Raw genomic sequence first — 288,358 nt, 5'->3', positions numbered from 1 at the left:
TCATTTCCCTTCTTATGATGAGAATGTCTGTTCATGAGAATGAACCTCGGTTCAACCTTGATTTTCATAACTTTCAGTAACTTGCTCCAAAAGAACTGTTAGCCGAAAACGGTGTCCATGTACTTCTTGAAGGTTATGCAATGCCACAAGTGATTGAAACAGATGAGGAATTCTGGCTATTCACTGGGGGCAGAATGTTGAAAAAAATCATAACTATCATGATATATTCATCACCACAGAACACAAACATCCATCAATATAAAGTATGTAAGATCTTCTGCAGCAGAAGTTTAAACCAAAACTACTTCATACACATTATTTCATTCTATTCCAATTAATTTTGATGATGCTCCATCATGATATCCGAGTATGAATTCCCATACCACCACTGATAAAGGCAGCACTACTTTCAGTGCAGTAACCGGGTAGCACCTCAGGACTGAGTCTAGAATTGTGCCCCTGCTGTGCTAGTTCTTGCAGAATGGAACAAAAGACAGACTTGTGCCAAATAAATTATCATCCAAGTACTTTAATTGCTATTATGCATTTGTGAAAAGTGATTCATGTGTAATTACTCAGTAAGTTAATACAAAGTGGGATTCAGCCAAGCTACAGTTCTTAATTCACTAGTGCTTATAAGATACTTTGAGATCCTGTAATAAGAAATTTCTAAGAAGGACAAGAGATTAAAGTAAAAGCTTTAAGACTGTCAAAATGCAACGGTTGCCATTTGCTTCCACACAGATCTACTTGTGAAACAGTTCCAGAGCCAGTACTTTAATGGCTTACATACTGTATTTTTTTCAAAAGCCATTAGGGCCTTTGAAATCCCATAGTAGTTATTTGGCATGACTGGAGAACTTCTATGCCAGAAAAACATTCTGCTCGCCAGGATGAGGTAGGGGAGGCTCCTCTTTAATCGGGCTAGTGACCAGTTCTCTTAAGGAAGGGCTTTTACTTCATTATTCAAAACCACTTCCTTGAGGATAAGGAGGAGAAAAATTAGCACATGAGTTGGCCACTCAAAAACCAAAGACGTGGAAACATGCAATGTCAGGTCAGAAGGAAACTTTCAATCTGGGTTTCAGAGACCACTTATTGAATAGATGGGGAAAGCAATAATGGATTATTTAAAAAAAAAAAAAAAGGCTGTGTTAAAGAGAGATAAAAAATACATTGAAGTGATGTCAAAGGTACTTACAGAGTTTTCTTCTGTTTTAATTTCCTTTCAAAAAGAATACAGCTAACTTGATTGTACAGAAAGAAAAGGTTATGCCCATATTTGTAAAGTTGTTTACAAGATTCTGCTTTAAATGCACATCTTCACTCTCAATTCCAACATCACCTACAGCAGTATTAATTAAAAAAAGTTCAGTTCATTGAAATCAGTATTATCATAGTTACATCACATCCTGATAAAGATCAAAACTGATATCTGATTATTTAACTCCAGCTACTTATGTTGCACAATTAAATCAGTCATTCACTTTCCAAAAAAAAACGCCAAACCAAAACCCCCCAAAATTATTTAAGCAGTCTATACGAATTTAAACAGCTGCTAAACTCACATCAGCCTGTGATGTGCTCAAGAGTAAAAACAAACAAACAAACAAACCTGTTCCTTTTCTGTTTTCCTAATTCAGTATTAATATCCAGTTTTTTTCATGGAACTCATGGACAGAACCACCAAAACACTGAGAGAAGTTGCAAAACTTGGAAGTCCGGATTCTACTGAAGACTCAAGAGATTCCTCTAGTTTGGATTAGCTCCCAAACTCCTAGATGCTCATTTTAATTGAAGCATGACAGTTTTATTCTCTTTTTACTCACGCTGCTTTTATATCAGTACATGTATCCCAATCTCTTAATTTTCAAACAACATTACGAGCTAAAGAACCAGATCCTTTAAGTTCAACCTATCATGACTTTTCATGTATATATATTACATATTCTCCTTGCAACTCAAGTCCAGGATTTCACAGTAATTCACTCAATTCATGTAAAGTTTGGTGGAAAATGGTTTCCTCTTTCTATTCTATGCCACGCCTCAGCACTTCAAGTCAGCAGAAGGTGGCTCATTAACCATCGATTCATTACCTTCAGAACTTGCAATAAGCTTTTCGGAATAAGCCCTTTGAGAACAGGCATAACAGTGAGCTGCAGAAATTTAGAGATTGCAGTAAATGTGTTGATTAACGAAGCACTAGATGGCACCCTCGCATTCAGCTCTTAAGAGGTTTTTAGAGCCCTTCTCACTCAGATTTGAAAACAATACAGGTACTCGAATTTTATTCAGGTCAAGAATGAGGATTTTTAACTCTTCATGTAGGAATATATCTTAGGAAATACCACCTAATATAGTAGTGCCAGATTACAAATTAAAAAAAAAGTTAAATCACTATTCTATTCTACATTAGCAAATGTTAGTTCTTCTAAATAAGAAAATTTTATAAATGAGGAAGCAATTCCCTCATTGCAAGCAGTTTAAAAGCAGCCTTTAGATTAGGGAAAAATATTATGTTTGCATGTTTCTTTTCTTCTTGCCAGTAAACAGTCAAGAAAAAAGTTGTAATTAATTTCTGAAAATCCACCTGAGTGCCTCTGTAAATGCTGGACAAGTCAGCAGAGTTGATGGTATGCAAAGATTTAGTTTTCCTGAAACAACAAGGTCTTTGTGTGTTTTGCCAAACAAGCTGGCATGCACCTATTTCCAGTGCTATTAGGATGCAAGGAGGCACTGTTATCTCTAGACAGCACACTGATAAGAAAATTCAGGCTTTGAGCAATTAAATGATATCGTCAAAACCACAGAGGAAATCTGTGTCAGAGCAAGGAAATGAAGCCATTCCAGGTCAGTGACTTACCCAGGAGGTTGTCTCTCCCTCTTGCTTCCATCAAGTCTTGGGACTTGCTTAAAGTGCATGTCAAAGTGGGAGAAGGCAAACTCCATTCAGGACTTATACAGAGCATCAAAGGATTTGAAATAAGGTGGCTGGCCTGCAGGTGGATCATGGCATCCTTTTCAGAACTATCTCATGCAACCAATATTGTCCTTTTCTGAAGCAAGGACAAAACAGAATGTTCTATCTTGTCTCTGAATTATTGCCATGAAAATTTATTATGGCAGACAAAGGGCAATACCAAGAAGATGAGCACAGAATTGTAGGTACATTCTAGATCCCTGAAAGAATAAAGGATCACAGCAGACAGACAACACAAAAAACTATTTTATGGTGGTATTATGGAAAACAAGACTAGTAGATAAAGAATGGTTTAGGAAGCAGAGAAGCTGGAAGGTAAAAAAAAAAAATATACAGGCAACAACAAATGTGCTATGGTATTAATTAAAATATTAAAAAGCAAAGAGAGCTACGCCTTGCTAAAGTTTTAATTAGATGATAGAAGTTGATTTTGCAAAAACCACTTAAGTTACACCAGGGTACATGAGGTCAGAATTGGACCCAAAGAACCTAATCTCTCACCATATCAACAAGTTAGCAGGTGGTCAAGACAGCCCAGCTGGAGAATGGGCTCAAATTTTCAGTGAGCTAATACACACTAATCTTTCACTCCTGCAGACCTGGATTCAAAACTTAAGATCATGAACTAAAATTAGTCTGCTGGTTTCATTCTAGTCCCCATTTGTGCACGGCACAAAACCACCATAAAAAGTGTCATGACTGGCAATCTCTCTAAGGCAGGCCCAGTTCTGGAATAGCAGGAAATGTTGTAAGTTAGGACTGAAGCACGCTGGCACAGCTGTGTACGGAATTTTATACTCTCTGCCCACATTATGCTTGCCAAAGCCAAATGTTTTTTCTCCTTGACTTCTGCAAGTGCCACATTCATGCTGAAAAAATAAAAAGAGAGAAAGGAAAGAAAAGAAATACAGAATGAATCATTGCAGTCACTGGAACCAACACTGTACTGCTTCCCACTCTGTACATCTGCAGTAAAGGCAGTGTTATTGCATAGCATATAAACTTGCACAGAGTTAATTTACAGTGTCTCGTTTTGTGTTTGGTTATTGCTGGTTATTTTGTTTTTGGGGGTTTGGGGTTGTTTTTTTTCTTTAACATAGTACATAGCTTCTTTTTGTCCCATAATAATGGTGCCCATTGCTAAACCGGGTCTGTAACTTTTTAACCGGACTAAGTCAAAGTACCATAAAACCAGAAGATTCTCCCACTCAGGTGACTGTCCAGCTTAGCCGAGTAATGACCCAACCTGGAAACATGTTGAATTATTAATATGAATTATTCATAGTTACCCATGACAGTTCACTGGACGAACTCCAGCCACATAAAACAAAGATAATCAGCCGCATGTCAATCAGGAAAAATCACATTCAACTTATAAATCTCATATAACATCACGTATTACCACAGGCAGTCATATTCAATAGTTAGAATCTAAAAGAAGAGCTTCTGAACTATGCCTTATACCTCTAAAACCATTTAGTATTGAGACATGTTTTTGCAAGTAAAATTTCTCCCATGCATGATGAAACTTCCAGCCAAACAGGCAATGAAAAATAAGGTCTTTAGTAACATAAGGTAATATAAAAATGAGCAGTTTCGGGCAGTTATGAGATCTTTAAGATAGCAATAAAGGAACACACAAGGCTGAGTTTAAAGGAAATAAGAAGGAATCAACTGATACAGGAGCTTAATGAATTGTTCTATTTGACAATTATCAGCCATAAATAACATGACTCCACTACATCACAGAATTGAATGAGATTAGTTGACTGGAATTAAATAAAGCAGAACCATAACTTTTGCCAGCAAAAACACAAAAGCCAGATAACAGTAGCAGCAGTAGTTGCTGTTAATCCCAGGAAACAGTTTTTCTCCTTTTGCCAAAGCAGCCATTTTCCCCAACAGCAATTCTCATTCTGAGGCCAAGGTGGTGCTCAAATATAGTAAGTAACAAGCAACTTTCCCAGAAGCTACCTGCTTCCACTCTACCCCATCCAACGCATTCAAGCAGGGAAAGAACCAAAGCACTTTCCTCTCCAATGGAGGACTTTGACTTTCATGCAATGGAGTTCATACACATAGTTACTAATGTAAAACCGTGCACAGTCAAAACTAGCAGATTAAAAATTAAATGTTTTATGAACTTACCAGCCTATCTACTGACTACATTTTCTAAAAAAGCTCTATGTTCCCCCTCTGGACTATATTTTGAGAATAGCTTCTATTTAAGACAGTTTTTGTTAACGTCTAGATAAACATGACAACCTCTCCAACCAAGTTTTGGGTCCTCACTCGCTAGAGTTCGCTTCAGTTTCAAATATCCCAGAAAAGCTGTTCAACAAACATCAGTAAGAAATCTGGAATTTACCTCCCACTAATGTATTAATATACCGAATAGTCCTTATTAATAGAGGAGATTTCACTGGTTACTGTTATGTCTTGTAGGTTCCATGCCTCTAGAAACTTACTTCTCAAGAAGAGAAAAGCCTAAGGCAGATGCCTAGGACTGCAAAGCAGAAGGAGACCAGTTCTATTTCTGTGGTGACAAAAACCAAGGAATAAGTAACAAATGCTCTAGTGGAGGTGTCCCTGCCCATGGCAGGGGGGTTGGAACTCGATGATCTTTAAGGTCACTTCCAACTCTAACCATTCTATGATCCTATGATTCTAAATAGAGCTGAAAACCACCCACAGAATTGAGATGTTTAAGCTGTGCACTTGCCACATGATCGCTCTGTTCACATTTAATTTTCTTCATTAAGTCATATGCACATAAAATCTGGAAATAAATATATGCTTTCAGCAGATTGAGCAGGTTGGACGATGGAACGTGATTTTCTGTAGCCTATCTAAAGGGGCACAAGTAGCGCTTTGTTTCTCAGATATGTTTCCAAGTGAAAAGTCAAGATATTTTTGGATTGATCTGAAAGTAAAACTTCCAATGATAAAAATGGACAATCTCATAGTGGAAAATTCAGGTTTTATTTCAGGTTCGCAGTTGTTAACGATCTTGTATTGATGTACTACATAAATATATAAAAGGGACAAAGACTCCAAGAACAGAAGCCGAGTTCTACTGATATCCTAATTAGACAAGATAGTAAAAATCCCACATAGCTCTCTAGAAAAAGCCCCAAATACACACAACACTGTCAGAGCGAAAAATCAGCCAATTAGATTTTTAAAAATATTTTTAGTTTCTATGGCAGGAAACCCTTCCCAGTAGCAGCTCCCTCCTCAGTCACCACGCTGCATAACAGGTTTAGCTGAGCAGCTTTTGGCTAATTCACACCATTCTACCTCAAATGCTTACACAGGTGTGAGCTGCTGAACCTGGCTCTTTTGCAGGCAGCTGTGGCAGGGGAAAAAAAAATACCCTCGGACTACAGACCAAAAGAAAAGTAGGGAAGAAAGGAAAAAATCAATTGACTTCTGCTACCAAGTAAAAACTTTACAGCTGTTTTAAAAAGGTACTGAGCTACCAATTTGCTTTTCTATCACACCAGTTATTAGGCACACTCCTGGCTTTAATAACCATTTTCTGCTCCAATCATTTGTGTAATACAAAGAGGAATACAGGGCAAGCAAAACTTGTTTAATTAGAAATGCTGTTTGCTAAGCATTCAGAGGAAGTTACAGAATTATGTGCTTCACCATAGTAATATTTAACCTAATGAAAATTTTCTTGAAATAGGATTTGTTTCCCTTACGTGACATAAATATCTTGTTCATGCTAATTACAGCTGATTCACACAATAAAGCAGCTACCATAAAATTAAAACACGGATATGTGAACAAGTTAGCACAGGGTAAACTAGATTATCAATCTTTAGGGTACATCACCTGTGCGGTGGTAATGCCGTGTAAATGTTTTCACCCCATGGTAAATTAAAAGTAGCTGATCCTTATTCAAAGAGCTGTTGAAGGAATTTCTGCTCCTTTGGCAGCTAGTCCTCTGGCTTTGAACAGATGTGGTCAGAAACTATATGAGACCAAGTCCTGGCACAAACTACAACTCAAGATACTACCATTAACCAAGAAGCAAATACCAACTCTGCTTAAAATGTTGTAAACCCTGTCACAGGCTTCAGTGAAAACAAAATTTTGCCTGCTCTTTCTGGGTTTGTTTCTTAGAAACTACTTATTCAATGCCTAGAGGAGTGACCTGGCCATTAATCCAACATTTGTGTGGTTGCAATGCAGCAGACATTTCGAAAAACTTTGGTCTGACAGAGTGCTTTAACTCAAATTGTTTCTTTACAAACATCTTGACACATGGAGAACATTCTCCTGGCAGCTCATGATGACCGATGGTCTACATGACTAGTGCTGTTTAACAGCAAGAAACATGTATGTAGTTAGAAAGGAAAAGTGAAGAGCAGGTTGAGTGTGTACACAGATATATGGATAAAGTTCCCGGCACTCCCTAGGGAATTTTGACATACAATATAAACAATTATAATGAGTAAGAGAGTTACCCAAATCTTCCCAGATTACCGTATAAATGTTTTTGCTCATATGCGTAACATTTTGGATAATAGCAAGAGTACTTACTGGAATGAAGAATTACTTCTGTAAGCTTGGGCTTGTGTCTAACGTAACTAAATATGAAGTCTCTGGAACAAGCATTCTAATAACCAGGATATTATTACCTACTATTCCTGAAATTTTGAAATTTGAGTTATTTCAGATAGAATGGAAAATATTGTAACTTCCACAGCTATGATTCCAGGTTTCAAAATAAGTTTCAGATATTCCCTTCATCTTTTCTCAGAAGCAACAGTTATAGTGCTATTAAGCCTTCTGCCCTTTGAAACGTAACAATTTATCAACAAAAAACACAACCCAAACTCCCAATCACCTACCAAATCACCTCCTTCATCTGAACCACATTATTAAAGCTTTTAATGCCTGAATATATCTCGCATTTTTATGAAGATATGTCATAATAAAATACCAGTTCATTCATTCATTTTCATAGCTACACAGATTTCTTTTTAAATTACAGATATCTATTTTGATAAACAGTTCAAGTTTTGGATGGGCATAAGTCTCCAGATAGTGCCTTTATCTGAAGCTAATTACACAACTCAGTTTTGGAACTTCTCTTTAGTTAAAGATATAAAGATATCAGATACTCCAGCTTAGTAAGTCTTGCTGAACTAGTACTGTGTAGAGCAAAGATCTCATTATACATTCAGAGTTTAACTCTCAATGTTGGTACTTAACTGGCCACTTAACTAAAGGTGTTGGTACTGGTATCTCAAAACTTTGCTTTTTGAGCTTCACTGCTGTCTGTTCACCAGGCTGGGAGAAGGCTGCGGGCTTGTGACACTTTTTTCTGCCTCACTGTGTATTTGTAAAAGTCCTTGTTCTAGCAATACATTTTTTCCACAGGACCAGCATCTAAATGAGATGTTGCCTTCCATTTTTTGCATTACTGATACTTTTCCTTGTTTTCACAAACAATGTATTATTTCTGTAAATCTTCATACGTGTCATGAGTTGGATTAGGATCAGGTATTAAAAGACAAAGTCGTACAAAAATGGTTTCCAGCTTTCATTAACAACAATTTCTTTTAACTTCTCCAAGGAATGATTAAAATTCAGTGGCAAATTCTGTGGTCTCCTGGGGGTACCTTGGCTGTCCCCTCCCTGATCTTGCTCGGGAAGTTCAAATGCAACTGAGCAACGGCACCTAGACACCTGTTCCTTGGAAAGGTAGGTGGTAAGATGGGAAGTTCTTAAGCTGCAAGATGCTGAATCAAACCTAAACAGATGGTCTCCCGCTTCTCTTGCTAGTATTTAGCTATGTTGAAACTGATGACTGACCCCATACCCACTGCCTGCATTACCTGGCACAACCATTTTCACACAGTAAATCCTGCAGCACTCCTTGACTTGGGTGACTCTGTCTAGCCACTCACCTGATATGATATAAATAAGAATCAAGTACATTAAATCAGTTTTGCATTATTTGGACTTGACCAATTTGACCTCTCCACTTTGGAAATCCCCTCATTACCAAAAAAGTTCAATAAATGTTTCATCCCATTTTCCTTAACCCTTTGACATAGCTAATCTCTGCTGAGAAATCTCAGAGCTTTCCTGGTCTCCCGTGTTCCACCAAACTGGTTTCCTGACAGGAGGAACCATAGACCTGTCCTCAACATTTCACAGTACTGCATTAGAGCTGGGTTTCATCATCTATCCAGATACTATAACAAGCACTCCTTGGTCCTTTCTGGGAAAACTTAACTCATTATTCTACTTCTTCTCATGAAACCTCCAAGTTTAGTCATAATACTTTCTAGAACTGTTTGAGGTCCTCAAGCATCTCCTGGTTATAATTTCTTCTTTGTGACCTAAATAAGCTGGCAAGACTTCAGGGTCTTAGACATTTGAATGAATCAAGACAGGAAATAGTTGATAGAGCCAAGTATCTTTACTGCATGCCCTCCCCATTCACAAAGATCATATAAAGTTGTATATTCCTACCTGCAGCTGGAATCAAAAGAGTAGCTTACCAACTCCAGCTTCTTTCTACATAGCATTCACTCCCAAGCACTTCTTCCTTCTCTGCTTCCCCTTCCTACCTACCAGAGCTCTTACGACTACGTCTATTGTCTCCTTTCTGCCACTTCTCTCATCCATTTTCTGCCTACCTTTCACCTTCAGACAATGACATTCTGCTACCCCTATTTGCATTCCGCATGCATTTGATTTGTGGGCCTGTGTTTGGAGGGGAGGCTTCTAACGCTCTGCTTCTTCCATTTAGTTTCATAACGGAGATCTCCTGCTGAAAGCCATCCCCATACACTTTAGTGTCCACCTATGACAGCCTTTGAGCATGCTCATGTTCACTTGCCATGCACGGCTCAGCCAACTGACAGTAGGCTGGTAAGCTACAGAAAGTCAATTATATTCCTCATCTGAGAGAATGAAGCTCTGTCTTTGGGTGTGCTCTTCTTCTGGCAGTAATAGTAGCACTGGTTAGTGCTAACTTGAATGCTGGCTTTTGTCACTGCAACATTAGTTCACAGCAATCACACCAAACAGAGAGACTGTCTTTTTGTGTTTGGAACTAATGACTGAAGACTTTGATCCCAAAGCACCTACTCAAATTGATTAAGCTGTGGCAACCCCATTACAACAGTAAGACAAAACACGTTAACTCCCATGGCTTTCACAAGAGTTTAACCAAAGGTAATGCATACCTTGCCTTTCTGACACTCTACACCCATAGACACTGTTGGGTTCGTTGCTCATATGACAAGCAAGGAGTTGATCAAATTTACTTGGCTTTAACATGTGCCCAAGAACTATGTCTTTCATGAACTATACTGTCAGGTCCCTGAGGAGGAAAAAGAATACAGTACTCCTCCCTCTGCTGTTTAGGCTGAACATTATGTCCCCAGTTCTGGCCAATAGCATCCCAGCAGTGCGTAGCTTTCTGCACTAGACTCAGCTTCACTCAATGGGAAAATTAATAATGGAGAATAAAAATAAAACAGAATTATTATTATTATTTTTAATGCTTGAGAAAGTGAGCATTTCTTTAGCTGTCAGCTCAATTATTTCTGTTAGGAAATAATTTGTTGATGTTTCCACAGCTACAGCTTTCCGAAGCCCACACAAGAACAAAATATATGGTGTGGGGGTAAAAAAAAAGGAGAAAAAGTTTTGTTTTATTTTTTCATATTATTTACAGTAGGGCTCAACAATTGGGAAGCATGGATTGCACAAGAACTACTGCAAAATGACAACCATCAACATGTTATTCTATAGAACATTTATGAATATTTTCCAGCTGAAATGTGTCCAGGTTTTCTTCTATCCAGTGTTCTGTGTTTAGTCCAGGAACATTAATGATGAAAATCTAGACAGCGTTACATTGTGTGAACTGTTAGATGTACACTGATGATACTTGATTTTATATTGCCTTTGGCTTAGTCAGTTCATCGAATTTAAATGATCTGAACTCTGGCTGTCGAATGAGTAAACAGTAAATCAAACTTAAGACTTCATTACAGAGTTGAAAGGCAGTTTTCCTACAGACCTGGTATACCACATGATGCAATCAAACACATTGTTATCTGTCAAGCATCCAAAAATGAACTAAACGACTCATAAAAGCAATAAATAAGACACGGTCTCTGCCTCTGAAATACCTTACATTGTAAAATTAAAACAAGACCCCCAGAAAGACTGAATTCTGGGGAACCAGGTTAGTCCTATGATGGAAAGGAAGAACATGGGCTACAAACGTGATAAAGCACACAGACACACTCCTACAGGGGAGGAAGATGGAACTCAAACTGCGCACAGCTGCATTTGGCTAATAGTCCTGTGCGTGTTTTCTCCCACAGAAAATGCGAGTTACCTGTTCAGTAATTCTGTTCAGATGTTTTCCCACTATTCATCTTTCCTTGGGCAGTAGATTCCAGTTTTTCCCTTAGATGAAGGTGTGTCTACTTCCCTGCTTTTAGTGTATTAAACTACAAATCCATGACGTTGTCGTAGAACACTCCTGATTTTAACAGAGGCTTTTTTAGATTTGTTAGATAGCAATCAATAGGTATTTCCAGTAAATCAATGCTAGTATCTCTTCTGACTACCAGTTGTCCACATAAAAATAACTCAATACAGTTGAACTTTGAAAACTTTAAAGCAAAAAATATCCTAGTTCCATGCAGCAATAACCAAAAAAAAAAAAAAAAAAAAATCATAACTGCAGACTGTACTCAGCAGGCCTGATTTACAATACAGCCTAATAAAATTATGCCTCATGGAGAAAGGGGAAGACTCTTACTCTACCCCACCATGCCTGGCTTGTGCGACAGACAGCAGCTGCTACTGAGATAATTTGCAGAAGACAGAGTGTATTTCAAGAATGCATTTAAACACCCAAACACAGCTGTACATACACATGAGCATACACACATGAAAAGAAATATATGAAATAATTACAGAAGCCTCCATTATACTTACCACTTACATTTTGCAATTAGGTACTAAGTGTTTTATATTTCAAATACACATGGATTTATTTTTTATTGGGAAGGTCTAATAGTCATAACATAAACAATGTGTTTGCATTCTGTTAATTCAGACTTACTAAAATTAATTACATTTAAAAGTGTAGGTATTTGGAGAACACTAGGCATAAAGCTCCAAATTTCTACTTTGGTTATAATATCCAAGGAGTATGACAGTGATACTGTAGACTGACCCTGCTAGTAATGATTTTTCTCTTAATAAATTAGACCTTCAGCACCTAACAACTATACCGGATGTTAAATGGCTCATGGTACCAATAAAGAGTATTGATAACTACTTTGAAACAGAATCAGATAAACTTTTGCACTGCATCTTATGAATTCTGAAACTTTCATTATTGCCAAATCATTTTTGCATTTACAGACATTTTAAAACATTATTTAAAGTTGTCTGAGAACCATTCTTTATCCAGGACTCAAGTGAGGGATATGAAGAACAACAACTCAAATTTTTGTCTTATCTCCATTGTTCAAATCTTTCCATAGACTTCCTCTGCTATAATCCATATGAAGTGCTTCCTCAGGACAAAAATCAAGGTCTCGATAAGCCTTCCGCCATTATAGAACCTTTCCCTGTGCTCTCCACTGTGCATGCTTCATATACCCTAATTAATCTTGATAACCACTTCATTTAAATGAGTGGCACTTTCAAACAGGCATAGCAAGGTCAAAGATGCTCAGCAGTTCAATGACCTGATTCAAGATGCCCATGACCATATTCTTCAGAGTACCTACATATCAAAACCATAGCTTCTCTTGCTTTGCTCTCGTCAGAGTTGTACATCTTCTCAGCACTTGTACACGACAGCCTCAAATCACATACCTAGAAAGCCACACGTTCTGTGAGCCCAACCAATTTGGGTTATATGCCTCACCTAGTCACAGAAAGCACCATGAGAGCAGTCTCAGCACACAATTCATCTCCAGGACGTGTTCATCTGCTACCAAGAGATGATCCCTATTCTGCAGCCCCTCTCACCCCTATCCATCAATTCTAACAGCTGCTAAAAGTGAGGCAAAGATCCTACAGAAAACTAAGCTCTTTAATATCTGCAGAGTCTTTTCCTCAAAGCTGGTCCATCGTGGGCACCTTAACAAGCATCAGTCACAGAAGAAAAAAGATAAACTGAATGTATGTATGTCAAAAAGCACACACACAAGGGGATGGGAAAAACTTTTGTTTAGCATTTTATAACTCTTATGTGCTCTAATTTGTAACCTTAATGTTTTCAATGTCATGTTTTGGAAAAAAATCAGAAAGCTGACCATGTGGCATCATGCTGGCACCTGTATGATTCATCATCAATTACAGCCTTTACATCTGCCATACAGACCTCTGCCACCAGAGCTAAGAGTAACTGAGAGTAACAGTATATAGTTATCCCCACTGCAAAAGGGGATAACAGACACTTACAACTTGGCCAAGTATCAGTAGATTTTCACCAAGAAGGAAAGGATACATCTCTAACACAGAAGCAAATGTCAGCTTTCTACATCAAAACAAAGAACTACTAAAATGTAAAAACAAAAACACAGGGGGAGGAAAGAACAAAAAACTCCCAGAACACCCTAGAATTTTTTAGTACTGAAGAAATAACATATTTTTCTTTAGTCTTGTGCACAGAACTGGCAGACCTGTTTTGGCTTAAGCTTTAAAAATAAGAAAAAAAAAAAAAAGGAAAAAAAAATAAAATCAGACTTTGATGGACAACTACCATGGAAAATTTCGTCCCAAACAGTTAATATCTGTAAATATTTTAAGCAACTGAAAACATCTTCTAATTGTATGTGTCAGGCAAACAATATAATAGGCAGCCGAGCCATGTTTTAGTATAATAAAATTGTTATTCTTTTGTAATTCCAGAGCCAAAGAGTTAGCGTAATTTGCCTAAAGATACAAATCCTCCAAAATATTGTTTTCAGTATTAGGACCAACTTATATTAAGAATACACAACATTATATAAATGTCAGTTTTAAAGTAAGAAGTGACCACCGAGCTTAGATCAAGTATATGCATTTTGTTAACAGCAATAAGACTTCATAAAACTTCAGAGGTTTTAATGGATTTCCTTTCCAGACATTAATCAAACCGATTTTCCTTAGTGGATGTAGAAAATCCCTGCATCACTAAGTACCAAATCAGTACTTTCATGCTAGTAACCAAGAATAAGAAATAAAACTAGTCAGAAGACACTGAGATCTTGATTAATAAAACATTATTTTAATATAACCCTAAAAACAAATTTAACTTGGACTATTGCAGTGGTATTTCTCACCAGAAGCAAAATGCAAAAGGAAAAGAATCTAAGTGAAAGGTACTCAGCAATTTTTCTTTCCGATGCAACGATCACAAGGCCAGTCTAATTTATCCCAAATGACATGTTATTCCATTGGCAGTCCACAAAATTTCTCCAGAATCAGGCCCTGAGTATTCTCTGCTACTAGCTGTATTCTTTACAATTGTTTTAAAGCACCTATACTGCATGACAAGGCTCAGTGGTCCAAATAGATGGGATAGAGCAGATGGTATCATAAAAGTAGTCACATAAAATGTAACAAATACAAACACTCCCTCACGTTAAAACACAAGTGAACTACATTTAGTGGCCCTTCGCAGGACAATCCTTAAACCCTCCAAAGACCACCTGACTCATGCTCTCTTTTGGATAATTTCAACAGAACCTAATCCTTTTACTACTTAATGCTTTAAATACAGTAAAGTTCTTTGCAGTTTACTGAAGGTTTGCACTCAAGTTAGTTGGTTCAGAGCTGAGAGCCGAGACCTATTCTCACTTATGAAAAGGCAAAAGTACACTGAACTGTAGCTACTCTGATATCCTATTGACTGTACATTAGCAAGCATCTGGGGAGAAAGAGCAAGGAATTGTCACCTGACAAGGAATTGGCAGTAGGGGGGTGGGGGGAAGGCTCTCCCTGCTTTCCCAAGCGCAAGTCTACTTTGAGTGTTCTCATCTGCCAGAACTCAGCACAGAAGGCAAGGAATACTCAACACTAGCAATGAGCATATCTTCAGCCAAGAGATAAACCCACACAATAAACAGCACGCAAAAGATTTCAAACACATATAGATATGTATACATATTTGTATGTGTATATGTATGAAAAAAAGCCTTTGAGTTCCATATTTACAAGTGTGCATGGTTTATTACCATCAAACGAGGTGTAAAAAAGCACAGATCTTGGCTGGATAAAGTTGAGAGCAACACTAAGTGCCCATAGACTCTGCCTGCCTTGAGAAATCAGTTCCTGCTGTAAAATAACAGACTTTAGCACATTCTGTAGAATGACATCACCCAAAGTGGCCTGCCAAAAATGTTACTTTTACATTTCTTCAACAAGAAGATTTCCTTTCACCACTCCTTTTAATATTTTTTTTTTTCTTTGCGTTAGTCAATCGTTCAAAAATACGAAAGTTCTAAGTATTTCCAGGCCTCTAGATTAGCAGCGTTTAACACAAGCAAGTGACTATGCCTTTTAAAAAAGTTGCGTATTTTTATATATATATATGTATCTTTTTGCCTGGTTCTTTTTAGTAGATTTATATTTGCAACCATGCTGAGGTAAAATAATACAAATTGATGCAATTACCATACTGAAATGATTTTTTCCTTTTGATTTATCACTTTACCACTGAAAAATACTCCATTTTATGTGAACAGTGAAAGTATGTCTACCCGTTTAGTGAGTTGTACATAACCCACTGGATATTGCTGAACATGAACAATAAGATAAATCAGCCAAATGAGAGAACTTTTGCATTTTCAAGGAAGCTGTTTAAAGACTACTAGATGACAATTACAAGTAACATATTCCACCCTTCCAAACAGTGTCAACAAACAACAAAAAAACAACCCAGATGCTAATTTAGTTGTAGAAATTGTGGTTCTTTCACTGAAATATTCAATATAAATTCTTCACTTTTTCACTTCTGATGAGGGTTTTGCATCTTACCTTTGTAGAAGCCACAGCTGAAGTACATAGAAGTTTTTTTCTTTGACACTTATTATTCTCAGGTGTTACTTCTTTCTCCATCAGTAAATTGTATAAAGTCAACATCCAGTTTGTCACTGCAGAAATTGTGTCTTCATTACTAGGTTTGAACCTAAATAAGAGAATTCAATATTAGTTAATGCTGTAAAGGCGAGCATACTTTCCCTTTTGAAAACCTCAGAAGGAAGCAAAAAAGAATACATTGCAGGGTGTTCAAGCTAGGAGCATAAGTTAAGAGTTATGTATGCAACCCAATGCTATTTCTTTGACTTCTAAGAATATTTTACGTTCCTCTTTTGTAGTTCTTGTTTTTAAGCAAATGAATAGAAATATCACTGAAATCCAGATTTTTTTTTGGACAGGGGTTGAACTAGTCATAGTCCTAAATTTGAAGCGCTTTGTACATTACAGGAAATAGCTTCAGAGAACAATCCAGAGTTACCAAGGGGAGAGACAAGATAGTCCAATGCAATTTTCTAATGCTTTAATCCAATGCTGCAATGTCTTAAACACAACCAAAATTATCATACCCCTAATATGTATTTATATAGTGTATACAGGTGCAGTATCTTTTAAAGACAGAACTTTGGAGGAAACAATATTCTTTAGTTATATTTCTCAGTGTTTCCATAATGATTTTTTAGTATAGGTTGATCACATTAGGAAAAAGTAGAGCAGGTAATGATTGCAACTATTTTGATTTGCCTGTAAAGTAGATCATACCTAATGTTCTCCATGAACATACGTTGCAATGCTTATATAAGAAATATTTTTTAAAGTAAATTTTTATTTATTTATTGTTAGTCTAGACAATAGTAAATTAAGAACCCCCAGTTTGCACTAAGTTAATCTGTCATCTCTGACCACTTTTTAATGTAAACCTTGAGAAACTTCCACAGTTACTTCGTGTTATGAGTAAATGAAAGAGAACCAGGTTTTAAGATTCTAATCTCATGATTTGCAGCTCTTTCTTCTGTATGTCATCCAATTACAATTGCTTTAGTGATGCTTTCTGTTGCCTGTTTTCAGATGACTGATAAAAGGCTGATACTGTGAAACTGGCATTCTCTTTTCTTGTGACAAGAAAAAAAACATGATTTCACATCATATTCAAATACACTGATCCCAGCATGGCTCAGTGAAGTGAATGGAGTCTTACACAGGCATAAAATGAACTCTTATTTGTTCTATTAGCTCAGCAATTCCAGGCAACAGAGGATCAATTTAGATTAAGCATGTTTATACAATGAAAGGTATTTTAAAAAATACAGACAAAAAAACCCCACATGGGCCCATTGTACAGAGAACAGGAGACGATTCAGTTCTGTATATGATACGATATTTAGTAGAATTACAGTTACTTTTGAAGTTAAAACAACATCCTTGCATTTACAGTGGCTTTGCTTGCAGATTGTAGTCCTCTTTCTTGAAAGGGCATCACGGCAAGGTAAGATTAAAGACAAACTTTATTAAACACCATTTTGTGGTATTAACTGGAGAAAAAAAGAGGAACTTTTCCCTTCAATACTTGTCAAGGCTGCTCTAAGAAATTCAGTGCTAAATGCTCAGGTTACACATAATCCTCCAGCTGCGAGGTGACAATTAGCACCAAAATCTCTAGAAAAGCTTTCAGCTCTCAACAGGTGCCTCACCATTGTGTTCAGGTTTAAATCAAAATCTGGCAGAATGAACGTCCCACCTCCTGCCACCACCCCTCCCCGTTGAAACAACTCTTATTACAGCCACTATCAGAGCAGCTCCACTCTCATTTTCTCCAAAAAGACCAAACATGACTTTCACTCTTTTGTTTGAGTGCTTTTTTCAATGATCTTTCTTCATCTATCTGCCTGAGAGATCTGAAGGCAGGAAGTGGAATTTACTTGTTGTGTATTATGAGTCTACTACTTCTCTCCCGACTGGTGAAAACAGGAGCAAATCCTTTGAGAGCCATATAATTATACTGACAAAAATCAGAAAGTCTTTCCCTTTCTCTAGGCAGTTTCAGAAATGACAGTCCAGAAAAACCTCAGAAGTACGTCAGTCTGTAACATTAATATTGTATCTGTATTAAAGTATGAATTATAGATCTGAATTTCTCTGTAATATCATGCATTATAAAATTTCCTTCCCGATCAACACCCATAAATATTCTTTAGATTAAAATTTGTTTCTGTCCTTTAAAACATCTTCACAAGGCAGGAATGGCAAAGTGCTTCTTACAATTCTGACTTCATCAGTAAGTACAAACACTGTTAGAACACTCCTCAGAAATCTTCTCTTTTTTTTTTCCAATGTAAAGGCACATTCTATCCAGAAGGAATATTTATTAGAAAGAATCCCCTACTTACTAGCCAGTCAAGCTTTTCTGATCCAGTAACAAATACTTTTTGGCAAAATAAGCAATTTAGAACCCTGCAACACTCAAGGGAGGCTGTGCCTAGTGAATTAATCATTTATAATGAAGAAAATGGTTATGGGAGATATCAAAAGATGTAGTAAAACATGATGGCACTTAAAAGAATAAAAAATCTTGATGTTTGATCTGACTTCTTTCCATATGGAAACAAGATTGATAATACAAACCAGATATTTCTTTGGTGCGATTCAGTTTATAAAGTCAAGTATCCCCAACACAATGACAAAACAGCAAGCAGATTAATCACGCATGGTTTCCAGTTTTGCTTTCTGCTCTGCATCTTGCAGACCCCTTTTGCCACTACCTTTCTGGGCCATGCTCACGACTGCTCCTCCCAGTTTTGTGATGCTTTCTGGTTTCTTTCCACCTCCTATAGAGAGATCCCATCAGTTTACACCCTGCCCCTGGAAATCAGTCCCCAGAGAACTCAGCTCCCAAGACTTATGGCTGATTAACTGTAATCTTCATCTATGCAAAAACTCCACACTGCAGGATGCATGAACGTGAACACTGGCCACATTGCTGGTACAACCGCACCCAGTTCTGGATCCTGCTCCAACCCAACTACCAAGTGGCACAAGGGATTTGGATCATTAGGTTATACAGATATGGAATTTCCAGCATGCGATCTGGAACTTCTGCATGACAGCAAACCATCCTGGAGCTGAGACATGCAACCTGTTTACCATGATTGTTTTCTAAAGTGTTTCTGCTCAGGAGAGTCTCAGATTATATTAATCTATCGGCCTCTGAAAACGCCTAACAGTTACTTGGAGAGAATGGTATCCTAAATAGACTGTTTGTACTTGCTAAGCCTTTAATACTAATTTTTATTATTTTTTTGTCCATCAATTTAAATTTAATAACAATTAATACCAAATTGTGCATTTCTTTTCCCACATCTCCAGAGGATCTGGAGCTGCCTCTGCATCAGAAGCGTAGAATATCATGGGAGGGAGGGTCACATAAATACCACACCTTCCATGTGCAGCTGAAGTTATAGCCATACACTATCTATCATAGCAGGCATTATCTCATGGTCATAACATGGAAATAGCTCCCAGTTATGCTGAAATTTCCTGCCATTCCTTTAGGATGGCTATAAGAAATAATTAATCATAGAATCATAGAATTGTCTAGGTTGGAAGGGATCTTTAAGGTCATTGAGTCCAACCATCAACCTAACACTGACAAAAACCACCACTAAGCCATGTCCCTCAGCACCACGTCTACCTGTCTTCTAAATACCTCCAGGGATGAGGATTCCACCACTTTCCTGTGCAAATCTCCTGTGCTGAAGCTGGTAGCTAAAATAATAGCAATCTTCAAGGTCAGTGCACTGTGAATGTGGCCTTACCCAAAGCAAAAAAGACAGAAAGGTTCACTTGGAACAAGGGATGGCTTTGGTAAAGCAAATTTTGAAAAGAGGTGCAGATGAGACAAATCGGTTTGAGAATATTAAAAGAAACAGAAGACAAGAACAGAGAAGAAATCTATGGCACTAACAGTTTGCCATTGGCAGGAATAAGCTTCTGTATTGAAGTAAGTACATTCATACAACTGCAGCTAATCTAGTTTTCACAACTCCATTTAGTAGAGTTCATAAGATACAGTTCTACTAACCAGCAGAAATAAATTTTTTTCTTACTAAAAAAATAAAAATTCAAAATTGCAATTTTTTATAGATCAAAATTGACTCAAACAAAAATGGTATAAACACTTAAATGTAAACAGCATATTCTCTTTAATTGCCTTAGTGCCACCACTATCACTTTCAAGAGGAAAGTCTGGAGTCTTTCATTCTGGAAACAGCAAGAATGATTGTGGACTTTTTCATTTTTTTTTCTCCCCATTATTTTAAAGCTAGTAAATTCATTGAAACTGATCTCGTCCTATAAGATTCATAGGTTTCACAAAGCAGCAATTTGTACTGAAAAGAAAATCTTCACCTAAATGTTTCCAACCTGCTTTCCCACAGAGAGATTTAGTGAGTAACTTGACATGGTTGCAGGATGACACAAAGAGCCTGCCCTGCCTACTTACTTCATTAGGCAGGTAATCAACAGAACACACACAAAGCCAAAAAGACAGGATTTGGACTCCCAGCCATCCTAGATTTCATGCCAATTACAAAGATTAGTAGACAACCTGAAGTCATCAGTATGCTATAGGTTTCATTGGAAAATATTAATCTTTTTTAGGGATTCACACTGACTGTAGCAAACACCCTATACAGGAAGATGAATTTCACTCTGCTGAATTATTTTGTTATCAACAGCTGAGGATTCACTAGGAGCCTTAAGTACAAGCCAAGATTTAGTTGCTCTAGTTTTTCAATAATTGTAATAAAAAGCTCTGATCCAAACTATTTACAGTCTAAACAAGATTGAAAATAGCAAGGGAACACTGAATAAGTATTGATCACTATAAATGGAGGTAATCTCATGAAACCAGAAACCTATTGCTGTTGACTTTGTGTGCAAGTGAAAGAAGGAAGTTAGATTTATTTTGTGGTGCTTCTAAGGAGCCTCTCCAAAATGTGAAGGAAGCAAAAGTGAGAACATAAAGGTACTTTATCTGGAAATGCAATGAATGAGTGACAGAGTCATGTCTCAGCACTGGAAAAGGGGCAAAATAAGAAGGAAAACACATTAGAAATAAAGACATCAGAAAGAAAAAGGAAGAAATCAGAAAGCATCTATATAGGGAAAGAAGTGGCCAAAGGAGAGGACAAAGGAGAAAAGAAAGTTTAAGGAGCAAACTGAAAGCAGTGCAAGGATTGCTGACTTTAGATGTGTGATTCTGCTGGTTTACAGAACTTCAGCTCTTTTGCTGAGTAGAGAGCAGAAGTGATGGATGCAACCCAGTGTGGGATAATCCTCAAATCAGAGAGCATATGCTTTGAGTTTAATCCAACTGCAGAGTTCTGGCAAACATGCTGCATTTATAGAGGCAAATACATCAACTTTAATTTTTTAGCAGCTGTGCTGCCTTTTAATTTCTTATACCCTGAAGTGTACACTTGTACCCCTTTTGCTTACCTCTAAAAAGCAGATCACTTAGAACAGCCCAGCCTTTCTGTCTGAAGCCAACTAACAGCTCTTTCCCAGTGGAACTTTTTTTGAGATGTACTGTTATTTTCCACTTGTTCTGCCCATTTTCTTCTTAATCAAACACACATTGAAGTGTCTTCCTAAGAAGGCTGAGCCATACCAGCAAGAATCAAGGATCTCTAGTTCAGCTGGCAGGCTTCTCCCTGAGAATCCCAAGTTATCCCAGGTCCAGAAAGCCTCCTCTCTTTTACGATTGAAGGCTTCTCCTCCCAGATCTACCATCTCTGCTCTAATATCTCTGTGCATTTCAGTGTTAACTCTGCTCAGTGTATCAGAGCTGTCTGCCATCATCAACAGTCAAAGACCACCACTAATTGCACTTCTCCTTCCAGCCCTCAGCTGAGGATTTTACTCACACACCTCTGGACACTAGAGGTCTGCTGCAGAGGTAGGGAGCTCTCTCCAGCAAAGTCAAGCTGCCAGGCCTCTTTACAGAGTTCAGCAGTAGGCAATAAGTGCACCCCCTCCCCCCAAACCCAATCAGGCCTTCACACCAATTAAGTTTATTGACACCAGATTTCATACATTCCTTCACAATGACGGCAAGTGCTTTCTTAAAGCAAACAAACCTTTTAATGTGGGAGCACAGCACAAGGTCCCAAAAGGTAAAGCAGTCAGCTCTGGCACAGCAGCCCAGTCCCCTTGCAGCCAAAAGGGAGAAAAGGATGTTGCAACAAGGCTGTAAAAAAGGAGAAAGCATTAATTTTACACCTGTTGTTGTCTTCTTCCCCTGGCAGCTGAGGGACAGGAGGAGCTGCATGGAGGTGAGGGATGCAGAAGTGGGAACCTGTGTTTTAAGGCCACTGGGGGCAGGAGAGGGGCATTTGCCTGGACCATCAGATGCAGCGGAGGGTGAAGACAGCTCTACTCCCGCCCCCTTGCTCCAGGGCCCCTCTGGCTGCCCACCCCCAGCCCTGCCTGTCGCTGCAGGGGTAGGGAGGAATGTCCCAGGGGGGACAAGAAGGTAAAATTTCCCTGGAGTGTTTTAAAAGAGGAGCCTAGGCTCCCCACCACCACACACGAACGAGTTGAGAGGCAACGCTGCTGCCTTCCTGCGCCTCAGGTTTCCATTTTACAGATGCCAGCAGTAACACCTCACCATGGCAAAGCTCTTCTGTAAGCATGAACTGGCTGGTCGTAGTTCTGATGATGGAGGCATTTCCCAAGGCCAGCCTCTTGCACAAATGCATTTATTCTCTAGATCACACAGGAACGAACTGCTGCGCATCACTGCAGACACCTGTAAATCATTCCTGCAGAAACCTATTACCCACAGGCCTGGTTTTTTGTGTGTTTGTTTGTTTTTACAACTGCTGAACCTACACAAACCCCACTGACATGAATGGATGCAGAAGCTCTGCGCCCCTGAACGCACATAAAACTCATCCAGCTCCTCACTAGTTAAAAAGCAGGTGTCCCCCGGCAGTGCCCCACAGGCTCATCGATCCAAGCGATGCCTATGGAGCACGGCCGGCCTCTTCTTGGGAACAGACTGATCTTGCATCTGAGGCACATCTTGCAAATACACCACATTTCTGCCCACCTCCAGTACACGGAGGAAATTCATCTGGCGGAGAGCATCGGAAATGGTCTTTGTGCCGCACGTCAAACAGGCTTCCAGTATTGCTTCGCTGAGACATAAATTTCAATCTTGTTTGTTCAGAAATGACTATCGTCTGGTGTTGCCAAGAAAACCCGGGTCTCTGAAACATACAAGCTCTAATTATTTATTAAGATATTTTTTGGCTTGTCTCAAGCTTTGTATTTTGTTTTCATTTATCAGACTGAGCACTGGTTGGCTGTACACTGAACTAGACTATGACCCCTGATTCACTCTTCCACCAATTCTCTTCATATCTCTTAATTGTCTTGAAATAGCTGGACTTCTGCATGGTAATTAATGTTACTGTGAACTTAGACACTGGAAATCCTAAAATGATTAGATTTCTGGAGGGCTGAATGAAGCCGTATCTGCAAATGGTACATAGTGGTCTGAGCACAGAACTTTAAACTGTGAACCACTGACTTCGAAACCTGGGTCTGCCTTGCTCTTTCACCTCTGTCCTTCGCTTCGCAGTAAAAGGAGAATCTCTCTCTTTATTTACCTACCCCCCGAGTTAGGGGAATAAATCTTGAATGTGACATAAGCACTAACATTGTAATTAGCAGAAAAGACTTTCCGTGTTCATCTCAACATATTCAACAACAGATGCCTATCACTTTAAAAAGACCAATCAAAATGTAAAAACATCGATTGCGGACAGAATATTTTTGAAACAGAGAGTATTCAAGATGGAATTGTCTTGACAGTGCCTGCTGTAGAAATACTCAGGCCAGCTCATTTTATTTTAAAAGTTTAAATTGAAAGCTTGTAGGACTTGCTTTTGTATTTTTCTGTTATAAATAATTTTTAAAAACGTTATTAACCAAGAGATAAAAAAGTGTTTTCTTATTGCTGATAAAGTAAGACACTGTTTGTAATGCCCACGAGGGGGAAACTTGGGATTTACTGCTTTTGGATCCAAAGTGTCATGGAGCATTAAGAAGAATCCCGCAAAGCTGCCTGACCTCAGGCTTTGTGGAATTCCCTGTCCCACAGCACAACGAGGCTACAGACTCGCTTCTGTCTTGTAGTACTATTTTGAAAGCAGATCCCACAGGATTTTGGCCAACGGAGGGTGGAGAGGTGGCCACCATTTTGATCAGTTAATCTCTAGTTATTCTATAGTGAAATATTAATTTATGCAGAAGAGGAGAATGGCGAAGATTAATGCCAAAGCAAATCAGGATGAACGTTTTCTGTAAAATACAGACAGATCACATAAAGAGAATTACAAACCTGAAGCTATCATTATTTCCAAGGTAAATTCCAACAGGCTTCTGGGGAAAACAGAAAATAGCCCATGATGTTCCCACAGCAAAAGTGAAATTGTCAAGAGTTTTGCTCCAAACATGTAACATCATCAGGATTTATTTTCTCTGTGTTGTGAGACTGCAGATACAGGCTGTAAGACAATAAATAGTCCACAACAGGAAAAAGAAATATTCCATAACATCCTATTTCAAGAGAAAGATATTTCAAAATTTCAGTCTTACTTTAAAATATAAAGAAAATCTGGATGTTTTTATAACATATGTTAGAGTTAGGCTAACAATGTTGATTTTCTTGTTTTTCAGACTTTAAGTTTCAAGCAAAAACTAAACAGCACTTACATATGCCACGAGTGTCAGCCTTTCTTTCAAAGCTTAACAAGAACTGAGTTGGATCTCATCCATCATTTTCCAAGAGATTAGAGCCCTAAACCCCAGTATCACATCTTGAAGAATTACTGATATAATATAAAACCAAAATTTTCCATCCATAAAGACATTAACACCCAGCTCTGCCAAAACATCGACCTTCTCAGTTGAGGAGTGTTAAATGATGCATGAGCATGGTTTTATACTCAGACAGATACATGAAATAAAGTTATAAAATGTTTTAAGGTTATCCTAGGAAAATGATAGCAAACATGACTGGAAAGTACAGACTGATTCATTGAGAAATTATCAACTAATTTTTAATCTTTTCATGAACATTATGGAAAGACCTGTCTGCAGAGTTAGTCAGGATGATTTGTCACTGTAAGAACCTGTGTTGATATTTTATGTTGCTACTGAACAGCAGATGAGCAAGTCTACAGGACCAACACTTTTAAGACAACTGGTCTCTCAGCCACCCCTCTCATTATAAGGCAGTGACTTTTGACAACTGAAAACCAGCAATTACCATGCCAACTATCTGTGAAGGAAAAAAAATATTTGTGATTTGGGCAAATAAATAGTCACATGAAGAATATTTTTAATTTTATAACTTGACTACCTATGTCAAGAGTAGGTAAAAGTAGAGACAGTAATTCAAATGTTGTTTGATTTTTAGAAAGTATTTAACAGTTCTAAGGTTTCATCTTTAAAGTGTTAATAACATCTACTGGTTTACGAAGTGTAGCTAGTATGCGTGCGACTGATGATACATTTCAGATAGAAACAGTTATATAAGGGCCAGGTCTTGAGGAAACAAATGAGTTACAGAACTGATAATTTGCCAGTTTTTCAGGGTTCAAGCCCTAGGTGAAATGGGAACATAAGTATGTTACAATATAAATTTTCTGGTGGTATATATGAAATCACTTTACTGATCACGGAACAGTTTCTGGTGAGCAAGCCCCTGCTGTACAAAACGATATTGTTGGCTCTGAATGTCCTTTTTGCTAACAGTATTGGCAGAGAAAGCGAGGACTCACTGATAAGAAGGGACTCTTATCTCCAGAGGTGGTCCTCAGGTCAGAGTTGAGGAATGTTGGCTGGATAGCACAGTGAGCATGTGCTGCCGCTGCTGCCGAGAGTATGTTTATCTCTTTCTTCCATGAGCACCTAATGCTCCATGACATAATCAGGACCAAGAGTATAGCTATATACAGAAAGAACCAAATATTTCATCAATGACAGCAACATCCAGAACTACATTACTAAGAAATAAAACATTTTTGAGCCTCAGGAGAAGAATTGGAATGCAAATAAACCCTCAGACATGAATTTTTAATTACCAGATATTAGGAAAGAACAATTCCTTCGGGGGAGCTTTTCTGAAACTAGCAATTGTCATATTTCTTGCGCCTTTTCCCAGTATTGGAGGCAGAGTGCCAGCCTAGATGAACAAAGGCAATTCATACGCCATTGCAAAAATTCACACGCACCTGTAAGAAGCTTATACCTGGAGATGGTTCTTAAGTTTCTGTCAAAGTTATTTGAGCAGCAGAAAGGAAACGCAGTCACTCAGCAATTGCAAACCCCATTTAATTCACTAAGACAGAACCAGAACAAGCAAACCCAAGTTCTTTTTAACCAAAGGCTGAGCCATCCAGTGTGACCATCTGAGTGCCATGAAAGCGACAGGAGTTGGAGGGATCAGAAGCAGAACCCATACAGGGGAGTCCCCCCCCTCAAGAGTGACTATGTTTATGGCATAACGGGATTGCACAGGCAGCCGCAGGGACATCACTTGGAGATTGACACTTTATTAGCAGCAAGGGAGCATGAGGAATGAACTGCACAGCCCTCAGGCCCCAGGGGAAAAGGTATCCTGGTAGCTACAAAACAATTTTCTTGCTTTTCACATCTGATGTGAGGTCACTGACACAAAATATACATAACCATAGAAATTTGTATGTCTTTTTTTTTAAGTCATCTGTAGAAAATCTAAACTGAAATCTTCATGATTTTTAAGTACTTGGCAATATTTCTTCTCTCTTTTTCCCCTTCACTGAGCAGAAACTAACATACCACTGTGTCGATTAAGGTCAGGCTTATCTGAACAGTCTCTGAACTACTAATTCTTCTCTCTCCCAAATGTGAAATCCAAACCTGTTGAAACTGGCCTCTCTTTCCACAAAACAGGATGTGCCATGAGGACTGATAGCCCTGAAAGTAATGAGAAAACTCCAAAAAAAGTTTGCTTTGTGATGGTGTTAAGAGTCTAAATATCATGACAGATTTTTAGTATATCAAATAGTCATGGAATATTACAAGATCAGGGACATAAAAATGCAGAAATTTATATTTGTATCAAATGTTGTACTTATATACAACTTCTATATGTATATACATATACAGATATAGTGTGCGTGTGCGTGTATCAGGAACTAGTTATACCCACCTGCAAATACATGAGCTAAGGGTTTTCTTTGCTTAATACCCATAAAAATAACCAGTTGTCAGGTCTTTAGAAGAAACTGCCACAAAGGGACAGTACTTAACAAAAATATTCTTCTTATAGAGGCATCAACCTATGTCAGGGTCCAACTAAGCAAATAATTATTAGACACGTAGTAGGCCTTTGATCATTGCTTTTTGAAATTGATTGTCAAGCTAATTTATGCTGAAACAGTTTGGTATACCATACTTACCATTGTTATTAAAATGCAAAAAAAAAAAAACACAACATATTTTACATACTTTATGCTTATATGAATGAAAAGGCTAACAGAGTGTATATTTATAATTTTCTATGCCTGTATCCCCTTGTATATACTTCTGTTCCAATGCTGGCTACTTGATCAACAAAACAAATGTTTAAGTCACTTTCAAAGAAGTACATGAGCACGCTTACAAATACAGTGCTCTGTTTATATATCACATGCATACAAGCTTCTGTATGCATTTAACACATATGCATGAGAAAACATGTACAGTGATGGTTTCAGACATACACATCACTCAAGTCATTTCATGCATGCAGCTAAAAAATTCAGAACAGCTGCAGTACCAAGGGCCACTGTCTGCTACCCCTATGGCCCAACCTTGATACATTTTGCAAATTTCCTGTATGTTTCCAGGAAGTTCCTATTAATCCCATTGAATATAAACACAAATGGCCAACATGACCTTTAAAATGAGATGAACAATATTTTTAACTATTTAAACATACGCTATTCTGTACTTCAAACAATTCATCAGTTAACTTTTGTATACCATCATGGTAGTTTGGGATCAAATTGTGTAAATACTTTTGATATTTTTTCTGTTGTGGATGTCTGAGTTATGCAGACTGTTTACATCTGTACAATACTTGCTGTCCTTCAGAGGGACAGTCTGCGTGGCTCTGAAAGGGAATGCCTGTTGTCTTATTCAAAATCAGACATCACAGACAGCAAAGACACTATTGTTTTGGAGGTAGAACATGAAGTGATGATTAATCTTTTCCCTGTGCATTCTTGTCAAATGCTTACTTCACCTCTCACTTTATTCAGTTCTCAAAAACCATCTGGTGTACAGTTCTTTTTCTTTTCTTGTTTTTTTTTCTTTTTTATATATATGTTGCCTAATTTTTGTTAGTCATGAAGAACAGCTGAAACCAATGATGGTGTGACTGTACCAGGTGTCTGATATTACATCATGCTAGACATTATCTTGCAAAACAGCCAAATACTTATTTTGGCTGAAGCCTTTTTTTTTTCCACAGTAGGACTGGATATTCTTACACACACACACACACACGTATTATTTTCTATTCTACGACACAGAGGGCCATTAAATGAAAGAGAACAATGTTTAATAAACAAATAGACAAATGTGCTCTCCAGAAAATGTCGGTCTTCCACTTGTACCTTCATGTATCATAATCATGTAGGGAATTCCCTAATTCTGTATATAATATACATGGTCCTTAGTCTACATAAACTGGTCATTGACATAATCAGATATCTCACATGACAACAGGCACAAGTGCGGATCAAGGTAAAGAGGAATAAATGGATAACATTATGTCAAAAAAACCCCAGCCCTTGCAAAAAAGACTGACTTGAAGCTCTTAAGCACGCTAAGCCATCTGGCCAAAGACGAGGAGCACTGCCTTTCAGGAAAAGCAACGCTTTGCTTTTATATATGAACTTGTCCCACAGTTAAAATTTTATTCATTACACAGATGTTGAGTTAAATCATTACAAATAAACAAGCCCATTTCCTTATCTGGGCACTATTCTATCAAATAAAAAATGGTTTTCTTTGCCTCGGGTGCAATCCCCTCCAAAGAAACATGTCCAGATAACAGTGTTTACTTGAATAATTTTACCATACTATTATGCTGGTTTACATTCACAGTTTAGCTAAGACAAAGCGAGATCCAAGATCATTCTGTTGCCATTGGACTATGATGTTGGACAGGCACTTGCAAAGGACATTTCATCTAACCAGGCCACTATATCTTGATTATCTCAGCCATCTCTCATGGTGCAATGGATCATTTCTGTCTTTCCTTTTTGGCTACACAGGGAACCTAGACAAACAGATATCTAATTTTTGTCTGAAACTCTGGCTGTGTCTGATCCCTTTTTAAACTGGCTGCTGGGACTAGGAAAAGCAGTCCTTCTCTGAAAAAAGGTTTAAAAGGATCACGAGAAATTACATTCAAAGTGCCAGGGACCTTTTGGGCCATTCTTTTTTGAGATCTCCAGTATGTTTGTATGTTTGTGTTGCTTTTTTTCATTTTTTTTTCACATTTTTCAGTCAATGCTTCTGCTTCTAGGGCAATATAGAATTTGAGACACCCTTATTGTTCTTTTGTTCCTCACAACAATCAATCAACTAAGTGATTAAATTATACCCAAGCCCATATATTTTTGTAAGCCAAGAGTTTTTGATATCCAACTATCACAGTACAAACACTGCTATTATAGCATTATTTTTATGTACTCTCTTGAAATTAAATGTCTCTCTGGTTCTAAATCATTAATTAAACTCTTAGCACTATTAAACACCTTTGCTGAAGGCAACTTTCAAAGGACTATGCAGTGAGAGTATAATGTTTCACTGTGAAATTTGGAACTGTGGAGCCATGACAGACAGTGTTACATAGTAAGTTTGACCCTAAATGGCAATCCAGGACAGATAAAAATAAACTCTTCCTCTATCTTTTGTCACCTGCTTTCCCTCCATTTCTTATTTTTCAGGTTTATAATGACCTGCATCATACATAAAACCAGACTATTCCACTTTATCACAAATGTTACTGGATTTGTACTATACCACTATTAGAAGAGAGATATTGATTTCAGGACTTACTAAACACTGTGTAAAATGAGAAAGTAGCTCAAACTCTTTGAAACTATTTCCTAAACAAAGAATAAATGAATAAAATTAAAATGCATGTAACAAAAATTCTATTATAAAAATTATGGATTTAGAGCAACAGTTTGTGATCAAAGGTTTCTAAGCTGCTATTGCATAAAAGCTCTGCTCTGTTGCTGAAGAACATTATAGCTCTCCTATTGTTCTCAAACACAGCACAGGTCAAAGAAGTAGCATAACAAATCAATTAATGTCCTACCTGCCTCCTTCACTAATTAGAGACTCAGTCTCTCTCTCTCTCTCTCTCTCTCTCTGCTCTTGATATTTGAAACTTCTCAGAAGGTGAAGATTAAAGTAGCAGCTCTTAAACTTTTCCAGAGGGTTTCCTTTTTAAGCCTTACCTTCCCTGACAAGTATGGATTCAGTTGAGGTGAAAGAGCATTAGGAAATTTTTCCATCTCTGCTGCTTTTTTTTATTGTTATTCACCCCTATAAACACAATCTGTATAAACACTTCTACAAAGGAACCTCCTTATTATCTTTCCTCTAATTCCAGTTCAAAATATATTCAGATAATCCAGAATATTAAACCTAATGATTCATGTTCCTCCATTTTCCAGGAAATATGGCCACAGTACACATAAAATAGATGTCCCAACAGCATCTCTGGTTTGGTAATCATCTTTCAGATATATCAGATATAAACCAGCATTGCTTTTCTTTTTTTTTTTTTTTTTTCCCCATAAGGGAAAGTCTTTAGTACATGTGTCTGAATTCACACTTGACCTTTTAGATGCACATTTTCTGCTCTCCCTCCTGGCCATTCTACTCTGAACAGTTAGGACTATTATATCCTGTCATTGTTACTTGGCGTCCTCTACTTTCCCTACCTTCAAGTCTCTCTGAGGAAAGCAGGAAAGATTAACCTTTACCATTGTGTTCAGGGCTGTGCATCTGAGCACATGGAGGGGAGCAACTATACGGTGCAGAACCTTCTTCACCTATGCAAGCAGTGGCTGGAGCCAGCAGTCAGAATATTCTTGTGTCAGTCCCGTGGACTGAGCTGCAGCTTCTTTCTCCGTGTTCCCCTGCCCGTATGTAAGACAGGAGACCAAGCAGAATCTAAGATCTTGAAAACTGGGCCCATACCAAAACTGAATATGAGCTGCAAATCTCACTCATCATCTGAATAAAGTATATACAATCATTTCTATCCAACTTATTCTAAGAATGCCAAGATCAGGGTCTAGCAAAACTTTCAAATGTTTCTCTTTCCTTTTACTCTCCCTTTGTTTCAGGCATGTGGATCATCCACCAGCATTAGCCAAGCAATGAAATATCTCTGCACAATCAGCAAGTTTTATACGCTGTGTGCCCTCAGAATCATCAATTTCTCTGCTGCCTGCAAAAATTCAGCTGAGGAAGAAAGATAGCAAGAAGTAGTGGTCAGGTCTGGACATAAAATATTAAAAATAGTATTATCTACTTTGAGATAAACCCACAGAGTTGCCTTTCTCCACCTTCACTTATACCCTTTTGTCTATTTTATGGATTGGAACTGTGGACAACCAAGAAAAAAATAAACTATACAAATGCTGGTCCTGAGAAGACTTTGCTACAAAGAGCCTTTTTACAGCTTGTGCACAACACAGGCAAGTCAACAATCTGCAAAAGTAGTTCAGATAAGTATAGAAAGATAATATCAGGGTTCTTGCTTAATTGACATTTAGAAGAAAAATTACAAGAAAAACAACGGCACTGATCTTCATCCAAGAATGAATAGTTTCTAAAAAGATTCTGCTTTGGCCCAGAATGTAAAGAATGTACCTAAAATGGCTTCAAGCTTCATAAGAAAGGAAGAGACTTTGGATATTCATCCAATGGCTAAATGAGAGAGAGGAAGCTCAGCTGCTCAATGAACATTACAGAAGAGAAGGAAACAACAGTTATCCTTAGAAGTCAGTGAACACTTTATTTGTGCAGTTCTGTTTCAGTCTCTACCTAGAGACAAGCAAGAGTGTTTATGTGCCTGATTTCGTGGCTTCATTCCCTAGCCTGTGCCAATACAGCCTGAAGCAAAAAGCCTGCTTCAGTATTACAGTGACGTTTTAGGGATCAAAATGTGTAAGAAGAGAGTATTGCAAAGCAGTCTTGTGTGACCTTCTATCTCCCCACTCCCCTTTTTGCCCCTCAGATATTATACTCTTTAACTATAGTGTTCCTCTTTACAACAAAACAACATGGTTCCTCAAAATGTTCTACAATACAAGAAGGTATATGAAAGCAAAATGTATTTGCTAAAATCTAAAATTGCCACACATGAGAAGTCATGCCATGGACCAGACTACTCATCTCTTTCCAGGCTAGAATGTGAAAGGACCAGCACACCCGTTTCCCTTGAACACATCTTTCATGCCAAGAGAATCATCAGTCAGTACCAGCTGATTTCATAAGCTCCATGAAAAGGTTACTTGTCTTTTCTTAAAATCAAAACCCAGTCATTTTCTTTAATGTATATTGCCAACATTAGAGCACAGGGATCTAATCCAATCTAATTATCAAATGTGCCGGTTTTTGTTTCCATTACACAACTTTTCTGTGTGTAATACAAGAATTTGTTCTTTGTTGATACAGCTTCTTGGACAAGCACAGAATTTGCATATGTACACACAATCAAATGCAACACAGGAGGACTGAACCCTGCACATGCATGTATCGCATGAGAGTCAGGGCTTCTCTGCACATGAGAACTGTTCTGGAGTGGTGCAGAGAATGGTTACACATAAGTAAATGCCTGTATATAGGAACCCAAGAGAATAAATTAGGAGCACTTTTGCAGGAATTCTGGGTTTGGAAGGGTTAATCCAGAGCTTCGCTATTCTTTGAACGCAGCACTTATGAACCATAGCCGCAGAGGTTCTGTGCACTTGCAGCATCCACTGAAGCCAGTGGGAGTCATGGTTTCTTCCAGAAGTGAGCCATACACACATAAACTAAGTTCAAATATATTGTTTACATATTGCAAACCTAATAATTCACAGAATCCCTGGCATTGTACCGCAGGATTTTCCTTCAGACACAGCCACTTCTCCAGAGCTAGTTTTTCACGTCTTGGTAGCAGTTGACCCTAGAACCATTTTCAGACGTAAGTCAGTGTTTTCTTAACCTGCCAGTGCCCTACTGTAAGCACGTTCATCATGCAGCTGTGCTCTTAGTCAAAGCCCCTTGGGAAGGAACTGCAATTACCGAAGAGTTTCACTAGTGGGATGTCAGCAGTGTTAGTGCAGTGCACCCTGCCGGACTGCACAGAGACTCCCCACCCGCCCGCGCCTGGGGAATGCGCTCCCCCTCCTAAAAATGTGCCCAGCGCATCCCAGATGAGAGCAGAGTTCGCCCTCTCACTCTTCCAGTGTGCACAGTTTTAATGTGTTTATCATGAAGGTAAGCAGATACATGCAAGAATCTAAATAGCAAGCAGAGCATAGCAGTGCTAGGATTATTTCTCACAGGTCTCAAATGAGCTACTTTGTTTTTCTTTTTTCTCAGTTCAGGTGATTTATTTTTTTTGGCTGTGGGTTTACTCGTCCCTTCCTAATTTCAAACTATCATAGATGTTAAAAATTGAAAAAGTATGTTAGATAGAGGTAATCCCCCTAAAATTTATTTCGGCCTCAAATATCTTTACAGATACCAATTACAATATTAGCTGATTATTAATTTTACTTTAACCAGACCATTACTGATGGCAACATCTCACATAATGGTCCAAATTTATTTCAAATGTATCAGCTCCTAGCTGCAATAGTAGCTTTGAGAAACCAGTGGAGAGTTCATCCATTAAACCAGAGTTATGGAAGAGTTAGCAAGGGCTTCTATTACTCAATATTTAAGATGAATGATGTCATTCCATCATAAGTTAATAAAAAAAAAAAAGGGTATCTAGAGGGAAATTCTGGCATCATTCTCAAAAGAGCAAATCTGTTTAGTTATCTTTTTCTATGAGCAACTTTTAGATAGAAAGGTGACCTTTAATTCTATATTTTCCTAAATCTTTCTTAGATGACACCTCTAACAGTACAAAATGTTTTAATAGAAAACAAGTAACTTGAGCAAGATAATTGTATAATTATAAAATATTCTGATTTTCCAAAAGCAGATGGAAAAAGTTTATGTAGAAAGACATTTTTCAGGAAATGTTAGAAACATCTTTTCTATGGATTGTATGTTGAAGGAAACAAAAAATGATATAATGAGAAAGGCCAGAATCCAATTATTCTAATATTGTATTTCTGTCAGAAGCCAATTTCAGGCATTCCAGTGAAAGGCAAAAAAACAATTCCAAACCATACAGAGACACAATGGAAGAAGTTAAAAAGTGGAGCAGGTGTTGGAAAACTGTAGCTGCCCTTTTTTCTGTTTGTTATCCAAAAATGCAAATTGCTTTTTACCAGAAACATTCCAGCTACATTTTAGCTTGAGAAAATTTAGCATCTATTCATGCTAGTGCTGAGAGAGAAAGCCATAAATGTCAGCACACAGCAGTTTGGATTTTATAATCACATCTCTCAACATCCTTCTATATAACACATAGGACTAGGTAATTAAAGAACGATTTAAAAAAATCTTGTAATTAAATAAAATTAAGACAGAAAAAATAGAGAAGCAAGGAAACTTACGAATTGCAGCTGCCAAATACTTATAATTGGCCCCATTTTCTTAAGTAACTGCAATACGTAAACACCAAAACTTTAAGAAATCAGCAATTTACACTCACATATAAGATTATTCAAAAATAAAAAGTATGTCTGCTTTGTTAATGGCATAAATAGTCAGAGCTACTATGTCTAGGAGCCTAACGTGCAAAATTCATATTTCAAAAGTCATGAGCAGAATCCTTTCCTGGTTATAGGCAGCCCCACCCCAGTCCTCAAAACAGCACTATTTCCTCAATTCCTAGGTCTATCCAGTACTGTTAAAAGTACTGGATAGAAGTTCTCTCTTTTTCTCTGTCTAGAAGTTTTTTAAAGTTTTTTCTTTAAAACTTGTTACTGCAGGATGGGTCTATTTATTGAGAAGGGGAGCAAGTGAGCCACTTACACTAAGCGGAGCTTGACCTAAGGTTTTGTGCAGCATCCATCAAAGTCAGCACCATAGCTCCACTGACACCCGCGGCCCACAACTGTGTTCTTGTGTCATGCATCCTTCTGGCAGATAGCTGTGCTCGTGAGCCACAGTCTCAGCCTGAAGTACATCCTCAAAGACCTGTACAGACTTTAACTAATTTCACAACTCCCCTTGATGGGCCAGGCAAGGAACGGACATGGTCCCGAGCATTCATATCCTTCCACAAACACATTCCACTCCTGACCTTCAGTACCTGCATGCCATTTCAATCACGGGTGGTCTTCCAACACATTGCAAGTCAGACTCTCGGCGTCTGCTGATATTTCTGTTCTGGGCCTCATTTAAAAGCAGCACTATTTTATTACTCAGATGAGTAAGAGCTGAAGAATGAAATTACTGAACTCGCATCCTTCAGTACCTTTCCAAAAGTCTTTGTCCCACCTGATCCCTTCACTGTATATTAACTGGCCTTTGTTCTCTTTTGCTTTAGTGTATTTTTAATACCTAGCGGAGGGCTCTGAAGTATTCACACAAGCATCTGATATAGCTTTGTATCGAAATAAATAAGTGAAAGGAAACCAGGCCTACCAGACGTGAAAGACCAGCATAAATCTCAGTGGACCAGCAACTTCCTCTCTTTTTTTCTTTAACTATGAAGTAAGTGGTATTTCTATAATCTAGAATTAGCTTAAAGTTGTTGCAATGTATGCTTTGACATATGGCACCTGGAGATCATTTCAAAGAGATCTGCCCTACAGATTACCCATGTATCTCAAAAGAAGGAAGCATATTCATTTTCCCATATATAATGTTGAGGCTTTTACTTGCAAGTCTGTTAAACATACATTTTCCCTTCCGGGTGCTTTATTTTACTTCCAGAGCTAGACAATCTTGGGTATCCACAATATCTTGCATCCGTTTGGGAATTGCTTGCACAAGATTCCCTCGATGACAGTTCCCATTAGCACACATTCATTTACGCATACTTTTTTTGCATTTGTGAAATTCCTTTCTTCAAGTGGATATGAAAGATTATTCCTTTAATAGGCCCTTCCCCACAGGTAGATAAGTCTCATTCGAGGAAGCTGTCGCTCACCATGACCACTAGATCAAAGGGGCTCCAGCAGAAAGACTATCTCTGAATCTGTAAAGGGTCACTTGTCCTCTAATCCCTGGCTGGCATTCACATCAAATGATGGTACAATTCCATCCCACCTGTTTTAACATTACAATGTGGCTGGAAGAGTGGTATTTTCAGTAACGCTGCTTCAGGTCAGCTTGCATACTAACCAATTACTTCATAAAATAATGCAAAATTTATTTGATCAACGTATCTTCCTCCTTCTGGGCACTAAACCACAAAGAACACCTTGGGTAGTCACCATAGTTATGGTGAGATGATTAGCTGCACATTCACCCAAAGTTTGCTCTATGGCCAACCAGCATATCTCAAATCAGAACTGATTTCTGGTCCCTCTGAAGATCAAGTGCTGACATTTAACTGAAGGCAGACCTTTCCTGGAAAGGCTAAGTTATAAGAGTTGTGACAACTGAAGCATGGCCTTTGACAGAAGGGAAGTTCTAGGTTCTAACTTCTGTAAGAAGGAATATCCCATCAAGGTGTTCACTTCAAACCTGTATAAGTCCCATTGGAAGTTGTGAAAATGGGAAGACAAAGAGCTATCCTGAAATCTTTGTGCATCTTCACAGGGCATCTTCAATGTCTGGTGTCCTCACTCCATCCACACAACAGGTTTCCTTTTTCTCCCAAGCTGAAGGGAGTGTGTGTCCAGAACATCATTTCAGGCAGGATTAGATGGAAGGCCTGCATATGGTTCTGAGCCGATGCACTATCAAAGTGAATTGTATCTTTGAAAGGGGTATTTTCTACCTATTATGGACTACTTTTGCTCACTGTAGCCTATTAACTTCAATAAGACTGTCAGGTCTAATTATAAATCACCTTTGGTGACTCTGAGTTGCCTCAGCATCTGTTTTCAAACCTCAGAGACATTCATGACATGGATCAAATCCTGCTTTCTAACATCAGTCTCCTTTCTGAGGAAAAGCTCTTTAGCCTCACAACTTACTAGGCTGAGTGGGACCCTACTAGCCCTTTCTGTAACACATGAAGGTATGCAAAGGAGGTATGTGAAGGCATAGAGGTACTGAAGATACCAGATGACACTTCACATTTGCTTATCTGATCTTATAATGTGATGACAAATACATGTTTATGCAAGGTTCACCAAGCACTGGCCTGTGCAATGAGCAAGTTATTCTTTTATGTAATAACGTTCCTTGGAAACTAATCAACTTTGTCATTTTGCCAATTTTAGTGAATTTTGACTAAAAATTTAAAAACCACAGCATGATAAATTTTTACTTTGCACCTGCTATATTTAGAAGATGGAAGCAAAACAAACCAGCATAAATAAAAAGTGATGAGCCAGGATAGGCCTCCTGTTTGCCAGTTCCTCCACTTTTAGGACATTGTTCCATTCACTCCTCCATAGCCCTCTGCACAGGGAGCCAATGGAGATCACAATCACTCAGCAGAATTTGAACTCTCAACAAAAGCAAAAATGTTGCTCAGGAATATGCATGGGACTTAGACATGACTATTAAAAAAAATAAATTGAATCTAAAGTTCTGATTTTTTTGCAAATAAAAAAGCCATGCAGAAATGAAAGGTGGTTGAGCTGGGCCCTGCTGATATAGGAAAAAGTCCTGAAAAGAAAGTTCAGAAGGCAAGTTTTACACCAGTGACTAAAAGTAGTTGCTGCTCCTATGTGACAAGTAGGCTGAAAAAATCATGAGCATGTCCAAAATGACCATGTCTTAGCCCACATAGAAGTCAAAATGATTATCAGGTCCCAAGTTCTAAGAGAAGAAATATATTCCATTTTTAAGTTTTAGAAATTTTCCGTATTGGCTTTGCAGCAAATTTGCAAAATCAATAATCAGTAAAATTAAAAATCTGAAAAATCCCCATACTCAAATATGGTAATAAGTAAAAATCACTTCCAGGTTAGCCTTCAAACTTTTATGTTTAGCCATTGGAAAGTTTCCAAAGAGCAGAGGAATACACAGGACTTCGGTTCAGTTGTAGCCCCTTGCACAATTTTAGATTCAGTCCAGCAAACAGCTGTCCAACTGAAAAAACAACAAACTACTGAGAAGCAAGTTGAGAATAAATTTAGAATAACATTGTTTGACTCAGACAACCTTATGCAGGTACTCTTTCAATGCTTCAGTTTAGAATTTTTTGGGAATTCAAAAGAACCAAGAGGTATTTTTTAATCACAACAAACTTACTTTTTCCTCATCCTTTATATTAAAACTATATATTACACTTACATAACACTTTCATCCTGAAGGACTGCCAAGGTCTTCACAGATTTGCTGACTTTTGAATCTCCACCAGACATACAAAAAGCTTTCTCACATTTTTACTTGGAGCAGAGCAGATAGAACAGAACCTAGTTCCATCTACATTTACAGCAGCAAACACCTGTTCATATACCTCTAGCAACCAGCTAAAACTAAAGGCATATTTTTTAAAAAAATATTTTTGTATTGTAGCTGCACTTTTGTGAATGAGATCTGAACCCACTGACATCCATGGAGTTTTGCCTGAGTGAAAGACAACAGTTTTAGTCTCTTTCTGTATTATTTGTATTAATATGTAGTGAAAACAAGTGGTATCTGAAAAGTGGAATGGGGACAAAAATGTCAAGTTACTACTACTTCAGAGATAAGGGTAAAGAATACACTTAATTTCATTTATAAACCCCTCCATCATTAACAAGTTCAAATCCTTACCTGCATTAGAATGTCACAACAGTTACAAAGCCACAAAAAAGGAAAAAAAGCTTTAGCAGAAGCAGTATTTACTGGTCCCTTTCTGTTCCAAATTATCAGAGAGCTGAGTCCACTTAAGAAATGCAAGATCCTGCCTCTGGAAAGAACAGTTTGTAAGACTGATGCCAGATGGACATCCTTAGACACTGTTGTCTTTTCTTGATCACTGGACAGGTTGACTTTGGACAGAAAAAACGATGCTTGGAACATCTTAAAAAGTCCTTAGCATATAGCAGAATTAGGACCAGCTAGACACTGTTGCACTCATTATTGACTGTTACCCTGATTCTAGAAAAAGTCTATCAAGTACTAGGCACCCTGAGTAGGCAATTCAATTGCCCAATTTGTCTGTAGTTTTTTTCTTTCTCTTTCTGTAGTTGAGCCTGAGCTGGGAATTCAGCTGCAAGCATTTCAACATTGATGATTCACTCTTTGAAGGACCTCCAGGGAAGTCCTACAGTACCTCCAGACAAAGTTCTCGCCTCTGGCTTTTCTTGGCTTGCAGGTTTATTACCCACTAGAGAGTTTAGGCTTATAATACATCCAAATACAACTCAAATTCCAGGCTCATACATGTGCCGATGGACCCTGGAACTCCTAATTATAATTACATACTCATATCAGCTGAATGAGATCCTAAATTACAGTCATGATCCCACACTGTGCCTCTGCACAAAGCCACAGCTGATGTTGATCCTCAACTGGAAGAATGGGAGGGGATACAGGAAGATCCAGCTGTTGCTCATTTGACTCAAGAAAGAAACCATTTACTTTCTGATGTGAAAAATGATGAGAATAAAATAATGTGAGCAAAATAACATTCCCCACCCTGTCATTTATAAAAAAAAAAAGCTAATTTCTTCAAACCTAAGGCTGTTATGAAAGGACAATAGCAAATAATAATGGGAAATATTGCTTAAAACTAAGCCTTTTTTTCACTTAATGCACATTTTCACACTTTGTTTCCTCCTTGAAAGTTTGGCCAAAACAAATCTTCCTAAAGTTAATTTCTCCCAGGAGTAATAGGGTCAATGCAGCATTACACATTCATGCTCTGGATTCCAATAAAAAAAGTTGTTACCATAGCAAGAAGAATTGTTGCAAAGACAACACACACAATGTAAGATTAAAGAAAGAAATCTCCAAAAATATTTCCAGGGCTCAACAATAGCATAGGATATTTTCTCCTAATTACAAAAAGATGAGAGTGTGCTACTGCTTTGATAGTCCCACTGTGATGAAACAGACTGGCTCCTTTAAGACTAATTTTTCAAAATGCAAATTTCTAGATTACTGTGTTTTTTCTAAGTCTCATCAATTACTTTTAACATTAGGTATATCATGCTGCTGTCTGAGACCAGTCAAGGATTAGAGACAGATATATTGTGCAAGGTACTGTGCATAAATTGTGAAAAAGACGGGTCATACCTTATAATCTGAATTAATTTCAGGAAACAGGAATAAAAGGGGAATAAAAGGGTGAGTTGGGGTAGTAGAAATGAAAAAACAAGGCAGCAGTAATCTGAATACAGATGCTCATATAATTTGGCATGCCACTACCTAGTCAGCCAGCATTGCTCAGTAGCACTGCGATACAAGCTAGTTTTAAGAAAAGTTTCAAACAATAATAAACTTTTAGCTTTGTAGGTTTTCTTAGACACCTCACAACATGAGAGAATGCATGGAAATGATTGCTGGAGTAGACCGTCATGTGGGAAAAGCTTGCATTACTGAAAAGTGAAGACAGTTGTAAATAACGATGCAGTACCACCTAAGACATAGAACAAAGTGAAAGTCAAAGAGAGAAGAGCAAGACAGCAAAACGTGGAATAGGATGAAGAGCCAGGAAAATTATCAAAGTAGCAGAGTTTGAATGGACTCTGCAAGGGCAATGTTGCACAAGACAAAGGGAGAGGAGGATACTGCTTCAGTAAAACACAAAGTGAACAGAGCCCAGAAAAGCCTTTGTATGTGAGTATATGTTTATGTAAAGGACAGGCTCTCTGCATGCCACATTGGAAGAGGCGGGAAGATTTACCCACAGACAGCCTGAATGACTCTAGAGAAGAGAAGACCAGGCTAAAAATACACCAAATACAGCCTTTGGCAACAGTTTCACAGTAGCCAAAGGAAAAGAGAATGCAAAAGAAAATGCAATGTAGGGACTAGAGCTTGAGGGAAATGATCTAAAAAGAGAAATGAAAAAGGAACGTGCAGAATAAGAGCATATGAGGGGAGAAGAGTAGCAAAGATGCTCACTGAAGAGGGCAGTGATGAGCAGGAAGATGGGAGCATGTGATGTAGTAGAGACACATGGTGAAAGCTGGAGGTGAATGGCAAATGGACATAATAAGTGAACAATTACAGCCCACAAGCTATTAAAATAATGTTTACATTCTTAATTAACCATCATAAGACCTCTGACTTCACATTGTAAACATTATTTTAATGGTTTGCCAAGAGAAGAGGGGTATTTATTGACTTGACTAAATCCTCTCAAATACTTACTCTGGGAATCAAATGTCATGAGGTAGAATTCCACCACACCAGGTGGTCAGCCTACCGAGATACACAACATACTCTGCTTGACTTTGCCACTAGAACGAGATGGAGAAACAAACCATATCTTTGGGTTTCAAGTGCACAACTGTAGTGGTTATAAAGCACTTCTATCTCTGTTTCTCTGCACTCTCTCCAGAGCACTCTTTCCAATTTTTCACAGCTAATTTTTTTACCTGTTTCTATATCCTTGCCTTCCTAAGTTCTATTTCTTTCCCCTTACCTCTGTCTGTTGCCCTGTCATTCTTTCCCTCTTCCACTGTCATTCGCCTTTTGCAATACGATAAGGCAGACGACTCTTCTTCTCCACTGCCTTAGCACTAGTCAAGAGGGGCACAGAGAGCTTAGGAGAGCTGGTCATTCTTGTATTCTAATCTTCTGTCCACACTTACTACAGCTACAGTGCAACCAGGTGGATGCAATTGCTTGCTAAGTCCTCTCAGCCCATGCTTAGTTTATCTGCCGAGTGGGACCGCAGGTGTGCTGTTTCCATGTTGGAGCTCTCTGGTGGCATCTCCCAAAAACATAGTTGGCAAATTCAAAAGCCTGTCCCCTGAGCATGTTAAAATAGTCATTTTCCAGATAAAGAAAAAAAATAATAACTGGCCAAATTTCAAGTCCCCACTACAGACCATGGAAGCACTAATATTTCTCAAAAAGACAGACTTTCTTATTTATACATACATATGGGTATATGTATATGCATACCTACACATACCCCTGTAAACATGGGCAAAACAATATCTCTTTTTTTTTTTTTTTTTCTAACCCCAGTTAGAGAAATGGCTGAGCATTTTAGAGTAAACTTTCAAAAATATTTGCCCAAGGCAGACAGCATGGAAAATTTTGGCCCAAATGGTTTAAGTTTGGCAAAGCTATAAGCAATAGAAAACAGAATCTTATAATAGAAAGTGCTGGGCAGCCTTATGGCAGACATCACTATTGGTGCTGCTTGTAAGACTTCATTTTCTTTAATAGGAGCTGCATGGCAGGGCTGTAATACCCTGGGGCTTCCCGTCTTTAATTTCCTTTGAATATAATCTTGGTCTTAAGCCTTCCTTCCTAAATAACCTCTGTCTTTAATTATTTTTTTAAGCAAATTACAACTTAACAAGCACACATTCTCGTAAGACGGAGCCTCTAATTATCAAAATGACAGTGCTTCTTAGAATCTGAATTTCACAGTAATTCAGTGATCAATTCAACAGGTCAATAAATAATTATACACCATCACTGCCAAAGAATAACTAAATAGGATATTATAGTAAGTTGTTGTATATACCTACACCTTGCATTACTCAGTCACCTGGATGATCCTTGCATGACGAGCAGATCCTCTGCTGCTCCTTATTCATAAAATGAGCAGCAGAGAGGTACATATTGCAGTCCCAAGTGGGCACGATTAATGAATATATGGAAGCTGTATTACATTATTTTGGGATAAATTGAAGGTGTTTCTCAGTCCTTATTTAGGCAAGACTGTCACAAATACAGGTAAGAGACATCAGGATGTGGCTCACCACTCTTGGATACATCCGATAAAATTATTCTGTTAGAAATAATTTCATATTAATTATCTTGCTGGGAATAACTTTTAGATCCTTAGAAAGGATGGCCTCATTTTGTAGGACTGACTTTGTAGATTGTTTAGACTCACACTACTGATATGTTGCTTCATCTTCTGACGTGACATAAAATAGTCACTATTTATGAAACCAGGGTCTTTTAAATCTAAGCCAAGTTTGCTGCAGAGTCCTTAACTCCAAAGTCTTCCAGGGCTGTACATTTTAAACTAGAATACAGCATTTTGAACGCCTGTCAGTTGTTTTGGGGCTCTATTGTAGCATTAGTGCTCAGAAATTTCAGTATAATTTCTTTATGCTGCTTAAAGAAATGTGCCCAACTATGACCCTAAATCACCACCATTATTAATCCATGCATTTCAAACAATTATTACATAAATCACACAGTCATACCTGAGGGGATGAGACTCAAACAGTGAATCAAATAAAAGTGGGTACTAACTAAACTACTGTGTATTTAGGAAAGAAACTCACTCTGGTTAGTTCTGAGGCCACTTACTCTCCACGATCTATGTTCCCCTCCCTCCCCCCCTTTTTCTCTTTGCTACTGTGCACATACAAATACATATTAGATTTAATCTAGGAGGAAATGAGACATTTTAGTGGCACTGCCCCTTTGCAGAGACTGTCAAGAAGATTTTAATTTGTAGTTCTGGATGCAGACTGCCTGGGGTGGCTGCAGGCTGCCTCATAAAACCTTTCTAACACTTCTTAGCAGCCTTCAGCAGTTATCAATTTTGGACCAATGACACCAGTTGAACTAGAACTAAAAATTTCTGCATTCCTATACCAAATTTCCCCAAAGTAACCATGCAACTGCTCTACAATGTACTTTTAAAGTTATTCTTCATGTGATATTAGGGGCTTCTGTACGTAAAAAATAACATAGCTTCCCTTTAGTGACTAATGAAATTATGCAGCAATATCCCTAGAAAAACTATTGCCAGTTGTTTCAAGTACTTATTCAGAGTGAAAATGAGTATAAAAATCTTAAATCTTTCCTTTAATTAACCAGCAAAATTATACAACAAAGTTTTTAATCCTCAATTTGAATATGAATGAAAATTCCTGAAATACTTGAGTCACCTTATTCAAGATAAAGACCTGACTCAAGGAAAATTGATCCATCTTAAAAGCAAACTAGAGAAGAAGGGCTGCACACATCTTCACGTGTGTTATGCTAGTCTAAGTAAAAAGATGACTAACATCACCCTAGATTCAACTTTCCACAGCAATTAGCTAAAGTATCTCAATTTATCTTTCCCTGACAGTTTATGATTTTAAGGAAATTCGAGATGTTTGGGTTGTTGGGTTTTTTTCATTTTAATGGACATTTTAGCACCATCTGCTGGTATTAAAACTTGCTCTGGAAACTAAACACCAGCTACCTGCTTCATCTTAACTTCCTTAAGGCTTACTTCTGGCTCTTATTAGGAAAGGTTAATTGCTTGCTTTTCTACTACAGATCCCAGGATTGGATAAGTAATTTATCTGAATGAATCATGCATCCAGATGGAGTATACCTTCTGGAGGCTATATATCAGTAGCAATACACTATTAAAGAAATACCTCATCTACAGCTATATTCAAGATTAGATATGAATGTTTTTTACAGTGTAAAAATGACAAAAAAACCCCCTCATTCCTTAAGGGGTAAAGACATTTTTTTTTCTTCTGATTTATTCTGCGTTGATAGTGGTATTTAGACTAACGAATTATGCTGTGATATTGGAGATCAAATGTCTGGTGCACACAGTCAAAAAACTGACCTGATAAAATTACCTCTGACTGTATCCAGCTATGTAATTATATGACTTATCCCATCCAGTGCCTTTTTTATTTCCTTAGATTGCTTCTGGCTCAGTAACAGTTCTTTTCTGTTTCAGAACCTCTTGGGGCACAGATAGTCTGAAAGCACTTTAGGAAATGGTCACACTAGGTCTCAGCTGCTTTTTCTACAGGCCCTGTCCTGAATACATGAAACATCTCCCACATTCAGTACAAGTTTGATCTCTGCCTTGGTTGAGCCAAGCTCACAGAATTCTCTACAAGACTGACAACAGTCAGTCTGACAACATCACAGAACACTAAGAAACCTGCCACAGACTTTATGGACTCCCCAGAGGGAAGCGTTAGTATCAACCCATTTGAGTTCAGGCAGGTCTAGCAAGTAAATGTGCCAGGGGAATTTCAAGTTGTTCTATTGTGGCTGTTCCTCATATCAATAACTCCTATGACATGAAAAACTGGAAATGGACCTGGGGATCATTTTTTTCAGTCTTCCCTTCCAACACTCAGCATTAATCTTTGTAGCCTATACTTCAGTCTCAGTTCTGCCTTGATTATCTCCCACCCACTATCATCACAGCCCTGTCTGTACATTTTTCATGTACCTGTTACTCTAAGGAATACACTCCCTCCCTCAGGTCTCGTCATCAGTCATTAGTCTCTCTTCTCAGTTGACCCTTCTTTGTGTTAGAAGCTCCTCCGTGCAGAATAGCCATAGTTTAAAGCTGAAATTCAGTTGTCTGAACTGTAATAGGACACAGAGAAACAGTCTCTCCAAAAAGCACATTCAAGATTGCTGTAAAAAGCTGATGTACAAGCAGCAGACAGGATGAAATGTCAGTTTAACAGCATGGTGTGTCAAGATGTTATGGGCTAGCAACAGGGCTAGGAAATTAGTTCCTTGTACTGCAGCAAGGCTATGTGAATCCCTTCTAATATAGATATAATAGGCTCCGGTATAACAGTACATGGAGAACATAGGCAGTAGTTGCCCTAAGGAAGCTAAATAGCCATGAGACAATTTATTATCTTTTACTTTCCTTCCAGCCATACAGATAAGGTTAAGCAAAGCCCAAACCCTGCTTGCCCATAAATTCTCTATCTTAGAGAGTGGTGACTAAAGACTTTTCAGATAGATGTTCTCGGGTAAGTTTTCAAAGTCGTGCTCAAAAGGGTCAAGTTAAAAAATAAATCCTGTTATTTGTTAGAAAGATTTGTGTGTACACCTCCCACATTCAGTGCTTTGAAATGGACCCCTTAATGTCTGGAGGGGATACAAAGTCTATGGCTCTTCTAAGGTTTCAGAAGGAGGAAGAAAGGCCATGCCCTTTAATAAAGATTATTCTGCAGAAATAGGACTATTGGCCTTTGCAGAATCTTTTACAAAATAAGCTGACAAAAGCATAATGCAGTAATCTAAAACAATTCCTTAGGAGCTATAAAGAATCAAGGAGGACCTTGAACGCATTATATGCACTGATGGAAAAACTATGATCAAGAGGTTTAGGCCAGAGATGCTTCCATTCGCAGAACCCACCTCTCTGGATTGCAAAGTAAAGAGGCATATTTAGTATAATTAGCCCAATTATGTCTGCCAACACTGGCGAATGTCAATTCAAACTCATTTCTGAAATGCTTCTTTCCACATGAATATAATTCATGTCTAATTTCCATCAATATCAGTGAGATTCAGAAAGAGGTTTATCAAGAAGAGATGATTTCAGCAGGGAGGGGTGAGAAAACTCTTTGCTGTTTCAGCAAAACTGAAACCTGGGAAGAACATTAATTTGGGCAAATTTCCCATTAAAACAAAGCCAAAACCCTTTGAAACTATCCAAATGTCCTTTCCAAAACATTTTGAAAAAATGAGTTCCTTTGAATTGCAACCTATTGCTTTTCAGATTTAAATGAATGTATATTCAAATAAAAGGTCAAAGTTGAAATGAAAAATTTTCAGATTTAATAAAATTAATTGCCTTGATCTCATAGATAGCATTAGTGACAGGAAGCCACGCTGTGCCTTGGGAACTCATTGCGCATTGAGACCCAGACAGCAGGGATCTCCTGAGCTCCACTGCACTTTATTCCAGTGGCTGCGCGTACATGGGAAGTGAGAGTGCAGTACACTGCTAGAGTTGTCTTGTAAAGTCATATGTAAAGTTAAGTGAGGCTGATAATAACTGCATTAAATGACTGTCAAGTGCATTCAGAAGACTGGCTTTCAGTAAGAATAGGAAAGCATCTGAATTGCATGCAGCAAATCTATTGAAAGAAAAATGTGTTCTCATTACATGCGCCTACTAACAGACATTTACTTTAGAAAATATACATAATTTAGCACAATTTTTAAACATCTGAATGTAGCCTCCATATATCCATTAAGAAAGTAGGTAACTGAAATACATATAGAATTCCCAATTATTCATCTGCAGTTCTGATTCTGCATTTCTGATTTCTTGAGACAGAGGATGGGATATTGCCAACAATATGTGGTACAAAAGATATAATAGATTATTCTATTTGTTTCATTAAACTATCTGTGACTAATCAATTATGGAAAACATTTTGCATTTTAGAACTATTGACATTTTAATTATGTGAAAAGAACGGATGTAAGATGAAAAGTAAAAAAAAAAAAGACGTGTGTTTCTCATTTCTTTTCTCATCTTACAGGTAGAAGTAAGAAATTTTAGATTAATGAATAAATGTGCACTGAAAATCCCCAAACATCCCTCATCACTGAACCTCTATCTCAGAGAAAGGAACAAGACTTACTGTTTGGGTTGTCAGAGTTCTTGAAGCAATTCCATGTTAGCCCAAGTCCTTTCAATGTTTGGTTTCAGGTGTGTTCACTTTGTGAAAAAGAAATGCCATACTTGCACATCTGATGTTTTTTTTCTTGTTTTGGAAAAGAAGAAAGAATGTTTTTCAATGTATAAAATATTTTAATGAAGAATTTCTGGTTAATTGCAATTTTTTCTACCCCAAGAAGTGCAAACTTTCTAGGCATTAGGATTTTCACAGGCCACACAAAAGAACTTCAAATTACAGTAAAGACTCTTTCTAAGTCTGACAGGTGTTCCTCCATCCATGGCTTTTCCTGCCCTGTCTTTGGGGCTTTGTGCTGGCTCAGTCCCCTTATCCTTATATTAGGCTACAGACAATGAATAATGAAACAGTTTAGGTGATTAAAGCACATAGCTTTCAATCAGTCTTGCCAAGGATACGTTTCACTGGATGAACAGGGATAGTATTGGATCAATTCCCTAATACAAATATGCCATTTTGTGGTTATTCGCTTTCCGCTGTTGATTATTAGACATAAGCAAGTAATTACCCATCTTTACCTCTAACCTAACTTGGGCACTCATCTTCCATGGGTATGTTTGCTGCTACTGGATGAACACAGCCTCCCCGTGAACTTAGATATGATAAACTATACGTTTCCTCTTCGAACTAATCCAGCTTCCACTGAAGGCAACACAAAAAAGACCATTAATAAATTATGAGAACCTTTAACATGTAACAAGAATTGCCCTGGAACTTTTATTAGTTCACTTCCTAACCAGCACTATTGCTCAGATAACTTCTGTTCCTCCAACCAGGCACAACAAAACTAAGAGTTTACTAAGCCTTTAGTTAGTTAGTTAGTTAGACAGACAGACAGACAGATATTTTGGCTGAGGTAACATCCAGAGGTCCCATTCACAGCTGGAGATCTGTATTCTTTACATGGAAATCCTGAGTTTGGTCCACAGTAGTTACCATGGTAGCAGTATTCATAGGTTACTGTGCATGGATAGAAGGTGCTACATGAGAGCAATATATTGTCATTCTGGTTCAGAACTTACAGGCAAATAAGCTGGTTTATGTTAACAGGTAATATTAGCATTTGAGATCAGTAAAACTGTATACGCTATGACAAAACTGAATAGCAACAAATCGCTACTTCAAAATATGTTCCTTAACATAAAAGTATTTCTTAAATTGCATTTAAATCAAAACGTAGTTGCAAAACTTGAAATTGGATTTCAAACTCTTTAAGTTCATGGAGAATCTACAGATAGCACTTCTCCTCCCAAAAAGTACCCTTTGACTGTGACCAGAAGAGGAAAAGCAATGCAAAGCTCAAGTATCAGGTATACAGAGAATTAAAAAAAAAAAAAAATAAAAGGAACTACTAGTACAGTGAAGCCATGTTTAAGGTGACAATGAATTCAGCAGCAGCAAAATATTACTTTCATAAGGGTTTTTATTAACACAATATAACCTGATAGCAGAAAAAGAGGGCCCTCTCCCCCCCGGTCATCATTCAGGTGAAAAAAATTAAAACCTTGAGGAGAAATCCCTTCAAACCATCATGAAAAGATCATGAAAAGTTCTATGCACAGCCTTGGTATAGTGCAATGAAATTAAAAAAGATGTCATGTATCCATGTCAGCCACATCTGTGACCCATATGGTGCACGTAACAAGAGCATATGTCTATACCTAAAGAGAACATTATATGCTGTATAAGGCTAGGGCAAATGTAAAAGTGAAGTAGAACGCCTTCACATTACAAACACAGTTTGTTATTTGTGTCACATCAAAGAAAGAGTCTCTAGGAATTATTGCCCTCTGAAGTCATTTAATTATGATTAAGTGAACTAAGAACCAATGTAAATGGTATTTTATACCTCAGTGAATTAAAGTATGAGATCTAGTCAAGGTGAATAAGATTTACAGCCAAAACTCATGCAACCTTACAGTAATTTCTTGACACTTTTACTGCTAGCCTAGACATTACAGTTCTTGAAATAATTAAAAGTACACAAGCAAATTTTATTCTTTGGATGCTTATAATAAACCACAGACAGAAAAGAGAATAGGTTGCTTCTCAAGTACTTTATGCACTTCTACTTTTATTATAAAAGGAACAAAGATAATGCAGGGCAAATACAACCTTCAGAGTTCACTACAAAAAAGAAAGAGAAAAAGAAAAGTAAGTATAGTAGGATGCCCACAAATCTCTTTCATTTGGACTAAATCTGACCCAGATTAAAGTCTCAAAACTCATCTTTGGCTAATCCCAAATACTTGTCTGCTAAAGAACACATTTGTTATGTTGAGACTCTATGCATAATATGAGCAAGTAAAGCCAGCCAACTCACTTTAGAGATACTAAGGGTCTTCTCACAGATTTTTAACTCTAAGGAAAACTACTCCCAGGTATTTGGCTTCAAATAGAATTAAAAGTGTCCACAAAGAAATGTATAACATATCAATGAATAGTTAGATTTCACAGCTTTTCCAGCTGGAAATAAACTTATTTTCCAGTGACAACTGTTAATCCACTCTCTTCTAGAGTCTCTCTTTGAAAGGCTCCAGGTAAGGAACAGAAACTTGGCTGACAGAAGAAAGTACCAGATGGTTGCTGGGATGGGAAAAAAATTGAAGAGAAGAAAATAGTGAAATGTGAGTTGTAGAAACAAGGATTGAATCACAATCAAAATGTAAGTAGAGAACCAGAGCCTTCGGATTTTAACAGGAGCCATGTTAGCAACACAGCATCGACCCAAGTGGTAAACTTGATGGCCTCAAGAGGCCCTTAAAATGCAACACAGCATTAACTAATTGCATAAATTGTATGTATAAAGAGTGCTCTTTGAACAGTCTCTTTTAGCTGATGTGACCATACACATTTGCACAAACCTATTTCCCCATACCTAAGATGTGTAAACCTGAACACTCAGGCCATGTGTCTCTTACACATAAACTGTGCCCTTTTTCAGTCTTTTAAATTCCCAATATTCTGTTTAGGAATCAAAGAGATCAAAATTCATATGCTAAAAAAAAGCACTAATATAAATGTTCATGCTGTGGTAGTAGACATTGTCTTCAATAGAGAATGGTGTTGGAACTCTGGGACCAAAATTTGGCTCTAAAGATAAAACGTGTAACTGACTTAGGAACATAAATGAGAGAGTCTGGATTACAAAATACATGTTCTTGACCTATTGGTTACCTCCTTCTAGCTCTAGACATTAAAGTTAGCAACACTATTTTTTTTCTTTTTTTAATGTGTCATTTTAGCTTGCCTTCAGAAATACTGTGCTAAAGGAAGCTATTAGTACTGCGTTAACCTTCATTAGTATCCACATTTGTATCAAATTTTGCATATTTGTAGTGTACCCCTCTGTTGGGAACAAGCATGGTGATTGTGTGATACAACCCTCTTAAAGAATAGGGCCACCACTGTCAGCTGTGCTGGGTGACAATAGCTCAGGCATCTGTTTTATGTACATCCTGAAAAGTCATGGTTTGGGCAGATTTTTTTCAAGTACTTAGGCTTACACCTAATGCTGTTTATGAAATAACGAGTGCTGCACGTTGCATAGCAAGCTCAGTAACAAAATGGTTGTTTTTAGCTAGCTCAGACACCCAGACTCATCACACCCATTCTTCTTCTGCCACCTCCTCCTAGACACAGCACTGTAAAATAGCCTTCCAGAATATCCCCTTTTTCCTTTGCCTTTCCTTCCATTAGAGGATCCTCAGCCCGACTGGTATGAGAGACTTCATTAAAAAATTCCAGTTGAACTGAACTAGCCGATTCTTACTGCCAATGAAATTGCTTTTGCTAAGAAGTCTGTGTAAAAGACTAGCACCTGGAGACACTAGATTGCTCGAGGGATTGGTAACAGGCTATGGAATATTTAACCTCTAGGGTATTGGCTTAAATCCAGAGTCAGGACCAAACTTGAAGCATCAGTCTCTTAGGCAGGCTGCCACATGACACCTTTAAAAATTATACCCCTTCACTCAGGAGAGCCCTTACCAATCTTCTGTTGAGAAACTTTCTCCTCTCTCCAGTCTGAACCTCACAGGTGAGACCACTACAAGGTGGAAAGCTATAATTTAGAAATGTGCAAAAAGTTGTGCCAACACAAAATAAAAGTTTTAGTGCAACTGTATGAACTAGATTTAGTGGTCTTTCAGAGGACTGACATGTAGACTCATGATTTTGCTGTAAATACATGCTATAACACAAGAGACAAATGATTGAACCTCTCTGTGCCCAGAGCATAGAGACTACATGCAGTTACGCCAACAATCTTCTATTTCCTCCATAGTGAATCTTTATGGATCAAAACTCCAAGTGAAAATTCATAATAATTAATAAATATATAAAGAAGAAAATAATTCTGATGGAAATTAAAAGGTTGAAACCATCAAAAGGGTAGAAACCATCAAAACTAAAAAAACAAAGTCAAACACAATGGAAATTTAGTCTGTTTTAAACAAAAGACATTCCCCTGCACCTTTTCCCATACGCAGCAGCAGCAGCAGCTGTCTGCTCCTTCTCTGTGATGGTGTTGGAAAGAAAATTCCTGTGCCACTCCCTTCCCTCCTTCTGTGTTATCACTGTCCACAGCAGATTTTTTCACACCCTTCATTAAGCCTGATCCTCTTACTCTTTGAGCAAAGACAAAATTATTTCCATTTGATGTTTTGTATCACTGTTCATCTCAATGAAAATAGTAACTCCCTCTATTAGTGACTCCCAGCTTAGCAGGTCTGTGACTGTACAGTATCAGTGAAAGCGCAGCTGGAGAAATAAAACCCATGTAAATAGCTGAAAAGATAGGTAAAAGTCTGGGCAGTGATCCAAAAACACTAAACTACAGACTCCCAACATCTGGTTCAGGGTGGATTCCAAGAAAGACAGAAAGACAGAAAAAGAAAGACAGAAAGAAAGGATTGATTTCTCTGTATATTATTTACATAATGTTTTAATATATTTTTTAATTCATCAAAAATTTTACTCAGTTATTGTGATTTAATTTCTTCACCTTGCTGCATCCTGTTGCTTCATTGTTTTAGCCACATTAATGAGAAGGAAGCAGTGCCTTGGACAGGAGTTATAAGCAGCCCTCAGTTTCATACTTCCATATTTTATTGTGATAAAAGCAAATTACAGATAAAAAACTCAAAGCCTATTATCCAGCCTCTCTCTCTTTTTAGCTAGGACTGGCCTTATGACACATGCATGAGAATCCCATGTTTCATGATCTTTCAGGCAAATGGTCACAACAGAGCTGACCCTGTCAGTTACTCAGCTTGTCTAAGCACTACAGACTCCAGAGCAAAGCCCACGCTGCTGAGTACCTGCATGAGGCACCCAGGACCCCACCACTTTGACCACCATTGTGTGAAGAGTAATTTTCTGCTTTGAACAGTTTTATTAGGTGAGAGCTTCTGCTGAGGAGTTCAGAGACAACCTAATTTTCAAAAGCTCATACATGACTTAAAACCATAAAAGCCCCCTGGTTTTCAGCAATATTTCTACCCTTAACATACCTGAGCTCTTCTCAAAGCCCTGCCTCACCATGTTAAAAGAGCATATAATCTATTCCACATATAACTGCCTGTTTTGGCCACACAGGGTGCCCCAGGCTATCAACACGTAACGTCTACCACCGATGCGTTCAGATCATCCTTCTCACACCACCTTGCTCAGCAGAAAGCTAAAGATGCTGTTCTGACAGATGGCTTGCCTCCCTAGAAAAGTCTTACTGCCATGAGGACTCTCTCCCAAGCAGGGAGCACTCTGCCTTGTCTGGGTGTCCTTAATCAACAGTGGGGTTTGTTCTGCATTAAGTGACTGGTAGCAGACATGCCGCTGGCCTCCACACTGCTCGAACACCAGCTTTGTTCCCACTGTTTACCAGGACTCCTTCTCCGGGGTACCAAGCCACCTGGCGGGTGCGTGCCCGTGTTGCAGGTAGGCCTCTCTGTCCCTCCAACCACTGCCAGCGGCATCCAAACCTCAAAAACTCTTGATGCGTGCACTCACAATAATCATTAAATGCACAAATGAGATAATGAGCAGCTCTGAAAAGTCTCCAAACAAATTCAAATTTGCCTACTTTGTGCTTCAACACTGCCTCACTCGGAGCTGAGCCATGACTGCTTGAGTGCTTTCCAAGTGTTATTATATGCATACAAACACAGAAAGAGAAAAAAAAAATCACGTGGGGTAATTGTGTGATTCTCCTGCCCAAAGACTAATTCCCCCTACTTCTAGGCAAGGTATACGTTTTCCTACTTTTTCCTCTCTGAAAACAGAAAGAGGGTTCAGGACAACATTCAGGACTTGGCACCAAGCAAGTGCACAGCCAGGCTGGACGCAACAGTCTTACCTCTTTGCCAGGGGGACAAAAGAATTTATTTTTCCATCAGAAGACCTTTTATGCAGCAAGCTAGTGGCTTCCAGGTAGCATGTACTGCCAGTAAAATGGCAATAGGCCACTACTCATGTCTCTTCATCCACAATGAGCTTTCCACTTATAAAAGAAGGCAATGACATTACTGAAATGGGAATCCCATTAGGGCATTGACAGGTAATATAAGGAGATGAATTCTATCCTTCAGAAACAAAGTCCCTGAGAAATAAGGAAGCTACCATTCTTGAAGATCTGTGCAATTTATTCTTTAAGATTGGAGCCTAAAGGGAGTAATTACATATTATTATAATACATATTATTATAATATTGCATATTATTCAAACCTGAATTCTTTTCTTGCAACTCTCTTTAAATTATGCCAGTTTGCCAGACTATCTTTTCTACCTGCTCATAACTTGCTGCCACAGAAAGATCAGCTTTCTCCCCCAGCCTGCCCTCCTTCTGCCCATGCCATCTCAATTCTCCCTTTGCATCAGTCCTGGCTTTGAACTGACCCTTCAGCGAGCACATTCAGCTCTCTAGACCACCAGAAAAAAACTGACTTTCACTCTGGAAATACTTGACTGATGTTCCACTGCCCCAGGCAGAAGAAAGAGAATAAAGCAGCTCGCTGCATAGTTGACAAAGCATGAGTGCTTTGAAAAATGACTGATAGGCCCTCCACCCCATACCTTTGTGCTACCCACATCAGTCTAAATGCGTATGTTCACACCCGGGCACCTAGATCACACACTGAACTAAAGGAACAGTCACAAATGAGAGAAGTAATTTCAAACCAAACAGAATTTCCTTCTGAATTACACTAACAACACTTTATGAGGTGATTCTGCCCATCTACTCTGCTCTACAGAGACCCCACCTGGAGTACTGTGTCCAGCTCTGAGGCCACCAACATAAGAAGGACATGGACCTGTTGGAATGGGGCCAGAGGAGACCACAAAGAGGATGAGAGGGCTGGAGCACCCTGTCTAAGAAGACAGGCTGAGAGAGTTGGGGTTGTTCAGCCTGGACAAGACAAGGCTCCAAGGAGACCTTATAGCAGCCTTCCAGTACATAGAGGGGCTACAGAAAAGGTGGAGAGGAACTCTTTATCAGGGAGTGTAGTGATAGGATTAGGGGTAACAGTCTTAAACTGAAAGAAGGTAGATTTAGATTAGATATTAGGAAGAAAGTCTTTACTGTGAGGGTGGTGAGACACTGGCACAGGTTGCCCAGAGAAGTTGTGGATGCCCCATCCCTGGAGGAGTTCAAGGCCAGGCTGGATGGGGCTTTGAGCAACCTGGTCTAGTGGGAGGTGTCCCTGCCCATGGCAGGGCAGTTGGCACTAGGTGATCTTTAAGGGCCCTTCTAACCCAAACCATTCTATGATAAATGCCCTGATCCAATCCAGTACTTTTTACCCTATCTCCTGCAGTTATTAGATTTGTCTGCAATCAAATAATCTGGCAGAAAGCTAACCCCAAAAGACAGGAGAGAAAAGAAAGTTTTTACCCGAATTTCTTTCCAATGCGTTTGGAACTGTTGGGTTGGTTTGGAGATTGCAGGTACTAGCTGATATGCAGCTTGTGGGTTAAAAATGGGGGGAAGGAGGAGAGAGGAAATGTCTAAATACAGCCTCCATGACTCGCCTTGTCAGGAGAATTAATTAAAGCATTTCACAAATATTTACATTAGACTAGGTAAAATTCTAGCATTATACAGAATGTATTTTTGCAGCCTATGAGCCACTTGAAAAGATGAATCATGACAATCAAAAGCACATCTATATCCTTCCTTTACAAGGTTCTTGCTTTACAGGCAAATTTATACACAAACAGGCCAAAAAGCTAGCGATACAGTCCGGCTTCATCCTGTACAATAAAGGCAACACACCAAGTCAGTGAAGCTTAAAGGAAGTCACTTTTTTCTAAATCTCAGCCCTCTGGCTTTTCACCACCTGGACACCAGTTCTAAAACGATGACCTCATCATTTATCATTTTACCTTTCAGTGCTTTACTTAATACATGACCTGCTCAGTAAAATATTTGCAGACTTGGTACTCTGGTACTTTATCCCATTACAAAGGCACGCATAACATTTCACATCTCTTTCATGCAGGTGGTCCTCTGTTCTAACTCAAGGCCAAACAGAATATAAAGTTAGGCCAGTTCAGCAGTGTAGGTGAAAGCATCTGAACTGAAGGGAGGGAGTACAGTAACTGCAGATGCCAAGTGTGGCTATACATTTCAAAGATAGTGCTAATTTATTTATTTGGCTTACAGTGACCGAATCCATCTGTCCAGTACAGATGATCAACCACAAGATGTCTAAGAATCACTAGGAATCAACATTTTTTTATTAAAATTGTTCACATATGTACCAAGGAGCCACAGAAAGGTGTATTAAAAATGGTCCCGTTCTTTCAGGCAATTCCACTCCATTAAATTTTACGAGTACACATGTCTGAGAAGGAGAAGAAGAGAGGTAAAGAAAAAAAAAAGTATGTATCAGATACTTTTATGTTCACAGTTTATTTTTAGAATGTTTAACACTGCAAAACATAATGCCTTTTAATTCATTTCTCCATTCCAATAAAATATTTCCTATGCTAGATGATCTCTCTCTCTCTCTCTCTAGTTTTATATTGGATGATCTAGTTGCAAATATCTAAATATCCTCAGACACAGTGATTTAGATTTATAACCATCAAATAGAATGTATCAATGGAAGTATCTAGACAGAGGAGTTACAGTACATACAGGCAGGAGGCATTTCTTTTCAGCTTACAGAACGCATTTGCACAACTGGTTTTGATTTCTATTTATATTCCTCACTAAGGAGATAGATGTGAAATTTGGTGCTTATGGCACTCAGTGAAGATAGGTACTGGGAATGATGCCACCTCCAAAGATGACACTGTAAACCGTGGGGACTCAAGTCGCACACAGGTCCCTCCCAAAGGAAGTCTGCCCTTTCAAAAAAGAAACACAGCAAAGAAGAGTCAGGAAGATGATTTCCTTTGCAGTCAAGCTTTCTGTAACACAGCCCTTCAATTCTGGTACTGAGCTCGCCTGAGCAAAGACTGTCACAAGAGCAAAAAGGCAGACCCAAAGACATACAGACAGGTGACAGAATCTAAAAGTGAAAAGTACTTTGCAGAGCCTTTATTATGAAAGGTTGCTAAGGAAATTGTTGGGTCCACAGTGACCTACCATTCTTTCTCCTTTTTTCAAAGACTCAGCTATTGTGCTCTCAAATTAAGATTTGGCTTTGGCTTTTAGGAAGACATGAATAATAATAAAACCATATTGCTGCACATATGACTTATGATTAAGCAGCTCTCTGGGTTATATACAGAGGAAATGTCTGAAAAGGCACTGGCTGACACTTATCAAAGAATTTGGAAATGGAAATTACAGCAAAAGAAAGTAAATTAGCCAAGAATTTTAAAAGAAACAGGATCAAATAGATGACACAAATGAAAACCCCAGATCAGGAACCAAAGCAAAAAACCTCAGGAAGACAGACTTTCAAGCCTGTGACATCATATTTATGAATGTCCTATGTCATTCAGACATATTCTGGTGGTTTCATTAAAAAGCACACGATTTTGAACTCCTGTGTTTTTGTCTCTGTTGTATATTATCAGCTTTCCAGGGCTTTGCAGATTAGTGAAGTAAGTCCCCATTCATAATTCTATTGCTCAAATTCTACTTAAAGTGAATGTTGGAAGGTAGTGCTTTCCAGTAGAATGCTTATTGTGAAGAAAGAGTACAGCAGTTTTCAAGACATGACTTAATGAGTCATACTGTTTGTGTTTCCCAAATAAATTAATAACATCAACTAACAATTCATTCCTAAAGTTCCTGCATGCCCACAATTCCAACTGACTGCAGTGGGAGCCAGAAATGCTCTGCAGCTTTGAAAATGAAAACCATTCTATGTGTTCCAGCAGAAATATCTACAGATAAATATGATGGTTAAAGGTGACACTTAAAATCCTTGGAAACCAAATTTTAAAATTAAAAATCCTAAACCAGTAAAACACAATAAGCTTATTTTAGAACACAGTCTTTTGAGACTATTACTGTCTTTATTTGTGCAACCTGCCATTGAGTAGCAGATTCTATATTTATTAATGTTATTGGCATTGACAATGTTATTATTACCATCATTTATTTATATATTATTAATATATAATTATTTATACTTATAATTATTTAAGACAGATTATTGACTGCATTGGTAGAGCAGTCCAAACAGAAAAATGTTCACTTTTATGAAATCACCAGCACCTGACAAGAAACCCTGAAACCTGAACTCATGTCCTGGATGAATGTATTGTAATGACATTATTTAAAATGTGTGTAGGTACAATTTGTACCTAAAGAACATCTTTGTGCAAGGATCTCAGAGGTTTGGTGTTTGGGGGGTTGTTTGCTTGGGGTTTTGTTTTTTGATGGTTTTTTGAGGTTGGGTTTTAGCATTCCTTCCATGTGGAGAGAGAAGAGGTGTCTCAGGATGGAGCACAAGTTTGCCCAGCACAAGGCATTTCAATGAAAACAGCAGCAGCAGCCTCACATGCTTGGCTCCAGCCTGCAACCTGCCATCATCCATGTTGCTGAAGGGGACTGCTGTGCAGTTCTTCTGGGTGTACAGTTTTTAAGATTTCAGTTCAGGAAAGTAGAGTAACATACAAAGTCACTTTGGCTTCTGCAGCTGCTACACAACTGCCTTAGCTCTGCCTTGAAAAGAAAAACGCCAAGACTAAAACTCTTCATGTTTAGCTGTTAGAAACAAGAGAAATGGAGTCAGAAATGAAGACTGACATGTGTATAGCAAGCCTACGGGTGGGTGAGGACAGCGGTGCTGTCTAAGTGAGGGCAACCAGCAGTTCACCTATGTGGGGAGAGGAAGGTAGTGCAGCGAGGGTTAGATAAGCAAAGTCACTTGTGGAATGTGCAGAATGTATACAGAGGGTGTGCCGGGAGCTGGGGGGACGGAGAAGAGGCAACGGACCCATGTGTAACAGGTTGCCTGACAAAAGGCTTTTCCAAAATGCAGCCCATGTTCTCTGCCCCTGCTGCTGTTTCGGCGCTTGGACTCAAAGCCACAAAAGTAATCAGATACTAGTGTGGACAGTATAGTGTGTTATTTAATGCTACTAAGATAATCATAAATAAAACATTCAACATTTCTCCAGTGCTCCCATCCCCCTTCCTGAAACAGACAAGACTTCTGCAATTGTTGGCAACAAAGTGCAGGCAAGATATATAATCAAAGGTAAAGAAAAAACTTTATACCATTTCTGGAGCTGTCTGGTTTTCTTTCTCTTGCTGCTATGGATTTTTTTCCATGACTAATTAACACGTCCCCCCTAAAACCTACACAAAACCCCAAAGGAAAAATGGGAATATTTTGATTTTCAATGAGTCTGCTCTAATAACTGTAATGCTCCTTTTGTTTTCCTCTTCAGGTGCCACTTGAAACAATTAAATCCAACTGGCAAAGGTATTGAAAGTAAGTCCACTTTAAATTTACAGATGTTTGTAAAGCAAGTGCTCATGAAATCATGGAATAAGACCTCATCCAGCTGAGAGGCAGATCTATCTAACTAATGCACAAACTCAAGGATCTGTGGAAATTTTTGCGTTGAATGCATTTCCTAAATATTTGACCACTGGCTTTGCAGACCTGCTATGGGCATACAAAAGCGTGCACGGATATCCTCTCATACGGGTGAGTACAAAATCAGTTAGGGGCAGAATTCTACTCCTTCCCGCTCAGCTACAGGACTGCATCCTGTAAGTGTTTCATGACTGCCATCAAGAAAACTGAGTTAAACTATCTACAGTGGTACTTGAACTAGCTCGACTGATTAGAACTAATTATAAGAAAAGTTCACACGTTGAATGTCAAAGATGAATCCACAGAGGAAATATAACACATGAAACACATGTTCCAGACTTGCTGTTCAAAACAAATCTGAAAAAAATAAGGTCAAGGGACCTGGAATATTTCTCACAGAGATTCTGCAAGCTAAGTAGTGAAATGGCGTTAAATAAATTACATGGTTTCAAATTACTCACTACGCAACTACAAACTATGGAAGAATATGGCCCTTTAGGAGTACCCTGCCTAAAGCAAGACAAATGTGTCTGGAGAAATACACAATGAGGAGAAACTATCAGAGACTAATTAACTGTTGGCCATGACTTACTTTCTGTTCCGTAAACCCCAACCAATCTTTTCTTCAAGAGCAGGATTTCAGATGGACTCACCAAGCAGTTCTGTACTGAGAAATTGTGAAGACAACTATTAGCACGCACTGAGAACAATAAATACATATCACCTCATTGTACATAGACACCCAGCAGCAAATGGACACAGACACGGTGACCCACAGACTGCATGTATCAGCCCGATCACACCAGCTCTGGGCAGACCTCAGTACAGGATTGGGGCACTAAGGCGAATTTAATTTAGAACCGGGCCTAGTTGACATTTAAGTTAATTTTGCAGGTCCAAAGCTTCACACAGGACCACCATTTCCAGAAACAGCATCGGGTTTTTTCAAAAATTATTCTTCACCATTCATTCAACTTCTGTTCGAGAAAGGATCCCCACTTCTTCTGGAAATTTCATATTCTCAAGTGCCATTTCTCATAGAAACAGCCTCATTTTTGAGTTCATAGAAAGCGGAAAAAGCAATAAAACCTTTAGATGTGAGGTGATTTTTCATCTTGCTAGTAATACTTTAGCATGATTCTAATTCACCATCATCCCAGGAAAGGCTGCCTATAATAGACTGAAAGCCAGCTTGGGCTTTAGGCCAGCAAAGCACTTCAGCATGATTTCAGCTTTAAGCTCAGGCACTGTACCACTGACTTCAGTGAGAGGACTTAAAAATCGTTACAATTAAAAAGCTTAAATGGCTTGCCAGTTTAGAGCCTTGGTGTGAACTTTCTATAACAAGTATCATAGCACACAGCTATACCATTTTGAGTTTATAATGACCTGCCACATGACCCAACCTGAGTAAGGCCCTACAGATGAGCTCCAGGTGAAATTTGATGGGAGTGGACGATACTTGCAAATAGCCTTCAGCAGAGGCCTTTGTATTCAAGAGTCTCTTATCCCAGTGTAGGTGAGAGCATACTTTATACATCCCAGGAGGAAAATAACTTAGTCAGAGAGCCCTCAAAGAAAGATAAAGAGTAGAGACAGGAAAGCTATTGTGCATAAATCCAGGGGGAATCATAAGTCTTTCTCAAAATGCTAAAAGAATAAATCCCCCTCCCACAAACTACATAAAAAGATGTGGTTCCCATACACAACTGAGTGGCAAAGCAACTTCCCACATAGTCACATCTGCCTCCTTCTTCCTCTGTTCCATCACTTAAATTTTGTCATGAGAGTAAATGCAGGGGGGGCAGGGGCTGTATACGCACATTGTCAGGGGAAAGAAAAAAGGAGGGAAGAGGATTTGTATCTTAGATGTTTGCCTATGAATTTGGCTTCAGCCTTCATCGCGTTTACATGCCTTTGAACATTTTCTGTTTCTTTCTGCATTCTTCACTGCTCCATTTTATTTATTTTCACCTTCTGCTTCTCAGATCTTCTGCCAGACTGCTTATTTAATTCTACTTGTTGCACTAAAAACACCATTGTTGTCATCCAAATTAACGCCTGAACATAATAAAAACCTCAAAATAACTCAGACGACCACTTTTCCATCCTTTGGTCTCACTTGAAGTACAGTATAAAAGCCAGTACTTGGGAGCTCTCATAGTTTACACAGGACTGGTCCTGGGTATATGGCATTTTAGTAAGCAGGGGAGTTTTTTCCTTCCCTACCTATATTCTCCTTCCATCTAATTCCTTCCATTAGTGGGACTAATACTGCTCAGAGTCCCCCACTATCTCCTGCGCAATTAGCCTCTCTTCCAATGTAATCCATTGCATGCCAATGGTTTTCAAACAAACTCATTACTTTTCAAATATTGAGATGGCCTTCTGTGACAGGTTAGCTGAGAAGCAAGATAAACTAAGATCACCTTTACTTTCATGGATGAAAGAAGACAACCATCTCCTAAGAGTCTGTGGTGAAGTAGTAGTGCACTCTGGCTACAGATTTCCTATTAAGTCTCCCATGTGCCTCTCCATTCAAACTGCACAGTGGAAAAAAATGAAAGAAAAAAAAAAAGAAAAAGACAAGAAACACAACAGGACCAATATTTTCCCCAAACCTGTATTGCCATTATCTGCCCTCATCCTCAACTTTTTTCCCCATGAAGGCTTCCCAGAGATGAGGAAGGATCTGAAAAAACTAAACATTCTTTTGCTGCAGATGAAGTATCTATCCTTTTAACAGTTGATCAGGATGGAAGGAAGCTAAAGTGAATGAACAGAGCAGTCCACACCACTAACCCAGTCAAATATTCATTTCATCCATCACGGGGAACAAAAGGGCAATGTTGTTCCGTGTGAGGAGCTGGACAATCCTTCTCAATCTAAAGCTTCTAGTGCCAACTGTGTATGGGGATACTCCGCAGCATAATGAAGAATAAGAGCACAGGTAGATGAAGACACTCAGCAGGTGACACAACATGGTCACAGGATAGGACCTGGTCAGCCTGTCAAATTTATAATTTTTAAATATTATTTTTTGCATATCGTTTTTAGGGAGGAGAATAAGGAGAAAGCTGCAGATGCTGAAAGAAGCAATCACTAGAGGAAGGAATGACAGTATCTAAAGCACTCACAAAGCAGTACAGACTCTACTTAGTTTTCTTACAAACTTCAATCTCGAAACCTCTCAACAATAACAAAAATTCTGAAACTGCAAATAAAGAATCAATCTTTTCTTGCTGGCTTTGTCCAGTCTGACAGTATTGTATTTTTTCAAGGGTAACTCACTGATTATCTTTCAGTATCTTTCATTTCCTTGATTTGAACTAGGTGGCAAATAAATACCATAAGGTGAGTTTAAACAGCACATCAGTGAGAAAAATATTCACTTGAAATATAAGCAAAACACTCAAAGTGTGACTATAATAATTTTTGAATCTGTTCTAGCTTTTAAAGGAGTACTTTAGACCTTTTCTTACAGTCTCAAGGACTCACATTTTATTTTTTTTCACATAGAATTTACAATTATTCCTACCATTTATGTCATCCAGTAGCGATTCTAAATTAGAAAACCAGACTGGAACTTCAACAGCCTGTCTGAGTATGAACCAATCTCAGCTCCTCCACTCTGACAAAGCCCTGGCTGAGAAATGAAAAAGAAATACATACCGACTTGTTAGGAGCTATTCATGCCAATTCTTCCTTCCCCTTGCTACTATGCACTAATCACAAATCAGAAAGCATATGAATATTGTCAACACAGAGAGCTTATGCAAAGCCAAATGAGAGAAATAAATCAGAAAATTAACAAAATCTTTGAACTTGTGCGTATGCTGCTTTTGCAAAGAATTAATTGACTAGAATATAGGCAGGCTGCTTTCTAGTCTGTAGATACATAAGATGCTATTGTAGTTTTAATAGTAAGTCCTTAACAGTAAAAATCGTGATTAAGCCCAAAACATTTTAAGCATTCACTTTTTACATTCAGGATCTCACTTGATTTTGCCATTCACTGATTTGGGGAAGCTAAATCATAGTTTTCTTCTGCACTTTCTGTTCATACCAGGTTCACTTTTTAGTTTTTACACTAAACACAGCAGGATCAAGTTTAAATAAAAATATGCAGTTTCCAGTGGTCTTGTGGATATATTTTCCAACTCTCAGATATTCCCATTCATATCAGACTCTGTAAAAAGCAAAACAAAAAGTAAAGTCTAACCTGCATTTTAGACCTAAAATATCTGCCAGTAGTCCTTTAATCCTGAAAGATAAAACCACAGTAAGATCACTACATTTATGAAGAGCAAAAAGCCCTCCTAAAATAAAGCCTTAAAACTGTGGGGTTTTTTCCTGAGTATTTTATCATGCACTGAAACAGCTGATTGCAACAGAAGCTCTGAGACATGAGCAAAAGCTGTTTTGACATTGAGACTTCCAGCCTCAGCAGAAAATTCATCCTTTCTTTTAAAATGTATTCACCACCTTGTAGCTGCTCTTTCCCATGCCAGTGTTTCTGTCCTCTCAGAACTGCTTAGGAGGGATGGTCTTCCTTATTTTAACTTACCTGCCATCAATAAGGGGTAACTGATAGAGAAGAACAAAGTAATTATACATAGCTGCCCCTCCACATCTCTGAAATCCTTTGAACTAGAAGCCCCTTAAAGCTTTCACTGAAAGGCAGGTTTTTGCACTTGGGCTGGGGCTGATATCCCTGAACCATAATATTTACATTCTTTCTCTTTTATATTGCTTTTCCTTAGCACTTCAATGAGACACTTAAAAATAGGTGAGACACTGTAACTAGACATAAGGCTATTTAGTGGCATAGTGTTCCCTGTGGCTTGTCCGTGCCTATTCCTTTTTGATAAGTAGGGGAAATACCTACTACGTCAATCGGTGCCTCTCTTCCTACCCCTGCCAGTGCAAGAATTCTACATTGCCCCTCTCCACACTGGCCCAAGAGACAACAATATCACTTGAATGGGTTGTGTCATGAAGGCTGCTGAGAGCTTTATGTATCTTGCTGACTTGGAAAACTAAATTGGCTCCTCTCATGGAGGATCTATTTGAGATACTTCCTCAGTTTATTTGACTTTCACATCACGTTGTCTGCTGTCCATGACCGTTCTGCGAGGTTATCTAGCATTGCAGCACTTGAACAAAATTTTAGGAATTTGCTGTTTCCTAATTCATGTTGTCACTATTTTTCAAGCAAATTTAGTTGTCTTTTCTATGTCACTTTCTTAAGGTCTCCTCATAGCAACTAATTTCTTCAATACCTAAGTCTAATACAGAATGAAATTTTTTATTATTTCTATCTAAGGCCTTTCATTCCAGAAGTTTCCTGCATACGTGATCTGCTTCATATGAGGAATCTCCAAACTCTAAGTAGTGTGGAATGAGTGAGACCTGTCAGCCTGCTGCCTTTTCACCTTTCTCCACAAGTTGCTAATACTATGACACAAATAATCTGTGGGCATTGTCAGACTGAGATCATATCTTAATACTACTCTGAAGAATTACTCTTATTTGGTGCATATTTTCTATGCACCAAAGAATATTTCATAATATTCTTCATATGGATGTTTACTGTGCCAATGCTGCATCACATATACTCATTTCAGTTAGGGCAAGGCAATTCATACTCTGCATAGTTAAAACACAAAACCATGCTATAACTAGAAAAAGAATGAAAAATATTCCTGTCTCCAGCTGAAGGATAATACACAGAAGAAACGGTTCCTGAAATTACTAGTATCAGTCATCATTTCTTCATAAACCTGCATTTACATAGTTTAGAAAGCAACAATGTTAAAATGCATCTGATGTTTTTTCATTCCAAATGCATTTCTTTTATATAAATAACGTTTAAATCTGCTTAACTGTATTTCAGCTGGGAAAACGTAAAAGTGACTAAATGATTTAACTAATTTCACTAACTTGATTTTGAAAATCCAAATATTGGCCTAGTTTTTCACATTTTCAAAAATCATAGCTAAAATGATTCTTCTAGTAAGGTTTCCATTCAGCTACCAGTGCAGACATTTTTGTTTGTTCATATTCTTTTTCTTACAGAAACCAAGACAGCCATCTCTACCCACACTTCACAAGACCATTTGTGTGTTTTTTGTAACATACAAAACAAATGAAACACATCTTGGAACAGAAAAAAGAAGAATAAAAGCTTCCTACCATGAAAACAAAACTTCCACTTATTGTTAATCACACTTAACAGTCTAGAATATTTAAGGACTTAAAAAGAATGGCTTACCATCATGAAAAAAATCCATTCTGTGTAATATATTATACATAAGTATACTTACACAATGGAGACATAAATTATACTTTCTTACCTTAAAGAAGACTGTTTAGTATGCTAGTGATTAACTATTACATGTATGCTGTTTCTGTTGAGTTTCACTATAAATATATAAATGTATATATGCATGCACACACATGTGCCCACATACATATATATTTATCAGTGTTGGTTGGTGATCATGGTTTTGGGTCAGTGAAACAAACATTGTTGCAGTTCACCCTCCCATCATGTTTACAATGACCGCAATTTTCCACTTCTTCCCATGCACATTTATTTATTCCACAAAAGCAGAACATGCCTATACTCAGAAGCTTTTCCAAGTGATTTTGAAAGTATGGTATAAACAACATTGAAATCAAAATAGTTACGCTGCAAAATACCTCAGGTACTCAGTGGACCCAGCTCGCTGACAGCTAAGACATTGCAGGCACAGTTGTTGATTGTGCCCATGGGAGCACTACAATTTCTGCAGAACCGTATGAACCAGAACAATGAGGGCTCCATAGTTTAAAACGCTGAAGACCCAACACCATTTAAGCATCCCCTCACATTAACAAAATAAGCAGGTGCTGCATTGGCGCTACATGTGGCTCACAACTTGAAAAGAGTGTGTAGTCACTTTGCAATGATATCCTGCATCTGCAATAAATTGCTAATGAATTCACACTACTAGCTATCAGTCTTTCTGATATCTCCTACAGGGCCCAGGTACCCTTGGTTTCATTTCCACTTGTTTCTTATGGTCTTCCCATTTCTTCCTCCTTAAGTTTGTTTCTTCCTCGCTTTATTGTATGACAGATTTTTTGCTGTTCTTTATGTTTGATTAGTCTTTCATTTTGTCTGCCAAATGCCCTCTCAATTTAGATTCCTCCTCAAAATCATTAATTTCTCCACCTCTACCCTTTCCTTCAAAGGTAACCAATGGCTTATCTCTTTCAGGCTGCAAATCTTTTCACTAGGGCCTACACTTTCAGTGTTTATTTGTACAATATTTGATTAATTTGTAGTCCTTTGAAAATTCTTACTAATATTTTAGTAGGGTTTTTTTCCCCTCACACTTAGGAAGTGATACAGTGTTTGTCTTTTCTGAAGCCAGAGAGATAAAATGGTCATCCATAACTAGATGTACAAAGCACAGTGGAAAAATTAGGTGGTTTCAGCCAGAAAAACTAACAATCAAGAACCTTTTGGCAGGTCTGAATTTTAACTTAAAGCTGCAAAATACATCAATTGAGAGAGTTTCAAGTCTTGACCAAATCTTTACTGGAAATTACAGTAGCATAACAAAGCAGAGTCTCCCGAGACACCCTCACATCTCAGCAAACATTGTTAATCACCTGGCAGCTTACAAGCATTTATTTCACATATGAGGGAACGTTCCAGATGATTCTGGAATTTGATGGAAAAGATTGTTGAATTCAATAATATTAAAAATTCTGGCAGCACTAGTCATTGTCAAACTTGCTGGGCCCAAAATATGATTTCTCTTAAAATATTATTTCCTTCTCATAGAGTTTAAATGCTGTAAGAATCCAACTTACAGTTGGTTCCTTGCAAGACCAACTGGCTAGAAATTTTACACACAAACCCAAACAATTCACTGTGGGGCCCCACCATAAACAAAGTCATATATGAATGCTATTTTTATTACAAAAGCTGTAAAGGTTTCCTGGAAGCTCATCTGTGAAGTTGCTGAATACTACATACCTAATCAAGGTTTCCATGATACTGCCTCCAACTCCATGGACTTTCCAGGAGACAGGAAGATTGTGAATATCCTTCTCCTGTTCCAGTAGAAGTGCTCACGTTGAAGCAGAGCATCATTAGCCAGAGTCTTATAAATTTATGATTCTTATTAAGCACTCATTTTTTCTTCTGGAGGCAGCAGTGGCATCCACGCACAGATCACTTAATTGCTTTACTGACAGCATGAGGTGTTTCTCCATTTCTACTTCAGTTTGTTTTGCAATCGCAACTGCTGTCAGTCACACTTCCACATATAGGTCACCAGCCCTGAAAAACAGTAGGGGCACACAATAATACAATTCTCATGAAGCCAACCTTTTCAAATAAGTTGATTTTATTTTTCCAGACCAACCTTATATCAACAATATCCCACCAAATAAATATAGTTGAGGAAATAAAGAGCCCAAACACTACATGGGCAAGCTGCAACAATGCCATTAATCTGCTCACCTGCCTGTCCTGCCTCCTCCCACCCCAGCCCCACATCAACTCGAGATCTTTCAGATGTCTTTAGTGTTTAGTTAAACAAAGAAGGTCTTTTCCTCTGTTCCAAGTCTTATCTTTCAGTTACTTGCCTATTTATAAGTGACAGTTTTTAGCATACAGCCTTTTGTCTCCTTTCTAGCATTATGCAGACCACCCAACACTTCAGCTCCTTTACCCTCCCTTCTCCTCCTACAGCTTGTTGCATCTTGGGTTGCAATTCCTCAGAGGATCAACAACACAATATGTTCAACTTGTAATAGATTCAGCATGTAATAGATGAAGCTCTGATCCTAACTGGTCCACGGGTGCTATCATCATACAAAGTGACACCATATATTTTTGGTTTTAAAATAAGCTTCTGATTCATGCTCCCCTGTTATTGGCAAGACCACGTGACTGTGACAGAAATAAACTGTGTGGCCTCCATTTCAACAGGGAATCTGTTCTAGGTTGTGCTCAGATCAGAAGTGGGAGAAGGGGAAGCCAAACAAACAGCACTTCAGACTTCAATCTTCCTGCCCGCCCCCGCCCTAGTGTATTACCTTAGCCTATTGCAGGGCTATGCTACCATCCTCCAGGGCTTCCTTCTGGCTTAAACTTCTGTTTGTTTCCCACTGTCACCTCTCAACATATTTCCAAATTCTACAAAACAAACAGCATTAGTCCATTATTTCTTATAACCTAAAGATGAGTGTCAGAGAGCAAGCTACTGTCAAGGAGGCGAGCTCTAAATGCTTTTCTAAACAGAGCTTACTTTGTTGAATAAAAAGCATTTCAGAGCCAAGGAATGATCATGTTTATTTTCTTATCTCCTTGATGAAATAGAACTTATTTCTCTTACGTTCAAAGAGATTTTGCTTGGAGAGCTCAGTTTAGAACTGCAACTCTTAGCATTCCCATTAGGTTCTCCTTGCAGTTTAAACTTTTGCCAGCAAAAGACAGACAGACCTGCCGGGTGTGGTCTGATGCACGTCCAGGAGGTCTCTCAAACCATATGTTTCGAATGCTTCTAATCTATGATTAAATCAATCTAAAAGAATAAAAGCTGTGTGAAAGGAGAAAAGAACTTTAGCTAGAAATGAAAGAAAATTCAATCAAGTGTCATTTTCTGAGACATTTAAAAGGTGCTGCATCTACCAGCAGGTGATAATCACAGGAAAGCCTTACCTAGTGACCAGTGCCTTCTCTCCAGTGTACAGATCAACAGGTTCTGGTTCTCATCCATAAGCCAGTGGTTCTCATGCGTAACCACCAGTGAGCGGCTTTTCTAGCAGTAAAACATAAAAGAATTTGCTTTAAAAAAAAAAAAAAAAAAAGACAAGACAAAAAAGACCCTCCCACAAAAGCCTCTCCTGTCCTTCAGAACCCTTTAGAAATCCACTTAGTAGTCTTTTCTTCATATTTCCAGTTGTAGAAATGTTGAGAATTGCAGGGCAATAGGCATGCTTGAATTGTGTGTTTGTATGACATGATGCACTGATTTGTGCAGAGATGCAGGCTAACTTACACAGAGAGGTACACAATTTGTAATGATGGTATCATAACATTTTAGGGGTGTAAAATAACATGCAACCACTGTACCTCAAGTACTTGACATTAAACCTGTTCCAACCAGTAAATATAGTTTTTCAGAATAACCATGTTTATAAAAAAACCCACAACATACTGGATTGCTCCATAGTGGCACCAAATTACAGTGTCCAAATTTTGGGATTCCACATAAAATATCCTATACCAGGAGCTTGTAACAAGAGAGTAAATTCACAACTGAGCCATCTGTCTGTAGTACTTGCCTGGACATGGTCCCTCTTCACTAGTGTCCCATCTCTCTGCCAACACAACCTCCCAGGGCTCAGACAGCTCTCTTCTATGATACCACATGCTCTTTGCCTGGCTCTGCATTGGGTCTACACTACTCTACTGTCCACGTCAGGTACAGCAGTGTTTTGTGGCCCTTCCTCTTGACTATACTGGACTGAGGACACTGCCGGTTTGTGTGTACCAGAAGGACAATGCCTGATCACTGCAGAGAGGCACTATTAAATGCCTGGGGAGAAAAGCAGGTCTGACGGTTTCCCTGTGCCTCTACTTACTGTATCTCCTGAGAAGCCAAGCTCAGCCTAACCAGAGAGGTGGATGAAAAGGATCACTAGCTTATTTTGCTACATCACAGCACATTCCTAGGACCCCAACCCTTAGGGGCTTTACTGAACTTGCTGTGTATTACACTCATTTGGCTGTCTCATTAAACATTACATTTGGCAAATTCTACCTGCCTTAGGCCATGTCTACACTGTAAAGCATTGCCAAAGTTTTGCACACCCAAGGTCAGCCCAGGGCATGGAAAATGCACAACCTGTAGTTGACACTATTACATTGGTGGGGACTCCAGGGACTGATATTATCTGTGCTACAAACAGAGTCCATGTCACTGTACCTCCTGCTGTTTATGAAGGTGAAGTCCCTAAATCAGCATAAAACTTTCTGACAGTATATATTGTGCCTCCACCGGGTAGTCTGTCTTGTAGCCACAGCAGAATAAATAGGTTTTGCTGGGTGCACAAGACATACTAATTGCAAGTTCTACTGATACATTCCCATCTGGCTTCTCTTTGTTCACTTTCTCTTCTTTATACACCATATAGCTCCCTAGCCTTTACTTTGGAAAAGACTCACAGTTGCCCCAGGATGTAACAGAAATTCTCTGTGAATTTTTCATGTTGTGTTTACAAAATACACAGGTTAAAACATGCTTTAGGAGCTCAGTTTCTTGCAGATATCAATTATATGAAGGCTCTTTTTGTTAAAAATATTATCAACATTTCACTGGGGGAGACACATTCAATACCAAGAATGCAAACTGATGGGAGCCAAGGGAGTCAGTGATATGCAAAGAGGGCAACACCGGGTCTTTCGGATTGTCACTGACACATCATGACAAACATTCCCAAACATGTTCTGTGCAAAATAAACTGTGCCCTTTCTCCTTAAAATAAACATCCTTGATATACTTACTGAAACCAGGAATGTGCCATTACTAATGATAATGTAGTGCACAAGACAGCTTTTCTTAAGGTTACGCAAAATATTTTTGCTGCTTCATCAGATGTATTGTTAGAGCTCACCAAACCCAGAGCTGTGGTGCACCTGTTTTGTCTCAGACACATCTTATTTTTCTTCCTTGGAAGTCCCAGCTGGCGTCCAGGTTTTCTTAAATTGCTACCAGAGCTAATTGCTAAATTGCTACCAGAGCAATGCCCCAGAAGATGGGGAATTGCTTTCCGTGGTGAAAGGTGAACAAATAGGTGGACTCAGTTGACCAGAACGGCCAGCAAGATGGAAAGAGCTGGTGCTAACATCAGCATGGGAGGGAATAGAGGATGCAGCAGCTGTAGCCAGGCAGGCAACCACGGTAGTTTCAGGGGCTTTGACTTGGTGCTTGAAGCAGGAAAATTTTAGGGAGGCTCAGGGGAGAAAGGGGTAGCCTGGGGCTGGTAAAAAGCTGGCAAACAGCTGGTTCTGTTGGGAGTCGCTCAGCTATGAAATCACAAACTCAGGGAACATATTTACTGAAGCCCAGATTTGCTCCACCTGAAGGCACAGAAGGCAGTCTGTTTTCTTCATTTGCTTTTTTATTTCTTTTACTTGTTTGGATGCTCTCTGATATTATTCCAACATTATTTTTGAGAGGTTTCTCATTTAAGTAGATACTGAATTCAGCCTAATGGAATGGCTTCTCAGCCTGCAACTGAACTTTTAAGCACTGCTTCGCTAACAGAAAAATCAATCTCACGAGTAACTGCAGCAAACCTAGCAGCAGAAATAGCAAATAACAAAAGCTAAGAATAGGCATCCAGGGAAGAGAAATGGTATTCAACTCACTCAGCAAATTCACAACTGGGTAACAGCTTTGTTGAAACACCTGAAGAGAAATTATTGACCACAACACCATGCATCTTGTTAAAAACAACAATAACAACAAAGAATACAACCTCTAAAAGCCTGTTCTAAGGGGCCTATAGTACTAAAATAATAATGATAATTTAAAAATCTAAGTAAATCTGGGCAATTGCATGCACACACAAAAGAAAAGACTACTTCCCTGTCATGATCATCTCAAGAGGCTGTATCAACATTTTCACACTCTGGCTTCAGTAGCCACATCAGGAAATCAAACAAATATTATCCCATGTGTGCAGTGAACTTCTTTCTTTTTGCAACAAGCAAACAAGAATTATTTTCTTAACAAACACACAGCAGACAAAAGAGCTACTGAGAATGATCATAAGACTAAGAAAAAAATAGTGATACTGATGAAAACAAAAGTTTGGGGAGATGTAATTGAATGCTTTCTTTCTTCCAGTCACAAGTGGCTGGAATTTACATCTATCTATTACTCATGGCTGGTGTTGCACAGAGGCAGCTTTGCAAGGTGCTGTGTGAATGGGACTCAGATCACCTCAGTGGAAACTGAGGTGAGCATTTCATGCTGCTGGGGGGACCTTGGAAAAGACCCAGAAGTAATAAAGAGGAACAAACAGATGATGCAACCAGACATCTATAAGCTCAAATGCCAAGTAAAGGACTTCATGAATTTGATGTCAAGAAGCTCTCAACAGCTCTGCATGAGAAAACTGCCTGAAACAGGCTGATAAATACCAAGACTTGGTATTTTTCAGCAAATACACCACCTGAGGGATTTCAGGGAGTTTCACTATAAAGCCCGTACTGCAGAGCATGCTCCCTGCATGCAAACTTGCAAAGCCTGTTAAAATGTAATGTGTATTATAAGGGACAAAACGTGATGAAAGCCTCAGTCCCACCACACTGAATGTAGATCATTAGCTCCAAGAACATGAGCACAGTCAAGTCATGTTAAACTTTGTCTGCATCATGTTCCCATTGATTTTACACATGAGAGAGAGGCTGGAACATCGCACTACTAGGCAAGGAAAATAGCATTAGAGATGGGTTTAAGAGTTGTTTTAAGATGGGTTCTTTTCTCTAAAAATCTTCAGTCCAAAGACCATTAATTGCTACCAAACTAAAACGCACTGAAAACAGCATAGAGCATTTGTTGCATTTCTCTAAGCAGCCCAGCATCTGCAGATTTTTATTTGCCAGTTTCCCTTCACTTATTACCTCCCTTATGTTAGGGAATGGAGTTCTCAACAAGCAGGATTAGTCTCCTTTGAGAGTAGTTACATTACCAACAGTAATAAACAACCAGCAACCATTTTAAACTTAGGAAGATTTAAAATGAGATTCAGGGAAATGCTCATTCGTTGCTTTCATTTTCAGGAAAATCAAAAAAAGATCTTCAGGGGAATTAAGGGGGAGGGGGCAATTCTTCCCTAGAGGTTCAAATATATCTCCCAGGCAGCACAAAAAAAATGTTGGTATTCTGTACCACCCAGTGCCTGCCCACTTCTATGCTTGATTACCCCGATAAATCAGAAAACCTGTTTGTTACAGGCTCTCCTTCCATTACAGCTGTTGCTCTGGTTAACATCTTCTGAATCATCCAATTCATCAGGATCACATACATGGGGTTTTAATCCTTTGATTTTTTAAGTTACTTTGTTCTGAATTTTTCGCTTCATCCCCTTACTGACAGAGGAACTGGATAAAGATAAATAAGTCAGACTAGCATTGTTTTTCTCCCCTGCTTTTTATTTAGCAAGGGGAATAGGGAGGGGGGAATAGGGTAGCTCTCCATTTCACAGTTCTTTAGTGGTATCATTCAGCACTGATGGTGCAGCCTGAAATTCGAAAAGTCTGAAAACCAGTGCTGAACTTCTGAAGTACAGTTAGCCCTATTGTGTTCTCCCAGTCATTAAAATGATATCTTTGAAAAATGTATATTAAATAGACAAATAGCTTGGTGGTTATTCCAAGCCCTCCATCACGAAGAAGCCTTTCAGTACTAATTTCTGTAAAAGGAACAAAACCGGGAATTGAGTTACAACTGAAGTGTAATTGCTACATAAATTATACAGTGTCAAAGCTGGAAAGGGAAATGGGGAACACAGTAGGTCAAATGCTTGCTAATGGGCTATCGAGTCATTCACCTGCTCAAATCAAAATCAGACATGAGTACACTCACTGGAAGGACACAGAGAACAGACTCTAAGACTGTTTCTCTCAGCATGATTTTAGGATTAATGCACACAACCCCCCCCTCATATTCATTCACATGCCCCCAGAATTCACCCTCAACAGGTTTGTAGGTTAGCCCATTTAGTTATGTTAACTTGCTAAGTTACTGGCAAGTGAAGAGTATGCTTTAAGAACAGTGACAACAGAAACCTGCACCCCTTTGGGGACCTTCAGCAGCAAGGCCACCTCCTCCTCAGCGAGGGCTGAAGCAAACGAACACTAGGTCCTCACTGAAGAAACTAACTTCATCCTCTGCCTGCCCAGCACCCAGAATAAGGGAATCCCACTCTCTCAGCACCACCACAATACATTAAATCATAGTAACAGGAGGTAAATAAAGGGAGGACACCAATCTCTAATGGTGTTAGCTCATTTTAAGAAAATAGCACGTATGCATACAAAGGTATGAGGAAAGAGGAAATTGTTCCATGATTTTACTATTGATATGACACTCTTTGTTTGAAAATCAGACTGCATATTTCTTTGTAAAAATGATTCTACAGAGATTCCTGAGACTGAGTTGTTCCAAGTCTTAGCTACCTTCTGATAGAGGATTTCAAAACCAAATCTAGACTATTTATAAGAGCAAAAATGAACTTTGATAGAGAAGGAACGTCTCTAATATTTTACATACCTCACGTTGGATAAGACTTGCACCAGTGTTTATAAATTCTTTAAGAAGAACAGCCTTCCTTTTCTATCCTCCTTTTTCCACCTTTTTTTTTCCTTTCAATAATGGCAAAACCTTATGGCATTACAAGAAAGTAGTTTATTGACCTGTATAATGGATTCAAGATCTCAATGCAAGGTTACCAAATGAAAAAGTACCTGTCTAGCCATATTATGTCAGAAGGAACAAGTCTTTAATTATCAAGTTCCTATAACTATGATCAAGGTTTTTCCTTCTGATTAATTTCCCAAGGAATATATGGATCCAAAAAGAGAAGTCTATGGCATCAACAAAAGTACAATTCTGATTTTTATGGTAGAGGAAAGCAATGAAAACATGAATAAATGAAAAAAATAAAGCACAAACACAAACCTTCCTTGAAAAATCTGTCTGGTATTTGCTACAGAAAGACTCAAATAGCTGCTTTTGATTAAATTTATCTGGTGTATTCAGCACTCATAGAAAATATTTTGTACAATTTTGTACTTGCTCTGATTGGATACAGTTGCACAGGATAAATTTCACTTGTAGTAGAAAACCATAAAATAATAAAATAAACTTGAACAGAAATAATTTTGTGAAGATCCTCAGAATCAGAGAAAGCAAGTTTTCCACAGACTGTCTCCTACAATAGGGGCTCAACAAGCAATATATTTGGGATATCAGAAATAAACTGTAGGCCCAGTCCTGCAAGAAGGTGAAGTTAGTGGAGCTGCTCAAGAAAGACATTTAAGACTTTTCAGGAATGCACCTGTATTCCACAAATGACAGAGTGAGAATAAGCTCCTTGAACAAATTAAATCAGTCAGCTTCTAAGTTAAAAACACTGTCATTAGGAAAATATGTGAAAGAGTAATGAATAAAAGCAGCAACACACACTATTTCCCTCCTAATACTTTCATTTAATCTTACAGTCTTTCAACAAAAGACTCACAAATACTGAGACTATATTGCAAATGCAGGTTTTTCTGCCTGATGCTGCTGCTATTCACATAGCAAAATATCAATTTGTAAAATGGATAAACTCAGGCACAAAGCATTTGACACTGTCCCGCGAGACATCCTTGTCTTTAAATTGGAGAGACATGGATTTGATGGATGGACTACTCAGTGGATAAGGAATTGGCTGGATGGTCACACTCAAAGAGTTGTGGTCAATGGCTCAATGTCCAAGTGGAGACCAGTGATGAGTGGCGTTCCTCAGGGGTTGGTACTGGGACCAGTACTGTTTAATATCTTTGTTGGTGACACGGACAGTTGGATCAAGTGCACCCTCAGCAAGTTTGCCGATGACACCAAGCTGTGTGGAGCGGTCGATGTGCTGGAGGGAAGGGATGCCATCCAGAGGGACGTTGACAGGCTTGAGAGGTGGACCCCTGCAAACCGTGAAGTTCAACAAGGCCAAGTGCGAGGTCCTGCATGTGGGTCAGGGCAATCCTAAGCACAAATACAGGCTGGGTGGAGAATGGACTGATAGCAGCTCTGAGGAGAAGGACATGAGCATGTTGGTTGATGAGAACCTCAACATAACCCAGCAATCCAACAATATCCTGTGCTGCATCAAAAGAAGCATGGCCAGCAGGTCAAGGGAGGCGATTCTGTCCCTTTACTCCACTCTCCTGAGACCCCACCTGGAGTACTGTGTCCAGCTCTGGGGCCCCCAACATAAGAAGGACATGGACCTGTTGGAGTGAGTGCAGAGGAGGGCCTCAAAGATGATCAGGGGGCTGGAGAACCTCTCCTATGAGGACGCGCTGAGAGAGTTGGGGTTGTTCAGCCTGGAGAACAGAAGGCTCCAGGAAGACCTTAGAGCCCCTTCCAGTACCTAAAAGGGCTACAGGAAAGATGGGGAGGGACTCTTTATCAGGGAGTGGAGCAATAGGATGAGGGGTAACGGTTTTAAACTGAAAGACGGGAGATTTAGATTAGGTATTAGGAAGAAATTCTTCCCTGTGAGGGTGGTGAGACACTGGCACAGGTTGCCCAGAGAAGTTGTGGATGCCCCATCCCTGGAGGTGTTCAAGGCCAGGTTGGATGGGGCTTTGAGCAACCCGGTCTAGTGGGAGGTGTCCCGGCCAATGGCAGGGGGGCTGCAACTAGATCCATTCTAGAAGGACTAAGGTCCCTTCTTACCCAAGCCATTCTACGATATGATTTTATGATAAAACAGTTGACGTAATTGTTCTCAAACACAGCTTTGGGTTAGTAATTTACGATCCAGCAGCTCTAAGGATGCAGAGCTTTCCTTGAAATAAATGGATTGACAGCTGCATTAAGACTATTAGAAATATGTAAATAAAAAGCAACATTTCCATTCTCGAACTCCAAATGGCTGACTGAAAAGACAACATTGGTATCAAGAGAAGAGGGAGTACCCTCCTTTATCAGAAAATGTCACCTGTTTGTTATTGCAGGAAAATTCCCTCAAACAGAAAAGAAAGATTCAAAAGGAGTAGTAACATCCACCTCCAGCTGAGAAAGACAAACATAGGCCAGGGCCAAATAGCATACCATAAGAATAAAAAGACAAGACCCACACCAAGGGAGACCAAAATGTGGCACATAAAAAGGTAACATAAATAGTTCAGCAGGAAGAACTATCAGACTGTGATGAAGCTTGGGCTGACAAACAGAAATGACATCGCTCAGAAAACAGATTGGAAAACACGACACTGTTTTTGAATCACTTCTTAAAAAGAAAGAAGGAAAAAAAAGCTGAATAGCAACATATCCCTGAATGTCCGACTTCAAAAATAGAGATTGGACTTAGTAAAGGTCACTATTATTCTTTATAAAACAGGAAAGACCTTTTACTTTCAAGTCTATAATTAGATTTCAATGGAAAGTTACATTGTAAGCTCAAGAAAATTGCCAAACTTTCAATATAATTTGAAGAATAGTACAATCTTTATTCAAGTCTGGTCTGGACACGTGTTATATTTTAGCAAGTACTTTGCATTGGAAAAGTTCTCAGTCACACAAATTTTTAGTACCATTGGAACCAGATTTTTCAAAATATGTAGAGAAACAGAGCATTGTAAGAGAGACGTCAAAAGTTTTAGCTTGATGCACTCCAAGGCATCCAAGTATAGCAAGAATAAGTATAATAAAGGCCTACTGCCTACCTCCGTGCCCTCCACCCTGTGGGACCGCTTATTTCGTGTTCTCCCTGAACGTCATCAGCTCACGGAGGCCTCGATGGACAGAGGGCCCTCATCACTTCATCACCCTCATAACTTTGTACAGTTGGCAGTCTTTCTTCCAAGGAAGTCAGAATACACTTAGCTCAGATATTGAATTTCCTTTCACCTCTCCAGAGTATAGGCTTTCCAACTCAGGGTTAAGCTTGTTTGGGAAATGGGTTGCTGCTATTGCTGTTGTCTGCACTGTGCGTGGCTTATGAACAAAGAACTCTGGTTTCTAGGGCTCTTGCAACTCTTTATACAGTCACTCCCTAAATGAAAATTTCCTGAAATCTGACCCTTAGATCTGAACCTCTTGAAAACTAGGGGATGAACAGTCTGGATTGAAATCCTCAAAACCAACTATCATGCTGCTTTGTTTTTAATTTATCCAGATCTCAATTCAGAAAAAACCCGTCTGATTCTAGCATGGCCAAAACAGAGTCTTGTCTTAACAAATCTCATCCCAAGCTGACAGGACCATCTGTGAAGGAGGAAGTTACTCTTGCAAGATTTCTGCCATTTTCTACTCAAATCTTGCAAGATTTCAGCAGCAAGTAGTCTTAGACTCAGAGAGATCAGCCTGAACATGCAGACCCAAGCTAAACACCACATCTTCAGCAACACTGCAGTCCCATAGCACAGGGAGCTGGACACTCCTGCAATCAACAAAGCCATAAGCACGTCATTATAAACTGCAGTATCTTCCCTCTTGCTTGAATATAGTAGGAATAATGTTAAAATGTACTTTAATACTATGTACTATTGCAGACATTCCATAAACACCTAATACTCCTCAAAAGACCTTTATTAAAGTTTAAATATAGCTGCCATTCTCTGCTACTTTCCAACAGGCAAAGAAACTCTCTCCAGAGGCAGTTTTGATTTTCCAGACAGTCGGGGTCTACAGTGGTCAGAAAAGAAACTGAACTTTGGGAGCTCTGCAGCAGTCCCTCCAGTCATCATAAAACAGCTTTGATGGGATCAAAAGGAAGTTGTATCAAATGGGACTCATGGGAAGTTACATCAGACCTTTATTTGCCCAAAGAAGGTCAGCAAGTCAGAGGGTTCAGAAACAGCATGCAAAACATGGCACATATTGCAGGGTGTGGATAAAGAGGAAGGATCTTTCATAAGAAAGAAAAATAATTGACATGGCATATTTCATTTGACTACAATTTTTCTCTGTTTCCTGGAGAAACCAAAGAACAGAGAGAGAGAACAATTTGCACACATTCACACACAGCGAGTGCATCAGAACATGTCTCCAGGTTTGCAGGACACATCCTCTCTCTCCTCACATGCTGTTTCTCCATTGCCTGGAAATGAATGCACTGGACACTCTATTCTTCTAAATCTCCTATTTTACATGTTAATGTGTTTATGTTTGTTCCCCTATTGCTTGAAAACTGAAGCATTTCTATGTGCTGGTCTTTTTATTCACAATTCTGTTTAGTTTCAACTAGCTGTGAATTACACCCTGGAGTTTATTTGTTGGTCTGAGATACATAGGAGATTGTAGTGTGAAAGCAGCAGGCCTCCTGGCTGACTTCCCAAGAAAGAGGTGGATCCTCTGTCCTGGCCCACCCAACACCTGTTGAAGGACACTGATCTCATAGGGTAGGGGTTGCCAGCCCAGCTCCTCCTCACACTCCATAAGGAGATGGCCTCCTTACAGATTTGAAAGTGCTAGCAAGTCCAGCATCTATTTCAACTTCTTTGCAGAAACTCAGTGCTTTTTAGCACTGTCTGAACAAAGTCTGAACAAGAGATGACAGTCTGCAGGTAACAGCATTAACTGTGTTTGACAACGGAAGTGAGAGTGAATTATGGTTTATTATTTGTATCAAGGTACCATCTTTGCAAGTTTTTCTGCTTGCAAGATGAGATTTCTATACACTGCCAACACACACCAGGGTTCTACTCTGTCTAAAAACTTGTCAAGACTAATTGGCAATAATGAAAGAGCTAAGCATGTTTTGACAGTACAGCAGAAATCTTGGGGCAGATGCTCCCCCAAGCATTCCAGAAGACTGGGACCCATGAATCACACATGTCCCTTCAGCCTCAGATGATCATCCTCTGATTGTTCTGGAGAAACCGAGCTCAGCATCCCTGTCCTTTCAACTCTTTCACTTCCCCATTGGAACTACCAATAAATGGGCTTATTGCAGTACTGCAGTATAAATAATAACAACAGTCACTCAAGAAACCTCTTCTGTTTGTCTCCCAGAAAACACACGTTCACCAGTTCTTTTCACATCAGTTACTATAACACAGTAAGGTGTTTTTTTCAGCCAAGATGTTGGATGGAGGTTCATTAGGGTGAAGATTCCTGCTGTCAAACCTCTCCAGAGTTTGAAGGTCTTCTTCCTTTCCTATCTCATTATTTTTAAACTCCTCTACAATGTATTGAGAATATATTGTATTTGTATACAATACATTGTATTCTCATACATACAATGTATGACAAGCTTGAATTCTCATACCACTACAAAAGCGTAGCTTGGGTTTAGAGAGACCTATTTAAAATGAGAGATGAATGCACCAGAAATTCTGTTCTGTTGCGGAAAGTCACACTGACCTTGAGGCTTGCAATAATGTCCAGAATTAGCTTGTCAGCAGCCCAGAGATCCGATCTCAGTTTTCATGGAACTGTTCCCAGAGCAGGTAGATAATGCCTGATCTTCAAAGTAACTATGTCTCAAGTTTATCAAACAAGCAGAAAAAAAATGACACACCAAAGGGCCTATTCACTAAACAGTGGCTTACATGAATCGGCCAAGCATATGAAGATCTATTTTTCTTGCTTGGGTGACAGAAATGTTGCACTACAAAGGGCAAGAATACAACTTGCTAGTAGATTAGTAGATTAGGTGGTTTCAGCATGGACAGAATGAATTATTTCAGCCCAATCACAAACCTACTTTGAACATCAGAATTTAGAATTTGATTGAAGTATTAAGTTCAGATTTGATTAGCAGAGATCAAGAAAAGGAAAACAAGAAAAAAAGAAAAAAGCTAATGAAAAACGTACAGAGCCTCAGCAGTTCAAGAAAAGCAAATTCCCTTAAGCCGGTGTAACACAGGCTGGACATTTCTAATCCATGAATGAAAAACTAGATGCTTCAGGATTTATTTAAACAAAATTCAAACCCCCTAGAAGAAATAAAAAACTACAGCACAGGCTTGACCTACATGAAACAGGCATAAGGCCCTGTAGTTAGGTGGGTCTGTAAAAACAACACAAGAACCCCTAAAAGTTCTCCAATTCAAAGATGACTGTCTACACTGCAGCTGAAGCCTGGATGTATTTGGAGCACAGAATGAATGACAGTCGTCATCTCGGGTAGGGGTGGCTAAGCCATCCTTAGCATAAAATTAGTATCTGTATTCCTGGAACAAGAAACAAGGACAAACCCTGACTCCTACCAAAGGAGTAGTTTTTCTGTCCACAAAGGAACAGATCTTCCAAATCTGTGCATGATTTTATGCAGATTGCTGATGCTTTGTCCACACACAAGATTCTTTCATTGCTAACTCTTTAGCAAAAGGTTTTGTATTTATGTGACAAGAAAAGTGAGTCTAGGCGTCAATCGTCATAGCTTTTGCCACACACATTTTATTCTCTGATGCCACTGCAGATCACCATGCAGGCTTGATACACCAGAAACAGTTTTCAAGTAACTTACTGCTTCTAAAATCTTCATGATGAATACTGTAATCCTTGCATAATTTTGTTCATCTCAAAGTATCATTCAAGATAGTTTTCAGCCCTTGGTCTCACTCCTAGACTTATGTGTCTGCCAATCCTGGAGGCTTCTACATCTTCTCTTCCCCTTCTCAGCTTTCCAGCACGTACTGGGTCTTGGAGAAGATCAGCTCCTTGTCCCATGGCTGAGACAGCAATAGCAGCTCTTTGCAAGCAGATGGAGATGCTGCAAAGCAACCCCCCTTCAGTTCACACAGGACACATCGCTGAACTCACAACACAACCACATAGGGCCAAAAAAAGGCCAGACCCTTTCCCCCCTTACCAAGATCGTAAAGAGAAGGTTAGATGAATGTTAGAATACAAGAATGTTAGTTGCCTCAGCAACTTTTCTTTTTTTACTTTGAGACAGGCCCTGTACTTTGACAGTGTCTGATCAAAACCCTTTGCACTTTAAGGTTTAGGGAACAGGAGAGATTATGAGGGGGTTACACTTTCTTTCTACCAGGGATGAGGGAGGGCATCTGTACTGAGAGGTAAAGCTTTGATGTTAAGCAACATGTAAGTATTTGCTATAGCCTCTGGGCCTGACATTAAGCTTACCAAAGTAATCCACTGAAATCAATTATATTACTTCAGGGTAAAATCAGAACAAGTGAAAAATAAAGTCGAGGGGCTCTTCAGCCTTATTGAAGAGATTTGTCAGCACTTTTCTGGTTTAATGTCGTCTTTGCATGTCTAACTCATTTTGTCAGCTAGGAAGAAATAAACAGTAAAAGAAAGCAAGAAATCCACAAAGGCACTATGGGAACATGTCATAACAGTTTGATTAACAAAAGTACGGGAAAAGGTTTTTCCCTTACTTACAAAGTTCCTTCTCTGGCTTACAAAGCCAGAGATTTTGAAGCCTCATAATCATTCTGGGGCAATAGAGCGAGAAATTTCAGTGCAGGAAGAGATGCACTACAGGAAGTGCATTCTTGCCTTTAATTCTTTCCCAAATATTCCAAAACCCAATTGTTTTAAAACCAGAATTTAAAAGCCACTACACAGAATTTAGAAATTAGACAGAAATTTCAGAACATTAAAAGACAAGTCGAATGAACCGTGAGCCAACACCCATTGCACTCTACTGGAAAGCTCTGCATTAACTTTCTTTTCTTCATCATTGATCTTTTTGTACTCTTTTCCAGGATTATCCAGAAATACAGAGACACAGGACTAAGTGCTACCTTGTTTCATCACTTTTTTTTTAAAATAACTTCAGTTATATTAACCAAAGATTTCTTCTTATGCACATTTTACAAGAAAGAGTAGTTTAGAAAAGATTATAGCACCATCTTTTAGCTTAATTAACTGCCTACAAAATAGAAAGCCCATGACTCATTCCTTTTTAGCTGAAGTTTTGCTCTTTACAGCAGACAGTCTACTGTCTTCCCGGTTCAGTCTTCAGATACCATCTATATTAACATCTGCCACTGAGTCTTCAGGTAAAGAATCAGAGAGAAATACACAAATGCAGTAGAACCTGACCTCCACTACACTGAGGCTGAGAAATCCTTTCTGCTTAAAGCAATTCTTCTGGGCTTTTGAAATTATACACAAAATGCACAAAATCCGCCACAACAGTCATTCAGAATAGTGCCTATGATCCAAATCTCCCATTCCTGGGAGATACCCCTAGGAATAAAATAGCTTTTCTTAGGCTCGGCAGGTCTACTGATGTTTTATTTGCATAGGCCCGGGGTTCAGGCCATGGCTCCAATCATGCCCAAATGGCCTCCATCACTCAACATTTACTTCATCTAGTCCATACTGTCCCACTGGAGAAGTCAAACTGAAAGCAGAATTTAAAAGAAAAAAAAAGAAAAAAAAAAAGTGTTTGGCTCTCAATTTGGGCATAATGTATATGTTCAGGAGCCAAATGGATTATACTGCGTATGCAGAGTGAATAGCTGAAAGGCTTTCTAGCCTGAAAGTTCTCAGATGAGGTAGGTAGTTCAAAAGAATGTGCAGTAGGTATTGAACCTGCCCTGCACCCTGCCAGGATGCAAGTCCAAGCTTTGGCAGAAATCTGAAAGGAGATGGTGTAGGGGTGAAGAGAGCATACATGAGAGCTTTCCTATGTAAAGGATGCTTTTTTTTTTTTTGTAAGCGCAGCAGAAAACGCAGAAGGAACACAAACTATTTTTGAGAGCAGGATTATGCCTGCAAACATCACAGGAGGAAGGAGAGGACATGAAGGCACTGAGTAGGAAAGTGGCCTGGGGGAGAAAAACTGAATTTAAGGAAAAAAGATCAATTGGTAGACAGTGGAATTTGAAGGAAGAAGTAGTGACAGAAGAATGGGCAAACATTGTACAATGAGCATTAGGGGCTTCCTGTACCCTCTTTCCATAGGAGTTGAAGGCTGTCAGTGTCTTTCTGCAAATGAGACAGCTTCTGAGAAGATCACGGCTGGAATCAGCGTATGAGAAAACCCTGGCCATTGCAGGTTTTTTGTATCTTTTCCCATCCTTATTTTAGGGCCTGGGCATTGGTATGGTCTTTGAATTTAAGCTCAGGAAAACAAGTAAATACATAATACACAAGCCAGGCATGCATGTGGTTTAGCAGAGAGATACTTTTTCTATTTTTTTCTTATTTTAGGAAGCATTTTAGATATTGACATAAAACAAAAAACAAATTAATAGACCTTCTGAATTTGCCTCAGAATTATCAGATTTGTCATCTGAGTACTCAGCTGAAATTTACTTTCCAGGTAGGTTCTTATCTGTCAGACTGACAGTTCCAGCACGCAGAGGACCCCTTGCTGTCTTGAGTAAATAATTAGTCTATAGCTTAATTTCAAGGTAGAAAGCTGAGTTAGTTCCTTTCAAAATACCATTTTCAATGTGGAAACAGAAGGATACAAATTCAAAGCAAAACGTATTCCCCAAAACTACCCGAGAATAAATTACACCTAATATTCATTTGCTCAAGAAAGATGCCATCTGGCTTCTATAGGCTTCACAGCAAACACACAGCTGCAGGCAGAAGCACAGCATATTATGTGCTTCACAAACAGCATTCCCATGTCCCTCTGACTATAGTACGCAGAACACGTACTGCTCAAAACTCTCTTATGCACTTAGCTTCTTCAAACATATCATTCCTTGAAGGTGGAAAATAATTCACATTTTAGCCTAAATTGACTTCCGTGACTTTCCATCAGACAGGTATCTATTTTCCCAGGTTTTATATAAATTCTAAGTACCCTGAAGTTAAGGGTGTTCAAGTTTTGCTTGCTTTTGAAATTCTTAAAAATAAATAAATAAAATGAGTCAAAGAGAAAACACCAGAAGTAGTCATGCTTTTATCCATTCCTGAATTTTCTTACTCAAATACATAGTCCAAATTCTGCAAAACATCTTTATGGCCATCTCTTCAAATTACAGAACCCTATGTCAGCTGCAGCAATTGAAAATGCAACTGAGAATAGAGCTGTTTTAAGGCCAGCCAAGTTGATATTTCATGTAATCTTTCACAGTGATGAGATCATATTCTACTACCAAGCTAATACTATAATCAAGATAAGTCCCTGTTTTAGAGGGGCCATGACTGACACATTCATTCCTTCTGCCTTAAAGGCGCAATCCTGCTTCTTCTGCAATCAAGTGTCCAATGTTCTTTCTAACATGTCTTCAGATTTTAGAAAAATAAATACTTATTTTGCCATTACATAAAAAAATAGAATGAATAAAATATCCTTGAAATCCCAGGTCAGATTTTAACTTGCATAAATTTAGCTAATTTCCACAGTGGCTAATTTCCACTCCACTTAACTCTGCACATATTGCTGCCTCAATATACAGAAAAGGCTCTCTAAGTGCAGGCTACCTTACCACCTTCCAGATGAGGCTCTTCCCAGGAAACCTCTAAAGAACTTGCAGTGCAGATCTTTGCATGTTATTTGTGAATGCTCTAGCCAAGCATATTTAGTTGTCAATCTGCAAAAGGCAAATGTGTTTGTAATTAACAGAGTCCTTAGTTTACTGTATATAAATCAGGAAAAGGGAAAGATACTGTTAAATGAAGACAGCTATCAAAGGAAGTATTTTGCTTCCAATTAGGTTCCTAAGGAAAAAGCCTTTTCAATGACTGGTTTCCGTTGGATCTAGCTAGATGCTCTCATCTGTTTTGCAGGGGGCCAAAGATTAGCCCTTCATTAGGGCAAAGTTAAGTGAAATGGCTAATTTAAAACTCATTCCCCTACTCCATAGATTTTTGTCTTCCTTTTAACTGAGATGATTTGCTGGTAGGTCATTTATCTTCTCTAACAGATGCTGCTGTTTAACTTCTGATCACTTTGTAAAGTGCACACACACTCAAACCCAAAAGATTTCAAGGAAATTTTATGACATGGAAAAAGAAAAAATGGCAGTTTCATAATGGTGTTGATTTTTCTAAGACATTATCCTGCCATAGTAATTAGCTAGCTATACTCTGTTTGTTACTAACTCTTCCTTCATTTGACTTTTTTTCCTGTCTTTTATATTTCAGACGTAACACTTATAACTAAACAATCACTCAGATCAAACGGGCACTGTCAGTATTTGACAAGGTAGACAGACCTCCAAAAAGCTCTTAAGAAGCACTCTGGAAACTCGTGTAGGTAGATTTGGCACATGACAAACTCTCCTTGCAAAATGCATTAAATAAAAGCATTGCTAAAAGTACCCTTTTTAAGGACAAGTACAAAACAGCAACTCACCTCTTGTGGCCCTTAATATAATCTTTTCTTACTTGAGAGAACACTTTTTGTGCAAACTATGTTTCAGAAGGCTCCAATAAGGTGGAAAGCAACTACTTCCACAATCATATTTGAAGGAAGAGAAATACTACCCTGTCCTAATTAAATTCCACTAGAAGAATTACTTCCATCCTCTCAGACTTGTCCTGTCTCACTGCAGTTCCTAATTCACTTCCTGGCTCAAATGGCTAAAGCTTAGGTGCTTTGGTAAACCACTCCTTCATTAACTCTACAGAGGTTGTAGCAATACACAGGCAGTTATAAGAAAGATCTTTCTTCAGGATGTACCGCTCTCGGGCACCATTCTAGGCAAACCATGCTGTTATTCATTGCATTAACGAACGCAGCCATTGTTATTCACTTACCCTCACTACTCAATATGGTCCTTAACAGCAGACTATCACACATTACCTCCCTTTTCTGAACTATGATACTGAAAGGGTTTCCCTTACCCAAAGGAAAGCTGAGTAGAAACATGCTGATGTTTTGCAGCCCTGTGCTATTTGATTAAATCCCCATTTGTTGTGTTCTTTTGCCACCCGTTTTCTCAAGGCTGTATCTATCACACAGCTGTTCCACATTGAGTTGGGGAATTCATTTGGAGATTCAGGAAAGCAATAGCTTGGCAATTCCAGCACTGCAAAGGCAAAGCTGAAATGCCTTTATGCAGCACCTGCTGAGGGGACCTTTTACTGCTTTCATAATCTGGAACAGGAGTTTGGCCCCAAGGGGAGGATCTCACTATACACATGCAAAACCCCAGGTTCTGCCTCATTATAGTTATTGGCCTACCAATTAACTTGCTTCCTGTGGGAGCTGGGAGGAAGGCATTTTGTTCATTGAGATATTCAGGCTCTACAGTTTGTGAAGTTTTTTACTTTAAGGGCTGTGTATGTCCCTTACTGGCATTTGTCACTAGCCATTCAAAACACTCTTCCTAGGGCAGACGCTATACCCCACTTTTTACAGATGGGTAAACTGAGGCACAGGACAGGACGTCTTAACACGGTAATGCAGCGTGTCCATAACCCAGCCCAGTTCTCAAGACTCGAGGCACTGTGCAATCTGCCTTCACACAGCTTATCTGATTGCCCAGGTATCAGATAACTCTTTGTACATGTTTTTAATAAGGAGTGTCAGAAATACTCATTCCTGGAAATGTTCTGTGTTTGAGAATATAGCTGTGATGCCCAGTCCTCTGCGAGTTTAATCTAGGTCATTTAAAATGTCTTTCTGGTGCATCATTCAGAGTCATCTGTTGGCAATACCATCTGCAACAATAAGATATTCCATTTGTAATGACTGCAAGAGTGGAAAAAAACATTAACAAATGTGAAAAATGCCTGAAATAAAAGTTCTCCTCTAAATAAGCTGTGTAATGCTTGCAGACTATTTAATATAAGCAGCACCTATGATATAGTACATACCTACAAAGTGTTAAACTCTGCTACTGTAGTAAAACTGTCAGCCTTGATTATTTAAAAGGTGTCTACCTGTAGGCTTCGCTTTCATTCTCTGTTGTTATTAGTACATCCCACATGTCTGATCAGGCTGGCCAATGCTCCACTCTGTTCATATTACACTTGGCCCCTGCTCCTGATTTATCAGCCACAGAGACAAAAGTTTGGCTTACCCTTTCTGAACAAAGATTTATTCTTGATGGCATCCCTCTGCAGTCAAATAAAATTCATGCACACATTTCTCAACAAATCCATGCTAATGCCATAAACATACCTCAGTGTTGCAGCCAAGACAATGACTGCTTGCTGTGATAAAAGATGGGTATCGTGCAAGTGTTGCAGTTGATTTTAACATGTAATAGAGTTGACATTGCATGAGCCATAATTTCCAAGCTCACTTGTTCCTTCCTGCCCACCGCTTTTCTTCAAGTTTTTTCAGCTCTGTCCGCAAGCCGCATCTCATTCTCCACATCTGCAACTCCCATTTGAACTCAAGTCTAGCCCATATTCATTCCACGCATCACTGCAAACAGGAATACTATCTGGTCAATCTCTACACTGGAGTTAAACAATTTATACTGCCTTCACACCATGACAAAAAGAACGTTTATGCAATCTTTGTGTCTCTATTAAACATTAACATGCATGGAGCAATATGGGCTAGATTCTAAGCTTATCGTCCCTGGTGCACATGAGGAGTAAAATACTTTTCTTTAACAGAATTACTCCAGAATCTGTCCTTTCACAACCGATACAATAATTTTGAAGTTTAAGGGCAGCTTTGCCCGATTCAGAAGATTTTAGCAAGAGCTTTCTTTAAACCAAAACATGCTTTAAGATAAATACAGTCTAGATTATCTTTGATGTGAACCTATAGCTGAGCTTCGTATTGCTTACCAGATTAATTAGACTAGCCAAAAATTTTAATACCATTTTGCATGCCTCAGAGAGACAGAAAGATAAAGATTTAATTTTCTATGAATGGGCCATTACTAACTGTGAAATTGCCTGCTGTTATCTACAGCAAAGCTCTTTGTGGTCTAGCTGTATTTGTTCTGCATAATGAACAGAATGCCAGTGGTTTCCATCTACATTCAGCTCTTCACTCAGGGCACTTTACAGATACGGCTGAGAACTTTACTACTTAAAAATGGAGTTACCAGAGGCAAAGAAGATTTAGTGGTCAAAAACCAAGTCTGTGGCAGAGTCAAGAATAGAACTTAGAACTTCTAAACTATTCCCAAAGGCCTGTTTTTACCACTACACAGCACTATGCTAGCAGGGTGCAACCACAGGTTGAGTTCTGCGCCAAAGGGAGAGGCGTAGTGTTGTCAGCTCCACTGTAGCTGTGTGTGTGCACGCACACTGTCAAGCATGTGTACATGCACATTTCCTTCCCATCCCCCAAATCTTTACGGAGCTTTTCTTATGTGTCACGAGAGAATAAATGCCTGAGACATTATCTGCCCATTCCAAGAGTTCAGAGAATGTGTATGACATCATGGGCATGACTCCCCCACTAATCACATTATATGCTGTTTAACTTAACACTGCTAAGCTTTGTCTGATAACATTGTAAATACCATTTTATTGTAAATTAGATTATACAAACCTCCTCAGAGTTTAGGTCAGTTCTTGTGTGAGGTCCTTGTTCCTTCTCCGCACTACTACCCCAAATTTAATCTTTTTGGTGTCTAAGCCAGGGCATTTCTACAGAAGGAAGCACAAGAAGAAAAGAAGGCTAAGCCATTATCTGTTTCTAAGTCAGCACTGCAGATTGCAGTAAATGGACAGAAGATTCCATACATCTGTTCTTTTTCCTCTTTCTTCCCTTGGAATAAAATCAATAGGTTTTGTTTTTTCTCTTGAAGCTGGTTGGAATTCATTACAATCTTCCTGTGAGGTAGCATATACTTGAGACCTATCATTTCTTTCTATCAAGCCTAAGCTGAGTTATTGCAGTTGGTAGCCACTGTGTTCTTATCCTGGCCTTAAGGTTTCTGATTTGTTTACAAAGAAAGCTGCAGAAGTGTTATTTTATTTTCATTTTTGCATTTGATTCTGTTTTCTCTAATGAAAGAACCAGACTCTCACTACATGAAACCATAGACCCAGCATCAGGAAGATCTTCAAAGTGATTGACACACTGATGCTTCCTAGTTTCTGAGAAGGATATTTTAATTTTCACATTTTGACACATTGATTGCTAAGGGAGGTATCTGAAAAGTTTCTGATCTTTTAGAAAACCTCAGTAACAGAATTTCCCAATACTTTTAGATTACTGCATGAGAAGATGTTCCTCATCGTTCTTCCCTAATTTTGTTAAGGCCATAAATATCCCATGCTATTAAAGCAGAGGTTTGGGAATCCAGACTTCTCTAGTCTCAGCTATGCTCAGCTCTGTGTTTCTGTCCTCACTACAGTCAACACCAGCTCTTAGTGTCTACCTGAATTCTGCTTCCCAACCATAGGCAAAACTCTCAGGCTGGTGATGCTTCAGACAGAGCTATACCACCCAGGACCAGAACCACCAGCTCTCCACACCAAAACAAGGCTTTGATTTTTGGTGTTGGAACCTCTTCTCAGGACGGATGCAAACCAAGCCTTTGTGCCGTCCCCACCTCCCATACTTAGGACAGATAAATCCTATCACAATTAACTGAGAAAGAAAACATAAGTGAGGCTCATCCTTCCTCAGCACAAAGAACCACATGATGCAGTTGTCTTTCACTTGTAGGATCCCTGGACAAAAAGGGCTTTGCAGACAGCTCACGCTGTGCCTGCTGCTCAGGGCCCTACACATCCTTAGGGTAACTTTCTTGCAAGACATGGTATTAAGGAACGCTAGCAGCTCACAAAGGGAATGCAACACAATCCAGGTGACTACTCAGACCAAAGCACAGCTAACACAAGTGCTAGTAAGGCACCAGTTAACTGCCCTGAAGACAGATTCTCATGTCCTTGAGCAAACCACCTGCCTTTTGCATTCCTACATGTTCCCATCTGGAGAAAGGCAGCAGCAATGCTATACAAACACGGCAAAGGATGCTGTAAAATAAACATTTTGAGATCTCACATGAAACTCAATCTACCTCAACTGTGATTACTATATACAGCATTTGTGTAAGGTTATTGCTACAGAAACTAGATTCTGTTAACTCCCAATTTCTCATGACAGATTTTAATGAAACTCATGTTATGAAACTCAAATAGCTGTTCTGAAAAGAAACACATCTCATCCTGAAGGAGGTTAATGCATATTTCAGTGGGTATCAGTCAGATGAAAGCAAGACTGTACTCTCTTGAATATGTCCTCCCTGTCCTTTGGCCGCTTACAGAGCTCATAAAAAAAACGCCTTTACAATGGTTTCCATAAACCGTTCTTCTCTCCACACATACAGTGATGAAGCAACATGATTTGTAGAGCAGTTGGTTCCTTGATCATGGAATTCACATACAACTAACGCTTATCTAGTCAAGTCTGCAAAGTACGTGGCTGCTTTTCTGACAACAGGAGAATAATGGTCTGTTTTAATTAACTAATTCATTAGAGAAAAGAACAAACCTAGGAAAGTATAGAGAATTTATATACAGAAAATAATAATTACAGAATAATTAGCAAATAATTTTTAAACATTTTTATGTGTCTCCTTATAAGCATACTATACAAGTTAACACAGTACTATATAAATGAACTTGAGTAATTTTACTCCTGTGAACCATTACTGAAGCTGAAAAGCTTCAGTCAACAAAAATGCCAAAACCGTAGCCTTTTAGCATAATTAGGAAAACGGGGTTTAAATTTTTTAATTTATTTATTTTTCCCTTTCCTGTCCCTCTGTTCTTTATTTCAGGATGTCTCATCTAATCATGCATTTCTAGAATAACTTTGAGCTCAAACTTCCTAACTCCACCTCACACACTAATATATTTCAGTTTTAGTTCTCCAGTGAGAGAACCTGTGTCATTACCCTTAAAGAGAGATACAGAGAAGTTCAGCTACTAGGCAAAAATCCCAAAGGAATTTGACCACAGAAAACATATAGAACTCTGTTCCAATGTGTAAATCTGTGCCTCAGTCTGAACAGTTCACAGCACCAAGAGTTGACTGAGGTATTTAAAAAACGCTCCCAGGTGATAAGGCAATAGCAAGAAAGCTCAATGAATCTTTTAATAGAGAAGCCTACAGCCTTTTTGCAAGGAGAATGGATTTAAGGCAGCAGAACAGATGAAAATAACAAAATGATATGAGGATTAACTGATAATCCCCACAGGTACCACATGGGAAATTGCCAGACTATTAACTATGGTATGAAACATAGTATGAAACTGTTGGACCCGATGATCTTGGGGATCTTTTCCAACCAGAATGATTCTGTGATTCTAAATCTAGCTCATAAATGAGTCTTACTGCAAGATGAGTGAAAGAGAGAGTAAGTGACATAGCTGGTGAAAAGATCGTAACCAAGAGAAATAGATGCTCAGTGTCAGTGATGTAGGGAGCTTCCCAGAGGCCTCTGAATAGGGTCTGTGATGTGACTATTGCTGTTTCATATTCCATAAATGATCTGGAAATGCTGTAGGTAGGAGGCTGATGATACAAAGCCATTCCCAAAAATGAAACCTAAAATTTATTCAGTGAGTGGGTGTTAAAATAGTAAATTTAATTCAAAGTTCATAAATGAAAAATAATGTATGAAAAAAAAAGCCATTCTCACTGATCTTTAAATCAGCAATTACGAGTCATGAAAGAAATCCTGGGGAAGCAGATAGTTCTCTGAAAAGATTGGCACAGTGCCAGCAGTTGGGAAAAAAAATCCTGTTAAGAAATTTTAGGAGAAGAATAAGAACAAAGCAGAAAATAACAATATTCCTCTGTATAAATTCATAGTATGCCCATCTCTTCAATACTGAACACAGTTCCAGTAATTGTGGAAGTACAAAGCTACAGAAAGGGCAAGAAAAATGGTGCGGCAAAACCGTACAAGAGATGTTGGAGAGCCTTAGCATAGGGCAAACTTCAGCAAGCCAGAGCCTTTCAACCTGGAAAACAAGGAGAATAACAATTACATTCTAGACAAGCTGTTACAGCATGGAAAAGGTAAACAGCAATGATTATTTTAAAGTAGTCTTAACAGAAAAAATAGGGCACCAACTCAAACTGGCAGGCACCAAGTGGGTTCAAAAGCAAACAAAAGGAAGTTCATTTTCACACAATACCTAATGATGTTGTGGAACTCATTGCCACGGGATGTTATGGCAGCCAAAAAATTCAAGTGGGTTTCAAAAAAATGATTAGACAATTTTATGGAAAAAGGTTCATCAAGGAAAAAGGTCCATCAAGGAATATCAAAAACAATGATACAGCTGCAGCCTCCAGCTCAGGAAGGTCTCTAAACCAGAAACCACTGGAAGCTGGGAGGGTTTACCAAAGGAAGTATCACTCTATATTCGTCCTGTTTTCCATACACAAGTTATTAGCCATTATCTGGCAGGATATGGGGCTAGACAGACCTTTGCTGTGACTCTTTTTTATATTTGACCAATAATAACTGATGCAGATATAAACACAAAACCCTCCATGGTCATAGATAATTCTGTAAAAGGCTGCTATAGAGAAAAGGCGCACACTTAGAAGATAAACATAATAAATGACAGCATTTTTTTATTCAAAGACTAGAACTGGCTTTTGTGTTTCCTTAGGTATGTTCTGAGTCTATGCTTTCCACAGAGGAGTTATGATGTTATCCTCCTTTTTATTACTTAACTACAGCAAAAGAGACAAATCCAGTAGAAAGAACTAGCTCAAAATTTCAGCTGTAAGCCACACAATGACTTACATCCTGGTGACTGAGAGCTTCTTAGCTTAAGAAACTCTGGAGACCTACTGAAGTAACTGCCTATCAAATTTGTTGAATATGGCCACACTGCACAGGTGCTTTAAAACACAGATTAAAACTTCCAGTCATGCCCGACATCTAGGATAGAATTTGAAGCCATGGTAAGCCTTCAACAATAGAGTGAAACAGTCCTTTAAGATCTTGCTCCTGAACATGCTTTGCAACTTGAACGTCCTCCTTATCTACTCCTTCTCCATCAGTGAAAACAGAGAAGGAAGTGACTCACTGCTAACTCGGCACCCCACCACCCCTTAGCAGCTATAAACATATGAATCAGATGACAAGACTGCTATAACACAATACTCACCACCCTTTTCTTAATTGTTTCCCAAACCATGGTTGAAAAAAAAAAATTGAAAAAGAAGACAACAGTGAAGGGATTTTACCAGGACACCCTTATTCTAAATTCTATCATGACCCTTGCTTCAACAGCTGGGAAGGAAATGCTGCTGTCTTGGCATGAAATTACAGCATAAACTACAACACAAAAGGTACATGCAAGATGCAAACACTGTGGAGAGAAAAACTGTCCATCAATCAGTAGCCACATGGCAAGTTGCACTGGTGTGTAATATACTGAGGGGTAGAATTAGACAGGTACATATTCTTTGGTACACTTGGCCAAATACCAAAGGCCTAATGACTCAATAGTCCTGTAATTCTAACCCAAATCCCAAGGAAAAAAGTTACAAATGGAGATGACTGTATTATGCACCACTTTACCCCAATAAAGAAGACTTCCCCATTTCTCATTCAGCATCTAGTACTTGGAGATGTATTAGCGTGAATAATTTGAGTCAGGACTCAAACCTGTGCTTAGCCATGCCAAGGAAAGGTGTCATTTTTCAGGGAGAGTAAGTACCTGCAATTTTCAAATAGGACAGAACCAAGGCAAAATTGCGTACATGAGGGTCAACAAGGCTCTGATGTTTGTTTGCACATGCTTGTCCATAGCTTGTTCCCCTAAGGACTACAGATCTTAGTTATATCAGTTCTCTCCAAATGAGGGTTCTTGTGAGCCATAGGCGAGCCAGAATGATTCTACTTCCTACTTGTTAATACATACTGGGATTACTAAAACCAGTAGATCCATGTTTGACACCGAAATAAACAATAACTGGAAAAGGTGGGTACCTTCTCTTTCAAAAATCACATCATTAATTTAGACACCTGATCCTAAGATCCAGGTAGGCAAGTCTGGAGCTTTATCCTTAGACCCTTACCTTCATTCTGCCAACAATTCTAAACTTGCCACAAAAATATATATGTACTTCTATACATTAACTGAAATTCTGTCGCCTCATTCGTGTTGCCTTCCATTAGAAATCCTTCCATAAGACAAAGCAGTGAGACTCCTCAGGTCAAGGACTCTGGTTTGTTACACACTTCTTAACGTAGTATCCAGCACAAACAGGGTCTAGGGCCTGGAAGTGGTACTACAAAAGAAGATAATAATAATGCTATTTTAAGTAAAAACAATCAAAGATAAAAACCAATAAACCCTCCTCTGCTCCCCTTAAGAAAATTTGTTTATTCACCCCCTCACAAAGGAGGTTGCCCTATTTATCTGCTGGGAAACCTCAGACATTCCTTGCATGTGCGGCACAGATGGTCGCCACACAACAAAAGGCAGAAGGGCTCCCCGCACACGCACGGTGGACGTGTCTGGTTTCTGGATATACAGAAGCTTGGTCAGAGCTACTGCTCCAGCAGGGCTGCTACGCATCCAAAATCCCAAACAAATATAGAAAGCCATCAATATCCTTTGAACAACATCTCTTAGTGGAAAGAGAGAGAGACTGTCTGGGAAAAAGGAGATATGCACACTGACCTTCGTTGTGAGTCTTAATTCATTAGTGTACATAAATTGTTTTGAGATCCCGAGGTGGGAAGTGCTAAGGAAGCAAAAGTATTATTTATTAAAGCTCAAGGCTCTGTTGTTTCATTATCCTCAGATATTCTTCGCGTCTGATTTTTTATTCATGGCCATTGCTACTTCAAATTTTTTTCAGCTGTCTTGACCTTTTCTTTGCCAAATGTAATTGCCTCAGGCAGAGGATATGCAATATCTAGATTTGTTCATTGCCTTTATTTATCTTACTCCTTTCTAATTAATTTACCGCTTTGACCCCAGTCCTGCTCTTCCTTTGAATTTTCTAGTCGGATAACAAATGTGGCTGTTCTCCAGGAATAGTAATTATTTTGAGAAAAAAATGCTATTAATATTTTTACTACCTTGCTAAACATACACTTCTACAGTGTACAGGAAGGGGTCTACAAGGTCCGTTTTATCAAACTAAGTACAAATATCATTGCTAATTCTTCTGTAAATTGAAAGGCCGAGCAGTTTGGCAGTAACTATTTCAGTTCCCAAGGCAGACAATACAACGTGTAATCAAAGAATAAACCAGGGGGAACTGCATGAACTGAAATAAAGCAGAGCAGAAAATTAATTCTGTAACACATTATGTTCTGTGACACAAATTGTATATGCGTTTCTGTCCTTCAAGAAATTACTGAGTGCAGAACTGTATTCTATGTAATATATATGAAAAAATTGCTAAACTTGTTTCTTCTTTTGAAGGAGTTATTCTAGATTTCAGTATTTAAAACATATGCTTTTTTTTCTTCAAACAATACAGGATACAAATCTCTGCTTTTTCCTTAGCTTAGTGAAAACATAAATAAAACAGGAAATTAAAGACACCAAAAAAAAAAAAAGAGAAAGCTACCTTTTCCGCATCCTGTTGTGCGTAAATAGAATATGTAGTACCAGTCTGTACAACTTCTCAATAAAATGTATTGCAAACACTTCAAAAGCTGACCATAATCATGACAGTTAAGTGAGGAATGTCAGCTTGGATGGGGGATTTCGCTGCTTTTGTTATACATTAGTTAAGCACGCAGGTTTGTGTTTTTTACTTTATCTTGGATTTTACTGTAATGTAATTGAACTCTGTTACCCTTTTCAGTATCCTAAGTGTTCTTCTAAGTGCTTGTATGGATTTGGGTTTAAGGATATTGTAACAGATCCACAGGCTATTGAAGTCAGTGGCAGAAGCCTCTGCAGAGTTTGGTTAGTCCTTTGATGTGGAAACTGTTTTTCCCTTTCTCTTCTTAATACTCCTGAGATCAACCTTCAGACATGTTCAGAAATAAGGTGTCCACTATGAATCCAGACACAAAACTTGCACATAACTTCAGCAAAAACAGTCATTACAGAAGAGCTTGTTTGATTGTATAGGCATCATTCACATTATATGAATTTCATGCATTAAATTAATGGCATTTACAGGATTATGTCCTTAATAGTAATTCCAATTCCGGGTTTGGGGTGTCACATCATTAGGTCTGCCCCCCCCATCTTGAACCTCAATCATTTTCACCAAGGCACAGTTTATTTCCCTCAGTTACCTCATCACATCTGAGTCTTCGTACAGATACTATGGAAATAAAGTCATAATCTTTGCAGTGGGATGCTTGAACTCCGCAATCTATCTCCATGTAACCATACATGATAAACAAATAGCCAACAAACACTCTTCTGTAGATTTTACTACCTCCAGAGCAGACTATATTTCTATAAAAAAACACAGGGTTAGACTTCACGTGTCAAGTTCTGCATCAAATACACCCCTTTTACAGCCACAGCTCTGACAGGAAAAACCACCCCCACCCCCCATTTAAAAAACAGATTCCTCACCTACTGCAGACACACGTGTGGGTGTTCCACATCGTCATATCACAATTCCCTCTGTATCTTCGCAGCAGAGCACTGCCTGGGCCTGCGGAGAGAGGAGGCTGTATGCTACGGCCCTTTTAACCCTCCCTCTGGGGTGAATGTGGGAAGAAGCACCTCACTGTGGGGAGAGACCCACCAAGGGGGTATCCACTGTGGGGGAGAGGCTCTGAGGGGAGAGACTCGCTGAGGGGATACCCACCATGGGGGAGACCCACTGAGGGGATATCCACTGTTGGGGAGAGACCTGCTGAGGGGATAACCCAGACTTGCAGAGGGGAGATACATTCTGAGGTGATACCCACCACGGGGGAAACCTGCTGACAGGAGAGACATGCTGAGAGAGACTTGTTGAAGGAAGAGGCCTGCTGAGGGGAAACCTGCTGAAGGGAGAGGCCTGCACAGGGGATACCCACCATGGGGGAGACCCGCTGAGGGGAGAGACCCACTGAGGGGATACACTGACCCACTGAGTTGAGACCCACTGTGGGGATACACCATGGGGGAGACCGGCTGAGGGGGGCACGACTGATACCTCGGCTCTGGCTGCTGCTGCCCAGGGCGCCTCCAGCGGGCTGGTGGCTTGGAGGCAGTTTGGGGGATTTGCCAGTGCTTCTGCACGAAGGGAGGGCGTGGGCGACACCTTACTTCAGCGACATGAAAGCCCAGCCAGACCGCCTAGCGTCCCGGAGCTTCCTCAAGCCACCGTCGGTGGGAACAGACCAAGCAGCGGCCACCCCGGCCCCCAGCGCCCCGGGCCGGCGGGGCAAGCGCAGCGGCGGTGGCGCGAGCAGCAGCGCCGCCTGGCGGGCAGGGCGGCGGGGAGCGGCGGGGGGGCGGCGGGGGCGCGGGCCCTTCCTGCCGCCTTCCCTCCCGGGCCTGTCGGTGTTTGTGTCCCCCCGCCCCGCCCGTCTCCCCGAGCCTGACTCCGTCTGTCTGCAGCGCGGCCGGCAGCTGCCGTTACAGATACGGTGTCGGCGGACCGGGGAGAGCGCGGAAACACCTGTTTCCAACATGGGGAAGGTGGGGAGGGAGCCCGCGGCGGGGCCGGGCAGCGCCGCTCGCCCTCCCTCACCTCCCGCCGCCTGTAAACCCGGCCGTAAAGCCGGCGGGATCGCTTTTCAAAAAGATCGCTTTCAGTTTTTTTAACACGTTCATCTGAAAAACGCGTCTAAAACCCTCTCCTCACGTGTTATTTTTTCCACCGTGTCCGTCTTGGGGGGGGGCCAGGGGGGTGGCACGGCCGGTGCTGAGGCGGCGGCGGCGGCCCTGAGTAGACCCAACCCGGCCCGGTCCTGACAGGCCCGGCCCGCCGTCTCCGTGCCGGGCCCGGGGGGCAGGCGGCCGCCGGGGAGGGCCGGAGGCTGCCGGCGGTGCGGGGGAGCCGGGGCGGGAGCGGCAGTGCCGCATCCCCGGGTGCGTGCGGGGGCTCCATGATTTCATCGGCGGCTCGGCGGGGACCTGCCAAGAGCTGTTATGCCTCACTGCGATGTGTAGCTTTTTCCTGCCATTTTTTTTTTTTTTTTTCATAATAAAAGAGGGAGTGAAGCTTTTTTTTTTTTTTTTTTTTTGAAAGGAAAAAAAGAAAAGCCAAATGGATCAGAGAAGAGGGGGGAGGAAAAAAAAAAAAAAGCAATAGCCAAAGGGGATGCCAGTGAGGTGTGGCTTGCATTTAAATACCCAATATGTCAATGTAAGGGGAGTGTGTACGTATATAAAGTGCAGTTTGCATCCGACGGCGGGACACATCCAGCTATGGGAGGCGCGGGCAGCGCGGGGCCGGGCCGGGGCCGGCGGCAGCGCGGGGCCGGGCGGCCGCAGCCCGCGCTCTGAGGGGCCGCTCCGCTCCGCCATGGCCGAGGTGGGCGGCTTCCTGGGGGCGCTGGACCCCGACCTGCACGGCTTCCCCCCCGCCCTGGCCGGCGGCGGGGGGCTGCCCCTCGCCGACTCCCCCGGCTTCCTCAACGAGCGGCTGGGGCAGATCGAGGGGCGGCTGCAGCGGGGCTCCCCCACCGACTTCGCTCACCTCAAGGGCATCCTGCGGCGGCGGCAGCTCTACTGCCGCACCGGCTTCCACCTGGAGATCTTCCCCAACGGCACGGTGCACGGCACCCGGCAGGACCACAGCCGCTTCGGTAAGGGGTGCTGGGTGGGTGCCCGGCCGGCCCGGGAGCAGGTGCCCCGCGAACAGAACTAATTACCCCGCTCCTATAAATCATCCCGGGACGGATATAATTAGGCTCCTAAACAAATGTGCTCACTCCCCAGCAATGCGGGAGTTTTTATTTCCAATTTCCTACTCTCCCGGCGCTCAGCCCTTCTGCAGGTGCACAAAAACGTGCCTTAGCAGGAGGAAAAAAAAATTAAAATACTTATAAAAAAAAAAAAGTCGGGGAGGGGTGGTGTGTGTGACCAGCTCTAGCAGTGCCTCTGAAGTCAGCGGTGAGAGAGGCAAAAGAAAGGAGAGAGCACATTGGAAAAAGCAATTCCTAGCTTTTCTTGTGGTGTGTCGTGTCCCCCCCCCCTCTTTTTTTTTTGGCCTCCGCAGATATTTGTGAGCTGATTCCTTTTACTTGCATGAATTTCATTAGAAGAGTGTCTCCCCAAAGCAGGCAGGGATTAGTTGGCTGGATGGGTGTCAGAAGCTCGGTTTGGGGAGGTTGTTGGAAAGGAAAGGGGAAGCTGAAGGGGGAAAAACGCTTAAGGGACTTCGGAAAGAAAAGGCGAAGATGGAACAATAGGCAGAGCACTGTGGATTTACCTTGCCGTCCGGGATACGGCTGGAAGACTGCAGCACCCGTATCGGTGTCACACAAGAACAGGGATCTCTAATGAGTCTATATGTAATCTTCAAAAAATGCATCCCAAGCCACAGGCAAAAAAGTACAGTAAGTTTGAGCACAGCTAAGAAAAATTCCCACTACTTCAGCATCTAGTGCAGGTGTCTGTGTAAGCTATCAAGTCCCATGCCAGTGATCTCAGCTATGTTGTCAACAGGTTGCAAGAAGTGCTCGCAAGACTTTTTATAGTTTTCAAGTGATTTAACTCCTTGGTGAAAGGAATTCTTTTTTTGCCTTTACTTGTTTGCAACTGGCCCTTTCTGCTACTTGAGGAACGCTGCTGCTGCTATAGTTCGTAGTTTAAGGGAGGTTTTTGGAACAATTGGAGAAGCTTATCTCTGTACTGCGCTTCCCATAAACACCAGGTGTGTGCGTAGCATGTCCCTGCCTAAATCAAGAAAGTCACAACCCGCAGGTCAGAGTCAGGTACTAATAGGCTTGTGGGCAAAGTGTTCTTTAATTACCTCCTGAAAGACGTATCTTTTTAACCTTTCATGCTGCTGTACGTGATGGGGTTCCACGTTGAAAGAAACTGAAAGCAATTGCGTCTGTTTGATTTTAGTTCAATCTGATGCATAGTATTTCTATCAGTTCTTTTTACTTATCTTTATGCAAGTAAACAGCCAGTTTCAAAGGCACCATTTGCCTCAGTTCCATGTTTTACAAAGACTGAGTAAAATAAGTGTATTTCCAAACAAGCTTTGGAAAAATGCGTTAAATAGGCTAAAACTTTTCATAAATTTTGCACGCTTAAGCTTAAGTCACACAGCGTGTTCAATAAATCGAAACATTGGCATTCCCTAAGTGTTTGAGCAGTCAGCATCCAGCTACGTAAACTAGACCAGGCTTCAGATATAAAATATTATAGTTTTCTGCTTCAGGGTTTTCCCAGAGGCAGTGTAAAATAAATAGTTATTTGTTGTAATTGCAAGACAAAGCCCCAAAGGATTAGACTGGAATCCTCATGTTCAGATAAAGCTGGACTAAACCTCGCTTCAGCAGAGACTCAAAGCAATAGCGTATTGGCACACAGTATTCACCATCTGCATTCAGTAGCCATGAATATTTAAATTCCAATGTTTCTGGTATGGTTCGTATTAGGATGTCATGTATCAATGCATTCCTAAATTTTGCATGCAGCAGTCAGAAAGCAGTAACTTATTACAGAAATAGGCAGCCAGAGCGATTCTGGGGAGCTACAAAACTGGTGAGGGATACAGAGCTAGACAAGGGTTTCAGGGTAGCAGTTTAAAGCTGCCTTAAATCTAGAGGCATCTGGGGAAATACTTACAAATCCAGCATGGTGGGTTGGTGGATCAAGCCCACATGGCTGGAAGGTGCTCCCTGACACCATGAGCAGATAATTAATGTGCTCCATGGATGGCTGTGACACTGCAGCAGAGGCATGTATCCAGCTGCAGATGGGGTGTAGGGTAGAACTGGACTTTGCATCCCTATCTCCTAATACTGGAAGGGGTTCAGGAAAAGATGGACAGTATCTGCACCCTCCCGTGCTCAGCCATCCCAAAAGTTACCAGATGTGCAAGACATCCAGGTCTTCCAGAGAGGAGAATAAAGAGCCAAAGCCCTGCTGGTGCAGAACAGAGTACCAGGGTCCTAATGGCGAGGGTTAAGGGAGGGATTCTTCTGTACCACAGCGTTCAGGGGATGTGCCCATAGGACACAGGGGAGGCAGCAGCATCGTCTACCCACGCTGCCTAAGCAATCACAGTAACTATTCCCTCTCATCTGTCGAGGACTGGAGCGTTCCTAAATAACACCTGTCTTTGGAACATGATATTTTATACTTGTAAAAATACAGATTCATAAAAGAACAATGGGGCGCAGCTTATTTTTCGTATAGGAGGCTTAATGCAAAATTTGATGAAGCCCTCCATGATCATTGGAAGAAAGCTCATTCTCACACTAGAGGAGTGCCCAAATTCGCTCCCTGAACTGGCAGCTCTGCCTAAGTCATCCCAGAAAGAATAAAGTGGTTTCAAAAATGAATCTGTTCTCACTGCATCTGCTAAGAATCTTCCTGTACAAAGAAATAAAGGATGGTCAAAATTTGGAGGGGGTTTGGACTGACATTAGTGCCCCTATGAGAATCCTTCTGAGAATGGAACGAAGATAAATTTGCCAGGAAAATCCCTGCCGGGAGGAATCACTCCCTTTCTGCCTCGTGTCTGTTTTACAGCAGCATTAAACAAGTGACACCAACAGTGCTACTCTTAACTGCAAGCAAGAAGAGAAAAAGGCCTTGAGTTTCTTCTTCAGACTAATAAAGGCATTAAATGAAGCTCTTCTCAGCTATGAACCTGCTAATGGATCTGTAACACTGTCTCATAGAGAACCTGGTGAAACCTCCAGAGAAAGTTTTGCTGTAGATTTTGACATTCAGAGCATAAGTGCACCTGTTGCTGACCAGTTGTTGAGGTTTTTAGCCCAAGCTTTAGGTTTGTAGCCATTAATACAACATCTGATGTTTCTGTACCCCTGCTCCTGAATATAGTCATGTAAGAAGAGACAGGTGCAAGGAGCTGAATTGGTCTTTGAGGGATGGTTTATAGTAAGGCGAGAGTGTGCGGGTCTGGCCGTGGCAAAGCTCGGGAGATTATTCAGTGCTTTGGTGGTAAATGAATCCGGCCAGAGTCTTAATCAAATCTCTCCAAATATTATCTAGAAAGGCTCAAGGACAAACCAGAATGAATAATCAAAACAAGAAAAAAAGAGGCAAGTCCTGGGGAGAGGAAAAAGGAAAAGGAAATAAAAAGCATGTTCTACCACAAAAACACACCGCTACAACTGGAATGAAAATTCTTGAGCTGGCCCCAGTGGCCGCTCCCTGTGCTGCTGGAGATCAGATGTACGAGGCTGCAATTTTGTCTAGCAATTGGAGTGAGTTAAGGACAGGATGGATATCCGCCCACATTTTTTCAGCCTTCACTCTGTCTCCTGACTTTTGTGGGTTTAAGTTACGTTCTTAATGCAATTTCAACACAGTCATCTTCCGTGCACGTCTCTTAAGTGCCACTCAAAGAGATTAGAAAAGGGGAATATTGCAAGGGATGTTGTTGGAAGAGATTTTCACGGACACATTGACACACTGAAGAAATTTTGTTTGCAAAATCGGCAAGTACTCACTCCATCTGCACCAGGCGAGGGGTGTCTGACCCACCCGCTCAGAGAGGGAAGATGCTAATGCTGCTCTTAAGGAGCTCCTGGGTTGCTTCCTACCAGGTCTTTGGAGACCTGGGTTAACATGCCACGTACAGAGCCTGCTTGTGGATATACTCAAGAAAAGCTCTTGGTTTCCCTCCCTCAGACATCCCTTGGTTTCTAAATGGGACCAGCAGCAATTCCCTGCTTCCCAGGGGTGACAGGAGACAAAAAAATATCAAAAAAAAAAAAAACCTGGTGCTGAGGATTGTGTTTGTACCTGTAGGAGGCAGATGATCACCCCTCATACTATGCCTCTTCCCTCCCCATTTGTGCTTCATTTCAGATAAGAAACTACAATATCTACGGGGGAGCGAGCAGAGCCGAGCCAGGGTCCTGGTGTGCCTGCCTGGCTTGGGAAGGCTGCCTTCCCTGCCTGCACCGGCCATTTCTGAAGGCAGTATGTGTCCCCAGGCCAGGGTTTGTAGCTGGGCGTATTTCAGCCCGGAAAATGTCTGCACTGGTCCATAAAGTGTGTTTTCTGTCGTTTGCTTCCCTGCTTGTCTTGAGGAATTGCAGCTCCCAAGTCCACATCTCATCTCCCCCATTCCCTCAGCACCCGTTGGCTGCAGGGAGGGCTGGATTCGACACCTGAGCTCCAGAGCGGGCAGGGCAAAAGAAGGACAAAAAGTCTGATAAAAGGTAGGAAGGCTAATTCTTGCACCCATCTTAGCTGCCAGCATCTGACTGATGAGTCTGAGCTGAGCGAAGGAGGACAGAGGTGTCCATTGCCGTCTAGGTCTGTCCTATATTTAGGTGGTGATGCAGTTACCATCTGAGAGTTATCGCATCCCCGCCTGGCCGAGCAGAAGACACATGCTCCAAGCTGAGGGGTGACCGGGAGCTGCGACTGCCGCTGAAGTCAGACGGCTCAGGTGGCCACTCGTCACGCGGTGATTTTAGACTCGAGGCACACTTTTAAGAGGAGCTCTGAGAGGTAACCTGATCAGAGCAGCAATTGCTCAGGACTGGACGTTTTGGGAGCTATATTAAGAGACGTGGAGCCACGCTAAAGGTTAGAGCAACTTTGTCCGCCTGTCAATGGAATCATTCAGTCATTAGATGGGACGGTGAAAACCCTCTTCCTTCTTCTACTGCCACCTCCAAACTAATTAATTGAGCACTGGACATGGGCAAAGACTACCCATGACTTCTAGCTAGGGAACATGTGATATCCACGGTCTAACGCAGTCCCACTAATACCTTCAAGAGGTTTTCCTGTGAAGTTTGAAGGCCTCCACCACATGTGATGTTGGCTTTGTTCAAACCAGTTAAAAACACGCCTACTTGGGGGCTATGTGTTTTTAAGTGTTTCACCAAGGGTTCTCCTATTACAAGTCTTACCTCCATCAAAGCAGCTGCCGTCCCCCTTACCGGCAGCGGGGGTGCAGCAGGTGGTGTGGCAGACCCTGCTAATTTCTTTGCCAGAGGAAATGAGGCTGCCCCTCATTATTTGTAGTGTCCGACACCATCGTTGGAGGCTGAAGCCCACGGGTAAAATGGTTGCTCTGGCAGGGCCAGGGATGGCCAGGACCGATGCTGGGGCACCAGTGGGACATATGGGGCAGGAGGGGGTGTCTGGCAGGCGGTGACGGAGGAAGGACCAGCAGCTCCCCAGCTCCAAAGGGTGCAGAGGAAGATGCATTTCTACCTGCATATATTTGAAGATGGATTTTATCCCTACAGCTTCTGTATACCATTAGGGGGTGGCAAATGCCCCACTGGAGCGCCAGGACAAAGATGGCCCTCACAGACATCTCTTCTAGTGCTTTTTACTTATTTTTATTGAATTTATCAGTTTAAAACATGTAAAACATTCTCAAACCAGAAGCCCCATGGTGACAAAAATCACTCTCCTTTCAGTGAAAAACAAAACCCAGCATGGTAACAGCCTTCTGAAATTTCTAATGGGCCAGGCACACGTTTCTACATCTGCCTTCTGGGTGATAATTAGGAAAAAAAAGCCCAAAAACCAACAAAAAAAAAAACCTAGCCAACCTTTTCTCATTAGGAAAGGTAATTCCTCTTGGGCAAGTCAAATTCACAATGCTGGGGAGAAGCGTAGAGTAGAAAGCGGAAGATTGCACATGATATGGGACTGTAAGAACTGTGTCGTTATAAATAAGGAAAATGGGGTGTGCAGGAAGCTCTGCAAAGGCTGGGAAAGGCTGACCTGTGTTCGTCATTGGAGCCTGGTGTCGGTTTTATTCTCTGTATGATTTGGAGTTCTTTTCTGTTTCAGGGATTTTGGAGTTTATTAGCCTGGCGGTGGGGCTGGTGAGCATCCGTGGGGTGGACTCAGGACTCTACCTCGGCATGAATGAGAGAGGCGAGCTGTATGGGTCGGTAAGTTTAAGGTTTTGTGATTACTACACTATAGAACATATACTGCAATACAGACTGCGGGGCTTTATCAGTGTCACGAGCTATGTCTGTCACAGGCCTCCAGATTCCTTGGGCTGCCACATACCTCCATGATGCCACTGTAGTTATAACGTAAATGCTCTATATGAAATAGGGTTGTGCCAGGAAGATACACTTATGTGACGAGAGCCCATAGTGGTGCCCGGTCCCCGGGCACTCTTGGGCAGTGCCTGGGGAGCTGGGGGTGCTTATCGAGATTTTGCCTTTCAGAAATGGGTGGCAACAGTCAACTAAAGGCAGAAGGGAAATTTAGCAGAAAACCAGGGGTGCTTGTGTGTTTTCATCGCCTGAGTAACATGTCTGTTTTATTCTCCACGTGATCAGAATCTGCACCTATTTGCAGATTTTACATTTATATTATAGCTCTTTAACTAACGGAGGCTGAAGTTGTGGTCTAAGTGTTATTTTTTTATAACATTCTCGGTGACTCCTTTTAGGAATTTAGGGGGGTTGCTCATAATTTTCTAGTAGTGTCTTTTTCAAGCTAAAAATTTCTTTGTTTTGCCAAAAACCAAGTGTAAACTCTGTGGTAGTTTTTCACTCCACACAAACTCCCAAATACCTATAAACTCTTCCTAACATCACTTACAGCAGATTCTGCCTCATCCTGTGCTGCTGTAGGACAGAGAAAGCAGAAGACAACCCATTTCCAGTCCAGGCTCAGGATTCTGGTGGCATCTTGCGAGTTTGTCATTTGCTGCCTTGGTTTCAGCCCCTTAGACCTGTGGCCATTTTTAAGTTTCCTTTTCTGTAGCTGCTGCACTACATTGGTGCTTTTTCTTCAGATGCCCCATTCCCTTGAATTCAACCCATCACCTGTGTATGATTTTTTTAAATGCCTCTTTCTAGATAACAGCATTACCCCATGTGAGGATACTGATTTTTAAGGATGTATCAGAGTAAATTTAGAATGAAATAAAATAAACCAGATTTAAACCAAAGCAGAAGGGCACGTACTTCTTCTAACCACATCAGATCAATCTCACAGTGTAGAAATTTAAACTCCTGTACTCTGCATATAGAGAAGCCTTCAGAAAACCTCTGCTTAGCAAACAGTAACAGTAAACCACGCATTTCCATCATCTTTTCTTCTCACATTCTCATCTGATACTGCCACAGACCCTTTCACTACTTAAATTGCAGTTACTGATGTTCATATGAGATCATCAAATACTAGCATGCACCGGTAACTGTTCTTTTTCCACTTCATTTCTGTAATAAAATCTACCCTAAACAAAAGTTAAATGCAGAGACAGTGGCTAAATTACAAATCGGCAAGATAGATAGATAAAAAGTAAAACCAGCAGGATTCCATAAAACACAAAAAACCCTTAAAGCCCACCTCAGAAAGCAGGGCTGGACCAGCAGCACTTCTCCTGTCAAACCCCGAGGCTGCTCAGCAGCTCCCGGAGTCGCAGCTTTTACTTGTGCCTGGTGAAAAGGCAGACACAAGCCTGCATATTCCCTTCTGTGCTTTCAGACCCTGCAGCTCGGGTTATAAATCAACAGTTTCATGATGGGTTAATTAAATTCTAGGGCCTGCGTTTCTGTTATGACACAGAAACAAAAATAGGATAACGTTTTACAACACTTTGTCTGGAAAGAGAACTGACCTGAAGATGTAATGGTGGGAGTTTTCTCTCTGTCACTGCATCTTGTACACCAGACAGTGAACTGATGCTGCGGGGACACAGTCAAACCGCTGATCCAAACAGTGCAGAAGTCACGAGCCAGGTCCCCAAATAGCCCTGGAGTTTTAAAATCTGGGATATGTGGGTTGTACAATGATGGCTTTTCGAAATCGAAAGCCACTACAGTATTCATAATTAAAGGTCCATAAAACAGCGCCTAACAACAGCATTAGCATTACAATGGTATTTTAGGAGATTGCAGTACAGCAGTGTCTTTAAATTTTCAGAAAGTTTATTATTTCCCTCTGTGCCAGTTTTGCCTGATCTGTGTGTTGATATAGCCAGAGGCAGCCATCGCCGCAGCGACACATGGAGTCCCCTTGGGACGGGCAGACAGACAGACAGCTTCTCTGCCTGTCCCTGTTAACCGTGTACCAATGTTTGTGTTAAGCTTTCCGCTAATTTCAGAAACACAACGAATACTTGGAGCAGCAAAAGTCACAGGCAACACCTTGCACACTGCCTGTACGGCATCGGGCTCAATGGGGACATCCCAGGGCTTGGAAAGAAATAAATCGCACCTTGCAGAGTCACCCCAGACTCTCCAAATGTTTCAGACAAACACTGTACCTCTGACCAGCCCAGTGAAGAGCAGGGAAACTGGGGCAAAGCAGCAGCACATGTGTTCAGCCGGTCAGCAGTTCCCAACATATTCTGAGTATATGGCATCCTAGGGGAAGGGAAAAAAAAGTCTGTATTTATTGACAGATCTGGGAAGAGAAACCCATGGTTCCAGGTTCCCCAGGTCTCAGATGGCAAGGGCTGTGGCGTAGGCTTATGGGGGGCTGAGAACTCACCTCAGGGTTTATTTAATTAACAGCAAAACATTCAAAACAGGTTCTGAGCGCAGGTGAGGCCCTGGATCATATTACAAAACATCTACTGCAGGCAATAACATTCACTTAGCACTCCGTACCCGCAGATAAGACACATTCCCTCCCCAAATAGTTTACAGTGTAGGTACAGTGTTTGTAATATCATAGCATCCTACGTTTGCAGACTGCCTTTCATCTGAAAGGACTCCCACGTGCCCCCCAGCAGCCCCCCTGTGGGACAGGATGGGATGGAGGGTCCCTCTGCGACACAGCACAGGGTCCCTCTGCGGCACGGCAGCGCTGGCAAAGCCCCCCGTGTCCCCGCAGGGCAGGGGGACAGCCACTGTGGCTAGACATGTCCCTGTAGCTGGCACGGGGGAGATGGGAGGGAGAGGGTCATGATGGAACGATGGTGATGAACTGAAAAGCCGTCATTGAGTGTCTGCTGCTGACAGCCCCCAGCCGCAAGGGCTGGAGGGAAAGGCTGGTTGTGGCTGTGGTGACACCAGTGCCATCTGTCTCCCTTGCCCAGCACAGGATGCATGGGCTGTGGGCTGGCACACGCTCATCGCATCAGCTATCGCCACCATAAATCTTCCCCGGGGTTAGACATCCCTGGAGTGCTGCTCCCCATCCAGACCTCCCCAGGTCTTGTTATGGCCTCACATCACAGCTCTTGGGCGCTTCAGAAGATGAAAGGCCCGAGGAATGCTTTCATTCGCATCGCAGTGCGTGCTCCTCTGCGCCTTCCACTTTCAAAGCGGTGCTCGCTCCCGTTTAAACCCTTCAGACGCGCTGCCCGCTTCTCCTCCCGCGGCTGCCTCTCACCCAAGAGGGCGGGTTTGGTGCATGGGCTGCTGTGGGGGGGACTTTGCTGCAGGTGGGCAGCCCCCTGCAGAGGACACGGCCCTGCCAGGCGGCACGGCCACCCCAGCAAAGCACCAAGGTGCAGGGACCTGTCTGTCAGGTTTAGAGTTTTGCTGCAGCTCTGCGTTACATTTTTTCATGGGGCACCTTTGCAAAATGCACACCCACCTTCCGCTCCTCCTTTTGTCTCCTTCCTCCTCCGACTTCAGAGGTCTTTGGGTCCCGGCTTGTACGGCTTGTGCCCGTTTCCAGCTCTCACCCAGGGAAACGTCCCCAGCGGCGCAGTCCCAATCCTCAGGGGAGCCGGAAGGAGGTAGTAGCTAGGAAAATTATAGGAAAATAAAGTGAAGGAAGGAGGAAAAGATTTATTTTTCTTAATTTTTCACACAAGTGTCTTTTGCTTCCCCTCCCGCCTCCGCCCCAACGCAGAAGAAGCTCACACGGGAGTGTGTTTTCCGTGAGCAGTTTGAAGAGAACTGGTACAACACATACGCCTCAACCCTCTACAAGCATCCCGACTCGGAGAGGCATTACTACGTGGCTCTGAACAAGGACGGCTCCCCCCGAGAGGGGTACAGGACTAAGAGACATCAGAAATTCACTCATTTTTTACCCAGGCCTGTGGACCCTGCCAAAATACCTGCGATGTACAGAGACCTCTTCCACTACAGGTGATGTTTCCTGCAGCTGCCCCGACAGTGTACATACTTGGGCTCCCAAGCTTTTCCCCAGAGCACTATATTAATAGTCATTCCATCATTCCTGTAAGCGTAGATGACATAGGAAAGCACTTACATTGAATTCAGACACTGCTGTTCCTCCTTGTTTCAAGCGTATATCGAACCTGTGTTATTTATGGGGGTGGGGGTAGGGGAAGGGAGGGAACCCTACGTGTAATCTTTCGTTTGCATTCACTTTCTTTACGCGGTTGCTACAAGAGAGGCCGAATATTCAATGTTATGGTCGCTTAAAGGAACAAGCAGGCGAGCAAACCTGATCACCGGGGGGGGAAAAAACACCTAAAAATGAAGAGAAGGAAAGAGAACAAAAGACCACGGAACTGCTGCGGATGCTGCTGCTAAGCTCGGGGTGGTTACCTGCTCAGAAAAAGCCTTTCAAATGGTACCCTGCTTAAGCAGCCCAGGAGTTTGCTACATGGATGATGTTACATGGACTGGTCCTGTTGCGTGGGGTTTTTCCTGCTGTTGGGGTGGGAATGGGGCAAGGAACATTATTCAGATGTAAGCATGGATACTGTGCATAAGGACAAAACTATTTATAAAATGTATATGATATTTATTTTATATATTTATTTATTTCAAAATAATTTTATTTTTAATGAGAGATGCTATGACCGGATTTTCACCAGGAAGAATAAGGTCCTACTGAAAAAGGAAAAAAAATGAGTTTTAAGAGCTTATCGGCAATAAAATTGTCTTTATATTGTAGCTTTCTTGCTAGCCCTTTTTTTTGGCACTCTTTAAAAATTATCCCAGTATTTCCCCATCAATATGAATATTAAGATCACCTCTAAAAAGGCTTCATATGGTAAAGATAAATTACCTAAACTCCAAACTCTTCTACAAGGGTGACATCAAATTATACCTGGAATGGACCTTGGAAGTGGGACCCTCCTGAAATGAGCGGCTGGGGGTTTAATGAACCCTAATTTCCAAGAACTGCAAATCCAGCCCTCTCCTTTTCTCTGAAATGGGCAAAATGGGTCCTCACACCTCGCCCAGCAGCAGGCACAGCTCGGCTTTCCTGGCCGTGGGATGGGATTGTCCAGGAATGCGCGGCACCGTTGCTGTGAAGGGAGGAACCTGGGAGGCAGGTCGGTGTCCTCGGGCTGTCCCTCGCCTCTGCGGTCCCTCGAGAGCCTGGGAAGCACCAGCAGTATCCTCGGGCTGTCCCTAACCTCTGTGGTCCCTCGTGAGCCTGGGAAGCGCCAGTGCAGTTCTCAGTGTGAGCCGTCGGCGGCTGAGATGCTTCAGTGCATGACACCGTGACACAGTGACACCGCCGCTGTTGGATTAACTGTCCTGTCGAAAATCAAGCTAGAAACATTTGGAGCATCTGCTGAGTGTTTGGATAGACCCATCGTTCCTGCAATAAAGCTACCGCATCTCACACAAGACTTACCTCAAGTGCATCATGGAAAATCAGCGGAGAAAAAGTAGAAAGCGACAAAAGCAATTTAAAAAATCCCTCATTTTTAAGCAGTTAGATTGGATGAAGATCATCCCCGCAAGCACATGGTGGGAGCAGGAGCGTGGTGTTGTACAGGCACTTTGCAGCACGCATGAGACCTCAGTACGAAGTGTGGTCCTCCGCAGTGTGCAAAAATAAGTACAAACGCTGCTGCATTGGCTTCGAGTTGGGGTTTTCCGTGTCACAGTTGCATTTTTCACAGTATTGTTTCTCAGCCTCCCCCTTGCAAAGCGATGGAGGTAAAATCTCAGCTTCTTCAGCTTCACTCCGTGAATTCCCAGAATGATTTCACTGACTTAGGGGCAATCCTCACCAGCTTCTTCTCCAGCTGCCCTGCTAATGGAGCGGCCGCCCCGGTGCCCCGGCTCCCGGCCACCTCTCACCCTCTGCCGCCTCCCGTGTCCCTTCGCTGTCCCAGCTGCTCCTGCACTGGCCCAGCAGCCACCAGACGACGGGCTGCAGATCCCATCGAGGAGATTACAGGAGCTTTACCTTGAATGATCCAGACATGAAGGAATTTAATCCTGTGTTTGAAATAAAAAGTGGTTATTTACCGTCTTCCTCTGAGTCACTGCTGAAGCATCTCATCCTCAGCTGCCATGCCAGGAGCACGATCGCCCATGAAAAGTGTCCTAAAGTGTACTTTTGACCTTTCCCCATGAGGAAGGAAATCCCTCAGACTTTGAGCTTCGCTGTGTTCCCCGGGGTGATTCTGCCTCCCTCTAGCCAGGGCTTTCCATTGAAGGTAAATCTAGCGGTTAAGATCCTGGCTCCTCCTCTTCCAAAAGAGCGTCAAGCCCCAATCTCAGTGATGCCAAGTGCATTTTTCATCGACTCGAAAGGGAGCTGATTTAGCCGGTGGAGGAAACATGATGGACTCGTTCATCTGATACCCGAATTGAAGAGCTGCCTCGGCAGAGCCTCCTGCTGCGAAGGGACACGCAGGTGTGAGGGAGGGTGTGAAACACCTTGTCAGGATCCGGGTTCAAAAAAACCTTTACATGCGAACAACAAAATCCACAAAGAATTCACTGGGAACTGCTTTGTAAAGGTTGGTGGTGTCTCCCAATGTGGGATGTTCTCTCAAGGGGGGATTCAGCATTGCTAAATCCCACCCAAATGGTGGCTTTCAGCAGGGATTTACTGGGTTTGGTTCTGGTGCAACAAAATACTTAAAGATAGGAGTAATCTGACTGACCTGGGCGCTTGCTAGCGGCGGAGTTAACCGCTGCAGGCTTTGGCTGCACGTTGCGCGTCACGGGGAGCAGACCGATGCTCAGTGGCTGTTTTCATGGGGACGCTCACCCCTCTTCGGCCGTCCCTCCTCCAGCCGTTCCCCCTCCAGCCCCTGCTCTGCCCGGTGACAAACAACCGGAGACGCCGACTGCTCCTTTGGCTCCGGGGCTTTGGCAGGGCTGGCAGATGGACCCTGCAGCCGGGGCAGCGGACGGGGCCAAGATGCATCTGCTCTAGGGGCTCCCCTACTGCTACTACGGCAGTTTTAGAGGAAAATATATTTGAGATGCTTTAACCTGCGAGATTCTCTCCTAAATCTGCAAAAGGAAACACCAGTGTATGTTTGGATCTCAGCTCATGTCGTTTCCGTGTGCTTCCAAGTTACAACGGCCGGCTGAAAAACTTCTCCCAAAGGGGAGGCAAAGGCTGCCCTCCCACAGAAACCCCACTGCGCCCCTCCGTCCCCAGTGCTGTTTTACACACAAAAAGCCACGGGTCTGCAAACACCAGAGTTAACAGGACAAAAGGCATCACTTTCAACCCTTCTCCTTCCACCCGAGGGGTGGGCACCTTGTAAGGGAAACGTTATCCTGGGAACAGCTGTGCAAAGCAGGAGGGGGGAGGTCGGCGGCAAAGAGGTGGGCAATTTCCTGAGTCTCTCTGTAGGCAGAAACCTGTGTGAAGCCACCGAGGTGCTGAGCACGTCACAGCACACACCCAGCAAATGTGTCCGTCTCCCCAGCTTTGGGGCACGATCTGAGGCTTGGGGATGGTCTCAGAGGGGACCTGAGAGACAGACCTGCAAGCAGCAATGGACATGTGGCCCGAGGGACATCCCCACAGAGACCCTGCTGCCTGCGGGGAACTCTCCGGGTGGGACAGGCGGCTCAGGGCTCCTTTCTCCATCGGGGGAAGGAGTGGAGGCCCCAGAGACTTACCTCTGCTGGAGAACGTGATGGAGAGCCCAAAACTGGAAAGGGAGTCCAGAAACTCGGTGCCGAGAAGCAGGGAAGATGTCCTTCTGGTTCAGTGCTGACCCTGAGATGCATCACAGCTGCCGGCCTGTGGCTGAGATGTTCCCAAGGGCACCTGAGGATGGAGCATCCCCGAAGGAGAAGGGCTGAAATTCTCGTCGATGGTGAGACAGGAGACATCAGCACCCCTTGGAATAGCGCTGGTGGTAGAGGGTGACCCCGGGTACCTCATCCAAAGGACGATGCCCTCTCCCACAACCCAACAGTTGAAGTCAACTCGTACTTGGGGGTTTGGCTGAAGCACCAACTATCCCGGCAGGGGGAGCGGTCTGCAGGGAAAAGTCTGGCTTCAGCTCAGTCCATAAAGTTTTATAACAACAAAGGTGCTGTGAGGAAATAAAGTGAGGTCACTGAGCACTCCCCCTAAGGCACAGGACACACAATACACGGCGGGTGATATCTGGGTTACCCGATATCTCAGTGTCATTTATTAACCAGCAGATGCAGGTAAATTATTTTTCCGCTCTACAAATGCAGCCCCTGATCCTGCTTTGAGGGTGATGACAAAACGCAGCTGCAGTCGGGAGGGGAGAACAAGCAGCGGAACCCAGCACCAGAGCCTGCGATCCACACGCTGACACAGCAGCCCAAAGCGCGGTGTAACGCGGCATCGCGGAGAGGAACTTACACCCAGAGGACCAAGTCACACCACAGGGAGCGTTAAGACTTCATCGGCTTTTTCCAAAGCACGTAACTGCTTCAGAGGTGTTAAATTCTCATCGTGGCAAACACCGAGGAGGTGGCCTTGTGCCTGTGCTGACTGGGTTTGAGTAAGAGACCGGCAAAGCCAACTCCACCGAGGAGTCTCGGGCTCTTCCCTCACTGTACCAGAAAGTATTTAGCAGCGAGATGCCCGTGACCGAGCGTGGCAGATCACCACGCGTCTGCCCGCGCTGCTGCCAACGGGCATCAGCAGGAATCCACAGAAATGACAAATGGGCTTTGTGCAATTCCATTATAAAAGTAGCTGTTGTCACTGGATTAAGCTTTGATTAATGCCCCAGATATCAATTACCATTTCACATTCAGCGTCTCAAATAGTTTTTGTGCGTGCCCGTCGTTAAACACAAAGCCGAGGTGGTGGCTGAGATCAGACCTCGGAAGCGGCTGAGCGCAGACCTGAGGGGTGACCCCCGGGGCTCACCTTCCCCAAGAGCCCCCTGTCCTTCTCCAGGGCAGTGTCCCCAGCCCCTTCCCAACACTCCACTTCGGTCACCACCTCCCTCCAAGCCACCTCCTCACCAGGCACAGCAGGTTCAGCAGCTGCAACCAGGTGAAAAATGGCTTTTTGCGTGGCTGCAGGCGCGGAGGTGACCCAGGGTCCCACACAGAGTCACAGAATGGGTTGGAAGGGACCTCAAAGCTCATCTAGTTCCAACCCCCCCGCCCTGGGCAGGGACACCTTCCCCCAGACCAGGCTGCTCAAAGCCCCATCCAGCCTGGCCTCGAACCACTCATCCCACTGGCACACGGCAGACCCAGAGCTTCTCCAGAGCCTTGGCTGCAGAGCGCCATCGCCGCAGGTTTGTGGACACCTCTGAGACCCAAACCATCTCCAAAGCCGCAGCTTGCTGCTGTCAGCCTTGCACAGCAGCACAGCTCTCCCAAGGATGTGCCGGGGGCAGTCCTGGCTGTGTCCCAGGCCAGGATACATCTCCAGGGTAGGTTCCACAGGGCAGAGGGTGCAGGTGGGGTTACTCCAGCACCCCAGCATGTCTGGGAAGGGATATTCAGATGCTACGTGCTTACATGGCTGATGGTGCAACACCAACATTTTTCCAAACATCTCCAGCTGGGAATGTTTAGAACATTCATGTTTCCGTAGATGCTGAAAATGTATCCAAAACTCTTTTTGGTTGAACTGATGGATTTACTTTCATTTACCGTGCCCAGAGCGGTTCTGCTGTTAAGGCAAAGACAAAAACCCCACAGGGTCGAAGCATTTCGCACCCAACACATCCCGTGTCAGCCCCTCACGGGCCTGTTTTCCAGGGAACTCCTCCCAGGGCCCACCCCAGCCCAACATGGACAGCCAATATCCAGCCTCCGCCAGGTGCACGAGCCTCCCGCTCCCCTCTATCCAAGTTTCTAATCAAGTTAAAAAGTTACAGAGATATTTAAAAGCACGCTGCCCGCACTGCCCCTTGTAGTGCAATTTGATTATTTTCACACCAGACACAATTTCCGCAGGATCTGCCCTTTCTCAGCGGCCGGCGAGACCAGCGGCACCTCCCCATCCCGGGCTGTGACCTGCTGCAGCGCTGCCCAGGAGCCACAGAAAAGCTTCAAGTACAGGGAACGAGCACAGGGGCAGATTTAAAACAACTGTCACGTGATTTTTGTGTGTAGGAAAGGGCTTTCTTTGTCCAACAGGTGGGATTTAGGAACTAAGAAAGAGAAAAGTACAATTATGAGGTTAAAATACGCAAATAGGTTACTCTAATTTGACCAAGGAGAACATCACCTCAAGTCTGAAACAATTTATCATCGCTGGGTGATAACTCAGTGTTCATTTTTAACAGACAGCTTGGCTGCACAATCTATTATTAATTCATGCAATTAGAAACCATGGACCACAACTATGTTCCCCAAACGAAACGAATGGCTACATCCAGTAACGGGTACCTCGCTGCAGAAAACCTACGAGAGCTCAAACTGCCAGCGCGGTTCTCGGAGACATTCTCCGCCTGCAGCGCCAACGCTGTACTGCGAATGTAGCACAAGGCACGTTGATGTATTTTGGTCACTTTATTAAATGAGATATTAAACAGTTTAAGTTTCAACTACTAAACAGCACTTTGAATGGTGAAAACACAGATAGTATATTGTCATACTTGAATGCTTCTTCTTTTTAAAAACACATTTCCAGTCCTTCTATATATTACAAAACAGCCTTATAGGAAGAGGTGACACCTTTTCTATAGTACTTAAGATATTTAATACAGAACTGAAAAGCCATCTAATAGAAACAAAGGCAAGTCTTCACAGCTGTATGATTTCAGCAGCCAAAGCTGGTTGATGGACTGAAACATTACTATACAACTGGGACAAAACATATACAATATCACAATACTAAGCAAAAACGCTTTACATCCAAAGGAATAAACAGGTTACAAAATGTGGAGAATTTAGCAGGCAAAACTGTATTACAAGCAACATTTTTATTCGTCATCTTAAGCCATTTCATCTAGTTAAAACATCTAAAACAAATATAAAAATGAGCCTTTTATTATCTTATTGATGTATGTTCTGTCTTTAAATATTTGTTAAAGCTTGATGTTATACTCAAAGCGCATTGTTATGCAGCTAAAATGTCAAGTGAGAAACATGTATGCAAAGTGGTCCAAGTTTTATTTCAAAGCTTATCTCTCATTTCTTCTTATGCGTTAGTCTTCTGTTATCCATACTTTTGTCCACAATGAAAAAAAATGTGCCTTTAAATGTTGCCTAAAACTTCCACATTTAAGTCTTTGAGTTACTGTAAAACTCCGTTGAACATTCCCAGGTTTGGTAGAAAGTTATTTCTCTTATTCACGACACGTAGGAATATCGGTGAGAGTTGCCCAGAGTACATTTGCCTTCAAATGTTTGTCTCAAAGTCTCACATTTTGTTTCTTCTAGTGTGAGTATGTCTCTTTTTGCTCCCCTCCCCTCCAACTAAATTTAATTGTAGAGCTGGCAAAGCACTAGAACATACTGAGGTTCCTTTGTGGTATCTTGTAATAAAAGAGTCCAAGACAGCAACTTGTAAGCTGGTTTTGCAATAGATCAAACAAACTTTGTTCAGATCACAAACCAAGTTTCAATCGCAAAATGAAATATCGTGTAAGATTTGCATATTTAGATGCAAAAACCACTTGTCCATTCAGGGCAAGAACTCAAACTCCTGCAAGAAACTTTCCAGAAACTGAACAGCTTCAGTTCATGTCAGCAAGTCAGAAGAGTCCAGCAAGATCTGGAGCAAACGCCTCCATCCACTCCTCTCTCCAGAGTTCTCTGTAGTCGATAACACCGTTGCCTCAAATGCTCCTGTCACTTACTTTTACCCCCAAATTATAAACCTTTTTTTTTTTTTTTGGGGGGGTGGGGGTGGGTAAGAATCAACCAAACTATATTCAAATAAAAGCCCTATTTGTATTTAATTAGATCTTCACAAGCGCAAAAAGTGTGGGTAAAGAGAGTGCTAATGATATATAATAAACCAGAAATTTATCTCCGGTCTACATAAAAAACAAACAAACAAACAAAAAATATCAAGCTCTTAGTACTAAATCATGTTTTCACACAACAGAAAGGGAATGGGGAGGAGTGCATAAACAAAACTTTTACCTAATAGAGGAAAAGTTACTTCACTGTTCTGGCAGCTCTGGAAGTTGCTACAGCACTTTCTTTGTATCGATTTTAAATCAGCAATGGTTCTGCCATTTTGAAGGTATTTATATACAGGGTTTCACCCTGGCCACCATCACTATTTTAACCCCCAAAATACCAGAAATTTCATTTTCTTGGCCCGTCTCCCATTGCCGGCAACGGGAAAAGACAGTAGCACCAGCATTAAGGAGTTAACAGAAATGTGCTTTGTATTGGACTCCCCAAAGCGTGTGAAGGAAAAACATCTCCAACTCTTAAGATCACCATTTGTTATTCCATCACATAAAACTGAAAATAAAAAATGGCAGAAGACTAGGGAAGAGCAATCCTCTTCCCCCAGTCACTAGTTAAGGCTGTATACACAGTTTGTATCTCACTGCATGACTCAAAAGTTTCAGAGCAGTAGTATTCAAGAATATTGCACTCAATTCTGTTTCAAAGAGTATTTTCAGTTCCTATGTTCCATTCAGCATAGATGATCTAGTACGAGTCCAGACCTCAGTCAAAAGGAAACTAGACTATTTCTGTTATAATATTCCCAGAATTATAAAGAAATGGGTAAGCAGAAAAGTATTCCATAATTTGAGGAATCAACTCTAATCAAGAACTCAGCTGTTTGCAATTCACATATGATATACTGAAACATACAGACCTGCAGTCCTTCCTAAGCTTCTCGAATCCGATGACAGCTTTGCAGCTACTAAAAGCAAGCATAAGAGTTTAGACAGGAAACCTGTGGAGATGCTACTGTTACGGGAGGACTTGTTTTCACTGAAAACAACTTGTTATCTCCTGTACTCAACATATGTAAGAAGATTCTAGGCAACATCACTGACAACGGGGAAAACATCATGTCCTAGTTAAACAAAGCTGAAACACTAATATGGAACATGGCGTTTAAGGGGACCAACCAAACTATTCATCAATTTTTAAATTTTTTTTTTTACAGTTGAGTTCTGTTAAGCCATTGATTCCTAAAAAAATAAAAGTTCTTTCTCTGATTTTAACAATCCTTTAGGCTTTTAGTGCAAAATCACATTGATTTCCCTTGGGAAGGCCCTGGACTTTTGCCTCTCATTGGGGGTGGTGCTCGTTGTAAAGGCGGTGGCTGCATACCACCGGACACTGACTGATACATTCCTCTCATATCTATCTGTTGGTAGTTGGAAGGATTCATGACTAAATTTGGAGGCTTTGGCATCATGAGATGACTCATTGCTGCTTGCTGGTACGACATCTGCTGCTGCTGCTGCTGATTGTACTGCTGCTGGAGTCTCCTGTTCATCAGTATCCTCTGAACGCAACTGATTAACTGTGAAGGGAAAGCAGAGCGGTTGTAACTGCACCACCCCTCTCAACGCTGCAAGTATCAGGTTCAGAGTTAAAATCAATTTGTCAGGGATAGCATGGCCCAAGGAAAAAAGTACCATTGTTATCGCCATCACTAATGTGAGGGTATTCACAAGCTGATTACTGTAGAAACCCTTTAGTAACACCACTCAGGGCTAAGTTCCTTAACGACTTATTGTATCGCGTGCAGCATTAGTGTGTGTTGCCATAGCAACGTACCGAATACTGTGAAATTATTCCCAGGTGTAAGTTACAACATTATTTGCCAGGTACCATTTATCGTTCCTTTGGAAGTCCTGCATGCGGACTGTCACTAAATATTTATTTGCTTAAAAGAAAACTCTTCCCATTGACACAATCTGGGCAACTTTCAGATTTTGCAAAATAATTCTAAGCTAAAAAACCATTGCCAATACTTTCTAAGATGTGTGCTTCATAAGTTGCATTCTGAGCTCTGAGAATCAGATTTCTCTTTAAGCCTCATACCTTCAAGCAAACTCCTTCAACAGAAAAATCAGGTATTTTTTTTAAATGAACTTCTCATGGAGTCTCCTTCGCTGAGGCTGAGCAGTGCAACCTGACACACCGCACGAGTCACCGGAACATATACTGCTGCTTTGTGGACATGCACAGACATGCAAAGTCCGTACTCAACATCCCAGTTCAAACATGGGCAGTTGATAAAAAAGTATAAGGTACTTTACCATCTGTTGTTTAGTAAGGACATCGTTATAGATGGCTTCTCGGCGCTTGACATCAAGCTCCTGGCTCGCCTGTCTGCTCAGTGCCAGGGCCTGTACCTGGCTCTCCGTGAGTGTCACATTTTCTTTCCACTGAAAAGGAAAAAACACAAAACTTTCTTGGCACTGGTCATTTTAACTAACAAAAGCCTACCGGTAACTGAGGTCTTGCATTATGTTCAGAGTTGCATCCAGAGTTAAAACACAGCCCAATTTCCAGTAAATGCAAAAATACACTTCACCAGAGCCAGAGTTATCAGTTCTTTTAACTGCTAATTAAGGTCATACATCTCTAGATTACTAGAAGCAAGCGAGAAATGTGGCAGCCCAAGATAGATGTAAGGACAAGATACAGGAAATACATCTTATTTGTGTGTAATTATTATTCTTATTTGTAGAAAATCAGCATTTTCAGAGCACAGCAAACAATTATGGATCTAAACTACTAGTCTTCTAAGGCTTTATTTCATCTAGATACCATTAAGGGTTACTGCAAGCTGCAGGGATAAAGGTCAATACAAAGTGGAAATTATATTCATTAACAATGCAATTAATTAGCTAAATGACCATATACAATAGTAATTTATTTGCCTGATAACATTTAATGTTTTCCCATCTCCTGATCTAAACCTACAGTTAATCCATTTCACTCACTATGGTTGAAATGATGTCTTCAAGGGGCTGAATCCTTGCTGCAGTTACACTGTTGGTTGCTTCCACAACTTTCTCTCTTCCTTGATTAATAAGGTCCTGAGAAAACACCAGGAAATTAATTATGAAGCACAGATACAATGAACACACTTCTTTGCCAAACTTCTGTAAGTTTTCTTCATCTTTGCCTTTTGTACCCAGACTTCAGTTACTTTTTTCTCTCCATTTGTGCAAGTCAATGAGTCTAAGCTTCCACACAACTGAATTTCAGCATAGAGTAACTGAACAGCATGTATAAAACTGCCAATTTGTACAGTGGACAGTATTTATAAAAAACTATATTTGTACCCAAAGGTTTTCAGCTCATCACGGGAGTGCTACATTTCTACCCAGGCACATCTTCTGTGATACCGACTTTGATGACGTTACAGTCTCAACTCATTCTATGTGCTCAAAATATTACCTATTATGCTAAATTATATATTTTAGCATAATACTGGCATACATTGTTTGTTATTCCTCAGATATATTCAACACAGGTCCCCCTGATTTGCACACTCTGCTAGAGGTTGTTTAGCACAGACTCCTTGCCAGACAAGAGGAGGAATCATGAGACAACTGTGCTTCAACTCCTGTTACAGCCTGGCATCTCACCAGGAAGAAATGCCCTTGGCTACTTCCACCAAGATGGCAAACCAAGACCTGGGATAATGAGGAACTGCGCAGGCATCCCCCTCTCCCAGTCCTTCTCGGACAGAGGATAGATGGAGGGAGAAAGCTAGATGTGGTAATTAATGTCTGCAAAGAATATAGTTAATCTTCCTGTATCCTGAGATACTACATGAGTATAGGTTTACACACACACAAGTTAGACTTCACTATAGCTACACACACTCACACAAAACCACCCTATTAAAAATAGGATACAATTACATAAATATCAAGGTATTTAAGAATGCCATTAACCATTATTTGTGACAGAAAAATACATGCTTACAGCAACACAGACAGAGATGTTGCACTACTTGGACTGCTACTTACCTCCAGCTGTTGATTACTCATTGCTGACAGAGCACCCAAATTGAATGGAATATATGGTGTCTGAGAGTTGAAATTTGCGGGAAGCATATTGGTCCCAGTTGGCATGTTGAAACGCATAGTCAAGCCCTTAAAAAACACAAAATGCATGTAATTTGAATAACTCTTTTAATTCATGGTCTTCTATAACAAGCCATGAAATAGCACACGCAGACACACCAGCCCTTCGAGAAGGCTAAGAGCACGGTCCATTTGCACCTGACGGCCAACCTGTCTCAGGAAACTGAAGATCCTTTCCAAACCTCCATTCAAAGGACGTTTTAATCACAGAGAAACCTAAGTTCCAGCCGTGTATAAAACATAAGTTTACCTTAATTATAATTATTTGGTATACTAAAAAAAAAATGACCAAGGCTTATTAGTATTATCTTAAGTTGTTTAAGTGCTTTTTTTTATATTGAAAACTCACTACTTAGTATTGAGTTTGACCTGGCTGTAATCAAATTTTGAAGAAGTGAAATGCATAATTTATTAGTAGGAATATAAAGCTCATCTCCCACATGGATTTCTCATAGGGCTTACTGTATCGTATCTTCCTATTTCTTCACCCTCACTAAACCTTCTCCCAATATTCCATTCCATTTCATTTGTCATTTGTTCACTCAAGATGGTCAGTGGCAATTTATACACCCATTTTTCTTACTTTCAGGTTCCTGGTCGGATCTGAATACCACACTTGGCCTTTCCAGGAATTTTCTGTTATTAGACTCCAGTTGCACCAAGTTATCATATTCCTTTCACAATAAAAAAACCCCAAACCTGTAGCCAATATACAATTTTCTTCATTCTACCACCTGCTTAAATATCAAATAAACAGGTCACAGGGAATAATAGAAAAAAAAAGTAAGCTTTTAGGCCCTTTCTGGCAGATGCTTACATGTTTGTAGGATCATGGCAAAAAATTCTGAAACCAACTGTATACCTTTAATGGAGCTAGAAATTTGCCTCAAATGGTAAAAGAGAGGTATTACACAAGATACCAGTTGAGTTTTATTATGAAATAGAAAAAAAAATGCGTGTGTAAAAGGAAGAAGTAACTTTTAAATTAAAGTAACAAAGGAAAATACACACAAAGGACCAGCATCGAAAGAGCAAACAAGACACAATCTCTCCATTTTTCCAGTGTCAAAATTTGCTTTACATAGCCATTTCTTGGCCTGTAAGAAAATTAATGTCCCCAAAAACAAACTGAAAAGGTAAGTGGTACTTAAATCTGGAAAGATTATTATCATATATGTAAACCTGATACAGATAGCTTTACCTTCTTTTCTGCTTCATATTCTGCCCATGCTGCCTTCCTTTCTTCTTCAGTGAGTTCTTCTTCTTCCTTATGGTCCAGGAGTGAATCATGTTCATGATATCCAACTATATACTCTTTATTGATTTGAAGCAATTCTGCTAGAATTGTATCCTGTTCAAATGAGGAGATGATAAGAGAAGTCACTCAGTAACTCTATTCTCTATTTTTACTCTTTGTGCATGCTGAACTTACTGCTTTCACCCATTTTCACAAATAGCAGCTCAGAGCACTTCACAGCAAAACAAAATTAAAAAATAATTTAAAAGTACAGTTTTCCCTCAGAGGGAGGGTAATGGATTAACAATCTGTTGCAGAGACGACAGTCCAATCACTTAATGAACCACAGGAATGCACTCAGATTCCACAATAATAAATGCAGTTTAAGAACCTAAAAAGAATGGAATGTGCTCAATGATTTTTCCTTTGCTTCGGCTGGATACCTGAGAGGCCCTATCAATAATCTGCATCTATAATATATAAAGAGCACCTCTACTGGAATTAAAACACTAAGTAGTACTTTGGTCCATCAACTGTCCATCAGCATCCAACAGAAAAGGCTGCTTTCTTAAAAGTGTTAAGGTACAAGTAGAGATAAATAGTCCCCCACCCACCTGCACTAAGGAAGGTCAAATCACTGCTATGAACCAGATTTGATCAGCAGGTTGCAATTTAGACCTCTGTATTCCACAGTATCCCTAATGTTTGATTGCTTTTAAGGTTAACCAAAATATTTACAATGTCCTTTATAATGGCAAACTATTGTGAAGGTTTTGTTCACAGGCATACTAACATTTTACATAGATATATCTGTATTTTTATTTTTTCGTATATATATGTATATATAAAAGCAAGCTCCAATATACATCAGGATTCAGTCTAAGATTTCTAATACAAAAAATTATTCATAAAACCTATTAATGTTTTTTGAAATGCCAGGTTATCAGCATGTTGAATATTTCCTAGATAAAGCAAAAACAAAGTAGCTGCTAACTAAAATATTAGGTTGCTGCTGTTCTTGTCTGGACTACAGATGCCACATTATGATAGATCATTACCTCAATTAAAAAGTGATATAAAAGTAGATAGAGAAAATGAATGTAAAAAGCAGTATTTCAAGGTAGGTAGTAATGGTTTTGCAATCCTCATTCTCACTGAGTCAACTTTCCAGTCTCCACACTTTTTCTCTTTATGTTAAAATAAAAGTAATGCTGCAAAGGATGAAGAAAAACATGCTCTATAAGACTATTAAAAACTGTTCAGGCTGCACTGCAGGAGTCTCCTTTTGGAGATAATTATTTAACATGGGGTATTTTTTTTAAACGCACTTGTATCACTGATGAGCTTGCCAAATTAAGAAAGCTCCAATATACTTCAGCATTCAGTCTAAGTTCTATAATACAAAAGAAAAGAAATTATCTCATTGAACTTTTGGACCACTCCTGAACTGAATTACAGTGAATGTACTCAATACACTTTTTGCAGCAGAGCTATATGAATACCTACAGACCCACTCCACATCATACCCTTATTCTGCTCAGCATTTGTACAAACGGGAATATAAACTGTCCTACCCCGACGTTTTACAATCTAGATAGAAAAATGATTGGAAAGAATGGCTTGTACCCACAAGCAAACAGATTTTTGCTCAACACTAGGATTTGCATGTGAAAGCCCTGACCAGTGGCTTTGTCACAACAGCTACAGAAACTTGTTTCTGTGTGTTTAGAACTCAATTATGTTAACCAATGCTATAAGCTGGTCTTTGCTTCATCCTTCTACTATCTGGTCTCCCTGAATTTGAATCAATGCTTTCTTTGCCAGGTCCTCAACAAAATATTCAACGTAATATCTGCATAACTAATGGGCACAAGGAACAAATAATCGTATTTTTGGGGTGCTGGGAGAGAAAGGGATGCAATAATAGGATATGATGAAAACATCTAGAGGAAGTGGGTGAAGAAGTCAAGAAGATACTGCAAAAGTGAGCCAACAGGATTGAAATGCTCTCAGCATACCGTAGCTGTACATCAGTGTGTGGAGGGTTCCTGGACATGCATATGCATTAATTTCCATGGTAACACTATTATTGAAAACAATACTGGAATATAATCCACACTCACTTAGCCAACACAGTCTTCAAAATGTGGTTTAAATTACATCCAACTGTGTGTTTGCGTTTCTTTGTTTAAACTTTATTTTGCATTAACTTTAATGATGGAGCTTGAAAACTGGGATATAGAACGCACTGCCATTTAGTTTGTTTAATTTTACAATGAAAAAAAAAGTCACCTTAGACACAAAAAAATGATTAGAATAAGCATTTCTTTTTATGTGTTTAGCTCGTTGACAGAACAATGATTATCAACTGGTTTATACAAGCCTTAAGATGAAATCCTGGTGATGAATGAAAAAAACGAAGAGATAATAAAAACGTTTTGAATTTTAAAAAAAGGTTTGTCTTTTTAAAATCCTGATGGAAATAAAATGCTATAGAGAGATAAATGTATTAGAAAGGAAATCTTCCATGAAGGAATGCAAGTTATGCTGTAATTCATAAACAAGATTTTCCTCAACCAGTTGAACATTTAATACCAAGGTTAAAAATAAAAATAAATTTAAATAAGCAGCAAATTCTTCTGATTCTGAGATCAGCAGCTTTCCAAAATTCACAAAACTGTCCCCTAGTATGGAACTACAGTAAAACACATGCCCTGGCTATGTCCTTAGGTAGTATAAAATAATGATATACTATGTCCAACTGAATCTGAACTATTACTTTAATCTGCTTTTCCAATCTGCATTACACGACTTCAGCTGAGCCAAGTTTTCATTTCACATAAAAATGTGCGTGCGACTCTAACCCACTGAACACGCTGATCTGGGGAATAAGTAAGAAACAGAGGGGGCAACGGTGCCGGCTCCGAGGGACACATAGTGGCCCCCATTTCATCTTTGTCTGGCTCCCACCTCACGTATATTGCTCCGAATTACGCACCACACTGCCCAAGGTAAGGCACAAGCACTGCACTTGTCTCTGAGTCCAGCTATCAGCATTTCTGGTGAAAAAACTTTTTCCCGTTAGCTACATATCAGCCAAGTCTACCCCAGGATACAGTCCTTCGGGAGCTGAGTGCTAAGAGTCTGTGAGAACCTACTTTAAAAAAACCCAAAACAAAAGCCCAGTCATAAATCACACTGATTTAAAAACAGACTCCAGATCCACTGTTAAATTCATGGCAAAGTAAAACGGAACACCCGAAATACAATCATAATACACTAAACAGAATTTTCTCACTTTACACCAACTTTTCCTTTTGAATTGCTACTCTGCAGAAATAATAACAAAACCTGCTTATGCCTTTAGCCTGTGTTAGATAATGAGTCACTACATTTGCATAAAGCTCACAGCCTAGATACAGTAATTATTTCTGAACCTAAATACAGTAAATTTGACCAAGTGATTACTAAGTTTTAAGACACCTGTTACACTTTTTTGGACTGAATTTCTAAAGTAGTCCTTCCCAGCTCTGCAGGGATAGCAGATGAATGAAATCAAGTACTGGAAGTTAAGACTAATTTAATAATTCATGTGAACAAGATTCATAATAAAAATATTCTGTTAAAACCAAGTGCTTACATTGTTTAAGACCCAGAGGCTGTTTCAGAGGGGTAAGGGCAAAGAATGGCACAAGGATGAAGTTACGGTTGTAGCGCAAGATGCATTTTCCCCTGAGAACTGTACGCTCTGGCTCCTCGGCCACCCAAAGGTCTTGTTCAGACCACAAAGGCCAGAAAACCGCTGTGAAAATTAAAACTTGACATGAAACTTTGATAAACTTCCAGGAAAACTACATACTGCACATTCACTGTGTGACTTTTTATATAAAATAGCAACATTCAACACCTTCCCCCCTCCCAACAACACTTTCTAAGAAAACTGGTTGTTGACTGAAACTTGGATTATTGCAAAACCAAAGTTCTCAAGGATGTATTTTAAAAATCAAATAGTATTTGTTTCTTCACTCACATAACAGCTTTACTCCTGATTTTTGAAAGAGTACAGAATGAATTCTCCTAATCCACTAGAAGCAAAAGAATTAAAAAGTTTTTTTTTCTTTTCTTAGATCAAAAGAAGTTGAAAAGTGCATTAAAGGTAGGAGTTACAAGAAGAGCCCTAAAGCCCAGCTCTGAATCACTCCTCCTCAACATACACAACTCCCGGCTGCATTCCTAAAGAACCTTCCTACCAGTGGGGTGGCACTGCAGTCACGAAGGTCTCCAACTTAGCAGACAACCACCAGAAAATCTATTATCCCTCCAGGCTTTTCCATATTCATGCTCAGATGGCTGAAGAAAAGATGGAAAACATTTCACCTGATCCCTATTCAGAATTCCTTCTAAAAAGCTTGCTTGGAAAGGGTCAATTCTAAAATGTGTGTTTTCAAACACCTCTGTACCCTACCCCTGTTCTGAGGAATCTGTTTTTTCAGAGCCCAGTGTATCTCCACGGAACACTCTTAGTATATTTACACGTTTTTACTGTGCATTTCACACCAATGCTAAGGATTACAAACGTAATCCCTACTTTACTGTCTGCACAACAGTAAAATTACACACCGAGATCACTGTTCAACAGACTGTGCTTTGGAGATGGAAAAGAGGCCTGAAGACGAAGAGAGACAAATTATACACAAAACCTGTAAGAGGCAGAACCAAAGCCTTCTTTTAGCCTATATGCCTATTTTGCTTTGCTGGTAATTATAAAGGAACAGCTCAGGCTTTGTCAGCAAGGGGCGGCCAGCTCAAGGATGGCAGGGTAATACAGGTAAAGTTCTCGTGGCCTTTGTCTCCAGCTGCGAGCTGCAGAGATCAGGTTGGGTGTGCTCAACTTCCCGTGAACAAAGCTTCAGAACATCGTGCAACATGATCTTAAAGAAAATTTGAATCTCCAAATTCTGGGTAGTTAATCAATGTTAGAATAAAATGTTTTCATAAGCGTATCAATGGTCTTTTAAATCAACTTTTTAAAAAAATTGCTATGAGTGTGCTGTTAAATTCATTTAATTTTAAAGAAGTTTTGTAATTATAAAGCTGAATCAAGCATCTCTCCTAAAATTACACTGAAATAAGGAATAGTTAACTTTGTGAATGAATAACCTTACACAATTACAGAGTAACATCCACTGCAATACTTTCTACAGCTAATACTTGCTTTTGATTGTTTATGTAGGATTTTGGAGAATAGGACAGACCAAAAAAAGAATAGAAAAGAAAACATAAAAGTTAAACGTACGATATTATAAATAAGGCACGAGCCACAATTCAATTAAACAGACCACAGGAATCAAGGAAGGAGTCACTGCAACTACTGGACTAGCTCCGTTTTGTGTGCAAAGCAAAAACCCAGTTGCAGATAAAATGAAAACAAAACATCCCAACCAGCTGAGCTACACAGGGAAGAGAAGTGCAGCCAAAAATACTTTTTAAAAAAACGGGATCATCAAAATAGTAAACATAAGTACCAAATGAGACCAAGTTCTCCAGTATAAATTCCTTTGTGACAGTTTGCTACCTTGGCACTAAGCACTATTCACCCAGGGACAGCAGGTCAACGCCAATAGTTAAAAGCTTGTATCCAACTTAACTTACACAAACCTTACACTGATGGTGGGAGGAAGGCAATTAATATGAAACTTAATATTTAAGACTGAATGATAAAGTAAGTTTGGAGTTTATAAACTTTCTCTTTTACATTATACTTCATTCATTAATTGATTTATTATTGTAAAAGAAAACAAGTCACTTTCAAAATATAATTACTGCACTGGACTGATCAAGGCTTTGAGTAAGCACACTCAGTTGCTTCATAGGTTTTCAACCTTTTTTTATTTTCTTAAAAATAAGTAGCAGCAGCAGCAAATGGTGATGCATTAGCTATGAGTTTGTGGAAGCATAAATGTATATGGCATAAAATAACTAATTAATTCCAACCTAGAGGAAGACGTTTTAGGAGGTACAAATAATGAATTTGCCAAAATAGAAATGTACAACATAGTAAAAAACCTGAAAATAAAATTTTCAGTTATCCACAATTTACTGCTTACAGTGAGAAACACTATAATAAAAAGAGCTTAGATACAGTCATTAAAGTTTGTTTTCAAGGTTTTTAAAATGCACGTGTAGCAGTGACTAACACAGGGCTAACACTTCCTAAATCCCCCCGGCAGCTGCACTGACGCTGTAGGTGGTCTGATAGACTGTTTCAGAGAATGGCTTAACTATTAAGAATGCCAATGTGATGCCTGACCACAATTTATTATATTATAATGGTCTGCAGATAGTCTAGAATGGAAAACATACCATTTTTCCTTGGAAATTAATAGATTTACAAACCGGAAAACCTCCCTCCCCACATGCAGACACTGTGTAATGACCTAAACACAGTAGTAACTCAGAAATTTAACCACTTAACTAACCGCGGGCCACACATTCACGTGTTGCTGTTCACTAGCTATTCACCTGGTAAGAAGCAAAGATAATTGCACAACAGATTAATGACGAATTAGTCTTTAGCAGACCACATAGGCAAAGAACATAAATCAGACAAAGTACAGAACCGTAGCCTAATCGTAAATCCAAACTGACTTAGAAAAAAAGAATAAAATAACTGAACCAGTTACTCTTTCCCCTGAAGTTTACTCCTGCCTGACGGTAAAAGTTATAGTTTTCATTTTTAAATTCGGTTAGTAAATTTTTCAGTTCCCTAAGTATCACATAGGAGAGTGAACCACTACTACGCAGAGCAGTGACAATGAACCACTACTACACATGCCACATCCATTACAAATAGATTTAGGCAGGCCTCAGCGAAAACAAACCAGTGCGATCTTAAAAGCTCATTTAGCACCAAGTCAGAAAAAGGTCTGACACCACTACTTCATATTATCTCAAAGTACAGAGTATCAGCATTCTCACTGAGTTGTGTAAATGGTGTAAATGATTGTCTAGAAAAATATCACTGGTCTCTGCTAGTACTGGCAACACTAAAAATAGATTACAAAAATCTTAGCTTGTCCAATTTTCCTCACTTAAGCAGTAAATAAGTGCAACTATTTCCCTATCTCTACCATATCTCTATTAATGGTTCCTATAAGAAGAGTTAAACAAGGCACTAAAAACCAAAAAGGCTTGGTAAAGGAGAACATGGATTAATTTGACTCTTAGAATGTCTTACCTAGGTAGATAAAAACCAGACCGTGAAGTACAGTATCACCTCACAGGCTTGTTATCACAAATTGAGGTAATGGTAGGTATCACCAGCACCCACTTAGATGTTAATTTGAATCTTGGCTTCCGCAGGTTCCTGCAGTAAAACTTCTACTCACATGAATTGTGTAAAAAAGTATTTTTGTTTGTTCTGATTTAAAAATTTTCTTTTAACTGAAGATCTTTTTCTTATACTGTCAATTACACTGAAGGGAAACTCATTAACTATCTCATTATACCATCCGTTATATTAATTGCCTATTTTATTGTTTTACCTGCTATTCACCTCCATTCAAAGTGAAAAATACTGCTCTAAAGTGAAAATACGGCCCTCTTCTTCCAAGATCAAATACCCCATGTCCTTAAACAGACGTAAAATATTGCTATAGCATAGACTTCCTAGTGATGCGCATCAACTTACTTTTGGCAACATTGGTGTATCTCTCTTCTTTTTCTTTTCTGAATTAGGATCGTCCAACAAATCTGGCTCAAAAGTGTACAACTCCGTAAGTTCATTCATAGTAAAATGACGTTCAACTTGCTGTTGATCGACAACCCGGAAAGACAATGACTGCTTTGTTACCTGACGATCATAGATCTTATCTTCCATCGTTCCCTAAAAAATGAAGACACTCACTTTCACACAAATACTGGGACCTTCTTGTCATATAGGGAAAAAAATTAATAGTTATAAAAGAGCTAGAATAACAACACAACAGTGCTCTATTTTCCTCGTTTCTTTGACCCCATATCTACAAAGTTACCTGAAAACACTGCTTGCTGAGAAAATAATAATAATTAAAAAAAAACCCTCCTGGAAGCAAGCACAAAGTAATATGAGTTGTGTACGTGACAGATGTCACCTAGCTACTGACTAGAGTATGAAATGTATATTTTCAGTAGTGTTTTGAAGAGATCCGTTTTTGTTTCAATGCCCCAAAGTAGGATTTTAAAAAAAAAAAAAAAAAAAAGGCATTTTCCACAGCATGTACCTTATTGTGCTGCTTTAAGCAGCCTGTAAAAAGGCAAAACAGATACCACATGACTGGGGTGGAGAGCAGAGGGGAAGGGAAGCAGTGAAGTCTAATTCATCACAGCTGTGTATGAACAAATTAGATCCTTGATTAAAAAAGGAAAAATTTTATTTTTTCTTTTTAAAAAAAGATGATGACTATGAGAAGTATGAGAACAGCACAGCCTGTTCTCAACATCGTAATTTAAAAAGGATATCAACAGTTCAAAAGTGCACATGGAAAGCTACAAAAATAGACTGAAGGCTGAAGAAAAAACCTGTGTCTGACAGTTACGTGTTACAAGAAGTAATTTAAGTTGGCAAGTAAGTAGTGACTTCATCAGGAGTTAAGGACTGTTACTGGGAAAAGGTCTTCCGTCTACTCTGTAACACCTGAAGAACAAGAACATGAAGCAAGATACTTCCTAACAGAAACAATGGCATCGTACTTTAAAAAAGCATGGATCAGTGACCATCAGAATTATTACACTTCTTTAGTATCTGTAGGGTGTGATACAAGTTTCAAATCATGACTGGACACCTTTTTATAAAGAATTCTTTAGTTCCCTGTGTTTTCACTCCAGTTGGACCGTCAGGGCCCACAGACCAGGGGTCTATAGGAGACAGCTACACTGAGCAAGCCTATTGTCTAACAACAACCATCCGCTACGCAGTCTATTAATTAAGAATTTTTAGTGCTGTGCAAATTAAAAAAGCTGAGAACACTATTCTGGGTCTGAATGTGTGAATCACTGCTGGAATTCCAGAATTTGTGTTACACGAAGAGTCAGATGAGGTGGCTTAACAGGAAATCATTTCAGTTGTTGTTTATCCTACCAATCTCTCCTCCAAGAGGTTTTGCAGTGGCCAAATACTGCTATCAGATTAGGGCCGGAAGATGACTGAATCAGTATGGACCACTACAGGCTTCACCACAAATCCAAATCGTTAAAGTTTACAAATTTGACTGCAGGACCAGAATATCATAAAAATATCAGACAGAAACGTACCTGAGCCAAAAACCTGTACACAAACACAGGTTTGCTCTGCCCAAAGCGGTAAACCCTGAAAATACTCTGGATGTCATACGATGGGTTCCAAGAGGCATCAAAGATGATTACTCTATTAGCAGCCACAAGATTAATTCCGAGGGAACCTGCTTTAGTGGATATAATAAACAAGCGGCCTCTGGAACAGAGAAAAGTTGCAAAATTTTAGTATTTTGGAAAAAAACTATTGTTCCCATGTTGCTGTGTTACTATGGAGTTGTTCATACACTGAAATAGCTCAAAAACTTCATTAAAATACTGTATTAAGACTAAAACAGATGCAGATTTTACAAGGACAACGCTTTTAGCAAAACATACACTCCCAGAAGTACAGATCAGAGCCTTTTGCAAACCCAACTGCTAACAAAAGCTGGTGGGTAAGAAAAAAATTTTTTATTTGCATTTTCAAACTCTAATAAAATTAGTTATATCAAATTAAACCGTAATTTTAAACAGGCATATTCCATGCTATTGAAACTGTCTCCTGGCTAGTAAACTTTCAGGACAACTCTAGAACGGCACTGTCTCTTTGATGTATCTGCTTTTTTTGAATACCTTCTCACTTCGGTTCAACTTAAAATGAGCTCTTAACAGATACCCGACAGAATAAACTATTTAAGAGTATTAACACTGAATTAGCTTACTTTGTTCCATTTAACTTTTTTTCCCCGTACATTATAAAACACTGCAACATAACTACGTATTTTATTTTTTAAACAAAGCTAGGAAGGTGAAGCCCCTTAACGTCGTTAAACTTATACAAGTTTGTATCTATCTACCTATCTAAATCAGACTTGAAATTCCCAACTTGTATGAACCCTGGATGGCTGGGAGACAATTCTGGAGATGGCTGAGAGCTACAGGCTTCTGACCAGCCAAGTGACTGATGTCTCCTGGCTAGACTTCACGGGGCTCTGACCTTCCTAGGTCCTTATAACCTTTTAGGTAATCGCAATAAAAAGACTGCCTCTGATCCACATTGCTTCCATTTGTACTGATCAATACTTGCTCAGTGTTTTTTTACTCAGTGTTTTTGCTCAGTATTTTTAAGCAATCTCAGGAAACCAGAAACCTATTATTATTGCACAATTTTTGTGCAAGTTCTGCACCTGACAACATTATGATATTTATTCGCCTAGCCTTAAGAGGTCATTAAGCTAATACAAGTAATGAAGAAATAAGGAAGAAAAGAAAGAGAAGGGGGGAAAATTAAGCACATGTATCAGAAGAGTTCTCACCTCACATTAGTTTCATCATTAAATTCTTCAGCCCATTTCTTTCTTGACTGAGCTGTAGTTGAACCGTCTAAGCGATAGTAATCAATGTTTCTGAACCATTTTCCTTCACCTATAAATGTAATAGTCAAATTATTAAAATACTGATTGCATAAAAGACTGATAATACTAGATATACACAACTGTCTAGTCAAAGAACAAATATTAAACATGAAATGTATTATTTTTGAGTTTAATTACCCCATGAGTTACAGCTACTTCTTGCCAGATGGGAAAATAACTACAGCTGACAGAATGTTTTCTTCTCTCCCCAATTCACAAGTAACCTTTCTTTTTTTCTTTGGCCATCAAGGTATATGTACACAAAATGAACCCCACTGTGCCATCAATTATAAAGAAAATAGCATTTTTAGGAGACAGCACTGCTCAATACAATCAATCGTGAGAAAGAGGTTGTTGAGTTATGTCAGGAAGGTCTCTATATGGTGAATCTTGCTATGATACATAGTCTAATAGCTTACCGAAAGAACTACCACAAAGGAAAAAACCCCACCCCTTAAAACATTATCTCAGACTAAAGGCATAAACTCCACAAAATACAGACATCTCATAGTATCTGAAGATGACAAATGTAAGGAAGCTGAGGAAGCAACGCCCAGAAACAGTAAATCTGAGGCAGACAGATACTGGAGATCTTCATCTAACTATGATATTGGTATCACTAAGACACATTTATTTTATGCAACTGTTCAACATGTTTACACTTAGAAATAAGATATTTGAAAGGAACGGCGGATTCAAAGGAATTCTTCAACCAACACGTACTGGGAACTGAAATTTCACATGAAAATGAACTGCATCATCAGGAGCTCTGGGAGGATCTCACAGAGTAAACAGAAGAAACATCCTATGCAGAGGACGTGAGAAATTGAGAAATTTCTCACCATTTGAGCATCACTAGGATAATAATTAGTTCAATACTTTGCTCCCTTATGAAATACATGAAACAATCTACTCCAGTACACATAAAGCCTAAATTCACATTTTGCATGTTCTACACACTGTTTTAAAGTAGTCTAATTTTCATTCATTATCTCTCTCCCAGTAGGAAGGATCAGAATTTGCCATGCATCAGCATACAACATCACTTTTGCACAGAATTTAGCAAAATGCCTTCTCTCCTTTCAGATGATGAACATTTAATCTGCTTAGGCTATATTAAGCACAGATGATACAGAATGAAATCAGAAGCAAGAGCCCATAACGGGATAGCAGAGACCACCTGCAGAGGAGATCAATAATCCTTCCAACTTCAGGAATAGTACAGAGCATACAATACTTCTAATGAAAACAATTATTTCAAATACATTCCCTTTGGACTGAATAGAGACAGAAAAGAGTTACTAGCGTTGCAATTGTACAAGGTGGCACTCACCTTTATAAATAGGAGGCTTGTCTTTGTCAGTTTTCTCCCTGTTGGCCAGCTCCAGAAAATCTTCTATCAAATCCAGAGATATTAGGGACTGGCTAAACACTAGGCTGAAAACAGAAACAGGGAGACACAAAATTCACCTCTGAGGTTATTTTAATAATTGCATTGCTTTATTTTTCCTCTCTCCTCACTCTGATACTACCTTTGAAACAGCCTTTCTAGACACAGAGAAAGACTGGTAGAGTACATGCATGTATGGGAAAACCCACTTATAAAAATGAATGTAACAGGCACATTTGCTTCAGAAAACTGAGCTACAGCATTATGAAGACTGAATGAAGAACACTGTCAGACTAACATACTTACAAGGTTATTAAAAATATTTCTAGAACTGACTTACACTTTGTCTCCAAGCTCCTCTGCCATTCGAAGAATTTCAAAGAGAAGCACCATTTTCCCAGAATGCTCTAACACTTCAGCATCTGCATCAGTGACAAAATCTTTGTACCAATCCGGCGCTGGGCTACCAGGATTGGAAGAGGATGTAGCTTTGCCTATAAAAAAAGAAAGTAAAAAAAAAAATTTAAGATAAGGCCATCATCTCCAATTAAATGCTTTGAAATGTCTGAACTACAAAATTGTTTCCTCATTTTTTGGCTTAACTGGTATGAAAAGAGTTAAACAGGCAAAGAAAAAATAGTGTTTGCACTATAGCAATTATCAGATTAGCAGTTATCGATAACACAAATCATCAATAAGTCACAAATCCCCTTTTGCAAAATGAAGCTGACTCGTATTTTTTTTACTTGTATATTATACTCACCTTCATCTGATTTTGTAACAGATGGAGGGTTGTTTACAAGTTCTTCTGCATTTCCTTCTCCACCTCCACGAGATCTTGAATTCCAGACTTTAATAACTTCAACATCATTATCACTGCCACTTCCACCTGAGCTGCACTCTTTCTTCACTTTTTTCCCCTTGGATTTTTTTTTCCTAAAAAGGTAACATTGTACATGCCATTATTTTTTAAAAATTCTACTGTTAGAGAACATATTCTAATAGATATATAAAATAAAAAAATAAACATTCACTTTCATAGACATCATAGAAAGTTCTGTTAGGGAAATAAATCCAATAAAAAACAACAAATAAAAGCTCAATTACTTCGCATAATCATCAGAACTTAAACTCATTGAAGTTTCATCGGAATCCGAAGCTATGAACTCATCCATACTGTCTTCATCAAAATAGCCCTCAAAAGAGAAAAAACAGAAATTTTATTGAGTATGCTTATCCAGAAGCTTTTATTAAACCTTTAATCATCTGTTTATTCTTCATTTAAACAATGATCAGTTCTACAAAGGGTGGCCTTGCAAAATGTTTTAAGAATGACAACATAGCCAGAAACAAAAATATGACAAAACCAGCAGCAAAATTACCCCACAGCAACAAAGATTTCCATTAATTTGACGAAACTTTACCTAGCATTTGGCAAAGCTTATTTGGAAAGTTCTCAATAGAGAGTATTTTGATATATCTAATTTACCTTATTCTCTTTGCTAATATAGTCCAGCTGCAAACACCAAGGGTGAGTCCAGATTCTGCTCAACATCTGGAAATCCTGGAATAGTTTAGCTCCAGCTTTGCCTCTTCCACCTTCATTGCCACTACCTACACCTGACAATAAAGTTCAGGTTTTAGAATGAAACCTTGAATTAAGTGCCACATACTATTCCCCCTTTGAACAACCCGTTAGCACAGTACTGAGTGTTCTTTCCAGATGCACATCATATTGTAACGTCTCTTGTAAAAGAGGTCAAATTACTGAGTCACAGGCATTTTTTTCCTAGTTAAAGTTGTCAAAATTAGATTTTCCCCTTTTTCTTGATAATAAGAAACATGATTACATTATTACATAAAAGGACAGTTCTCCCCAGTATAGGAATGAATCCAAATCCCCTTAAAAAGACAGTCATGTCTATTTAGGTTTTGTAAAAGCAGCCCAAGGTAGAAAATACAAAATAAAATTTGAATTTAGGTTTTAATGAATTTCGCTTACTATTTTGAGCTACCTTTATTTAATGATTTGTAATGTTGCAGTATTCTGTTACAATAAAGGCTCTAAAAAAAGGCCAGCCTATTTTTTCCATTGTCCAAGCACAAATTAGTGCAAAGTAGTACAATGTTCAGAGAGTTAAATTTCGGTTTTGTAGTCTCAATTTCTCATTAAGCAGCACATTAACTTTAGGTTCTTGAAAAACTTTTTTTTTCCAATTTATTATACGCATAATTTAAGGCATGTATACCTGCAAAAAATAGTATTTATTGCATCACAATCATCAAAGGTCTATGGCAAAACAGGCACAAAGCTTATTCGGTGCATTTCCTCAATGCACAAGACAACCCCAGTAAACATCTACAGAGCATAAATATTTTAACAAACAAGTTCTTGCTATGTTTTCATCATGCAACAGCTTGGAGCATCTTCCCATTTGTGCTCTTCTATGACTTTGTGAAATGGAATTGTAAGGACGACAGAAATTCTGAGATTTGACTTCCCTAAAGCTGAGCTAACATTACAGAGAAACTCCATGTTAAGAAGTTTCGAGTTCACAAGCCCTACAGACTTTTTAATTTTCTATGTTACAGAAGTGAAAGAAAACATGTATCATTTTCATGAAATGAAGGAAACACTTGGTAAAACTGCGTGTAAAATTTGTGGTTTAGTTTATGGCTGTTACAATACACAGAAAAACACAATTTTAAAAATTTGCAGATGAATGCAGCAATCTGCCAACTGTATTTATCTTCAGTAGCAAGACTCGCTTTTTTATTTAATGAAAATCAAAAAGCACGTTGTCTCCTTTTGAAATACAAAGTAATGCAAAGAATTGATGTGGGCATCAGCAGCCAGCATGGAGATTTGCTCTGGGGACTGGAGCATTGGTCAGCTTCAGCAGCTTCTTCCCCTCTAAAAGGCCCACTTGTCTTTCCTTCCTCTTGTTTCCCCTCTTCTTTCCTGTATGGTGTCTGGCACTGAGTGAGCTGACCAGACTGGCAGGACACTACCCCGAGATGAAGACAGAGAAAGGAGATAACACCTTCTACTAACTAGTTCAGGGAGTTGAAGAAGCCCACAAAGGGCTGGTAAGTCACGGAACAGTACAAACCCTTTTGACAAATGCAAACTTAGCTAAACTCAAATAATTTTGTTGAGCCCTTAAAGTGTAGGCAGATTGATTGAACTACCTGTTAAGCAGTGCCTTTTCTTATAGTTACTTACACACACCACCTGTTAAAACATTAATGGCTCCAACAACATAGCAAATACGGAGCTCACTGTAACAGACTTTTCGCCAGTGCAAACCTTATCCTTAATTTAATAGACACTGGACTAGGGGCTACTTCCTCCTATCTGCTGCCTGCTTTATTAAAAAAGGAAGTATTGAAAGCCATTGTATGTAAAGAATTCTGCAAAGAGTTAGAGAAAAAGAGCTGTAAGCATAAAGCACCAGCTCTTATGCTGATCAGTGATGTGTAAAAGATTTACGCTGCCATCTAAGAGCGCGGCAGACCAACAAAGCCAGCGTTGGCAGAGTCCGGAATTACAGAACCAGCCCTGCTTGGTATTGGAAATAGGCCAAAGATAAGCTACCAAACTACTGTAACTGTTGTGATTAAAAAGTTCCTATGAAGAGCTACAAATATTCAACCTAAATCATTTAGAGGCATGCCAGTAAATAGCTAACGCTTATCATTTTTAGGCTACTAGCTTTCAGAAGGCATTTAGCATGATGTAGAAATAAACAGAGCACAAGTAACTTGCTTTTCAGAACATTTATATAAAGAAAAGCCAACGCAGAACAGACTGCAGTATAGAACTAATTAGGAATCAGCACTACACGTGAAGGTTTGGGCTTGCTTATATTATGTTTTCAAGTACAATTAATGTAAGATGGAGTTTTTGTTTGATTTAGTTATTTTATATTTTTTTAAATGAAACACAAAGCTTTTACTCTTCACAGTAAAAGGGCAAAGGAGGCAGTTGGCATTTAGGCATCCAATTATTACTGGAAGTATGAGTAGAAGTGAAATTACTTTCACTGGTCCTTCAAAACTCTTTCCTTCTATAACTTAACCAAATAGAGGCAAAGGCAACAGAACTGTGGAAACGAAGTCTAGCTGGGAATTTACCTAGGAGATCACAGAATCTAAAGTCATTAAGACAACACAGTAAATCTCATACTGCTATAAGTCTTAATGTATCTTAATTTAAGATACAATTAATCCTTCTTGTAATTAAACTTGGGAGAGCAACCAGAACAGAAAAATACAGTTTAAAAAAAAAAAAATCCACTGGCAACAGACAGGCATTTTAAGACAGGTGGCTTAGAAAATAGAAAACCAAACAAACGAACAAAACTGGCACAACAGACTACGTAGTACTTTTTGTAATCACTGCAAAAACTGAATACACGCTTCAAGCTTTAGACAAAATCCTATCAGCAGTGCCTTAAACTTTCTTGACTATGGAATTCAACCCCTGATCATTAAGTCAGTCATTATAAACAGTACAGAATTGCTCCAGAACCCAAAACCTGCTGCTGAGGAATTGGGCTGCGTTAAGTACAGTGGTACAGAAAACCTTACTAAGAGTTCCTTGAGATTACCATTCTAATAGTCTCTGTGGCACATAGGTGTGTATCATCTGTAAGTGTTGATATTCCAATATCCTGATAAACTAAAACTACAAGCTGCAGCAGTTTAATGTAAGTCCACACCAGCCCACAGTAACGTATTTTAAGGTTTGGTTTTTTTCCTTATATGCCTTTTCGATTAAACAAATTTACGTTTTATTGGGAAGATGCAAGACCCCAAGACAGACCAGTCAAGACCTCGCTGAAAAATGACGAAAAGCGCCGTCACTGTGAAAACCAGACTTGGGGGTTTTGAGAACAAAAGAAGAGATAATTCCACAAAAGAGCCAATATTTGACAAATAACAGGTTCAGCTAGCATAATGACAATAGGAAACTGCAAGGCTTGGCATTGCGCTTACACCAGTACATCTCAATTTTGCATTCTCTCCCTCCAGTCTCACAATCAGTATCTTGTTTCTTGGAAGAGTAAGACATTAAATCAATTACATTTTATGTTCAGAAAAGGAAGAAAAGAGAGATGAACCAAAACCTGAAGGTGGACTACTGTTGAAGAGATGCAAATACTATTATTCCTTAAAAGAGTATTTTTATGTGTAACCAAATGTTTTGATACAATTCAACTTTCAGAGCTAACATAAATCTTAACAGGAAGCAGAAAAACACATCTGTAGAGCAAATAATACATATAAAAAACCCACCAACCTACCAACTATGGCAAAAAGCCCCTTATTAAATGACCATCAGTCTTTTTACCTGACAGACTTGTAGGCACGTACCTGTCAAATGATCCAAATAGTATTGGTAGAGCTTGCACTGAATAGGTGTCATTCGAACTTCTAGAACATACTCGTATTTTGGTGGGAGGAACTTTGTTAATGCTGTGTAATCTTTCCTCTGTAATTTTACAAACAGTACTTTAGTCATATAAACATGAAAACGACTACTGAGAGCTTAAGAACTTCTGGCATCCTAAACGACAAAGCACCATACACAAATTACAAGGATTCAGATGCTTTCCAACCACAAAGAGAAAAAAAATAGCCCACTAAATACAATCCAATTACAGGCACTGTCTGCAAAAGCCCATCTTACCTAGTAAACATGGTTGTCTACTCAAAAGTGTATGACCTGTTAACCCCATGTCCTAGTTCCAAGTCCTTGCAAAGTTGACTGCAACTTCAGGAGCTGCTCCGGTAACTACTTTTGTGGGTGTTTTCTAAATATGAAAACCTTTTTTTTATGAAACGTGGGTAAGTCAAGCAGCTAATATCAACGTTTGTATCACAGATGAACTCACATTCAGGTTAACCACTTTCTGTTTTAGAGTACACAGTTTCTGAACACTTGCTTGGGGCAATGCAAAATTTACTTCTGTTTTCCTTTTTTTGTCTCTTAGGTTAGTCTACTTCTCTCTACCTACCCCTTCATCCAAACTGTGAACCGTGTATTGATCCTGACCGAGAGACTGTTGCACACTTAGGAATTAAGTGACCTTCACCAGAAAGCCTGTGCTGCGCTGCATAGACTCCCTGGCTGCAGGATAACCTCAGCTCACTGCACTGGAGGAGCCTGCACTTGGTACTGGCCACCTACACGGCCTTGCTGTTATCTAGAAGTACAGCAAGAAGCTCCCATGAGAACATCTTCTAGGAACAGAAGACAACAGAACAGTTGTCGTCTTCTCAAGGCAATTATGTAGTAGCTGGAATGACCAAAAGGGAGAGCTGCTGCCTATGGACAGGATCTGCTCTGTGCAGCACACTGTGAGAAAATTCATCCGGGCTCCATCTGATGCTGTGCAAACATGGGGTGCTTAGCATCTCATGCACATAAGATTTACTTCTATTTATGTTCCTTCTCATTCTGTCTTTTGGTTTGTGTTCCTGTACTGCTGTACAGATGTGTCAAATTATGTACACTATCCTCTCACCACTACTCGTATTTCCAAGATCATAACTTTATGATAGCCTTACTAGCCTTACACACTGCCATAAACCTTTTCATTTCTTTCCAGGATAAAGAAGTATCTGGTTGTGGGACTATCCCACTATGACCATTTCACCCAGCTCATGCCCACTTGGACTATTTAATCAACTACCAACAACCGCACAGGCAGGAAGAGGCACTTGGTGCCTGTAGAGCGTCACACCTGCCATCAGGCTGCCGGTGCTTGGGTTTATAGAGCAAAAGAGCAGTAACATCATTCTGAGAGCACAGAGGTGCCATACCACAGCAGCTCAATGGAAGAGCAAGGAATCCAGCCCTCGTTATGGAAACCCAGGCAGCTTTGGTTTTAGATCTAAGGTCTTTTTAGGTACCAAGTTCTTTACCCTTTTGGACCTGACTAATTTTCCTTCTCTCCTCTTCCACATTGTTCTGATTCTCACAAATCAGAAAAAACAGGAATTCAGAACTAAGTGACAAACTATGGATCGCCAACTTTCTGTGCAGTTTTTAAGGCAGTTGAGTTTTAAATGTGTATTCTTTAAATGTGTATATGGAATTAAAAGAGAACAAAGCTTACTGATGTCCTACTCTACCATGTAAATTTCTAGTCTCCTGGCAGGAAAACAGCTGTATTCTCTAATATATGTATATGTCCTGCTTAGAATACACTGACATCTTCATAAAAGCTACAAATTATTTTTTTTAAGTCTTTCTAGTCATTATAAATAATGCAGAGATGTGCTGGTTTTGGCTGGGATAGAGTTAATTTTCTCCATAGTAGCTGGTATGGGGCTATGTCTCGGATTTGTGCTGGAATCAGTGCTGATAACACAGGGATGCTGTAGTTACTGCTGAGCAGGGCTTGCACAGAGTCAAGGCCTTGTCTGCTCCTCACACCACCCCAACAGCGAGTGGGCTGGGGGGGCAACAAGGAGTTGGGAAGGGACACAGCTAGGAGAGGTGACGCCAATTGGCTAAAGGGATATTCCATCCCATATGACGTCATGCTCAGCATTAAAATTGGTGGGGATGTTGGCAGGGGGCCACTGCTCAGGGACTGGCTGGGCATCAGTTGGTTGGTGGTTAAGCAACTGTTTTTGTTTGCATCACTTGTATTTCTTGGGTCTTATTTCTCTCTGTTATTTTGCTTTTCACCATCATCATCATTATTATTATTATATTTCAATTATTAAACTGTTCTTATCTCAACTCATGAGCTTTCTCACTTCTATCCTTCCAATTCTCTTCCCTCCATCCTGCTGGGGACGGGGGTGAATGAGCAAGTGGCTGTGTGCTGCTTAGCTGCTGGCTGCGGTTAAACCACAAGAGATCTAGTAATTAGTGAAAATATTTAAGTCAAAAGTAACAGCTGGATTCAACAGAGCTCTCAAACAGCAAGTTTACAGGCCTTTAAGTGCTTTTATGTGAATGAGATGAAATAAATCCTCCCCCTCCCTGCAGCTAATTCAAGTAATTTGTTAAACTGGTCTTACCTGCACACATCCAGCCAACATCTCATAGAGAATATGTGCACGCTTCTTCATTACTCTGACATCTACCAGAGTCGAGTCTGCACACTGACCATTCTGAATTGGATTTATAAATCGATTTCGGAATTCCTTAATTGAACCGAGCAAATTCTCCTTAATAAAGTTAACCATGCAGTGGTCTAGGACAAAAAGACCAGGCTTGAGTTGTTCAAAATGGAAAGTACAGTACTGGGATTAATTCTAACAGAGAATAAATGTGTCCTATCTAAACCGACGAACTTTCTGGAGAGTAGAAAAACTCAAACCACCCCAACATTTTCCAGAAAGGGCATCTTAAATTGACACATACTCTAGGCACAGAGAACTTCTACATTTAATATCACATTGAAAACTACCTCATCGTGTTTGTTTCACAAAGTTTGTAAGCTGCTGCGCACCAAAGCAATCATATAACAAAATCACATTCACAAAGGTTTTTTAATAGATTCAAAAGCATATTAATCAATAGGAAAAAACATTACAGCATATTAACAAACAGGAGCAAAAGTTACAAGCTAGTTTAGAATGAAATTCCAAGGCAGTAACATAAATCACTGTTCAGTAAGTTCACTAAGAACACTGCTCTACAATGGTTTAAAACAATTTAAATTGATGCTGCTGCAAGACCTGGTCCACCCATTTTCCCTCTGAACATTCTCAGCCTTCCCCTTTTGACATGCTGAGACTGATCTGGTCCTTTGGTCAGCCAGATCAAGGAACTGAACTGTCAGAAAGCTATTCACTTCTGCATTGTAAATTTTTGGATACTCCTTATACAGGCTCCCAGAGGAATCAGATGTATGTAAGGCCATGCCAAGGGAAAGGATGGAGGAGAGGCCAGATTCCCAACAGCTTCATTTTAATTTGGTTTAAACCATTGCGGAACCACATCCCAAGACAATGATTTAATATGCACAATGCAAAACCAGACTGTTAGGGTTTTTTTTAGATACAGAAACCTAGCAAACAGCTTCACCATATTAAATTCTTTCTTTCTAATCAAGCTAAAACGATCTGTATATCGCTGAAAGCCAAATGTATATTCAAGGAAATAAACAATTCTTAAGCCAGAGAAATACTCACATTCTATAAGATTGTTTTGCAGTGGTGTTCCTGTAAGAATTATTCTTCTCCTTGATCGAATAGAATTCATTGCCTTAGAAACAGCAGATGCTTCATTTTTTAGTATATGCCCTTCATCACAAACAACGAAGTCGGGGCCTAGAAAGAAGTAACATTAGATCTCTTCCATCTTTTATAACCACAAATAAACTGGCAACCTAAAGAATCCAAAGTTTCTGCTAACGTTATTAAACTACTTTTAAATTGTGTGTGTGTGTTTGTGGTGGTTTTTTTTTACCACCGTGAATGTTCTCAGCTTTTGCACAAGCATTCACAGTAGCTATTCTGTGGCTGTTGCTTGTAAAGTCTTCGTGGGAAGGATTAAATACAGCTTTGCAATATATATTCCTATAAAAATTATTTATCCACGCAGCTCATGTGTCCATGTCTACATATACATTCACCCTGTCAAAACTTCATAAAACTGTTTTCCTTAAATCCAGCTTAGGCTGCCATCTACTGATCAATTCTAAAGAAAACCAAAAATCAGGTAACCGGTAATTTTTCACTAAGGCAACAGGTCAGTATCAACAGTGGTAAACAGTGCAATCAAAATCCTTATCTAAGATAAGACACAATCAAATCTGATCTGAATTACAGACAAGTGAATTGCCACCTTGTAGCTGAAAGTCACCACAGAAATGTCCTCGGCTTTCTTCCATGAGATAAAACCAAGGATTCTAGACTACTATTTTAGCTGAGTTGCACAAGGAATGTCGAAACCACACCACAATACATTTCCATGGTATGCAAAGCAACTCTAATAGAATTATTAAGTGTTACAATTTGGGCTTTACAAAAAATAATATCAAACTTGGCAGAACAGACTTACATACCCTAACAGTTTTCAGATTTGGAGGAATTTCTGGAAGCTCTTTCCTTGAAAGGAGAAATAAAAGATATTCTAGGACCCAACTAGTAACTTAGAATGAATGTATTACCAGATCTAAACCTGAACTCAATTCCAGTACTACCAATCATGAAGTCAGCTGAAGTCAAGTTTATGCACCTTTGAAAAATGCTACACAAAGCCATCAGTTGGGTTCATCTATCCAGCTCTAAAAAGTCTGATATTTGAGATGGCAAAGAAGTATTTGTGAGCATGGACAATCTAATTTTTATAACTTACTAAGAACATTTTTTTCCTCAGACTAAGTTTAAACTGCCTTGTAAAGAAGAAAATTAACTCTAGGACAGTGGTCAACAACAGAGAATCAATTACACCTTTGACTACTTCCATGATTTAATGCCAGTACCAGTCATCTTAATCGTGCCATTTTAAGTGTCAAACAGTGATTTGAATCTCACATGCTAACAGAAAAGGGATCAAGATATTTTTTCCAAGCAGAAAAAAAAAGTCTTTTTAACCAAGTCTAGAAGACAATTATGAAAATCCTCATATGAATTCCAAACACACTTAAACTTGTCCAAGCCTACCTACTTCTGAATTTTCACACCTGCCACAGAAACATTCCCCCATATTATTTCATTATTTTTGTACCTTCCCCTGTTTGGACAGCATGCAAAAGACTGAGCGGCTATGTACAAAGCCTTCCTTTAGTTTTAGGCAAACATCTCCTAATGGTGACAGATCCTTTCTCTAGTCCTCATTCTAGTATTTCCTGAAGGGTAAGGATCTTGCAAGCACGCTGGCTCCTGCAATGCACAGTGTCACTGAGATGGTCTTGAGCCATTCTCTAGAACTGAAGCCTTTGCGACATCTCCCCACCAGATGTGAAGCTTAACAATTGGACATTAATAGATCATTCTCAGAAATAGATTTGGTCTGGTACTTCATGGTTACAATCAGAATCAAAGTACATTAGAGAAGAAGGATAATGAAGTCTAAATGACAGATAGCAATCAAAATCGTGCAAATACCCCAGAAATCAGTTTCAGTAAAGACTGTGATTCATTAATATGAAGTGGTAAGTTAAAAAGAAAACAAAGAAAACAAAAAAAACCCTACACCCAAAAAACCCACTTCAAAAGCTGTTGTTTGAGTAAGTGAATGATAGTAAAAATATGTAAAAACTATCTTAGTAAAGCTATTCATGGTTTGTTTGGCAGGCATGTAGTGTGTAGCACTGGTATCTTGAACAAACATGTTGGCCACAACTGAGTGGCAGGGATTTTCATAAATTTGTGTGTTTTTTCCTTGCTCTTAAAAAACATGAATGCAATTCATTACAGACAAAACATTTCTCAAAATATAATAAAGGAATGTAAAACTTAAAGGGACCTCAAGGGATCATTTAATCCATTTTCTTCATCTGAGATGAGAGTTATGCGAAAGGGACGTAACCTCCCTGATAAAAGTAGGAAACTCCATAACCTCTACCTTTTTCTAAAACACTGTGCAATATTACCTAATTTAAATGTCCTCTGCTACAAATCAATAAATTCTGCTCTTTCCTTTCTCCAACTGATGGAAAAAATAACTGATAACAGTCCTTTCAGTAACCAGCTCTTACATGGTGGAAATTCGTCAGTCTGTCTTTTTTCTAGGCTAAAAAGCCTTACTCCTTCAATCTTTCCTTAAGGATCATAGTCTTCATCTGCTTATCCTTCTTGCTGTACTTGCACATTAATATATTGATATACATAAAACACAGTGATATATAGATATACACACAATTTTGCTTTTCCTCTGAAGTCTACAAAAACTTAAATCTGCTTCATACAACTGCCAATTAAAGTGCAGTTTCCAAGTTAAACAGTAATGGAATTTTTATTAGTAGCAACAAGTAAAAAAATTGAAAAGTTATTGAAATGCTGCAAGCAAAGCACAACACCAAATAGCATTTCATCAGTTGCACAAAGCATTATGGGAAACCATTTGTTGCTCTGCATGCATATATAATGCTGCTATTATTTCACACAGCAGAGCTAGTTAATTAATGAAATCACTTCTCACACTACTTCTCCACCCATAAACTTTGGCTAAACCTTCCCTCTGGTCCCCTCTTCTGTAGTACACAGTACAATACAAGCTTCTACTATAGAATATGTCTACTCTAGCAGTATTCATTTGAACTAGACACATATCCTTAAATTATCGCTCAAATACCAAATTTGCAACTTCTAAAATGAAAAATGCTCCCAGAGGCAAAGACTTTCCTATTTACAGGCACTGCAGTAAGCCAGCACAGAGCTTCATAACTCTTTTACTGGCAGCCTGCTGTATTGCCAGTGCTGTGATTCACAAAGACAGCAAGAAACTAATAATGGTTGCAAGATACTGCTCACCAATTTAGTCAATCCAAATGTCTCCAAGAACTAATGGATAACAACAGATGAACACTTCTGTCTTTTTGTAATTAGTTAAAAAAGAGAAAGATTTGAAGCAACATGAAAATTACGGAATTATCTCAAGGTTAGTTTTCTTAACGGTCTGATTCCATCCTATCAACCAACTAGTCCAAATGGAGAATGAAACAGTGGGTTCCATGTTCATATGAAATTATTCAAAACCTACAAGGCTCAATGTACTGCAGTTTCTGAACTGGATTAAATCTACAAAAGCCAATTACCTAATCACAAACACTGCTTGATCATATTGTCCTAAGCTGTCTAAAGAGGTCTGGAAGTAGAACAGAACCACACCTATAAGCAGGATGTAAAACCCAAGAGATTCGCAAGAGATGGGACAGGGAAGGTTACACGAGTGACTGTGTCTCCTCCATAAAATCGCATGCGCAATGTGCAATCTCACTCCACAGTCCAATATTTTTGAAGTTCATAAATGCAAATCCATGAAGAAAGGGACAATATTACTAAAAAGACACGTGGTAACAACCCCTATGTTTAGCCTCCCATACACTTTCCACAAGGAAAAAATCCCACAAAAAGAAAATCTATCACTGTAAGAGTGTATAAAACTCTACTTCATTACTGCACCAAAACATGACCAACTGAATGCAAAGCTACCATTCTGTCAGGCTACTGTCCCATCACCGCTAATTCAAGACAGCAGTTCACACCTTTTCTTCTCTCCCTGCAACTTTCCTGGCAACATTCTCAACAAATGGAATATCCTGAGCAAATCAGATACAGACCAAGACTAAATAGCAGAGGGTTTCCCACCCCCCCCCTTTTTTTTTTTCCTTGTTTTTACTAACTGCATCATTAATAGGAGTCAGAAAACACACTGGCAAGAAGTGCATTTTCTTCATTGCTTAAATAATGTGTGTGGATTCAACATGATCCCAAAAATAGTTCTTAAGCTATGGTACTGGAGCTTTCCTGACTCCATAGCAATTACGTGATTTAGTGAGTCAAACTGGCATAAAATTAATTAATGTTTTAGCTGCTCAAACAGGCTTTCTGCAGAGCTGGAGATGCCAATAATCAAAAAGGTTTTTTTTCCCATTACAAGAATCCCTTAGTTTGTTAGAACAAAATTCACAGCCCTACTACTATTTGAAACTTCACAAAATCAAGCTCACAAAGTACAATTATAAACCAAACCAATCCTGCATTTCATCAATCAGAAGGGGGCGGGGGGGTGGGGGCAGCAATCAACCACAGTCTGTCAAGAAACCTGAAGTCCAGCCGGATGATTAAAACGCAAGAAAACCTACTTCCAGAATCAGAGAAACCATTTACTGTACCTACCATTTCACCATTCTCAGTTTGAAGAGAAATATCAAGGCTACAGCAAATATGCCTTTTAAAAACAGTTTTTAAATTATACTGCATGCTGCATAACCATGAGTTGTTTTCAGGTATCAGCTGCCAGTTCAGAATTTGTAGGAAAAATTTGCTATTTTGGTGAAACTTGCTAATCCTGAAATTTTTAGTTCTTTTTGGTGATCACACAGTATTGGTTGTTTCAATTTGGAGTATTATTTTTAAGTGCTTATATACATGCTTACGTAAGTTTGCTCAGTTCAGCAAACCAGACATCCATTTCTTAGACTGAAAAAACGAATTATTTAAGTGCTTTATCTGCAATCAATTCATTAGCACTTAATTAATACTTCTTAGTTCACACTTCTAAGGTACATTCTCAACTATTTTTCATGTGTAGTTCCTCCCTTAACGGTAGATTTCTATCAAGGATAAATCAGCTTGCAGTCGTAACAAATTAGCAGATTAAAATAACCTTAAATTCCCAACAGAATCACTTCAAATTACCTTGCAAAGAAAGCAATGCTAGCAAAAAAGATACCTATTAGGAAGAGTTTCCAGTATATATTCCTGTGGTCACTTCTGTATTTGATCTAACAGAAAAGACTGTTACAGAAGTCTATCTACAAAAGCACATGGAGTAGTTTCTGAACAACCATTTCTGTAACTCAGCAAAAGCCAACAAGGAAAACATGATAAATCTTACTAACATTATTGTTTAAAATTATCTGCCCAACAGATTTCTATTTGCAAGATTACTTAGCTCATAATACGTAAACCAGAAAGTACAATATATATAATGCATACTTGTATTAATTTTCACTTACCTGGATCAACTAAAGCTTTATTAAATATTTCTTTAAGTTTTCTACTCTTCACATTCCTGCCTTGTGCAAGATTACGATACATCTCATAGCCTATTATCATCACACCTCCTTCATCTTGCCAGCGCTGGAGCATATAGCTTCTCTCTTGAGGGCGCTTCACAGTTGCTAATTCACAGACCTTTCAAAGAGGGAAAAATATGCTTGATTTCCTTTTAAAATACTGAAGTACCAGTGTAACTTTTAAATACCTAAGGTGTATTAATGCAAGTACATCTCTCACATACATGAAGTGCATTCCTTAGTCTATATTTTGAGTGGTGGAGCTTTCCAATTATGTAAACCGTTCAGTTATTCATTTTTAAGAAGTCTTTTTAAGCCTTATACCTCTAGTCTTTCATCATCTTCTAAACCTTCTTGCCATTTTTCAAACTCATTCAACCAGTTCAAGGCAGTGTTCAGTGGACACACTACCAGAGCTGTCCGGAAATCCAGTCTGTCACACAGCAAGACTGTGTGAAGAAAACTTACTACCTGCAAGAGGAAAAAACAGACAAAATGACAAATAAACCACCCAGTATTAAACACTAGGAAAGAAACATACAAGTATATATTCGAATATAGAACTTACCAACAAAATCTTGTTCAAACATTTTTTTCTGTTTGTTAAACAACTCGCTGCTTAAAATTTAATACATATGTATCTTGAAGTCATACACAATGCTCTGTGTTACATGGCTGCACGCTTCCTGCACGTACTGAGATACGCGCAGTTTTGAACTGCGCCAGATAGCTGAACCATTTCATAAATAAGGAATCCTCCCTTTGCATTTCACCAATCCTTTTCATAAACTAAAAACTTCTATTAGGTTGGGGTTTTTTTTCCCAATACTCACCCCAAACACTAAGTAAGTTCACCTCTTTGGACTTCACAGATGTATCAAATTTCTTGGAAGTGAACATCAGTCTTAAATCAATGTTTTCCACATTTTTTCAACATATTGGCAAATTCTCTCAAAAGCTCTGAAGCAAGTTATTGAAATGCTTTCCAAGTATTCACCCTGTAGCCAGACTGGCTATATGTTGCAGATGGTAACACCTCCTTGAGGCTTGGGAAAGTAACTTAAATCTTTTGATGTCACTCAAGTGTTTCTGCTGGGCTGCCTGTTTCTGAGCAGCAGCAAAGAAATACAGGACTAGAGGTAACCTGTAAAAATCCAGGAGCTTAGGAGAGTCAGTGATCCCACGGCAGCTCCAGCTCTTCCACTAGACTTTTCATGGTGAAGACAGCACTCTAATCCACGTCACTGTACAACATTTGGAAAGTTCTTTCCAGATCAAATCTTGATATCTGGCAACTCTGATTTAATACACTGTTCAAAGTAATTTCAAACTGTATAACTATGCCTGAAACACTGGGCAACAAATTGCTTTTAGACGCTGCAATGCAAAAGGAATTACTAGAGGTTTTGCCATCAAGACAAAAGCATCTCATGTTCAGATGCAAAAACTACCCATGAAAACTAATCACAGAAGTCCTATGTCCTGGACAGTCAGCAAGTCCCTAATTGCCTTATTTCCCTGATCCACTGCCCACATTCTTCTCTGCAGTTTACAAAGTCTGCTAAAACTTATTGCAAATTTAACTCTTTTAAGAGAGAAACAACAAATGGCGTTACAGAGCACAGTAGAAGGACCAACAAATGACGATGTAAGGCAAAAAACCAACTACCTAAACTACAAATACGGGCCATAAAAATACTTGCTGCGTATTTCTAACTGTGGCTCTCTTTTGAGTATCAAGAAGTTACAGCCAAAATGAATGTCACGAACACATCTGGATCATGTACAAAAATACCTTCTGCTGTGGAGTATTTCATCAAACTAAAACATACAGTGTATAAAGCATATGTGTACCAAGTCACCTAGACTGCACTGCTACATTAAAGCACAACAGTTCTGCAAAACGCTGTTAATCTCCAGTAAAAGGTGTATTTAATTCCAGAAGAACCATAACTCCTAAGCTAGAATTAAGCATGTAAAAGTATATTCTTCAAATGTGATTTTCAAAGTATGTATGAAAGTCATCTTCTATAGGATCGTAGATTCTCAAAATATTGTGTGTCAACCCAACTTCCATAAGCAAAGCAAAGCTATATACACTGCAGTTGGAGTCCTTAAAAACATACTGTGCCCATGCTGTGCACCACAAACAACCAAGACTGCAGCTTGCTTTACCTCAACAGTGCACACAGTGAATGGTCACATTCCCTCTGTTCATCTACAGCTCTGTGTTACTCAAAAAACACCCTGCAATCCCACAAAAATCCCCAGAATCACCCACAAAAATCCCCAGAATCAAAAAACTACAAAATCCAAGTGTGATTCCCTTGAGCCTGTTCTTTGCAGGGGATCTGAAGAATCTGAAGACATTGCGCCATCCTAAGCGCTCCATGACCACATCCTGCAATTCAAAGGTCAAGAAAGAAGATTCTCAGTATCAAAGTCCTAAATAACATTTGTCTGAACTAGGTCAGAGGAGAGAAGGATTAGGTATTTCTCATGTAACTTCACTTTTTGAAGAATCCTGGGTAGCAATGGTTCAGAGGGAAGACAAGAATTAGGAAAGCCATCTGACCCAGTAAGGCATAGCTAATGCTAGCAAAGAATAACAGGTACCTCCTGCTAGATTCTCTCAGAAGATCTTCTCTTGGACCACGCTTTAAGTCTCTAAAAATAGTAATGGAAGACTTCAAGCCAAGCCAAGTCTGCTGCCTAGCAGTGTCCAGGTGTGCTGACTACGCCAAACACCAAATAGAAAGGCAGGTGAGCACTACAGAAACTACTGAGACACCTCATTCCTAACATACATGCGTCAAAGGCCAACTGCTTGTCAACAGGATCTTACAGCATTTTCTTTGCTAAGTGACTAACAAGACTTTAAAGCTGGCTGTTGTCACTGGCAGAGTATGAATCTAGCTACGGCACAAAAATGTTGAGACATCTTTCATACAGCTTGGAATTCCAGTACGTTGATATACTGACCTCTCTATGAACGAACAGATCTTGAGCCCTTAGGCCAGCTGACAGGGCTTCCCAATCCAATGGGGAAGCTTCTACCACAACTGACCAAGATGGAAGAGGATGGTGAAATGGCATTTCCTCACAGACGCTTTGAGGATCCCATCCTCACTGTAGGAAGAAAATAACCTCTTTGAGAACCATCATCACCATGCTAAAGAGACTGCACTCCAGGGCATGAGTAAAGTGCATCCATACTTGGAGCTTGTGAAGCAACAATTTAGAATGAAGTGTTGAGCAAGCGTTGGCTGCTAACATGATCTCGAGTTGCCGGTCACAAACTCAGCAGAGCACCAGGCAGACTCCTATCAAGTGACTTTAAAGCTAAGAACCGCTCCCGACACAGGAAGGCCCTGATTGATCCCGAGTTGAAACCAGTTCTAATCAATTCCAGTGTCCGCAGAACCTGCAAGTTAGATTTATAGTGGTTCAGCTCAAGCCAGAGATCAGAAAGATTCACAGCAATTCATGCCACTAGCCAGCTGCCCTGATAAAGATAGGGGAGTATCTCCATCCATTGCTGTGTCCATCCAATGCACAGCATCCATGAAGGCCAATGACAGGGAGACCAATGTGGCCCTGCTTTTCCAAGGGCCTTTGCAAGCACAGATAAGGTTGTTACCCTCCTTTCTTCTTCAGAGTTCTCAAAAATTTCCCTTTCTCTTTCTTGGAATCAAGGGGAGAGGTTCTTCTGTCAAATGACTTCTGCTAAAGGAATTCTTGGGAACAGACTGGGCAGCAGAGCAGCAAGACAGGCAACCCACCCCAGCTCTTTGCTCACAGGATTTCTGGAGATGCTACATCTGGCTAAACGCAAAACCAAAATTTATGAAGACTGATCGATACTTGAATTCCAAGGAAACACTAAAGGAATTCAACACTCCTGACTACCCTGAAAAGGTGCTAGCATAAACACTGAGATGCAGAAAATTCAAGAAAACTGTTTTTGATCTTTTACCTCTTTTGCAGGTCAAGGCCATAAGCTTCTCCTAAGGCCTGCAATGATTGTAAGAGGCCTGACAAAAAGAGTTTGTTTTACAGCAACCGCTTGGTTGATCAGTTTCAGAAGAAACATTTTAAGATGGGGATTGAGCTTCAGACTTTAAAGACTAATAGAAATGGTAAGTTGCTCACTGTGCAACTTTTAACATGGCAGAAGAGCTGCCTGTATCAGACCATGAAATATGGAAATGCTACAATGTTCTGTTTTAAAGATTTTTACAACGCAGTCTTCAGCAGCGTAAAGGAGAAGGAACATGCGCTGAAGTGACAATGGAGGCTTGAACCTGAAGATCTCAGGAAGCAAAGAATTGTAAAGCCAAAGAAAAGAAATAAAGTAGTGAAAAACTGGTTGAAAGTATGCCCTATAGTTAACTGTCAAGGCAATTAAAGTTTCTGGCCTTAACTGTTTGTGAAGCGTAAGGACTCAAAAACACGAATGTACATATGAACCATTCCTGAAATAGAAAACAAATGCCCCCTGTCCTTCAACCCAGAAGAGTTTAAGTTGTAGCAAAACATTGTTTATATTAAAATACAAAGCATCTGACTTTAGACATTAAAAGTCTGGCATTAAAAAAAAAACAAAACCAAAACAAAACAACAAACCAAACAAAAAACCCTGATAAACTTCTACTTTAACAGTGCAACAAATAAATCAAAACACCACTGAGGAAAATAAATAATTTAAGGAGCAACACATGAATGAGGAAGACAGTAAATAACACAATCTGCTTAAGATTATTAAACTGTCTTAGAAGCACAGGTTCCAGAAGCCTGTCTACTACTAGCTGTATTTTGTTCTTCTGAGTTGCAAAGGAGCTATACATCACTTACAATTAACTATGACCTTTTCACATGAATGTCAATAACTACCTAATTTAATTTAGGTATTTTAAAACCGGAGAAAGCACAAGCATGTACCAGAACTTTCAAAGCTGTGTACTATGAAACATAACTTCTTTCTCAAGACCTCTTTACTGAACGTTTTCCTCCAGCAACCCTCATTGAGTCACTGCCTAGGAAACAATTTTACTATGTTCTGAAAGTCATTAATATTGGCTTTTGCTGGATCAACTTTTGAGAGCAAGCTACAGACCAGAAAACAAGATGACTTTTGTTTCTTACCTGTAACGTTTTCCCCAGACCCATACAGTGAGCAAGAATGCATCCAGAACCAGGAGATGTCTTTGTTTTTTTAACAGATTCACAACAGCAATCCCACATGAATTGAACACCTGAAGAAAATTATTGAAAATTTTTTTATTAAGCATTCGTTTTATTAAAGTTCACCTGGTAAGAGACAGGTGTGATCACTCTAAGATCATGATAACTCATGGAAAAGCAGTGTTCTGGATAATTATTGAATGATTTCTGTCCAATGTGTTGCATGTGGGACGATCCTTGTCTTGAACTTAATTATATGCACAGTTTTCACTGAAGATGTGGCACCTGGGCTAGAAAATATTGCTGTGTGGACTACAGGTGACTGGGATCTTGGGAACAGGGAGAAAATAGGAGACAATAAAAAGCGGCAAGGACTTCATGAAAAGAGTTAAATGATCTCAGTAAAGTAGCAAAATTATCTGAAACCAACTAGAAGAAATTCTGCCAAGACAGATCAGGTGTGACATTCTATGTTTAAAGAGGAAAAAAATCAAGAACTGTGAGACCTGAAAAAGGAAAGGAAATATATGCTACATATCAAAACACCTTAACGACATGAGGGTCTGCTGGGTGATTTTTTTATTCTTTGCAATATATTTACTGGGGAGCTGTATTCTACTATGCTATACTCAGCACAGATGAGACTTCAGCCTAACTGCTATGACTGGTCTAGGGCACCTACCTTTAAGAGTTCAAGCAAGTCCAGAAGTTTCTTACTAAAATGGAAAGGCTGTAGATTATGAACTTTGAGGAAAATTCAAAATAACAGAATGAGCTGTGAAGAAAATCGTGATTGGTTATTCTCCCTTTTGTCCTTCTTTGCTAGAAACAGAATATGGAAAGAAGTTGGCTTGATTTGCAGTCATACCAGGTATCAGGAAAAAAAAAAATCTGTTGAGAAAGCCAGGAAAATACTAGGAGAAAGCACTTAAAAAAATTTACAAAAATAAAGCACTAAACCTGACACTCTGGCACTTGCCTGCCAAGGAGCTTTTCTTATGATTCTAATTCAGGTTGCCTAAAGTGCTGTGCCAGTGGAGGAAAAAAAAATAAGAAAAGTTAAAATTCTCTTTCCTTACCATCTACTTGGTGTGGTTTCAGTCTAGTAACGATACTCCTGTGAACCTGCACTAATGGTTCTTTGGTTTCTTCATCTTCATCTAAAACCAGCTTAGTTGTAATGGGACATTTCAGAGGTGAAGCATCTTCTATCTCTATCACCTATAAGCAGAAACAGGGTGACACAGGAATACTTCCCAGATGAATAATACCAAGCATTTGAGAGACACTAGCTTTAGCCAAATTGGAAGTCATAATTTATTTAGTAAAGAGAAACTTTAAGTTCTTTACTATGCACCGCAACTTACTGTGGGAGAGTGGAAAAGTAAAGCAGCAGGCAACTGAAACGGCTTTCTAAAGATCTCAGAAGCCTTAAATAAAACTTACCAGTGTTAACGTGCAGGAAACTACAAATAAAACTTGTGGCTTACAAGGCTACATATAACTACTTTTGAAACTACATATCAAATTAAATTGATATAGAAATATGTCATCTGTATCATTATCAACAACTCCCTAGCATTTTGCAAAGAAAACAGAACATACCTCTCTCAATTTCTCTCTCTCCCGTTCTCTTTCTGCTATACGTTTTCTTCTTTCTTCTTCTTCTTTAAGTGCATTTTGTGTTTCTGTTCTAAGCTTATCATCTTTAATAATTTTCCTTATTTTCTTCCTGCCTTTTCCAGGAGATTTTGAATCATCATTGTCCTCATCCTCAGAATTACTCTATTACAAATTAAATAAATTATTAGCAAGAAAAATATGGCACAGACCATCAAGTCCTTCATTTTTGGACAAGCTCTCCAAAATTTTTATATACACTGGTGGAGTTCATAAAGAAAAAGATACTTTTTTAAAAAACAAGTTAGCCAGCATGACAAAGAAGTGCCACATTAACTGTAACGAATTCTAAGGTATCGAAGATAAGCCCAGCTGTGCAAAGGCAGTACTGAAGATACTGTTATCATTTGATAGTAACTAATGACTATTAATAAAGAACTGTTTTTGTGTTCTAGTGGTGCTAGATCAGATCAGCTATCACCTACACCACAGAAAAAGAAAGCATAATACTAGGAAAGCCTTAATCTACTATTTGTGTCACGTACATTTAGTTTAAAAATTCCTTTTACTTAAAAGATATCACGCATCTTTATCAAGATATAGACAGGAAACAATTTTAGTTAAATGCAACGTTTTTTCTCCATAATGATGCACTGCAACTTACAAATTTACAAACTTTACAAATTTTAGCACTGAATTAACATTGAGAAAACTTACGATTTTTTACTGCACTTTGTACAGAGCTGTTTGAGACACCCAAGTCCATAAGCAGTTGGCAGAAGAGACAGGAACTCCTTTTCCCATTTATTAATTCAAAATACAATATAGTACCTTATTGTTGTTCTCACTTGAAGAATCCTCTTGAACCTTTATACGCCTTCGTTTCTTTTTCTGTTTGTAACTGCGCTGGTTTTCTTCCACCTCGGCTTTCTTGGCAGACCTATAAAAAATAAACAAAGGCAGTATTACCGATTAACAATAATAATTCATGGCCTCACTGAAAAACAGTGATAAAAAAAGTACACGAACTACATTGCTAATTAATAGAATATATATTCCTTTTGTGCAATCAGTGGTTCAATTCCAAATTCCTCCCTCCCCCTCAACTCACTGGATGCACACAGCAACAGTCTATTCCAGAGAACAGACTGAAGAATTCTGAAGAATCTCAGAATTGTTAACTATTAGTTTTCTACTGCAATCCACCATTCCTCAATTGACATTGACATATCTGGCATAAAAATACTCGGTTTTGGTTAACCTTTTTTTTGCACTGGCTCATCGAATTGTTGTGTACCACATACTGTGGTATAAATTCAAAATTCTCACATTTGCTGCGAAGTTAATTAGGAGATACTGAATTAAAGACAAGTATCATAAAACATTTTAAGGACTGATCCAAAGTCTTTAACTTTCACCATCTCATTGTCTAAATTGCACTAGTAAAACCCCAAACCCAAACACAATATAAGCACAGTTAGATTCTATTTGTACCTTGTTCTTGGACGTTGGTCATCTTCAGACTCACTGACTTCTTCACTAACTGCAGATTCGTGAAACTCAGAGTCATTTGAATCATCGCTGTTCACTTTAAAAATAAAGTATGATTTCATGTTGAATATTATCGCAAAGTTAGCAACATTAAATATCTTGTAATTGTACAGCAAACTGTTTTAGATCAATAAACACCGTAAAAGTTTGTTTCAGACAGTATCAGACCTATTAAACATACTAATAAGAAGCAACAGGAATATAAGGGGTAGAGAGTAGAAAGGCTTAATGTGTAAGCACTAGCTGAGTCCTGATAGTTGGCATATTACACCAAGAAGACTTGAGGTCTTTATGGAGAATACATCTAAATATAAGTTTACAAGCAAATGACAGAAAGCATTATACTAGAAAGCATCACGTTTTAGAAGACAGGGGGTGAGGAAGAGGGAACAAAATGGGGAACAGTACAGAACTTCAGAAAACAAAAGATGATTTTTAGTTTTAACAGAAGCTTTTGTTTCAAATGCTTTAGATGAATCATACTTCACAATTCATGCAAACAACCCTTAATTACTAACAACATATGCAATTATATTACTGCATTGATGGCTTGAGATTTCTTCAGGTAATGCAAGTTTAAAACTAACTCAAAAGACAATTAAAAATACACTTAAACTAGCATCATTAGGTAATACCTCCGTAACTATTTTGGGGAGATACCACTGGCATTTACAGGCAGTTAAGACCAGCATGCCATTTAGCACCCTTATAATTTCAGTTTGACCCTGAACACAGTGGAAAGCATAACCACTTTATGAATAACAAGACATAAAACAAGGATTGATTTACATACATAGGGAAATGTAATAGTAATAACATAGGGCTAAAAAATGGTGAGCTGAAATAAAGTATATTTTTCTACTTCAGACTAGTGAACTTAAAGACACTGAAGAATCCTGAGAATTAGTCTGGTTGCATCTTATTTGCACATTGCCACTGCAATTTACTATTACTTTTCTTGAAAGAAATGTTGCTGGTAGAGTTATAATTCCGTAAGGGAGGAAAAGCACAAAGATACAGCCAAGTAAAAATGATCATTTTCATGAAGGAAAAAGATAAACAATTCACATTGCACCTTTTAGTGTGGGAAACACCACAAAAGGTGGCCAGTGTTAGTGCAACACTAACAACAGGAAAGCACTACGCACCCTTCCTGCCACTAGCCACAAAACTCTTATCAACGGACAAGGGTGGCAGCAGGCACTTATCACCATCGCTCTCCTCCTCTGCTCAAAATGATTAAATGCAGGGGGCTGACAGCCCCTTTGTTCTTGCATGCAACAATGAAAATGAAAAATCCAAGTCAAGCATCATTTTGCAGTGCCATCTGGTGTTCAACTAAAGCTTGCAACATTTAAATCCTAGGATGGAGAAATTTCTGATGCACAAGGGCCTACTAACAGACCAAGTAAAGTGAAAAATTATATAAAGGACAAGACTGTTGGAGACAAGTGGAGGGAGCTGCATTTGTAGTCAAGATTTTAAAGAAAACTATCAAACACAGGTAACAATTCTGGATTTAATACACAATGAAGTTTATACAGACATTTTAAAATTACAGAGTTTCATATCTCCATTCGGACATGCTTCGGACTTATTTTATAGAAGCAAGTACTTTTTGTGATAAAATAAGTTTGGATTATGTACCTTTCCTTCTATTTCTGCGCTTGCCTTCTTTTTTCTCTTTTGGTTTCACCTTTTTTTCTTCACCAGATTCTCCGTCACTCACTGTCAGCTTGTGCCTCAGCAGCCTGTGTCTGTATCTCGGCTTCTTTGATTCTTCTTCTTCCTCTGAGTCCGATTCAGAATTATCTTCCTTTTCATTCTCTTCTGTCAGAGATAAGAGGCAGGACAACATGCACACTGGTCATTTTTTTCTTACTTAGATTTGGCAAGAACTAAAATCTGAATTAACTTAGGCTAAATTCTGTGCTTTTCTAGCATATCGTTGTTTCCTCAAATTTTATGTATTTTATGCTGCCTGAACACTTGGTATGTTTGTTCCAATGACTGTATACGTTAGTCAAGTCTCTCCCATGCACTTGCACGTCTTACTGTTCTGTACAGATTATTCCTCACAAATCCCTAGGACTTCTGAATTGGTTAAAAAAATTACTATTTAACAAAAAAAATACACTTACAGAAGAGTAAAAGAGATAATCCTCAGGATCACGTACACTGGCCTCTATCTCTCTGGCAACTACCTACCAACTGGTTTTCGTTGAAAACTGAAGAAACTTTATTATCATTTTCCCAAGTGACCTTTGAAAGTATGACAGCTACAGCACCACTTTTTCCCAGACGCTTTTTGGTGCTCACCATCATCTCCCGTGTTTTCATTTTGCTTTCCAGTTTTCTTTTTCCCTTCATCCGATTCATCATCTGAAGATGCATCTTCATCAGAGGAAAGATTGGCTTTGATTTCTTCTAAAAGCATTTTCTTGGCAATTCTTTGAAGTAAAACAGAAAAAACTATTTATTCCATTGTTCAAGTAAATCTGTGAACGATAAGTGTAATCCTATACCATTCAGAACTTCAAAAAAATGGTTGAAAGCTGAACAAAAAAAAAGACACGTGATGAAAAGTCATTGTGGTAGGACAGAATATATCAGCAAAAATCTCATGTTGAATGTAACGTGTTAACTTGCTTGTAAGAAAGCAAATCTGTATAATGCTTCTTAATGCGTCACACTGGAGACAGCTATAAAATGTAGAAACCTAAACATTTCATTTTATTCATGGTCTATTCGGATGGACTCTTGTCAGTTCTAGGACAGGCATCTATATGAACTAACTGTAAGACTACTAACATGAAGATGCTGCAAACCAAATCCTAATACTCAAATCACTCCCACCCAAAATGGTTATCGTGCTTACTTGATTTAAATTAACGAGATTCATTTCCTGAAGCACTGAATCTACTTGACTAGCGAATATGTAAATAGTAATAGTTTTAAAAATAGTGTATCACTGAATGCATGTTTTAAACAAGGAGAAAAAAAAATTATTGCAAATGCATTAACTCACAGGTTTATTAAAAAAAAAAAACAAAAGAAAAAAGGAATTTATTACCCTACCTCTACATAGCTTGCCTTCAATGGTGTTACCATTCTAACTGCCTGGGCCCCTACCCTTCTGCAAAAGAGATGCTGTAGTAATTGAAGCAACTCATGATGTCTCAAGATGAAGTGATATTAAGTGCCTTGGGAAAAAGACCCAGGCTGAATCCCTCATATAACTACAAGAACTTGCCTTACAGCAACTATAGCAACAAAAAAAAAAAAAAAAAAAAAAAAAAAAAAAAAAATCTGTGTATACACACACACACACAAAAAGTTTTATCAAACGTTACAGGACCTGAACTTCAAAGAAAAATTACGTTCTTATTTTCTGTTCTGCAAACTGTTCGCTCAGCTCCTCACAGTTTCATTTCAGCACAGGAATGTTTTCAGCTAGCATAAAAGAAGTTACGATGGAAAAGCGATTTCTTTACATGCTCTTGCAACATAAAAAAATCCTATATAAATCTATCCAGGGCAAAATATAAAATGATATGTCAAAAGCATAGAAAAATAGTGGACTTATCTGAGAACTCGTAATTCCAGGGGAAAAAAATCCTGAAAGAATGAAACCAGACCTTCCTCATATAAATATCAGAAATATTATAGTTTTCATTCCATGGTTGTCAATTTTAAATGAATTTTTTTTTCCTAGGTCAAATCTGGTCTGTCTTGCCTTTCAGAAGAATTAATGGATGCTGTATGCACATAGTTCAGAATGGAAAAGCTTTTATACCAGTAAAAACAATAGTTCAAAAACCCTGAAACAGAACTACAACCTAGGCTTCACTTGGAAATGGCAAAAGAACCGTGATCTCTTAAGTACAGCTTCTAGTACATTAGAAAATTGTTACTTTTATGTAGCACTATAAAACAGGTTTTAAAGAATCTGTATGTCATTTTTCAGCATGTAATATGTCCCTAAAACAAAGGAACTTTTCAAAGGGAATTTTCCCAAGGTAACTTTCCTAACACTTCATACAGTATTTTCTATTTTTGAGTGGTAGTATATTTACCAAAAAAGATCCTACTGCTAATGTACATTCAGTTATTATTAAAAGATGGAAGTAAAATGATTTAATAAATATTTAAGATTTTTCAGTGAGTCAATGACATTCCATCAGCATCCCAAACACCCTCCCTCTTTTGAGAAATAGCTTGTGAAGAAACAGCCGTTTAGAACTTTAAAATGCAGTACTCTCGGTAAGCTTTAATTCCACATATACCAACAGATCACAGTGTGAATCCAATGAAAACTTACTAACGCCCATAAATAAGTAACATCCTTTTCCAAATGTTTTTTGCATTAGGTCCTTGCAGAGGATCTGGAAAAGGGACTTACGTTTTGTTGCTGCTGTTTGTTGTTTTTTTGTTGTTGTGTTTTTTTTTTTAAACCCACCATATCATGTATAATAGCAATGGGAATAAGTAACTCCTTATGTAAGAAATTAAGACTATATTTCTTCCATCTCTTAATGGTCATTCTTCAAAATGAAACTGCTTGGAATATCACAAGTTGATGTTTTTAACATAAATTATTAACCTTGTTAGTCCTACTCCAGGAAGTGCAGACAACAGCAGTTTGGCTACTTTTATTGTTTAGAAAAATAACAATATCATCACCAAAGTTTGGCTTTGGTGGAGAAAAAGAAGTAGAAAAACTAAAAAGAACTGCAAAATTTTAAAATTCAACCCTGAAAGTACTGCCTAGTAATACTGCCTTTGACTTATTTTGGATTGCCCTCAATTGCATTAGCAAAGTTAACACAACTTATACATGCATAACAATACTTACCTTTCATACCTCTAAAATTTTATTTATATATTTTAAAACAATGGTTGACTTTGGTTTTTAATGAAAGAAGACATACTTTTTAATTTGTTCTTTTAGGAAGTATTTTTTAAAAGGGGGAGGGAAAAAAAAAGCAAATGTATCATTCATCCAGAAATACCATGCACAAAATCTATTATCCATAAACAGAAGATGCTATTATTTTCCTCCTTATCATCATCATAACCACCAGCCAGATTGCGTAAACTTAACTAGTTTCTAATTAGTTATTTATAATGACATTGATTAATAAGTTATTGCTTTTATACTCAGAGATAGAAAAGAAGACATTTTTTAGCTAGGATAAAGATTCAACCACTTTGAATCAAATTGAGATGAAACTGCTTGTGTAGTGAAAAAAGTTACCTTCTCTTCAATGCATTCTACTGGTATGATGTTAGGCTAAAAATGTAAGACACTGTTGAGCTGATCAGAATTAAGATTCCTATTTTTAATATAACTACATATCTGATAGGAATTAAAAGTGTAAGCAATATTAGAACCGAAAAGATTAAGCCTACACATCTAACAAATGACTGATGTAACAAATGGCTTATATGAATTGGAATAAATTGAGTACTGAACTCTTGAAACTAGTTTTAAATTAAACTATACGTGTTTCAGGATAATATATCACATTTCTATTTTAAGATATAAAACAATTTTAAATGACCAAGTTTCTAAGCTAAGAAACTTCATACGCTACCTTTAACATTTCAATATTTGCATTAACATCAAACTGCAAGTACCGACAAAAAGAAGCTATGACAGTGTGAAAACTCCCCTGGTCACAGTCTTCCAGAAAAACCCATAAAAATCAAAAGATCCTGTAGTATTTACTTGGGTCAAGGACATAAAAGATATTCTTGGCCAACCAGATTTAAGTTGAACACTCTAAATAAATTTAATTAAGAAGCAGAGAGTAGGGCCCCCAGCACATACCCCAGTATGACAGTATGGCCCCCAGCAAAGGACTTCAGAGAGGAAAAGAAAAAAACCAACCAACCAAAAAGCCCCTGCGTTTCACTCACTTCTGCCACTGACCTGCTGTGACCCTGAGCATGTCACCTTGCCTACCTCGCTCCATCTTATCTAAACACATCGTCACATGTGTATAAAGGACATTTTCCCAACACTTATTTATACAGTGCCTTAGAGAGCGAGACTGTAATCTCACCCAGGACATACAAAACCAACTCTAGAATAAAGTAACAGTACATTTGTACAATTTTATATAAATCAAGATTTAAATATATTCCACCTTTGTAAGAATGACACCAACAATATACATTTATAAATAATGAATTGGTTACTATGTATTCTTTAACTTACGCTGAAAGTAAACATTTTTAAAAAGAGATAGGCAAACTGAAAGTCACCCAGGAGTTGCTTAGTCACGGTACAGGACTACTTTAAATTATCCTTCAGACATTTTGGCAAAAGAAGAAATAGTAGGTGCAGCCTCTCATGATGTGGAGTTAAGTCCACATGATAATTTGTACCATTCTTGTTCATGAATTTTAGACTGCCAATGCAATGGACTCATTTATAGATTGTCAAAAATCTTGGTGAAACAACACTACAACTGTAAAAACATTTTTTCTTAAAAAGTCATTAATTTTAAATGTTAGTTAATTATCACGACGTATTGTTACCAATTAGATCAACTCACACGTAGTGTTCATAAATACCTACTAATTATATGTATAAGGTTGCCCATAACAAGCCTTTGGGGACGGGAAGGGGCAAGACGTTTTTATGTGGCTAATAAAAGCCACCATTCTTCAGGTAGAGCACTATTGAATTAAATGGGCCTTTGGTATATTACTAAAAAAACTAGAACTGTTTCAAATATCTTGTAAGAGATGAATATTTGGATGAAGTGTCACACATATTTAAAAAAAAAAGTAGTAAAAACTGCCAAACACCTTGTTCTAAATACTGTACTGTCTTTGTTGAAACAGTCTGATTTTCAAGCTGTCAGAGTTGTATTAAATTAAATGCTTGGACAAGAAAAACGTTTTACAAAAATTTATTGCAACCATCAAATAATTAAAGGCATTCTGCATTAAATACACTATTAACTTCTTAATAAACAAAACTACTGCAAATATATTAAACAGTACCATTTAAAAGATCAGAAGGACCAATAATAGATAATTACACAACATAAGATGAAAGCATACAGCACTATGTCATATTATGACCCACTTGGATATTGTACTTTGGCAAAGATGATTTCAAGACTATTAATATTCATGTCATGCACATCCAAAGGTATGCAAATAACAGAACATCTAAACTAGAGACTTGCAAACATGAGAGCTCCCACACTACAAATACCCGGTAGGTACTATGTACCCTCTTTGGCCTAGAAGAAAATAGGCAACTTATCTGAATAGTAGGTAAACTATTTAAACACTTTGTGTTGAGTAAACAGAAGAACAAGTTTTTAACTTTTTGAAATTTGTTCCATCTTTTTACATTTTATATATCTGATTTTGGTGCCAAGTACAACGCGTGATGAATGTAAAATTAGACTGCAATTACCAGTTAACATGTCTGAAGGTTGACAAAACTGTTTATTGACAAAATACCCCCCCATCTCATAAACATAAATTCAAAATATTCCCTAAATAAAAACTTCAACAAAGATTCAGCTTAAAAATGAAGTACAGAAACTGATTTTTAAACCTCAAATTCATATTACTAATTTATTTGTTACCAACTGGGTTAGCTCATTCCCCAATATAGCTCTTAAACTAATAATTAAGATCTGCCAGTAACATTTGTATGGTAAACACTGAACTTTAACAAAAGTATATTTGCTCAGTTATCAACTAGAAACACTTAATAAACAAACAAAAAAGAAGGGGAAAAAATCAAAACAGGACTGAAATTAAAGCATCATTTAAAAAAATCTTGTATTACCAATGTTTGTGTGTTCTGCTTATGACCCTGTGCTGTCAAGTCCCTATAGAGTATCTTTCTTTAAAAGCTGAATTATTCAATTAAATTTGATGACTGAAAACAAGCAAGAACTACATCAGCAGCAACATTTTGATGCCAAACTGAGGTCCGTAAAGGATATAAAACAGTGTTTTTAAAATTCATTTCAGTCACAGATCAAAACATACAACTCTGTGAAACAAAGATACCATATTCTAAACTAGTAAGGCTCAGAAGCAGAAAAAGATGCCATCAGCAACTGTGCAAAGCTATGAAGCTGGTCCCATACACGCTATACGGCAGAAAAAAATCAGTTTCTGAAATCCTGTATAGAATTTTGTTAACAACTCTTTAGTCTAACTACAATAACTTCCAAAAAAAGAAACTGTGGCTCATAATTGAGCAATACTTCATGTTGTGCATTCACTCATTAGGAAATGAAAGCTTTTACATGTTCTAGCCAGGCTAATTTTGATAACTGGTAGTTTGATAACTTAATAGTACTGGTAAAATATAACATGTCTTAACTAACTATATCTTACATAGATTCATTTTTATTGAACTTGAAACAGAAGCAATACATATAAGCCACAATTCTGAAAATATCTATGCAGACTTAAAACTTATATGTATAAATAGTCTCTGTGATACCAGTGAAGCCGATGCACAGTGCTTGTAGAATCAGGGCCTTAACTATGACATTAGTCACTTCAGGTATTCTTTAGTTGATTAAAACTCAGTTTAATTAACAGCTGAAAATATCTAATACTGATTTCTCCACATTTGTGTTTTCTCTTTATTGAGAAAAGGTGTTTCAATTAAAAAGGTAAATTCCATAACAATAATAACCACGTTCAATCTGAAGATAATTTAGCACTGCATATTGCACAGATGCAAATTTTTACCTTCTATTCATGTAACTAGCTGAAATTCACATTTATCAGAAGTAGGCTTTTACCTGCCTGAATGAAATACTTGCCACAGACCTCACACTTTCAATGGGAACATAAAATGGACAGTGTTGCAGTGCATTTATAACACACCCTACGCAAGGTGTGTTAACTAACTAAATACTTGCTTTGCATTTCTGGATTTTGGCCTCTGTTTTCTGGCCCCTTTGTTCAAACTTGCGGGAAGCCCGTGAGCGAGTCTTTACAAGGCAGGCAGTCGTGGTTTTTACAACCTGCTTGCTCTTCCGTTGTGCCGGTTTGCGCCCACGCCTAGGGTGTGTTATAATCTTTTTTAAGTCCTTACGGATGGTATCATACCTATTCTCAGGATCGTCATCATCATCATCTTCCTCCTCTTCCACTGGAACAGCCCTTGAATTAGTCTCTCCCTCATCTCCTGGGGGAGGAAGGGGAAACAAAAAACCAGAAAACATGAACACTTAGTACATGTAAATCAGCGGTAACCACCACCACCACTTTTCTACTAGCAAACAAAAACGCCAGTTACCTATCTTGACATAGAAGAATATTTTTATTCATAAAAGTATCTAGCAGCACTTTTATCCATGTTATGCTTGCTACTACACATAACTTGTAATTTTTTCCTTATTACATACTGTGAAATTCGGATTTTTACACCAAAACAAAGACTGAATACTCCACGTAGGATTCAGAAATTAAACTTCCTAAGAAGTTACTAGTCCCATTTCAGAAACTCCACTACTGAATTTGTGTAAACTGAAAAGAAGGCCCAAACAAATGTATTACAGAATCACTTACCAAACTTATGAGCTACCCTGCTGCCATTAGGAAGCACTCAAGAGCAATAATCCTTGCCTATTTTTGCTTTCAGGGTATCAAATACAACGCATGTACATTTGTTGCGTATCTGTGAAGACTTCTGTTTTGATAACTACACGTGCCATCCTTACTGTAAATATCAAAACTCAGCCGCACCACAGGGATACTGTCTCATATGGAAAGCACATCAACAGCATGGCACATGCAAGAGAGAAAGAACAGCACAGTACGATACCTGCCTCGTAAGCCCCTCTGCACTCTCTTGGCTGAACTGAGAAGAATTCACATTAATTCTAGCACGCTCCCAGGCCTTTCCCCTTTCTTTGTTCTCGTTTGTCTGACTTGCATATAAATTAAGTCAAATCTGCTAGTCAGTGAAATTAATCTTAGGAAAAGAGACCTAAAAATCCTAATGAACTGAGATCCCCTCATTCATCATTTCTACTGTTCATTTTCTACCTGTAGGGAGTGGACTAAATCTAGGCTGTGAGAGGCTTGCTCCAAGTTGTTTTAACATACTCTTGTCCCAGAATTACCACCAGCCAGATGCCTGACAGCACTGTATAAGAGGTGATCACAGAAAGTCCCTCACTCTTGGGCTTACAATAAATAGAAGTATCCTGTTGGTTAAACCATACTCTAAGTCTCATTCAACCATCAACCTACACAGCTCGTTCAGAGCTAAAGACTCATTTATTTGCCTATTAAGCCAAAAGCAAACTGAAGAGAAAGGGCGAGTCTGCCTCCTCTTAAAATAATATAACAAAGGCAGATTCTCATAGAATCATACAATAACTAATGTTGGAAGGGACCTCTGGACATAATCTACTCCACCTCCACCCTCAAAGCAGAGCCAACTCCAAGGTAAGGCCAGTTTTCTCAGGCCCTCGGCCAGTCAAGTTACGAGTATTTCCAAGGACAGGGATTCCAAAATCTGACAGGGCAACCAGTTTCAGGCTTTAACCATCCTGAAGGTAAAGAATATTTTCCTAGTATCTAATCAGTTTTCCTTGCCAAAACTTGTATCCACAGCCTCTCATCCTTTCGTCATGCATCTGCCTTGGCCTTCTCTATAACCACCCATTAGGCGATTAGAAGACAGCAATTTTAGTATTCTCTCTCCAGGCTAAACCAACCCACTTCTCTCTCAGTCTAACTCTACTGTCAATCATGCCACATGAACATCTCATTTTCCATTTTGTATGCTGTTATCCGTCTCTCCAATCCCACAATTATCCAATCTTTCTACTTATGACTTGCAAATAAAACAATCACTGCCACTGCCTCAGACACTTTCTGATATATTACAACCAACTCTTTCCTCCTGGGCCATTTCAATACCAAGTCTATGAATATACACTGTACATGAGCAATTTTATTTTTAAAGTATTTTTCTGTAATGGTCCAGTGATGCTGAGAATTGTTGTGTATGGGTTACAGTCACTGCATATCATCAACTGTCTATGGGGAGTGTTGTAACAGCCACGGCAGCTACCACATGCAAGACACTCGTTTATTACTATATAAACCATTCATTATTTGCAGTCTCCCCCAGCAGTGGCATCACTGAGGAAAACATTGTTTTGGCATCGATCAAGGAAAAGCCCTAAAAGTCCCAGTATTACATGCAGAGATGCAACTAAATTTATTTCAGAGGACCTTGAAAATCCAAAGCAGCACAGCACCTGTGAAAAGCAACCTTTGCACCCGCAAAGGTTAACAACTCTCCAGAAACTAAACTACAGGAAAACCTAAGGAGAACTGGGTGAGCATCAAGTTGGTAGGAAAAAGGAGGAACATTATGTTTAATATAAAATCCATGTGTTTTGTTTGTTTGCGGGGTGGGTGGTTTTTGTGGGATTTTTTTTGTTTGTTTGTTTCTTTGGGGTTTTTTTGGGTTTTTTGTTAAGTAATCACAAATAACAATCATCTCATTTTGCATTTAGTGTCTGCCTACAAGGGCTTTTTGGGAAAGCCGAAATGCAACCATGTCCCTTCTGCTATCTTCATAAACATATTGCTGTTTTATTCATTTTTTGTTTAGTTGCAGCTTTGCAAACTACTGTATCCAAGCCAACAGTTACAGTGCAGTCATGTGCAGAAAGTTCTATGAAACATCACTAGAAGCAAAGAAATAGGAAACAATTTACCTGTCACAGGAAATAGATTTCACTTTTTCTAGCTGAAAAGTCATTTATTAAAATCATGTGTTCTGTCCATGTAATGTGAAAATTACCCTTCCGTTTTAAGTTCTTTAAAACCAAGTGCTGAAATTCAGCAATTCGGAATTTCTTTCTAATTTCCTAAAGATATAAGACACTGATGAAGTAGTTCTATCTTGGCAAGAGAAAGAATTATTACTGTTGAACCTGCTATGAAAACAATAAGCAGTGACAGATTTCTGTTAACTGACATCGGCTGCTCTAAGGCTACATGGGTCTCATGAGGCACAAAGATCATCTACTTGATTTTTAGAACCTATACTACAATGCCAGAAGTCTTCAGAGTCATCCCTAGTGCATAACCATGAGCTGACAAATTTGAGTTCACTAGATACCCACTGCTTAAAAACAGCTTCTGCTAGATAGTACCTGGGCAGCCAAAAGAGAACAGGCTTTTGAAAGCTGTGCTGCAAGGAAATACTTGCTGGAATTACAGACTACAGCTTCTCAAGCCTCTCATTTAAATGTGTATTGACCTACTTACGAATATTTTTACTTATTAAATTATTAATTTATATTAATTTATTCTATTTAATATATTAATTTATAATAATTTATTAAATTATTAATTAAATTATTAAATATTACCCAAATCTTACAAAACTCCTCTATTAGTACATTAATAATACGCGTAGGTGAACATCTTTCGCACACCTGATGACTGACAAAATCCTGTACCAGCAGACAGCGTTAAGTTTTCGGTCACCGGCATAATTTTCTGCTCATCACTGCTTCCATCACCTGTTGAATTCTGTTCATAATTTTCTTCCTTATCAGATGAGGAAGAAGAAGTGAAAGCTACCTTCTTTTTTAAGTTACTCTTTTTACTTTCTTTCATCGACCCTCTTTTAATCTTCTTCTTACTGTCTTCATAAGACTCCTCATCAGAAGAGGACAATGAGTCATTCTGTTCTTTCTTGGAGATTTTCTTTTTGTGACTTATTTTTTTCTTTTCTTTTGTTTCAGTTTGTTTTTTACTCCGCACAGCGTCTTCAGAAAAACTCTCCTCTTTTAGGGGAGATTTCTCAGCATCAGAGGATAAATCAAGCTGTACTCTTTTAGATACTCTCTCTCTCAAATTCCTCCTTTGCTTTTCTTTGAGCACTGGTTCATTTTTAGTTTTGTCATTTTCAGAAGAATTGCTACTTCCTTTCTCTGGGGATGACTTTTCAACATCAGAAGAGGAATCATCTTGTTCTTTCTTGTAACTTTTCTTTTTCAGTTTTTCAGATTTCTTTGTTCTGCTTTCGGATCCTTTTTTATTCTTGAATCTGTCTTTTGGAGAATCAAAATCATGCTGTTTCTTTACAGATTTCTCAGTACTCTCTGAAGAAGAATCTTCCTGTGCCTTTTTCTTTTTCAAATCCTTGCTCTTTTTAACTTCAGTCAGCTTTTCACCTTTAGGACAACTCTCCTCTTTGTCCAGTAAAGACTTCTCAGCATCAGAAGACTCATCGTGCTCTCTCTTTACAGTTATTTCTTTTAAGTCTGTGTTTGTCCTTTCCTTAGCAGCTGACCCCTTACCGATTTTTTTATTTTTAGAAGAATGATTAATCTCCTTCTCTGGGGAAGGCTTTTCAGCATCGTCATCTGGGGAAGGCTTTTCAGCATCGTCATCTTCAGAAGACTTCTCTCTCTCTTTCTTCAAATCTTTCTTTCTCTTACTACTTACTTTTTTCCTCTGCTCTTCTTCAGAGGAATCATAACTATCTTCTTTTCGTGAGTATTTTTTCTTAGCTTTTTTTGCAGACTCAATTTTACTCAGGATTTTTATTTCTTTTTCTAACTCGGAATCATAGTTTGAAGAATCTGAATAGTTCTGTCGTTTCTTTTTAGCAGCAGCGGAATTTTTAGCTGATTTGCCTCTTTTAGCATCTAAATCTGAGCCAGAACTGGAGCTTTTTCTTTTTCGTTTTCCATTTTCATCCTTTACTGGTGAATTCTTTAGAAAATTTAAAGTCTTCTGACCATTTGTTGGTGCTTCACTATTGCTATCAATATCTGAAGAACTGTGACTCATCATAGCTACTTCTTTAAGAACAGCTGGCATCTCGTCAGAATCTGAGCTCTGATCTACTACACATGGCTTTTTTGATTTACAAAGTTTATTAGGGCTAGGACCATCAACAGTACTGTCAGATGAATTTCTTTTATCATTTTTCCTACTTGGTTGTTTTGAGGACTTTCTCTTACGTTTTTCGTTACATGTGTCGTTGCTATCTTCTTCTGAATTTGACGTTAAAGGACTGATGTCTGCTTGGCGCCTCAGAGGTGTGGTCTTCACACGCGGTGATCTCCTGAGATCAGATTCCTCTGCAAGTGAGACAGTTTCATTCTCCGTGGAAAGGTCACTGCCAGCATTACGATTTTGTTTTACAGAATCACATTTATCTGCTCTAGGTACTACACCAGCATCCTCACTTCCCTTCTCTAGATTGCCATCTTGATCTTCAGCTTTAACTGTAGACTCTGAAAGGGAAACAGGAGTCAATTTTACTATCAACTCTTTTGTTCCTTTAGCTGATGATTTTAACTTAGTACCACCTTTAGTATCTTTCAAAGGAGTGTTCAATTTTGTATTTGAATTCAGAGTCTCATGATCTGTTCCTGTATTTCCGTTGTCTGTCTCATCTGACGTAATCTGAATCTCCATAGCAGATTCTAAAGTCTCAAAAATATCTTCAGGAACAGATGAGGGAATGGACACTATATCCATGTCTAAAGCCTCTGTACTATTAGGTTCATACTGAGGTTCGTCACTTCTGCCAGAGCTTTTATCTTCACCAGAAGTACGTTTGTTATCTGCTTGTTCCACTGTTGGAACACTTTGATCCATGGGCTCGCTGTCAGGCCGTTCCGATACTTTTTTCTGTGTCTTTACGGTGTCGTCCTCTTTTAATGCCACATGTTCCTTTCCTTCATCTTTTTTAACCTCATTTTTTTCTAATCTAACATCAGTTTTTTTCTCTTTGGTATTTTTATCTTTGATTTTAACATTCAAAGCTTGAATCTCCAGGTTCAGACCTTCTTCTAGTGCCAGATGAGCTTTTTTCATGTCACTCAACACAGATTTAAAAGCTTTTAACTGACAAAGTTGCACAGCTGGGCTTATTTCCACGTTTTCTGCAGCATTTTTCAAAAAGCTTACAAAGCTAGAATTCAGATTTGCTGTAGTTTCAACTAGCTTTTTTGTTTTCTTAATCAAGTCTTTTGGCACCATTAGTGCTTTGTAAGAATATGTTAGTGAACCTGAATGCGAGTCATCTAGTTTTTTTTCTTCACCATTACAATTTGAATTATTTCTCTTTGGAGAAAACTTGACTGTATGGTCATATATTTTGCTTTTTTCACTTTCAACTTTGATCTTTTTTTTGTTTTGTTGTAGTAACTGTTCTAAATTTTCAAAGACACTGTCACATGCAGTGACCAAGTCCAACAAAGGGTCTGGATGGCAAATATAGCAGTGCCACTGGTTATTTTCATCCAGTATAGTTGATAGCTCCTTTCGACCCAGGTTGCGCAAAATGCACTTTTTACAGAAGGCGTTATGGCAGAAGTCACAGCAAATCAAATTTCCACCTTCAGCACACCACCTGAAATAAGACATAAGAAATGTAAGAATCTTATCTGCATATCAACAAGGTGACAAATACGAGAAGTTTACGTATTTTTCACTGCTTGATAAAGAATTTGCATTTTAAAAATTCAGATGATAAACAGATATCCATTAATTGAAACCATTATTAAAAGAATGACTGAAAAGCACTCAACTGACAAGTGGAAAATCAGAAAGTTAAGGTATTAGATTAACACTTCACAAAGTTGAAACGGTCAGTAATATCCAAACACAATTTCATTTTATTTTATTTTACAGTGAAAAGAATTAGCTTAAATCTTTCTAGCTTTAACTGGTATATTACTACTGTGGACAAATATGAAAAAAAGAAAAATATGGGTTTTGATCTATGCCTAGATTGCATAATCTTTGATGAAGACCTGAAAAGTAGGTGACAAGTAAGCTCACGAGCATCACAGACCACACAATTTTGACTGGATTACATGTGTAGATATATGACAAAAGAACAGAGAAGTACTTTAGTACTTCAAAAGGGGGAGATACGTCTGAAAAAGTAAGTTTCTGTTGCTCATAAGGTTTAAAACGTCGGATTCTAACCTCACCTTTAAAGTATTTGTAAGGTAGCATGATATTTAGTTTAAAATGTGGTATCTTACAAGTGTTTACTACTGGATTTCTTTATAAAATGCTTTCCTGTTAATTACTAAAATAACAACCAAATATTCACAAAAACCCTTGGATTAAGCATTTTTTTGTGAGAAACAACTGTTGACTAAGCTCTTATGTACTAGTCTTTATCTGTCAATAATTTCACTATAGCAAGGGAAAAAAAAACCCCAAACTCCCAAACCAGAAGACCTGTGGGTGTTATTTCAGTTTTTGTACACTTACCTACACTGCTCATCCATCCCATCTGAATCACGGCTAATGTCATCGCTCATGTAATACTTGTAGCAAGTCTGTAAAGAAAGAGATAGGACAAGGAATTTTTTATTAAATCTCACCTCAACTTCAGTAATTCATATGATTTCAGCATGTATTAGAAGCCAGCCATTAAAAGCAGTAGCTGCACGGTCTCCAGCATTCTAATCCTTTTACATTTGTACCAATCTAAAAACATCCTCCATAGATATAATAGGTCCTAAACCATGACTTCTTATTTTGATAGCTCAAGGTTTATTTGAAAATTAAATAGGCTGTTGTTTGATGGCTGTGTATTTGTGTATTTTAAAACATCAACTGAATGCTTCTCTTCGAATCTGAAAGTTTTTTCCATCTACTTCCTACATAAACCAACACTACATCTCCCCTGACACAATTAATCCTACATAAATTATAATTTTCAGCTGTATGCTCCTTATGTTAGCCATCAATCCCGTAGGCTTTAAATAAAAAGTTCTTCAGCATTTATCCTGACGTTAACATCCAAGGCTTCAATTTCCAGATGCAAACAAAGCATTTTCATGAAAAATTGGTAATGCTAAGAAGAAAACCCCCGCATCTCAGTTAGTAGTAGCAGTGGCTTCAGTTGCTGAATTCTGTAACCAAATTTTGATGGTTTTTTTCCAGTTGCTAGTAAAGAAAGTTCTCCCAGACTTGGTAGTTCTACTTTGAATAGGGATTAATACAAGCTCTTAGCTAAATTCTCTCCTTTTACCCAGTGAATCAGTAAATTTAGAATCCAGAAGAGGCTTTAGCACCTGAATTTAAAATGATGATGCCCTTTTATCTGGAAGTTATATACCTGTTCAATTAAACAAAACAAACAATAACAATCAGAAAAAAATAAGTAAAAACTTCTGTTTAGACACTTGAGGGAACATTTATAGTCAAAGGAAAACAGCTTCTCAAGTCTGGGACTGCTCACCTAAGCAGGAAAAAAAGAAGGAAAGAACCAGGCACAGAAAGTCATGGAAGTCATGGAGTATGCAAATCAGGGACTTCTGCTCCTCTCTCTCCCATTAACATGTTCAATTAAGTACAAATACAGAAAATTTATGGGAAACAAGCAGCGATATAATTATCTAGCAGAGCTCACAGTCAAGGACTGCTAATGAATCCAACACCCTAAACAATTTTCAAAAATGAACCAGATTACATGTTCTCGCGATGCATGCAAGTTAAGCTGCATGTTAAGGATTTCCACGTCTAGGAACAAGAGTTAGGACTCCCATAAAGGTTGAAAACAGTTGTCTTGTACGCTGATTTTTCTAAAGCATATTTTATAAAAGAAACAAGCCAGAATTAACAGAAAAAATGAGCCAGAACATCAGACTAGATGGACATGCCTGAGATCGTATGTCCACTAAATCTGTAACATTAATTGGGAATTGGGGGAGAAGCAGGAGGTAAGAGAAGGGGAATGCAAATTTTGCATTGTAACACAGATCTGCATCTATCTTTAGAGATATCTTTGTAAGTACAGAATCTCTACAGCTATAGAGATATGCAAGGCAAGTATCTCTGTATCTCTCTGAAAATTAAAAGAGGTCTCCAAAACAGGAGGAAGGGATGTTTCCTTCCTCCCCTGCTCCCCACCTCTTCCCACCACGGGTAGTTTAGGGTCTAACTGAAGCCACTGTGAAAACATGTAGCTGAAGACCCAGATGCTTGTTTCAGGTTATAGACTAGATCATCATCACAGAGGCTACCATAAATAATAAGTCGAGGAGCTGTACACAAATGAAACTGAGATGGCTTTGAAGCTACTTCTCTGCTTCTTATTCTGCCGTTGTTTTACATACAATGCTTTACCAGGAGATCCAGAATTGAATCTGCTCTTATAGTACATTACAAGTAGGTAGAAATTTCAGACAGAGCACTTAACATAAACAATTCTCTATAATTATAGCATTAAAACTGTAAAAATAAATTACAAAGAAACCACAAAGTTTAACTGAGGTATAACAAAATAGGAATATAAATTTGTAAGCTGTAATATAAATTTGTAAGCTTTACTTTGCCTTTTTGTTTCCTGCTTTTAGTTTTCTTAATTGCAACAGTTAATGACTGAAAAGTTTATTGACTAATAAACGAGAACTACTCCCACAGAAATCCCACCAATATGACATTTTAAACAAAACCAAACAGTAGAAACTGTAGAACTATTTACCACATACCTTACAAATAAGAACTTTCAGTGTAGGATGTCTATAGATTGAATCCTTTTGAAAATGGTTCACCTGTTGCCCACAAGCTGTACAGCTTACAATTCCATGTAGTCCTTCCTCTATAGAGGATTATAAACCACATATTAATTGTTTTCATTTTTATTTTTTTTAGAAATCTGTATACACTTATTTCATTTTCTTACAATATTTTGGCCTGTTAAGTTTTTCATAGGCCTTTATTATTTTACCACCCAGCATTAGAGAAATCTTTCTGTAACCACTCGCCATTTAAAGACTGAAAGAATTTTCCTCTAAGTTCTATAGTCCACTTGGGGCCAAGAGACAATTCTTTTCCTTTGAGAGACTTGATTTGGATAAACTGGTCACCTGAGGAGAACACACCCAAATAAAAGCCATCACAAAAACTCTTTCAAAGCAGCCCTCATAGTCTGTACAACCTTCCTCATTTAATCTTTGTTCATAAAATACCATTTTAATTCATGTTTATATTATAGTGTTTCTTTTACATACAGTTTTAGTTTCTCAAAGAAAAATACAGGATGCTGTTACAGAAGATGCATGAAATTCTTGTAATAGTGCCTGAAGAAATCTTTATTCACTTTTTGTTCCTTTCCTGATGGTAGGGTTTGTTGGTTTTTTTTGAAAGTACAATTTTGCTATAATACCTATGTTCTCAGGATCTTGCTGATTGCTCCCACAGTTTGGGTACCACTCTGCTGCTGTATCCATTTCGGTCAAAGAAGTGTTTCTTTAATGTCAATCCCCCGATTCACTTTGAAAGGTGGTGAACTTGGGGTTGGGAGGCTTGCTACATGCCAGGCTGTTAAACTGACTACTTAATACCATGAGACCATTTTGTTTTCAGCAGCAGTGGTGCTTTCAAGAAGGAAAATCATTTGTGAAAGCTCATACACTCAGTTCATACACTTTCAAAAACTTAATTTGGGATCAAGCAGACAGAGGTTTGATATTGGATCACTTAACTGTGACTTGTCCTTGCTGTCATGTTCACTAAGTAGCATAAGGAAATTAATTCAAATGGTTAATTTAATGGTTACAGTCTGAGTACAGACTATATATAATTTTTTATTTTTTAAATAATCACTACCGCAGCTTTAGAACCAAGCATCAACATCACAAAGTTAAAGAACTGAATGAACATACTCAAGACACAATACAAGCTGCTAGCAATTTGCTATTAAAGCACTACCTCAAATAGCCTACAGGCCAGTAAGAACAACCCCTACAATACACACCTACAATTCAGTGAAAATAGCAAGTCTGAAATTTTGAATACAATATTTGTTGTTTTCAAATTCAATGCATGCATGATCATATGTACTGTGGAGCTCGTGGACTTGCAAAGCACTCTTCTGACCTCAAAAACAGCTCAAACACCTGCTGGTGAACCTCGAATAAACACATCCATCATACTGTACTACTTGGAAAAGACTACCGCATTCTGTTACACCAAGCAGCACAGAAGCCTACCCAGGCTTTGTCAACCAACACAGCCCTTAAATGGGTGTAAGAATGACAGAGTGTAACAGCCAACTGAGGGAGAACATGCTGTTCACTGTCAAGTCCCAAGCCACTTTCCCCTTCTCTTCAAGGGGAAGCCCTACTGCCTCCTTCCTAAAATCTGCAAGTTGGCACCAGAAAAAAAAAAAAAAAAAAGATGATTTATGAGGCAAACTGCTGTAAACCATGTTACCACTACAAATGATAATCCAAAGAAATTAAACAACTACTAATTCATTAATATCAAGAAAATACTTACTTTAAAAACATTCGTAACTATGATTTTATTAGCAAAAATACAACCATAAGCACTCTGCAACACAAAACTTTAAAATAAGGACTGACACAACGCCTTTTACAGTCTTGGATAAGAGCATTTGGATGCTAGGAAGGCAAGAGTTCGATTACTACTACTATTTCTAACATACACAGGACATCAACCTAGGGACTTCAACCTACTGGATACCTGCTGGAAATATAACGCGGCAAAGAGCAGGCAGGCTAGGAGGTTCCTTGAGCGTATGGAACATAACTTCCTGACACAACTGGTAGGAAAGCCTACCAGGGGAGGCGCCTCGCTAGACCTACTTTTCACAAACAAAGAAGGACTAGTGGGAGATGTGGAGGTCGGAGGCCGTCTTGGGCTTAGTGATCATGAAATGGTCAAGTCTTCAATTCTTAGTGAGGTAAGGAAGGGGGTTAGCAAAACCTCCACCTTGGACTTCTGGAGGGCGGACTTTAGCCTGTTCAGAACCCTGGCTAGGAGAGCCCCTTGGGAGATGGTCCTGTGGGGCAAAGGGGTCCAGGAAGGCTGGACACTCTTCAAGAAGGAAATCCTAAAGGCCCAGGAGCAGGCTGTCCCCATGAGGCGCAAAATTAAAGGGCAGGGAAAATGGCCAGCCTGGTTGAACAAAGAGCTTTTGATGGGACTTGGGGGAAAAAGAAGGGTTTACCACCTTTGGATGAAGGGATGGGCAACTCAGAAGGAGTACAGAGATCTTGTTAGGTTATACAGAGAAAAAATTAGGAAGGCAAAAGCCCAGCTGGAACTCAACCTGGCCATTAATATAAAGGACAACAAAAAAAGTTTTTTATAAATACGTCAACAAAAAGAGAGTCAGGAAGAATCTCCATCCCTTACTGGATGCGGGGGGAAACACTGCAACTAAGAACGAGGAGAAGGCTGAGATACTCAATGCCTTCTTTGCCTCTGTCTTCAGTAGTCACACCAGCTACCCCCATGATGTTCAGCTTCCTGAGCTGAAAGGTAAGGATGGAGAGCAGAACAACCCCCCCATAATACAGAAGGAAGTAGTTAATGATTTGCTTATGCACCTGGACACACAAAAGTCTATGGGGCCGGATGGGATTCACCCAAGGGTACTCAGAGAGCTGGCTGGAGAGCTCACCAAGCCTCTCTCCATTATCAATCAACAATCCTGGTCAACAGGAGAGGTACCAGATGACTGGAGGGTGGCCAACGTGACACCCATCTACAAGAAGGGCTGGAAGGAGGATCCGGGGAACTACAGGCCTGTCAACCTGACCTCGGTACCGGGAAAGATCATGGAGAGGATCATCTTGAGTGACCTCTCACGGCAAGTGCAGGGCAGCCAAGGGATCAGGGCCAGCCAGCATGGGTTTATGAAAGGGAGGTCCTGCTTAACCAACTTGATCTATGACCATATGACCCACCTTCTCGATGCGGGGAAGACTGTGGACGTTGTCTGCCTGGACTTTGGTAAGGCCTTTGACACCGTCCCCCTCAGCGTTCTCCTGGAGAAGCTGGCAAATCATGGCATAGACAAGTGTACTCTTCACTGGCTGGATGGCCGTGCCCACAGAGTTGTGATTAATGGAGTGAAATCTTGTTGGCGGCCGGTCACCAGTGGTGTCCCTCAGGGCTCAGTTTTGGGGCCAGTCTTGTTTAATATCTTTATTGATGATCTGGATAAGGGGATTGAGTGCAACCTCAGTAAGTTTTCAGATGACACCAAAGTAGGTGGGAGTGTTGATCTGCTTGAGGGTTGGAAAGCTCTACAGAGGGATCTGGACAGGTCAGATCAATGGGCCAAGGCCAGTGGGATGAGGTTTAATAAGGCCAAGTGCCGGGTCCTGCATTTCGGTCACAACAACCCCAGGCAATGCTACAGGCCTGGGGAAGAGTGGCTGGAAAGCTGCCCAGCAGAAAAGGACCTGGGGGTGTTGGTGGACAGCCGGCTTAACATGAGCCAGCAGTGTGCCCAGGTGGCCAAGAAGGCCAACGGCATCCTGGCCTGTATCAGGAATAGAGTGGCCAGCAGGAGTAGGGAAGTGATGGTGCCTCTGAAATCAGCACTGGTGAGGCCTCACCTCGAGTGCTGTGTTCAGTTCTGGGCCCCTCACTACAAGAAGGACACTGAAATGCTGGAGCGTGTCCAGAGGACAGCCACCAAGCTGGTGAGGGGTCCAGAGAACAAGTCACACGAGGAGAGGCTGAGAGAACTGGGCATGTTTAGTTTGGAGAAGAGAAGGCTCAGGGGAGAACCTCATTGCCCTCTACACCTACCTGAAAGGAGGTTGTAGAGAGGTGGGTGTTGGTCTCTTCTCCCAAGTGAATAATGACAGGACCAGAGGAAATGGTCTGAAGTTGCGGCAGGGGAGGTTTAGATCAAATATTAGGAAGAATTACTTTACTGAGAGAGTGGTCAGGCACTGGAACAGCCTGCCCACGGAGGCACTGGAGTCGCCATCCCTGGAGGTACTTAAGAAACATGTAGACATTGCACTTCAGGGCATGCTCTAGCGCCTGAGATTGTGGGTTTGTGTCTATTTGTGGGGTTTTGTTTGCTTGTTTGTATTTTTTGTGGTTGGACTCGATGGTCTCAAAGGTCCCTTCCAACCATGAAGATTCTGTGATATAACTCGTAATAAAAATGAGAATATGCATTCCTCAAAGAACAATATATGGCATTTTTTATTTCACTGTTATTATTTACTTGCACTGAGTAAGTATAGAATCCAGGATCTCAAGTAGTTGGGACTACATGCTTACCTGCTTAAGCCAGTAAAGCTTAACTTTGCATGTGCAGATTCGGCAGCTCATTCTAGCAGCAAGAGAAAGGTAAGTGCCACTTCTTCTAACTAGGCTCGCTGCCTGCAGGTGTACATTAAATGGATCTGCTCTGCCTCTTCTGTGCACATCACAAAACAAAACTGGTTTGATACATTCTTAATTCAGCTGCTCTTGAGGGTAACTGTGGTCGTGTCCCTTGCCTGGCTACCTTTCCTGGTCTGGAAACGGGGACAACGCAGCTGCAGGCAGTATCTATTCCATTTCCCTCAAAGTTGACAGGAGCTTAACAAATGTACTGGACAGCTTTAAAATCAAGTCAGAGATTGTCAGCACTGACACAGATATAGCTGAGCTTGCCCTGGACAAAGGTATGGCTTAAACAAACTCCTGATGTCCCTTACAAAATTATTATATCAGACATCAGTACATGAGTAGCCAGTCCAAAGGAAGGCCTGCAAATTCCCTAGGCATGGAGAAAGCAAGCTGGAAGGGCAGCTCAATTGTCCCGGGGGTGCAGACACAGGCCACAAAGCTCAAGTACAAGAGTCCTATCTTTTCAACACTATACCCCTGAAGATTTCTTTTGGACCTCTTGTAAAATTGTTGCAAACACAAATGGAAAAAACATTCCTGTAGGCTGAACAGGACATCTTGCATGAAGAGAATGGAACTGACTTTCAAAGATTAATAACTTAGAGAAAACATCAATTCTTGAAATGTGATTGAAGTCACGCATGAGCCCATATCTATGCACAAGCACATTTCCACACAGCCCTTTAACCACAGATGGAGAAATAGCACTTATTAAATTATAGTAACACTTTAAAAGACAGCAAAGATCTCAAATGATACAATGGGAAGAATGAATAGTGTGTACAAGAGCTGTTTGTCTGAATATCCTGGATAATGCTGTAGGTGTGTGAACTAAGATATTGCTATTAGTATTAACAAAAATATCTGCCTTCTTATTTGCTACTTTACACATAATCTTCCCTCTCCTTTACTTTTTTGAAACAAATGGGATGAACTTCTGTTATCACTGCTATTTACCTAACTTCTTGGTTTTAGCAGCAGCTACGGAAAACCAGCTGGCACAGCTGGTTAATAATCCTTAGAATGGGCCACTGGTAGGGAATTTCCCACAATTTAAAAACAAAACAAAAAAGTCTTTGAATTGCTAGAGGTTTTAGGTTTCTTGTTAGCTCACTGATTGATGATATGCCTCTACATGTCCCTGCTCAAATATGGTTGCTTTCTTGGTGAGTCAGTGAATGTTCCCGTATCAATGATGTTCCAATATAACTCCTTAAAAAAAGGGATACCTGTAACACCTCATCACAACCAAGCAACTGTTCTGAATACAAATCAAGAAGGGTCCATATGGAGTACCTAATGATGCATCCTATAGCTACCGAAAATGAGAAGTTTAATGAGGACTAATCTTAGCTTTCACTGCTGCATTGCAGGGGCAGCAGTGGAGGCTAATTTCAGCCAGCTAGAATCTTTAATTAACAAAAAGCCAGAAGAGTGGAGGCATTTTTAGGATAATTTATTAGAAATATGAAAAATTTTCAGATGTACCAAATGTGGTCATGAGCAACAATTTAAACCCGTTTTAATAAATGTTTTAAATTGTATTTACCTCCACGCTTTTTGGGAGCTTCAGGTTTCATTTTAACAGTATTTCTGCTTCTAAATTCAGGCCCTTTAAAATCATCTTTGTCTTCATTCAGCACTGGCTCAGGCTGTACAACCACTGTACCTAGAATAATTTTATTTAGAAATTGGAAACCATTACACATCCAAATGAAGTGCAAAAGTCCTGTTTAAATAAAAGCCAACATAGTACCTTAAAAAAAAAAAAAGTGCAATCTGTTGACTAAAACTCAACAAAGTTTTGAATGCACAGATGTTCACAGGAAAAAAAAAACAAAACCCAAACAAACAAAAAACAAAAGCGAAACCAAAAACCACCACCACACACTTCAAACTACGTCTGTTTTGCAGCTGTAGGACAAAAGCCAAAGACTGAATGGGCAACGAGGAGCAAATTCTGCTCTCTTTGCCCTGATGTGGTACGTGCGGAACAGGACTGTCATACTGCTGTGTGTGTGTAGTACAGGAATTTGTAGTGCAATGCTACAAATAAATAAATTTGATTAGGTCACTTAAATCTATCAAAAGCCTTAGAGCAACTACTCTTTCCCTCTCTCCTCTCTCTCCTTCCCCCCTTCTATGCAGTTTCCCTCACTTGAAGTTATTCATGAAAAAGCAATAGAATAAAACCTGCTTTGTCTTTTAACAAAATTCAGAAATTCACTTTTTTATTTAACGAGTACTAATCAAAATTATGTGAATGAAAACCATCTTTCCTACTTAAGAGCTCAATTTTCCTATTTTTGTTGTGAGGACACTGGAAATAACCTAACATTCTAAAGAATGCTAGATGAATCTAACATTTAAAGTGACTGCTTTAAGTACTTCTACTCATGCTGTAAACAGTAGCAGTCCCTCCAATTTTTTCTGTAACTTTCACAGGTAAGAAATGGAAGAGATTATTAAAATTCAAACTACAGTTATGAAAAGCAGGTTGTAGGCTTATAGTATTAACTACTTCTAAAGGGTGCTTAAAAATAGATTCCCCTGCAGATTTAATTTTGCTTCTGTTGATCTAATTGTTAATAATCTCAAAGACAGAACAGCATAATAAATGAGACTTACAAGTGACAGTCTGAGACTCCAAAAAAAACCAGAAATAAATTATTTCCCATTTCATGTTGGTTTTATACTGATGTCAGTAGACATTCGAAATTAAGCCACCAGCACATCCTGGTGTACTCACAGATTAAAGTATGCTGGGTTAAAAACTAAAGGTGCTTGGTTTCCTCTTTTAAATGTGTGCACATGGGGTGTCTGTGTGTGTGTGTGTTTGTGCACAAGCTTGTGTGTTTATATATAAAAGCCAACAGGACCTAAGACAGGCATTTTACTAATACATGTGCATTCTACTTAATTATTTATGCTGCATCAAAATCTTGGCTAATTCGCTGGATTCAGAAACACGGACAGAAATGAACTACCTTTAGGCAAGCTTTTCATATCAACATCGTTTTCCGAGTTTTCATTTGAAATATCTTCATTTACAGTTTCATCTAAGATTTGTTCATCATCTGATCCAACATATTTTGTTACAACTGTAGGTTTCCTGCATAAACAGAAAAAAACCATACCATAACAAATATTACATATTGCAATACATGTAAGTCTGGTGCTTTGTAAGCAAAACACCATATTAACTGGGGAAAGCTATGTTCTTCTTAAATTCATTTAAGACATTGTAAGATGGGATGCTCTGAATTATTACAATAAGTAAGTTATAATTTCTTGTTAGGAACAGGAATACTGCCCTCCTACATGAAATAAAAAGATATACTAATAAAGTATTTTTCTTTTTGTAAACTCAAGGTTTGATGTATTTTTAAGATGGTATGCAGGAAAGTCACACTTTTAGGAAAAAAGCCTGAATGAAACATAAGTGAATATCTGCTCAGAAATTTTATACACCATTCCCAGTTTAACAGGCAGTGCAAAGAGAACACACAGATATTACCAAATGACAAAAAAGAGCTTGGCAGAAAAGATGCTTGCAAGGACATAAAGGCAATGCAGAAAGAAATGAAAAAGCTGGCTGTTGCATAAAAAGACCAGGTGCCAGAATTCCACACAAACAAAACTGAATCCATTAAAATGAATGAATTTACCATGTCATGGCAGGGAAGAAAAAAAGAAAAAAAATTAATATTGAGCATAATTTTCTGTAGTCTGAAGGTAATACATGAACTACTACAGGATACTGTTTTTGCCAGTATCAGACACAGTATGATACATGTATGAGTGAAAATACCTTTAGTAATAGACAGGAAGCAAAAAAGCGAGACAGTAATATAAATTAAAAGAGTTCAGTAGAACACTGGATTCAGAAGACGAGGGAGAAATTAAAGCCAAATATAAAACCACACTTGCAAATATGGAATCAAGACAAACAGAAAAAGGGGCATGAAGAGTATTATTTAATTCCAGCAGACACGATAAAATAAACAAACCTGGATAAAAAGAAGAGTGAAAAGAGATATACAAGACTTCTAAGGAATAGTAAAAAAGCAGCTGTTGAAATCATGCATTTAGAAGAGCTCACCAATCTATACAGTATAGTAGAATTTTTAAAAAAATCATGAAGGACATAACAAATAAGCATCAGCTGAGAGCAAAAGATGAGAAGGAGTTTTACTACAATATGTTTGCTGCTACTTAGGTCACAAGTAATTTGTCTCCTGTAGGTTCAAACTGGTTGGTAAACAGTTAACTCCATACTTTTTAAAAATCAAAATGCAGAAAAGCATTAAGAAGAGATACAGCAAAAGGCAGTTTCTGCAGAGACAACTTAAAGAAACATTTTGATTCTACAGTCTCCCAGTAGTAAGGTACATAAAGCCTTTTTTCCGCATGCCCCAATTTACATTTTGGGAAGAATCCTGAATGTAGAAATAGCAAGAGTGATGAACAGTTGTATAAACGCTTTTGTCCTGAAGATACAGGATAATATTGTTCTCTCTGTTAATAAAAATCAAGCTTTATGATCTTAACCTTTGACCCTGAATGACGGTCATATGAGGAGAGGCTGAGAGAACTGGGCATGTTTAGTTTGGAGAAGAGGAGACTTCATTGCCCTCTACACCTACCTGAAAGGAGGTTGTAGAGAGGTGGGTGTTGGCCTCTTCTCCCAAGTAAGTAAAGACAGGACCAGAGGAAATGGTCTGAAGTTGGGGCAGGGGAGGTTTAGATTAGATATTAGGAAGAATTACTTTACTGAGAGAGTGGTCAGGCACTGGAACAGCCTGCCCAGGGAGGTGGTAGAGTCACCAACCCTGGAGGTATTTAAGAAATGTGTAGACATGGCACTTCAGGGCATGCTCTAGTGCCTGAGATTGTTGTGTTGGTGGTTTTTTTGTTTGTTTGTTTTTTGGTTTGGTGGGGTTTTTTTGTGTGTGTGTGTGCGTATGGTTGGACTCGATGGTCTCAAAGGTCCCTTCCAACCATGAAGATTCTGTGATTCTATGGTTTGAATTTTAAGTGCACAATGAGGCATTTGTTTTACCAGCACTCTGGTAACTTAATAGATTTATACTGGTGTATACTAAAAGTATCAGGCATAGCGAATGGACTTTTCTATAGTTTCACATGCCAAAATGTAATTGATTTATTTTTATTTTCCAAACCAACCTTTTTGAACGCGATGATCCTAAGGATTTGGACCTTTCTGAAGAACTACTGCCCTAAAACCAAGAAAAAAATTAAAAAGTCAACACATTTGTGACCAAGTGACCTGTCAATAAAAGCAGTTTCTTACATTCTTACATTAACTACATCAACTGGAACACATTGCAGAAGTCACCAATGCTATTACCAAAAAAAAAAAAAAGGCAGGAAAACCATTAACAAAAAGTGACAGACAACTTCAATAGTCATGCCAGTTGAGTTAAACTAAATCTATGGAGCTTCACACTCTAAGAAGTCATTATTCCCTTAAAAAGGATTTAAAAATAGGTGTCGCCAAACTCTAAGGTAAAGTCACTAACTCTCACTAATCCCCCTCTGCATATATCTCAAAAGAAGTTAAGAGAGGGCACTCATAATTTGAGACATTCAGAGAGAAACACTGCATGTACCTCAAGCACTGAGTCTTCATGAAATTGAGGATGTTCTCAACTTGCAGTACATACTGGAAGTTCTCTCAGCTTTCTGGAGAACAGACTGAGAATGGCTCATGACCACTGGTCGGCCCTAATCACCAAGAACTGTGGGGCCTCCCGCTCTGTATGTCTTCACTGTAATGTTAACTTGCACGATGAGCACCTGGAAGAACTGCCCAATTCACATATATCCACCTGCCTCTACGCTGCTCTGCATTTTCACTTTTTTGCAATTCACCGGGATTCCTCACAGCACTTAGTGCTGCGGTAGTTTATGCAGGTCTATGAATGTTTTTCCCACTATGTGAAGAAACCATCACCTTTTCCAACATAGATATGGAGGGTTTTCGATGGCTGGGGCTAGGGAGCTATCACCAGTAAGCACCCAAGAATTGCCAGCAGAATACAGACACTTGTTATCTGGCTCATATGCCAGAAAGGGCTGACTGTCTTTACAGGGAAACTGATTTTTATGATATACATGCATATTGTAACTAGGTTTGAGCAGTATCAAATAAATACCCGAATTTACTGCAATAAAGGCAAACTAAGGCAGGACACTGGCACTTGTGCTTCCTCTACATATTAACATATTGTATACCAGAATGTTTCCAGCAGGAGAGTAGATATTAGTAAGACACACCACAGGAAAAATGTCTATGATGTATACAAAACACCACATAGAAAAAATTTTCTCATCTTTAATAAAGATCCTGTATCTCCATCTTTTTTTCTTTTTAAAAAAAAAGAAGCATATTTGCCTAAAAGGACAATTAAGTATCTACTGTTACCTGAGTAACAGGGTGTAAGTGTAAATATGAGGTAGAGAGCAATTCTTTTAAACAAAAAATAAGAGTGTTTACACGTGAGCCAAAGAACAGAATAAGGATAAAAGAATATTAACTGAATTTCTTTAAAAAGAAAAACTCACTTTGCAATATACTCAATCTTAATCAATTAACAATACTTGCATTTCTTAATAAAAATGCAATTGCGTACCTCAGGTAAGTAAAACCTAACTCTCCAAACTCTGTTAGAGACAGTTTTCCCAAGAATCATTGTGCATCAGAAAGACAATGCAGTTGTCCAAGTAAATGTGTGTATTTCAATAATTTAGGAATAAAGAAGGTGGGGGGAGGGGGAGAAACAGTATTGCTTGCATATGCCTAAATCAAAGTGGGTATCATTCAAAATTTCAAATTTAATTTAAAATATATTTTAAAATATCTTACACCTAATGCTTCTATTCAGCAGGTATGATGACATTTACTGCATGGTTCTGAATATCGTTTAAGTATTTATTGTAAAAGCAAAGTGAACTCAGCATTTTCTATACTAGCCATTCTGCACTAGTATGCAACTAAAATTCAACAGCATTTTTATTCCTACCTCTTCTCTATTGTTCTCCATTGAAGCCGGACTACTTCTAGGTTCTCTATTTTTACCTGTGGAGAGAAATTAAAGAAATACAATAAAATGCAAGAAATATTAAAAGTTCTTCACATTTTATGTCATCGCATTGTTTATGTTTCACTAGTGTGACTAAAGACGACTGTGACTTTCAGAGATGCACTGTTGCACAACAAAACATGGCCCACTGAATGGTATGCATTTTACAGAAATCATTTAGAAATTACTTTCAGTTAAGTTGCTGATAGGCTAAAAGACAGCCTTCCAAGTGGTGAAGAAATATTGAAGAAATGGAAGTCTAACTGTACATGCAGAAATAATACAGTTAGTGCATTTTTTTTAATCTCTAAGAGATTACTTTACGCATTTTCTCTTACACATCTTGACATTAAAAACAAAGTATTAAATCTGGGATCATGGAACCACAGATAAAAATCCCATTTGATGCAGGACATGACAGAGATCTCCCATTTCTCAATCTAGGGAACTGTGGAATATAAAACCTAAAGACATGCAACCTATTAGTATCTGTTCCATCCGCAAGTCCAGGTAATGGAAGGGAAAGTTTCAAATCCAGTGATTCAATGATATGTGTATAAAGTTGCTCAAAAGGCCTAGTTATAGTCATATTTTAATAGATGCACTACTGTGAAACACACAAGTAAAGTGGTAGTGTAATTACAGGACACGTATTGTGATCATTGGTGATTTTAATATAAGACTTAGCACTGCAACTTACTATATCCTTACACCTCAGTTTTGGGAAAAAAAACTATTTTCTTTTACAATCATAGAATGGTTTGGGTTGGAAGGGACCTTAAAGATCATCTAGTTCCAACTCCCCAGCAGCCACAAGCAGGGACGCCTCCCACTGCACCACAGTTTATTATTCTGCTGAAGTATCACATGAATAATTTTTTTCCTATGTTAACAGTTCAATTTGATGGTGACACAAGGAGGTTAGCACCACATGGCAGCAGACTCTCTCTCAAGACAAAATATTAAAAGAAAGTAACTGTCCACCAGAAAAACCTGTGTATGTTTATTACTTAGGACAACAGGAATTTGAAAATACATTCCGTAACACAGCCAACACACTCTCATTCTCCTGTACTCTGTCACTTCAGCATAGCTTTTAGCTCACTAAGTAGACTGAAAGATTTTGCACCTGTATCCAGTCCCAGTTAAACCAGAAAACAGATTTAACCTAGTTAAATTTGGAAACAAATTTTATTGAGTACTGTTATGAAATATTTTAACTTTTTATGACTGTAATCAAACCAAAGTGTTTGAAATTAGTTACTTCTAACCTGTAAGTAAAAATTTCTAATACCAAATTTGACCTAGTGTAGGACTTAAGGTTTTTCAGAAGTATTATTTTCTTTTCAAACATTTCCAAATTACCTGTAGAAATCTTTTTCAAATAATTATGAAAGCATAATCTCCAGAACTTCTTCCACAAATACAAGAATGGTAAAAGCTTAACATCAGCAGAAAAAAATAAGATACTAGCCTTACACATTCAGGAAAACTGAACAAGGCACCCCTAGCAGAGCAAATACATCCATGTTTACATCTCATGTTTCATAGAAGGTACATTACCAGTAGAATTAGCTTTTTTCACATTCAGAAAAGATTCAGAACTAAAAGAAATATTGTATCAAAGGCCTACTATATACTTATTAAGATATTGCTACTTAAATCACATTAGGACTTTGCATAATTGCCCCAGTGAATTGTGATATAGTGAAGTAACAACACAAAGTTATCTGACTTTAGAATCATATCTAAATTGAAAATAAATTAAAAAAAAATATGTATTTTTACCTATGGTCTTGTTTTTAGATAATGCTGGAGGAGAGTTTGCGTCCTCAGATTCTTCTGATGATTGAGCCAGGAAGTCATGAAGTTTCTGCACCAATGTATTCAACTTGCTTTCACTGTTAAAATACAAATAAAACTTGAAGTTACCTATGTATCTCACTCAAATTTAGCAAGCTTGAAAGAAATTATGTTAAATCTTAATTAATAAATACCTAAAAAGAAACTCAGTTATTGCTTATTATTGTATTTGTTTCTGCAAGAGAACATTAAAGCAAATGAAAACCATACAATTTTGTTAAACCCTGAGTAGAAGAATAGGTGCAGCCTTATTGACAAGAAAGCACTAAGGACTGTTAACAGTAATAACAAAAAGCCTATTTTAAACAGTTTCTACTATTTTAAATAGTTTTTGCTGTTTAAAATTATTTACAAAATTCAAGGAAGTCTGAGTAGTAATGCTGCTATGACATGAAGATAGAGAAACATTAATTTAAGATTCTACTTTCTCAGAAGCTGAACAGGTAAAAATAGTAAAATCTTTATTTTATTACCAGAAATGTAACCTTTCAGGATATAAAACACTAGAAATCGCAGAATTTCACTTACAACCTTAGAAACAAACAGGTCCATTATGCAAAGCTTCTATTAAATCAGCCATGTACACTTATACTGGGTATCCTGCATTCATTTTGTCAAAAACCAACTGCACAGAATCAGATCATTTCTTGTTTGTATAAGTATTCTTAATTAATTTGTAAAAAAAATATTACCCTGGGAATTTTCACTAGGTTGTTTTAGACAGCAGCAACCGTTAGTCTTGCCTTTTTACTGTAATAAGTATACATAGAATGCCTTTATTCTATACTTTTCTTAAAAGGCTATACTGCTTCATAATCTACATGTTATTCCCTCTCATTGTACATCGTTTATTTCAGATTTTCTCCTCCCAAAGCTTTTACAATTTCCTGAGACAAGTGCCTTTCCCCAGCTGCGGGGGCACTGCCTGAGGCCACGGGCAGTCAGGCTTTCAGACCCCGCTGTGTCCAGAGTTGTCACTCTCCGCTGTTTGTCACTGCTGCCCTCTGGACGCTATCAGTCCTCCAAAATCTGCCAGCTGATACGCCTGAGTCATCACACCTTATCTCTTACTACATATGGGTTTTCAAACTGCTGAATTATGCTACGCCCTTCGTAAATTAACCCAGTTAAAGGATACAGGCTTCCATCCTTTTCACTTTTTATCTCCCACCTACTTTCAAAAGTCTTCTGATAGCAAGTAGTAAGATTTTCTGTCCCTGTTTTACGGGTATCAGAAGCTCAATCCACTCACCTCTGCCATCTCTACTATTTCTCTGAACACATCAATTTATTAACTTCTGACTTTCAATTTAACTGTTATTGCTAAAAAAAAAATTGCCTGTTTTATAAGGAGGACATGCAGGTGAGCGCTCTCTTGAGCAATGACTGAAAGAGTATCACCACATTAATGCCGGCGACTACTCAAACCAGTGAAAATAACCACACATAGACCAGCATAAAACATCCATTTAAAGAAAAAAATCAAACCTGTAATTTCTTTAAATCTTCTGAAGTACTTAAAATAAAAGAAAATAGCACTTTGTAATGGAAAGATTCTCTGTATGAGTAAAGGACACTTTTCTTTCGGGACTACACACATACCATCACTCACTTGAACAACTTTAAAGGAGTGTAACAAAGCCTCTTTTACTCTCAAGTGTATCTTAAAATTTTTCTCTCAATCTGTTTAAAAGTCTTTCCCTCTAATTACTGGACTCATGCTGCTACACAACTGCCAGTCCCCTAAACTTGGGCTTTTCTCTTTGTCATGGGTGGAGGGCATCCTTGGAAAACACTACAGAAGATGATAATGGTACACTTCAGTTTTAACAGATTGCATGCTCTACTTTAGAAAGGAGATTTAATGACAATTTATTCCCATTAAGTTAAAAAAATTAAAGAGTTGTTCAAAATTATTTGATAGTACAAGTACATAAAGAGATTTTATATCCATTCCAGATGGTCTGAAGAACTAATGCACATTTAGAAAGGCTGCAAAAAAGTACATTTTTTGGTAGTAAAAAACCCACATGTGGAATTCTGCTCATTTAGTTTATAAATAACTTGTTTTGGTAACAATATTTTAGAAAAGAAAATGAGTTATAAAATTATTGTTCTCAATACAAAACAAATTCAGAATAGTATGCATGTGTCTTTGTGACTAACACTTGGAACATAATCTTACTGCCACTTATTAACCCTTATACTAACTAGCCTAAAATTAACATTTTCACATGAAAATGTTGATGCTGACAAACAACTACCAAAAAAATAATCTGCAAACTAGTATTAAAAAGTCCTCTCAGCTTGCTTTTCCTCTGGATTATTCAGCATTTTGCACCATAAGCCTGCAATAAGGAACACCAGGTCAAATGTAAGTAAAGGTGTTACACTTACTGTACTTCACCCAAAAGACATTTAAATTTAGGGCAGTCTATTACCTGGTTTTGTACAAAAGTGATTTTATGTCATCCCTTTATAGTGGAAAATATATTATCTATAATATTTTTTAAAGCTTCTACTGCAAAATCCGTATTCTTTGTAATATATTAATAGACTCACCCACTACTAAATTGATCACAACCTATAAAATGTGCATTAAAAAAAAAAAAAACAACATAGAAGCCTAAAAATTTAGGACCATCTCAGAAGCAGTAAGTGAAACAAGCAGTCTCCCTCTACTATATCGCAACAGCCCCTACACTGTTTACTTGAGTTTGCAGGCTTGCACATTGTAAGCAAATGGCTTCACCATCAGTCTAGAGCTATTTCAACACCGTTTAGCCTAATTAAAACAAGAAAGAAAGGAAAGGTGTCCTACTATTATTGGTTTGGCCATGAACCTGATTTGTGACCTTGGGAAACTATCTTGTAAGAACACCGTTTCTTACCTAAATTCAGAGCAAGTGCTGTAATCTTAAACAGCAAACGCCTGGCCCTTACTAGGATAAAAAAAAAGTACACAACAGGCAAACCATGTTATTAGGTTAAATGATTCTACAAATCAATAGACTTTATAAGAAGAAAATGAAGGGACGGGTGGTGTTCTAATCTAGACACAACAAACTTGATTCAATCTGGTTGTCGACTGCTATCCCCTTTTATGTGCTTACCCCTATTTGGTTTACATGGCCAGGTTCTGGTAGCAGGGGAGCTACAGGGATGGCTTCTGTTAGAAGATGCCAGAAGCCTCCCCCACGCCCGACAGAGCCAGTGCCATCTGGCTCCAAGGTGGACCCACACTGGCCAAGCGATGGACCCACTGAGCCTATCAGCGATAATGATAGTGCCTCTGGGATAACATAGTTAAGAAGAGGTGAAAAAAAAAACACTGGGCACCAGCAGCCGGGAGAGAGGAGTGAGAATGTCAGAGGAACAACTCTCCAGACACCAAGGTCAGTGAAGGAGGCAGAGGAGGTGCTCCAGCCCTGGAGCAAAGATTCCCCTGTACCTTTTGTGATGAAGACCATGGTGAGGCAGGCTGTCCCCCTGCAGCCCATAGAGGTCCATGGTGGAGCAGAGATCTGCCTGCAGTCCATGGAGGACCCCACACTGGAGCAGGTGGATGCCCAAGGGAAGCTGCAACCCCGTGGAGAGCCCGTGCTGGAGCAGGCTCCCAGCAGGACCTGTGGACCCGTGGAGAGAGGAGCCCACGCTGGAGCGGGGTTGTTGGCAGGACCTGTGACCCCACAGGGGACCCAGTCTGTTCCTGAAGGGACCCATGTTCAAGAAGTTCATGGAGGACTGCCTCCTGTGGGAAGGACCCCACACCGGAGCAGAGGAAGAGAATGAGAAGGAAGGTACAGCAGAGACATGTGATGAACCGACCACAGCCCCTGTTCCCAGTCCCCCAGCACCACTCGGCAGGAGGAGGCAAAGAAATCAGGTGTGAAGTTGATCCCAGGAAGAAGGGAGGGGTGGGAGGAAAGTGTTCTAGAGTTTGGTTTTATTTCTCATTACCCTACAGTGATTTTATTGGCTATAAATTAAATTAATTTGAAATTATACTGTGAAACTACATGAGAAAAACCTTGTTATTGAGTTCAGTTTCTATCTGCTTTCTTCAGACACTTCAAAAACGTCGGTGGGGAATGTCCCAGTTATTGTTAACATCTGGAAGAACAGTTTTAAAACTGTATTTTCTTTAAGCAAATTAATTTCTAATCTTCCACAGGATCCTACCAACTTTTAGTCTAAATAAGTGCCCCTCATCTGAATTTTAAATGGCTCCGGAAAGTTGATGAAACAGTAGTACTTTCCAGCTTTTCATCTCTGTCAATGTTGACAAATACACTTTTGCAATTTTTTTCTTATCTTAAATACTCACCTTCCTTTAGTTCCACAGTTGCCTAAAATTTTTCTATGCTTAAAGTTTTAAAACAGTTCAAGGGCACAAGTTTTTTAAATTAATCTTTACAGTTGCTTCAAGTTAAGTCCCAATCATTTTTCACTTTTGAAGTTGAAATGCTGCAAAACAACAAGTATTAAGCAGACAAAATTAAACAACCCTTAGAAAAAAAAAATTAAAGAAAAATAAAACCAGATGTGCTTTTGTACTGCCAGTCTGTAGACTGCTATCCTCTGCTTCAGACCATACGCCTATGGGAACGGCAGAAATCCACCAACCCACAGAAAAAGCCTGGATATTTTAAATAAGACAGTGGGAAGAGGAGGGGAAAGAAAAAGACTATGTCTACATTAGAACACGGGAAGGTTTGGTGCTGATGACCCGATACCTATGCTACACATTTTTCAGTAAGTCAAGCTAGGTGTAGGCTGGTTCTGCAGACTGAACAAGCACTAGCAGTTGGAGCACATCAAGAATGCTGAAGCACATCTTTCAGCTTAGTTCCACCCAGAAGGAATCCAGTTCGTGCACTCCCAAGCATCCCCTGCATTATCGACAAAACTAATAATCAAGGACGATCTGGAGACTTCTCTCAAAAATGCACTTCTTAATTCAGATGCTAATACAGATGAACCCAAAGCTCTGAAGGAGACCACAATATATTTTTCCAAAGTGTTTCTACGTCCAATGTGTTACAAACTTGATCATCTTTTAAAATTACTGTTTTATAGTAAAAAATGTGAAATTGACATAATTTAAATGTAGAATTTCAAAACTTGTACTAGGCATCCTTTTTTTTTTTTCCTCAAAAAAATGCATAATTTCTTTTCGTACTACCTAAGCTTTGATATAATCAGGCCAGTATTTTGTCACCTGCAAATCTTCATAGAAGTTTTTCCTGATGAAAAGGAAAGTGTAAGACTTCCCCCAATTCAAAGATTTCAGTTATAAGAGCAGAGCCTACGTAGTCATTTTGTATGAAATGTGTCAATATTGCGGCTGAACACACATGAACGAAATAGCTTAAGACTCTTGGAAAGACTGAAAGATGATAAAACCTACAATAGAGGTTGCTTATTTTCTTATCCCTAATCAGAAAAGACGTAAATATACCTGCAATATCCTAAGCAGCCTACTGCTCTCACAAAAAATACGTAACCAGAAAATAAAACCAGCCCACCATTTTATCAGTTGAACAAGTAAAACAATATGGTTTTATAAAGACGGGGAAACAGAGCACTTCCTAGTGGTTGTTTTTTAATGCAACAATAGTTTTCCAAGGGCAAAGCAACCTGATATTGTACAGCCCAAATCAGATCAATATTTTATAACTTATTTATACTGATACACCAATTACATGCCAAAATAAGTAAGGCTTTACAATCAGGATTCACACAATCTGTTCAGGTTGGCATGAACCAGCTCTACTGCCAAAGGATGCAAACCCTCATGCCCCGACACACACACCTGATGCCACCCACACTCTCAGTTCTCTCCTTCCTCTTCTACTTCAATACAAGTATTTGTTTTGACCTATGCACAGAAGCCGAACCATATTAAAAGTAGGCATTTCTTCTACCAAATCTAGATAATTTCCCTAATCCAGGTCACTGCTCATTGGTATGAATGTTTCTGCAAGCAGAGGTGATGACATCCTGAGCTGGGGAAGAAGGGACTGTAACTTCAGCACCAGCAGTAAGTCGTGTGAGCTTGAGCTATCCCACAGAAGCAAAATTAGTTGGTCAGGTAAATAACACCAAGAATCCCAGAATCATTTAGGTTGGAAGGGACCTCTGAAAACCCCCCAGCAAAAGCAGAGACAGCTACAGGAGGTCACCCAGAAATACATCCAGTCAGGTTCTGAGTACCTCCACAGATGGAGAGGTACAACCTCTCTGAGTGACCAGTTCCAGCGTTTGACCATTCTCACAGTAAAAAAGTTCTCTCACGTTTAGATGGAACTGTACATTACACTTATTAAATCAGATACAATCAGAAAGGACCTGAATACCCAAGCTCTGACTGAAAGAGATGCAGGCATCTAGCACTTTATCAAACTCAAAGATTCTATGCTTAACACTTCATTAACACAGATTCATTCTTTCACTTTGTTTAGAACTGACTTTAAATCCACAGGGGCTTAATCAAGCGATACCACCCAGTTGAAGACACTGGATGAAGTAACTTTAGAGCTTAAGTACAGCATAACAGGTTCAGACAAGTAAACAGAACTATTTTCCTCCAGACACACAAGGGGAATGAAAAAGCAATGGTTACAAGTCACTAAGAGACCCTTTATTCTGTTCAAGAAAGATTACACAATTTCTTTCTGTTGAGATGGCATGCAAACAACCATATCAGGATTTGGCTAGGAGTTACCATGCTTCACTAAAAAGTAAAAAAATCTTGGATTTTTAACCTGTTTCTCTAATGGGAGCTTAAAAAAAATTCAAGAAAAATAATAAAAAAAAAAAAGCTACGACATAATCTCATTGTCAGGTTGGCTTGAATGCCACAAAGAAGTCTGTAACTTTGATGGCAAAATAATCTGGATGCTGGAAAAGACTGATTGAAGCCAACCACTTGAAAATCTAAACACAGTATTTCACCTTCATGAAACAAAAATCATGGCTAAGTCAATACATTACTACAGTGATTCAGAAAAGGAAGCTCAAACTAGCATATATAATATTCAAACCAGAAAATTGTATTTAAAAAGCTTAAAGATGCTTCATTTAAAGGGAAAAAAAGGGCTCCACATCCAATAGCATCATGTCGCTCTAACTCTAAAACTGCCTTCTCTTTTGCTTCATTTGCCTCCTGCTTCCTGGAGTTCATCACAGATTCTCAATGAGACATCATTCATTACAGACTCTGTCTAAGAATTAAAGCGTGCCCCTTCCACTCTCCCAGGTACTTCCAATCAGGTTTGCTACAAGTTTTAAGGTTTGTAGTCCATCTGAAGCGCAGTTTTTTATTTTACATGGTAAAAGTCATGTCAGTTTGCTGCACTGTCAGTCCTACATCTATTGCCAAATTTTTTTGGTTTTGCTTTACACAATAGATGTATTTGCCCAACAAGGCTTCTACAGCTGAATTTATTAAAGCCTACAGTTGGACAGACCTAATAAGATAGAAATTTCTACAACTGTGCAGCTTTCAGACTTGCAAATAAACTGCTTAAATAGCAATAAAGTTGACACTGGTCAACAACCTGCATAATCAAGTTCTTGATTTTTTCAAGGTTTCACTCTTTTTCTAAATAAAATTAAAAAAAAGAAAAAAGAAAAAAAAATCAACCTCAATCAATCCATCATCCATCTTGAATGATAAGTGCCATGCGGCCTGATGTTATAAAAAATTATGAAAGCTTTACACTCTTCCTTTAGTAAATCAGGGCACTTTACCTACCATCCTTTAAAGTCAATACCAAACCTTCCATCATATTTGCTACTGAATTTCTACAATTTCTTCTTTCTCCTCCTGACTCGCCACTGGAATAACCTGCCACTGACCTGTCCGTGAACTGATTCACATTTCCAAATCACCTGAAGGCACAAGCTGGGCTCCAGTGATACGAAATGTGATTTCATGAGGTACAGCAGTATCCTTCGGCTCTCCTGTTTATAAAAGGCACATCTAGTGATCCAATCTAAAAACGTTACTTTGTCATGTACTGCAGGCATTTGTTTTTATGGTGAACACAGCACATTTTAGTATTATTTTTGATATTTTCTTTTTGCAAGGTATATCCAAGTAAAAAGCACTAACTTTTCTCCCCTTCAAGCAGAGGGTGCGAGTGCTCATCTGTAACCGTACTGGAAATTTCAAGTTTCCACAATGGTAAGACCATTCTACTGCAGAATTTGTATTATACAACCCTTTGTGACAACAAATGATTTCATACCAAATGAAGATACCTTCAGTCAAACTATACAGAGACCCTGACACAAAGTTTACAAAACCCATACAGAGACAGTATTCTACTAAAACAGAAATAATGAAGTCACTGCAGTAAGTTCCTCTCTCAGAGAATTTTATTTAATTAGTGCAAACACATTGGCTCAGGAGCACATCTGTCACAGAAGACAACTGCCAGCCTAAAGCTTTGCTCTTCTTGGGGGAAGAGTCAAAGAATCTGCTTATGCCCATTCCACATGACTGTGTGAAAGACAGCAAACTTACACTGTACCTTCAGAGCATATGGAAGATTGCTATTGACTTATTTCCAATTAGATTATTGTGGCATTAAACAACATGCCTCAAACTCAAACAACCCTATAATATAACTCAGAACAAAGACATTCAGGTGACTCAAAAATGCAGAAAATTTAACAAAAATGTTAAGACCAAGTTACCAAAATATCATACTGAAATCTGAAAAGTCTGAATCATTAAAAGTTTATTTTGCCAACTTAAAAAAATCCAGTATCACAACATTGACTAGCAGATGGTTCAAGTGAGTAAGATTCAAAACTTGTTTTCTTTTTTTATTATTGTGCTTATTTTCTACAATGAATGAACTGATTGGTAGGAACAGATTCCTCCACTTTAAAAAAAAAAAAAAAGTTTTTTGGGCAAAAGTTGTAGTAGAGAAATCTTTGTGAACACTTACAGAGGCAGCATTTCTTTTTAAGTTTCTTAGTAAGTTACTCCACCTTTCATCATGTTTTTCAGCACTTCAAACTTCTCATCCTGGGTGTGGGATATTCCTAGGTTCTTAATATTAAAGTATTCCTTATAAAAAAAAAAGTTTAAAACTTCATAGCCAACAAGCTAGTATTGATTGATTACTTTCCTTTTAAGCACTGTAAGTCTATATTCCAGAAATACTGGGAAAAGATTTTCCATCAAAATACTACTGTTTGCATATCTTCCAAAGAATTCTAACAACAATCTCCTAGCTTTATTTCTGTACACGTCTTACATGAGCAGAACTGCAGATAAGATGAAATGAACGTGCAGGGTGACAGAAATGCAGGCAGTTGACAGGCCAACATGACTTGTGGGAAATGGGAACAAAAGAGAGAGAGAGAGTGTGTCTGTGTGTGTTTTCCTTTTCTCTCTCATTCTCTCCAACTCCAATTTTAAATAGAACTTGAATTGACAGAAAATAAGAAAAAGCCTATGCAATGGGATCATCAGCTTATAAGCCTGAAACCATGGTACCCTACAATGTCATGCCTACTTCGTGGCAGGGAACTATTCTTGCAAAAAATAAAAACAAACTGTTCAAGATGAGCTCTATATGGGATGAGAATTATAAAAAAATATTTAGACTGAATGAGAAATGAGTTCATGAACAAAAGAAACGTTTGGAGCACACACAGAGGAAAAGAAATATTATGTCCACCTACTTACAAGTAGTTTGTCACAGGGCCTGGTTATTATGTGGGACAGACCCAACTCAAAGACTACATACAATCTCAAATCTATTTTGCACATACTTTTTGATCTTCAAGATTGCAAATAAACTGAAAGAATCCAATTTACCTTTCTGTCTGCAGGTAATCTGAAAAACTGCATGCAAAATGCATCAGCTTCTATATCCTCTTCTACTGAAGCATCAACTAAAGAAACACTTTAGTAGTAACACTAATTGTTGCACTAGTGACAACCTAAGAATATGGAAACAGTTAAGTACAAAACCTTTATAATGTAGGCCAGGAACAAGTGGTTCAAAAAACAACGAAGCAGAACATGGGAAAACGGAGAACAAAATACAACAGTCACAGTAAGATAAAAAGCAAAGTGGTCCAAATGGAAAAGCATTTTTCAGAATGTGTCTTACTAATTATGACCATAAAACAGTCAATAAATATTAGTAAGCTGGATCTTTTTGCTATGCAAAAATCAAACTCTACCCTAGATTTTCAGGGACTAGCGAAGAAAAAGAAGAAAGTCCCTTAATCAGTATTTCAGTCTATACACAAAATAACCAAACACAAAAGTGGTTTAACCTGTCAAAGTACTTTAAGAACACAGAGAAGAAAACCTGGGAATGAGAAAGGGGGAAGAGATGGGCAAACCCTATCTTACAGAATAAACAAGAAAACATATGCAGAACAAACTCCCAACTGTTGGGAAGTCATGCACCAAATAACGCATATTTGCAATGCTCATGACTTGCATCCAACATGTCATCAACATCAATGATAATAATTTAAAAATCTCTTTTTGTCAGAAGTAGATAACATATGCATTACTTTCTCAGAAGTGTTAAGGCTTTAAAATTAAGCAATACACAAGAGGAGTATACAAAATGCATACAATACACAAAACTACCATCCCTTTAACTTTTGACTGGAACTAAATGTAAGTTATGAATTACTCAAAATAAGTCTAAAACTGGGTGGTGAAGATACACAAATACGACCACAGAAAAAAAAAAACTTTACCCAAGGCTCAGTACTTAAGACAGCATGATGCTTCCCTTTCTTAACACTGATTTTGATGATATGTGCAACATTCGTGAGGGTCAAGTGACAATACTTTATTGTTTATATAGTGCCTCAGGCATTTGGAATATTTGTGGGTGATGGTCTGTTTATCAGACCCCTTGAGATACCAATAAACTGAAAGCACACAAAGCCAACTATTGATTAATAGTTGAACATGGCGTCTTTCTTAATACTGACTTTACTCGGTTTTTATCAGCTTGCTTACTTTACGCAGCAAAACAGGAGCCGTCCGTACTAATTAACACGGCAGGAGACAGCCCTTCAAGGGTGGAGGGAGATGTTTGTAAACCAGCGTGAACACAGACCCCTCACGGGTGGGATCGGCGGGATGGCAGGACTTTTACTACAGCGCAAACACGTGGGGCGGGGGCGGACAAACGGAGGGCACATCCCCGCGGCGCGGGCACGGCGGGCGATGGCGGCGGGCGATGGCGGACCCGCCCCTCCAGGCCTTCCCGCCGGAACGGGACGGTACAGCCCTACCCGCCCCTCGGGCCCGACCCCGCCGTGTCCGGGGAGGAGGGGCGTGCGTGCCGCCGCTGCTGGTCAAGCGCCGGGCCGCGGCGAGGCGAGACCAACCGGCCGCCGGGCCGCCGCCGTCCCTGTTCCCCCTCCCCAACCCCACGCTACCCACCCGGGCCTCCCGCCGCCACCCCCGGCCGCCCTGGGCCCGTCCCCGCCCCACCCCCGCCGCGGGGCCGCGGGCCGGGCCGGGCGGCCAGCAGCGGCCGCCGCTCCCCCCGCCAGGGGCGGGCTCTGGGCCGTACCTCACGGGCTCTGCGGTCATGTCTCCGCTGCCGCTGCTCGGTGCGGCCGGCCGGGCCGGAACCGGGCTCAGGCTCTGGAAGGAGACAAAGCCGTTATTGCCACCATCGCAAGCTCCGCCGCCATCTTATCGGAGGGAGGCTGAGGGAGACCTGCCTCCTGCCGCCTTCCTCCTTCGCCGACTCCCATTGGCTCCTCGCCGCCCCCAGCGATTTTCTAATTGGGCGGCTCCGACAGGGCCTGTTGCTAGGGTCGTTCACGTCACCGTCCTAGCCTTCCCCGCTCCGATTGGCTGGAGGGAGGGTTACGTCACCGGCAGGGGCCTGACGTCACGCACCAAGTCCCGTGACATCATTTCAAAACAAAGTGTATTGACGACTTTGTCCAGCAGGGGGCTCCCGCCCACGGGTGCCCCGGTAGCCTCCGCCATTGCGGCGGCAGCCGAGCGCAGGATCGGGTCTCACCCCATCCCCACCTCTGTCATCAGAGGACTCCAGCTTGGGGCGATGCCACAACCTGGATCCAACATCATCAAGCTAATCACGGCATTTAAATACATCCAGAGTAACACAGGGGTGCCGGCCCAACTCTAACACCAGCAGGCGAATGACCCTAAGCCTCGGCGGGGATGGGCCACCCACTGAAGCGGGGCAGGACAGAGCAGGCTTTGGGGGAGAGCGCTTCCCAAGGACAGCGTAACAAGACAGCAAGATACAAGTAATGTCAGCTGTATTGAGAATTACCAAGGTTGAACTTGTTGAACAGCACCCAAGTTACTCTGCTAGCTAGAACGCCACTTACGCCCAGCTCTGCTAGAACTTTTATTTAAAAAAAAAAAAACAAAAAACACAGAAAATTCCTTAGATAAGGAAACGTCGTTGGCAACTTCACATAAGTATGCCAAGATAATTTTACATTCCCATCAGATGTTAAAATCTATAGGAAAAGAGGAAGACTGGAACACACCCCTATTCAGAGGTGAAGGAGCTACACGAGAAGGCTCCCGAGCTCCCCTGGTCGGTGTTTTCATGGAAACTTCTGTCTCCCCACACGTCCGAAACAGAAGAGACCACCACGACCAAGTCCAGTATCTCAACAGAATCTGAAACAGGTGGCACAAGTATTATTCACTTTTTCAAAAGTGATTCTCTTTATCATATTAATATATTTACCTGGAGAAACTAAAAAGTACCAACTCACCTGGTTTCATAAAGCAATGTGCGAAATAGGAGAAAAAAAAAATATAATCATAGAGTGAGAGCCCTGTCATCTTAAGTACAACTACTCCTTCGTATCTATTTCATTCTAAAAGGCAACGATAGTAGAATAAATAGTATTTTTGCACTTGGGCACATACAAGCTTACACATCCCAGGGAAACGCTACAAACTCGTCTAAACAGAATTTGGTTTAGAATTTTACCCAAGAACTGCATCCTGTATTTGCTGAATACCAAACAGCAGACTTAATTGCAGCTTTGTTAACAAACACTGTCTCATAGTTAATGCTACACTTTTAGAAGACCACAGCATCACCTGCCTTCTAACTAAGTTTTAGAAGGGAGAAAAAAAAAAAAAAAAAATCTGTTAACTGACTAATACTAATTCCATTAGAAATTTAAAAAAGCCATTCTATTTTTTTGCCACCAGACAGAGGAATTAAGCTGGAAGCATGACCTATTCTTAGCTCTGCATCAGTATTCCAATTGTATGATTAAAATAAGAAAACATTTATTTTACTCTTCAAGGCTTTTAGTCTGCTTTATAGACTAATATCCTACTGATTTAGAATAACTACACATATGTACTTATTACTTTTACTCTGTAATATTTTTATTATTTCTTTGAAAGAAGGTATTTGAAAGCAGTTTAAAACCCCAAATTTAATTGCCTCCAACTCATAACTTTAGATACAAGTTGCACATGAAAAAGATTCTATTGTGAGAAAAACTCAAAATAATGGCAGAAGGGAAACGTTCCCATCTCCCAACAATTAGTCCAGAAGACAAACCCTGATACTGTCATGAGGCTGTCAATAAACAGATTGTAGAAGCACATCGAATTGTGCGTATGGAGGGACACTGCGTGCATCCGTAAAGAAACGCTCTGCACATCCAACACAGCAACAGTTTGGCTTCCCCCGCACACGGGACCCCTTCCCCCACCGCTCTACTAATAGACCCTGCTGCCTGCTCCAATAAATATACCTGGAAGAATGAGGATTCCAAGCTTAGTTTGCAGGACAACCCAAGGGCCACTGTAGAGTCTCATTGCACTGATTTTTATTTTTCTCCATAATGACAGTAATTAGTTTTCTTAAGTAGATATTAGCCTACTTCTAAGAAAAATGGCTGAAAGACATGTATAGCTATCAACTGGCAAGAGAATATTTTAATAATGTTATGCGCTCCTGACCTAGAAATACAAACTACATATACATCTTTTTCATATTATTGTCTGTGATAAAAGTAGCACAATTAATCCAGAACAACAAAACACTATGCTTAAATACATTTCATAGGAATGGTCAAGATCTGAGCTTTTAAATGGAACAGATTCTGTGCAATGAAACTCATTCTCTATTCATCAGACAAAAAGCATGATAAAAACTGAAAACAGATGACTGCTTACTCAAGAGCCTGGGTTTGTTCTTTGTTTTGCTGTTACTCTATTCCCCTTAATAAAGTTCAAACTGATGGTGTGCAATCAGTTGCGCAGTGGCTTGTATTTGATAATTAAACCTTTTCAGCGTGAGAAAGCAGTAAACAACAAGGTCCAATAAAGAAACAAAGTGCCAGTACTTTTCCAAATCTTTTGTGAGAATTAATTTCTCATAGCAAATAAAAGCATTTTGAAACTGTAACTTTGTTAAAAAAAAAATCTGATTTTGGCATAAGTGATTTTCTGTTATAGACTGGATAATTTTTAAAACGCTATCAGAAACCATTGCTAGTAAGTTATAAAGGAACACTATGGAGCATTCTTTTCTCACAATGAAGTTTGGCTACAAGACGCCATGATCTAGCATAATCTGATGTCATAGACAGCATATCCAAACAAGCGTAAGCGTTTCGGGTATCTGATTTTCTTTGGACGTTCCAAGTGTTTTAGAAGGTAAGCAACTGACTTTCTTCAGTAATTCCAAAACTTCTACTTTGTCAAGAACGTAGAATAGGAATAAAAAGTCACTGTTATGCTTACTTTTACACCTTTTTTTTTAAACAAAGCTCAGAATAAACCTTCCAGTACATTTAGTTAGATGTCCAATAGTTGTGACCACAAAAGCATCTACATTTTTCTAAAGCCTCTTAGCAGCCATCATCTCATCATATTCCCCAGACCCTGACGGCTACCCCATTGCCTTCTAAAAGGTTTCACTTGTTCTTACCCTCATGTCTGAACGTGTATCTCTATCAGGCGATTGCATGTGTACGCTCAGCCACATGGGCATCACCAGCCATGGGATTAATTAAGGTTATTTGCATGAGCACAAAGCCATACAAAGCAGATGCAGAGCTGAGCCCATTCCCTATCTTTCTGAAGGACTGAGCAGTTCTGAAGCATCTTGGTTAAAGGCTTAACCACAGAAATGATCACTAAGCACCACCATTAAGAAACATGTTCTGTGCTGAACACCAGAATGGTTTGAAGACAGGAGCTTCCAGTAAACTGGAGATAACACAAAACATTACCTAGATGAATCCAATTAGATTTACTGTCTTACTTTGGGCTTAGCTCAGAGAGCTCCCTGAATTATTCCTAGATATTATCCCAAAAATAATTTTTAAATACACCACAGCCCCTTCTCAAAAGCAGAAAAAGCAGTAATCTTTGAGGCCAGCTACATTAACAAAACCACGGAGTCCATTTTCAGCTACAGAATATACCATTTTCCCCTTTTATTACAGTAAGTGTTCTCTAAGAGGTTAGCTTTTATAGTACTTCTGAGCTGTTTAATGACTCACTTTCTAAAGGAGATGGCCTCATCAGACTCCCCATTTTAGCATACCAGTTCTCAAATGCATTGCCTCTTCCACCTTTGTTCTACTGGCCCAGAACTGTATTATACTAACTAGTTAGTGAGATGCACATGCCAATGGTCCCTAAGAGTCACTTTGGGTACCAATTATAGCTGGCCATTACCTCTCAACTGCTGCACAAGTCAAATCTTTCTAGAATGGCATCCTCTCTAAATCTGCTACAGGTCCTTGCAAGCACTCAATCTTCCTTTGCTCCACTATCACACTTGGTCCCTCCTCCACACACTTCCGTTTCAGCCTAGAGAGCAGACAAACTGTTGGAAAAAAGTAAGCGTTATTTTCATTTCATATGTCAGCATGGAAAAAGAGGAAAATCCCAAACTCTTAATATCTATACCACCTTAAGTGGAAAGCCAACATGTCTCCACCATCCATCAGCATGATGTGCAACTTTAAACAGTTAGTCAATAGATGCTTTTTAGAGGGATAGAATAAAAGATGCACCATGTCAGAAAAATTAGAAACAAGTCTGAAAGTTTAAGAAAAAACATTTACTTCTTTAGAACGAGACTGTAAGCCACTTTTACCTGCATTGCTAATGACAAGTACAACTAACCTAAATGTTTTTTGGAAGCATTGTACCAACAGGGCAGGAAAATAAGCAACATGTACAGCAGTCCAGAGTTGTTCCCAGCAAATCTATGGTGTTAACTAGATTCCACCTCCAGAAACGCTATTTAGTGGACCCGTCTAGGACTCCAGGAAGCCAAGATTTTCACCTCAGGACAGCTGTCAAAGACAAGTAAAAACCATGCAATCTTCGTGCTATTAGTTGGCTACATGAGAAGACCTCTAGTATTGACATTTTGGCCTGTAATTTCCCACACAAACACAGATATGCTACTAACCCAGTCTACTCAGCCGTACTCAGGTTATTTACTTCATACAGACATTTTTATTAACACATTGAAGCAATAGTGAAAGAAAAGAGGTGTTTGTTTTGCTTCATGTTAAAGTTCAAAAGACACAGGAGCACGGATTAGACTAAAAAATTTTATTGAAACTTGTCCAAAATCCAGTCAGGCACACAATTTATCCATTCCACTAAGGCTTGTCATTCTGTATGGCATAGAAAAATGAATCTCCACAAGTTGAAACATCAAACAAGTAAATTAGTGAAGTTAAGGCACTTGAGATGTGTTAATTTAGCAAAATTGCATAAGAATAACATTCTACTTTGAATGATACAGTCCTTTCTGAGATTCAGTCTAAAGCATCCAAATTCTATAAGCCCTTGAGACAGGGGAAAGGCAGAAGGAGGAGACAAAAGCCTCATGGTATTTTCCTCTGACTAGTAACCTCCAAGGCTGCCACAGCCTATGGAAGGAAATATCACTGAATCATGCTGCAGATTTCCCTTAGTACAGGTGCTGAAACTACACAACAGTTTGGGTTGAGGCACAATGTTTTCCACTCAAGAATCTTTAAGGCAAAGTATCTTTGTGAGACAAGAGACCGAAAGGAGAGAGCAAAAGGCACACACATAGGCACACACATTCCAATCGTAAGGCTAACAAATCTTTCCTGGGGCAACAATATTTATCCTGGGATTAGGTATCTCTGCCCATTCCCATATCCTCCCCAAGCATAAAAACTTGGAGAAAACAAACAGAGAATGCAAGAACTTACATAGTGCCCAAAAATCCGATACTTACTGGTTTGTCAGGGCTTTGAGCAGAAACTTGAAAGCCAGTTGGCAACCTTTAATTCATGGTACAGATAGCTAGTTACCTTTGCAGTTTTGGTTTGTGTTTTTGAGAGTGTGAGTGTTGGTCAGTATATTTTTTCGGCTCTGAGTGAACACTTAAATGTTGCAATTTCAGCATTTGGCAAAGAAAATTTTTAATGAATAATTGAATTAATAACTCTGTTCTACCTGTTGAAAATTTTCCCTTCATCTGTGAAACAACCTCTCACATCATATAGCTGTTAAGTACTCTTTTCAAAAATGAGATACAGCTCTAGGATATGCACATTCCACATTGGAATTCAGAGCATGCTCCAAGGGTTGCACACGGATGGAAGGAAAAGATTTCCAGGCACACAAAGATGTTTTCTCAACCATGAAAAGGTAGGACAGAGAAGCTATTGTCACCTGCTGTGCACAAACAGGAAATAAAGTGATAAGTATTTGAGGGGAAAAGAAACATAAGGAAAACATTATCCAATTGAATTTAAAGTACTGTTTCTACTTAGTCTACAGAAATGTAGTTCTAAGCATTAAGTTCTGAATTTCACTAGAAGTAGAGTTGTTTAGGAAGATGTAAAGCTTATGAAAAAGAGATTGCATCTTAATACTCTGCATCCTTCAGAGCAAATTGCTTGTTATATTTAAGGCACTACATGTCGTCTTTGGTTCAGTGTTTAACTATCTCGTTCAGCGTAAAGAGAGGTAGCACGAACCACACGTATTTAGCTCTTCCATTCCGTTACACGCCATTTCAGAGTCGCCATCTTTCTGATGTTGTAGATTCTGGAATCCTTTAACTCATTAGGAAACTGCAGGTACAAAATAACAAACATTCTTATTAATTTTGTAATAAGCAAAAGGCGTGCAACATTCCACTTAGCTTTCATATATGCTGAGAAAATCAGAATGAGAAACTGGGCCTGATGCAACTACAACATAAGCAGCTCTGTAGAAGTCGCTTAAAAGCGAAGTAACTCGAAACTTCTAGTAACTCGAAAGCCAAGACAACGACATCTTACCAACAACAAAGTTAGGAGAAGCACATAAGACCATTGCATAGACCAGAATAAAAGCTGACCAGTTATTACACAGGGAATAAGTTCAGCTCTCTTCGGGTCTTGAGAAAAGTGTTTATGAAATAACAAGTTTTATTGTTAGATATTTTTTAAAAAAGAACTGACTTCTCATAGGAAGGGGATAATATTTGCCTATGGGATTAGCGTTCCAGAAAATTAAACTCATTGCAGAATCTGAGATGGTTAGAAGCTGGTCCCTCAACATGTATTTATTCCTTTAAAATGCATAAAACTTAATAAAACCACACAAGATAATACATATATCATCAGTATAGGCAAGTTGTCAATTAGTAGTGTTACAACTCTTTACACAAGCTATCACAAAATGTACACAGCTTTAAAACATCAGCCATCCTCCTTGTTCCCACAAATAAGAATTAATAATCAAGATGTATGAATATGGAGGAAAAGTAGAGAAAAAAAAGACACTTGTTTTCAGTATAAATTGGCTGAGATATCACTATGAAAATAGAAGTATTTTATAATATGTGATGGCATGAAAAGGAGAGTACCAGAATCTTTTCTTTGGCCAGACTGAAAAATCATAATATCCACCAAATACTATTATTTCTGGTGATTGTATCAACCAACATTGCCACTTGCTAAGAAGCAAGCGGAGCATTTTTAAAGGAGTATTTCCCACCAAGTTAGATTTCAGAAATAGGTCCTTTGCCTATTTCTCCATTCTGGTTTAAACTAATATTACCAGACAAGGAAATAGCTGCCAGCAGGAACAGATTCATTCACAAGCATACAGTCCAGAACCCCCAAACCTTCTAGTATCACTGGCAATCTTTAAGCCCTCCTTTGTGTTTACCCACTTGCTTCAAGGAAGTCTGTGGTGGTGTTTTCCTGTGCATTGCAATACAGGTACAATGACAGAAGCAGCAAAGACAACATACCTGTATGGGTAGCCATGGTATTTGGATCTGAAGACAGACAGCAACCAGCTGAAGAACAGCACCACCAAGCCAATACCAGCAATACACATGACTGCAAGAGATGCAAAGTAAGATTCTGATAATGTGACAGCTCTCCCCAAAAACACCACAGCGACTGGGGGTTTCAAGTGCATTCTGTAGTATTTACATATTAGGTGACACCTAATTAGATGTCACCTGTATTAGAGTCACTGAGAAGAAATAAATAACACCAATTTCCTTTCAAATTCCTACTGTAAATCAATTTTATACCACTGCTTTAAGAGAAAGCAAGTCCCTCCTTCTCTCCCTTACTAGCAAAATGCTGCAAAGCATCTTTGTATCTCATTTCCCAAAAGAGCTCTGAGTTTATCTTGCAGTTTGCTAAGCAACTCCAAACGTTACCAAAAAGCCAAACGATTCACTTCTGCTCAGAGGCGGGAAGTGTACAAAAAACAACAGGGCAAAAGCATTTCTATTTAATATGTATGAAAGATATTTACTGAAATTGGCTTCTCTTAGAATGAAAAGTATTAGTACTTACTTTTTCTTTTCCCCACATCCATGTCAGAAGTAGCAGCTTCGTGGAGGAGTACCATCCCTAAAGTAACACCACCATCTACGAACACTGTTTAAGGCTAAATCAACAAAATACAATGACTCAATACACTCATTCCTAATCTCGTAAATTCAGCTCCCACACCATACCTGGGTCATTAAAACTCATTGGAAAAATTAAAGATTTCCCAGCCAAACCAGCAACCATGGCGGGGGGGGGAAGCAAATTAAATGTATTAATAATGTTAACTTTTAAGAGACAATAAATACGAAGTTTATATGAAAACTGGAAAATATAGTAGATCTTAACACAAAATTAAAACCATGTATTTATTATCTCAGCTTGTCATGAAACAGCATTCACTCCTTCCCAGAGAGCTTGGTCCACTCCTACTACTGTTCTACTCCACTGGAAAATCCCAAAAGGAATTCAACTTTTACATTATGCTGAGCTAATAGAACAAATAAGATGCATACAATATTTAATCTACAGCATCTCTTCCAAGTAGCAATGTTTCAGTCTTTTCTAATTCTTCAATTAAAAAAAAAATATTAAATCTTATGAGATTAAGGAAGCACAGACAACTTAAAAAGCCTGACATTTGCAAAAAGTGAATCCTAGCAAAGCAAAATAGTGCATCCATTTAATTCCATTTCACTATAGATGTTCAGTCCCAATCCTCCTCCTGAAAGGAGAAATACTTAGCATTGACTACAATGGGACCATTAAGATGTGCTGAAGGTAGACCACAAGAGAACAACGACTTCAACCTCCAGGATCTTCGCCAACTCCTACCATTTTAAATGTCTCCAGCAACTGGTAGACTGGGTCCATACAGTGATTCATTGCAATAACACAAAAACATCAACAAAAAGTTTCTAGGTTGAATTTGACTCAGCGCATCAGAAGCGCAGTAATAATTTTAAAAAGATCAGAAGTTCCCCTCCAAATGGACGTTTTAAGAAAAAAGTCTTTTATAATGAATACACAGCAAGAGAGTAAAGTTTAACACCAGCATATTTAAACATCAATTGCTTACTTTATATTATTTTATTATAAATTCCAAATGCGTCACTTTGGATTTTGAATACATAAAACAAGAAGAGAAAAGGGGGAAATTAGCAGAAGTCACTCTGTTAAAGAACACTGGAGTTGCAACAGAGAGACTTGTTAATCATTGTCAAACAGCGATGAGGACAGGCACTTTGAATGAAGTTTTGAAATAATGTGCCTGAAGTAAGTCTGCTATTCTGCCATACTTGTGTACTATAAAATATAATCAGTTTGGGACTGTGAAGTTGCAAGAAAAAAAATATAGTATTAAATAAAATAAAAAATCCTGAATAGAAAGATAAAAGAATACACAGACTGCCTCAGGTGACAAGACAAGAAAGAAAAGCTTGAGTCAGAGATGACCGAAGTTGCAGATGATGGGTCAAAAACATACATGTGGGAACAGAAAAGAACATTGAATTTTCAGAGTATTCTTATGACTCCAAAGAAACATTTTTATAGAAATGAGAAAAGCATAAGCTCTCAACCTGCAAGTTTTTGCTTGCCTTTCTTGATGGTATAATACTGGCATGGAAAAATCCTGAAGAGTTAGCATGAACAACTGGTAAGATTAAAAGTAAAGAAGGTAAGCAAAGAAATAAAAGAAGATCAGTATTAGAGGAAGGAATTCAACAACAAAGCAACAAATAAGTAAGTCAGATTGAAAAGATAAAGAGACATGCATAGGGGAACAGGGGTTATCCTGAGGAATCTTACGATTCCACAAAGATCCACATCTTTAACGCTGTACTCATTTCAGTCATTCAGCAAGAAAAAGGGTGGTGAGAAAGCAGTAAACATTTTTCTATTCAGGTTAAAGCTCACTGGCATAGGAAAAGCATAGCTGTGGACACAGAAAGGCTCTACAAGCTTCTGCATCAGTACTGCATGACAGTTACAAGCCTGACAAAGTAGTCTCATGGAAAAGGCAGCAGCTTAAGCTAACAAAAGTTGTCACTGACCACATGCTTCTCAGAAGGAAGGATACTAAACAGAAGAACAATGTGCGTTTCTGCCACAAATTGGGCTTGGCTGCTTCCATGGATATAGTTCTGTAAGAGACAAAGAGTAATTGAATTTAGAAGAGACTGGAGTCAACTTTGACATGATTACCAACATCTATACAGCTTGGAACTGCGTTTTTGCACTGTCCCTTTCAGAAAACAGAACGGAAGTTGGAGCCCAAACAATTTCATCTATTAACTGTTGATTTTGAGGGGGAGCTGTGTCAACATCAAAAATCCTTCTTTTATTAACATGCACAATCAGCCCAAAGTATCATTCAGATTATAGTAAGTGCAAGTGGAGCTGCAACCTTCATGCTCCAGATTCCCTGTTCAGCAGGACAAAATACCATAATTATGCCCTCCTGCACCCACCATGATCCGAGTCTGATCCACTCCCTGACTTGGATTCTTAGGTTGCATACGTTGCTCCTCTGCGTGAGCCTTACTCACTTGGCTCCAGAACCAAGCATTTGAAGTCTTTTTCATGGCATACTAGGAAAAGGAACATCACCACCAATACGATCGAAGCTTTATTCTTCAGTCTCAAAAAGGCTTGGGAATAATGTAAACAGAAAAAACTAAAGGAAGAGTTTTCAAGCAAACGTTTAAAATATGAGAACTTCCTCTCAGTAAGTTGGCTGAGTTTTATTTACATTAATAGTAACCAACTGGGTTAACAGAAAATTTGAAATTGTGCAATACCATTTTTTTAATCCCTTATGGGAAGCTCTACATCACTATGGTTGTGATGTTATATCTAAGTAGGAAAAAACAAAGTTTGATAAGCAGATCCACATTTTATGTAAAAATAGAGGGCCTGACCCACCTAACGAGGCACGAAAGGACATTTCACCAAATTAATTCCCTCCTGAGTAAAATACATGAGAAAAGCCAATACGTGATGTGCAAGGACCTCAAGAGATGCAATGCTCTTGGTACACTATAAAAGTAGTCAGAATGTATCTCATTCTATATTATGTACAGAGCAGTACATTTCAAGTGATGTTAAAACTGATTTTTCCCAAGAATGAGATTTCATAAGTCTCAGGTCACTAGACATTGATTTACCTCAAGAATCTCAAAGAAAGATGTTTTTATATGGGGGTATGAACTAAAACCAACAAGTTAAAAGATGAACTTCCCAGGCTCAGCAATAGGACTGCTTAGCATGTAACACTCAACATAAACACCTTGATTTTGCTGTTAGCAATTTAGAACTATCATGTCTCTTCATCACTAGAGATACAATATACATACAAGACAGAGGAAAGCAAACATCACATGTAAATAAGTGCTGAAAAGAAAACATGAAAACAAACAGGAATGGTTAAAAGACACATAAGAGATCAGAGAAACGGAAGAGATCAAGTAATTTAAAATAATCTACCCTCAGAAACTAAGCAAACCGCATTGTCATTATGCTTCCTCCAAAACGTATCACGTTTTTTCCTTCTACATTTTCAAGAGATGGGGAACAACAAGAAGGAGAACAAGAGGAAGGCTGAAAGAAATGCTCACCTTAGGTTCTGAAACAAGAGGGAACCCCCTCCCCCCCAAGCAAGTAGTTTTGATTACTCTGTATGCTACCCTCTTTACCCTAAAGCATTATTTAAGTACCTTCCTAGCTTTCTGTGATCACTAGAATAATCAAAGTTTCTGCACACAAAAAGACCTTGAACTCTCTAGACATTAACACAACAGAAATAACGTCCAAGATACCACTTCAGAACCAGGATGACCCGGTTCCAGCAGAGTACTATCCATAGGACTGCCATCTAATGCTTTACTGCATGGAAAGAACTTTGATTTATTATCTAGCAGCATGTTCAGTTTCATGTTAGGAACTGCTCAATCTCTCTTATCTGATTAAGAATCATATTTCTTATTCTATCTCTTAAAAGCTTATTACTGAGCATAGAAAATAATACACCTAAAAAAAACCCTATGCAACATTTGCTCTTACTCTTAGAGCATCACAGAATTAATGTATCATAGAACACATAGGAATGACCTTCCTATCAAACTGGAATAGTAATGGTTGAAGTTATCACACTGCAATTACACAACAGAGTACTTTGTTTTGGATTAAGATCAGTATTTTGTGATTTCTTAGTAGTAAAGCACAAGTCTACAAGTTTCTTCTTTTATTTAAGCCAAGAAAAGGGTAAAGCTAATTGGAAGAAAATCTAAATCTTGACTGGAGCTCTAACACTCATGCTTCACAAAACAAAACTCCTCTTTTACAGATATTTTTAAAAGAAGACAGATTCTCTCTCAACTAATCAACAGCTCTCTAATTTGCCTTGCTCACTGCAGGAGAGGTTAGGCTCACTGACTTACAAAAAAAGCAGCCAAGAATAGAATTTGCACTTGTCCTGGTTTGAGCAACACAAGACTAATTTATCTCCTAATGGTTGGGAAAACTGCACTTTTAGAAGACTCTAGTGTCTGCATTTCGGAAAATATTTACTTCATGGCCAGCCAGACTACGTGGCATTCAAGGTCTTGGTGTTTTCAAGCCTTGCCAGGTGCAGGGATGAGGAGGAGCGAGGCCTGGACACTTGGTGCAGGCTGGCCAACATGATTATTTCATACCATGAACGTCACATCCAATATAGATTAGAAAGTTTGCTGAGGAATTCTCTCTCTCCCTTGATGGCTGCCATCCTGAGGACTCCTTGGCCCGGTGCTGGACCCCTGAGCCCTTCCCTTCCTCCCAAAGCTGCAGCGCTCGCAGTGTCTGACATTTGCTGTCCCCTGCTGGGAACGCACAGCTTCCTGCTGATGGAACGGGCTAAGTGTAATCTCTGTATATTTTATACTGGTACTGGGATCAATACAGATTCTTTACTATTATTGTTAATTATTTAGTCTCATCCCGTTAAATCTATTTATATTTCAACCCTCAAGTTTCCTTCTTTTCCCTGATTCCCCTTCCCGGGTGGGGAGGGGTCATCGGGTGATAGAATAATTGTCAGAACAACAATAAATTGTTGTGGGTTCCTCAAACCATAACAGCACTCTGACTTGCTTCTTTTAGTTTCAGCCTTATTCTGTAGAAACAAACATGGTATGTAGGAAAAAAAAAACCACCAAAGAAAAGACTTACCACTTGTCCTGTATGGGGATTCTTATGAGCATAGGGTGGACCTCTAATGTGGTTCCACATCTGGCCTGATGTCATTGCTAACACAAAACACTGAAAAAGAAACACTATTTAATGAGGACTTTTTAAAATTATTTTTTTATCCAATTTCTTTTCACTTCATACCAAAACATACTGGTCTAGAATACAATCTTAGGCTAGTACTTGTATAAAAGGCATCTAATCAAGCATTAACTGAGCTGAAAAGACCAAGATCAAGTATTATCAGACTACCAAAAAGTAAAACTAAATGCACCTCATTTTCCTCTACCAGGGTTAAGCACCTTTAAACACAAAAGCTTTTAAAGACTTGAATTGCTACAAAACTCATGACAACAGGCAGACAATAGTTATAATTACTCACCAAAGCAGCAAATGCCCAGCCAGTTTTGTTATACAGAAAATCCAGGTTGCTTCCACGCAAATATACGAGGCCTCCGACAACAGCCAGCAGCAGTCCTAACATCAACGGCCCAGCATAATTTGGTGGCCTTATCACACGAATCTAAAACAGCAGATATTTAAATTATTTTTCCTCAATGGGATTATAGATTATACCCACACTCCTGCTAACAAAACCCACAGTTTATTAGAGCAGGGGAAAAAAAAAAAATAAAATATCAACACGCACACAGATTTTCTATATAATGCATCTGACTTGGGAAGTAAGTAATGCTTCTTCCTCCACTACTGTAACTTCAGTTTTATACACCTTTACCCTACCTAATAATTTAAAGACTGTTTTTCTTCCACAGGAACAGAAGAAGGAAAAGGAAAGAGATGAGTTTTACCATCTTACCAAATATAAAATTACACAAAATATTAGAACACAGAACATAAGGAAATTTAAAGATGTCATGCACCCAAGCTCAATTTTGTAGACAAGAACTATTTAGAATATCTGAGATTAGATCACTAGCCACAAAACACAACTGAGGTCTTTCACAGCTGGAATTACACGGTAAGGGAGTGCTGCAGGTGGTGCTAGGGAAAGTCTGTATATACTTACATTGACATCAGTTCTGTCAGCCACCCAACGAGCAAGCTGTTCAGCTGCAAAGCCACGCACCTGAAGTTCGTACGTGTCACCCCGTTTAGGCTTCCCTTTAGCAGGAAAGTTAATGAAGGTTGGAGCAGAATTCATGTTTAGCTGTATTTAGAAAATTCACAGAAGATACAGCACCATGAAAAGTCTATTTAGTAACATTTTCATTTGTATCCTGCAATACCATCACTAAATTAATCATAAAAAGTAATATTCAATAAAAAAAAGTAAAGACAGCACATAGTAACTTGCATTTCTGTATCTCGTAGAAGTAATAGACATACTTCTGCAACTTCCCTTCTGTGTTCCATGCTGTTTTCTGCTTTCAGTTTTAAGGACATTTTTTAGCTCTGTCACCAGCTGTTCTGGCTATCTTAGAAATAAAAAAAAAAAAACAAACAAAAAAACCCCAAAGAAAAGCCTGCTTAGAAGTAATGTTGTTTGGTTGGTTGGTTTTTTTAACACCATTGAGCATGATTGACATTTCTTTGTCAGTACTCAGATCTATAGCTACCGATTCAAAAGATTCGGACCAGCTAAGAGGAGATTACAGTAGGTAAATAAAAGTAGTTGTTTAAAAAATGTAGTTCTATCTTTTCCTAACACTGTTTTTCCCATAGCATTTCAGTTTTTTTAATCTGTTTCTTCTGTAGATACTACTTTTGGGAGAGAAATCTGCAAAATAGGAATATATGCAATAATCTATAAAGGCCACAGCTTGATGAAGTAATTTTTGATCTAACACTATGGGAAAATTTAAGAATAATAAAAGACAAAAGACATCCCTTTCCACTTCCCCAGTCCAAGGCCTTCCATTTAATAAAATACCATTACCTAAATTGTGTAGCTTTTAAATAGAGATGAGTATCTCTTAAAAAAAAAAAAAGAGTTAAGATTTGCAAAAAATGAATTATTAATGTGATCTACAATTGCAAGCCTACACAGAATGTTCTTATATATTTGAGTAAAATTTGGTTACGTAATGTTAATATAAGAGCAAAATGACTGGGTACTTGAAAAGAAGTTAAGCCACACTGAAAGCCTAATCTATCATTCTCTAGTGATCTAAACACTGTAATAGCTGTTCCTAACAACATAGGTGCTTTCTATCTTGCCTCTTCATGTATCACAGAAGATTTCTATTGAGAATTACACTGTAAGTTATTATAGCAGACAAACTCAGAAAAAAGTCAGAGAAGCCAGTTCACTCCTAGTGCCTGTTCCAGATTTGTCAGTTCTGTCAATATTACTGCCAACATGCCACCACTCTCTGCTCTTCTCATTTCTTCCAAGTGACAGCTTTTAACTTATCAATTATTTCTTTAACCATTTTAACACTAAATTTTGTATACATCTTTGCCTTCTTGCTCTCTGTCTTCAAAACCCAAGTTAAAAATAATGTTAGAAGAGAAAAAGAAAGACGTTACCATCTGAAATACATCTGAGCCTTCATCAAAATCCACCATAGCAAAAAAAATCTTATTGGTAAATGCGCTGGAATATCGCCAGGAGTTTGCCAGAATCTGGTATTCCTCATCAGCTTGCCTGTAAAACACACAAAGTGAGATGCTGTATCATATGTTTGTCCAGAACACAAGTTATAAAACAGCTGAGGGAGCTGTAGCCACCCACCCAATTAATGGGTGCATCCCACACACCCCTACATTAATTTTCTAGTGTTAAAGAAACAGTTTAAGGCCAGACACTCATCTAACAATTAAGTGAAGCATTTGGCACTTGCAAGGGCAAGTTTTGTTGAGTCCATGAACACAAGCAGTGTTCAATTCTAATTGAACTGTGAAACGGAGCTCATGATTGAGCTGACAGAGCCCAGCAGCTCATGATTTGCTAGTTCACAAAGGATCAAAATGGGTGTAGGTGTGCCCTCTTTTGCACATCAGAGGACGGGAAACCAATTAATTTCAACTCAGTAAAAAAAGTCACCTTTACAAACCCCTGCCACCTCTAGATTAACACAAGACAACCATAATATGGTTAAGGATCCAGCATGCTATAATTGTAAAGAAGTGCCAATCAACATATTAATTAGCAGGACTTTTAGAAGACATGGCCAGCAGTAATTCTACAAACATTTCTTCAGCAGCTCATGCCAGGAAACTTGAGTTTACACCCTCTCTTTCTCCAGAAGCGTATCAGTGTGAATACTGTTCCTGCAAAGCCACAATTATTTTAAGAGGCAGATAAATAATTTAGAGCTATATTGTTTTCTCACATGCATATTATACATATATTCCCACACATTTAATTTCAAAGATAAACCTACTACAAGGTGCCCTAGTATATTCCTCCCACATATGTGAAAGTTTTATCCTGTTCTTAAATTTAATTTCTTAAAAGCATATGATAATTTAGTCCTAAATTAGAACTTGGAAGTTAAGTCCATACTTGCACACAACACACTGTCTGTGAGGCTGAAGGGCAGTAAACATCACAATCACTGAGTAATTTCTGGGTGGTGCCTTCACAAGACGTCGAAATTTGTCTCCATTCATTCGAATAACAGATCTTTTACTAGCCCACTCCATTAGTTGGTTCACTTTTTCTGATAACACCATCTGAAAATAAAGTCAGAGGAACACTGATGGTTTTTTGGTTTGTGGTTTTTTTTTCCCTAGTCTCACAGTACAATCTTGAAGGTTTTTAGATTTGACATAACAAAACAGTTGCACAGTGTTCATAAGCCACACGATGTCATACTTCCTTAAGATTCTTGAAGGCATTAAAAAATCCTTTCGACGGTCACATCAATATTATTACTTTGCTTTAACCACTTAGTAATATACATGCTTTAAGCACTTAGTATTACACATGCTGGTAAAGACTATCAGCTCACTAGTCCTTTTTCATGTTGCTAATTGTAAGATTTATCTCAGATGTACAAAATGGCCCAAATCACTCCCCAGTATTTATCTGATACTAAGCATCACACTCAGTTTCAGATTTCAAAACTTGGTAGAAGCAGAACCAACACTAGAGATAGAAGCACTATGGAAGTGAGCTCAACATCTAGTTTCCAGCATTGCTGTAAAAAAAATTGATTCAGAGCTCTCAACTCTAAGCTCTTCTTTAAAAACGAGCAAACCAATTCTATAGCATTATACAAAGAAGTATTACATAAGTGACAAACCCCCAAATATCACTTTTATCATAAACTACTTCTCTACTCCTTATTAACACCCTTCTTCAGATAAATACTTTAGGGTAAGCAATACACTACTCTTCTTTGACTTCGAACTAACACAAGTATGTACAGAGGGATCTTTTCAAACCCTAGGAGTCAAATGTATGGAAATAAGCGACACCTTTATAATTATAGCCAAAGGCAGCCAGTCCACCCACCCTCTCCCTCCACATTTCACTCAGCAGGAAGACAACACTCTTACGGTGCGTTTTACAAGAACGGAAGAACCTGGAATTAAACACACTCGAAAATAAAAGAGGAATTAGAACTGTATGATTCTAAAAGGTCAACTGCTCCGCTCGGCCCCCGGCGCGCCCGCGGGCTTCACCTCAGGGCCTGGCCAGCGCCGCCGGGGACGGCTAAGCCTCAGGCAGGGGGAGGCCCACGGGCGACCCAAGGTGGGGCCAAGTCGTCCCAGCCCGCGCCCTGCCGGGACCCAGCCCGCCGGGGCTACCAGCGGCGCGGCACCTCACCTCTTTCCGCTTCTGCCCGGCGGCGGGCGACCCGCCCCAGGCCAGCAGCAACAGCAGCGCCAGGCCCGGCAACGCCGCCATAACCGCCCCGCTCCACCGCCTCACGCCCATTGGCGGGCGCCCACCCAACAGCAGCGCGGTCCCGCCCAGCCGCTTCCTATTGGCGGCGACGCCGGCCCGCGACTGCCCGCCGGCCTAGGATTCGTTGAACCTGCCTCCAGCACGGGCACCGCTAGCCTATAGGAGCGAGGCAAGCTGGAGCCGTGCGATTGGCGGAGCCCTGAGGGAGGGCGTGCTGTGCCGTGCTGAGGGGGGCCGGAACCCCCGGGAGACGGCGGTGACGGTGTCAGCAGGGGGTCCCGCTGCCGACCGCCTTCGGGAGAGCGCCGCGGCTGGCCTACCGCAGTAGCCCCCTACCTTCAGGATACACCCGGGCTTTCCTCAGCACCTGCGGCTCTTCAAATGTTGCAAACTGCTGCACAGTGGTGTGCTTGGGGTCCCCGAGGGAGGCGGCGGCGGCAACGCCGTGGGGGGCCAGGCCTCACGGAAACCCTGAGAAACCAAAAAAAGGGACTCTAGAGTAAAATGCCGAGAAACCTGATCGGTAGCTCCCTCAAGTGCGTACACCTGCTTAATTTTATACGAAGCAAGGGCCACGAAGACGATCAGGGGGCTGGTAGCACCTCTCCTGTGAGGACGGGCTGAGAGAGTTGGGGTTGTTCAGCCTGGAGAAGAGAAGGCTCCGGGGAGACCTTATAGCTCCTTCCAGTACCTAAAGGGGCTACAGGAGCGATGGGGAGGGACTCTTTATCAGGGAGTGGAGCGATAGGACAATGGGTAACAGTTTTAAACTGAAAGAGGGCAGATTTAGATTAGATATTAGGAGGAAATTCTTTACTGTGAGGGTGGTGAGACACTGGCACAGGTTGCCCAGGGAAGCTGTGGATGTCCCATCCCTGGAGGTGTTCAAGACCAGGCTGGATGGGGCTTTGAGCAACCTGGTCTAGTGGAGGTGTCCCTGCCCAGGGCAGAGGGGTTGGAACTCGATGATCTTTAAGGTCCCTTCCAATCCAAACCGTTTCTGATTCTATACATGCAAGTATATTGCTGGGTTGTGTGTTAAAACGATTGTTAAAATTGTACTCGGAGGAAATCCTCAGCTAGTGGGTAATGTGTTATGGGCTCTCAAGCGTAATCGCCACAAGTGGTTTTATTCATGCTTTCATTTCTTATTTCTCTGTTTGAGGGCGTGTGTGTGATAGAAATTATTTCTGGCTCCGGGACCTCGCTGCAATTTCTACGTTCGCTAAAATGTCTGGCTGTAGCTCTTCTGCCCTTCTATGAGTTTAAATTCCATCAGGAATTTGATGGGGGCGGGGGGGGGGGGATCAGGGCGGGGAAAAAAAATACATTCAAAAAGTTGTGTCAGAAGTGGGATTCGAACCCACGCCTCCATACGGAGACCAGAACACCCAATCCGCCACGGGAAGGCGCGGAACGCCTTGAGTCTGGCGCCTTAGACCACTCGGCCATCCTGACACTGCGATTACAGGCGCCACGGGGAGCTTCTTATCGCTTTCCTCACGGCCGCACCTGCCCCTCTCAGCCTTTGGCGGAGCGCTTCCAACCTGTAGACGAGGGAGGAGCCCCTGTCCCGCTCTCCGGGCTACGGAGCTGCCCCCGCTCTCGCTCCGCCGAAACGAGGAGCCGTCTTTCCCCTCCGCTGCGCGGCCCCGTTACCCACAGGGCTCCGCTCGGTAGCTGGGCGCCTCGGCCACTTCCGGCGCGGCCATTTTGTTTTTCACCGCTCGCCAAGGGTACCAGCGTCTCGCCGGCGGCTGGGCCGTACTCCGCCTGTCAACATGTTCCCTGTGGCTAGGACTGCTCTGAACCTCACCGGTAAGCAAGGAGGGGGCTCTCTGGAGTGTAGAAGTGCTGGGGGTGTTTCTCGGGAGTAGACGGTTTCGTCAGGGGGTCTCCCCACGGTGAGGTGCCTTCCCTGTGAGGACTGTCCCTGAACAGTCGTGGGGGCGGCTGAGGGACTGCGGGCGACCCTCTCGTCGTCCTTCGTCTGCTGCCTTTTTGTTCTTTCTTTTTTTTTTTTTTTTCCTGCCTCTTTTATCTCCTACTTGTTTTTACTTGAGCTGACCTTGGGTTCCCTTCCTCGGTGCTTTTCATCCTCGATGGTAACTAAAGGCACATCCAAGTCTTGTAGCCTGAGGTGGTGAGGTGTAGTCAATGACCAGCCTTCAGACTCAAAGATAAAATTACCTCTGCAGTGATAGTCTCCTCAGTGCCTAACCGGGCCCTCTCAAATCTGGTCTTGGTTCATGATGTGCTTACCCCGAGGTGCATGCACCTAAAATAAACAAGCTTAGCAGCGTTTATCTTGGTAGATATTCAAGCTTCTTTTTTCTGTTAAAAAGAAACCACCAACAAACTTGTGCAGCCTCACAGCATGCTAGGGATGTAGTAGATCTTCTCTAGTCTTGTTTGGGTAAATGTGAACCATTTGCCTGATAGAAGATTATATTTTGTACTGTCTATGCACAAATCACTGTCTTATCAAATGCTTTGTACACAACTACTAAACAATTGCCGTGTATTGAAGCTGGAGGTTTGATTCTTAACCCTGTATTCTCCTTAATAAGTGTACCTTTCATAGTGTACATTTATAGCGTACATCCATACATCCTGTAATCTGAAGATATCCTTCTATATTTCCTTCTCTATTATTTACCTCATGAGAAGACCCACAGTTATTTCCATTTCCTTCTTCACGTCCCTCCCCTCCCTTCAAAAATCTTGAAGGAACGAGAAAGGTGTTACCCATACCCACTGTCTTCAACTGCTTAATCTGATGGTGAGCTTCATCCTGAAAATGCTTGTATTACGGATACATACTGACAATATAGATATTTACACACAGAAATCTGAAACTTTTAAGTACTAAGCAAAATATTTTATTATATAAATTGTAATACTTAAAAGTGTACTTGAACTTTCACACAGAGGGCCTAAAGAAAACATCTTAATGAAAAAGGTTACTTAGAGAATTTTTTTACTGGAATTAGACTTTAAGGGTAACTTTATAGAGAGAAATTGGAAGAGCTGAAACGAAATGCAATGCCTTCCTGTATATCCTGTGTTTTGGAATCATTCCAGAGCTCTAAGTCCAAAAGATCAATTTTTTTTTCAGCTTTTTGTAAAGTGTTTCACTGCTTAGGCTTGCCTCTCTGTTGGTGGGAGATGAGGCTTGTGAATGGTTTGAATGTATATTTTAGTTGATTTCTGTACTTCTAATTCTCTTTAACGTTCATTAGCTCGTAGCATTCGGCATACTGCAGTAAGACAAGCTCATCGCAAACATGAGCCTGACTTCCATGATAAATACGGAAACCTGGTACTCCTTGGTGGGGCCGTAGCTTTTACTGCCATCTGGGGATACGTAAGTCATCTTTTTTTTTTCACCACTCTGTTGTGACTGTAGCTGTAAACCTGCGAGCTAAGTTCCACAAGGGCTTACTTGTTTGAAATAACTTAAGCGGTCAGAATTTAGGAGTTTTTTATTTAAGTCAATAGTAATGTGAAAGTTGTGTTAGTTAATATTTCGATGTTGAGTTTTTACACATTTCTGTGTCTATTGCTTGATTTTAAAATGCAGTAGAAACACAAGTGTTCTCTATTTTACATGGGTTCTCTAAGCTGTACAGGTAGAGGTTTTAGCAGAAACATTTATAGATTAAAATAAGTGTGGTGATGGGGTTTTACATTTCAGATTCTTTGTTCAAAAGCGAGACACTTTGAAATAGAAAGCAGAAGTATTTAAATACTATTCAATATAAATATATTCCACGTGCTTTATTAGAAGATGACTGAGATACCACATTCTAATACAAGAAATCTAAACTGAAAGCCATAGACGTAGCCCTCTATCTGAAGGTTTGATTTAGGAGTTAATTAATCTTGATTTTTATCCTCCCACAGGTGTTCACACAAGCTGGAATTGAGTGGGGCTTGTCACCCGTTGGCAGAATCACTCCAAAGGAATGGAGGGAGTAACACCCTGTGCTTGTAATAAACTGAACTTTCACTGAAAAAAATCATTATGTAATGGCATTTGTTCCCTGATTACCACTTCTACAGTGGCATTCCTGGTCTAATAAATGTACCTAGAAACCTCTCTGCCTCTTCTAGTTTTCCTCGATGCTCCGTGTCTGCTGAAGTGTAAGAAATAGTGTAAAAACTAAAACCAATGAAATCCTATTGTCGGTGGTCCCGGTTGTTCCTGTGAGGGTGTATAATGGACAGACCCAGAACATTGTATCGTCGTCCGTTCAGCCTGATGTGTGTGCTTAAATGAACCTCCCCTGCGTTCCCACCGCACAGCTCATGGCTAACCGCAAAGTTTGTGTTTTCCGTTGAGATCCCATTATTTTCTTTTTGCAGTATTTTTACCTCTGGAATCGCTGCAAATAAGTTGCTTCTCTGGGGCCCGTGAGAGTCGGGAAGTTTCCCGGCTGAAGTGAGTTGCCGAGCCTCTCCTTGCGGCAGGCGCTGTCCCCGCGCGACCCAGGACTGACGTTGACCGAAACGTGACTTTCCTATTTAATTTTCGTTTCGTCCGGCCGCCGTCACGTGCCCTGCGGCGCCGCCCCGCTCCTGTCACGTGAGCGGGCGGGGAGAGGCGGGCTCCGGTCACGTGACGGCGCGCTCCCGGCGGGGCGGGGCGGGGCCGCCCGGTCGCATGGGGCAAAGTGCCAGGCGCCGCCCCGGAGCGGGGAGAGGCCGCTGGAGCCGCCCGTAGCCCCCGGTGAGTGCGGCCCGGGCCGGTATCACCGCGTCCCGGGAAGGGAGGGGGGCGGCTACGGGGAGGGGGTTTGCTCCGCTACGTGTCCTCTCTGGCGCGGTGGGGGGCGAGTCCCGCCGCCTGAGGTGCGATGGGGGAGCGGCCCACCCCTTAGCGCCCCGCGGGGGGTCCGGGCCCGAAACGAACAGCTTGGACTCGGGCTCGGGTGTCCCCGCACCCCGCTGCGGAGGGGCGAGGGAGGGTGGCGAGGCCCCTCCGGCTCCCAGGGGAACCGTGGCGTGTGGCGCGTCCCGTGGGGGGTGGCGTGGGCTCCGGGGGGCGAGCAGGGGGTGACTCGGCGTTTCGGCAGCGGACCGACCGACCGACCGAAGCCGGCACGGTATTTCCTGCTCGGCCGCCTCCCTGTGCAAACTGCTCCCGCTTTCGGGATTTTTTCCAGCGCTCGGCAAACGGCGGTGCGGGAGTCACATCAGGGCGCCTGTGGCTTCCGTGGGATGCAGCCAGCGCCCGCGGGCCGGGCAGCGCCGGGCTGCCGAGGGGGAGCACCATAGGCTGTGGTGTCAGGGGGCACCCGCACCCCAGAGGGGGCTCCTTGCTTGCTTCCTGGTCTACGGTAAGTGTGCGCTCACTGGGCGACCTGAGAAGGTACCCCTTCTGCCGCTGGCGATCCTCAGAGAGAGGCTTGTGACCGATTTGAATGCACAAGTCACTGAGCCTCTTCCCCAAGGCTCCCCCCCCCCCCCCCCTTTTTTTCTTTTCCCTAATCCGAGCTGCTTAACTTGTACCTCTGAAACACTAAAATGAGCAAGAGCAAGCCCAGCTTAACTATTGCTTCTCTGTAGGCATGTTCTGGAAATTGCATGTAATTGTTATTAGTGAAAAGTTCTTTAAAATCTTTTATACAGTCACCAAAGATTGCATTTCTGTACTTAAATACTTGTTGAATTGTATTTGTGGATGTAAATAGACCAAGGAATAATTTTTCTGTTTGGTAATGTGGAAGTTAGTTGTATGTATTACAATGTGCTGCGTGAGCACAAACTATTTGATTAGAAATTGATAACTATAGTGTATTTTATTGTAGAGAAAAGACCTGATTCTTTTTTGTCTTTCCCAAGTGGCAGACTGGGAAAGTAAAAGCTAGCGTTACATGTCATTCACCGTTTTATTTTTCTTACTCACTTGTATAATGTATTCCACAGTGTCCTGCCCTGTATTTTGAGGCTAAACTCAAGAATGAGGAGCCCCAGTTGGCCTTAGTATGCTCATATAACATGGGTTTATAAGTTATATTCTGTCCTAATATTTGCTATGATTATTTCAGGGGTACATTCACGTTCTCCAGAAATCAGACTCGGAGAGGTAGTGGAAGGACGCAAACAAGTAAAAGGATTTGCTAAAAATTTGTTTCAAGTATTATAGAACTCTCGTTAGAAGTGAAGTAGAATGGTTTCAAGGTGTACTTTTTTTTTCCCCACCCAGCTTGTATAGAAATCAAGTCCCTCAGAGCAGTTTCCGTAGTCTGCTGACCAAGCAAGACTTGTTAAAATCTTGAGCAACATGAATTACAACCTACTTAGAATATCATACAGCTGTCTGTGACAGGTATTTATTATAGATGTGCAGTTTTTCCCTCAGTAATTAAGCCTCATATGTCTAGTCATACTTGCAAATGTAACTGTTTGTCAATGAGCGTAATAAAACCTTGTTCCTTTGTATTGGAGCAGATCTCCTGTAACCCATTCTCCAACACTTCCGTAAGCCCAAGGGTGAAATGATACTGCTTTGTCCTTTCATGCTGTCCTTTGCTCTTTTTCGTATGTCTTTGCAGAGTTTTAGGACAGGTACCTTTTTTCCATTTAATATAATTCATAACTTATCTTTCTGCTGCCGTAAATAAAGCAAGCTATTAAGTAGGACTCAGCCATTTAGAAATTTATTAAAGTCCAATGGCTGTAGTTAAATCTGACAGATCCTGTTTCTGGCATTTGTGTGATTTTTTTGCCTAGCTTTGACCTCTGAGTTTTAGCAGCTGTAAATTCATAGAATCATAGAATGGTTAGAGTTGGAAGGGACCTTAAAGATCGTGGAGTTCCAACCCCCCTGCCCTGGGCAGGGACACCTCCACTAGAGCAGGTTGCTCAAAGCCCCATCCAGCCTGGCCTGGAACACCTCCAGGGATGGGGCATCCACAACTTCTCTGGGCAATTCAAGATAATTATATATAGAAAACTTTGGTGAAAACTGAAGTCGTGCACTCAGCCAGAAACACTGTGAGCTTCCCAGTTGAGCATCCTTCTGGTCTTAGAACAGGCACAAAGCGTGTTTGTGGTGCGTGGGGCTTTGTCACGCTGTGATGCCTGGCTTAGCTCGGATACTAGAAGCACAAAAGTGTTTTTAGGGGGTAAGGTGAGAGTCTGGGTTTTTACCAGTGTGTTAACTCTGCTCACACTGCTCATATTTTCTTTTTCCTTTTTTTTTTTTTTTTTTTTTGCTAGTGTGAGGTTGTGAACAACTTATCAATCCTTATCTTGCTTCAGATATTTTACTTGCAAAGACTACTATAAGCACATCAAAAAGAAATGGTTCAGAGAGATGAATCTGAGTTTCTCAGTCACCTTGTGCCTGACCACTGGTTAATTTTCCTTTCCATCAGAAGCAATTACTGTTGACAACATGTTTCATTCACTTAATAGAAACACGAGTTGACTTTCTTCAAGAAAATGAAGTGTTTGGATTTGAACTTGCACACAGGCAACACAAGCATTAAGCCTAAAATAGTACTGGATAAAAACATACAAGGACTTATGACTATCCTCAGACATCGTTTTGGTTTTAATTATCCTTTGTATGCCTCCTGTTGGGCCACGGAGCGTTGCTCCATCACACATAGCCCGCCGTGCTTGGCTCTCGCTATTGCAGAGCCAGATCATTTCAATGGCTCTGCTACTTCATTGATGGTCTTAATATACAAACAAGGAAGTACTACTGGCTTGTGTACTGCAAAACACAGGTGAAGGTAATGAAAGAGAATAGAAAATGGGAGTTTCCAAAGGTATGAAGCAGTAAATAGTATAGTAGGGAATACAGTAAGCTTTTACAAAGTTTGTTCAAAGCCAGGGCGCTTTCTAAGGTGATATTCCAAAACAGCAGTAGTTGGATTGAAGCCTTTTGGTTTCTTGTATTCTAAATACATAGCTGTCAGATAGATGGGGGAGGGCTGCCATTTGTTTGCATCGTCAAATCCTAAAATTATTTACAAATTGTTGATGAAGGTGTTTTATAGATGGAGCAATGCATTGGTTAAGAATAAAACCATTATTGTTCTCTAAAACAACATGATCCACATCAAGTTCATCATGTACCTGAAATTCTTGTAAATTCACTTCTATCCAAACCTTACCGGAGGAGGGGTTGACTCTGCCTGTGATACACTATTGTGTGTCTGTTCAGTTAGTTGGATGTGTCGGGCTGTGTAAGTCAAGTACTTTTCAAAACTTTATCTGTACTCGGCCTCGTGGGAGTATTCATTGCTCCTGACTGTGGAGTTAACAATTGTGTCTTTATTTGCTCTCTGTGGACTGAGCATTCCTTGGGGAAGAGCTAAGGTAGTCAGTAAGGATCATATTTCAATATGATGACACGAAAGCATGCATTTTATTGGGTAGCTTTATAGTGTTTCTGAAAGATATCTTGTACCTCTGAGTGTGCAGATGAGCCCGAGAAGGGACCTGCCGTGTGTAGTTTGCTTAAAATATACTCTTCTGCTATTTTGTAATTCTCTTGTGTGTCAGGTGACAGTTTTATGTTTCTGTAATGTGTGAATATTTACATACAAATACTTGTGTGTGTGATTCTAATAACTCAGATCTTGTAAGAATAGGCGAGAAGTGAGATCTGTAATAACTCTTGGGGTAGACTTGTCTTTTTTCTGTTCTTAGCAGGGATGAGTTACTGTCACTGTTTTCTACTGACTATAGCATATTTAAAATCAACTTCTCAGACTATCTTCCATATTGTTTACATAGTTAAACTTTTTTTTTTTTTTTCTTTTTTGACCTAGAAATGATAGTTAAATTCTCCCACAAGCTAGTGGCTGACAGAAATTTGTGATGTGTTCCTGGATCTTCACACGAAATGCAGTTAAAGGAAAAATATGTTTTTCATCTATTGGAAGTTTCACTAATTCAGAGTTTTATACTGTCTTTACTTCTTGTTCATTCAGCTTCAGCATTTAGTTTTAAGCATCAGAGTGGGGTTTCTATGATGAAACATCCTTGTATTCTTGCACGCTTTGTGGCACGTCTCAAAGCGAAACCAGAAACTTTCAGACCTTCTGTAACAGGGAAGAGTTCTGAAATGTCACCAAGGAGCAAGCAAATTAATGTTATTAAACGTTGTTAATACTTAAAGTAATTTAGTTTTCCCAGTTAGGTCCCCAGGGTAAAAAAAAAAAAAAAAAAAAACAAGTTACACGCATGTTTAACTTTAGTTGTAAGGTTAATCATCAAAATTTGCTGTTGCCTCCACTGCAGCCAAAGATTAAGCATTTGGCTGTGATCATTTTCCTGGTCACTGACCTTTCTGTCATTGGAAAAAATAATGTGAATTTTCAGAAGGTTAAAAAAATATCTGGAAATCACTTATTTTGCCCTCTTTTCCCCTCTGCTACTTAACAGTTTATGCATTGAACCAAAGAAGTCCTACAAATTAGTTTGATTTGGGTTCAATCACTTTTTTTCTGGACTTTTTTTATGAGCAAAAATAATAATGGTAATCTTCAGAGGAGCAGATATTAGGCTTTCCTAAATGAGATGTGGAAAAACGCTTGATTTGCTTCCTAGGGCTAATTTCAGTATCACTTGTTTTTGCCAGCGTAGGATAATATATGAGGTGTAAATGTGGGAAAACAGGATCATCACCTGTGCCGCTGTGACTTACCTGCTGTCTTTTATTGTTCTAGTATTCTAAGACCTAGTGTCTTTCTTTCCCACTTGCTTCTCCACGTAGTTTCATCTCACACACCAGTGAATCACAGCTTGCTGCATGCAATTACGTGATCTCCATTGTAACACAAATCAAATAATAAATCTCTGAACACTTTCCCTTTTTGAAAATTCATAGGAATAAATAGCTAAAGTTCTCCTTCCTGTTCAGCTTTGCTCAGATTTTGACATCTGCTAGAGTTACACGCGGCCAAGTACATCATCTGTTAACTGTCTGTTTTGATTTAAGTCTTTGTGAAAGGATTTGAAAACAAATGTCTTAATTGTTTTTGGCCAACAGCAATGAGAAGACTTGAATAGAATTTCACAATGGAGGCAAAATCCATAGTCATTGGTGTGGAGGGGATGACGTGCAATTCCTGTGTTCAAACCATCGAACAGCATGTCGGGCAGATGAACGGTATCCATAACATTGAAGTAAGTAACGCTATCGCTAGTTCTTACAAAGCTTTGTTCTTATATGTGAAACCGTGATAAAGGATGCACCAAGGGAGGAAAATATGTGGAAAGAGTATATTCTGTATGTTTCATGGGAAGCTGATGTTGGAAGTGCGTTTGTGTATTTCTGGTATAAGAGAAAAACAAGCGGTTACTTCATTGCAGTGGGAGCTAAGTCATTATCTGTTTGTTACTCTTAAATAATTTTCTGCTTTACAATTAATTCAGCATTGTGAACTAATGAGAAAAAAGGCGGGGGGGGGGGCGCGGCGCAAGAACAGGAAACTTTTAAATAAGGTAAAGCAAAAGTCCTAGAATTTACAGTGGTGAAAAAAGCAATCTGTCCTTGTCGCTTTTGTTGAATAAATGCCAGTATTTGCTCAGAAGCCTCCAGGCCTTTTCTTTCAAACCAATGATGAGGTCCTTTGCACAGGTTCAAAAGCATTTGTGGGCTTGAGGTGCCCTGTTAATCATGTGGTAGTTGACTCACCATGAAAAATAATGCTGTTTTGTTGTGGTTCATGAACTAAGAGTAGCAGGGAATCCAGGGGACAAAGGAAAGTCTTGTTATCTCTTGGAAGAATTAGAAGCTTCCTTTATTTTTTACTGTCCAAGAGGAAGTGAGAGAATGAGCAGCAGAACTGTATTCTTGAACTATTAACAGAACTACTCCATTTGCCCTTAATCCAGGCTTCCTTGATCTGACGTGATTTTAACTTTTTTTTTCTTAGCTCAGAGGAGATACCAATATTTTGTCAGTATTTTTTCTATCGTGGGCAAAATATTGGACTGTAGAGTATTCCAGGGTGAGTTGATTATTCCTACACAATACATCATTTTACAGGAGTTTGGAAACAAGTTAAAAGCTGGGAGATTCCTATTAGTCTTATGACCTAACTTGTGCTAGAAAGAACAGTCCCAACAATAGCAGCAACAGAAAATTTTGAAGTTTAATTACTCGGCATCTAGGATCTGAAATCATGCTGTAACATTCTGTAGTGATTGATTTCACTCTAAAGAAAATAATATTTTCCTGGTTTCATCAAAAGATAATTTCTATGTTAGTGGATACATCTTAGGTTGAACACTTTCCTTCCCAGAACAGGATACGCTGTCTTAATTTGGCAGGCATGTGATTGTTACCTCTAGCTGACTTTGAAGGGCTCATATGGTTGGACTCAATCGTCTTAAAGGTGTTTTTCCAACCTAAATGATTCCGCAATTGCGGTGCACTGTTCTGTACGGAGGTAAATGATGCACTAGTTGGTACAGTTTCCTTTTGCCTGCAGCAGGCGTTCATGTACACGCACTGAGATGCTGGTGAATGACAGCAATATTTACGAGACACATAATATTTCATCTTCCTTCAACTTTCGTGGAGCTGTAACATCACAGGAGGCTGTGCTCTGACACCAGAACCTTGGACCACTAAACAGAGTGGTTTAGAAATAGGGATACCGCTGTTAACATCTGTGACATGGTATGATCAGGTAAATCAGGAGGTGTCTGCAAGCATCAAGTCAAATGAAGGCTAAAAGCAACCTGGAAAATAACACCCCCAAATAATCTGGCTTCAGAAGCCTCCTTTTCTCCCTTATTCGAGCTAAAAATTTAATCTTGTCAACCTTGCTTTTTCATTGTTTCACCTAATTTCTGAGAATATACAGGTGACTTGAGATAGGAGGAAAGATTCATACTTTAACTTGGTTGAAGACAATGTGCATCCCATAATGCCTTTTGCATAAGGAATGAAACAGGTATTTAAAAGGACAGTACTAAGAGTTTTGTATTTAGGTTTAAGGTAAATACCTTATCCCAAAGCTGAATACTATTTCTAAAACTACTTTTGGCAAGAAAATATATTACAAAAACTTAGTCTGAGTAGAACAGGACTATAAGAAACTTTAAGAGGTCATATTTAGTAATTATTCTCATTACATCATCAGAACTTCAATTTAGCTAGATCATTTGTTTCAGAAGAATCTCCGAGAATAACAAAACAAGGTTTTGTTTAGTGATTATGAATTAGGTCAGCAAGGGGATGAATGTTAGATGGCTAATACGAACACACAGAGCTGCATTTTGGTTATTTTGCCTCCAACTACAATGAAACCAATAAATGTCCATGTTGCTAGATCTGCTAAGGCCCATAATTGGGACAGAAATGAAGAAAGGTGGTCCGTAAAATGATTTAACTGGTCTAATTTAATCATGACTGTGGCCTTTAGGTTATACCTTTGCCCAGAGGAAAGATAGAATTGAATGATAATGTGTTGAGCCTCTGGCAGGCATTGGTTTTCCATTTTGGAAACTGCAATAATTACATTTGATATATCATCAGTTGGGAGTAAATTACATTTAGGGTATTTGTACCATCTGATGTGAAAGGTTAGTACCAAATCAGGGTATCTCTGGATCACCAAAATGTACAGAGAGAGGAAAACCAGCTTCTTTAATGTTTGTCATATATCAAATTTCGAAACTGAATTTTGTTCTGAGAGGTCTGATGTCCTTTACTGCTCATAGCAAGCTTACAGCCTGTGCCCAAGATGCCTAGAAATACTGGAGTCCTTTCACTGCTGCTTAAATCTGTGGGTTTTTTCAAAGAGTGTGTTCTTGTGTCCTTGTAGCCCGAGGGTAATTACTACTAACTGAAAATTGTACCTGTGATTAGAATTTTTTCTGTGGGCTGTTTTGTTTTTGGGATTGAATTGGGTTAGTCGTCCTAATTCAAGAGAGTTTGGCTCTGGAAGTTTCATGAGATGCGTTGGTGCTGTCTGGGTGTCGTAAGTCTAAGTGGCCAGACAGACTTGTAAAGGATTCTGAAACTGCGGGGGGGGGTGGGGAATAATCTGTTCTTTCTAGCCATGTTCTTGCACAGATGAGCAGAAGGTACTTTATGGTGGCTATAGGTATGGCTTTGCTCTTCAAGGTGAGTAGTGATAGAATTCTACTGGACAAGCATACATACAAGTAAAAGCTATTTCAAGTCTCATGCAGGATATTAGTTCTCATCTCTTAATACTGCAGTTTGCTAAATTGTTTTTTCTTTTTTCCTTGCAAGGTGTCTCTAGAGGATAAGAATGCAGTCATCATTTATGACTCAAAACTGCAGACTCCAGCAACACTGCAGGAAGCAATATACGACATGGGATTTGAAGCTACCTTAGCTGATGCAAACCCACAACCTGTTTTACCTGACACTATTTTTCTTACTATTCCTACTCAGTCAGCTCTAACGTCTAAACAGATTTGCAATATGCTACTAAAGAGCAAAGGTATCATGGATGTTAAAATGTCCTCCGATCAAAAAACTGCAGTGGTGACTTTCATTTCTTCCATTATAAATGGCAAGCAGATCATCCAAATGGTCCCTGGAGTAGATTTAAATATCTCTGCACCAGAGGTAACGCCTGGAACTTGTGAAGATTCCAGCTGGTCTCAAGCAAGTAGCGTTGTGCTGCGCCTGAAGGTAGAGGGGATGACCTGTCATTCCTGCACCAGCACCATTGAGGGCAGGATTGGCAAATTGCAAGGGATTCAGCGGATTAAAGGTAAAACCTTAGTGTACTTTTATATAAATTGAAGTTGACCAAGCTGTTCTGTGATGGCGTTGTGGAGATATCTTGGATTTAGATTAGATATTTTAGTGTGACACTTGCTCTTCTGGTACCAGGTATTTACTTAGTGTTTAATTTGGACTAGAAGTGAAAAACAGGGCCCAAATTGTGGTGAGGCTGTTGCTGTTACATCTGTGACAGTATTCAGTGGTTGCTTTGGATTGTGGTAGGGAGCCTGGAGTAGTCGTGTTCTGTAATTTTATTGCTGGTTAGAGAAATCTCTAATACCAGATGTCTCTCTTTTTTTTAACTGTAAATTTATATTGGTTTCTATTTTGTTCAATTAAAAAGTAATATTGGCATATATGTGATTGTATCTAAAAGGCAAATTATTGGTATAAATAGCTTTGGCATAAACATATTGCCACAGTCCCCTGATAAAAGGATAAATTTAGTAAGAAATAGTAATACTATTTGTGAAAGTCCTGGGGAAAGAGCAAAAAGTTGAGGAAAGGAGGAGTCAAAAATTGTAGTGCTAGACGAAAAATGTTTGAAGAACTAAATTGTGTGATATTTACCAAACCAATTAAATCTCCTTTCCATTGCAGTTACATCTCTGAGCATTTAAAGCATTCTTGGAAAGCTTTGACAAATGCTCTTGGGGCAATGTGCTGCTCATGCTTAGGGCAGTAATCCACACTTATTTTTATTGATTAATTTTCAGTGTCCCTGGACAATCAGGAAGCTGTTGTTGTCTACCAGCCTCATCTAATTACAGCAGAAGAAATAAAACATCAAATTGAAGTTGCAGGTTTCACAGCATCTTTCAAAAAGCATCCTAAACCCCTCAAGCTCAGCACCATTGACCTGGAAAGGCTGAGGAATCCTCAGACCAAGGGCTCTGAGACAGCACTGAAAGAAATCTCCAATGTGAATGATACAAAGACAGTTGTCTTCAGAATTGATGGCATGCACTGCAGTTCCTGCGTCCTCAATATTCAGAGTACCATATCAGCACTCCCATCAGTAACAAGTATAGTTGTTTCATTAGAGAAGAAATCTGCTATTATAAACTATAACCCAAACTTAATTAGCATAGAGCTACTGAGAAAAGCCATAGAGGAAGTGTCTCCAGAGAGATTTAAAGTCAGCCTTCCTGACAAATATGAAAATGTAGTGCTTTTCCCCACTCTGGCGTCTCCGCTGAAGTCTCCTCATCCAGCTTTGAAGGACACCAGCCAGCCGCTTACTCAAGTTGTTGTGATAAATATTGAAGGAATGACTTGCAACTCTTGTGTGCAGTCCATTGAGGGAGTCATATCCCAAAAGGCAGGTGTAAAATCTATTCATGTCTCTCTCTCAAATCGTAATGGGACTATTGAATATGACCCTCTGCAAACGTGCCCAGAAGACCTGCGATCCTCAATAGAGGATATGGGATTTGATGCATCTTTATCAGGTAATGACATACTAAACTTCTAAATTTAAAAGGATTGTGCAGTTCTGTTTAGGATTTGGTACCACCCAAGATGAAATTTGGCAGTTGATGTATACTTTGTGCTTGCCAAGAGAAGCTTTATATCTTCATTGTCAATGAAATAATTAAATGCACGTACCCTTCTTTTAATACATCAGATTTATTAAAAGTGATTGAGATATCTGCAGGTATAAATACATCAGATAAATACTGATGTTCGAATGGTGCTCTAGTTTGCTACTGTATAACATTCATGGCATGAATATGGAATCAGAGCTTTGCTAGCTGCGAAGACTATTACGGATTGCTGTGCTGAAGTTTCTTTAATAGCAAATTATCAAAGACTTGGCTCCTGTGGAGTAACTAGTGAAGGGATATTTAACCAGACTGAGGCGTGACTGAGGAGTGACAAGAATCTGAAGAGTGTGGCTGTCACTGAGGAGGTTAAAATGATGCTGTTGTGAGAGAACCCTGGTAGGCAGCTGCACACCACCCTGCCACTCACTCACTCCCCCTTGGTGGGATGGGGAAGAGAAGGGTAAAAGAGCAAAAACTTGTAGATTGAGTGGATTGATAGTTTAACAGGTAAAGCAAAAGTTGCGCGTGCAAGCAAAGCAAGGAATTAATTCCCATTGAAAATTAAACTTCCCCTTGGCAGGCAGATGTTTAGCCATCTGCAAGAAAGCAAGGTTTCATCATGCATAATAGTTACTTGGGAAGACAAATGCCGTCACTCTGAACATCCTCGTTTCCTCCTCCTTCCCTCAGTTTTATCAGAGCTTGACGTCACATGGTGTGGAATATCCCTTTGAACAGTTGGGGTCACTTCTCCCAGTTGTGTCCCTTCCCAGCTCCTTGTGGCCCCCCTGGCCCTCTGTGCCCTCCCAGCCCACTTGCTGTTGGGGTGGTGTGAGGAGCAGAAAAGGCCTTGACTCTGTGTAAGCCCTGCTCAGCAATAGCGAAAACATCGGTGTATTCCCATCACTGTTTGGTCACAGATCCAAAAGACAGCACTCTATGAGCTACTATGAAGATATTTCACCCTGTCCCAGCCAAAATGAGTACAGATGCTTACTGTGATGTCTGGCACCCTAAAAGTAATTGCACAGTGGGAGCAGATGGCTAGATAGTAGAACACAGAAGACTTACGGTGAGAATAGAGACGAATATGAATAGGAAGAAAGGCTTCCTGAGGGGACAGGGAAGCTCCATTTCTTGATTCAGTAAGATTAAATTTTGAGAAATACAGTACGTGAACTATTTTATGGCAATAACTGAAGAAGAGGTCAGGTGCTCCCACTTAATTCCTTTCATACTGCTCCTGCATAAACATAGCATCTCCTGAATTGCTGTAAGATGCAGTTCTCTGTAGTCTGAAAGCCCGTCTCTAAGGTTAAAAACACTGACTTTGCTTACGAAACGTGCACTGCTTACAAATTCAGTGTTGTGCTCCAGGTGAAGTCAACAAAATTGTGTCTTAAATTAAGGTTGCAATGCAGAGGTTGAACTTAACAGCCTACAGAAGAGGACAAAAGATGTGCAACAGAAGAGACAAATACAGTGAGGGAGGGCAAAAGGAAAAACAGTAACAAAACAGTCTATAAGTTAATCAGTGGCCCAACCCTTTGTCCTGTTTTCTTTTGCTTACTCTTAATTGACAGACAGATGGATTAATCTGATTGATTGACAAGGCATGTTCAATTACCATTTTTTGGTCTAAATTTACCGCAGCATGTATTTATGGCTGGTGTAGCACCAGCTCATACCTCGTTGCAATGGCTATTGGTAATGTGGTGAATTGCACTCTCCTTTCCAGCACAGGCAGAACACCTTGTGGCAATAGCTCAGCCCTCACCCGAAGTGCAACTGGAATCTCACAAAACTGAGCCGTCCTCCAAGGTGTCCCCAACCTACCTTGCTAGACAAGAGACAAAGACTATATCGAAGTGCTATGTCCAGGTCACAGGAATGACATGCGCTTCATGTGTAGCCAACATTGAGAGAAACTTGAGAAGAGAAGACGGTAAGATACACGTCAGTTGCTAAGCGTGTCTTTCAGAGAACCCATCTAGCTTTTGCGCAGCATTTTTAATGTGTGGGTTGTTAGGAGAAGTACCTTTGCTGGTGCGTTTCGTGGGTGAGAACACAGGCTGCTTGCTGGTGGTTCACAGGGTGAAAGCAATGTCCTTCCTGCTGCTGTGTGGCCGTGCTGGCTGGAGACTGCCGCCGCAGGGCAGGAGTTGGCGTACTCCAAAGAGAATATAGGCATCAAATACGGACCCTTTTGAAGCTAAACCAGATCTTTTCTACTGGAGGGACATGCCCAGGTCTGCAGCCTCAAGGCAGGGAGGTTGTATTAGAAAGGGACAGTATTAATACAGATTAAAGAGACACGAGTTAATTTTAGCTCTGCGAGTCAGGACAACTATGTCCATCTTCTGTCAATGTGATGATTATATTTGCAGAAATAAATAGTCGCATGACTGTGATGTAATGAAGTCATTAATGTAGACTGTGTTTAATTATTGTAATGAAGATGGATGTGTCCCAAGTTAACCTGGAATTTAATTTTTTTTCATCTTAAAAAATGGATAAATCTAAATCCTTTTCACTTAGCGTACAGCAGGATTGCGCAGTTTTAGATCCGCCCTTTCTCATACATGTTCTGTCTTAAAGAAGAGGCTTTTAGAAATGGTAAATGCAGATCAGAAAAATATGCAAACTGTGTTTTAGAAGAACTTCTTTTAAGTAAAAATAGATTGTCTTTTCATATAGCATAGATTAAATGTTTGTAATTAGACTGTTTAAAAACATGCAACTCTTGTGGAGTAATGCTTTGGTCTGTCACACCTACACTGTGGTGCTTTTGTAGCTTTGTTGATGTATCTTCCAAAAACGATGGTGTTTTTCTTTGTGTGTACCTGCAATATGGTAGCTTGCCTCAGTAAATTGCTGTTGTGCCATGATACTACCATGTTTTTCTTAAACATGATCTACCATTCCCACATTCTGTTTCCTAGGAATACATTCGATACTTGTGGCCCTAATGGCAGGAAAGGCAGAAGTGAGGTATAATCCTGCTGTCATACACCCTTCAGCTATTGCAGAGCTCATACGGGAACTGGGATTTGGAGCTACCGTGATGGAAAACTGTGGTGAAGGAGATGGAATTCTGGAACTTGTTGTAAGCTAGTAATTAAGACCAATCACCTTGGTCTTTCTTACTTTTATCTATTGGGTGTGTTTGTGTAAGCGTCCACTTCCTAAAGTGTAAATCATATAATAGAGCTTAATTTACAAAAAATAAAATATAAGAGTACGTCAGTTACATATCACAAACTATACCTTGTCCTGCAGACAGTGCTGGCTCACCGCTACACTGACATTGGAGATACAGTCCTGTGGTTTTTTGATTACTCTGCCTATTGCAGGAATTACGTTTGTGTTTTTTTTTCTTTTTTGTAGCTGAGTCTAGCTCAGTGTAGCCCAGCTCTGAGCTTGAAGAGCCAGCAGAGCTTTACCTTGTCTCTGTGCTCTGTTTCCTCTGTATTGCTCTCATCCTTAACTAGAGAGCTCCATCTCACTCCTTCAAGCCCCAGAAATATGCAATAAGTAATTCAGGATAGTCATGAGCAGTTTTTCTTTTCCTACTTTTTAAGATGCATTTACTGAGTAACCTGTGGTTTTGATAACAGGAAGGAACCTTTATTTTACAGGTGAGAGGAATGACATGTGCTTCTTGTGTACACAAAATAGAATCCACCCTCATGAAGACCAATGGTGTTTTATACTGCTCGGTAGCTCTTGCAACCAACAAAGCACATATTAAATATGATCCTGAGATTATAGGTCCTCGAGATGTTATACAAGTGGTAAAGGTAAGTTTCGTGAAGACACAGTCTCATAAAATATCCAGTGTCCTTTGAAGAGTTACATACAGAAGAGAAAGGAAGACTATTAAAGGCAAAAAAAAAAAAAAAATCTGTCTCTTTTCTTTCATTTACTGTCGTCTTAGTGCAGTTTTCTGCAGCTAATATGTGTGCTCTGGCACAGAAGCAATGCTCTATTATGACTTTGCCTAAGTTTTTTAACAGAAATACTAGGAAAGCCAGGCTGTGGTAGAGTTGAAGATACCAGCTGTAGGGTTGCAGAAAAATAAAGCCCATCCATGAGTACTGTACCAGGAGAGAGGTGAAATAAGTTTCTTGGCTTTCTCCCTCGATTTCTCTACTTCTGGAATTCAGGAATAACCATTTTCGGAAAACCACATTTTAGAATCGCATTTTAATGTTCTAGAAAATCTGATGTGGAAATCAACCTGCTTTTCTAAAAATTCTAAAAATTAGTAACAATCATATCAGAAATGTTAATAAAGTAAATGAACTGTAAGGCTGGCACCATCTGGCAATAACTTTATATGGCACAAAGTGCCTTTAAAAATTGACTGTTTTCTTTTTTATTATTACACTTTTTTCCTTAGGATTTAGGTTTCACCACTTCGTTAGTCAAAAAAGATAGATCTGCTAGTCATCTAGATCACAAACAGGAAATAAGGCAGTAAGTATTCCTGAACATATTCAGATACTATAACATCTTTGAGTCTTCTTTTTTGTCAAGAGTAGAGCTTTTTTGTTGTTTGTGTTTTGGGGTTTTTTTGTGATTCTGTAGACTTGCTAGCTAAAATGTCCTAGCTAGTACTTGACTGCAAAACAAAATTTTTTATTTATTTTTTTTTTTTTAAATCCAAGGTGGAAAAGGTCTTTTGTTGTGAGTCTCGTTTTCTGTATTCCTGTCATGGGGCTGATGATTTACATGATGGTTATGGACAGTCAGCTTGCAGATGCTCACGCGCATCACAACATGAGCAATGAGGAAATGCAGGCCCTTCACTCCTCTATGGTCCTGGAATACCAGCTCCTACCAGGATTGTCCGTTATGAATTTTCTGTCGTTTTTACTCTGTGTGCCTGTACAGGTAAGTGGGAATATGACAACTCCTTGTTGCTTTGGCTTAAGCACTCAAAACGGAAGGCGATGAAGAAATTAAAGTTGAAAAGTGACTGTAATTGTGCTGATACAAAATGCTTTTGAGGTGGTTGTGTGCTGCTGCTCTTGCCAAAATCCGTGGTCACGGGCAGGCCAGGCAGTGTAGAGGTGCCTCGCTGCACTGGTGGGCATGGGGAGGACCTGGTGGGACTCCATGGAGGAGAGAAGACCTGCAAGTACTGTGGCAGAGATCCTAGCTCTCAGCTAGAGCTGGGATTTTGTTTGGGAAGAGATGGAGAAGGCAAAGAACACAAATAAAATGGGTGTCTCCCTCTCCTTTGGAAACGCTGCTGCTGTGTGTTAGGAATGTGTGTATAAAATAGACTGTGCTCTCGTTACAGATGTTTGGAGGCTGGCACTTCTATATCCAGGCATACAAAGCCCTGAAGCACAAAACTGCAAATATGGACGTGCTCATTGTTCTGGCGACCACTATTGCGTTTGCCTACTCCTTCGTTATTCTCCTGGTTGCAATGGCTGAGAAAGCAAAAGTAAACCCTGTGACATTCTTTGACACACCTCCTATGCTGTTTGTGTTCATCTCCTTGGGCCGGTGGCTAGAGCATGTTGCAAAGGTAAGGAAAATAAAAACCCGTGATATCTACAAGCTGCAGGACACTAAGAATCATTTTGGAATGTTGTGTACCTTTAACACAAAAAGAAATCCCATTAAAAAGCTTTGTTTAGGTTCTTTTAATGTTCTTTGTTGTAAAATCATCTTCAGTAACTGCACTAGTAAAAATATGAAATGACTTAATATAAGTCTGTTTGCAGAAAGTATTTTCTTAATAGGGTAAATTGCAACATACGTAGTTGTCATTTACCCAGCAATCTTTTTCAATAGCATAGTCAGAAAAATATGAAAATTATTATTCTAGGGTAAAACATCAGAAGCACTGGCAAGACTAATTTCATTACAAGCTACTGAAGCTACTATTGTTACCTTGGGCCCTGATAACGTTCTTTTAAGGTATCTTGCTTTGTCATTTGCTTTTTCTGTTCATTTTTTGTTGTTAATGTGCTTAATTCACAGAAAAAATGTTACCATTCTGTAGAACTATGAAGCAAATAATTTCAGATTTCCTGGCAGATTTGCCAGATATAAATGTTAAAATGCAGAAAAAAATAACACTGCTCTGATTTGTTTTATTGGAATCTTGCTAATCTTTGCTGTGATAAGAAAATTAGTGGATTTTCTCAACTGGAAAGTAAATAAAATTATGATAAAATAATCCTAGCGCTCTTTAAAATAGCCTTTCTTGTGACATTTTTTGTATACGTTAACAGTGTCAACCAGTGGGGTTATGCTTTGTGTATAGTGACAACTCCTTTTGCCTGGGTAACTTCAGTTAACAATCTCTTATTAAAACACTATACATCATTGTAGTGAAGAGCAAGTTGATGTCGAACTGGTTCAACGAGGTGACATTGTCAAAGTGATCCCAGGAGGCAAATTCCCAGTGGATGGTCGTGTTATTGAGGGACACTCTATGGTAGACGAATCTCTTATTACAGGTAAGCGTTTGCTTTTTGCAAGTGTAAAAATGTTTTTCTTTAAACGTATACGAAGGAGGGAAGTTGAAGCTGATGTTCTCCTTGCTCTTCTGATTGCATGTTAGGAGTTATTATAATATTGCTGAAAAATAAACTTAGTATCTGTTGTTGACCTTTCCTCAGGTGAAGCGATGCCCGTGACTAAAAAACCTGGCAATACAGTTATTGCAGGTTCTATTAATCAGAATGGGTCACTACTGATTTCAGCAACCCATGTTGGAGCTGATACAACTCTTTCCCAGATTGTTAAACTTGTGGAGGAGGCCCAGACCTCAAAGGTAGAGCGTTATCAAATTAAGCATATGAGTTCTGTTTTATCGTTTAGGCTTCAGCATACCAAATCAGTTGAAGAGCGGTTAAGATTGTATAGATTTCAATTGCAGTTGCATAATGAAGTGTCTTGCTGAATAAGGACTTTGATATAGTCTAGTGTTCCAAGTCTCATCATCGTCTTAAGTAAATATGTAATTATAAAGTGTGGTATGCCAAGTGTGTGGCAAACAGAAGCTGTGATTATATCTATGTCTGAAGGCGTAAAGGAGAGTAAGCACAATGTTCCTGGAGCTGACGTGCGTTTCTCCGTCCTAGGCTCCTATCCAGCAATTTGCAGACAAACTTAGTGGCTACTTCGTTCCTTCTATTGTGGCTGTCTCTGTGGTTACACTTTTTGCCTGGATTATAATTGGATTTGTGGATTTTGAAATAGTAGAGAAATACTTTCTGGTAAGTAAGTCGTCTTAAACACCTTCTGAAATATTTAAAAAATAGTTAGCCTACAAGTCTATTGGACTGCAGTGGTTCCCTTTCTGAATTATCCTTGCAGGCTGTTTCTGATTATAGATATTATATTAGCAGCAGCAGTAGTAGTATTTTATTTTTCATATTTTATTTTTTTACGCTCTATCACTGCTACATTTATACTTAAAGAGAATCTGCAGTAATTAATCAACTCCTGAAGTTAGTATTAAAAAAAAAGTTAATTAAAAAAGTAAATATTAAACATCAAAATCTCCCAGTTTCCATTCCTCCTCTGTGCGGAAAAGAAGTCCTTTGGGTCACAAGCTCCAGTTCTAGTTTTGTTATAAAGGAAAACATAAAGGAGTTGTTATACTGTGTGGTACCTTATTTAGGAAAATGTCCTATAAATAAAGCAGATCGCAGGCATATGTGGTATAGAACAGAATTTAGTCATTAATTAGTCATTGATCTTAGCTTTGTGTAATTTGCCTGTGCTTTAGCGTTTAATACTTTAGCTTATCTATTTGCTGATTTATTTTTTTTTTAACAACAAAGGCAAGGTGCAGTTGAATACATTTTCTACTGTTCAACTTCTTCTATTACTAAAATAAACTTCTGTCCCCAGGGTTACAATAAGAGCATTTCTGCAGCTGAGGTGATAATCCGCTTTGCTTTCCAAGCCTCCATCACAGTCCTGTGCATTGCCTGTCCCTGCTCTCTGGGATTAGCCACCCCGACAGCTGTGATGGTTGGTACTGGGGTAGGAGCTCAGAATGGCATCCTGATCAAAGGGGGAGAGCCGCTGGAGATGGCACATAAGGTAAAAGATGTGGGTTATTGTGACACGAGCTTTAACGGCTGGTTCGGTGGCATTTTGCCAGTTGCTGCCTGAGCAGATGGTTACATGCACGTCAGTGATGTATGGTCAGTACACGGTAGTAAGTTTGGTTAAATTGGATGGTTTTCTGAGGAAGCTATACTTTAAAGCTTTGTTGGTTGAATGAAGTCTTCCTGTTTTGCTGCAGGTGAAGGTGGTTGTATTTGACAAGACAGGAACTATTACTCACGGGACTCCAGAAGTGACACAGGTGAAGTTTCTAGTGGAGGGTAACCAGCTACCACATCATAAAATGCTGGCCATAGTGGGGACTGCAGAGAGTAATAGCGAGCATCCTCTAGGAGTAGCAATAACAAAATACTGCAAAAAGGTAAGTTATTTATACAGGAAAGGAGTAGTTTGTGTTACAGAAGAACTCTCTTGCAGCACTTAATATGTATGAATAGTTATTTAGAAAGTAATTGATGTATTCAGTTAGGAAAGCTGAAAATTGCGGAGCCACGTAAATCACTTGATGCCATATGAGATGCGCTGGATACTTAATGTTTTGATGATTGGCTGAATGTTCCTCTGCTCTACTAGAGTTAGTTTGACTGCACTTTATTTTGTGGGGTTTGTAAATGCGGCATGCCTTTATACATTCCAAAATTTTCTCAGTTTGCGTCCTTTTTTCTTTAGGAACTGGACTCGGAAACCCTTGGGACGTGTACAGATTTTCAGGTGGTTCCAGGCTGCGGCATTAGTTGTAAAGTCACCAATATTGAAGCATTACTCTACAGGACAAATCTCATGGTTGAAGAAAACAATATTAAAAATGTGACACTTGTGAAGATTGAGGAAAATACAGACGAATCAGTGCAGCCTGCTTTGATTATTGATGCTGAACTGCCAAGTAAGCTAATTCTGGTTTACAGAATAAAATGGATAATTTTTGCTGTTGTATCTTTAGGATCCTTAAGAACGAGGTCACTTTTTTCTGCCCTGGAGAACTGGGCTTGCTTCAAGGCACACCTGAAATAGTTGGTCATCAGTTTATTTAATGCTCACACATCACTCGGGACATTTTGATTAAATGCAGTTCAAAGTTATGTGTTGAATATGGGGCTGGAAAATCACATAGGAATTCTCTTTCAGCTCTCTTCTTACTTTGCTTCATCCCAAGTTATCATTTGCTAGCCAAAACTATGTATAGTTGCACAACTGACTGGTTTTCAATCAAGAACAGCTCATTGTTAAAACGTAGAACTATATTGGGCTGTTACATATAAATTAGAAGCACTGAGAAAGGGACTTGGTCCTTTGCTGTCTTTTGACCTGTGATTCTTGGTCCAGTGATGTGGTAGCTACCCGTTGCTGAAGAAATATTAGTGTCTGTCTTGTCAAGAACATGTGAAATAATTGGTGGGGCAGAAAATATTGAGAAAGACTTTCTTGCTTTTTGGATTCTCTGTAATGATGTTTCTGCGCATCCTGGGAGAACCTGGATAGGATTAGCTGGAGGGAACCTTCCTGGTTATCCGCATGATGGCAGAATTGTATTTTCTTCCTTCAGCTACTCTGACTTCTCAGAAATACTCTGTTCTCATTGGGAACCGGGAGTGGATGAATAGAAATGGCCTCCTTGTTACAAATGAAGTTGATAAAGCCATGATGGAACATGAGCGGAGAGGTCGCACAGCGGTTTTAGCAGCTGTTGATGGTAAGTTCAGTGATGTCTCTTTTTTTTTTTTTTCTTTTTTTTTTTTTATTCAGAGGTTGATTTGTCACTATTTAAACAGAAAGCAACAAGTAATAATGTCATAACAGTTAATACCTGAAGCAGAATAATAGGATGAAAAGAGATCATTAACTAGTTTGATAACGCTTTCATATGAGAGAGACGTCTTCCTGCCTTGTTTTAGTTGACAGGTGAGTTGGCCATAATGCAAAGACTTCAAAGAGAGCAAAGGAAGAAAGGATGTTGTTGTTGTTGTTGGACAGTCCATGCTTTGTATTGCCTTAAACGTTACTACCCTGATATCTATCTCATTCTGCTTTTTACTGTCAATATTACTGTTTCTGGAATTGGTCTTACTGGGGGGAAAAAAAAAAAATATTATGTTTTCTTCCTAAAGCAATGAAGATCTTTATTCCAAATACATTCTTTCTTTCTGTTCTTTTAGGAGTGCTTTGTGGCTTGATAGCTATTGCTGATACTGTGAAACCAGAAGCTGAGCTGGCAGTCCACACTTTGAAGGGTATGGGATTAGAAGTTGTCCTAATGACTGGTGACAACAGCAAAACAGCAAGATCTATTGCCTCTCAGGTAAGCTGTTACATGTTGTTGTGGTTTGAGGAACCCACAACAATTTATTGTTGTTCTGACAATTATTCTATCACCCGATGACCCCTCCCCACCCGGGAAGGGGAATCAGGGAAAAGAAGGAAACTTGAGGGTTGAAATATAAATAGATTTAACGGGATGAGACTAAATAATTAACAATAATAGTAAAGAACCTGTATTGATCCCAGTACCAGTATAAAATATACAGAGATTACACTTAGCCCGTTCCATCAGCAGGAAGCTGTGCGTTCCCAGCAGGGGACAGCAAATGTCAGACACTGCGAGCGCTGCAGCTTTGGGAGGAAGGGAAGGGCTCAGGGGTCCAGCACCGGGCCAAGGAGTCCTCAGGATGGCAGCCATCAAGGGAGAGAGAGAATTCCTCAGCAAACTTTCTAATCTATATTGGATGTGACGTTCATGGTATGAAATAATCATGTTGGCCAGCCTGCACCAAGTGTCCAGGCCTCACTCCTCCTCATCCCTGCACCTGGCAAGGCTTGAAAACACCAAGACCTTGAATGCCACGTAGTCTGGCTGGCCATGAAGTAAATATTTTCCGAAATGCAGACACTAGAGTCTTCTAAAAGTGCAGTTTTCCCAACCATTAGGAGATAAATTAGTCTTGTGTTGCTCAAACCAGGACATACATGTGTTTGGGTTTGAAGCTTTCTACAACCCACATAGAAGAGGCGTGCTGTATCATGTTGATATTGCTTGTGGCCAGTGTAAAACTGGTTTATTGTGAAAAATGGTAATGTAAACAAATTCTGAGTAAGGGGAGAATTGAAGAAGCCGTTTTGAATGGAAACAGCATCAACTTTGAATTCGGAGGTATGTGGTTTGGTCATTTAGCTGGGTTTGGTCTTTTAGTTCATGAGTGATAACACGGGTTTCAACCTTCCTAGTCCCATTATTAGAGGCAGAAGTTTTGATAGCTGGTAGAAAACCTGCAAGGCAGTTTTGTGCTTCTCTCTCTTTAGGTTGGCATCACCAAAGTGTTCGCAGAGGTTCTTCCCTCCCACAAAGTAGCCAAAGTGAAACAATTACAAGACGAAGGGAAACGGGTGGCCATGGTTGGAGATGGTATCAATGACTCCCCAGCTCTTGCCATGGCCAATGTGGGAATTGCTATTGGCACGGGTACTGATGTAGCCATTGAGGCAGCTGATGTGGTTCTAATTAAGGTAAGAAATAAGAGTGCTTCATTAAAATGATGTAAGGGGGTTTAGAAGGCCCAGGATGTCTTGAATGATTCGGAGCACCGCTGAGGTGTACAGCCTTCATAAGCCAGGAGAACTGGAGCAAAGAATTGTCTTTGTCGGGTTTGTTTACTGTGGTGGTAATTATCCTATGAAGAAAACTTCCCCATTTTCTGGGTACTACAGATTTTGGGATAATGCAAGTTTGAGAGTGGGCAAAGGAGGAAAAAGTGACCTGACTTTAGCAAACATAAATTATATTCCGGTAACATACCACAGTCCCTCCAAGGTTATAGTCACTTCTTACACATCAATGCCACCTTGACAGAAGCTGTGGTCAGTGTCCAGAGCTGTCCTGTGGTGTGCTCTATATATCCTTTGGATTACGATGACGTCTGGAATAAGATTGGCGCTGATTGTATGGGCTCTAGGCAGACAAACCAGAGCAGCCTACAGCATACGTACTGCATGTAGTGTGTTACATCCAGTGTACAGCAGTTAGCTTTAAATTAGGGGTATGATGATGCTACGTGTATGCTTTTTTTTCCTCTCTTTGACTTCTCCAATAAACGTATTAACTTGCAGGATGACTTGATGGATGTGGTAGCAAGTATAGATTTATCAAGGAAAACCGTGAAAAGGATACGGATCAACTTTGTCTTTGCTCTAATTTATAATCTCATTGGAGTTCCCATAGCTGCAGGTATGTGAATGTTTCCCTGCAGTAATGAGGTTGTGCTCGGTGAGCAGAGGATTGCAGTGATTTGCTGTTGTGTGTAACAGTGTCCGTTTTCTTTATTTCTGACTGTCTCTGCCTGGGAATGTTGCAGAGGTGTATTTGTCAGCTGTCCTCTTCCCACATGATGGCTATTATGGATTTGCTAAGCACATGAAAATAACTTCTAAGATAAAAGGTTTATTGAATGAGCCTGATTCTGTGAACAAGCAGTTTACTGCAAGGCGGGCAAGACATGCCTACCTCTGAATTTCAGAGTGCCCAAGTAACGCATCCAGCTGTATTCACGTGTAGGTTCTAGCTGAGATAGAACACAAATTTATATATTAAATATTTGTCATTTAGCACTAAAATCCTATTTATTAACATACTGAAATGCAATTTCACGTGGACTGTCTAATTTTACTTGTATGTGTTAATGTGCTGCTGCTCTGAACTTATTGCTATTTTCTTTTTCTAGGTGTCTTCCTGCCCATTGGTTTGGTTTTGCAGCCCTGGATGGGATCTGCAGCAATGGCCGCCTCCTCTGTTTCCGTTGTGCTTTCTTCTTTGCTGTTAAAGATGTGAGTATAAACAACTTTGTAGTTTGTAATTTAGGTTTGAAGCTGAGGTCTTTTGCTTTGAGTGACAGAAGGTAAGTGTGGGACTATGACAGATTTCAAAGGTTTTTGAAGAACAGTTCGGGCAGGTCTGTGTTCAGCAGGAGTTAGTTTTGTTCTTGCTCGAGGAATCAGTTGGTGCAAAGTGCTTCAGACAGTAGTGTTTAAAAAAAACCAAAACACGTCATTTCTGATGTGAAGAGAAATGTTCAAGTCAGAAGTGGGTTCAGAATGGAAAATTCCTTTGTCTATTTGTGAGGAGTCTTGTCAGGACATGCTGGGTTCTGAGACAATGTGGCTGTGAACACCACACTGACACTGAGGATCGTTGCAGTAAGTGAACTGCGTTTTGCTGCTGCATTTGTCGTTGCGTTCTCGTTCCTCACCCCGCAGGCAGGAGCAGTGTAGCACTGCCGTGGGAATGATACCTCTTGCTATTTAGCTCACACACGAGGCTTCAGAAGAAGGAGAGTAAAAGATTTGGTAAATGAATGGAGCGGTCCACTCTTAGTTGGTACATTTTGCCAGTGTGTGTTGGGGATGCTCAGCACCACCAAAGCAGTTATGACGAGTGAGGCAGGTCAGCTCCTACCTGTTCTTCTGCATCCTGGCCAAAAAGCACTGAATTAGTTTCTGGTTGCATAGTAGCTTTGCAAAATCTGAAACTTTCATCACCGTATCATTGATCAAATTATAAATGTCTCTGGGTTGTGCATGATCATAGCACATAGGCTAGTTTCTTTCTGTATTTTAGTGTACTTTACTTCAACCCGAGATGCATTGTCATCTGTTGTTTTTTTTTTTTTTTTTTTTCCTTAGGTACCAGAAACCAAGTGCTGAGAAACTTGAGTTCCGGGCCCGTGGCCAAATGAGGCACAAGAGCCCATCAGAAATCAGTGTCCACATTGGAATTGATGAGACTGGGACAGGCTCTCCTAAACTGAGCTTAATGGATCGAATCATCAACTACAGTAGAGCCTCTATAAATTCCCTTTTTTCAGACAAGCGTTCAGTGAACAGCATCGTTCTTAACGAACCAGATAAGCATTCGCTTTTGGTGGGAGATTTTGGAGAAGATGATGACACAGCATTATGAAAGACGCGTCCCTCACACCCCGGCCAAGCAAAAAAACCAACCCTGAAGCAAAATGACAAAACAACCAAACCAGCTGTCTAGAAGTCTGTGCATGTACTGATCGTTTCTGGAGTTCTTTTCAGATGTATTTCTTCTTTAATGTAGAAAGTTAGTTTTTGCAGTGACTTTCCAGGGTTGTCTTTTTCTTTTTTAGAACTAGACTTACCAAAAAAAAACCAGTGCAGGGGCTGTTAACACTTGCAAACAGGGCTGTGTCACCATTCCATGAAACTTGTAGTGTAGCATTCTTTTTGGCAAAATGTCAAAATATGATTAAGGAAGCTAAGGAACCAGAAACCTATTTCCCAGCCTTAATAATAGGCTACTTTGTGCATAGTCAAAGTTAGTACTGTGTTTAAAACATAATAAATTACTGCATCTGCAAAACACTGAGGGTTCTGTGCAGATAGACGTGCCTTACTTCAAAACTTCCAGGACCCTCTTGTTGCCATGGCCTGTGCCTGCCTTCTACCAGAAATGGTTCCTCTCAAATGCCTTTTCTTCTTACAAACATCTGGTTCCAGCTCTTCACACTCCTGACTTCAAATCATCTCACCATTTGTCATCTGGATTCCTGTGAGGCAGGAATGGGAGGTTTTGGGTTTGCTTTCTAACAGCATTACCCGCGTTTAACTCTCTCCATCCGTGCCCCGGAACACTCCTGCTACGGTGATTGTCTGCTTGAATGGGTTGGGAGGTTTGCACATTCCCAAGAACTCCTGCGACATCTGAGTACGATATGAATGTGATGTGGTGTTAGCCAAAATGTTTAGCTTTTAAGAAGGCAGCAATGTAGTTAGTGCTCACTACCAATATTTACTAACACTCCTTAAATGAACCAGAACAGTTTGAACTGGCAACACGTGGACTGCCTTTAAAATGTTTACAGTTCAGTCTCTGCAGATATTGAACACCATCACAGAATTCATTGTGTCAGATTCTGCACTAACACCAGTTGCTTGTAAAGATAAGTTAACTGTCTGTAGGACTGACCAGGAATGGTCCAGAGTCCACTCCATAGATTGATGCAAACCTCCTTTGAGTGGGATGTTCAGATCCAGGCTTTGGGAATTAAGGCAGTCTTCATTTGTTACTGAACTGAAATACCAAAATGAAGGTTTTGATCATTAAATCATTAATATTCTCAGTGAGAAATAAAGGTGGTCATTGCCTAGTAGGTAGCTACCTGTTTGTTACTTAATAAACCTTATTCTTTAAATACTCTGCTGAGACAGCTTTCTGAAGCAATTACTAGGTTCAGTTGAATTACCATGGACTGTATTTTATATTGTGTAAACGTGCAATTCCAGTTTGTGGTTGTAGAGGAGAAATACCGAGTCTGGAGTATGATAAAGAGATCTCTATAATGTTCTAGTTTTTAATATGAAGTCTGATGTCAGTGCATAGTTCGTGTATGTAAAAAGTCTTAAGTAAATAGCTTTTGCATTTTATCTGAGAACTACCAGAAAAATACCAATGTATGGAAACAGAAGAGTTGTGCTATGGAATATGTTGTTAGTAAATCATGGCTGTGTCGCAGTGAGGAGAACAACATAATTTGTTGCTGCCGCTAGTTTAAGAAACAAAATATTTATGTTGCAGGATTTACGTTCTTAATATCTCTACATCAATATAGATTATTTTTTTAAATTAGATTATATGCTATATAGCTATAGGTATATATTGTAGTGTTAAGAAATGCTGAGATACGTTTCTGCAAAGCCATTCCGTAAGATGTTGTTCTTGGTTTTCAGTGACAAAAGCTGTTTCTTACAAAGCAGATAGTTACCCAAAAACTGTGTGATCGTATCATGATGGGGTTTTAGTGCTTCACAACCATGCAGACTGTTTCCAAAGATTTCAGTTTTCTTGTCTGTGCACTCTCATTCTCGGTGGTGTTCTTGGCAAGATTCTGCAGATGAAGGGGAAGTATTTTACTTTTTTTTTTTTTTTTGTCTGGATTGTGCTGACACGTGGTCTTAATTGTGCTGTGAAGACACGAGGCAGATCCTAGCATGCTCCCAGGCGGGAGTTTCACTACTGCAGGTGGCGGTTAGGGTATAAATGGCTGGAAAAGACAGACATAATGCTCTTACTGCAGGAAATAGAGTAGTAATTTAGGATTAAATTCCTGGTTGGCAGATAAAGCAACATGAAGAATTTGTTAAATTCTTTCTGAACAGATTTCCACTTGGCTTCAACCTTTTGTTGTCCAAATTGTAGGTAGGTTGAATGTTTACGATGGAATGCTGGCTTGAGCACCAGCTCTTTCCCAATATAGATGTTTTTTCTAGGCTTTTCCATTTTCTGTGAAACCCAGCACTTGACCTAATTACAGCAAAATAAGACTACTTTTCAACAGTAGGATACTTTATGAGGTACAGAGGTGATTATTGGGGAATAAGGAATAACACTGGCTGAGAGTGGATGGCAGCTTCTGAGTGCAGTCAGAGGATCAGATTCTAGAGAGAGGAGATAACTAAGCTGAAGACCAGTGTTAGCCCAAGAACGAATGGGTATAAGGTGGCTGCGATAAATCTAGGCTTTGATTCAGATGAAGGTATTAACTCCACCAGCTGTTATGTTCTGGGACAGCTTCTGTAAGAGCTGCTGCGGGTAGAAAGCAGATTGCAAGTCTTGTATGAAGTGATGCCAGGAGAAGCAGTGCTCAGGACTTACTGACCCAGGAAGTCCCTTTCAACCCACTTTTCCTCTTTAGGAAAATCTGTCTGGACTTGTCTTTTGAACTTGAATTTCGTACACAGTGTGTTTGGGTAATGTGTAGCTGATTAAGAAATTCAGAGTCCAGATCTTCGAAAATAGGTTGTCTGTCCAACACCCACCCCAACGGTATGCTATTGACTTACAGAATGTCTATCATGTGATTAAAATACACTATAAGGTGCTTTATGTTGACGAACCAAAATATTTTTAAGTTTGAATGTACAGTGCAAGTGAAATAATGTGGGAGCTAAACGTTTTCCCAAATGTAAATGTTTTAATATGTAAATATCTTACTCCTGTTGGAGACAGTTTGGATTCAGGAATTTAAAGTATCACTTGGAAACACACAGTTACAAATGAAATGATGTATTACTAGTTTGTCTATTTTATTGTTTTCTGTAACTAGCTATTTATAAAAGCTGTGCTCTATTTAAAAAACAAAGTACATACACTCAAGGCTTTAAAAATTGCTCTTTGAATCTTACCAATAAACTTTTAGAAGAGTAGACACTTGAAATTTTATATGAAAAAGAATGTGAAGCTGAAAAAACAATGGAAGCGAGCAAGCATTTTTATTTATTAAAAAGTATGTTTATTTTTTGCTTAAAACAGAACTTCCAACAAAATGTTTTAAACTTGAGATTTTTTTATTAGAGTTTTGGTATGAAGAATAGAGAAATGAATGCTGTTGTGGAATGTTAATTCAGTGCTGTTACATTTCTTTACATCTAGAAATGTGTAGTCTCACTTCCTATTCTTTTAAGACTGTGCCTCCATCATTGTAATGACAATTATAGGCTATATAATAAAATGTAACATCCAAAAAACTGGTTTAAATCATGTTCCGTGATGTCCTTGAAATATTCCTTTTGCTGACTTAACAGATTGTATTGCCAGCTGTGCAAAATCTCCCCCCATTCCTTCCCCGGCACTGTTCAATTAAAAGGCCGAAGTCAGCCCCTTGGGGAGGGGACAATGTGGGGTGGCCTGGCAAGGAGGCCCAGATGGGCACGTACAGGACGGGGGTTCTGAAAGCAGCTTTGGGCATCACGTGCACTTCATCTTCCCTGGGTAAGAGCGCTCCGAGTGAAATGGGGAAGGTGGAGCACTGTTGCTTTTTGCTTTTCAGCAAAAGGCAGAGGATCAGGGTTTCTTACATGTTTCCAGCTCCGCTAAACTGGGTGGCCTTGAGGAAGGCACTCGGCCTACGTGAAACTGTAGGGCTGTTGGCAAGTGGTGCTGTGAGAGTTGGGAAACTGTGAAATGATCCTCACGTGAAGAGCATTGCTGTGTTACAGAATGGTGGAGCAGCTGAGGCTGGAAGAGACTGCTGGAGGTCACGTAGTCAAAACCTGACAAAGCAGGTGAGCTACAGGACTGACACTTTCAGTATCTCTGCAGCCTCTCCGGGGACTCTGTTCCAGTGGTCAGTCGCCCTCACAGTGTTTTCTTACCTTAGGATGAAATTTCCTGTGTTTCAATTTGTGCCTGTTGCCTCTTGTTCTTTCACAGGGCACTGCTGAGAAGAGTGGCTGAAGTGCAGTGGTTTATGCGGCCATTCCGTGTCCCAAAGAAAAGCGCCAAGCATTGAGTGGGGAGAATTCCACGTGAGTGTTCCTGTGGTGTTCTCCTGGAGACGACCAGGCCAGGCCCATGTAATCACTTGGGTCAAAATCTGGCTCAAATCTCCTGCCAAAGCCTAGATACTATCCTGGACAGTGTTTGAAGCAATGAGGAGCAGTAACAGGAGGAGATTCCCTTCTCAGCTCCCCAGCTGAGCTTGTTAGAAGAGGTCCTGGCAGCCTGACTGGTACCCAGGCTGTGGTCTGTGATGGCCAGTGTGTCTCCAGGGGCTTTCTACCTTCAGTTTGTCAGGATAGACAAAAGGTGTGAAACCACAACAGGTTGTATATTTTTGAGTTTTCTAGAAGCATCACTCAAGCGTTTTAAGTAAATGACGATTGAATGCTCCAGTATGCCTTTGAGCTGGTTTTCTTATTTTTATTTCAATAAATAAATAAACAACAAAAACGCTGCTCTATCCAAAACACTTCTTGTTCCCTGTGTTTGCCAGGCTGCCTCTTCTCCATGCCTTATACCTGTACCCAGGTAGATGGGCCACGCTGGCTTCTGGAGTCTCACGGTGCCATTTTCATTGTATTGCCAGATTTTTTTTATTTTTCTGGATTGCTCAGGCCGGGGTCCTGCGAAGATCCGCTCTCTCCCTTGGGACCTCAGCTCATCTCTGCCTGGGGCTCAGATGGAGATAGTGCAGCGGTGTTTAGTGCATGATTAAGACCTCCCCTGGTGCTGTCTCCTTCCATGTCTGAGGTGACTCTCTGCTTGGCTAGAGCTGGATGGGCAGATCCTGCTGCTCTAGGGAAGAGGCTGGGAGAGCATCCATGCAACCATGCTGCCCAGGAGTGTGAACTAGGAGGTGAGTGTCTGAGGCCAGCTCTAAATGAGCGAAGCGTGGGAGATCCCATGGGCTGTACAGATGTGCTTAGTGACCACTAATTTTAGGCAGAATGAGTTTTGTTTTCACTTTCCAAGATGAAGAATTTTGCTTTCAATCAAAACACAACCATGTAATTTCACCATCTTGGACTGACTCTCACTGGCCTAATGTGCCCCAACAGGTGTGGAGACCTACAGCTTTTAGCACTTGCGGTTTTGAAAATACAGGCTTGTTGCACAGAAATAGTAACCAAAACATTTAGGTTTGTTTAATTTAGGCCTTCAGTTATTTTGGGTTAAGAAAGCATGTGAGCCTTCTTATTTCAAACTGAACAGTCTATTTTTAGCTATGACTGAATTTAAAAATAAAATTAAAATTCACTAGAGTTTTTTTTTTTTTGCATATATATCCAGCTAGAGTTTTGCAGCAGACTGTTCAGTGAAGTGGATCCAAAGCACCTTGGTCTGCAGCCTCAGGCTTCTGACACTGCGCACAGGATGGATCCATACTTGCCGTGTGTCTTGTGTAAGGAAAGTTTGACTAAAGCCACAGAGAGTCTCCCAAGGTACAAAATGCATCTCAGCCTCGGTTAGAATAAGAACAAACGATTGTTTTCTAATAGCTTTTGTTTTTCAGCAGCTTTATAGTCACAAGCTAAAATGGAATAAAATTGGCTGTGTAAGTGAAAGTGTGCTTTGAGATCTGGGAAATCTTTATCTTTTGAATCTCATAGAAAACAGCTCATTTTCATGAGTCAATCCAGGCTGGCCAACCAAGCTGCAGAGTGATGGTAAGGTACCATGCATCAGCAAACCAGGCCTTTATACCTACTGCAGGGAACACAGCTGTATATCCAAATTACCTGATGTCACTGGTAGTGCTAAATATCTTCCATAATTGAAAGTCTTTTGTCTAACACACAATAGCATTTCTGGCATCTTGGCAAGAGAAAATACCCAAGCCAAGTAGTTACCCTGATGTGAAGCTGCACAACCTCTCTGAATAGAAACCTCACCAGATTAACACATCTGGATTTTAAGATTATCTCAACTGAAGGTTCCATAGTTTCAGGGAAGATCACTGATTAATCTGGAGGACCCTGATCTGGATTCACTGAAATATTTTATTTATAGCAACCTGTATTTGAAAACAAAAACCAAAACAAAAAAAACCCTAAAACCTAACCAACCAAACAAATAAAAAGCTCATTAAGTAGCCAGGAATTCCCAAACCCTGGGTCAAATGCTCCTGGGAACAAGGTGCAATACAAAAATCTCCGCATTCATCTGGCCAATATACATCATCTGTGACTCAAGTGCACTGTACACGTACGTGCTCAGATGCAAGTAAAAAGAGACAGTGTGCATAGAGTAGGATTCTTTACCATTTTCAGTTTAACCCCCCATCCAATTTTATACTTGGGCAGACCCAAAGCCCTGCATTCCCTGCTAATGTCAGAAATGAGATTGCATACAATTTTTGCCAACCTGCTGACGTTAGGCAGGTGATGGGAGCAGCCAAGAGACATACACGTTTATTCTCTAGCTACAGCGGTGCTAGAAGCTCAGAATTTTGCCCATGCTTTGGGCAGTTCTTTTCACAGTGCCAGAGTGGCTGCTTAAACTCCGTATCCCAATAGATGATTAAAAGGAAGAGCTGGGAAGGATTACAAAAACCAGACAAAGCTGGAGCCGGTGAGAACATACAGGTTTTGTGTTCACGTAGACTTTAATCTTCAGAGCAGTACCAAATTTGTGGCTATAAATCTTAATATTTTTGCCTAATTTGTGATTAAATTCCAGTGCTCCTACCTGATAATGCTCACAGTGCAGTGAGTGCTTTATAATCAGACGTGGAGGCAGAGGCCTTGCCTTGCCCTGAAGGGCAGAGGAGTTTGCCAGGAGGTAACTCCACCTTTTATTTATGATAAAAAGGCGAAACTTAACCTTGTGCATGCACACTGTAATAAATCCTTTGTAATATCTCTACCTCTAGTCTTTGCTAATTCCACAGCTGGCTGATAGTTCACAGAGTACATAAACGAATGCTCCCTGCTGTAAAATGCTCAAGTTCAAAGTAGGTACGGTCACCTACGGAGGTGAACTCAGTAGACATCCGTGGCAAATGCACAATAGCCTGAAAATAATGACATCTCCTGAATCAGTGCTTCCTCCTGTCTCCTCTCTTTTACTTGGTGCTGGCACAGCTTTTCAGTTCTGTAGCCCGCCTACCCCAGAGCACCCGAACTTTGGTTTGTGCTGTAAGGAACTGCCCTCATTAAGGAGGCATGAGAGAAACTGATGAGAAAAAGACAGGATCTGCTTATTTCTCCAGTGCTCAGTGGTTTAGGAACCAAGCAAATTACAAATTAACAAAGCAGACTTGTAAGTTCCAAAGTTTAAAATAAGCACAATTAAAAAAATACATTTAAACATGATAAAGTGGAAAGCTTATGAGGGTATCGGGTAACTAGAAATAGAGAAAGAACATAGGAAGAGCACCTGGCAGGGCTTGGGGTAAGAATTTTCTTGCTGAGAGGCAGAAAAAAACTCTTCCATTGCACCTTGCAGGAACCATAAAACCACAGAGAAATATTTGTTAGCGCATTAACATGTCCCAGTGAGTTCTCACCCACCTTCCCCTAGAGGGCCCTGTTTATTAAAAACTCCAGAAACAGCATCCACTTCGTGCCCCAAACCACTCTCACCTCTGGTTTAGTCTGTTCACTGAATACACAGTTCAATGGCAAATCTATCAGGAAGGTATAACTGGGGATTTATCTTTTTATTAGTTGGTGATTATTGTTAGACTAATTTGTTACCCATTTTTTAAGTATTAGAAGTCTAAAGCAAAAGATAGGAGCCAATTGCATTAAATATAGATAAATGTGGAGTTAAGATTGATGAGGGGAGTATGTCTGATATTCATATTGAATATCAAAATACATGTCCCAAACACCATCAGCTTTGATTATCCAAGAAAATTTGTATTACAGATCAATTCAATAGGTCTTAAATAATATTTTTTTAAAAAATATCTTATTTTTAAACTGTAGTATTAAAACCCCACAGTGAAATAGTGATACGTGTGCAAAAGCCTTAATATAAATGGTCTTGCTCTAGACCTATTCAGTGATGCTCTACTTCTGAAATCTAGGTGCATAAGGTTGAAAGCAAGCATTTGAAAAAAAAAAAAAGGCTATTTCTTAGTCTCCCTCCTGAACTTCTTCCGTCTCTCTCTTTCAAGAATGCTCTCCTATCTTTCCTACAAGATAGGTGTGCTTGAATATTGCACTGCTGCAAGGAGAAAAAACTTAGAACTTGTGATGAAGCGTGTTTTTAAGTAGAAGCTTAAAAAGCAGAGGGTGGTTATAAAAGCAGGGAGTTTCTGAAGACTGGGTCATACGACACAGATGAAGATGCAGATTATTGGTCTCCAAACCACAGGCCTTCAGTTTGATTCGTATAAATATGCAGGCTAGTGCACCAAAGCCCGTGATCTGTCTCAACTTGCCACAATCCCATTCCTTTTGGCTAAACGAAGCAGGCAGGATCGTGCAGGCAATGGCTATGTCAGTCTAAAGTACAGCTTCTGTTTTGTACTCCTAGAAGTCACTTCCTAGGATGGTCACAGGTTTTAATGCCAGATCCTGTTGGTTTTTTTTCATTACCAGCCCTTTGCCCTCCTGGCTTTGTTGTACTGGTTAATTTAAAAGTACAGGTTTTGAACTGTTTGCATGGGCTTTTTTTCTTTCAATATTTGCAGTATATTCTAAATATTTCACAACAGGAGGGAACGACAGAAAGGTGACTCAAAAGTGGTAATGAGCTTTGAGTCTTGAACACGTGTCTGTAATACTTCCCTTTTCTTTATAACTTCTTTATAATGCATAAATTCTGGTGTCCTGGCCATATCCCATCTGCAATTATGTTCTGGCACTGCAAGTTCTCATGTGACTTTCTCCCTCTTCTCCTACCTTATCTTCTTCACCAAAAAATGGAGAAAAAGCAAGCAAGCATAAAACCAGAGTACACCTTACGAACTATGGCTGCAGTTCTGCCCAAAACAATAGATTCTTGTAACTGTGCTAAGCTTTCAATTTCAGATGACTAGACTTCTTATACAATACTCTACTAACCTATTATATCATATAGTTGTAGTGGAGTTAGTCCTATTGAGTGTTCTTGGTTGTCATAACTTATTTATTTTCATTTATGGCTTGTTCAGTCCTTTATTCCTGAATGCCCCCTTCTAACTGGGGATTAGCAAGTGTCCCACTGTCCCCTCTCATCAGGCAGCTTGGTATCTTACATTACTGTGGCCGCTTGAGTTACTGTGTTCATGCCACGCACCGTGACATTTCTCCTCTAGAGTTTTTTACCCCTAGGAGGTGGCACGCAAGCTTTTTAAAATAAAGCCTTGTGCTAATGAATGAATCCATTTACTGGGGAACGTAATAGGTGATGCAAGGATGCGGTTGAGGACTGCAGCTGAAAAGAGCCTCCCTGTCTAAGTCAGCATCAAGGAATTTAACTGTTGCCTTTGAAGAAAGCAGCATAGCACTAAGTAGAATGGGGAGAAGGAAAGAAATTAATTTCAGAACAGTTAAGTAGCTACAGCTGCCGTTGATCTGGAGTACCCCTTTGACTTACCCAGAGTTCTTTAATGTGAGTGTTTGTTCACCTGCTGTTGTTTGTGCTTCAGGCCCTATGGGTAAAAGCAGCTCTTAGCAGCCGTGTGCGTGCACAGGCAATCCCTGCTCCTGAGAGAGCTTTTTTGCTGAACTAACCCTGGAAGAGGATCCAAAAATAGAGCACCCCCAAACTCTGGGAAGGCTGGATTCAGGACCAGTTTAGGATTTGACTCCTGGGCCTTGGGGGATGTTGTATCAGCATTGATACTCCCAGATGTCCCTGGCCACTGGTGATATTGCAAGTGCCGTCCAGGGACCCTGCAAGCTATTGCAAGTTCAGGGCTGGTCTGCTAATTCGCAGGAGGGGTCCTTGGATACACTCCAGATTTACTCTGCAGTCAATATTGAGATCATTACTGGACCTAATTTAATTTGATTTATATCTATAGATGATAAACTCGAGTGATACACTGATACACTAAAGTGATGCTTGCCTGGTCTTCTCCATCCTAATAGGTGACCACCTAATAGGTGATTTCACATCACCTGTTAGTTTGTTCCCACTTGTGTCATTTCAGCTTTTATTGCTGTTGGGATTGCCATAAAACGTGGGTAAACTGATGTCTCTAACCTGTCTTGGAGGCCCATCCAGGCTTTTCCGAGCCTTCTGACGAGTCTTGAGGTAGGAGGCTCCTGCTCTTCTGCCCCAGAGACCACACAGGCTGGATGTTTTCGTCTATGTGTGAGCAACGCATTAGTTTGGCTCTCTATGTGTCTTCGTACTTTGTTTCTTCAAAGTGCAGGCTTGTTTTCTTTTGTTTTGCCTGCACTTCGTTTGCCTGTTGTAGGCTGTTCCTCGAAATTTGGCTTTCCTGTCAGAAAAAAAAAAAAAGATTTTGTCAGGCACTCACCTTGTCATCACCATTTTCTCAGCAGTGTCTGCATATTTAGTGAGTGTGGCAAAAAAATAAACCTGCCAGCAAACAGAAAGGCCTAGCTGTCCTATGGGTAAAAATCAAAAGACCATGAGCTCCTTTTTCATACAACATACAGTCCACTGCATTGCATTATAGACTATGCACATGCATAGATACATTGGGCTAGGCGATTTTTTTACAAACTGTACTTCTGGAAAGTGTATCTCTTTAAACAGTTGGGTTTTTTCCTCAGTTGTCTTGAAAAATATGCCTCTATCTAGGTCATTTAAAAATATCCTGGGTGTGTTGTCTTTTAGTTGAGATGCCAGACCCATGTTTCAGCTCCACAGGCATCTGTCCTTCAAGGGATCCCTGCAGACTGACAGACATCCAACATTTATGGATAATTTACCCTCAGATAAGACCCAGAACTATTAATTTGGATCACAAAATCATAGAATCATTTTGGTTGGAAGGGACCTTTAAGATCATCAAGCCCAACCAGTAACCTAACACTGCCAAAACCACCACTATACCATGTCCCTCAGCACCACGTCTACCTGATCTTTTAAATACCCCCAGGGACGGTGACTCAGCCACTTCCCTGGGCAACCTGTTGCAATGCTTGATAACCCTTTCTTGGTGAAGAAATTTTTCCTAATATCCAATCTAAACCTCCCCTGGCACAACTTGAGGCCATTTCCTCTTTTCCTATTGTCTGTTATTGGGGTGAAGAGACCGACCCTCACCCAGCTACAGCCTCCCTTCGCGTGGCTGCAGAGAGCAGTAAGGTCTCCCCTCAGCCTCCTCTTCTCCAGGCGGAACACCCCCAGCTCCCTCAGCCTCTCATAAGACGTGTGCTCCAGACCCCTCACCGGCTTCCTTGCCCTTCTCTGGACATGCTTGTCTAGAAATTGGAAACAAAAGAGGATTAATTTCAGTGAAATCAGATCAAGTACTTATGGAGGAAACAAACCAAATAGCTGATTATTTCCAAAAGCTGGAAGAAGAGTATGGCTGTGGGACTGGGCAGGTTTCCATTACCTGCAGGAACTGCCGTGCTGTGTTTTCCAGAAAGACCATTTTGTATAACGCGCTTGCAGATTTATTTTTAATTCTACTGTCAAATACATTTTTAAATTCGTGCCGGATCGGTGGCTGCCCGGGGCCCGGCGGCGCGGTGAAGGCCTGGGCCTGCCCCAGCGCCTCTGAGGCGGCGGGCGGCTCCGTGCGGGACGTGACCGGGCCTCGACGGGGGCGGGCAGGCCGCTGACGGGCAGGCGGCTCGACCAATAGCAACGCGCGGCGGGCGGCGCGGCCCAATCGTTGAAGGGCAGGGGCGGGGTGGACTGGGTGCCGGCGGTGCTGGCGGTCGCTGCGGCAGAGCGCGCTGGTGGCGGCGGAAGAGAGCGGAGTGTGGATCAGTCTGAGCCGGGAGCAGCCATGTCCCTCTCCAACAAACTCACCCTCGATAAGGTGGATGTGAAGGGCAAGCGGGTCGTCATGAGGTAAGGAGCTGGGTTCCGACGTGTGTTGAAGGGAAGAACCGCCCGTCCCGGTCGTTCCCGGGACCGCCGCCCCTGGTGCCCTTGTTCCCGGGGGCAGCCCTCGGTACTGGCCGGGCCCCGTCAGGAGGGTGAGAGGCTGCGGGGGTGGAGGGTTGTCTCTCGGGGATGGAGAGGGGTGGGGGGCCGCCCGCGGCCTCCCGGGCCCCGGCGGGCCTGATCTGTGCCTCCCCCCCCGCCCCGCGCTGGTTCCGGGCGGGCCTTCCTGCAAATCCAAAGCGCGTTACAGTAAAAAACTGAAAATGCGGCTCTGATCAGTTGCCCAAATAGAACAGTAATTCTTTTTGCAATAAGAGTCGAATCGCGGGTATTCAGCGTGTCTGGTGTAAAACCCTAAAATAGGAACTCGTGGCTTATTTATGAAACATCAAGGCCTGCTGAAAGCCTGATGTTGGAATTGCTGCCAGATACTGGAAGATAAGGGCACATCCTGCTCGAAGTACTCTTATTGTGGGATTCTTTGTCCAAGGTCACCGTAATGTGAGTAGTAAGTGGCTGTTACCTTGCTCGGTGAGTAGGCAGTTATAGCAAAATGAAAACTTCTCTTTCCTGTAGTCTGTGCCAGACAACTTGCTCTTTTTATCTTGTCTCTCTGTTGTCTTACTTTGAAGTAGCTCCCTAGAAATTTGATTACCAGAAACTAGCTCTCATAATGAGTACTGAAGAAGCTAGCTTAGAATTTGCATGCACTTCCTAAATCTGGTACAACGAAAGATCTTTTTATCTTTGTAACAACTGTGAGGTTTTTGCCATCTGACTGTTTTTTCTTTTTCTGAGTTGCATTACAGTCCTGTGTTGGCAGCGGATGGGTTAGCCAGCTCTTAGTCTCTGATAGGTAATGGACAGATCTGTCTTTCCAGTTCTGTGGTGGGCTACTAAAACTGAGTGAAACAGCAGATGACGTGCCAATCTTTGCGTTTCCCGCCTGCATCTCATTTCCTTGAAAAGAGTCACCATGTGCTCTCAGTACTAGTAAAATAAATACTTTTTTTCTTCTCATGTTCATCATAATGTTGGCATGCTCATAACCTGCTTATCTTCCAGTCCTAATGCCGAAGCTTCAAGAAAAGTTGGGAATGGGGAGGAGAAAGGATTCGAGGGGAGCTCAGATTTCAGTTGTCGTGCAATGGGGAAGAAGGGTGAGCTGGGTCTTTCTTTTGTAGCTCTGATGCCTCTGTAAAGCAAACTATTCTTTTTTTTTTTTCTCTCATTTTAGAATAATAGCACGATAATGGTGCTCTTCTTTCCCCTTTCTAGAATTAGTCCACTGTACTGTGAGGCTGCCAGTTCAATTTCTTTCTGCTCAGCTACTCCTGTTCTGCTGGCAGCTTTTGTCGTTCTTTCCATCTGTTTCTCGTGCTGAGCAGGCTTCAAGAGAATTCAAGCAACTTCCTGAATTGTGTTGCTCTTTAATATAGATACAGAATGATGAAGGTTAAACTGTAACGCCATATTTCACTTTCCTCGCTCTGATACGCTGTTACAGTTGGTTAGATGTTCCCTCCCGTAATTCTGTGAGTAATTTCTGCCTTTGCTGTTACGCAACACAGCTTCCTGCGGCTGCTTGTCAGCACATGGGCACACAGTATGCTGGTGAGAAATGGCTGATGAAACTCCTCCCTTCCGTCCCTTCATCCGGCAGGAGTAGGGAAGTTACTTCTAGATCCTCCTTAGGTCTTCCAGTGGGAATGTGGCAAAGCCACAGCACTGGGCTACATAGACATGAGAGCTGCAGAGAGTGGAAATTTCAAGTTGTGGGGAATAACTGGACAGCTTCCTTGAGCCTGCCTGCTTGCCATAGCAGCCCAAGTATTTTAGAGGCCTCATTAGAGAACGATGTCAATTTTCATTATTTGCCTCCCTTCCCTTGGAAGCTCCTACTTGGTAATCTGAGAGCATGTTGTTTAAAATGAAAAGGTTGTGGGGAGCTTGTTCAGTCTCAGTTTTATTTCCTGCTTCAGCATCATTGCTACTGCAGTCATGAGCATTAGGATGTATTGGTGGCACAGCTTTACTAAGTTATTCAGCAGATGTTTGTTATCCATTTGTGTTCTGTTATTATAAGCAGAAATGGCTAATAATATACTGATTTCAAAACAGAACTTGTGTATAAGACAGCTAAATATGTTACTGTAATCATAATGTTGCTTTTCTAGCTAGCGCCTTTACTGGTAGGTTCCCTCACTCTTTGTAAAAGAAATTCGTTGAGTATTTCATTTTATTTCTGTTTTTTTTTAGGGTTGACTTCAATGTTCCAATGAAGGATCACAAAATAACCAACAATCAAAGGTGAGCCATACTTTCCATGCCAGGTGGAAGCCCCAAAGTATGTTTTTGCTCTGATTTTAGCCCAATTCTGTTAGCAGTACCTGCAGTGCTGCCATGATGAAGCTGTCATTGCTCGTACCAGAATACTAAAGGTGTCTCAAAGAAAGTCCAACAATTGTTAATTAAAACCCTGTAGCTATTAGCAAACTACGCTATCTACAAGGCTGCTTCTCACCGTAGCTGCAAGTCCCTTAATTGTACAGATTCTAAACTTCATTACTTAAATGTGGATGAAGTGTTATGACCGTTTCACAACCACATCCCTTTGGCTGTGTGTGAAAATTTGCTATATTTGTTGGTAGTATACAAAAGACTTTCTGCCTCCTGGTTACCCTGCGATTGTGTGAACTTGTTGGCTTATGTTAGAATAATTGTTCTAGTGCAGCATACAAAGACACAGGGTTTAGAAAGTGATATCAAATATCTTGTCTTGCTTGTCTGTCGCTTCCAGGCAGATGCCAGTTTTGTTCACCACAATATGCTCACTGCTCAACATTCCCATCACCTCTTTGTTGGTTCAGGATCACAGACTAAACCAGGAAGCCTGGTAATGTTCATGTGTCCTGGCATTTCTTAGCTACAAGCAATCAGAAGATCTTAGATTACAAAATGCATTTTACTTCTGTGTCCTACATCGCAGGGAAGATAACAGTGAAACATATGAAAAAATGCTGGGATGGAGAATTTTGCTGAAGCTTTCTGGACCGTGCTTCCGGATTGTCACAGTCCCTAGGAGAGGAGTAGGTTGGGTTAGCTCCGCAGGGAAAGCTGTGCTCTGTGGGATGTGGTTAGTCTCCTAGATATTTGCTCTAGCAAGGACAGGTCACTAAAAAGCCCAGTCTCCCTTTTGGACACTTACTGGTGGTGATGCCCTGCTGTCTTTTGATGAGAGGGAGGCTGAACCGTGTGAATGCCAGAGGTAGGATGGACTTCTTAAGTAATTGTTCTGCCCCGCTTTTGTGCTCCATTTCTTTTGTCATTTTTGATGAACAGCTCCAGGGCTCTTGTGTAAGTGGTCACTAAGTCTGCTTGCCTGGTAAACTCTGCTTGAATCCTTTGTAATTTTTTCTTCTCTGCCATTACAGAATCAAGGCGGCGGTTCCTACCATCAAGCACTGCTTGGATCATGGAGCCAAGTCAGTAGTTTTGATGAGTCACCTGGGTCGCCCAGATGGTGTTCCCATGCCTGAAAAGTTCTCTCTGGCCCCAGTAGCTGTGGAGCTTAAAGCACTCATGGGCAGGTGAAGTAGAAGAGCAGTTCAGCGCGTACCAGGCCCTCTCTGTCGGCAGACCTGGATGCTTTCCTTTCTGAAAGGAAGAGTCACTGGTGGGCTGATAGTGTATATCTTGTGTTTGCAGGGAGGTCTTGTTCCTGAAGGACTGTGTTGGTCCTGAGGTAGAGAAGGCCTGTGCTAATCCTGCAGCTGGCTCCATCATCCTGCTAGAGAACCTCCGATTCCATGTAGAAGAAGAAGGAAAAGGGAAGGATGCTTCAGGGAACAAGGTAAAACTTCAAGTCTAGCTTTTGTGCATTCTGTTCTGGTTGTACTGCCTTGTTTGCTGCAGATTGCCAAGGAGCCAGCAGCCTAAAATGCTGCTTATGAATTTGCTTTCAGAAAGATGGAGATCTTTAGTTCAACATGTCCGATCATTTCTACAATCACGGAAATGCTTTGCAAAAGTTCAAGTCAAATGCATTGAATTTGCAAGACGAAACATCTTAAGTGAAAGGCTATAGATGACTCTGCTAAAGGTGGTGTAGTATGTAAAAGAAGGAAAAAGGAGGAAAGCAGGGCTGTACAGGAGGTTGGTTGCTGCTTATTAGGCTTTATTTTGGGATGTCCAAAGCAAAAAACAAGATCTTTTGGAGATAGTGTCTTGCTACTGAGGCCGTAAGAATGACACGTCTTGGTTATCTGGCTAATGTTTTAATATAATGTTTAAACATCCTGCAGCATAGGGATTATCAAACACTTTTATGAGATTGCCTGCTCTTACGAGTAGTCATCTAGGACCAGGCTGCCTTGCACCTCTGACATTTTCTTGAAGGTCAGGAAGAGTGCTTGCTCCAGACAGCTGCTTTTCTTAGCAATGGTGACCCCGTTGACTGCGCAGGCCTTGGCTCCTTTCAGATTCAGTGCATGGAGTGGAATGCTGACATCGTGTGGTGCCCTTTATGGGCTGACACAGGATGCCTGTAGCTTAGAAAACTAGCCCAGAGAACTAGTAAGCCTTTGCAGATGGCAGTGAGAAATTGAACAAGCCTGGAATTATTCACTATTAGAATTGTGTGTCACTGAAAGCCGGTGTGGTGGCAGGGAGAAGAACGGGGCAAGAATTTAATTTGCTTTGGGAAACAGTCCCCTGGTTTTGTGCATTTCTGTAATTCTTCGGTTATTCAGCTGTGTGTATGCACGCGGAAGCATGCACTGCAGTTGGGCACAACAGGAGAGGTGTTGTTAACAGACCTCTTTCTCATCCTCATAGAGGTGAAAGTTAGTGCTATGGAAATAGTGATGCGTCACAAGACTGCAGATTACTAACTGGTGCTTAGAAACTCTGGTTTTCCAAAGCAGATCAAGTGGTAGCTGTTCCTTCATTCAGAGCCTCTTGTGTTCTGCTTACAGATGTTACTGTTTTAACAGGAGCACTTAATCTCTTTGTGTAAAGCCAGGCAATTTACCAAGTGAAGGAGCAGTTGACAGCATTGTTCTATAATCTGTGTAGTCGTTTTTGCTTGTCTTCTGCTCAGGCTGTGTGAATAAAAGGGCATCCAAAGCTGATATCCATCTGATATATATATTTGAGTACCTTACTGCCATCGTCCCTATGCTGTTACATCTGGGTGCTAGCAGAGGCCTCACTTGGGCTGGTGAGCTGATAAAGTAGAAAGGCACTTGGAGAGGTAATCGCTTGACTGCCAGTCTGGGCTGTTGTTTACAGCCGCTTGCTCTTAAAGTAGGCCTGAACAGTCACTTACTGGCGAAGTGAGCTCTGCTGTCTTTTCATGGTGGGAAAGAAAACTGAACTATATGACCTGTCCCATGAGGACTTTGTAGGATGCTTGGAGGATGGAGAAAAAGTCTTTTAAAAGAAATGCATTTGTGCTTGCCCACTACACGCTAAGCTTATCTCCAGGTTTCTGATATTGGCTGCTTTCACTGTGGCCTCCAGTTGCTAAATCAATCCTTCAGGAGCTCATCCTTTTACCTGTGGCACTTGGAGACTACCCTTTCTTTGTTCAGTAAGCGAGCGTGAGTTTGTTTACTCTCATCTCAGCATTGCCTTGTCTCTACATGCCAATTCTGTTGCCTGTGTTCACCACATAAAACTGGAAATCTTGGAGAGAGACTGAAAGGTTGGTAGTGCTGGAGTTCACTTCTGCTCTGTTGATTCACTAGAAAGTTGAAGTGGGAACAGTCCCCAGGCCTGTAATAGCAGTCTCAGGGACTTTAACAGGGAGTTTAAACCTTTTTGTTGCTCCTACTGGACTGGGGGACTGGAAAAGAGCATGAAATCCAGTGACCCACAGGATGAACTGATGATTTTTCTCTAGCTGACCTTTCTTTGCTTTGTGTTTACAAGTCAAATTGCTGTCTTTGACTCTAGTAATTCTTTCTCTTTTAGATCAAGGCTGATGCTGCAAAAGTGGAGGCTTTCAGAGCCTCTCTTTCTAAACTGGGAGATGTCTATGTCAATGATGCTTTTGGAACTGCCCACCGAGCTCACAGGTGTGTATCCATTTTCCTTCCTCAGGCTGAACTGTGGAATGATGTCTGCCATGCAAACACATACAGCTTTGCCCCCAATGAGTTTTAACTTCTTTTTGGGCTTATTCCATTATCATTCTTCTGTGTTTGCTCCTGAGTAGTAGATTTAGTGGAGGTAGTTATCAGTAGCATGTGCCTTTTCAAGTTTGCCTCTGGGAACAGGAGACAGCTGAACTCTTAAGGCTTGAGTTGACTTCTTAGGCTTTGAAGATACAAAAAATTACTTGCGTAGGATTTGTATAAATTGTCCTGCAATTACAGCAGACTTCTCTTCCAAAAGATTAATAGCTCCAGATTGATTATTCTCATGGAGTGTGTTTAGGTATCTGTACTAGCAAACTGTAGTGGTCCTCTTTGAGCTTCATTTCATAATCCACTGTTATGGGAGAAAGACATCTCTACTCTTGCTATGCTTATTCCTCCCTCGGCATTTTGGATCACTATTTAGCACTATACGTCTTGCGTATCAATGTCTGTGCAAAAACAATTTCAGAAAGTAAGCGTGTACAGCCATCTTATCAAACTAGGAAAACAAAACCCTTGTGTTTCCATGCAGGTAATAGCTATTCTCATTGCTGCAGCTGACTAAATGATTTACTGTATAATGCTGTGAGACACAGGGATGTTTTGACCTTTACTGATAGAAAATTTTTCCTTTCCTCACTCCTGCTTTATTTTGCAGCTCCATGGTAGGTGTCAATCTGCCTCAGAAGGCTGCTGGCTTCCTGATGAAGAAAGAACTGGATTATTTTGCTAAGGCACTAGAGAGTCCGGAAAGACCCTTCTTAGCAATTCTTGGAGGGTAAGACTCAAGAACGTATTGACTCCAAATTTCTCTTTAACTTCTCTGTACGAAATGAAAAGTTATTTTGGCTTGGTTCAAACAAGTGCTTTCCTTTGGACTGTACCTACAGTTCAGATGTGTAAATAAGTCCCGAGATATCTGTGAGACGAGGATTAGAGAGGAGATAACTGATGTGTCCCCTCCTGTGATGATACTATCAGAGTCTGCTCATCAGACCTCCTGACCTCTTACATTCCCTAAATTGAGATAGTCCACAGCAGGTTGTTGTACAGATGAACCAGAAGAGCTGATAGATACACATGATGCCCCTGAAACATTGTCAGTGACCTTTCCTCCACGGTTCAGAGTACAAGCATCCTGCCAGCTCAGCACTGTGTAAGTTGACACGATCTGTCATTATGCAATGGTGACCTACTGTAACTGGATGGGCCTCTGCTCTTCCACAGCAGCTAGCGTGCAAAGAAACTTGAAGGTACAAACCCAAGTGACTGTGTGTAGAAATAATTGCCCATTGCTGCCAATTCTTGTCATGTGTACCCAGTTTAGCACTGTAGTTCTATGACAGTATTTCAGTTCATCAGGTGAATTAAAATACTTTTAAGTAACACAAAGCTTGGACACTGTAACATTCATGTGTTCTTGATAAAAGTATGTGGTTTATTCCTGCTTTTTGCACCCATAAATGTGTTTTTTAAGAATTCAGTTCTCACATAAAGTTTTAAACTTCTGTGACCTTGGTTATACTGAACAATGCTTTTTTTCTTTTCATTAGTACCCTTCCAAGGTTTACAGCTGCAGGTGATCCATCAATAAGTGCTATACACTCCTCATTCTCTTTGATGGAAGTTGCAGGTATATCACCAAGGGAAAGCTTGTTAGTTACCTTGTCAGATGTTCGAGTTAGAGCAGCAGCTAGGATGGCCAAAATGTTAAAATACCAGGCCTTTTAGTACAGTCTGGAAGTGTCATAAATCCAGTGGGAACAAAATAACCTTTTTTGAGAGGTGGATAACAAGGGTGACCAGCATGTCTAGGAGCTTGATACTGAACTTACTTGGCCAATGAATGCCGACTGCATCTTAGTGAGTCACGGGAGGAGCTCTGAGAGCAGTTCAGAGGCAGAAAATACCTTAATCTGTTTGAAAGCACCACCATTCCACTGGCAGCGCAGCTGGTACTGAGGGGGGACAGCAGATTGAGTGACTCCTGCTCAATTGTACCAGAGGGAAGTCACACTTGGAAGCTGCAGGTTTGCTTCTGCTTATATGTAACAAAAATTGGGTGTAGAAGATGAACTGAGAACAACTGTTCTAACAAGTAAAGTGGAAATGAAGTGTGTTGGCGAAGAAAGGCCATGTGTAGGAAAGTAATTCAGTGCCAGGCGCAGGGTAAGTGCAAGGGAAAGAAACAGAAATCTCATTCACCTTCATATCTCTTTTTGCCTGGAGCTGCACATGGCAAGATATGCCCTGCAGGGTTTTGCCATGGCTCTGTTCCATCCTGTCAACGCTGCTGTACCAGTTCAGCTCCCATGGTGTAGCAACATTAGCAACTTCACAGCTTAAACTGGGGCGGCGGCCAGTTCATGCCAGAGCTCTCCATTGTCACTAAGGTTGGATTTGTAGAGGCAATAGATATTCCTTATGGTTATGTCTGAAAGCATTTTATTAATGGAATTTCTGTCGTTTTCCCTGTTCTAGAGATGGGAAAAATAAAGCAAGAAGAAGAAATGGTCTTGTCTAATGTCACCAAGCAGGGCATGGTCAAACTAAGACTATAATGCAAGTTTCCTGAGTGCCAGCCTGCATTTAGCTCAGGGTTTTTTCCTAAGGTATTTTATGGAGCTTTCTTTTAGATAACAAAAAAAATTCCATACATGGCATTAAGGAGGGAGACTTACGTCTATTTACTGACAGAAGACTTGTGTCTATTTACTGCCTCCTCTGCCATTCCTATGTAAAGTAAGAATGTCCTTGTGAGGCTTCATGCTGTCCTAGCTAAAGATTACTGTAGAGTAAGTTCTGTCTGAGGAGTTTTGGGCACTGGCTACATTATTCTTTTTCCTTCTCTCTCTCGCCAGAGCCAAAGTTCAGGATAAGATCCAGCTGATCAGTAACATGTTGGATAAGGTCAACGAGATGATCATTGGTGGTGGAATGGCCTTCACCTTCCTGAAAGTGATCAACAACATGGAGGTATGAAAATGTGTCTGCTCCTACTGAAGAATATGGTCAGAATGTCCCTTAATATATTGTGATATTGAGACCTGGCTGTCTTGACTCTCTGCAAAAGTAGGGAGTGCTGAGAAGTTACTTGAGAATCACTTTGCAAAAATCGGATTGCTGCCTATGTCTAGCAATGTGCTTTAAGAAAACAGTCTTTCCAGAATTTCTGTCTGAGCAGTTTGCCCTGACTGCTGCTTTTCGCTTCTGTAATGACCAGTAGCTAAACAAATGCTTCTCTCTTTACTTTTCCCAAACGATTTCTCTAGATTGGCAACTCTCTATTTGATGAAGAGGGATCAAAAATTGTCAAGGACCTGATGGCCAAGGCAGAGAAGAACGGTGTGAAGATTACTCTGCCTGTTGACTTTGTCACTGCAGACAAATTTGATGAGAATGCACAGACTGGGGAAGCCACAGTGGCTTCAGGCATTCCTGCTGGCTGGATGGTAGGTTTTAATAGGCAAGGGACTAAGAGAAGTAATAGGCAGCAGTGGGGTGGGAAGGACACATCTTAAAGGAGTATAAAGAGTAATTGTGATCCTTTGCAAATGTTTCTGAAGGCGGTCAAGCTGCGTAGAGTGTGTTGGTTTAATGAAATTGAAGCCATGTTGTTTGTTCTGAATTTTTAAGTCTAAAGTAGCTTTTGTGATATTTGGATTAAAACAGCAAAATTCTTCTCAAACCTTCAGATCTGAATGCAGGAGAAATCCCTTTTATTTGACCAGAAGTTTCTAACCAAGGCTTCAAGCATCTGACACTGATTTAAAAATGACTTATTCATAGATAAATACCATGGCAGACTCCACCCTATTGCAGCAGCTGCTGGCAAATCTTTCTGTTCCTCAGTATTCAGTGCACACAGAGAATCTCTTCATATCTGGGGGTTAGGGATGGGCTTCTGAGGATCCCAGCTAGACATTGGTGATTTGAGATGAGAATTGGCAATAACTGTATCTGTGGCTTCTCTTACTCGTCTTAGGGCTTGGACTGTGGCCCTGAAAGTGTGAAGAAGTTTGTTGAAGTTGTGGGAAGGGCCAAGCAAATTGTGTGGAATGGTCCAGTTGGTGTCTTTGAGTGGGACAAGTTTGCCAAAGGAACCAAAGCCCTGATGGACAAAGTGGTAGAAGTAACTGGAAAGGGCAGCATCACCATTATTGGTAAGTAGTTGTATGTGTTTGTTCTTGTCTTTCTAAATGCAATAAGGAAGCTTCTGCTTGCCAGTACCATGTTAAAAATACTTGTCAAATTGTTTTCCTTCCTCGTGTTTTCATCTGTTCTTCAGCATGGAGATAGGACTTTAAAAACTGCTGTATGTACTTACGCTGAGCATTTGAGAGCAGTACCAGCCTGTAGCAAGGCTGTGGCCCTTAAGCTGAACAAAATCTGAGTTTCTTGTGTGTCTCATTGATTTTGTTTGTTCTACAGGTGGTGGAGATACAGCTACTTGCTGTGCAAAGTGGAACACTGAGGATAAAGTTAGCCATGTCAGCACAGGAGGCGGTGCCAGCCTGGAACTGCTAGAGGGTAACTGCTCTTTTATCGTAACTTGTTTGAGCAAATCGGGGAGTTCCCTGTGCTCTACCATGTATTGATTCAAGAAAGCACAACAATAGAATGAATGTCTCTTCTGTTCCACCATGTGGAGTTGCAGTAGCTTTTGAGCAATGAGGAGCTCATTGCTCTTTTGTAGTCCTTCTAGAGGGAGAGAGGAAAGAAAATGGAGTATTCTTGCAAATAGCACGGTCTGAAAGCAAAGTCCAGAAAGCAAAAATGCTGGAATAGAAGATAAAACGGCCTTGAGAGCGTGCTCTCTTTTGTAGATTACCCCCTGAGACATGCTAACCAGGCTATTTAAAATGCCCGGTTTCTGTTAGGGAAATCTCATCAGAATAGTCTCGAAATTTTGCCAGAAGTCTCCTTCTCAGCACATTGTTTGCAATTCCCTGGTTTGGGGAGCCCTCTAGTGATCACTTATGAACCTGCACGAGGGTGCTTTGAATTCAAAATGGTAAGAATCTATGGGATTCTTTTAATGAGTTACATTGTACTCTAAATGAGTTTTCATTTCCTCTGGTAATTAGCTGTTTCCCAATACGGGTAAATTATCTAATGCTGTCAACTTCTCTGTAGAAGAGAAACTGCAATAAACTGCATTGCAGCTGTTGGTTTCCAGCAGTTACATGCGAGACAGAGCTTTTGTTTCTGTTGCCTAGGGAGTGATGGGAAAGGGAAAGAATGCAGATGGCTAGAAGGAAACACTGTGCAACCGATTTATTCAAAAAGCAAACTTGTCTAAGTTTTGGCCCAAAATGTGGGTTTGTGTGTGATCTTTTAAAAGTAACGGAAGTCTAGCTAATTAGAAAACCTTCTGAAGATGAAAAAAAATAAAAGGCAAACACCCCCCTCCCCCCCCAAGCCCCCAGCAAACTAGCGCATTGTGAACAGTGTTAAAATTCAGTACTGCCACACAGCTTGAGCATTAGAAGGGAGGGTTTCTGAAAAAAAAAAAGCAAAACCAGAATGATCTTTCTTTGTTACTAAGGTACAAAAAGCTAAAAATGCTTTAGAAAATACTGCACTTTAATAATCTGGGCTCTCATACTCAGATGAGCATATTCCTTGATTCCATCAGTTGGAATGAGCCATGTAAATAGCTAGACCTTGGTGTATTAGTAAAAGACTCGAGACTTGTAGGAGGCTTTGTTTCTTAATTCATTCTTAAAATTTCCACCACACACTCCAAAATTCTATTTATGCGCCACTAGGGGTTGAAGAAAGAATGCAGCAACTCTCTAGGTCCAATCAAAAATCTGTTTGCCATCAAACTTAATGGAAAAAGACCTTAGGTGTTTGGATCTGACCTAGCAGAGACTTGGAGAGAAATTTACCATTATTGTTAATTGAGAATTGATGACTGTAGTATGTTAGAATCTGTCTGCTGACATAGGAGTGCAGCTGTGAGCTGGATACTCGCTCCAGCCCTAAAAGGTATTTACTGTGCAGAACAGTTTAACTGTAACACATATGCCTTAAGAGCCACAGTTGTCAACAGGGAGTGTGTGTAGAACCAAGCTCTCTTCCATATTTAACCTACAATTTCTGATTTATTTTTATATATGTTTAAATTTTGCCGTTGCGAGTATAAAACTTAGTTGTTTGAGGGCAGAGGGGTTCTTAACTTTATTGGTATTTGTTAACTGCTAACAGGTAAGGTTCTTCCTGGTGTGGATGCCTTGAGCAACGTGTAGAGAAGAGAGTATCGCCCCACTTCCTGGTCCTGTGCACAGCCCCTGAGATTCAACACTTCAGCGCTTCTGTATTTCAACTCTGCGACAGGCAGATCACAGAATGTAAACCAAAACTGAACAGGGTTTGAGGAGAAAACAGCAGAGATATTTTACGACTGCAGTTTACATGATGTGGATTTGTCCACCGTTATCCCACTTTAATTCAAGTAGTGAGTTTAAACTGTTGTTGTGAATTTAGAGTGTATATATTTATATTTTGCCTTTTCAAAGAGATTAATCCCTGTTAGACATGTCTGTTTCTCAGAAGGGAGTGCACTGTGTAGCTTCAATGTTCTTAGTAGGCATTTTCATCACTTGACACGGTTCAGAAACAAGAGGGGACTCCAGTTTTTTGGAGGCTGATTGTAATAGCTGCTGAATAAACATATTTAAAGTGCTCCCGGTTTGCATGTGGTTGTTCTTTCTGATTTTTAGAATGGTGTACATGAAAATACCTTCTTCCTAACATCAGGAGTTGGAGGTATTTTTCCTTTTTGCACTACTTATATTTGTAAATATCCTTTTATTTTTGTCCAGTGGATCTATAAGCACCCAGCCATCATCAGAGTGAAATCTGTTGGCAAGGAAGTGAATTGTTTCAGATGTGCCATTATATTAAAACTTCCATGCCATCAAGTAATAAAAGATGAAATTTTGAATGTGCAAGTCTAGTTAAAAACATGCAAATTTGAAAGTGTTTCTTATCTAAAGAATTCACCTCATCATAGGCAACTAACGTATCTAATCTGAATACAGGGCGAACTGTGAAGACAGAGGCAGGTAAAACTGAGTCGCAGGCAAAGAAAACTGCAGTGCGCCATTGCTCAAATTTGGGGTCTTAAAGCACTAAAACTAGCACAGTAAAACCACACAGTTGGACAATTGGGGGGGCGGGGGTGTGTGGTTTAAGCACGTTGCAGAACCACAAGTGGTGTCATTGGAGGACCACCAGCATTGTGCAAACGTATAAAGTTGGGATTTCCATTTTGAGTGTCAGGCATTGGCTCCTGTGCTTGCTGCAGGACCCGAATGTGAGCACAGGGTGGCTCTAAACCAAACCCAGGACTATGCCAAACTCAGACTGGCTTCCGAGAATCCAAAAGTGTGTTCTGGGTTATGTCAGCAATCACAGCTCTGCTTGTAAGAGTCAGAAGAAGATGCAGTGCTCCAGCTGAGCTGCTTGTGTATCTTCATGCTGGATCAGAGAAAAGTAAGTGATGTAAAGCAGAGATTGCCTGGTTTTATTCCTTGTGAATTCCCAGTGGTATTGTTAGGGTGCTTCCCAGGAGGTTTTGCATGGCCTGAATAGTATAAAGCAGCCAGGACGAACCATGGAGAGAATCTTTGAGGTAAGCAGTAAACCACAACACAGAATATGCTTTTAAGTTAATTTGTATGTATGTATATAATACCAAAACAAAATGAAAGCATGTGTTATAAACAGACACAGCCTATTTGCCAAATTTTACTTGGTCACGGTGGGATGCGAATTAAAACCCAGTAACACTGAAGTGTGTGGAATATATGCTCATTACATTTTAAAGCTAAAAGTGACTATTGCAAAGAAAAGAAACCAGAAATAATGCAAATGATGCCAGCGCTGTGGTTTTCTCCTCCTCCTCCCCTCCTTTGTAAGTCTCCCAAGCATTGTCCGATTACGCATGAATGATGCAGATTTTTGCTAGGATAGCTTGCTCGCTGTTGCTTGTGTTTTCCAGGCAGGGGTGCAGACCTCCGACAGCTGCAGTAACGAGGCAAAGAAAGGAGTGAGCTTGTCGGCCACAAAAAGACTATGGATTTTGGAAATCCAGTGCTACAAAAACAAACATTCCACCATGTTTTATAACAGATCATTCTTGTCTGGCTCTGGCAAACAAGGCCCCATGACAGCGCGGCCCATTTTAGTGTCACTCTTACACCCCTGTGTTGCTGGATTCCCATGGAGCAACAACAGACTCTCCCTCCATAGCTTCTTTCTTGGTGTTTACAGTGAAAGGTTGGTGTGTGGCCACAACCTCTGCCGGGGTTTTTCCCCTCTTCATTGAAAATAGCAAAACAAAGCTATCTGTAATCAGATAGGGCAAGGAGTAGTAATGCCCTGTGAACACTTACACTTACAAATGCACTTACAAACATTTTTCCATTTTTCCACCTGGGTTTGGATGTTTGCTACTCACATCTTCAAAATGTCCTTTTGTTTCCGCAGGGCTTGTTTTAACTAATGCGATGTTCAGGTCTGTGTGCTCAACACGGCAAACCTTGTACAGCAAAGGCCAGAGAGATACTCAGCTTTACGGGTTGTGCAGAAAAATGGATGAAACATCTCAACGTGAGGCAGCAGGAGCTGCACACTTGATGACCAGCAGCTGATCACTTGAGTGACAGTTTCCAGATTATTTTTTTTTTTAAGCTTTCCCTATTATCCCTATTAATATTTTTTAGCACCTGGTTATTGCAGTGATAAAATACTCTTAAGGCATCTAGAGGTTCCTTCTCACTAAATTTGACATCCTATGCAGTCACACTTGTCTTCCTAGATTATTTTTGCATGTGTTCTGACAACTTTTCTAGACGCATGGTTCTGCTTTTACATTTTTATTGCTTTTGTTGAGAGTGTTTTTTGGGCAAGGAACACTGCTAGTTAGAAATATTGTGGAAGATATTAGAAACAAAGCTGTTGCAGAAAGCTCGTGATGTTATGAAGGTAATAGATTTAGCACATAAGTGGACTGAGAATAAGAGCCAGATAAGATAAAAAGTGAAGAGCTTAAATTATAAAAAATTTCAACATGAAAGCCTTTAAATTTGTTGTCAACAAAATAAGCTCCTCTTAGACTGAAATACATGAGGCCTCATACTGACGTCTCCCTGTATAATTTACAATATACTGCTAACTGCGGGAGGTAGAGAAAGTGCTTTCTGTGTCATAAAATGTGCCATCAATGGTGCTTGAAAAAGTTACTTGTAAAAATGGCAGTCACCCTGTAGCACTGGTGACTTGGTCACGCACAGGGATGTCAGCCCTGATGTGGGAGGGGGCACCCAGGGCTTCCTTAATAGTCACATCCTAAATATTTTCAGATCTGGCTGCTCTTAAAACGTCAAAACTTTTCGCTACAGCTCTGCCTTTGTGAGGAAGGGGCCCTCCTGTGGGCAGCGGCCATTTTGTGACAGTGGGGAAGGCATCCCCCTCTCTTGGGGGGAAGGCTGAATGTCTCCATCCCCTCTTTTTCTGTGTGTTCCCCTTAACGCCTGCCTTCTCGGTGTGCATCACAGCCCAGACAGTGTTTCACAGAGGACTTTTGTGCCTTTAGTCCCCTGTGTGTCCCAGGCCTGCTGGAGCGGAGCTGCCTCCATGGAGCACCCGCCTGGGCCACCTCTCCTCCATCGGTCGAGATGTGGGGACTTAAAGGGGCCGACGGAGGCGGCTCCGTCCCGACCCAGGGCCGACCAGCGAGAGCTGTGTTCCCGCTCAGCACCCGGGCGGTGAGGCCCGGCCCGGTGAGGCGGCGGCGGGGCGGGAGGACTACACTTCCCGGCCGCCTTTGCCGGCGCCGGCCCAGCAGGGGATGCCGGGTGCCGTAGTTGCAGCCGCCTGGTGAAAGTTAATAACTGAATCTGGGGTAGGCGCTTCCCAGAGCTCCTCGGTGTCTCTCATTGCCATGCCGGCTTTGTCACCTCGGAGGGAAGAGGAGCAAGATGGATGAGCGGGCGGCCGCTGGGGCAGGCGCCCGCGGGGTAAGGAGACGGGTGCGGAGGGTGGGAGGCTCGGGCCGCGGCTGCGGGGCCGGCTGGGTGAGGGGAGCGCGGCTGGCTACTGTCCCGCCGGCCCCCTGCGGCGAGGAGGGGGCCGCGGCTGCCCTGCCCGGCCGGCCGGGATGCCGGGCTCGGGGGGCAGGTGCAGTGGGGAGCGGCGCGGGGCTTCCCCCGCCGGAGGGGCTGCTGAGGTGGGGGCGCGCCGCGCTGGCTCCCGCCGAACGGCCGCGGTGGCCCCGGCCCTCCCCTCGGCTCTTTCCTGAGGGAAATTCTGTTCCGCTCCCCGCGCTGCCCCTGCCTCGCACCTACCGGGTGGCGGAGGTCCTTCCTCAGAGTCCGGGGAAAGGGCTCCCGTCTCTCTCCGCCGCCCTCACGGAGACCGTCTCCTTCCCCGGGCGAGGTGGGCGGGTGTGGGGCAGTTGAGGGGCTCAGCCCGCAAACCCCGGGCCCGCGTCTGGTGTTTGGGGGTCGCCGCGGGCACCCCTTGTAGTCCTAGGGAAGTCTTCTTGTGGGCAAGCAGCAAGGCAAGGAGAAGGCTGTGAGGGCTTGTGATGGGGACTGTTTGATGGGTGTTGTAGTGGGGACAGAGGGGCCAGTGTGAAGGAGAGAGAAAAGTGTCCCGTCCCTTCCCAGGTCCATTTTCGAGTCTAGGTAACGAAGGGGATGTTTTGCTACCTACAGTCTTGCAGAGGAGGTCCAGGGCCTCTGCCCCAAGACGCGGTGCCTGCTCGGACCTCCTCTTCCCTCCATAGTCCCCATTCCCACCGGCCCTAAACACCCGCTGGATCTGATCCACCTCTGCCCAAACTCAGAATTAAGCAGAAGCGACCCCAAATCCTCCTGCTTTGATCTCTGAGAGAACAAGATGCCAGTCTGTGGGTGATAACCCCCAAAGGGTTAAAAGCTTTGCGTTTGCGTCCTTGCCTGGTAGAGAGTGGGGATCCCACCAGCCCCTTGAGGCTCTGGGTTTAGCCATCCCCACTACTGCTTCATGGTCTGCCCTCAGGTGAGAAGATTATGCCTTTCATTAACAGACTGATTCAGGTAGGCCCACAAATATTCACTGTGAGATTTACCATGGTCGAAACAGAAGCACAAATCCCATCCGTCTCAATTCCAGGGTACTTTTTGAGGAAGGTGAGGGCTGGAAGGCCAAATCTTTACTGCAGAGAAGCTGTGGTGGACACAGGAACTCAGGTGACCTTAAATACCCATTGCTTTTGCTTGATGCTGTAAATAGCCAAGAACTGCCTGAATTGCCAGCATACGGTAGGATAACCCAGCAATTCTGTAGTGCAGGCTCCTAGGGGGCTGTTGTGACTTCTCACGACATTCCAGCCCTGGCTTTGGCCCTTGGCATCCCCGCCTGGAACTCCCATTGTGAGATGCATAAAGAAGATCCCCATTCTGTTTTCAGGTTAAAATTTTCAGAGTGTTGCCTCTGATAAATTATCCTCAATTCATCCCTAATGCAGTATAAAATAGCAAATTAATTTTAGTTCACTTTTTATTTTTATTCCACTTTTTAATTATAATTTTTCATTAAGCATCTAATCCTGTCCTAGTATTTCTCATCAGTAAGGCTCAAGGTGCTTTACAAAAGAGGTAAAAATATAATTATTCCAATTATCCTTATTAAGGCTTAGGTTTTAGGTAGCTTCTGTAGATAATATAGGTCATAAATAATTAAGAGTACAATCTAATTAAAATAAATCCCCAGTTGTAAACCAAAGTGCCACACTGAAGAAGCCAGTCTTCAAAGGCACAGCCTTGTAACCTAATCTCCCTGATAGAACAGCATCCCATTAACCTGCAAATCTCCCCTCTCCTGACCTGTCTGCCCCAGCAGCTGGTACTTCCATGTGCCTGTGCAGGACAAAAGGGAGGGAGAAGGTTGGGGAGTTCAGTGACCAAAAGTAGTCTGGAGAGTGTTCTCCTATTAGAGTCACTTATCTTGTCATTTGAATAAAGGTCTCGTGTTTGGAGGCTTAACAGAATGTACAGCCTGAACCAAGCAAGGTTAGGCATAGGACTAATCTAATTTTTAAGCCAAAATAGTTATTGGAGTCCAGAAGATGCACAGAAGGTTGTAGTTTGAATTCAGTTTGTACATGACCTAAATACAATTCTGACCCCGAAACTTGCTCTAAATACCTTGTCCAATTTCATCAGTTGGACGTGAACTTTCAAGTTTGGGAGTTTAGGCTCTAGATTGCTAGGGCTAAACTGGGTCTGTGTATCCTGACACATGCATGTCCCCACTGGAAGCTGAGTATCTCAGGACCGCTGTTTATCTACATAATTCAGCAATAGGGCTACGTGGATGAAATCCTTGTTCTCATTCCAAATACCTGCTGTCACTTATTACTTATTCTGTGGGAATGTTTTTGCTCCGATTTGTGGTTACGCAGTGTTCAGCGATGACCTAATTGCAACATTCTCGTTAGGAAGAGAAATTTCTGAGTTTGGCTTTATAGTTCACCTTCTCAGTAAGTAAATCGTTGCTCTGTAACACCATCTACTATCAGTACTGTCTCTTTAGCCCAATGTTTCATGAGGGATCATAAGGCACTTTGAAGCATGTGTATCTACAACAGCTTCTCACACTTTACCATTGTAATGTCTAACTTACCTCAGAGCAAACATAGACCACCTTGTCGATGAAAATGCTTGAATCTGATGACCTATAGCAGCTTTCTTACCACTAAATAAACTGCACCTGTTGTTAGTTTGGTGTTGGGTAACTTCCTTGAGAAGTTGGCAATATACGAGCAGCTACAAATAAAGCTGAAAAAGGCCAGACTGCCTTTCTGACTGTCTTGTGATGAGACTTAATCTTGGCCTGGGAATGCTGGTGTAATTTTCAAATGTAACTCAAATGGATGTTGATTGCAAGTTACATTAAAACGAGTCCCTAAGTCCCTTAGGGTTTTGGAGAGACCTATATCTTGATCTATCTGCACCATAATTTCTTCATTTCTATTGTGTTAAACTGCAATTCAGTCTCGTATGCTGGATGCTTTGACTAGTAGGGCATGACTGGAGCTCCAAGTAATGCTGGTGGTACTGGAAATGTACTACAAATGACAGAGGGGAACCTACAGAAATAAGGAAGCAGGGAGCACAGACATTTTCAGCAGCAGAAGGAGGGAAGGTGAGTGCAGAAGAAAGGGAGGAGGGACAAAGGAAGGAAAAATATTAAAAGAAAAAGCAGGAACAAAACTAAAACACCACCGTTGTAGGTGACAAGTGGTGTGTGGGTGAGGCTTTGCAGTTGAACCAAGTTTCCCTAAGAACATTATCATATGCCACTTACAGGAGGGAGGAGAAGGGGAGACGGTTCCTGGAGAAGTGCATATCCACACAATATGAAGCCTTTGGTTTCTTCCCTTGCACATTTGTAGAGCGCTCACGTCTTTCCCTTACCCCAGGAGACATTCCCATTTCCTTTCATTTACCAGTGTTTGGAAGGCGGAAAGAGATGAGGCACTGTTGGGTTCCCTTATTAACTTAATCTGTGGGAAGCCCTACATAAATCATTGAATTTCCTAGTCTTGATAGAACGAGATATTTGTACAGCAAAGTCAAACAGAAGATCGAGGTTCCTGCAGAGGGAGGCTCTCGTGCTGTTCCAGTCCTGTGCCTGTGACTCTTAGGCGTGCATTTCTTTGAAGTCTGAAGCTTAGGAGTCTGCATTAATGATCAAGGGACAGAGCTGAATACGGAATTCCTATGGTACGAAGGTAAAGGTGTGGGTATGAATGTGGGAAGAGAATATTTAAGAGCAGTCTGGCATGTATAGTTAATAATATTAAAAAAAAGTAATCATCATCTTAATTTCCTATGGTTACTCAAGTTCTCAAGGCTTTTAGCATCTTCTCATTCCTTGTAGATCAGTGATTTCTTGCTAGGTCCTGTCATGTCCAAAACATTACCTTCCTTGAAAAGTAGAGAACTTCCAAGTTTGAAGCCTTTTGTCCTTTTCTACAGTGGGAAACGTGCTCTGATCCCTGAGGCAGGAGTCCCTGTTCCTCATGCAGTGTTTTAGAGCTGTGCTTGGCATTTGGCTGTCACTCTGTCCCACTCAGCCAAGTGTCAGTGATCCCTGAATGCTTAAAAAGTTCCTTGGAACTCTGCAGATGTGAAGCTCTTCTGAAGCTGAGATTTGTCAGGAGCAGAATGCATTAGGACAATTATTTCTGATTTTGACTTATGACTATGCTAAAACTCACTTCTTTTTTTTTTTACCACTGTGTGTGTTCCTTTTTGGGCTCCTAACTGTCTCTCTAATTCATGAGTTCTTTCCATTTTTTACTTCATAAAGTAAAATGCTTTGTGTCTTGCTACACTTAATATACAGATATCTACTGACTGAAACAGTGAAATAGACACTGGGTTTTAATTTCTGACCTGCTATTTTAACTGCTTTTTCCAGAACTCCACCCTAATTGCTGCTTTTTCTCGATTGAGCAGCAAATCATTTCCCCTCTATGCCCCAGGATTACCAAAATTCAGATTTTTCTGAAGAAGCCAATGTCAGATTTTCAAGATGCAGCTTGTATTTAGGGACCTTGTGAAGCAGATCCTAAGGTGGTATTTATGTCCTACCAGATATGGAGCTGCTTTCAAAATACTTGCCCGAGGCACCAGGGGATTTGCAGTCGTGCTCTGGATGTCTCCTATGTGGTGGAGGGGTGTAGAGCTACCACAGGGCTTTGGGAGCAGGGGGCCCTCGCTGACACTGCTCACATTCGCACATCATTTAATTCAGCCATGGCTGCACACTCCACCTGATGAGAGGGTTGACTGTGCTCCTCAAGTGGAAAAACTGGAGACCCTAGGCCTCTCGCCGTGAATGACTGGGACCCCTTTCTCCAACCTGACATCACTGCTGTAAACTGAATCTCTTCAGCACCCCAAATGCTTTGAAGCCACCCTCATTAACAAGTTGCTGAGTGCCTTGTGGGCACTGAAAGGGAGGGATGGCAGGTCCGGCCCCAGCAATGCAGAGCTGAGCTGGGGCAGGAGCTCGGAGCTTGGCAGCCATTCTCCAGTAATGGCTTTACCCGATCTCAAATTGGCTGCTTTATGAAGTCTTGTGTATTATTTTTTTTTAAACATTGGATTTCTTGATGTATTTAATACCATGGTGTAAATTAATATTTATGAAGGTGTCTGAGGTCTTTGGATCAGATATGTCATATAAAGTTCTCATTCAAAGCCCGCTGTAGCCCAGCTGAAAAAACCCATCTCTGACATTGTTCTCCCCTCTTGCCCCCAGGGAATTAAAAAGACAAATTATTTTAAGCAGTTCAACATGTACTGAGCTTTAGTTCGTTAACTAAGAAAGAGTATAATGTCTTTCCAGGACTATGTTCAAAACTAAAGAACAAAAAGCTACCTTGAAAAATGGCCATTGGGAAGCAGACCAGCAAAAGCCAAGAAACTTGAGCCCTTGCTAATGAATACTCTGTCCTTAACTCACATTGTCTCTTTTGTTTTCCACATTTTCATGAGCTGCACATGGATTCAATTTGCTGGTCTTTAACCCTTCTTACTGATGCTTGATCTGTGCATAGTTTGGAAACTGGGACAGCTGTCACTTAGGTATTTTTTTTTTTTTTTTGCTCCTGATCTGTTTGTCCCTGTGCAGTCTTTGGCTCAGATGTGGCACAGTGATCCACAAGGGGTGTGGACAAGGCTTGGGTGCAAGCTGGGGAGAGGGAGTCAGAACTTTTCCAGCTTCCTGGCAAAGGGCGTCACGGACAGGGCTGGGAGCAGGTTTGCTTTGATTAAAACATAGTAGCATTTCCACTGTGACTACCATAGGGGAAGATGTTGGTGATGTTATACTAGGACTTTTTTTAAGAACTGTTTTTCTTGGCGAAGCTCTAAAATTGATGGAAAGTCAGGGTGGAGCCAAGGGATTTGGCACCCTTGGCATCACTGGAACTTCTCACACCAGCCTGTCTGTGTGCTACAGCACAGCAGAAGTACTTTCAGCAGAGAAAAGCATTAAACATCAGATGTTTATTTGCAACAGTGAAATTTATTCCAGTGAATGATAGTTGCCCATACTAAATATACTTCTTAGTAATGATCGTATCATTTCAAAAAACATAGCTAGCTCCTAGAGTTGCTGCTTGCTAAATTGATAGGGATCTAATTAATCATCCATTTAAAACAAAAATGGCATTCCATTTCAAAAACTTAATGCATTTTCATTCCTCACTTTTCCTCTAGATAACTACTGAACAAAGATCACCAGCAGAGAGTGCTGGTGCTCTTCTAGAATGTGGCAGCACCTTCTGAAATTGATTGAAAATCTAATCAGACTTTGTTCCATAATTCTATTTTTAGTTTTTCATTCCTGTGAAAATGAAATGTTAATCAATTATCTGTAACTTGACATCTTGCTGTGTCTAATTATCGGTCTTTTTGTAGCTTACTACAGGAGAAAGATCGTTTTTAGGAGCACAACTGTGTGCTCAGAAAAATTATAATTGTCACTTTTTGAAGCAATTATGTAACAGAATTTAATATATTTTGTTCCAATACATTTGACCTTTTTTGTACATAAGATAAATGAAAGGAGAAATAATGTTCTTTAATTTCATGTTCAAAATAATCTGTTTACTATTCAGTACATTTTCTATGTAGTGGGGGAGGATGGCCCTACTCCTAGAATTAGTAGAGCTCTAGCATCTATATGGCACTCATTGTTTCACTGAGACCATACTTTTAATCTTCCCAGGCAAGAGAAGGTTGCTTCCAGCCCAAGATTACTTTTGGTTGGGCCTCTTTCATTTCTCAGTTCTGAGTCTGAATCCGACATCAATATTAAAAATGAGTTGCAAAAGCTTTAAATCAAAATTAATACAGTTTCACCATTGTAAGCCCTGGAGACTTTGAAGAGGCTTTTTGGTTTCGAATCAGCCGTGGTTTTCCCCTCATAATCTTTATGGTCATTGAAATACCAGCATTCTCAAATCTGCTTTTTGCTGCAGAACCTTGCTGTACATCTCGCTCTTGTGATTTCACACATTCTTTAGTCATCAAGAGCAAACAAAGACTGTGTTGAAGTGCAGGGCCTCCATGCCTTACTCTTAGAGTGCCCTCTGATCCAAATCCATTGAAAGTTGAGGAAATTTTTTAACTCATTTCAGCAGATTTTGAAGAGACATCTCTTTTTAAAGAGGCCTGAGAGGCAAGAGTGCAGAGAAACAAGGGAGATGGTCAACTTTCGTAAATATCAGGGCTGTTACCATACAATAGACATCAGCTAAAGGCTTACAGGTCCTTCTTTGGGAGAAAAATGGTTTCTTGTAAGGAATACCCTTTGTCCAGACTAACCCTGCTGTCCTTACTTTGCCAAAACTGCATTTAAGTCTAAGGAACTGGGATGTGAATGTGCTTAGAGCAAAGCTGAAACACTTAATTTGTTCTTCCATAGTTGGCATTTTATCCCTCTTCTGATTACACAGCTTTTTCCCAAATTCTGCATAAAAAGGGGCCAAGGTTCAGCAGTGAGAATAATTCACTTTACAGGTGGTACCTGATCAATCAACTCATGGGTGACACATCACTGCAGACCTCTAGATTGCGTTTCGCTGTGGTAAGCTGTTCTTTTCTCCCCCTTCCTCTGCGGGGCCTTTCTTCGCCCAAGGAACCATGCTGAACTTGAGTTACACTCCATGAGAGGTACCATCCAGATTGACATACTTTTAAAAATCAAACACAGTAGCATAGAAAACCTTAGATGAGCTGGAGCCATGTTATAGTGTAAATCACAGTATAGACAGGACATGAAGTTGGCTATGCAAAAGTCCCTGTAGCAGTTACTTCCCTGCCAGAAGTTATGTGGTCATCAAAGTTTTATTATATAGAATTGGTAGCATAGTAAACTTGTGTAGAAAGACACAGCAGTTACTTAGTGAAGGACAGAGGAATACATACTGCATAACTATTCCTGCTCTTGTGTTTTGAAAAGTAGAATTTTTCAAGTGATTCCAAGCATGTCAAGTTTCGTGGCAGTAATTTCTGGTGGTGTTGATCTATGAATACCTGTCATCACCATCTGTTGGTGAATGATAACTGGTTTTACATATAATTCATGCCTCAATCTCATGCCCATCAGATTGATTTTGTTTTTCTTCAGAAATCATAGCTGATCTCCAGCCATACCCAATGGCAGGAACTGAGGGAGCCTTTCAGGGTTTATTACAGCTCAGGGCTGGATATAGCAACAACATCAAATCCTCTAAATACAGCCTGAAAAATGGCCATGACCACCCTGAAGGCCCTGGGTGCTGTCCGCCCCGGTGGTGCAATGCTGTACATCCAGGTTCACCGTACATTTGGGCAGCAAGGCAGGTCCTGTGGCTCTCAGAGACTCTACAAGCCTAGACTGAACTCCCAGTATGACTCTGGACAAAGCACTTAACCCTCCTGTACCTCGGTGCTTTCTCCACACATTTCTTGTGATTCTTACGCAGTTCTGAAATCTTCTAATCTTATTTTGATCTGTATCCCCTGATGTATTTGTTCATTTACTTCCTTTTCTTCAATAAATATATCTGTCAAACTATTTGGCTTCTATGGTAAGAAAGGTAATTCTGATAAGGGAGATTACTTTATCTATTCCTTGCTTCTGCTCATCTAGTATCCTCTTAGGTTTTTGTACTATTGCTTGCATTATTCTTCGTTTACTGTAGGGCCATTATTTCACCCAATAGCGTATTTACAGACTAGATGAACCCCCCGCTTTGGTGGTGGTGGGTATGTACTGTCTGGTCCCAAGAGCTAAATGGCACTTCTAGGCACTATTAACAGTTTATTTTTATGTGCAAGAAGAAAAGCTCTGTTAAACTGGCCCGAGATCAAAGATCCACGGAAATTAATTTACACTCCTCTCAGCTGCACTGAATGGACGCAGAACTGAGCGGTGATTTCTCTCTGTACATGAGGGATAGTATCAGCAGCTTCCTGAGCTCCAGCTGCTGTGGACAAAGGACGGCAGAGTTACAGCGATTCCTGGAGGGAGGAACTTTAAGATGGAGGAATTTAAAAGAATGTGAAGGACAACCTCTTAGAAAATTGTAGGTGGAGCAATTCCAGGTCATCCAAACACTTCGTAAGCCCAAGATTTATTTTCCTACTTTGAACTAGTTGCCGTTGTGGCGTTTATCTTTTGTGCTTTTTAACACATCTACTGTGACCTTTGTATGATTGCATAAATTGGCCCGAGTCCGCTGGAACAGTTATTAGGAACCCCTTTCTTGTGTTGTTTCCTGAATTCCCACATTGTGGCGTGATGTGTGTATGGAAACTGCTCGCTTCCTCCACTGGCAGCCGTTCAGATGTGCTGGAGCTCCTGAGGACTGGGCTGGGCGGGGAGCCGGG

The 288,358-nt window shown here is 40.0% G+C and overlaps 6 protein-coding genes and 1 non-coding gene across 7 annotated transcripts; 4 read left to right on the top strand and 3 right to left on the bottom strand.

The window, feature by feature from the left end:
• Positions 1-99,758: 99,758 nt before the first annotated feature.
• Positions 99,759-110,978, top strand: FGF16 (fibroblast growth factor 16). The gene is made up of 3 exons (XM_074147876.1): positions 99,759-100,245; positions 106,415-106,518; positions 110,399-110,978. The coding sequence occupies exons 1-3, from the start codon at positions 99,759-99,761 to the stop codon at positions 110,642-110,644; spliced, it is 837 nt and encodes a 278-aa protein (XP_074003977.1). The 3' UTR covers positions 110,645-110,978.
• A 6,188-nt stretch (positions 110,979-117,166) lies between these two features.
• On the bottom strand, positions 117,167-203,093 carry ATRX (ATRX chromatin remodeler). The gene is made up of 35 exons (XM_074148304.1): positions 202,825-203,093; positions 191,174-191,286; positions 189,326-189,381; positions 187,467-187,519; positions 185,267-185,391; positions 183,829-183,948; positions 177,599-177,708; positions 175,371-175,438; positions 171,557-174,495; positions 168,198-168,276; positions 161,409-161,539; positions 160,737-160,919; positions 159,033-159,126; positions 158,370-158,478; positions 157,524-157,703; positions 156,998-157,139; positions 155,880-155,989; positions 151,059-151,205; positions 150,675-150,852; positions 145,177-145,314; positions 144,058-144,233; positions 141,394-141,511; positions 137,504-137,634; positions 137,122-137,210; positions 136,778-136,950; positions 136,355-136,508; positions 135,958-136,061; positions 134,526-134,634; positions 133,249-133,426; positions 131,648-131,842; positions 123,922-124,071; positions 122,604-122,729; positions 121,566-121,661; positions 120,876-121,004; positions 117,167-120,133 (listed from the first exon to the last, which is right to left on the bottom strand). The coding sequence occupies exons 1-35, from the start codon at positions 202,842-202,844 to the stop codon at positions 119,855-119,857; spliced, it is 7,302 nt and encodes a 2,433-aa protein (XP_074004405.1). The 5' UTR covers positions 202,845-203,093; the 3' UTR covers positions 117,167-119,854.
• Positions 203,094-207,331: 4,238 nt separating this feature from the next.
• On the bottom strand, positions 207,332-221,141 carry MAGT1 (magnesium transporter 1). The gene is made up of 10 exons (XM_074148303.1): positions 221,031-221,141; positions 219,762-219,931; positions 218,783-218,900; positions 217,320-217,460; positions 216,675-216,815; positions 216,275-216,364; positions 213,147-213,210; positions 211,091-211,165; positions 210,529-210,619; positions 207,332-209,359 (listed from the first exon to the last, which is right to left on the bottom strand). Exons 1-10 carry the CDS (start codon positions 221,139-221,141, stop codon positions 209,344-209,346), a joined length of 1,017 nt encoding a protein of 338 aa, XP_074004404.1. The 3' UTR covers positions 207,332-209,343.
• Positions 221,142-222,453: 1,312 nt separating this feature from the next.
• TRNAL-CAA (transfer RNA leucine (anticodon CAA)) lies at positions 222,454-222,569 on the bottom strand. The gene is made up of 2 exons: positions 222,532-222,569; positions 222,454-222,499 (listed from the first exon to the last, which is right to left on the bottom strand). It is a non-coding gene; the product is annotated as a tRNA-Leu (tRNA).
• Positions 222,570-222,821: 252 nt separating this feature from the next.
• Positions 222,822-225,213, top strand: COX7B (cytochrome c oxidase subunit 7B). Its single transcript, XM_074148002.1, has 3 exons — positions 222,822-222,929; positions 224,354-224,478; positions 225,018-225,213. Exons 1-3 carry the CDS (start codon positions 222,893-222,895, stop codon positions 225,090-225,092), a joined length of 237 nt encoding a protein of 78 aa, XP_074004103.1. The 5' UTR covers positions 222,822-222,892; the 3' UTR covers positions 225,093-225,213.
• Positions 225,214-225,761: 548 nt separating this feature from the next.
• On the top strand, positions 225,762-250,871 carry ATP7A (ATPase copper transporting alpha). The gene is made up of 23 exons (XM_074148055.1): positions 225,762-225,843; positions 231,127-231,263; positions 234,349-234,838; positions 235,569-236,303; positions 238,138-238,344; positions 239,342-239,505; positions 240,038-240,199; positions 240,802-240,878; positions 241,070-241,295; positions 241,708-241,941; positions 242,245-242,336; positions 242,754-242,881; positions 243,044-243,198; positions 243,509-243,643; positions 244,284-244,478; positions 244,684-244,866; positions 245,175-245,388; positions 246,049-246,195; positions 246,659-246,801; positions 247,800-248,003; positions 248,604-248,721; positions 249,215-249,317; positions 250,173-250,871. The coding sequence occupies exons 2-23, from the start codon at positions 231,156-231,158 to the stop codon at positions 250,447-250,449; spliced, it is 4,497 nt and encodes a 1,498-aa protein (XP_074004156.1). The 5' UTR covers positions 225,762-225,843; positions 231,127-231,155; the 3' UTR covers positions 250,450-250,871.
• An 11,696-nt stretch (positions 250,872-262,567) lies between these two features.
• On the top strand, positions 262,568-275,874 carry PGK1 (phosphoglycerate kinase 1). The gene is made up of 11 exons (XM_074147263.1): positions 262,568-262,728; positions 265,024-265,074; positions 266,199-266,354; positions 266,473-266,617; positions 268,741-268,844; positions 269,566-269,685; positions 271,769-271,883; positions 272,180-272,359; positions 272,893-273,070; positions 273,339-273,437; positions 275,121-275,874. The coding sequence occupies exons 1-11, from the start codon at positions 262,664-262,666 to the stop codon at positions 275,159-275,161; spliced, it is 1,254 nt and encodes a 417-aa protein (XP_074003364.1). The 5' UTR covers positions 262,568-262,663; the 3' UTR covers positions 275,162-275,874.
• Positions 275,875-288,358: the final 12,484 nt, after the last annotated feature.

Source organism: Numenius arquata, chromosome 5 (assembly GCF_964106895.1).
Source record: "Numenius arquata chromosome 5, bNumArq3.hap1.1, whole genome shotgun sequence".
In the NCBI taxonomy this organism is placed as follows: domain Eukaryota; kingdom Metazoa; phylum Chordata; class Aves; order Charadriiformes; family Scolopacidae; genus Numenius; species Numenius arquata.
Note: the sequence above shows the minus strand (reverse complement) of the source record. Positions and strands in the feature narration are given on the sequence as shown.

Excerpts from the sequence above, each read along its gene's own strand:
- FGF16 (XM_074147876.1), top strand. The coding sequence starts at position 99,759 with ATGCCAGTGAGGTGTGGCTTGCATTTAAATACCCAATATGTCAATGTA. Across the intron at positions 100,246-106,414 it reads GCAGGACCACAGCCGCTTCG|GGATTTTGGAGTTTATTAGC; the intron begins GTAAGGGGTGCT and ends TTTCTGTTTCAG. Across the intron at positions 106,519-110,398 it reads GAGGCGAGCTGTATGGGTCG|AAGAAGCTCACACGGGAGTG; the intron begins GTAAGTTTAAGG and ends GCCCCAACGCAG.
- ATRX (XM_074148304.1), bottom strand. The coding sequence starts at position 202,844 with ATGACCGCAGAGCCCGTGAG. Across the intron at positions 157,140-157,523 it reads AGAGAGAGAAATTGAGAGAG|GTGATAGAGATAGAAGATGC; the intron begins GTATGTTCTGTT and ends TTCTGCTTATAG. Across the intron at positions 145,315-150,674 it reads TAAAGCTTTAGTTGATCCAG|GCCCCGACTTCGTTGTTTGT; the intron begins GTAAGTGAAAAT and ends ACTTCTTTCTAG.
- MAGT1 (XM_074148303.1), bottom strand. The coding sequence starts at position 221,141 with ATGGGCGTGAGGCGGTGGAGCGGGGCGGTTATGGCGGCGTTGCCGGGC. Across the intron at positions 216,365-216,674 it reads GCTGGGCATTTGCTGCTTTG|TGTTTTGTGTTAGCAATGAC; the intron begins GTGAGTAATTAT and ends TTTCTTTTTCAG. Across the intron at positions 211,166-213,146 it reads GCACATTGTTCTTCTGTTTA|ATGGTGGTGTTACTTTAGGG; the intron begins GTATCCTTCCTT and ends CAGTGTTCGTAG.
- COX7B (XM_074148002.1), top strand. The coding sequence starts at position 222,893 with ATGTTCCCTGTGGCTAGGACTGCTCTGAACCTCACCG. Across the intron at positions 222,930-224,353 it reads GACTGCTCTGAACCTCACCG|CTCGTAGCATTCGGCATACT; the intron begins GTAAGCAAGGAG and ends AACGTTCATTAG. Across the intron at positions 224,479-225,017 it reads TTACTGCCATCTGGGGATAC|GTGTTCACACAAGCTGGAAT; the intron begins GTAAGTCATCTT and ends ATCCTCCCACAG.
- ATP7A (XM_074148055.1), top strand. The coding sequence starts at position 231,156 with ATGGAGGCAAAATCCATAGTCATTGGTGTGGAGGGGATGACGTGCAAT. Across the intron at positions 240,200-240,801 it reads ATGTTATACAAGTGGTAAAG|GATTTAGGTTTCACCACTTC; the intron begins GTAAGTTTCGTG and ends TTTTTTCCTTAG. Across the intron at positions 241,296-241,707 it reads TACTCTGTGTGCCTGTACAG|ATGTTTGGAGGCTGGCACTT; the intron begins GTAAGTGGGAAT and ends CTCTCGTTACAG.
- PGK1 (XM_074147263.1), top strand. The coding sequence starts at position 262,664 with ATGTCCCTCTCCAACAAACTCACCCTCGATAAGGTGGATGTGAAGGGC. Across the intron at positions 262,729-265,023 it reads GGCAAGCGGGTCGTCATGAG|GGTTGACTTCAATGTTCCAA; the intron begins GTAAGGAGCTGG and ends GTTTTTTTTTAG. Across the intron at positions 272,360-272,892 it reads GCATTCCTGCTGGCTGGATG|GGCTTGGACTGTGGCCCTGA; the intron begins GTAGGTTTTAAT and ends TACTCGTCTTAG.